Genomic DNA, 288,358 nt, shown 5'->3' with positions numbered 1-288,358 from the left:
CAGAGATGATCTGTGTCTGTACAGTCATTTTTCAATAGATGCAGATCAAAGCAGATTATTTGTGTGTACAAATAATATATTTAAACATCAAATAAACTACCCCCCACAAAGTTACAGTGACAAATAAATAAATAAAGATTAATATTTTCAAATGACATCTAGATGCCATACCTCCTGTACCTTCATCTGTAGAGAGCCTCCAGTGTTCATTTTCCTGCCAAAGGCAGACATCTTCATCAAATGCACAATCTGATAAAGAGTAATTAATTCATTGCTGAATTGATCCCTAATTAATTTTGTATTTGCTTGGATAATTTTTGTATATAAGCAAACTTTGAAACTTTTAAGCATACCATCCATGTTGTTGTAGATGTATTTGCAATGACATATTTAAAGTGGATCAGTATCATTGCTTACTCTATAACAGTAACTCAAATTACACAATCATATTGTTGTGGATGGGTTTGCAAAATTATTAATTTAATGTGGATTGATATGACTACTTAAGTAAATAAGGGAAGTCAAGACACACAGGATGGGGTATATCTATTAACATATGCATGAGGAGACATTGATAAATAATGAATGGAACAATCCTGCCACCATGATCAGTTTTCATTTAGTTCGACTGTATTGTACCAATTTTCATTGTTTTCCTTTTAATTCGAACGTATTATACCAATTTTCATTGTTTTCCTTTTAATTCGAATACTGCCGTGATGTTATATTGCATTTAGTGAAATGTTGGCTGAATACTGCCATAATGTCATAATGCCTTTAGTGAAATGTTGGCTGAATACTGCCATAATGTCATAATGCCTTTAGTGAAATGTTGGCTGAACACTGCCATAACGTCATAATGCCTTTAGTGAAATGTTGGCTGAATGCTGCTGTTGTGTCATATTGTCTTTAGTGACATGTTGGCTGAATACTGCCATAACGTCATAATGCCTTTAGTGAAATGTTGGCTGAATACTGCCATAACGTCACAATGCCTTTAGTGATATGTTGGCTGAATACTGCCGTGATGTTATATTGCCCTTCGTGCACGAATATAAGATATTTGAGCTGATTCTCCTTACGTCAATAAAGTACAGACAACATATATGTAGCTGTGGAAATATTTCTGAACTCTGGGCCGAATAATGCGGTCTCGCCCTACCTGTGAACGTATTTGGCTGAGGATTGTGTTGCGTAATGACTTCTCCTTATTGCGATAGTAACAGTCATACGTATCATCTCAAATGCGAAGGACAACATCATCTGTTCCTCTCATCTCAATTGCGATGGATGAGATTAGTATTACTATATTAACTATATCTGTTTTGGGGTGACAGTAGGAGCCGTCAGAACCACGGAACACATTACAAACGACTCACGGAAATGTGAGCACACTACATTTGCATTTCTCAGCGTATGTTGTTTGTTATATTCTTTTTAAAATTTTAAATTTTATCACATCATTTTGTGTTGATTTAAATTCTAAATGTTATTGCGTGTCTCTAATATTATTCAGAAATATGGCTTTTACTGCATCTCTACTGTAGTTTGACTAATTAGTTTATTCGTCCATTTGCATAATGTTATGTGATATTACAAAAAACATGAATTCCTCGAACATTTCGAGTTCGTAACTTAAGTACATTTTTGACATAACGTGAATGACTTCATCTTTCCATTCATATGTAATGAATACATTATGTGTGTTTGTTTGTGTGTGTGATTTGGAATTTTAACATAGCTTTAACAATTTTCCAGTCATATCGCTACGATGTCGGCAGTGTGACAGTTTATAGTGATTTCTAACACTGGGGCATCATGCCGCAGACATGTAGCGTGATGTCCCACCCAGTCACATTATCCTGACACCAGGCCGACCAGTCCTAACACTAACCTCTTGATGCTAAGCACGAAGCGAGGCAGCAGTTATGCCATTTTTGTAAATCTTTGGTATGACTCGGACGGGGATGGAACCCACGACCTCCCGCAGCCGAGGTGGACACTCTAACTACTAGGCCACCGGAGCGGTGTGTTTTTTTTTATTTAAAAAGAAAACTTCATATGCATTTCTGAGAGCTTATCTCCTTTCATAGTTTAGTATCGAACATGGTCACCTCATACACCATCGAACTATGACACCTATTTCGAATCTCGGAGTGACAGCACTCAAGTCACTGTGATAAAAAACGTTATAAAACATGCAGGATTCAATTCCCACCATCAGATCGGAGCAGGTACGCTACAGTGGAATTCTTGCACAAGGCACTTTGCATCCTTATCGGCACGATATAATATTGAAAGTGTTGATGTGCCATTAAACATTATAGAAACTAGCCTTCCAATGAATAACCTCTGATTGCTAAAAGGCTTTTGCTACCGATGATAGTCAGAAACATTGCCAAATTGTCATTTGGCACGTAGCGGTGTTTTAATGTTTGAAACATTGCCGAGTTGTCACGTGGCACGTAGCGATGTTTTAATATATTTTCATTGCTAGTACATGTATAGTAAATTGCGATTTTAAGCCACTATGCGAAAATAATTATCGATTAGTCGACAGTTCCCAAATAGTAACCCTTAAGTTTCGTACAGTAGTAGTGAATGGGGGCACCCTAGCCTCAATGGGAATTAGCATTACAGACAGGGTCCCGGCACTCTAGCCTCAATGGAAATTGAACATGGGGAATACAAGCCCGGCACTCTAGCTTCAAGGGGAATTTAACATGGGAAAAAGTCTTGGGCAACTCTAGCCTCAATGGGAATTACCATTACACGACCCCTTGGGACAATCTGGGGACTATGTAAATTTAACATGGGAATAGATTGTGGGTCTGTTGAGCGACAAAATGGAACAGGGGTCTATGGAAAGGGAACAGGGGAGAGGGATAGAACACACATACACACACATATATTAAATAAAAAAAGGGGTAGGCAATTGAAAGTCGATCTCTTTTCGAGAAATGTGGGTGGCCCTGAAAAGGGCCTTTGGGTTTCTTCTTCTAACTCCTCCACTTCTTCCACCAAGTTCTCACTTTTTTCATTATTCCTTTCTTCTTCTTGTTCTTCTTCTCCTCCTCTGTTATCCAGTCAGGATGGCCCATCTCTCTGAATTTCTGTTGGATCTTCATCCAGTTGTTATTTAATCTTTCAAACTCTAATTTCTTCTTCTTATTCTCTTCTTCCTTTCTCTCTTTGCTCCATTTTTCTTTTATCTTCACCACTTCTACTTTCATTACCTCTCTAATTAGTTTTTCTGCTTTTATCAACTGGTTACAACCCCACTTTACGTACCACCAGTCAGTCCAATGAAAGCTATTTTCTAGGAAGCTCCTGACTTCTATGATATGATCCAAGGCTTCCTTTAAAGTACCTACACTCACGTAAGGTGGGTCAATGAATCCTCTGATTCTTTCTACTTCTTCCTCAATCATTTCCCCTATTTGATCTTTAGCTACTCCAAGACCCTTCACATTGTTCAGGCTACCTTCAAATCTTCCTTCCTTATTCAATCTTTCTACTACATAAGTCCCATCCATGATCCAAAAATAGCTATGTCTCAAATCGTTAAATAATTTTGTCACCTCCATCTTCTTTGTTCATTCCTTAGAATGGTGCGAACGACTAATACTCTGCGTTCTTATAGTGAAAGCGCGGACGTGATGGAAAACATCACCCTAAAACAAAATTTATATTACCTTGATCATAACCAAACAACGCGCGGACGTGAAGGAAAACATCCCCTACTTTTCTCATTTCATATGATCTACTATCCACATACGTGAAACAGCAATAAACAAACCCCGAATCTACTATCCACACACGCAAAGCATTAAAATGAAACCCTAATCTACTATTCACACAAACCAACTTAAGCTCTTACATAACCCAATAATCTACTATCCACACAAACGTACGTGAGCGCTTACAAACACACACACACTCACATGCACATAAAAAACAAACATTCACACAAATAAAAAGAGTCAGTGTTTATATTCACACTACTCTACATACACACATTGGCAAATCGATTACTATTTCTTTTCTAAAGTTTTGTAGCCCTGAAAAGGGCTGTTTGTTTTTGAACTCCAGTGACACCTGGTTAATGATGGCACCTTCCAGGCCTGGCACCACACACACATCTTCTTCCCCAGTCTCTTTTCATTCTTTTTTGGGGGAGAGCAGAGGCGGGATAAATGGCTTCAGAACCCCAATCTTCTGTCTTTGGGATTCTGAAATTTCCTCTCTCCTTTTCTTCCTCTTCTTTGTTTCTTCTCTCATGCTCTTCTTCGTTTCTTCTTTTCTAATCTTTCATCCTTCCCTCTTCTACGATGGCCTCTGCAGCCAGCTCATTCACTATACGCCTGGCATATTCCAGGTGTACATGAAGTTCAAGCAGTTTAGCTAGTTTGGTGTTCATTCTGGTGGTGTTGATCAATCAACAAGGGCAGGTAGACTGCCGAACGATTTTTAATTTATACTGAAAGAGCGGACGTGATGGAAAACATCCCCCTAAAACAAAATTGATCTTACCTAGATCATAACCAAACAACGCGCGGACCTAAAAGAAACACTCACTCACTTTTTATACTTCCCATCACTATTCTAAAAAATTTTATTAAACCAATAATGTACTATCCACATACGCAAAGCAATCCAATCAAACCCCAAATCTACTCTCCCCACACCTCAAACAGCAAAAAAAAAATCATCATAATCTACTATCCACACAAACGTACGTGAGCACTTACAAACACACAATCATATACACAAACACATACACTCACACTATAAAAAAGAGTCAGTGTTTATATTCACACTACTCTACCTACACACATTGGCAAATGGATTACTATTTCTTTTCTAGAGTATTGGGTAGCCCTGAAAAGGGCTGTTTTTTTTTGTTTGCTATGGAATCTTTTAGTTTCTAAGAATGCGATGTCCTCTGATGATAGACTTTCTGACGATAGGTCTGCTTCTTCGGAAACAGAAGAAGAACTCTTTGGTGTCGATACGACAATCGACAAAGCCTCTGTCAGGTTCAGATTGCCGCTGCTGTTGCTGCTGTTGCTGCTCTCTCTGCTGTTTCTGAAGTCTGTACTTCTCTGTCCATTCTTTTTTCTCCCTGTTCACTTCTTCTCTGAAGAGCTCTTCTATCAGGTCTTCAGTGACGTTTAGCATTCTCACATTCTCTATCTCTTCTGGCTTCGGTATCAGACTGTGTCTGACCCTGTGCAAATTCACGTAGGCTTTGTTTAGCTTAGCTAGTTTGGAGCACATCTTCGTAGGAGGATGAGTCGACAATGGATGGTTAGACTGGAGGCTACCCCGGCTTTAAAGTCAAAGCGCTGACGTGAAGGAAAACATCCCTCCACGGTTTTCGAGCCGGAACGTTCAATGAGTGCCATGAGAGGGATAGTAAGAAGTCAAAGAGCATGAATCAAGATTTCTATAGTCAAACAAACCACAAAGGCATTTTTTCAAAACACAACATTTTTTTATTCAAAATCACTTAACACTAACAAACAACTCTAACATTTTTAACAATAATCCAACAATATAACATCAAACATTTTGTTTCAAATGACAAACATTTTTTTCCAACTCACACATTATTTTGGACAAGGCTGACAACGTTGTGAATGAAATTGTAATTTCCACTGTTGGAAGTCATTAGGCCATTGATGGACACTACGTTTCCTAGCTTGAGACAAAAGATAAGCATAATGGTCACAAAACCATTGATCTACTTTCACATCGTTTCTAGAAGAAGAACGAGGATCAAAATGAGTCACTAAATGTTCTAAGGAATAGCCCAGGCTGCGATGATGCAGAAAATACACACAATATTGTCCACACACCAAGGAATGTGTGCCTTGTAATTTCACATTATTGAATCGGGTGGTCTGAGCATTTCTTTTCATAAAGTCGATGATATCGTCTTCCAAAGGAGGCAATCCGTACGAATCGAAATATTCCACACATCCTTCTTGAGGAAAGTAGACGGCTACCCAGTGGGTTCCTGGGAGATGACTGTCGTCCGTGTTGATCACATAAGCTTGATGGTCTTGAGGTTTGCGATGAGGGAGTTCATCTTTAGCACAGACGACAGGATTCCAAGAAGCCGTGTACGAACTGTGCTTCAGAAGGTAATAAAGTTCCCAGGTGTCCATGTTTTGTGTGGTTTTCCTTCTTCTTCTTCTTCACAGGTAATGATACGTCATCAATTCGATCCTGACCTTTTGCTTGAAAATGTCTGACAAGTAAAAGGCGTTTAGCTCCGACTTCTTACTCTGGTCCAAGAGAGATTTGATGCGACGGAGCTCCAGAGACGTTAATGGAGGAGAAGAATGTTTATCCAAGCCTTTATACCACTCGTTCAACACGAATTCTATCTCGATGACACCCCAAGCTTTGTCCAGATATTTGTCTAATTTTTCATCTTGGCTCAACATCAGACATTTGTCGTGTTGAATTTGACTGGGATGATCGTTTTGACATCCATAGCACTCTTCCTTGATCAATTCTTTCATTACATCTGTCAGGAATGTAGCAAAACAGGAGACTAAATGGGCTTCTTGTTCTGGCCATCTTGACTTCATCATGATAACTTCTTCGTCCTGGGATTCTTCTTCTTCTTCTTCCACGGTCTCCTCACATTCCATCTTCAAAGTTTCTTCCCTAGGCAAAGAGGGATAACAGTCTTCCATGGCTTCTAATAATCTAGAATGACTTCTCTCAAGTTGTTGATTTCTATGGTATTGTCAAATTCTGCATACAGGAGGACGTTCACTGTGTAATCTGGAGGTACATTTGCAAACTGAAGTTCCACACGAATCTGACCCGATTTTATAGGGTGGAAATGTCCCTCGTGGCTGCCTTGGTCTGGAGTGAAATCAAAACCCCACAAAGCATAGCCTCCTGCATAATCGTCGTACGAAATACCGTGATTGGTGTTGGTTCCTAACTGTCCCGTGGCTTCGTACAGGGACAAGTACGATCTCAAATAATTCTTCGCGACACCAAAGTTAGACTCTAAGGGTCGGGTACACAAGGTCTTGCCGTCGCGACTGACTTCGATCTTGGACACATTGTAATGTTGAAACTCAAAAGGATTTTGATCGTGGGTTCCGTTGAGGCTGAATTCCTGACGATACCAACAATCAAACGCTTGGGTAACTTTTCTTGGAACAGATGATCTTCGATCATAGATCGCTGTCCAGCGGGAATGGTAAACGTTTTCACTTCTACGCGTCGTATCGGATACTTGGCGGTCGTTCTGCTCAACGTCTGACTGACGTCGTTTCCCGCTTTAGGTAACACTTTAACACGACACACATAAAGTCGGGCTGCTTGAATGATAGTTTTGTATTCATTGGCATGGGCCATCAAATGGAAAGCGGCACTGCTACGATTCAGTCTCAGATGGATATCCACCCCGTTGAGCAAATACTTTTCCTGTAACCACATGTCCAAATGCAAACGATCCATCAGTTCTAAACATCGCCCTTGCAGAATTTTCTTACGACGGTCGTTAAACCCCACATTGTGAGGATTGTCATCTTCTGTCAGGACTGTGTCGCTAAACGTGCCTACACCTGCCGTGTCAGGTTTCCATACCACGCAAGTATCCAGATGAGTATTCTTGGCTTCTTTTCCGTACGTCAAGAGATTTTCCAGGTAGGCACGATATGGGTAAGTATCCATGTTGCTGCTGACCAGTTTGTTATTCAAGTACAAGTCCACTTCGCTGAACAAGGAATGCATGAAATTGTTGACAGGAGCTACTCTAGCATCGCCTCCTGGATTGGTGTTGTCCGTTTTGATCACTTTCACTTTCAAATACAGGTAACTGCTATTCAGATCGATGTAATCTTCGGGTTGTCCTTTGATTTCAAACTTGATGGGAGCGGAATCCGTCAAACAGGAGACGGGATGAAATTCCACCCACTGGGATTCTTGCATGGTCATCATGGTGGGGGGCATGGCAAACAGATCCAGTTCCGACTTGGAACAGGCGCAAGACTCTCGGTACATCATTTTTTTCTCTTTCTCAATAATCGAAAACGTCTAAGTCTCGAACGGTTCTTCTTTTCTTTGTCTTTCTAGCTTTAGACGTGTGAAGTCTGCTGAAAAGGTGTTTTCTTCGTCGTCTCTTTCTGCCTTGTCCTTGCTGAATGCTTGACTCGGTAGCGTACAGGGCATTTATAGGTGTGTCTCGTCGACCCAAAAGGTCATTGCCCGTTCGCAGCAAGACATTTTTGCCTGCCCTCATGAAGGCTTCTTTAGGATTTTGTTTGTCGATGATGACATTTTGGAGAAATTCTTTGCCTTGCGTCAGTGCCGCATCTTTCAAGGCGTGCAATCCGCGTGTCACCATCGGTTTCAACACAGGGGCCACCTTACGAAAGACCGATTTCAGTATATCTCCTAAACCGTGTCCTCGCTGTCGAGCAACCCCTCGGTACACTGGATACATGACTTACAAGTCGTGAGAGAACCGTTTTCGAAAATGGAGTTTCACCGTGACTTTTCCTTTGGTGAATGAAATATTTTGTCCCAGATCTCCTTTTATAGCAATGTTGACCGTGTCCAAATAAGACTTACTGACAGGCAAATAGTGAGGATGTACAAATTCGCGGTGAACGTGGTAAGTGTTTCCACCTTCCTCGTCAGCGGTTGTGGCAGAATCCACTTTGAAAGGAATGACACGCAGTAACGGCAGGGAGGTGTGTCCCACCACGTTATACTCCACCGCATCGAAGTACACAAACATCAAATTCAGTCCTTGGTTCAGTTCTACCGGGGCACGAAATAACTTGCTAAAAGACTCGTTGTCGTAAATGACTGGCAATTCCTTTTTCTTGATCATGGTCATTCTCATGTCCATGTCTCCGCCCAACATGTCAAACAATTCAGGACAAAATAAAATGGACACGATTTTACTCCCGTCAAATTTCATCAACAAGCGACGAACTGCTTTGTGGTATTCCATGGTGACACTTTTTTTGACACTTTCCAAAGCTTTCAGAAACACGACATTAAACCTGGAGGCTATGGTGCTCACCAGATGTTGACCACTAAACTAATAGCCTGGGGGAACGAACAAGTGATAGGTGGTGTACTTTTGATTTTTTGTGCCAGGGGTTTTCTTGCCATATTTGCCATGGGTATCCAAGTACTGTTGCAATTGTTCGTCATGAACTTCCATATCAAAAACATTTTGATTGGGAAGGACACTGAGGACTTGGGTCGGGTGAATGATTTCTACTAAAGCCACTTCCCAATAGGCTTCGTGATCTAATGGGATGGTCTGAGGTAATTTGGCCGTGTAACAGCACAACGTGTTCTTGGGAAACACCTCCATGGAACTGTCACTGGGTAAGGTTAAGTAAAATTGGTTTTGGTGACTCATAATTCCAGAGTTCTATGGCTGTCCGAGGGGTTACTGGACCTCAGAGGCGTGTCTCCGCCCACAATAGGGTTGTTGTTATTAGAGTGGTGACTGACACTGGCACTGAACACAAGGTTCCCGTGGTTCCCGTTGGAAGAGAATTTCAGGAAGGGATTGGGAAGCAGGTAACCGATGCAACTGCTCAATAAAATGGTCCACAATTGTTTGTCTCCTTGTTGCAAACTCAAATTGGCAATGGCTGCCCCGATGACACAATACACCACGAAGATTTGGCAGAAAAAGACGATTTGCGTTTTAGGCACACGTTCTCCACACCACACCCATAAAGGTTGTTTCTGTAAATCTTACAGAGAAGAACTGGGTGATGGAGTGGTCGACGTAGCTGCGTCTGTGTGAAAGGGCATGATGGTCACTTCTTTTTATAGTCGATGACTTGCGAAGCGTCGATCCAAGAATCAAAACTGGGTGGATATCCTTTCCAACGTACTTTGACTTCTTTAACACGTCCTTTGCCCACTTTACGGGTTCTGCGTTCGAGAATGCTTTCTATGTCGTACACGTCGTCTTCTTTTTTGGTGACACGTTGTAACTCGGGCAAATAAAACGTTCCTTTGAGCACTTCTCCGTTCATGTCTTCCAATTTATAGACGGTAGGATGACGGCCATGCACTCGTCCAGTGACGCGAAACAATTCGGTCGTCCAGTTAGGTAAGTAACCTTTGTCAAAAGTGCGTTTGGTTTTGCCAATGCGCACCCAATCTCCTACGGCCAACTCTCCACTTTTCTTGGGGACAGCCCTCGTCGGGGACGTACCAAACAGGCGCTCAAACATCAGCACTTCGTTCTCGGGAGTCACTTCTTGGGGGGCATGTCCGATGCTTCGATGGTAAGATTGGTTGTACGCTTGCACCAGGTGCGGTAAGATGTCGATGTACATCAGAGTGTGGTGATGCGTAAAATATTTCCACATACGTTCTTTCAAAGTGCGTTGAAAACGTTCCACGATGCTGGCTTTGGTTTCGGGATTCTCGGTGGTAAAAAAATGAATGTCACGTTTCTTTAATTCTTTTTGGAAAGCTTGGTTCAGAAATTGGGTGCCTTTGTCCGTTTGTCATCGGAGAGGGTGACGACCACTTTGTTTCAACACTCGTTTCAGGGCTCGCACTAGGTCGCTGCTCGATTTGGAAGTCAAGGGTACGTCCCAGGCAAATTTGGAAAAGACGTCGATGACACAAAACAAATATTCGTAGCCACGATTGTAGCTGGCCAAATGAGAGACATCGGCTAAATCGGCTTGCCATTGATGATCGATGCCTTCCACTTGGGTGCGACTTCTGGAAAACTTGCGTCGAATGGGTTTGTGTAAAGTGTAGGTAGCTTGTTCTTGTAACCATCGTTGCACTTGAGGTAAATGGAGACTTTTCAGTCGCATTTTGGCAGCACGATACAATTTTTGATCTCCTGCGTAACCTGCAGGATGCGAGGGATCGTAGTAAATGCTGGCTAACACTTTTTCCATTTTGTGTTTGTGTGTTAATAAGGCACCCACTCTTGGAAGATGCTACTCTTTTTCTCTTGGGGTACTTTCTTGGACTGCAATGCTTTGCGTGTGCGACCAGCAATAGGTGTCGCAGAGCAGGATGTCGGAACAGGGGATATCGGTTCTTGTTTCACTTCTGTCTTCACTTCTGTCTTCACTTTCTTTTTCTCTTGTGATGAAGAAGGGGTGGTCATCATCTTTTTAATCCATCCAATTCTGGAGGTAGGTGGTGTTGTTAACTTGCGTACTTTTTCTGGTGGAGTTTGAAACCCTTCTTCTTCTTCTTCTTTTTCTGTCTTGGTCACTGGTAGTGGTGGTGGTGGTACTGGTGATGGTGCTGGACTTTTCATCAAGGTCTTAAAATCTTTCAGAGTGGGTAGAGCTGTTTCGTCTAAAGCTTTCTGGTGAAAGAGTTGTAGTCGTTGCAAGAGTTGACCGTACTTTTGCGATTTTTCTGTTTCGGACAAATCTTGGCCTGCAATTCGTGTTGTAACTGGGACATTTCGCTCAAATGAGGATTAGGAGGTAAATGCGGGGTGCGTTGTTCTTGCCAACGTTGGTATTCCATCCATCGTTTGTAAGGCACTAAAGCTAGTTTTCGTCCTTCCATGGGGTTGTCAAGGGTCGATTCTGAGATCTTGGGACTTCCGAGGGCCTTTTTATCTTGCTCCCATCAATCCTTCCAACATGGTTCCCAAGACTCCTTTCAGCAATGGGCCTAACAAGAGGGGTACAATGCCTCCAAGTTGGACCAACATCTTCTTCTTTTGACGAAGGGGGATTTTCTTTTGAACCATTTGGCGAAGAACGTGACGATGTTTGCCTAAGCATTGTTTCTGGTGTTTGGACAAAGGGATCGTACCTTTCAAGACGTTCAAACAACATTCGCACACGGTATCAATGGCCTCTTTGGAAGCTGATTGAATGAGTTTTTTTTCGTAGGGGTGGAGAAGCTTTGGACAGGACAGATAACATGTCCCCATGTTTGACTAAACGTGGTGGCAGTCCTTTCCTTTTCTTTCCTTGGGGTTGTTTAGAAGAGGGATGTTTTCTGGAGGGTGACATCTTCAGGAGCACCAAAACACTGATACCCTACTTGGTCACACACCTTTTTTATACTGGAACGCGTCGCCACTGATTGTCTTTACGTCGTATCAACTTGAGGACAGGCATGACACGTCGTGCAGGAGTACGTAAAGGACTAAATCGAGCCAGTTCTTGCTTGGACAAATCCAGTAAACTTTATTACATGCCCGATCATTATTGGACTTTGATTTTGGGAGAAGGTACTTTGTGAGCAGCAGCCACTGCCACTTAATTGGAGGGTCCTGCCATTGGGTAAGTTCTTGGGGTCATCAGTGGAGAAGTTCGTGGTGTGATCAACGTCTCCAAGTACTCTTCAGTTCTTGGTGTCATCAACGGAGAAGTGGATGAACTTGAGGCTGCCGGAGACGCAGTCACCACCGTGGCAGGTCGTGGTTTGCTAGTGTAAGGTTGTGTCCTGGCCGAAGTGCCTCTCTTGCGACTAGTTTTCTTCTGTGGACTTTTCTTTTTCCGGGGACTTTTTCTCTATTTCTTTTTCTGGGGGCTTCTTTTCTTTTTCCGGGGTGGTGTCTGGTAAGAGGAGGGTCCCGCCACTGGAGAAGTTCTTGGAGACACGGGTCTCCTTGGGGACCTGGTGTTTTTCTTCTTCTTGGAACTTCGTTTGACTTTTTTCTTGGGGAGAACTTTGGGGGCATTAGGATCCCATCTTAAGAGAGAGCGAATGATGACCCCTCCTAGAGTACCGTTCCCTCCAGGTTTCAAAATGATTTGTTTTTTGGTTTGAGTGTCGATGCGGGGATCGGCCAGTTTGGTCAAAGAGACTTTGTTTCGATCAAAAAAGCGTTTGGTTTGATGAGGAACCTGAATGATCCCTTGTAGTAATTGACGTGCCGTCACCGTGAACCATCGTAAGACTTCTTTGAGACTAGCTTCTAAGACACGAGGTCGTGTTTGTGGATTTTTTTCTCGACTGATACCATTTGAGGCAGGAATCAATTTGACGGGAAGATGCGACTGAAGGAACGTCATGTTGACGTTGTGTGAGACAGACGAAAAGGGTCTGAGGTTTTTATAGATTTTTTTTTTGTGGAATGAAGTTAAGTCGAGGACGGATACGTGTACAGGACAGGCCCTCCGTCCTGGCACCAGTGGTGAAACAAGTGGGTACGAAATCGCAAATCATCGGGGGTCATAGGTTTCAAATCGACGAGTAAATAGGCGTGTGGAGATTGAGTGGCATCGTCGTACGCCTGAGTCAGCCAAGGCGTTCCTAACTGTTTGGCTAAGACTTGCACTTGCGACTTATCTCCAGGGCTTTTAAACAAGACCACGTAATGCGCATTGACACTGATGGTGCGATGGGCTTTACTTTGTTGAAACAAATTTTGGGTGACGTAAACGACACGGCATTACGGTGATGCCCTTTGCGCGTAAACCACAGTTTAATTTCTTCTTCGTCTTCTCCTGACATGTCGTCGAAAATGACCAAATGGGTTTGACGGGAGTCAGAGACGATACCGTCGTCTTCTTTAGGAATGCCTTCCACAAACACGATGGAATCGCCTTGACTTTCTCGCAAGAGGCTGTACGCCGATTGCCACTCTTTGTAACACCACACGATGCGTTGAGGTGGATGATCGATCAAATGATGTTTATGATCGATCAAACGTTTGACGAATTCGGTTTTGTCTGAACCGCTAGGTCCAGCAATGAGCATGTTAAAGGGATGGCGAAGATACAAAGCCTCCCAACTGGCACGATCTAAGTGTTCGTCGATGACTTTGACAGTAGAAGAAGAGGGAGCAGAGACAGCAGAGGTAGCCATAGTGTCAGGAATGTCACTTGTGACACGAAAACAAACAAGACGAGAGTTTATATACTTTTTTAGGACACGTTTATTGAATGTTTCAAATATGAACAACACGAAAGACAAAATACATAAAAGCCAAATAATTATGTACAGGAATAAAAAACACATCAAAACGATCAAAGTGGAATATAAACAAGTCTCTGTACAACATGTTTTGGGTAACCAAGATGTCCTGGGGAGAGTGTGTAATGTTGTTACAGTCTCTACATGAGGTATTGTCACACAAGTGTCCTCCCGGAATGACCTTTCAGGAATGTCCATGACAGTCCTGTCCTGAAGCGAGTGGTTGTTCTCGGTGACGGGTTCTTCTGGCACTGTCACTAACATGTGTCCAGTAGGGGTGTAAGTCACAAGCTACACACACATCGTCATACACGTCTTCGGTAGCTAAAAGTTGACGAAGGTCTTTCAGGCCTGTCCACGACAGTCCCGTTCTGGCACCGTCACTAACACGGGTTGAAAAGTAACTTTATTCCTTGAACAACTCTCGTGCATACTAGGCCACTTCTTGGGTCCAAGCCTCAAAACCCCCCTTTTTCCAGTCATGAAACATCTGTCCAGTAGGGGTGTAAGTCACAAGCTACACACACATCGTCATACACGTCTTCGGTAGCTGAAAGTTGACGAATCTTTTTTTCCCGTTGAGGTCGAGAAGTATCAAGATGAAACGCAAGGCTTTGAGTAAAAGGAGTCTTTCGTGACCATTTAAGGCCATTGAGGTGGTAAGTACTGATTGTAAAGAGTCCACAAGGAATCGGCTGGTAAACGAAATCCCAGAAAACAAGTCACTAAGACACACACCACTTGTCGACCCAAATTGAATGGATACAGTTCTTGTAATAATCGATGGTAATGATCCACGGTTTGAATATGGTCATTGAGTTCCTTCCACGGAATCTGTTCAATTACATGTGACATAAGTCGTGGCATGGCAGCCTGTTTTATAGTCTCTTTGTTTCGGAAACAATACACGTACTTTCTAGCCAGAGATCTTCGTTCTCGGTGATGTCCAACATTTCACACTTAGCCAGTCTGGTTTCTTCTTCAACGATGGTAAGTTACTTCAATGTCTCGGTCCCAGTAAGGGTAAGTAATGACAATTCGGTGACCATCGAGCATGTTCTAGGTAGGCCGAATCTTGCGGTTCCCAGTGGTGAAGTGACACACCGCAACTGAAGCACTTGACTTTATCCCCTTCACCCAAGTAGTAAAATCCGGCTCTGGCTAATTCTTCGGGGGTCGGTCCTCCCGGATACTTAGGCCATTTTCCTTTGAACGATTGAAGACGATTTTCAAAGTCGCAGTATTCCGACAAACGCACAGGGAACGAATATTCGTCTTTCACAGGTTCGTTTCGATGAGGGTTGGGTGACATGGACAGGAGTTTGCTCAGGGCTGGATGACATCCGTAGGGAGGTAGACGTGAAGGTAGACATTCACCTTTAAAATGAAATCCAGTAAAGTGTCCAAGAGGACGGGTGGCATCGCTTTCGCATCCCTCAGGTTTGACACGCACAGCATCACTTTCCATGATAGGGGCAGTGAGAACAAATTCCCCATGATGCTTTACGGCATCGCTAAGGTCACAGCGTATAGCATCGTTCCCATCGCAAGGCTCACAATCGCATTCCACTTCAGAGCCCCCAAACTTGAATTGTGCCCTTCTGAACGTGTTGTGTGTTTCTCTGAAAGTATTCATCTTGTTCGCTTGGTCTTGGTAGTCACAATAAACTATCGATCTTGCCTAGAGTTCCTTTTTATATACAGACCAATACCGACGTGTCCATACGGTAGAGTGAAATGATTGGGAAGTCGCACTTGCTTCTGGTACACGATTTGATAGACTTTTTCCAAGGGTCGAGTGGGTAAACGTACAATCTTGTTGGGTTGATAGGTGGTCACTTTAAAGTGTTCATCCTCTCCAGATTGCAAGGCTTCTTTCAATACCCCAAAGTTCACCACTCGACTGGTACGATAATTCAGAGTCAATCCTTTCACTTTACACTTCGTGTGCACTTCTCCTTGTGGGTCCCGGTATTCGTAGCCGTAATGTTTTGGACCGCCACTGACGAAACTTAGAATCTTGTCGTCGGGATGCTCGTCTGTCCAGGCTCCTGAACGGTCTCCTTCTATGTCAAGGTGCTGTTGACTCGGGTGATGGATGTAAATGCATCTGTCCGTGTCAAAGTACAGGACGCGTTCCCCTAACAGTTCTAAAGCTTCGTACAATTTTAAGCGAGCATGAGCTGTCACGTAAGCCGCAATGATGACATTTCCAAAAGGGTCGTCTTGTACAAAGTCCAGATCTTCTTCGTAATTGACCAAGATCAAATCCTCGCGAACGACGTCCACGTGTTTCATGAATTTGGTTTTGTCGTGAATCATCTGAAAGTAGCGGGAAGGTTCGGTCAAATACTCCGTCTTGGGTAAACACGGACGTTGTGCCATTTTACCCCACAAGCAATTTAACATCACTTTGGCAAACGATCGCCTGCCTTCGTTTTTCTCGATGTGATCTAAAGTAATGCCTTCTTGTGCCCAGTATTTCTCTTTGAATGTCTTTTGGTCTTCGGGAGTGTGACACCAGGAAGGATAGCCACTGGCTTCTTGTTTCAGTTTCAAAAAGGCATCCACGTAGTTGGCGAAAATGCCTTTCTGACTGGGGTCACCCTTGTGGTATTGTTGTGTCTTGGGAAAGTGACAAATTTCGTACACTTCTAACAGTTGATATCCCATGTCCAGAGCTTTGAACAACTCTACGCTGAGCCAGGTTCCCGTCAAAGCCCGTTCTTCCTGGGTGTGCTGACAAGGCTGATCTTGGTTGCACGTTTCGGGACAAGTACGGCACAAAGGAAACATCAGATTGCCTTGGCAATGGTGAGGTAAGACGGGATGGTATAGGTTCGTGGGAGGCAAAACTTTGCACATGATCAAGCCTTCGTATTGTCGAATGTTTTTCGGGTCGATGTGTTCGATGAACAATTGTGGGTGCCCTGCAGGAAAGCGACAATATTTGCACACGTAGGGATACAGCGAACACACGTCCAAGTATTTGATTTCTTCTCCTTTCTCGTCGTCAGCTTGGTACAGCAAACAGGTGGCATTGATCCTTCCTCCGTACAAACTATCCCTCGGGTTCAGGGGGTCCATGAACTGGTAAATTTCCACGAGGCGTTTAAACTCGGGATCGGTTTTCAAACGGTGATCGTATTCGTGTTCCCACATTTCCACCACTTGGTATCCTTCTTGTTCTAACTTTAGGCGTCGCTGACAAGTGGCCTGGTACAAGTCTTCCATGGTTCGTTGTAAAAACTGATCTTTAGTGCCACGGTCAGGGTAACAGACGGGACATCCATGAAATAAGCAACCGTTAAACTCGTACACGATCTTGGGGTTTTCTAAGTCCCAGCCATCGACCAAATGCGTTCCGATGGTCTTTTCGCCCCCTCCGTTGCGGGCATGCTGAATCCACTTGTCTTCCTTGTCGCACAAGTAATGTAACCAGCGTAGGGCTTTGACCGAGTATTGACGTTTGACATAGTGGGTCGTTTGAGGACTGATGACAGCCACGGTCTTTTGAGGCATGAATCGTTGCCGGTACACTAAGGAACACGCTTTGGCAATGGTGCAAGCTTCTTTCAAAGGATCGACCCCTCCGTGTTCAATGAACAGTTCTCGAAATTTTCCACAGCATCGCCGTAAAATGTCCACGTCGGAACGACAATACTTTAACATTTCTTCCTGAAAGTCGAAAGGGTCGGAGGCGTGAGCCTTGTACCAAACGTAGAAAGCTTCTCTTTGTTCGGCACGTATGTTGTCGGGGTCGTAATAGTCAGCCTCAGGCAAATGGGGTAGAACGGCGTGTTGATTGGCTTCCGTATTGAAAAAGTGTGGAAAGTACCCTTTAGCCATTTCTGTCATTCCAAACGTTTTAGGCATTCGGCTCAAAGGCATGGCCAAGTAACTCATCGAATCTTTAATCTGTACTTGTCCCACTTGCATGAAAATGATTTTGGCTCCGTTCAAAGTGACTTTAGGACGCTCGGTGCCTTGTTCCGTATAGTATCTCAAAAGAAACTGTCCATCGTATCCGGAGAAACTGTGAGCCATCACCGTGGCATGACGATGACAATCCCCGTAACGTTCGATGTCCTCTTGGCTCCACGTCTTGTCGATGGGATCTAAGACCCATTGGGCAAAATCGGCTAGCGTGTTCGGTCCCCGAAAGATTTTTTCACGTCCTCCAGGAATCTTGCTGCAGTGAGGGCAATGACTGAAGATAGGTTCTTGAATGCACTTCTCGCACGCTCGATGAGCCACGCAGAAATTAGGAATGTGAATGCCAGTCTCTTGCATGCATTCGAAATCGAAAAAGATGAAATTGTCTTTCTTCTTGTGACCATCCTCTTTCTCTGGTGGGGGTTGGTATTTGTGCACGTAGCATTGGTTTTCCATGTCCACGATATGGTGACAAATGTGACATTTTTTCTTTCCTGAACATACGTGTGCCTTGGCACTGTTGGTACGTATGCCTTGTCCACACGTAGGGCACAATCTCAGCAGTTGACAAGCACATTTCTGCTGTGAACCTTGCGTCTTGATATGTTGCTGGTAACAGGCAGGGCTGACAAACGTGCGCAGACAAGCTGGACAATGCACTGGTCCTTCGCTCAGACAGGGTGGAGAGGCCAAACATCCTGAGCATTTCGATCCGCAATGCTTGTGTTGCTCTCGATTTTTATAGCCATAGTCACATTACTCACAGTAATAACTGTATCCCAGGAATGCAGTGATACTGGCAATGGTATCGAAATGGTTATCGTGATGATAAAGGTGAATGTATTTTCCATCCTTAAAGTCTTTCCCTCGAAACAACAGAGGCCCGCGCACTTCTTGAGGGTGCACTTTCAAGGTGTAGAATGGAGCTAGGGCATCTTGCAATTTTTGCATTTCAGGAATACCACAGGGTTTGTCTTTGGGCAAGCCAGCTTGTTGTAACAGGAGTTCTGCTTCGTTTCGTTGTTTGGCTCGGTCCGATTGTCGAATAGTTTTCCAGGCTCTTTTCCATTCTACCGTGTCGTTCTTGTTGACATAGGTTCGTCCCACCACGATGGCCCTGGCTAAACACATCTGGTCTTGAGGGTTGTGAATTCGGACGAGACTTGTTTTGGTGCTGCGAAGCTCGTCCACCAATAACATCTTTTTGCGTCCAGTCCCTTGAGGAGGAGAGACGTGGGTCATGTCCAGTGTGGCTTTACCATCGGTGATGTCAAACTGGTCATTGGATTGTTGTACGTGTTGAATTTTGTCCATGACTTTGGAAGCAGTCAATTCTGCAGGGGTGCTAAACTCGATCCAAACAGGGGATTTCAAACCGTCGTGTTGTATGGAAAGTCTCATGCGATCGTCTTATTTGGTTTGACATTGTCGCTTGAGTGTGGTGAGCAAAGAATCACACACCCCAGTGATGAACCCTTCTGCTTTCTCTAACTGTACTTCGGACTTGAAATCTTTAAACTTCACCGTGTATTTGCAAGCCGTGGTTCTAAATTTTCTAGAGGAGCGCTTTTCGGTCTCTCGAATGGAATAGTACTTTTCAGGGTTAACTAAGGGTGGTGAACTTTGTTTAGAGGGTTCGGATTCTGGTTCACTCATGTTCTCTTCAAAATCACTGGCATGAATTTTTGCCAAGACTTCAGCTCTGGTACGAGGCGATGGATCACGTTTCTGCCTCTTACTTTCTTCTTCTTTCTTCTCAAATGAACTGGATCGTTTCATCTTGAGTGAAAAAAGTCAAATGACTAAAATTTAAACACCATGGTCTAATTTATAGTCCTAGCAGACCAGTGTATATAAAGGGTATGTGTCTTGTCCTTTCACTATTCATGTCACTCTCAAACCGAGCACAACGATGGAAGAGACTACCCAGACGGAACGTTTCATCAGAGCGTTGCGAGGGGTCATTAGAAAATTTTCTTCAGACCAGCCGACGGACTACTCTCCTTCCTTTCGAGATAAAAGTCAAGATACTTGCTATATCTGTCAGAAGAAAGGGGATTGATCTTCAGAGTGTCCAGACCGTCAAAATAGAAAAAAAGGGGTTAGAAAAGACAAAAGTCAAGATACCTGTTATTATTGTCAAGAAAAAGGACATTGGTCTCCAGATTGCCCTAAGAAACAAGAGGAGCAAGAAGAGAGGGATTCTGGAGAGGAAGAAGAAGAGGAAGAAAGTAGAAAGTGAAGAAAAAGAAACAGGAGAAGAAAAGAAGGGAAGAAAGTGAGGAGGAAGAGGAGGAAAAGACTGTGACGGTGAAGAAATTTAAAAAACAGAGAGAGTAAACAAAGAAAGAGAAGAAGTCTATGAACTTTTTAAATTGCTCTGTTGTGAATTGTGAATGGGATTGTAACTATTGATAAAAGAATAAATTAGGTATAAAAAAGGTAAGTGTCTTTCAGTTTTGATTTTAAATAAGAAGCTACACTCACGCACTCATACACACGTACTATAGGGGTAAAATGTTTTTATTTTTTTGTTTTTTTTGTTTTTGAGTTATTGGCAATTGAAAGTCTATCCCTTTTCGAGAGAAGTGGGTGGCCCTGAAAAGGGCCTTTGGTTTTTGGTGTAGGGGTGAGTTTAAGCAATCAACTTTAACTGCCTTAAGCCTTTGCCACGGCCGAGGCCTACTTCTGATGATGATGATTTGGTTGAAATCAGTAAGGGTGGTACGGTAGGCTTAGTCACAGGGTTGGCGTGTTTAGCTCGGGAAGGTCGTATTCTTCTCGGTCGTGATAAAGAAGTCTGTTACATTTGTTTCAGACTTCTTAACTCCGCTAAAATGTCTAACAGTACTGTGACCGTTTGATTTTCACCCTCTTGTTTCTTTGCTGCTTCTTCTTCTTGTTTTTTTCTTACCTCTTCTTCTGTTGTTGCTGTAAAAGAAAAGCTTGTTCCGGTTCCTTTTGTCGTTGTATAAATTTCTCCAATTCTTCTTTCTGTCTCTGTCTAAAATTCTCCACGTGCGGTAATGAAGAAGGTGTCGAAGGTTTCGGAACAAATTCTTGCTTGGTAAGAAAATCCACAAAATCCCAATTGACCTCTTCTGAAAGTAAGTCCGGGTTCCCTTGGGTGGTCTCCACTGCTGGTTCACCCCAATGGATCGTTTTCTGAGTTTCCGTCATGTTGAATAACTGTCGCATGGATTGACTGCACACAGGCGCTAGCGAATCTATATAGACCACGTGACGTCACAGACTGTTCTCTTCGGATTGGATGCGAGCTGACTGAATTTTTTAACGCGTGTTTGGATTGGTCAATGAACTCAATCCGTTTCAACCCTTCCTCTACCTATAAATAAGCACAGTTCACTGCATTGATTTACCTGTTCTCGTCGCCTCAGCATGTGGACTGACGTTGAATCTTCCACCCTTGTGTCAACAATGATGTTCAGGACGGACATACCGATGTATGTCCGATCCGAATCGACAGTTGTCCATAGGACCGACAGCAACCTATGGATACGTAGGATTTACGTCGAGAGGCAAGGATGCCTCAAAAGAGTCCTGATTTACGGTCCTACAGTGAGACGAAGCCTAAGGACAAGAAGAAGTCACAGATGCCCTTTATGTTAAGGGTGTATTAACAGAAACCAAAGGCCCTTTTCAGGGCCACTCACATCTCTCGAAAAGAGATCGACTTTCAATTGCCTACCTCTTTTGTTATTTAATATGTGTGTGTGTGTGTGTGTGTGTTCTATCCCTCTCCCCTGTTCCCTTTCCATAGACCCCTCAGGTCGGGACCTTATTAAAATAGGGTCCCGACCCTGTTCCATTTTGTCGCACAACAGACCCACAATCTATTCCCATGTTAAATTTACATAGTCCCCAGATTGTCCCATGATTTTTCCCCATGTTAAATTTACATAGTCCCCAGATTGTCCCAAGGGGTCCTGTAATGGTAATTCCCATTGAGGCTAGAGTTGCCCAAGACTTTTTCCCATGTTAAATTCCCCTTGAGGCTAGAGTGCCGGGCTTGTATTCCCCATGTTCAATTTCCATTGAGGCTAGAGTGCCGGGACCCTGTCTGTAATGCTAATTCCCATTGAGGCTAGGGTGCCGGGCTTGTATTCCCCATGTTAAATTTCCATTGAGGCTAGAGTGCCGGGACCCTGTCTGTAATGCTAATTCCATTGAGGCTAGGGTGCCCCCATTCACTACTTACAGTGTAGGGGTTGTATCGCATTTATTTTGTTTTAATACCTAATTACTAATGGGTTAATTTTTAATGCGGATCCCAATCATATTGATCATTTGTGCGTAATGGTTATAATGGGAACCACAATAATTAATGATAGTCTGATTACCATTATGGGGGCCAGAATAATTAAAATCAGTCTGATTATTAGAATTTTGACCAGTGAAGATAATTGATGTGCAATGTACAAAGCAAATTATAAATAAACCAACTTACATAGATGAATATGTACCTAAATGTTAAGTGACATTTAAAACTTACATTTATAAACAAATAACTAGACAAAAAAACTAGCAATTTGAGTTAAAACTAAACCCTTACCATAACCTTTTCTAAAACAAAGGAGTCAAATGTTGGCATACTGTAATATAATGGACGAAACCAGTTACATTTTGTGCTGATCGAGAAATCTATACATAATGTTTAAGTATATTCGATTTTTATTTACCAAAACAAGATCGAGCGAACATTGAAACATCGTCCAGGGCTATGTCTCCACGAGCACCGCTCCCTCGTATTCCAGCAAATTCAAGACTGACACCTGGATCGACTTCTAAATCTACTGCTGCTAATGTCCAGTTTGTACCTTGGTCTCCAGTCTTAGACCATACCGGAAATGGAGAGTCGCGATTCCTCTGCACGTGCACTCTCAGCTGTCCCATCTTTTCCCCATACATGTGGTACCAGAAGGAAAGACAAGCACGCCCAGGTCGATTAAACCCTGCATGACGCAGAATAGCTTTCTGTCCCTTTTTTACCGATAATGCATTGATGTACATGTAGTAGTCCACTGTGCCTGTAGAGAAGGCCATTAAAGAAAGAGAACCGGACTGTATATGTCTTAATAATATGTGATGATATAGAGACCTTTTCTAGAGAACAAATGACACAAGGATACAGTCCAGTGTAGACTGGGTATTGTTATATGATGAGTTCCATTTTCTAATTCAATCAACTGTGTAGGAAGCAATTTCAAAGATCGACTAAAATAAACAAAAAATACAAGCAGGTGAATTTCATTAATTCCTACGCCGACTAAAGATAAATGAAGAACCAGTATATTTCCATATCATTTAAGTTACCTATCTATTCATCTATCTCTAAAATCAGACAACCCAGATGAGGTTGTGCTAGTTTATGTTGTGTAGAGTTAATTTGTTGATGTTGTGCAGGGCTAATGCGTTAGTTAATATTGTGACGGGTTGATTTGTTACTTCCTATTTTGCATGGCTGAAATTAGTTCTGAACAAAAACATGTACGTTTCTGTTGTTTTCTATTACACTTATGACTGAGTCATCGACTGATTACAAAATACAAAACACCGAGACATTGTCGTAAAAATGTCGTCATAAATTTAAATTGCAGCTCAAATTATGTTCACGCAAAGTCAAACGCACTGTATTCTAGGTCAAGTTATCTAGATCAAGGTCAAGTAACAGTTTAGTCTTAAAAATATAGTCATTTTTCAGATAGGTTTAATTGTTGAATACGCATACAGTAATGAGAACGGTTGTTATCATTTACAGTTATGTACTTACATTTTTTTTAAAAATAATGTCCAGAGGCCAATTTTAAATATGTGTCGCTTCGAAAATAGGACTATTTTGAAGTGGACGGATAATACTGTGTTAATACTGACTGCGTCATATGCTCGGCAAATCTAGAAACATTGCATTGATTAAAGCTCAAACGATTAGAAGGTATTAATCTGAACCGGACATAACTATATTTGATTTTGAAAATATAGTGACATAAATGAACTTTTGGTTGTCGCAAATATCTGTTTAGGAACCGCCGGTAAAATTTAATTCGCGAACATAAAAACACCATTAAAGTCCAAATTTTAAAATATAGCATACATATCCACCAGCTCATCAAGCGTTTCATTAGAACGATTTACACTCAAAGGGAAACAACTTCTGCTATAATTTGTATATCACACGAGAGTTTGGTTTGCCTGTTCAAGTCCCTTGCTACTTTAGAGATGGTGGGGACTTTAAAACTAGATCAATTTCATACATTTTAAACATAGCGTTTAAATCCTGTCAATATAGCATTTGAACTGGAACGTAATAAAAGTCGATATTATATTAGACAACAGTATTTCTGCTAGTTTCCAGCAGACTCGAGATTATCGGTGAGAAGTCGTATGCAAAGGATGTACAAACCTTACATGGTCCCCGTTGATAAGCGAATGAATGGTACTCAACTATAAGGCCTCAGACAGGTAGGCTTTGGACGATGGTTGACTTTTGCCCGAGAAACAAGTACATTGTTAACGTCAATTCAAAAATAACTTAATATCAGCCTCTAGCAAATACACTTATGACCATCAGTGAAATATCGAGGTACTCGTAGAGGTATGGTAATCTCAACATGTAATTAATTTGGAAAGAAATGCGATCATACATGCTTACATCAGTTCAAGGTTGAACGGAAAATTTCAGAAAGACGTTGATTTGGAGTGCTTTCCCTTTGGTATTAAGCTATTATATCAGTTACAAAGAAGACATTCAATCTAAAGCGCATGATCCCTACATAATTGCAGCAAGAATGCACAACTTCAATGTACACTAACTCTGTATGATCAATTTCCATGTACAACTTAAATGTACATTACCTCTCTATGATCAATTTCCATGTACAACTTAAATGTACACTCACTCTGTATAATCAATTTTCATGTACAACTTAAATGTACACTAAATCTGTATGGTCAATTTTCATGCACAACTTAAATGTACACTATGTATGATCAATTTCCACGCACAACTTAAATGCATACTTACTCTGTATGATCAATTTCCATGCACAACTTAAATGTACACTAACTCTGTATGATCAATTTCCATGTACAACTTAAATGTACACTAACTCTGTGTGAACAATTTCCATGTACAACTTAAATATACACTAACTCTGTATGATCAATTTCCATTTACAACTTAAATGTACACTTTCTCTGTATGATTAATTTTCATGTACAACTTAAATGTACACTAATTCTGTATGATCAATTTCCATGTACAACGTAAATGTACACTCACTCTGTATGATCAATTTCCATGTACAACTTAAATGTACACTCACCCTGTATGATCAATTTCCATGTACAACTTAAATGTACACTAACTCTGTATGATCAATTTTCATGCACAACTTAAATGCACAATTTTCGTCTCAATGCAATACTTTACTTGATCAACACTAACGATGCATGATCAATTTCCATGTCAACATTGTTTATTTCTTCTTTTCCGAAAATTGTTGTCCTTTAGGTGAATTGGTTATGGAATATTTTGACTTTTTGTTGTGCCTTGTACAAATGTTGACATATACAGCTATCCAATATTTGATAAATGATAAATGTTGTACTGATAAGAAAGTTGCTCTTGTGATCTTTGTTTATTCGTTTATTCACCTTTGCAGAAAATATATACAATCAGTACTGAAATATTTGTTGTGCATGAAGCAGAGTAGTTTTATAAATTGTTGTTCTATTTGAGGTTCATGCAATTTAACATTTCTTGGAAATACTATGGTTATAAAAGACAAGTATCCATTTCTCTAGGAAAATTCAATGCTCGTGACCAATGTTTGAAACAAAATCGTCTCGCTTGATGCCAAGACATACACATAATGAAAAATAAAAGAAACAAATATCATTGCAGTTGAAATATTCGTACCCGTTACGGAAAATAAAGTGAAATTCATAATTACCTTTTCCGTTAGTGTGACCACTTTGCGGGCCAGTATAATTTGAAGAAGTGGGTCCTGATTGTCTTTTCCAATCAAAATCATCCGTTTGTACTTGGACCCAGCTGCAGAATCCATCGTCAAAAGTACAGATATCTGAAATGTGGAGCGGACATCAGCTCTTTTTTGAACACAACAAATGCAAGACAAGAGACACCAAAATTTGTAACGGCCCAGTATGCTGAACATCAAGTCATTTCCGTTTCTATTGTTACGAATCGATTAATCTAGTGCTTATTTGTTGGCATATAGGTTTTTGATGACGATACAATATATTTTCCAACAAAAGAGTTCATCAATAGGTAGCAGTTATTATGCAGGTCGTCCTAGCCGGTTTAAAATGAATGTCAAAATGACATTAATTACAGCGTCACAACATTTCAATTACTATTGCGTACTAATTGTAATATTTTTAAACCCGCAGAATGAATTTGCGTAACACTGTGACGAACACGAAATCATAAGCATACCCTTGTAGAATGAACGCAGTAGAGTTTTACAAAGACTGACAAGAACATAGTATAGTTTACCAAAGACTGACAAGAACATAGTATAGTTTACCAAAGACTGACAAGAACACAGTAGAGTTTACCAAAGACTGACAAGAACACAGTAGAGTTTACCAAAGACTGACAAGAACACAGTAGAGTTTACCAAGGACTGACAAGAACATAGTAGATTTTTATCTCGGACGTACATGAATATAGTAGAGTTTATCAGGGACTCATGCACGCGAAGAAGAGTTTAACATTGTGCTCTAAATATGCATATATTCAAAATATCTGGTCTAGCATAAAACATTTCTTTCTAATAACACTTTTGCTCGAAAGTGAAAAAAGAAATATTTCGATAAATAATGATATTCATCTCATATATCGTCTTCATCATCACATTTGTGAAAATTTAACTATAGTTGGAAATGTAGTAAACTGTGGCACAATGACCTCAATGTTGAATCTTAAGCGAACATGTCACAAAATATATTGTATAGACTTCAAAATGATTTAATGCAAGCACGAACAGAACGCAAAGAAAATAAAAACTGTGACCAAAGCCTTAGTGGGCATTTTCTAAAACTTTGACCAAAGCCTTAGTGGACATTTTCTATAACTGTGAACCAGAACCGAAGATCGCGTTTAGCACACTTGCTTATCGTAGCTTCATTATGAATCATGCCAAGTATAAAGCACATTCCTGAATGGATTTAGAAAACATGAACCACTTAAAATCTGTAACCAAAACCTTAATGCAAATTTTCTATGACTGTGACCTCGAGTTCATTGTCATAAAGGCAAGCGTGCATGTCGTAGAATAAATTATCTAAGGTTCATAATGATTAGTACCATGTCTTATGATTAATACCATGTCTCATGATTAATGCCATGTCTGATGGTTCATACCATGTCTAATGAGTAATACCATGTCTGATTATTAATGACATGTCTGATGATTAATGCCAGTTCTGATGACAAATATCATGTCTGATGATTCATACCATGTCTGATGATTCATACCATGTCTGATGATTAATACCATGTCTGATGATTAATGCCATGTCTGATGGTTCATACCACGTCTAATGATTAATACCATGTCTGATTATTAATGCCATGTCTGATGCTTAATGCCAGTTCCGATGACAAATATCATGTCTGATGAATCATACCATGTCTGATGATTCATGCCGTGTCTGATGATTAATGCAGTGTCTGATGATTAATACCATATTTGATGATTAATGCCATGTCTGATGGTTCATACCATATCTAATGATTAATACCATGTCTGATTATTAATACCATGTCTGATGATTAGTGCCAGTTCTGATGACAAATATCATGTCTGATGATTCATACCATGTCTGATGATTCATACCATGTCTGAGGATTAATACCGTGTCTGATGATTAATACCATGTCTGATGTTTAATACCATGTCTGATGAGTCATACCATGTCTGATCATCAATGCCATGTCTGATGATTCATACCATTCCTGATAATTCATACCATGCCTGATGATTAATACCATGTCTGATGATTAATAACATGTCTGATGATACAATGTCTGATGGTTCATACCATGTCTGATGATTCCTACCATGCCTGATGATTCCTATCATGTCTGGTGATAATACCATATGTGATGATTCATATCACGTACAATGAGAATCAGTCAAGGGGTTCATAATAATTAATATGATGTATAACGATTAACAATCAAGGGGTTTGAGAAATATTAAGACATTAAATGTTTTAAAAACAAAACCGAAAGGAAAATCTTCTATGCTTGGGAGCTTGATCTCAAGGTGAAATTGGTGAGCAAGCATTTCGTAGGATGAATTATCTTAGTTTAAACAATGATTAATGCCAAAAATGAGGGAAAAGTATACAGTGGTGTAGGAAAAAGTATACAGTGGTGTAGGAAATACAAACAAATTTAAGTTTTTAAAAATTAAACCCTTAGCAAGTTCTTAGAGTGACTGCTATGCTTATTCCAATCAGCTTGATTTAGCAAAGGTGTTTCTTTCTTCCCAAAACAAATAATGAATTTAGTATAGTCGACCTTTAAACCTTTCGGAAAACTAATAACTGTTTTGTACATGAAATAAGTCAATTTTCCTTCCACTGCGCAAATCAATTTCGTAAGTTACAATGCAAGGCCATATCGAGCTCTTTAACAATCTTCAATGAGTAGCGACAGTCTTCAATGAGTAGCGACAGTTTTCAAGTCTTCAATGAGTAGCGACAGTCTTCAATGAGTAGCCACATTCTTCAATGAGTAGCGACAGTCTTCAATGAGCAGCGACAGTTTTCAAGTCTTCAATGAGTAGCCACAGTCTTCAATGAGTAGCGACAGTCTTCAATGAGTAGCGACAGTCTTCAATGAGTAGCGACAGTCTTCAATGAGCAGCGACAGTTTTCAAGTCTTCAATGAGTAGCGACAAGCGACAATCTTCAATGAGTAGCCACAGTCTTCAATGAGTAGCGACAGTCTTCAATGAGTAGCGACAGTTCAATTTCCACAACTTTCACTCCACAAGAAATAAAGCATGTCCCGCAGAAAAGCCGGATATTTAATTCATATTTAATGTGGATGTGCGTATATGAGATCTTGTCCAGCCATATTTTTCTCAATGTGTTTGTTTATCTCAAGAGAGGCTGGTTTTCAAATGAGATACAGGATATCCAAATAAAAGTATGCATCCATAATCATAATGTATCAAGTAATTATTATTTATGAATTACGAGGTATTAAATTGAAGGAAGACAAGCTTTCCAATTAATTGTTTATTATACTGAAGTCTTTCCAATCTATATTCTGCTGATATCTTTTCTTGAAATTAAACTTGACTCCAGCATGCCTCGAAAGCCTGTCTGATCTTCACAAACACTCTGAAGCAAAGTTCAATACCAGAAAAGAAAGAACAGAAGAAAATAAAACATTGGATGAGAATGAGAAACGATGGATAGTGAGCGAGTAGAAGCTGAATTACTAAAGGCTGATGACATCATCTGGATTCAACTGTGTGTGTGTGTGTGTGTGTGTGTGTGTGTGAGAGAGAGAGAGAGAGAGAGAGAGAGAGAGAGAGAGAGAGAGAGGTGGCTTGGGGGGGGGGGGGCGGCGTAATGGCAGCGTAGCAGTAGACAGCCCTTATCAACAAGATGAAAGCGACTAGACAAGATCAAGACCATTCCCTACTTAAGCAGAATGTCCCAGACTTTACCATCTAGAAGATACAACACAAGAAGCATGGTATAGTATAAGACAACCACGAGAGCAGGCTTACATACGTCATACGCATAGCAGTATTAATTCTAACGTTCATCGCGTGGAACAAAAAGAACGTGGATGAATATAATTAACTTTGCCTGGGAACTTAGAAAATTTGAAGAACGGTGCACAGGTCACTGCGGCATCACAAGGAGTTATACCCGAATCACTCTAAAACTGTTCAGCAACAAAGAGTTAGGAACAACTTGAGACGGCTAAAATATTAGTTTTCGTGCGCGAGATTTAGTCATGGGAAACAAGCTAATCTCAAAAGGGAGACAAGCCAAAATTAACAACCGGATATTTTAACTGAAAAATGATCATCATCATCATCATCATGTCCTCGACGGTGATGATGTGAAAGACAGAAGGAACATATAGAAAGAGAGAGGGGGTGGCAAATGTTTACTTCTACTGCAAAAGTCAAATCATTCAGGTGTCGTCTTCTGTTGGAAAATGATCGGATCGGATTACATAGCCATGACTAAGCATTTACGACTGATCCGATCTGGTTACATATCCATGACCAAGCATTTACGACTGATCTGATCTGGTTACATAGCTATGACCAAGCATTTACGACTGATCTGATCTGATTATATAGCCATTACCAAGCATTTACGACTGATCTGATCTGGTTACATATCCATGACCAAGCATTTACGACTGATCTGATCTGGTTACATAGCTATGACCAAGCATTTACGATTGATCTGATCTGGTTACATAGCCATGACTAAGCATTTACAATTTTAAAGAATACGCCTGAGGAATAAAGTAAACAATAAATATGTTAATTAGTGTTTGCTATGACAATTGTGTAACCTACCATCGGAGACGCTTGCTCCCAGGAAGCTCGAGAGGATGATGATGATAATAATGAGCATCGTGGATACAATCACGTGATTTTGGAGCTCTATTCCTCCTTCAGTAGCGATATGGATAACAGTAGACTGCCCTTATTATATGCAGATTTACATGTCGTGGGTATTCATCGCATTGTTATGACGATATACATGTATGCCATCACAGTAAATGTTACATTCACTTTAAACAAAATGGAAACAAAACAGCACTAATTACACCACTTCAGCCTTTAAAACATTATTTACTTTTGTTCTCAACAAGCTGATGAAGTTTGGAAAAGAAACGCATTAATATCCAGTATCTGCAGTTTGTCCCAGGAAAGATTATGTTTCTTTTTATATCCTTCTTAGTCAAGATTTGCGGAAACGATATATTGTTCTGCTTCTATTTTAATGGAACAGGAACAATATAGGAATGCAATCATAAAATCGAGGACGAATTCCTAGAATGGGTTAATGATGGAATATCTGAATAAAATTATACAAGGAAAATATGATAAATATTTATAATGTAAGGAAAATATGATAAATAGGTATAATGTAAAACAGTAGGTCAATGTGGTGTAATAAATGTAACAATTGTGACTCCAAGAAAGCAATAGTAAAAACTGTGGGATATCAATGGTTATGTTTAAATAACGTCTGGTGAACCATCACTAATAATACTGACAGGGCAAGCTAAAAAGCGATAAGTTTATTTGAAATATACTTTGATGCATTTACATCTTTAAAAACAACCTATGCCATGATTTTTTCTCTCAATATAATGACACAGCCTATTTTATTCATCTATAGTTTGATGGATCGCCTTAAGAATGGTAGTCGAGCTTTGTTGTGTAAATATTGCAAATGTCGAATAGAAACTTTACCTTGAGGGCAAGTACTCTTTAGGATACAGAAATGGAATCGCTAAATCTAGACATCTTCTCACAGACTCGAAGTTGAAGCTGAAGTTACTATATGGCTGAGAATGTTTAAACCAATCCAGAACAGACTTTGATCTATGTGTAACCTAGCTGAAGACAAATATGATTTTTATAATTTTATAATTGAACGCTTATTGTATAAAGATCTAAAAGTGTTATGAATATTTAATGTAATTATTAGTTAGTTAGATTTGTTTTTCATTACATACTATTGTAATGTAACATTGCATGTTGGACTTGACCTTGTCCAAAAATGAGTTTATTTCTGCTTGACCCGAATTGACTTTGTATTTTATTCTGTGGAAACAACTAATACATTGTTAAATTATTCTCTATGTGTATGTGATTAAAATCAGTATTATTATTAATAGAAGTAAATATGTTTATTTGGGTCTTGGTCCAGGTTATGGAATTTCCCAAGTGAATTTTATATAATCCAGGTTATGGTTTTTCTTTTGCAAACATCAGGATCATTCTAGAAGGTTATTTGCCATCAGCTAATTTTTTTAAATATAGAAAATGCTAATTGTGACCCTAGGTCAAGCACAGAACTATATACTCTTGTACTTGAGAGGATGTTTTAGTCGTGCTGTTTGTTCTAGCACTTAGAAGTTGTATTATACGTTGTGTCCATTTGGGTTGGAAATGTTAGTTCATCATATTATTGAATTCAAGCAATTATTTTCTTTTGAAATACAAAAGTGCTGATAAAATTCTTGCTTAGAGACATTCACCAGAATTATAGTAAATTCAAACCTGGAATTATCTTACTGTGACTCAACAAAAGACTGTTGACAGATCAGCACTATACAAGCTACCACAGACGCATCATCGCCTTCAGTTTTTGGATTTATTCTTGACTTCTACTGAATTGTATTCAGGACTTTAAATTATTAGGACCTGTGTCTGTAATTAATGGCTTATTTTGGGATTTAATTCGCAATTGCGTATGTTCCTTTTTTCTCATTTTCACTTTGTAGTATAAGGAAATAAATTATTTGTTAAATTTTACAAAGCTTGTTGTTTTTTACGTTTCTCTGTTACATATTTAAAGAGCATAGGCTCCCAACAAGAGTCAAAGAGTAAGAAATATTTGAAAGACTATATATATATATATATATATATATATATATATATATATATATATATATATATATAAACATCAATTCCAGTTAAATAGCTTCTGATAAATCTTCATAAATGAAAAATAGATATCTCCTCTTTAATAGAAACATATATGCCGGCTTATTTCGTTTGTATTGATATGCACCGCACGCTTGTGTAATTTCGCTTCTTGCTAAGGTTTCTTTGCATCGTGTACACTTTGGATGATGATACCTTGTTGATTATCAACCATTCATTTCACTGAAAACAATTTATCCACCATGTCCGTTTGCGCTGTTGGAATGAAGAGTTACTCTTCTTCGTCTTTGTAAGCAACGCGTTTACACAGAGAGAGAGAGAGAGAGAGAGAGAGAGAGAGAGAGAGAGAGAGAGAGAGAGAGAGAGAGAGTAACAAGGTCACAAGGTCATACATATGACAAGTAATGTTGTGTCGCACGTGCCACTGTTCTCCTGATCAGGATTTATCTTGATTGGGCTCAGTTTGTGAAACATCAAATTTTGTATTACACACCGGTATAACCTGTTGTCAGGTGCTCAGATGTTTTATTTGCATTGCACCTGTTATGCATCGTCACGTCTGTCTCACCGTATTCCTCTTTGACATTTGTTGGCACGTGATCATACGTACTGTCAAGGCGCGGACTCTTGTAATCCGATATTACGTTGTATGCATCGCTAGTCTTCTTAGAGAGCTTTGTTGCGCTGGAAACGGCGGCACTATCGAAGCTTTTATTTGCGACCTTGACATTGATCGACGTTGTTGTTGTTTTTGTTCTTGTTGTTGTTGTGGGGTTTAACGCCATTGTTAAGCATATGATAGGCTATGTATGGCGGCCAGCATTAATGGTGGAGGAAGAACCCTGGAAAACCCCGGGAAGAACCACCGACCCAGCTCGACGTAGTATCTGTTGGAGAAGTGTCATAATTATCGTATATAAAGAGTAGATTGAATCCACTGTATATGATCAATCTTCATTAATTTCTTCTCTCCCAGAAATGAGCTAAATCCCGATATGTTTTGCCTCCTTAACGTTTATGGTGATATTTTCTTAAGCAAATCTTTATATACCGAAAACAAAACTTAACTCGGGTAATATTACCTACCACCAGAACGTTATGTACGTAATCTAAATAGGTCCGTTTTGTAACATGATCTACACGTACATCTACGCTATTTCTGAATTCTTAGCTACTTTTGTTCCCGAAATGAATTTGCTATAAAATAAATTGAGTTATTTGTGATTTAGACTTTTTAGTTGACTTCGTTTCATTCTGTCTGCCGTATTTTGAATATGTAGACCTAATAATCATTGGAATAAAATGTATATCAAATAAATTCCACAATCGGAATAATATTGCCAGTTAATGTGGAATTAAAGCCATACTATTATGGCAGCTGTTACGTTTATGGAAGATTTTCTTGAAAAAATATCCAACAGGAACTTAATTTAGAATTTTCCGATTTACTATTACATTAAAACAATTCAACGATGATTCTGCTATTTTGTATTTTATATTTTATATTTAACAATGATAACTTTTTACTTTAACATCCGTGCTAGAATCAATTGTTCTGTTTTAAGGAAGAGTGATTAGCCCGAACTTTTTTAAGTTTCACATTCATTTTCATTTTGAAATGTAATATAGACTTTTAAAAACGAATACCATCACCAACATCCATTTGCACATGAAACTGCATGAATTAATGGCGAAATCGAAGAAAGATAAAATTTTAGCATATGAATGACAATCTAGTGAGGACCTTCCGCTCAAAATTACTATTTATTTGATCATCTAAGCTGTCTTGAGTAACATTAAGTCGCATCTAAATAAGCGTTCTACTGTCGTCAGTCCCTTTCATTGACCTTGGGTACCGAGATAACGGAATTTCATAGCGAGCTTGCCTTATAAATGATGAAGGTTCTATTGGTAGAGGGTTTTTGATGCCAAATTTGCTAGTTGTTTAACTGTATATTAAAACAATGGTTACCACAATCGAGTTGCTTATCAGATTAATTAAACAATGGTTACCACAATCGAGTTGCTTATCAGAATAATTAAACAATGGTTACCACAATCGAGTTACTTATCAGATTAATTAAACAATGGTTACCATAATCGAGTTGCTTATCAGAATTATTAAACAATGGTTACCCCAAGCACCACTGCTCTTACTTTTGAATCTGTTATTACACAAACTGCAATGTAGAAAAATAGAAGAAAACAACATGGTGACCAAAATAATTGTTGAGATTAATCAAGTATAGAACTTAATCTTTCTCTAAAAGGAGATATTTAGGATTAAGTTCAATCAAAATTCGTACATAAAAGTCGTATATAAATTCATACCTAAAGTCGTATATATACGTCGTATCTAAATTCGTATCTAAATTCATATCTAAACTAGTATCGAAAATTTGTATCTAAATTCTTTTGTAAAAGTCGTACCTAAATTCGTATCTAAAAGTCGTATCTAAATTCAGCAGTCCAATTATGAAAATGCAAATTTATCAAGGTTACTCTGTAGAGTCTTTGCCGTTGTTAAACAGCCTACTTTCTTTTCGGAAAGTCTCCAAGCACATCTGTAATAGACTATCTATGTTAAACATACTACTCTTTTTCTGGAAAGTCTCCACGCATATTATCTGTACTAGACTATCTATGTTAAACATACTACTCTCTTTTTGGAAAGTCTCCAAGCACATGTGTACTAGAATATCTATGTTAAACATATTGCTCTCTTTTTGGAAAGTCTCCACGCATATTATCTGTACTAGACTATCTATGTTAAACATACTACTTTTTTTTTTGGAAAGTCTCCAAGCACATATGTACTAGAATATCTATGTTAAACATACTGCTCTCTTTTTGGAAAGTCTCCAAGCACATCTGAAATAGACTATCTATGTTAAACATACTACTCCCTTTTTGGAAAGTCTCGATGCATATCTGTAATAGACTATCTATGTTAAACATTCTACTTTCTTTTTGGAAAGTCTCCAAGCACATATGTACTAGACTATCTATGTTAAACATTCTACTCTCTTTTTGGAAAGTCTCCAAGCACATCTGAAATAGACTATCTATGTTAAACATAATGTTCTCTTTTTGGAAAGTCTCGATGCATATCTGTAATAGACTATCTATGTTAAACATTCTACTCTCTTTTTGGAAAGTCTCCAAGCACATATGTACTAGACTATCTATGTTAAACATTCTACTCTCTTTTTGGAAAGTCTCCAAGCACATATGTACTAGACTATCTATGTTAAACATACTAATCTCTTTTTGGAAAGTCTCCAAGCACATATGTACTAGACTATCTATGTTAAACATACTACTCTCTTTTTGGAAAGTCTCCAAGCACATATGTACTAGACTATCTATGTTAAACATTCTACTCTCTTTTTGGAAAGTCTCCAAGCACATATGTACTAGACTATCTATGTTAAACATACTAATCTCTTTTTGGAAAGTCTCCAAGCACATCTGTACTAGACTATCTATGTTAAACATACTACTCCCTTTTTGGAAAGTCTCCGCAGACATCTGTACTGGACTATCTATGTTAAACATACTACTCTCTTTTTGGAAAGTCTCCAAGCCCATATGTATTAGAATCTCTATGTTAAACATACTGCTCTCTTTTTGGAAAGCCTCCAAGCACATCTGTACTAGAATCTCTATGTTAAACATACTACTCTCTTTTTGGAAAGTCTCCAAGCCCATATGTATTAGAATCTCTATGTTAAACATACTGCTCTCTTTTTGGAAAGTCTCCAAGCATATCTGTACTATCAGGTCCAATTATCTTTACTGCACCTGAAAAATATATTGCATTATACATTGGATACTTAAAGAGGCAATAAAACAGCATTTAATATGTATTTTGATGAACATTGGTACGAAATGAAAATAATAATAATAATAATAAGAAGAAGAAGAAGAAGAAGAAGAAGAATGTAAAATAATCGTTGTATTTCCTTCAAAATATATTTTAAAGGCAAAAACTGTCGATTTGATGGATATTTGTCTTTATTCTGTGACAGTGCGATTAACGACTTCCGACTGCATTCCATCATAAGTGAAAAGAAGTTGCACAATTTTACAAGAATTGTAGGACACCGACGTTCTAACTTGTATATAGAGCGCTTCAAATATTGTATTTTGTCAAACTTGCAACCGTTTTCAAAATGAAATTAAGACATTTTATTTTCGTTAATACATTTCTTGCACGGATTGATAGAGTAAACATTGTTGGTTTGTGATTGGTGATTGTATGGGTCTAACGCCATCTTTCAGTACATGATATACCTTAAATGTCGGCTAGTAAAGGAGAAAAGGAATTTTGGCTGGATTGACACCTTGAAATTGAAATTATACCTACAATAATATGGTATGTGTGCAATTTCCTTAGGATTTATCTACAGTGTTATGTAATCAATGATACAAAGTTGCAAACCATGTCGACATTATACGGTAAATTTATCAGTTACGTGGTACACATACTGCGATGTATTGAATGTTTTGTTGTTGTTGTTGTTTCTTAAACATACTATAATGTAATCAATTATTAATAATTAAATATGAAAATGCCCAAAGCCCCTCCCCCCTCCTCTCTCTCTCTCTCTGGACCACCGTAGCAAGATACGGGCTAAAATCAATAAAATGACGAGCGTAGAGGAGTTTCGTCTGTGTCATTCCACGATGTCTCTGGAAGTATGAATGATGGTAAAAGTTAACTTGAACGGAGCAAAGGATGAGAGAGAGAGAGAGAGAGAGAGAGAGAGAGAGAGAGAGAGAGAGTTTATGGTCGGTGGTACTGCTACTAAATCCGACCAATGACTTAGACCAACTGTAAATATATTAAAATATTTTAATTACCTCTTATTGGCTCGTCATTTCGCATAGTTTCTATTCCACATTAATTTCCACGCGCCGGTACGTGAACGTCAGCATTCACGTGAATGGCGTAGCTAACCATGTGGTGGTAGTGCTCTACTTTTATTATTATTGAAACCATATGTCATGTTTAAATCATATGTATGTATTATATTGATTAATCAATGTGAGGAAAAATAGAAGCTAAAATAAGAAAATAACTTACTTATCAATATGTAAAGGTGATTGTGAAGAGCCACAAAAGGCATAAAACTACAATTTGTAGCGGACACACTCGGGGATGTGAGGAGTTCATTCACTCGGTCAATACACAGCTACCTGTAGTAAATCTTAACTCCATTTAATGGGCACATATGTACTTGAATGTGACATAAATAAAATATATGTACAGTATGTACGCTGTATCAATAATATACCATTCGTTGCATCAATTTTTCATTAAAAGGTAACTCATCTAGCCTTGTGTCCGTTTAAAGAAACATTTATACATCTTTTTGCATCATTATACATGACTATATATATGTATGTATGTATTACCACTATGCCACCGGAGCGGTGAACTGATATGTAATGTTTTTTACTTAAATAGTATTTTAAAAAATAGAATAATGAATGATTCAAAGTGATTCCACACAAACAGTGGAAAAAATGTTTCACGCAAACATTTGACAATTTCCACACGAAACATGATATAGCTCACTCAAATAACGAAGTACGACAAGTTTTCACCCAGATAGGGAAATATGATATGAAACATTGGGACATATATCTCGCGGAGTCGAACACAAATCCGAAAGATCTTCTCAGCCCCAACGCTCTGTCGAATGGTTGAGGAGCCACCACGAACGGTCTACCCCTCCTGGTCTGTCTAAAGATCCGTAAAATCTCCTGTTCGCTGCAGACGCATTAAACCAGAAGCCTTGCTTCTTCCCCAGTGATGACCTTTATCGTCTTCCGTGCAACTGTCGTTGTTGTTGTTGTAGGGTTTAACGCCATTTTTCAGCACAAGATAGGCTATACATGGCGGCCAGTATTAATGGTGGAGAAAGAACACGGGAAAACCCCGAAAAGAACCACCGACCTTCGAGAAGCTACTGGCAAGCCTTCTCATATACCCACATTGGCTGAATCCGAGATTCGATCCTACGCAGACAGAGGTGAGATGGCAGTGATCCGTAACGGAGAGCGCTTTAGACCACTCGGCCACTCGGGGCCGGGCCAATGTCACACCCGACAGTTGTACACTGGGTATATCACAACCCAAATTAGCACCAAGGCTAAAAAACACCTACAGTATGGTGCATATACGGAGCTACATCATAACTATCATTCCTTCCCTCTTTCAGCACTACACTTAGCATTCACCAGCCACCAGCCATCAATCAGTCAATCACATATCAGTCAGCTGAAAATATATTATCCGAATCAATATACTACAAATGACACGGTCATGTATAACACACGTAATGACGTTATGTACCGTAAACCTGAGTTGATTATTTTATACAAATTATATTACCGGGACTACTGTGCAAGGTGATACTCAGGTTGAGAAGTGAACCTGTGTCTGACAAGAATCTTAAAGTACCAAACATAACACTATCTCTTCCTTAATAAATATAACTTTATTGCGAATATAATTGTTATGTTAAGTTACATACAGATAAACTAGGAAACAGACTTATACGACACAAGTCGGAATTACCTAAATACAAGAAAAATGTGATCGTAAAACAATTATCTCATATAATACAAATAGGAAAATAATATTTAACCCACATACCTCTAGAGCTGGAGATCGCGCGTCGTAAAGATGACTGCTCACTGACAAGACTTTTGGTAATGTGATGTTTTACTCTACGATGATAATTTATACACAGGCCATATGGCCATACACTGCCTGTGCGCTTAAGGTATATCGGTTTTCCCATCGGAAGCACGTTGTTAGTGCAACCACCCTAGGTTAACGTTGTACACAAAACTATACCCGAGTATATGTGTACTTAATACAAATAATAAATAAATGACAGATATATATAATTCCGTGACACGTATCGTAAGCGATATTAGCATTGCTGAGAAAAGGTGAGCTAAATCAAATAAATGAATAACACACGAAGAAGCGTTTATTATTTTAACTAATGAATTTAAAATTTTAAATAGATAATATATACAGTGTTCACCAAGCTGGAAAAATACTGGAAATTTGAATGAATGAATTATAATATAAGAGACGACCGATGAAGTAATGATATAGATAAATTTATGAAAATCTTGAAGAAATAAAATAATTATACGAGGAGAAAGGAAAAAACATGTTGTTTGGATAAATCATATATGTAATATTTGGGTAAACAGTTTGACCTCAAATGCGACCACAGTAGCCAACTGTTCATCAAATTGTACCTAGCGACGCAAAGTATAAACAATTTATAAATCAACCAAGTAAAAACTAGCACATACCAGAAAATATCGTGACAACCCCAAATGTGCATATTTGGTGCTCTTTTCTTTTTTATATGATGTGCAGTGCGATATCTTGTAAAGAACCGGATATGCACTGTATTGTAAGCTTCATCTACCTAAATTAGAAATTTAATTCCTTTCACCATTTTGATTGTTGTGTGTGCTGTCATGATGACAGATGTGAAAGTATTAAAAAATTTCAAGCTACAATGCGCAACATAATTGTTTTTTGTAAAGAAATAAGAATAAGAAATATAGGAAGAAACAAAACCCACCAAATAGGCACGTGGGTTGTTTTCACGATATTGTTTGGTATGTACTAGTTTTCGGTTATCAATTAAAGTCAATATTTATTTCGTCAAGCCTCCCTTGAGGTCAAGAACAATTGAATTACACGAGAAAACATTTCATCAAAGAAAGTGATCTTTTAGCAAAATCAGTTGAATATTTTTGTTCATAAAGAATAAAACATGCATCTTTTTGATACCTGTTGTTTGAAACTGTCTTATATCACTTTAACTTGCTATTTTCTTTTCTATTCAGTGTACATGCAAATATGCTTCGTATATTTCTATTCAATGTACATGCAATTATGCTTCGTATATTTCTATTCAATATGCATGCAAGTATGCTTTGTATATTTCTATCCAATATGCATGCAAGTATGCTTCGTATATTTCTATTCAATGTACATGCAATTATGCTTCGTATATTTCTATCCAATATGCATGCAAGTATGCTTGGTATATTTCTATTCAATATGCATGCAAGTATGCTTCGTATATTTCTATCCAATATGCATGCAAGTATGCTTCGTATATTTCTATCCAATATGCGTGCAAGTATGTTTCGCATATTTCTATTCAATGTACATGTAATTATGCTTCGTATATTTCTATTCAATATGCATGCAATTATGCTTCGTATATTTCTATCCACTATGCATGCAAGTATGCTTCGTATATTTCTATCCAATATGCATGCAAGTATGCTTCGTATATTTCTATTCAATGTGCATGCAAGTATGCTTCGCATATTTCTATTCAATGTGCATGCAAGTATGCTCGTATATTTCTATTCAATGTGCATGCAAGTATGCTTCGTATATTTCTATTTAATGTGCATGCAAGTATGCTTCGTATATTTCTATTCAATATGCATGCAAGTATGCTTTTCATATATTTCTGTTCAATTTGCATGCAAGTATGCTTCGTATATTTCTGTACGAACACAATTTGGTCTGATGAAATAATTACTAACCCAATTTCCGTTAAAATCTTAATTGTTGAAAGTATGTAATATTCACCTCCGAATTAAAAAAGTTATTATTTAAAACGATTTTAGTACATTTATTTAGACTATTTTCATCACGCATTAGTCTTAATTTAATGCACTGTAAACCGGTTGTGAACAAATATTAAATGACACCTGTCTATGAAAAGAAAAATGTGTTCTCAACTTGTATTCCCAGAAAGCAAAGTGTTAACACTTGATACGTTAAAATAAAGTTTAATCTTGAAATACTGATCTTCAAATTGCTTCATGTATTAAAGTGGTGTCATTATTATTGTAATTGCGTGTAGCATGTTAAAGTAAATGTGTGTAGTATGTTATAACATATATGTATAGGATGTTATAATAAATATGTGTAGTATGTTATAGTAAAGGTGTGCAGTATGTTATAATAAATGTGTGTAGTATGTTATAATAAATGTGTGTAGTATGTTATAACATATATGTGTAGGATGTTATAATAAATATGTATAGTATGCTATAGCAAAGGTGTGCAGTATGTTATAATAAATGTGTGTAGCATGTTATAATAAATGTGTGTAGTATGTGTGTAGAATGTTATAATAAATATATGTTGTAAGATATAGTAAATGTACGTAGTGTGTTAGAGTAAATGTGTGTAGTATATAAATTACAAATAATACTTTTGAAGCGTTACATCATGAATGTGAGTGGTTCTGAATATCAATCTGAAATACATATTAAGACTCTATGGTCTCAAAACAGAAAGAAGCGAAACCAGAAAGTTTAGCAAAATTCAGCGAGCAACTTAATTCCTTGGAATACAAAACGAAACTTCAAAAGACACACACTGCATCACAAATAAAATCCACCCAAATCCTAAATGGTCTCTCACAAGTTTCAAATGAAATTCATTGGTGATCCGAACAAATTCCAATTTGAATGTGCTGATTTACCAAAATCGTCAAATGTGATAATGTGCCAACCGTTTGCGATGTTTCACAATGATATACTCCAAAATGTTCTTGAATGAATTCACAATAAAACCAAATAATGATTTAGTCAACATTTTAGTTTTCAGCATTGGCATCCTTAATTTTTTTTTTCAGGATTGACTGTTTCATAATGTACATACGGAAAATTTTCATCAGATATAAATAAATTGTGCTGAGTAAACGATTTTATTATATCATTCCAATGTTTTAAAAATATTCTGATTGTTAAATATCTTTTCTCAAGCATTTAGATTCCAATGCACTTCTGGTACACACTGTGTACAGCACGGGATCTGCTGTTGCTTCCTTCACAATATTGTTTAACTGTTTCACTGCTTCTGCTAACTTTTCATCACTGAAGATTTTAGCCATTTAGTTCATAAGCTGTTCAATTAATCCAAAGCTAACTACCACCCTATTACTCCATTTTAACTGGTATCTTCTCCTGTTTTTCATGAACCTATCTACCATGTACTCTGTGTTGAGTGAAATACATTTCTCGTCCGTGTTCATAATGAGTTTTGCCTCTTTAAATGGATTGCGTATTCTCAGTGTTGGCCAGTTGCTGTATGTATAAAATGTTATATATTTTATCCTGAATAAAACATTTCATACTCATCGTGCCTAACCTCCTGGATGTGCATTTTTCTAAGACTTATCGTTAGGTTTACAGAACGAAATTATCGATTTTTCTGATGATAATTTACAAATAAGGCTCGGCGACAACGAAACTTCACCCACATATTGACTGTTGGAATCCTTATGTATATGTACCTATATGTGGTAATTTGTTTATGATCTTTATATAGTGTTGCTTCATTGATTATTTACTTTCTGGTTTATTTACGTAATGACAAATTCAATTCATTTTGTCGGCTTTATACAGCAATAATTGCGGTTGCATTAGATGGTAAGTGTAACGAAGATTTCCATTGGTCAGAACATCACGCAGTGACAATGTCGAGATTTGTTTCTTTCTATTTAACTACTTTATATCAACATCTATAAATATAGTCACGTGAGAAGTAAGCCATGTCAGCAACTGAACCAAAAGTATACACATTACATGCCTTTAAAACTAAATAAAAATCGTGATTTTTTTTTTATTTTGAAAATTAACTAAATTTATTTTGAAAGAATCAACTAATAAATCTTTACATTTTTATCTGCAAATAAGTAATTCCTTCTTTAACTCGACTTGAAAAGCTAGGACACTCAAAATCCATCAAGAATAACATTAAGACTACATCACTTTTGTTGCGGTTCTTTACAAATGAACTTAATACTATAGGTAAACGGATATCGGGCATGGAGGAGGGGGTTTCAAAGTCTAGCATTATAACAACTGGATCCATATTCTTAAAATGTAGAATGCCGATCAAAATGAAAATAAAAGAAATATTTAAACTATAAATAATTGCAATTATAAGAGTTTAATGTTATTTGTCCCGAGTTTATCGTGATATACACTGGCACGATAAACTCAGATAAAAAAAACAGCATTAAACTCCTATCTAAAGTGCAGAAAGATGTACTACTAAACACTAACCACATCATGTTAGTGACTTTCTTATAGCAAGGAAATGTTCTGATCAAAATACTAATAAACGTTAGTATATACCTATCATTTTTCTAGTCAAGGGAGAGATTTTTTTGTGCTTTCATGAAAATCAAAATTTTTATATTATCCTAGGCCTAGGCTTCCTTGAACACGTTTTGAAAATGGGGAATTAGGGGTTTTTAAAAATAAAAATGCCGGATGATCAGGTCTTGATTTATAAAACACCTAAATTTTAATACTCGTTCCCAGGTTAGATACAATGTTTGGAAAATATTGGATGCTTGCGATGGTGGCCTTAATATTCCGGTTTCGAAGAACAAAAATAGTAGATGGTCACTTGTATATGATATAAGGTCTTTTGAAATAAAAGAAAAGTATTGTACTTGTACCTATATATGTTTTTCTGTTATAACATGAACAAACAAGAACAAAACTATTTTATTTTTAAAACCAGTTTAAGGTGCATTAACTGGGCAGGTGATTCATGATGCACACGCGTTGTACACTGGTCTAAAATGTATTAAGCTACAATATCATTTCATTGGTCTATACTATTTCATTATATTCTCATTTAAAATGTTCTTTTTGTTTAGTTTTCTTCTTTATTTTGAGAAACATTGACCATCTGAAATTTATGTGCAATAGTGATGCTTGGCTTTATCTTGGTTCCATACCGTGTCAGTATATTTTTCTCTTTAGGCAGAATCTCTAACCTGGCTGCTCATTATATACTAAATATGGAAACAATTTTCAATGAGTCAATTTCGGTCGACTAACTTGTGCAAATTAAAAATACCGTAAACAAGCCTGTGATCTTAAATTAAGTAACATAAAAGAATGAAAAACATCAACTTTTGTAAAATTCAACAAAGGATTTATTTCTCTAGAATACAAAGTGAAAATTTAAAAAATAAAGGAATTTACGGTATTGCGATTTAAACCCCGAAATAATCACAGAATTACAGACACAGGTCCTAATAATAAATATTGCAAATAAACTGTTTTAAAAGACAAATTAAATCCAACGCTGAAAGTGTTGATGTCTCGGTGACGCCCTGTATAGTGGTATTTAACAATAAGTCTTTCGTTGAAACAAAGCAATATAATTAATGGTTTGAAATCACTATAAATCAAAATGAACGTTTCTGTCCAAGAATAATATGTTTTGAAAGCACTCTGTACTTCCAGAGAAAAATAGCTTGAAGAAATAAATAACAGCCAAAATAAACTAATGGATACAAAATTAATACCAATATATTGTGCTAAATCTATAAGTACGAATGATACCAGTAGCAAGGTTACATAGTTTTCAACCTAACCTCAGGCCAGATTAACATTTTCTAAAAGTCCATTGCATAATGAAAAATAACCTTCTAGAAACTTAATGATTACAAAATAAAATGTTAGTTGTAATTAGCAGTTGGTCAACGTGCAAAATTAATAATCGTATTACCTCCCTTGAATAGTAGGTTTTCATTAAACAGTATTCATTGCGTCAATGCAGCTCTTACTGTGCATGCGTTGCTGAAAAAGGTTATTAAAAGAAACAGTCTTTTCAACCGGAAATAAGAGGTTTCTGCACTTATGTGGTCCACATTCCGAATCAAGAAAAGAAGAAAGCGTGTTTATACGCTTTTCGAAAAAGAAATAAAAATAAATTATAAACAAAACAAAACAGGAAATAAATGTCGACTAGTTAATCGGTGACCAACCGGGAAGTATCATTATGGGCTTTGCAAATAGTATACATTCTCCATTATGGCCATATCATTTTATGGATGCTCAACAGGTAAATCATAGGAGATTATTTTGATAAATGGTTATAAAGTTTAACATAAATTCATCCAATATTAACTAATTTTAGTACCGTATCGACACTAGGAAACGAAATGCTTGCATGCCAATATTTTAAAAGTATGAAAGAAGATGCCAGTCTGTGGTTATACGTTGCTTGTAACTGAAAAATCAATGTAATTTTTTTTCTTCTGGCTGGTCACGCTGGACTCAGTATAAACACTGCTCCTGCTCGTCTCACTTAAAAACTGCCCTTACTGGTCTCAATTTAAAGCTCCTCGTACTTGTTTCTCTTAGAAACTGCTCATAATGGTCTCAATCTAAAACTGCTCGTACTTTCACTTAGAAACTGCTAATAATGGTCTTAGTTCAAAACTGCTTGTAATCGTCTCTCTTAGAAGCTGCTCATATTGGTCTCAGTTTAAAACTGCTCGTACTCGTCTCTCTTAGAAACTGCTAATAATGGTCTCAGTTTAAAGCTGCACATACTGGTCTCAATTAAAAACTCATAGTGGTCTCAATTTAGAACTTGTCATAGTAGTCTCAATCTATTACATTTCCTCTTTTTAATAAGGGCATAAAGCATGTGTGCTTTACTTTGAAGATGTTTTTCTTTGATTAACCAAAATACTTGTATTTGCAACACTAATGTATACTCTGTGGAGACGGTGATGGGGAAGAAGGATTTTTTGTGACTTTTTGTGCGAGTATCTCAATGCGGGTTCATATGCGATGAATGGTATGCTCTCGTAATTTTATGAGCATTTCTTGGACTGTTCAGTAGTTTGAGGTTTATAAAAATGTTTTGAAATTGAGTTATTTCCCTTTATCTTTGTTGTGTATGGTTATGTGGGAGTCTTGGTAACTTGTTTGCTTTTCATCTTTGTTTTGAATGGGTTTGTGGGAGTTTTGGCAACGTGTTTGCCTCTTATCTCTTATGTAACGAGAATATTAAGATAGCTTGGGTGTGTTGGGTCGTTCCTCCGGTGGAGTTTGACAATGATTCTGACATTACCCATTCGCTCAATTTTCTTTGCTCGGATATATATATATATATATATATATATATATATATATATATATATATATATATATATATATATATATATATGTATGATTATACTGGTGTGCTGTTAAACCTTTGTATACATATATACATCATACACTTGCTGCTGTGGTTATTTGCAAGCTGGCTTTCATAGTTCTTTAATCTGTCGGTGTAATGTAAAACTCAGATACTATATCTACAATGGCACCGGTGACATTACAATATATAAACCTTGCTTAAACGGGTCCGAGTAAAAGGGTTTCAAAAGCTGTTATTGGAGCATGTAAGTGACATCTTATGTCTTTCTGACGTGTCCTAAGAACAGATTGTCTCTCTTACACGTCTTTAGAATGGAATTTCTCTCTGACACTTCCTTAGAACAGATTGTCTATCTTACATGTCCTTAGAACACATTGTCTCTCTTACACGTCCTTAGAACTGATTACCTCTCTTACACGTACTTAGAACAGATTGTCTCTCTTACACATCCTTAAAACAGGTTGTCTCTGATACGTCCTTAGAACGAAATGTCTCTCTTACACGTCCTAAGAACAGATTGTCTCTCTTACACGTCTTAAGAACAGATTGTCTCTCTTACACGTCCAAAGAACATATGGTCTCTCTTACACGTCTTTGGAACATTTTTTCTCTCTGACACATCCTTAGAACAGATTGTCTCTCTTACACGTACTTAGAAGAGATTGTCTCTCTTACACGTACTTAGAAGAGATTGTCTCTCTTACACGTCCTTAAAACAGGTTGTCTCTCTTACACGTCCTTAGAACAGACTGTCTCTCTGACACGTCTTTAGAATGGAATGTCTCTCTGACACTTCCTTAGAATGGAAACACTAGGAACAATATGTAATTCAACACAAAAGAGAAATAGAGGATGATCACAACGCGGAACTAGATGGTATGGTCCTGAACTCGTATGACTTTGAAAAACAATATGAGACAAAACAATACTGTCTAGGGAATATCAGATGCATGTATCTCGCGACTAAAAGAACAGAGAGGGACGTCAATGATGAAATCGGAATTAAAAATAACAAAGACCGGACTGCTGTGGAAGAAATGCACAATTGATAGTACAGTTTCGTACGACGAACAATATATGACGCATGAACTTTAATGGATGTAACGTGTGCCAAAGTTCATCTGATGTCATGCAGGGCATAGAATAATGAACAATAAGGAAGTTCATGATCTTGTCCGTGCTTACACATTTATCACAAACAGTCTTTCAGTTAAGTAGGGGAAGAAATAAATAAGGCCACGTTTATTGTTACAACCTGACAAATATAGATTTTAAGAAGTACTTATCAAAACATAATTATTTAGAAATGTACGTAGACCATCAACAGCCGGGAGCAAAAAAGATATGGAAGCTCTCTTGTCAGCGCAAAATAGGAACAAAATTCAAATGTGGATATAGATGGCGTATATTACTGGAAATTATACGGCTTTAATTTTGAGCTGCACAGATTACAAATTACGCACTTATTTCCCACATCAATGAAATCCTATTTGATAATAAATACAAAAGGAAGGGAAAAAGAGGAAACAAAACGTGATCAAAAAGCTTTCGTGTTTATTAATCTCAGGCTCAGGTGCTGACTCACTGTGTTAAAACAGTTGTGCTAATATGCTAATATCAACAGAACAAAAAGAATACAAACTTTCCCCTGAAATTTACATTTGTTCTTTAAACTTGTCAAAAATAATAACATTGTTAGATAAAGTGTGTTTATTAACGTATTGTTACATGCAGAATAAATGTGCAAAGCATATAAAAGGCAATATAAACGTCTACAAATGTCACTATGGTACCAAAATGTGAGACGAATGTTCAAAATCATTTACAGCAATAAAACTAATCTTAGCTCAAAAATGAAATATATTCAATTAACATTCAAAAATGATTCACACACAAAGATACATATCTTTAAAAAACCTCATGTGCTATGGGAATAGCGTTAATGGCATCTTGTTAATGACAGTTTATGGAGCGGTCATTCCACCCCTTCTACTCCACACCAACCCCGAGAAAAGAGGGTATTTAGACCGGTCATAATCTATGCTCCATATACATGTTTTCAGGTGACTGACCGGTCTCTAAACTGTCGCCAGGTCCTTGAAGGGGATCATATATTAATTATTATATATTACCGAATTAATATGGACCCTTTTGTCAGGGAAGCAACTTAGCAATGCATAGCATCCACCCCTGCACTCAGTGCGTAACTCGTTTACAGAATTGGAACGGTGGTAATTTCCATATCTTGGAAGTAGTCAAGTTAGAAAAATAAAGCAAAATGAACTTAGATGTATGAGTTATACTAGAAATAATCATGTATATACTGCGATAGAGTTACCTAGAAATCTTAAGATTAAAATCATAGGGGTCATAGGGGTCAAGCAGTGTAGGCTTAGAATCAATAATTCGTTGACATAATGTTACAAATTAGATATAATTTAGACTTTTAATATTGTGTTGGTAGATAATTCCAATCTTTGTCCTTGTATTTAACTCTGTCCGGATTGTTCATCATAAAGTTCATTGTGTCATCATCAGACAACGTTATTAATACACTTATCGCTGTTTGTTTTAACTCAGACATTACTACATAAAACGCTGTTTGATATAACTCAGTCGTTATTACATACAACGCTGTTTGATGTAACTGAGGTATTATTACATGCAACGCTGTATGACATAGACATTATTACATACAATGCTGTTTGTTATAACTGAGACATTATTACATACAACGCTGTTTTATATAACTCAGTTGTATTACATACATAATTCAGACATTATTACATGCAACGATGTTTGCTATAACTCATTTTTACATAAACGCTGTCTGATATAACTCAGACATTTAAATAAAAACGCTGTTTGATGTAACTCAGATATTATTACATAAACCGCTGTTTGATATAACTCAGACATTATTGTATACAATGCTGTTTGATATAACTCTGGCATTATTATATGCAACACTGTTTTGATATAACTCAGACATTTAAATAAAAACGCTGTTTGATGTAACTCAGTATTAAATACAACGCTGTTTGATATAACTCATATATTAGTACATACACCGCTGTTTGATATAACTCAGACGTTATTGCATACAATGCTGTTTGATATAACTCAGGCATTATTACATACAACGCTGTTTGATATAACTCAGGCATTATTACATGAACCGCTGTTTGATATAACTCAGATATTATTGCATACATAGCTGCTTGATATAACTCAGGCATTATTACATGAAACGCTGCTTGATATAACTCAGATATTATTACATACATAGCTGCTTGATATAACTCAGGCATTAGTACATGAAACGCTGTTTGATATAACTCAGACTTTATTACATGAAACGCTGTTTGATATAACTCAGACTTTATTATAAACAACGCTATTTGACAGAACTCAGACTTTATTACAAACAACGCTGTTTAGTATAATTCAGATATTTTCTACGAGTAAGGTTGCTTTCTATAAATTAGCCATTACTTCATCATAGGCAGAAAACTTGGTAACAAATGTCCATCACCTTGCACCTTGGACATGATTCGCATGGTACAATGAAATTTCTTTTGTTATCACTAATTTTTCTGACCTACTAGTTTCCAACGGAAAGGATGAAACTTATTTCATTATCTGTTTGCATTTTGGACAATGCCACTTAATGGGAAATTAAATTTGAAATGCGGTTTGGTACTTGACAAAAAGTTTCTCAAACTAAAGTAATATAATTTACGATTGAAATGTCCATTGTTCATCAGTACAAAATGTTTGAATATTACGATAAATACAGTATGTTTGGTCTAAGGAAGATAACTGAAATTACAAAATGTACTGCTTGGCATTGACTGTTTCAATATAAGTACAGGGACCTAATTATCCACATCAGATGGAACTATTTCTTTCGAGCTCATGTTGAAATAGTAAGCCAAACAATAACTCATAGCCATAGTTGATAACTTTACTAGGCTCGTTTTAAGACTGTAAGCTAAGCAAAAGCGCAAAGCCTTAAAAGACTCGTCTTAAGACAGTAAGCTAAGCAAAAGCGCAAAGCCTTAAATAACTCGTCTTAAGACAGTATACGCAGCAAAAGCTCATAAACTTAAAAGACTCGTTCTAATACACTAAGCCAAAGTAAAGTTGAATGTCTTAAACGACTCGTTTTAATACACTAAGCCAAATAATAGTTGAAAGCCTTTAAAGACTCGTTTTAATACACTAAGCCAAAAAATAGTTGAATGCCTTAAACAACTCGTTTTAATACACTAAGCTAAATAATAGTTGAATGACTTAAAATACTGGAAATGAGACAGTAAGCCAAACAAATGAGGGTCTTCCTTAAAATGTATAATTTTCTTGACTCTTAGCACACGAGCTTTTACGAACTGAAATCATAAACATTTAAGAAAAGGTCGTAAAGAGTCTCCAGTATCAATGAATTTCATTTCTATAACAGTATTTACAATCCTTCATAAGGAAACAAAAGTAAAGAGAAATGAACATGTTACATCATAGGAATAATGTGATTTATGGTGACATAAGATTAACAAATGAGAGGGGAAAACACCATTTAAGCTGTTTTGATGTCCTTCCTAATTATTATCAATTCTTGACCTTAACACATATTTACAAATTTCAGACTGTACCATACTATTCTAGGACGTAACTCTGTAAAGATTTATGTAGAAAAAAATACAAATAGAAAATTAATTCAATCATCTATATTCTCATAATACACACCTTTAATGCCTTCATAGTGCGATACAATCCGTTTAGTCTTGATTTTCGAATTCTTAATGTACCACAACTTGGCCAGAAATACGTATGTGACCTTACCTTATATGATAATATCGTGTCACGAGACACTAGTATGATGCACTGATTATTTACATGTCTGCAGGACGTACCTTCCGCAGACAAATGTGTTTATATATGTGTGTGGTGAACATTATGAGAGCGCTCTACTGTGTGTATTATGTATTGGTCCTGATTGTTACATATCTTAATCTTCATTACCTTCATTAATATCAGCATACTGAGACATATCATCTTGTATTATTCGGTACCATGAGGCCAATTTATTGTCAAGGAAATTGTATCATGACATCATGGGAAGGGATTCGTGGTCGTTGTCTCTATTATCTTCGTCGTTACGATGTGAAGAATGTTAGGGTCGGTTGAAGAGCTATTAATATTACATGTGGTTAGTCCCCAGTGTTCATATCCTGTTGTGAAGTGTCGGCCGAAGTAGGTTGAAGCATAACACAATCCGTCTCTTTTGCATGTGACTGCCGGATTTTCCTACATTACGTTATATATATATATATATATATATATATATATATATATATATATATATATATATACAATAAACTGACAACAAACAGTTCGAAACTAGTATCTAACTAGCTGAGCGCTTTCGACTCTTTAATGCGTCTTTTTCAAAGGCAAATACAAAACATATTCAAGACAAATAAATAAAACAGAAAAACGGTTATTTTTGCAAACTTTACATGGCTGTTTTTACAGGAATTAAACCCTTAACTTTGTTATGTTTCAACTAGTTTGTTTCAACTTGGTGCTGATACTAGAAAATATTTTCATTGACCTAGAAATCGATGAGCTATAACGATATCTGTTTTATGTAAATTTATGAAAGCGCAATATTATATCCCGGATATTTCATTGTTATAGTAGTCATTATAGGCTATTAGGTAAATTTAGAGAATTGTTTAAAAGAAAATGTGTAGGCTGCAAAAGATAATTACAAGTACCATGGTATAATCTATATTCTAATGTTTCCCAACCTTGAGACTAAGATCACTTGGCTATACTTGATTATGACCAGTAGATACAGACCTGTTTGATGATTTGTTTCATTTTCTCCTTTGCATTAGCAACCATCACCGAACAGATCCGCTATATTATATAGCTACAATACCATCCTCTCACTGGTTGGGTAAGCAAATAAACTGACGTTCTTACTACTGATAGGTAGTATAAGTTTGTCTCGGTGGTTAATTCTGTTTCCTAGCATGCCGTCAAAGTTGTTAAGTTTGCCTCAGTGGTCATTTCTGTTTTCTAGAATGCTGTAAAGGTTGTTGGAAGCTTGCCTCAATGGTCATATCCTTTTTCTAGCATGCCTTAAAGGTAGTTGGAAGTTTTTCTCAGTGGTCATTTCTGTTTTCTAGCATGCCGTGACTGAATCTCATTTACAATTACTGAACAATCGAACTGTATATTGGCTGCGATAGTAAATACATTTATCGTATAGCTATCGAATCAAATCTCTTTCAACACTCGTGCCTTGCTACATACATACATACATACATACATACTTACCTACCTACACTAAGACCACCATAGGAATGCTATCACTTTTTATGGGCCTCAATGATTTTATTATTACAGTGGTTTTAATATATAAAAAAATTTTAAATTTATTTATTTATCTATTTTAGTCACCTGAATATCCAGACTGTTGCATACAGTGTGAAAGCTGTAAATACAACGGATCCAACAACCGATCCTGCTATTACACCAGCTAAAAGATAAAATATACAAAACAATAACAAACTTGATTGAAGCTTGGATTTTTTAGAATTTGCAGTTTAGGAATATGTTTGCCTCATGCCATAACTATGGAAACCTATGGTGTCATATATCCTGTCAGTTTTGTCAAGGCGGTAAACTGAATGTCGTACGTTTGATACAAGAAACTGAAAATATTCAATAATCATCCTGTGTTAATTATCAAGATAGGCAATGTGGTGAAAACATGTAGCTACTATTACTACTACTACTACTACTACTACTACTACTATTACTTATGCTACTACCACTAATACTGAAGCTGCTTCTGGAATTAATGCTGCTAGCGGAAATCAGTAATAGGGTGTCAATCATGTTATCATATGTAGAGAATGAAGTCGTTTATACACGAATCACGTTGGTACCCGTACACTAAAGTTAAAATTGACGGAAACAAGCATTGACTGCCACATTAATTTGTCGTGGAGTTTGCAGTTTATGGTATATAAATACTTATGTGTGCCACTTGGGGGTTGATGAGTGGCATTATTTAAAAGGTAAAGCTACTATATAAGCAAGGGGAATTTAATCATCTAACTGGAATTGCACATTGAGGGTACATTATAACATTGCTTGAAGTGGTTGACAGGAATAATATAGGTATAATGGGAAATGTAATGTTAAAATTTAACATGAGATTTACCATAGTCTGTATAAATTGTGTTACATTATGGGAAGTGATGGACCTCAATAATGTTGGGATATTGAGAAATGTAATGTCAAAGTAGTGACCAATACCCCACATATACTATCAAATATACCATGTGTAGCGACTAATACTTAGTCATCTACTATCCAGCACCCCACAATATACCATCAACACACCGTGTATAGTGACCAATACCCCACATATACTATCAAATATAACATGTGTAACGACCAATACTTAGTCATCTACTATCCAGTATCATACGCTATTCAAAACCTCATGTTTCTACCACAGCAGAAAATGCAAAGTTTTATTAAGGGATCAACTACAAAGCACCAAACGAAGTGTAGTCCAGGTTAATAAAAAGTTTTATACGTTGATCATTTCTGCTTACATGACAGGCAATACCCTTTTAAAATTACATTCTGTTTTGGAACTACTAGGAATTCATTACACCGATAAATGAATGATCATTAATTCCCTAAAATGTATTCCTCACACATCGAAGATAAACGCCTAAGTACTGGGCAATTATCATTTCGATGACATTATTCTGAATCCTATTAGTGGTGGACCAAAACGTAACAAGACGAACAAGGATAACTTCATACTAAATGCAGAGTGGAAGGGCTGACTTTGAACTATCGTTGCTGTCAAGTGGTCAGCTTTGACGTTTCAAAAGATACCTTGAAGTCAGGACAAAATCGAGGAAATGTTGGATCCCCACAACACTGTAGGTTTTCCAAATGAAAAAATTGTCATTCAACCCTTGAAAAAAGTAGAAACTATCGCCGACTAGAAACGATTGCTATTTCCAGAGCACAATACGTTACCATACGGACACACTGGTCCCAGTATATGCAAAATAAAGCTCCAAGACACAAGTACCATTTTCGGTAAAAAGGCAAAGACATGACCACCACAACGTTTTTGTTCAAACAACCTAATTATTCTAATTGTGTTGTGAACAGAGATCGTGCACAAAGAATATTCATCAAAATCGTCAGTAAGCCCTTGGATAAAGTATATCAGATCATCTACCAAAAGCGATTACAATTTTCAGACCACAAAACGATACCGTACAGACACACTGGTCCCATGATATACAAGACAGAGTTTAAATGCACAAGGACTATATCGAGTAAAACACAAAGACATGACCACCACAGCTTATTCTGTAATAAAATACTCAGTGCTTTAAAAGTGTTGCGAATAGAGATCTCGAGACGAAGATGTTCATCGCACTTTATCGACTCTTGATTATTAGCCAGTTCGATAAACACCAGATTTACGAATTGAGTTTCATATCTTATCCTTTTCTTTGGAGAAATGGTGTTGGCTATCGGTTACTCGACAATATGTTTTTTATAGAACTAAAAAGTAGGTGTTTGATAACACTTAAAGATATGGTGATGATTAGTACTAATATGTCCGGTTTAATACACTAAAGGTGGTGTGTTGGATTGTACTCAAATTGCGTGTGTTGGATAGCCCTTAAATAATTGGGTGTTGGATAGTAATGAAAGTGAGTTATGGATAGTACTGAAAAGTAGATGTTGGATAATTCTTAAACGCCAAGTGCTAGATAATCCTCACAAAGTGAGTTGGTTTGTACTTAAACAGTCGGGGTTAGAACGTAGTCAAACAAGGAGTTGAATAGTAATACAAATGTTAGGTGTTGGATAATAATCAATAATCATGTGTTGGATAGTATCTAAACATTTTAACACTATATTTTCTCTTGTCCAGGTATTACTGAGGTCAAATACCTTTTCCAGTCTATAGAGACAATGAAAATCTTACGTTAAATTTAACATTGCATTTCTCATTTCCAATATGTTGTTAAAGACTCACACACAATATAACCTACTTTGTTGAGACAGTTAAGATATATAATATTAAAATTTAACATTGCCTTTTCACATTGTGCATATTTTACTGAGGCCAGTCAGCTCTAATAATGTAATACCCCCCCATTAAATTTAAGGTAGAGCCTCAATGTCTAATTCCACTTGACTCAACAAGTCTTTTCCTTTTCAAGCTTTAATTGCTCTCAAAGTGATTCATTATTGTATACCTCGACTTTTTGTTTGTCCTTTTTCAGGAAGTACGCTTTTTGAGGACGTTGCCTGGTATGTGCTGACTTTTGTTATAACATGCTGTTGCGATTCAGCAACAATGCTGGCAGTTAAGTCTTCCCATTGTTTCACTGACGGCATGGGAGAGGTACCTAATTCTAAAAAAGTAAAGGAAAGACACGAGATGAGGCAGATTGAACTGTGTGTTTATGGCAAAGTGTCAAATAGTTTTGTACTGCTGTCCGAAATAGTTGAAACCTAACAAAAATGCGGCATCATTGACGTTTACGTTCTCACTGAAATTTTACAAGCAGAACAGTTACTAAATACTTCGAACTCTAAAATAAGAATACTCAAAAGGCAAAGGAAACGTTACTTCAGAGTGCCTAAATCTGCAACTGTAAGATTTAACCGAGTGGCAAAGGAAGAGAAAGTGCTGCGTACAATTGTGTTTTGTGTAAATAATGACGTGACCAATTCGCGCTGATGTCAATCAGACCTGAATCTTTGACAGATGTTTATACACGTTTATATCGGATTGGCTGAACAAACATAAGTATAAATTAAGTAATAAACATGCAAAGCCTGTTTTTTCGTACCTTCACATTTTCCGAATTTAACAAAGATATTATCTATTCCAGCCTCAACAGTACAGTTACTGTAGGAATACATGTCGAAAACGATGGTGAAATTATAAAAGCTTTCCTCCACAGAAACTGAAACATAGTTCCAGCTGTCTTTGTTACTTGCATTAACTTTCCAGATCAATAAATCTTTACTCTGGTTCAGCATATACAATCGCAGACTATTTTTGTTCGATCCGACCAGGAAGTACATAAAGGTCACACAGACTGGTCCAGGCATTGCATTGACTGGAGTTGAAAAATTTCGTCCCGAGTATGGCACACAGTCAGCGGACACAGACAGGGATGCATACTTGCCTGCCAGAGAAATAGAAACTAGATGATGTGTTACTATTAGTTATGGCTATGCATTTTATTACACTGACCATTAGCTCTGATTGAACAAGTTGTTAATTCATAACAATTACAATGAATCTAAAACACGTTTTTGATCGCTTTCCTCAATCAAAGGTATTATGTAAAGGCTTATGGAAGTGACTAAGTCGAGTTAGCAAATGCTGAAATCCGTGACTCACAGACGATCTCACTATATACATCCAATTGTCAATAAATGTATATCAACGCAAATTAGTTGTGCGTGACAATGTTATATCACTATGAAAACATAAAATAACCACACAATATAAAAAAAAACAAGTTACAGTGACAAATAAAATAAAGATTAATATTTTCAAATGAGATCTAGATACTTTACCTCCTGTACCTTCATCTGTAGAGAGCTTCCAGTGTTCATTTTCTTGCCAAAGGCAGACATCTTCATCAAATGCACAGTCTGATAAATAGCAATTAATTCATTGCTGAATTCATCCCTAATTAATTTTGTATTTACTTCGCTAATCCTTGCATATAAGCAAGCTTTGTAATTATAATTATAAATTTCATATTGCTGTGGATGAATTTGCATATTTAGTGATGATTGGTATGATTACTTAAGTTAATACAAATAATCAAAATACAGAAGATGAAGTATGTTCATTGAATTATGTGGATACAAGTATGTGGATTGAAGAATGCGGAATGTGGATTGATACAACTACCTAAGGTAGAACAGAAACTCAAAATATGGATAAATTTTTTTTTTTTGGTTTGTTTTAAGTATGCATGAATATACATTGATAAAAATAATAAATGATACAGTCTGGCCATAAAAAAAATGTTTGCATTTAATTTTAAACAATTGTACAAATTTTCATTGGTTTTCTAATCATATGATCAAGACACACATCATACTTAAGTAATGAGAGTATATCACCATGTCGGCTGTACAGAACTAAGAAATGATCTGGGTTAGCTTGTTTAGTTTTAACTGATATCAAACCAGAAAATTCGCTGGTGATTAACGTCGGAATTTACACATTGTCGTATCAGTCTACGTATTTTTATATCATTTCATAAAACAAATATGTGTGCATTTTGATAAGTGGTAACTCGATTCGTCTTCACAGATAATTCACATTAAATCAGGAGAGAATTTATTTATTGTTTCAGTGAAGAACTCCGTAAAGGTTACGGACAGGTTTTGAAGAAAGTAGAATTTAAAAGAGACAGTTATTATCTTTTATGCATGAAAAATATTCATAGGCTATTTGATTCCGTGATTTTCTGTGACCTTGTTTTGTTCCATTAGTTAGTGAGATTGGATTGACATGTTGGTTGAGAACTTGCAAGATTTGTATAGTCATGCGACTCGGGATGCAAATAGCCAGATCCAAGTAAAATTTCAGCAACGACGTACTTTCGCCTCGTCTCTCAGCGGAATAAAGACATGACGAATGCTATGCTGACGATTTGTGAGAAAATAAATCATATTCCTATCGATTTCATGCAGGTATATCTTGATGAAAGTCGTTCAAGTTTTCTGGGCCGGCTATTAAGCGGCTACCCCATGCCGACACCAAATGGTGTCGGCGAATTCCAACTTTTCGATAGGGAATGGACTATGACCCTACAGCCCAACATAAATATCCAAACATCAAAAATGGGGTGACAAGGGTCAGACGAAATTCGGACTAACATAAGGTTTAGTACATTCATTTTCTATTTACCAAAGCAAGATCGAGTGAACAATGAAACATCGTCCAGAGCTATATCACTACGAGCACCGTTCCCACGTATTCCGACAAATTCAACACTGACACTTGGGCCGACTTCTAGATCTACTGCTGCTAATGTCCAGTTTGTACCTTGGTCTCCATTCTTAGACCATACCGGAAATGAAGAGTCGCGATTCCCTTTCACTTGCACTCTCAGCTGACCGATCTTTTCTCCATACATATGGTACCAGAAGGAAAGACAGGCGCGCCCATGTCGATACAATCCTGTATGACGTAGAATGGCTTTGTCTCCCTTGTTTGCTGATGATGCATTGATGTACATGTAGTAGTCCGCTTTGACTGCATATAAGGAAATTAAAGAATAGAACAGGTTGAACAGTACTTACTGTAGATGTCATTATAATGTGTGATGATAAGTAGACCTTCTCTAAATACACAATAATACTTTCAAAAAGGGGTTCTTTTAAGACTGGGTTTTCGTATATGATTAATTCAACCAATTATATAAGATGCATCTCAAAGAACGACTAAACTAAAACAACATGCATGTCAATTTCATTAAATTCGACTAGAGTTAAAGCTAAAAGAAGAACCAGTCTATTTCCGTATCAGTTAGGTCTTGCACACACACACACACACACACACACACACACACGAAACATAGTGAAAAATATTATTCCTCGATTCTACAAGAGTATACTTGATAACATTAACATATTTTTAAATACGAATACATAATATAATACAGGTTAAAGAATATTAATTCAAACTCTACGGATATTTGAACACGGGACTACGGGTTATGGCACCCATCGCCTTGTCTGCACTCACCAAACCCCATACACATTTCGACCATGCACACATCACCAAAGAATGACGCAACAAAGTCGTTGGTTTAGGCATTCGTGAGTAACAAACACAACCGCATGTCGGCCCAGTAATTAATTCTCATCTAGGAACACAGTCCCCTTAGACTCCTACGACAGAAATCAAGGTACTATATAGTTACAAATATACACCACAAAGATGGGAAAGTACTATCCGTTGATGCAACAGGACACTACTTGATAACATTAGCATACTTTTTAAATACCAATAAATACAGATTAGAGAATTTTAATTTTTGTTTTACGGAGATCCGTTGTTCCATAATATTATTTATTCTTATATATATATATATATATATATATATATATATATATATACACACACACTCACACACACACACACACACACATGACATGCCAAGTTTTCTGGGTCACTCGTTGACTAAAGTATCGTACGGCACTACATATACAGCCGTGGATGAATGCACACAAGAGCTATCTCTTCTCGCAGAAGCAACTAGACGGAAACGACGACCGAGATGATGCTATTTTAGTTTATGTTGCGCAGGGTTGATTTGTTCGTATATAGTGTGTATAGCTGATTGAGATCGGTTCCGAATAATGTCATGTTCGTTACTGTTTCTTTCTATTACGATTATGGCTTGAGTCATATTGATATAGAAACATATTAAGACAGACATATATGACACATTTTCAATTAACAAAAGAAAACTCCATTTTTTAATAACGGTAATCTGTAAAAGATTAAGATTTTGAAATCACTTGTACTTGAATAATATAAAATACTTTAAAAAAGATACGTGTATATTGAAGTGTACTTCAATACTATAAAATACTTTAAAATAGATACGTGTACATTGAAGTGTGCTTGAATAATATGAAATACTTTAAAAGGGATACGTGTATATTGAAGTGTACTTGAATAATATAAAATACTTTAAAATGGATACGTGTATATTGAAGTGTACTTGAATACTATAAAATACTTTAAAATGGATACGTGTATATTGAAGTGTACTTGAATAATACAAAATACTTTCAAAAGGATACGTGTACATTGAAGTGTACTTGAATACTATGAAATACTTTAAAAAGGATACATGGATACTGAAGTGTACTTGAATAATATAAAATACTTTAAAAAGGATAAGTGAACACTGAAGTGTACTTCAGTAATATAAAATACTTTAAAATGGATACGTGTCATTGAAGTCTACTTGAATACTATAAAATACTTTAAAATGGATACGTGTAGATTGAAGTGTACTTGAATACTATGAAATACTTTAAAATGGATACGTGAACATTAAAGTGTACTTGAATACTATAAGATAATTTAAATGGATACGTGTATATTGAAGTGCACTTGAATAATATAAAATACTTTAAAATGGATACGTGTACATTGAAGTCTACTTGAATAATATAAAATACTTTAAAAAGGATACGTGTATACTGAAGTGTACTTGAATAATATAAAATACTTTAAAAATGATACGTGAACACTGAAGTCTACTTCAGTAATATAAAATGCTTTAAAATGGATTCGTGTACATTGAAGTGTGCTTGAATACTATAAAATACTTTAAAATGGATACGTGTAGATTGAAGTGTACTTGAATACTATAAAATACTTTAAAATGGATACGTGAACATTGAAGTGTACTTGAATACTATAAAATACTTTAAAAAGGATACGTGTATATTGAAGTGTACTTGAATACTATAAAATACTTTAAAATGGACACGTGTACATTGAAGTGTACTTGAATAATATAAAATACTTTAAAATGGATACGTGTATATTGAAGTGTACTTGAATACTATAAAATACTTTAAAAGGGATACGTGTACATTGAAGTGCAAGTTTCGTATTAACCGTGCGATATTAATAGTTGTTGTTGTTATGATGGGGTTTAACGCCATTTTTCAGCAAACGATAGGCTATGAATGTCGGCCAGTATTAATGGTGGAGGAACAACCCGGGAAAACCCAGGGAAGAACCAACGACCCACGAGAAGCTACTGGCAAGCTTTCTCACATACCCACATTGGCCGAATCCTAGACTCTCCCTGTAGAACCTTGTTCAACTATTGACAATTAAAGCTATCAAATATTTGACAAATATTGTGTACAAGTAAAGCTATCAAATATTTGATACATGTCGTACTGATAAGAAGTTTACGATTTTGATCTTTCTTCATTCATTTAATCACATTTATAGAAAATATGTATCGTTAGTTCTAAATGATAAATCGTCTCGCTTAATGCCATGACATATGCGTTTTTAAGAACAGAAAAATAAAGATCGCATGAATTGAAAAGTTCGGTACCAATAAAGGGAAACAGTTCAGACAATTTAACCATCAATATAATTACCTTTTCCGTTAGTGTGGCCACTTAGTGGGCCAGAATAATTTGAAGAAGATGGTCCTGATTGTCTTGTCCAATCAAAATTATCCGTTTGTCCTTGGACCCAGCTGCAGAGTCCATCGTCAAAAGTACAGATATCTGAAAAGTGAAACGAATATCAGCCTTTATTTGAAAACAACAAACACGAAAGAAAAACACCACACACAAAAACCCACAAAAAAACCCACAACAATTTGTGATGGACCCGCGTTCTACACTACCAGTTATTTACGTTTCTTTTCGTAAAACTGAAATAAATTATTGCGTATTTGTTGGACTACGGGGGTTTAACGAAGACAAAAACTATGTTTTAAACAAAAGACTTCCTCAGTGGGTAGCAGTTGTTACGTAGTTGTTATGGATGCCAAAAGAACATTAATTACAGGGATACAACACTGCAATTACTACTTGAAGCTAATTACATTAATTACAGGAATACAACATTGCAATTACTACTTGAAACTAATTACATTAATTACAGGGATACAACATTGCAATTACTACTTGAAACGAATTACATTAATTACAAGGATACAATATTGCAATTACTACTTGAAACTAATTACATTGATTACAGGGATACAACATTGCAATTACTACTTGAAACGAATTACATTAATTACAGGGATACAACATTGCAATTACTACTTGAAACGAATTACATTAATTACAGGGATACAACATTGCAATTACTACTTGAAACGAATTACATTAATTACAAGAATACAACATTGCAATTACTACTTGAAACGAATTACATTAATTACAGGGATACAACATTGCAATTACTACTTGAAACGAATTACATTAATTACAGGGATACAACATTGCAATTACTACTTGAAACGAATTACATTAATTACAAGGATACAACATTGCAATTACTACTTGAAGCTAATTAAGATAAAGTTAAACGGATGAATCATATCTTAAAAACGCATTAATGGATTTTCGTAAAACTGTGACGTACATGAAATGATAAACATACACTGTATATCATGTATACAGTATAGTTTATCTTGGACTAACATGTACACAGTAGAGTTTATCAGGAACTATCACGACCATATAGTTTATCAGGGACTAACATGAACACAGTAATGTTTAACAGGGACTGACATGAACACAGTAGAGTTTATCAGAGACTGACATGAACACAATATAGTTTATCAGGGACTGAGATGAACACAGTAGAGTTTATCAGGGACTGACACGAACACAGTAGAGTATATCAGGGACTAACATGAGCACAATACAGTTTATCAGAGACTAACATGAACACAGTAGAGTTTATCAGGGACTAACATGAACACAGTAGAGTTTATCATGGACTAACATGAACACAATATAGTTTATCAGGGACTGACATGAACACAGTATAATTTATCAAAGACTAACATGAACAAAGTAGAGTTTATCAGAGAATAACATGAACATAGAGTTTATCATGGATTAACATGAACACAATATAATTTATCAGGGATTGACATGAGCACAGACTAGTTTATCAGGGACTAACAGTAACACAATGGAGTTTATCAGGGACTGATATAGAGTGTATCAGGGACTAACATGAACACATTAGAGTTTATCAGGGTCTAACATGAACACAGTAGAGTTTATCAGGGTCTAACATGAAAACAATAGAGCTTATCAGGGACTAACAGAACACAGTAGAGTTTGTCAAGGACTAACATGAACACAATATAGTTTATCATGGACTAACATGAATACAATGGAATTTATCAATGACTGACATCAACACAGTATAATTTATCAGGGACTAACATGAACTCATTATAGTTTACCATGGAGTAACATGAATACCATGGAGTTTATCAATGACTGACATCAACACAGTATAATTTATCAGGGACTAACATGAACACATTAGAGTTTATCAGGGACTAACATGAACACAGTAGAGTTTATCAGGGACTAACATGAACACAATATAGTTTACCATGGACTGACATGAATACCATGGAGTTTATCAAAGACTGACATCAACACAGTATAATTTATCAGGGAATAACATGAACACATTAGAGTTTATCAGGGACTAACATGAACACAATATAGTTTACCATGGACTGACATGAATACCATGGAGTTTATCAATGACTGACATCAACACAGTATAATTTATCAGGGACTAATATGAACACAATGGAATTTATCAGGGACTGACATGAACACCGTATAGCTTATCATGGTGCTAGGACCTAAATGATTGAGTCCAAAGCAATGCAATAAAATGTTATAACGTGTGAAATGTTAGACAGTGTGAAATGTGACACAGTGTAAAATGTTGCACAGTGTGAAATGTGACTCAATACCATATGAAACAATAAAAGGTGACACAGTGGTTCCAATACTGAGTGTTAAGAGAACATTTTGCAGACTGTATTGTATTGACTTCAAAATGATTTACTGTAAATATGAACAAAATGCAGCATTTGATGTTTTCAATATATGCAAAGGAAATATACAATGTAACCAAACCTTTAGTGGACATTTTCTATGATTCTGGACCTAAACACAAATTCTTGTGTGGCACACTTGCTTATCGCTGCTTCTGGCTAATACATGACAAATCAATGGCTGTACAAAATATGAGCCGCTTAAAAACTTTAACCAAACCCTCAAACCAATTTTTTAAAGATGTCACCTTCAGTCCGTGGTCAAAAGAGCAAGCATGCGTGTCCTTTTCAGCTTAAATTGTCTTAGTTTCCTACTGAATACTATTAAATGAGATGAGTATCAATCAAGAGGTTTAAGAAATATTAGCAAATTACATTTTTGTTTAAAAATGAAAATATAAAAATATCTATACTTTGATGCCTGGAACCTTGATCCGAAGGGAAAATAACTCAACAAGCATCTCATAGAATCAATTATCTTAGTTTAAACAGTGAATAATGCCATACATGAAAATTACACATCCAGGCGTTTAGAAAATATAAGCCAATATACATGTACCTTTTTAAATACCACGCCCACATGTACATATTTGAAATACCACGCCCCTTTAACAAGCTGTTGTACCCGCCGCCAAAGGCACCACTAGAAGATTGACTTTTATGTTTCAGTTCCCACCAGCATGGATTTAACAACAGTTTTTCGTTCTTTCAAAATAAAATATTGAATTTAATACAGCGGACATTAAAACCTTAAAGACAACTGTTTTAGTGAATCTTGAATGAGTTGCTTCAGATAAAAAATATTATGTTGTTATCATCTGAGCAAAATTAATCCAGGTTCGGCTATAATCGGTTAGCGGTTTGTTAAGTCTGGTTCAAATAATGTTACGAATTGTGTTTCGGCTGGTGTAGTCGAGATAAATGTTCACGGAACAACATATCTTATCTGCGTACGAGCTCGGTTCATGATATTGTTAATTGTGTCATTTGATCCGAGTGAAGTTCTATTTCAGGTCAGTGTATCAATGTTGTGCTTGAAATATTACGTTTCATGAAAATATCCTATTGGAGTTTGCAAATAACCAGCATGCTAACGTTTAGGCTACTTTGACCTAACACTGAGATATTGTCTGCAAGTGGGGAGAAACCTGAGCGGAACTTAACACTTTGCTTTTAATGTGTCACGTCTGATTGGCACATAGTGAAAACTCACTCCCAGGGTTTAGATGAAATTTATATTTTATGCCAAGGATAAATTTGCAGATAAAACATACATGTAGCCGTTTAAAAAAAAGGGATTGCTAGTATAATATCATTGTGCATTAATGGAAACAGTACATACGCATAGTATTATTTACATACTGGTTACACAAACTGGAGTATTAGGAAACAAGCGTATTAACTTTGATTCATTGCTCTCCTGACAAATTTAAGTGAAGGACCGCTCCAGGGGCCTACTGGTTAGAGAGTCCACCAAGGAAGCAGGAGGTCGTGGGTTCGAACCCCGGCCGAGTCACACCAAAGACTTACAAAAATGGTAATCACAGCTCCCTCGCTTGGCGCTCAGCATTAAGAGGTTAGTGTTAGAACTGGTCGGCCTGGTGTCAGGATAATGTGACTGGGTGGGACATCATGCTACGTGTCTGCGGCATGATGCACCAGTGCTAGACATCACTATAAACTGCAACACTGCAGACATATTAGCGATATGACTAAAAACTTCTTGAAAGCTACGTTAAAAATCCCAATCACACACACACGCACACACACACACTTAATTAAATAAAGAGGAATTACATATCTAACCTAATAAAATACAATAGAAGCAAGTGTTCTATGCACGTTTTGTGAAGCCCTCACCAGGAGTACACGATTTATTTATGTAATAGAGTAGAAGTGATTGATTGAGGGAGAGATGAACAAGTTTACTTCTAATAGGAAGACTAGATGAATGTGCAAATAAATGATAGAACGAGCGAACGAATAAACGATTAAACCAAACGTTTAAGTCACCTTTACAGGAAGAATCGCGAAGATGGATATCATCAAGTGCTATTTCGTAATGGCGTCTCTTTGTTGTCCCTTCCAGTAGGACCCTCAAGCCCCCCTCGGCCTGTATCGTCATTTCGGCCTGGTACCATCTGTCATCTGATTGCCCCTCTCTATTCCATAACATTGTCCTGTCGCTAGGCTCTGTCACGTTGAAATCTGACGTTGATGTGACATTGTTCGCAACAATAGAAACTGTCAAATAGCTTGTTTTTTTGTTGCTCATGTAATACCAAAACGACAAACAGTTGTCACTGGAGTTAATAACGGGACTCCACAACGTCTGCGGTGGACCTCTCCTTATGGATTCTGAATCCAGGTATATGAATCTTCCTGTACCTTCAGAAAATATTTGTTCACACATTGGTAAATACTGTCTATACTTAAATTTAATTATCCAGTCTGTTACTGTCTCGATATTTGTTTATATGGTGCCACCCATGCTTCTATATGTTCTTCTGACCCAACATAACTCAATGTTGGGTCATTGATAAAATGCATAAATATATACATTTACATGTTTTTCCGACATTATCAATCTTGTGTTAAACGAAATCAATTTATTTGACAGATTATGACTTAATGCCTTATTTTGATCTTTCCCCAAAATATACTTCCTCAGCGATTTATAACAGATCTAATGTAAGCGGACCATTTCTATTATTGGAGGTAAATAAATGCATTTGTAATTGCTTTGAAGAATTTTCCTTACTTGCCATTGCCGTGAAATGCTTATTAGAAACCATATAATTTCTAGACATGCCAAAATGGTATCATTAGTCATCTGTTTTAATCTAAAGCGTCTTAAAGTAATCAATATGCTGGATTGTATATTACCGTTCCTGAAGTTTTTGTCGGATGTGGGACCTGTTCTCCAGGCACCCTCTGACCCCTGTCCGATCTTCCAGCCATCAAACGTCTGGTTCCAGCCACACAGGTGATCCTCCTCAAAACTGCAGTCGACAGAGTGTGCTGAAGGTCCGGTGCCTAACAAGGTCAGATTCAAGGTCACACAAATTTAAATTTATGAACATATACGCCCTATCTACATCGAAAAGGATAACATTTATTTAATTTTATCACGAATTTCCATCTCCACTTAAAAGAACCGCTCCTGTGGCCTAAGAGTTTAGAGCGTCCGCCTCGGATGCGGGAGGTTGCGGGTTCGAATCCCGGTCGTTTAATACCAAAAATGTTTTAAAATGGTACTGACAACAGCTTCACATGGTCCTCAGCATTAAGACGATAGTGCTAGGATTGGTCGGCCTGTTGTCCACACTGCATACATCGTAGTGATATGACTGGTACATTGTTCAAGCTACGTTAACAGAATCACACACACAATCAAACTTAAAGAAGAAAGTTCGATATACTGTATTTGTATATAGTTCAAATCATACAACCTTTGTTTTTTAGCTTTGGCTACTTTCCAGCTTTTAAGAGCGCACGTGCTTAATAATTCTAATACGCATAGCTTGAGACAGGGTATTGCTGTTTATGTTGAGATTGAATATTGTTGTTTATCTTGAGATTGGACATTGCTGTTTATCTTGAGATTGGATATTGTTGTTTATCCAGAGACCGATTATATTGTCTATCTTCAGACTCAGTATTGTTACTTAACCTGTTTATCTTGATGTTGAAACTGAATATTGTACTTATCTTGAGATTGTTTATTGCTGTCTGTTTTTTTTGCTTAAGGTGATGTTGAGATACAGTATTGTGGTTTATCGTGAGATTGAGTAGAGCTGTGTATTGAGAATGAGTATTGTGGTTTATCGTGAGATTGAGCAGAGCTGTGTATTGAGACTGAGTATTGTGGTTTATCGTGAGACTGAGTAGAGCTGTGTATTGAGATTGAGTATTGTGGTTTATCGTGAGATTGAGTAGAGTTGTTTATTGAGATTGAGTATTGTGGTTTATCGTGAGACTGAGTAGAGTTGTTTATTGAGATTGATTATTGTCACGTACGTTAAAATTGAGATTGAACATTACACTGGTCTTCAGCCAAACTGCTTTCAAAATAAAGGTAATTAAACATTACTAATTCTGGGTCACTGAAAACGAAAATGATTCTTAAAATTGTTGGTTGGCTACAGTTTAAAAGATATAATACTGGGTCAGTGTACACGACCATTGACTTGGGAATGTGCAACAAATCTTTGCCATTGGTTGAACAGGAAAATGAAATCTATGTCTTTTGCAGAGTCAATGATTTGGAGAGAGCAAACAGAGATCAGCAATGGTTAGTTCAACATGGTGACTCCAGTTGGGAAAAGTGTATCAAAAAAGAAAAAGTGGAATGTTCATTATCCAGACAATCCATCAGCTATACGCCCAGTACCCCACGAAGAAGGTCTACCGATTTCTGATGCACGAAAATCATTCTCACTTGAGTCAGACGACGAAGAGAGAGAGGCTGAAACTTCTAGTCCTGAACCATCAATGTTGCACGACCCATATTTTCTGCCATCCTCCTCCTCTGAACCCGACTTCAACTAAATGACCTTGTTAGGGATTTGGAACTATCCAAGAGTAAGGCAGATCTGTTGGGCTCCAGTCTACTGCAATGGAATCTCCTGGCATGTGATATGGTTTCCATGTTCCGTGACCATCAACCGGATCTTGTCCCGTTCTTCGTCGTGGAAGATGATCTTGTATCCTGCAAGAACATCGATGGTGTGATGGTACCACTCAACATCGTTCATGATCCAGATGAGTGGAGACTGTTCACTGATTCATCTTAGACGAGTCTTAAATCTGTTTTGCTGCATAATGGCAATGTTTTGCCATCAATTCCAGTTGATCATACGAAAACATGAAACAGCTTTTGAGGTGCAGAAACTAGGACCAGCATCAGCGACAGCTTTATGGATGTTTGAAGGTTTCTGATATCTTGCTTGGTCTGTTGAATACATACAAAAAGATCTGTTACTGATAATCGTGCCAGAGATTCCCACTACATCAACAGAGATTGGCCATTAGGACAGTCATTGGAGCCTGGGAGGAAGTGTTCACCCTTGCACATCAAAATGGGTCTGATGAATAACTTTGTCAAGGTCATGGAGAAAACAGAAGTAGGTTTTCTTTTAAGTGAAGATAAGATAAAGGAAGGTGTCTTTGTTGGTCCTCACACTCATGAACTTCTTCGAGATGATACATTTGACCGTGCACTGCGTGGCGAGGAAAAAACTGCATAGAAAGTCTTCCAGTTAGTGGCAAGAAATGTTTTCGGAAACAACAAATCACATATATTGTCATGTGTTTAGGCTGGAATAAACAGTAACACAAGAAAACAACAAGCTTAGAAAAATACAATAATTTATTTCCCGGGGAAAATTCTGCAAACATTGAAAAAATATGAACTTACGGTTTTATAGAATCAAATGCCAAAAAGTCCAAGAATAATCCAAGAATAACATTTTTGAAGTCCTAATAACAAAATGTTCTACTGACTTCAAGTTGGAATCCCGTTGAAGAATCCAAGATGGAACACGATGTCGTATGCTACGGTCAGTTTTGTTGAAGTCTTCAGTTCCTTGTAAAAACAAGAATTATCACTCCGGTTTCTGATAGCTGAATACATTTTTATAAAATAAGTCTTTGTTCCACAATATTACATGAGCACGCGTATTTTCCCAAAAAATAACAGAATTAATCCTTTTGAATCCAAGTAATGTGAAATAACTCCAAACCAAATAATTTGAAACAACTCCAAATAGCACAACATACAACTAACTGTTTAACAGCCAAGCTTATACAGATAATAATTCTCCAAAACAAAGGTTATACGGTCTTGTAAAACGTAAACAAGGGGTCACGTGATCATCTTCTAGAAGCTTGTAGAAACTACGTGCTTGTTAAAGGTCACGTACACCCAGTGTGACCCTGACGAAAACCAATCATTTTACGCTAAGAAATAATTAAAAAAATATTGTTTACATTTTAAACCCGAAATCCCATCATTACCTTGACAACAGCCAATCATTTTAAAATAAAGATTGAACTTGTTTACGTGATTGCCACACATTTTGAGACAAGGTCAGGACTTAGATCAACACCTGATGTTTATAAACTAATAGTCAAGGTCACACTATGTTCTGAAAAAGTATCATCTCTAGTGAATACATTTACATTACAAAATCATGTAATAAAAAATAATTTTGTTTTGAAACTGACAAACAATTAAATTGAAATAAATAAATATTAAATCAGATATAATTAAATCAAATATATATAACATTATACAGGGAGTTGGTGTAAAACCTCCTTGGTTGTAGCAAGTCTCTAAATATAAATGTTTTGCACTCTCATTGGTAATTTTTCTAACGAACTGCGGAACTGTGAGCGACGAACAATCAATTTCAACATGACATTGCAACAATGGAAAAACGCTATCAGGTCGAATGGAGCAAACCAATGCTTGCAGACCATTGCTGGACAGTGACAAGAGATGCTCCATTTAATGAAAACAATAGACACGCCAAGATGCACCACGTAGGCACTGAATAAGGACAAAACTATGTAATTATATTAATAATAGTTTTTTTATTCCTTTCATTTCGTAATAAATTTTATTTATATAGCCCTTTTGCTGTTTTCTAGAGTTACATACACAGGACAGGCGAAATATTATAATGTAAAGCAACCATAAACATATGAAAAGACCTAGGCGCACAATTAGTTATTAAAACTCTACTATCTCCACAATATACATATACGAAAAATGTAAAAAAAAAATTTTTCTTTGAAACAGTAGCCAATCAGTTGTTTTAATTGTCATATTTGAATTCAGCACAAAAATCCATAGCAAACAGCACATTTTATCTCTGAAGCAGATGACTTCTGAAACATTGTAGACCAATGCTATTGTTTATCATATGATTAAGTTTTGTATTATATCATGAGACTGAGTATTGTGGTTTATCTTGAGATCGAGTATTGTTATTTATTTTTAGATTGCGTATTCCTGTTTATCTTGAGATAGAGTATTGTTATTTATTTTTAGATTGAGTATTGTGGTTTATCTTGAGATCGAGTATTGTTATTTATTTTTAGATTGGGTATTGCTGTTTATCTTGAGATAGAGTATTCTCGTTTTTTTTTAGACTGAGTATATATATTTATCTTGAGACTGAGTATGGTTGGTTATTGCGAGATTGAGTATTCTTGTTTATCTTGTGATTAAGTATTGTGGTTTACCTTGACATTAATATTGTTATTTTTCTTGAGATTGAGTATTGTTGACTAACATGAGATTGATCATTATCGTTAATCTTGATATTGAATATTGTTATTTATCTTGAGATTGAGTATTGGTGTTTATCTTCAGATTGAATATTGGTGTTTATCTTGAGATTGAGTATTGGTGTTTATCTTCAGATTGAGTATTGGAGTTTATCTTGAGCTTGAGAATTGGTGTTTATCTTGATATTGAGTATTGGTGTTTATCTTGAGATTGAGTATTGGTGTTTATCTTGAGATTGAGTACTGGTGTTTATCTTGAGATTGAGTATTAGTGTTTATCTTGAGATTGAGTATTGGTGTTTATCTTGAGATGGAGTATTGTCGTTTATCTTGAGACTGAGAATTGGTGTTTATCTTGATATTGAATCTTGTTGCTTCACCTGAGATTAATTATTGTTGTTTATCCTGGCACAGAGTATCGTTAATATTTAACAATTTCCTACAAAATATATGATTGCACTAAAACGTTTTATACTCCTGACATTTAACGACATGTAATAAAAAATAATTTGTATAAACGATTGCTGTACGAATTTTGCATACATAAAAAACAATGAAAATGATTTAGAAACACTCGTCCTATTTGCTGTAGTTATTTTTTTGTTTGAAGAGATAAACTCTAAAAATGAAATTGAATCTCGGATGTGCTTCCTAATCGATATTTTGAACATTAAAATCAGTGTCTAGATAATGAGTTTGAGTACATAGCGTAAAACTGCATATGTGTATTTTGTTTCATACGCACATTTTTAGATGTGGCCTGCTGGTAACATATTAGCATATGCTGAATATATTATATTATCCTCATGAAATTCTTATCATTATTCTTAATTTTTCTTTTTCTTCATCTTTATTATTATTATTATTATTATTATTAGTAAAAGAATCTTAGCTGGGTTGACAAGATTAATGGAATACATAAGGTAACGATGACGACATCCGTTTTGATTTCTCAGTTACAAAATACCAGTCAAGCTCCTGAATCACCGACATGTTAAGAGATTTTCATTTTTCAACTTTGTGTTCTGTCTCACCGGATGTGGATCCATACAACTCATCTTATACATGCATAAAATATATATTGCTCGAAGCAAGAGTCTCATGTGGCCTGATGCCTGATATTGTTCAAGCGATTACTGATGTCTTCAATGCATGCTCTACGGCTGCTAAACCATCTTTGCTATCTTGAAACTCTATCAATCAATTTTCAATGCCTAAACTGATGATCAGCTATTAAATGGTTCGAAAAATTGCATTCAATATCTTCTCAAATTTCCTAGGAATGTATCAGGCGTCATATGTATATGCTTTTCCTTAAAAGATTTACAAATTTTCACAAGGTTCAATCTAGCTAAAATTAGGCGAGTCTATTAGATAAGCCAAGTACATAATTAATTTTGATGCGGATCTATATTTGTGTCAATGTGTTTGCATGTCTGCATCGAGGTTGGTTTTCAATGGGGACATGGGCTATCAAAATTAAATTATGCATCCATTAATAAAACAAACATCTGTAGTATTTAGTGTTTCTGAAATAAGATATAATTTTGAAGAAATAGTTTTCCGATTCCGTGCAGTGAGGTAATTTCCATCGATATTCTACTAATATCTTGACTAGATATACAGGAAAACTCCATTATCAGCCTACCTCAGACCATGCAAGCTTACATACACCATACACATAGCAAGCTTACATACGTTATACACACAGCAAGCTTACATACATTACACACACCAAGCTTACATACATCATACACACAGCACGCTTACATACATTATACACATTATACACACAGCAATCTTATATTACACACACCAAGCTTACATACATTATATAAACAGCAATCTTACATACATCATACACACAGCAAACTTACATATATCGTACACACAGCAAGGTTACATACATTATACACACACAAAGCTTACATACATTATACACAGCAAGCTTACATACATCATACACACAGCAAGCTTACATAACATCATACACACAACATTATTAACAATACGGTCGCGTGGAGCAAACTAAGGTAGAAACAATATGACTGACTTTGAGAGAGAACTTAGATAGTTTTAAGAAAGACGCATAGCTGACCCGGGTTGCCTAGTGTTTTAAAGTGCTCTCTTTTACCAATCACTGCCAACTCACGTTTGTCCGTGCGTGTTCGAGCCTCGGGCTCAGCGAATGTGTATGTGTGAGAAAGCTAGATAGTAGTTTCCCTTGGGTCGTTGGTTCTGATCGAGGTTTTCCTGGGGTCTTCTTCCACCAGTTATACTGGCCGCTATTTATAGCCTGTTGTGTTTTGAAAATGGCAGTATGTGTGATAACGATCAACGCGGTAACAATAAAAGTTATACCCAACACACTCTTTAATAGCTATAGCTGTTATTGGTAACTAGCAGACGGCTAAAATATTAATTTTTTCGCACGTGCAAGAGATTTAGTCAATGTGAAAAAATCTTAACTAAAGATTGAGACCAGCCAAAATCATCAAACGGATAATTAATAATAATAATAATAATGATATGATGATACTAATAATAATAATAACCATGATGTTATAGACGGTGATTACTTGTGAAAGAGAGAAGGAATATAAAGAAGGAAAGAGGGGACAAACTGATGCTTACATATACTAAAAAGTAAAATCATCCATGCTTCGTCTGGGGGAAATTACCTAAGTATTTTTAAATGAACTGGTCTGGTTATTTACACTTGTCTAAGTATTTTTTAAATGAACTGATCTGGTTATTTACCCACTTCTAAGTATTTTGAAATGAACTGATCTGGTTATTTACCCACGTCTAAGTATTTTGAAATGAACTGATCTGGTTATTTACCCACTTCTAAGTATTTTGAAATGAACTGATCTGGTTATTTACCCATGTCTAAGTATTTGAAATGAACTGGTCTGGTCATTTACCCAAATGAACTGATCTGGTTATTTGCCCATGTATAATTATTTTGAAATGAACTGATCTGGTTATTTACCCATGTCTAAGTATTTTGAAATGAACTGATCTGGTTATTTACCCACGTCTAAGTATTTTGAAATGAATTGGTCTGGTTATTTACCCAAATGAACTGGTCTGGTTATTTACCCAAACGAACTGGTCTGGTTATTTCCCCATGTCTAAGCATTTTGAAATGAACTGGTCTGGTTATTTACCCAAATGAACTGGTCTGGTTATTTACCCAAATGAACTGGTCTGGTTATCTACCCAAATGAACTGGTCTGGTTATTTACCCATGTCTAAGTATTTTGAAATGAACTGATCTGGTTATTTACCCAAATGAACTGGTCTGGTTATTTACCCAAATGAACTGGTCTGGTTATTTACCCATGTCTAAGTATTTTGAAATGAACTGATCTGGTTATTTACCCATGTATAATTATTTTGAAATGAACTGATCTAGTTATTTACCCATGTATAATTATTTTGAAATGAACTGATCTAGTTATTTACCCATGTCTAAGTATTTTGAAATGAACTGATCTGGTTATTTACCCATGTCTAAGTATTTTGAAATGAACTGATCCAGTTATTTATCCATGTATAATTATTATTAAATGAGCTGATCTGGTTATTTACTCATGTCTAAGTATTTTGAAATGAAATGATCTGGTTATTTACCCATGTCTAAGTATTTTGAAATGAACTGATCTAGTTATTTACCCATGTATAATTATTTTGAAATGAACTGATCTAGTTATTTACCCATTTCTAAGTATTTTGAAATGAACTGATCTGGTTATTTACCCATGTATAATTATTTTGAAATGAACTGATCTGGTTATTTACCCACTTCTAAGTATTTTGAAATGAACTGATCTGGTTATTTACCCATGTCTAAGTATTTTGAAATGAACTGATCTGGTTATTTACCCATGTCTAAGTATTTTCAAATGAACTGATCTAGTTATTTACTCATGTATAATTATTTTGAAATGAACTGATCTAGTTATTTGCTCATGTCTAAGTATTTTGAAATGAACTGATTTAGTTATTTACCCATGTCTAAGTATTTTGAAATGAACTGATCTGGTTATTTACCCATGTCTAAGTATTTTGAAATGAACTGATCTGGTTATTTACCCATGTATAATTATTTTGAAATGAACTGATCTAGTTATTTACCGATATCTAAGTATTTTGAAATGAACGGATCTGGTTATTTACCTATGTATAATTATTTTGAAATGAACTGATCTGGTTATTTACCCACTTCTAAGTATTTTGAAATGAACTGATCTGGTTATTTACCCATGTCTAAGTATTTTGAAATGAACTGATCTGGTTATTTACCCATGTCTAAGTATTTTGAAATGAACTGATCTGGTTATTTACCCATGTCTAAGAATTTTGAAATGAAATGATCTGGTTATTTACCCATGTCTAAGTATTTTGAAATGAACTGATCTGGTTATTTACCCATGTCTAAGTATTTTGAAATGAACTGATCTGGTTATTTACCCATGTCTAAGTATTTTGAAATGAACTGATCTGGTTATTTACCCATGTCTAAGAATTTTGAAATGAAATGATCTGGTTATTTACCCATGTCTAAGTATTTTGAAATGAACTGATCTGGTTATTTACCCATGTATAATTATTTTGAAATGAAATGATCTGGTTATTTACCCATGTCTAAGTATTTTCAAATGAAATGACCTAGTTATTTCCCCATGTATAATTATTTTGAAATGAACTGATCTAGTTATTTACCCATGTATAATTATTTTGAAATGAACTGATCTAGTTATTTACCCATGTCTAAGTATTTTGAAATGAACTGATCTGGTTATTTACACATGTCTAAGTATTTTGAAATGAAATGATCTGGTTATTTACCCATGTCTAAGTAGTTTGAAATGAACTGATCTAGTTATTTGCCCATATCCAAGTATTTTGAAATGAACTCATCTGGTTATTTACCCATGTCTAAGTATTTTGAAATGAACTGATCTGGTTATATTTACCCATGTCTAAGTATTTTGAAATGAACTGATCTGGTTATTTACCCATGTCTAAGTATTTGGAAATGAATTGATCTAGTTATTTACCCATGTGTAAGTATTTTGAAATGAACTGATCTGGTTATTTACCCATGTCTAAGTATTTTGAAATGAACTGATCTGGTTATTTACCCATGTCTAAGTATTTTTAAATGAACTGATCTGGTTATTTACCCATCTCTAAGTATTTTGAAATGAACTGATCTGGTTATATTTACCCATGTCTAAGTTTTTTGAAATGAACTGATCTGGTTATTTACCCATGCCTAAGTATTTTGAAATGAATTGATCTGGTTATTTACCCACGTCTAAGTATTTTGAAATGAATTGATCTGGTTATTTACCCAAATGAACTGGTCTGGTTATTTACCCAAACAAACTGGTCTGGTTATTTCCCCATGTCTAAGCATTTTGAAATGAACTGGTCTGGTTATTTACCCAAATGAACTGGTCTGGTTATTTACCCAAATGAACTGGTCTGGTTATCTACCCAAATGAACTGGTCTGGTTATTTACCCATGTCTAAGTATTTTGAAATGAACTGATCTGGTTATTTACCCAAATGAACTGGTCTGGTTATTTACCCAAATGAACTGGTCTGGTTATTTACCCATGTCTAAGTATTTTGAAATGAACTGATCTGGTTATTTACCCATGTATAATTATTTTGAAATGAACTGATCTAGTTATTTACCCATGTATAATTATTTTGAAATGAACTGATCTAGTTATTTACCCATGTCTAAGTATTTTGAAATGAACTGATCTGGTTATTTACCCATGTCTAAGTATTTTGAAATGAACTGATCCAGTTATTTATCCATGTATAATTATTATTAAATGAGCTGATCTGGTTATTTACTCATGTCTAAGTATTTTGAAATGAAATGATCTGGTTATTTACCCATGTCTAAGTATTTTGAAATGAACTGATCTAGTTATTTACCCATGTATAATTATTTTGAAATGAACTGATCTAGTTATTTACCCATATCTAAGTATTTTGAAATGAACTGATCTGGTTATTTACCCATGTATAATTATTTTGAAATGAACTGATCTGGTTATTTACCCACTTCTAAGTATTTTGAAATGAACTGATCTGGTTATTTACCCATGTCTAAGTATTTTGAAATGAACTGATCTGGTTATTTACCCATGTCTAAGTATTTTGAAATGAAATGATCTGGTTATTTACCCATGTCTAAGTATTTTGAAATGAACTGATCTGGTTATTTACCCAAATGAACTGGTCTGGTTATTTACCCAAATGAACTGGTCTGGTTATTTACCCATGTCTAAGTATTTTGAAATGAACTGATCTGGTTATTTACCCATGTCTAAGTATTTTCAAATGAACTGATCTAGTTATTTACTCATGTATAATTATTTTGAAATGAACTGATCTAGTTATTTGCTCATGTCTAAGTATTTTGAAATGAACTGATTTAGTTATTTACCCATGTCTAAGTATTTTGAAATGAACTGATCTGGTTATTTACCCATGTCTAAGTATTTTGAAATGAACTGATCTGGTTATTTACCCATGTATAATTATTTTGAAATGAACTGATCTAGTTATTTACCGATATCTAAGTATTTTGAAATGAACGGATCTGGTTATTTACCTATGTATAATTATTTTGAAATGAACTGATCTGGTTATTTACCCACTTCTAAGTATTTTGAAATGAACTGATCTGGTTATTTACCCATGTCTAAGTATTTTGAAATGAACTGATCTGGTTATTTACCCATGTCTAAGTATTTTGAAATGAACTGATCTGGTTATTTACCCATGTCTAAGAATTTTGAAATGAAATGATCTGGTTATTTACCCATGTCTAAGTATTTTGAAATGAACTGATCTGGTTATTTACCCATGTCTAAGTATTTTGAAATGAACTGATCTGGTTATTTACCCATGTCTAAGTATTTTGAAATGAACTGATCTGGTTATTTACCCATGTCTAAGAATTTTGAAATGAAATGATCTGGTTATTTACCCATGTCTAAGTATTTTGAAATGAACTGATCTGGTTATTTACCCATGTATAATTATTTTGAAATGAAATGATCTGGTTATTTACCCATGTCTAAGTATTTTCAAATGAAATGACCTAGTTATTTCCCCATGTATAATTATTTTGAAATGAACTGATCTAGTTATTTACCCATGTATAATTATTTTGAAATGAACTGATCTAGTTATTTACCCATGTCTAAGTATTTTGAAATGAACTGATCTGGTTATTTACACATGTCTAAGTATTTTGAAATGAAATGATCTGGTTATTTACCCATATCTAAGTAGTTTGAAATGAACTGATCTAGTTATTTGCCCATATCCAAGTATTTTGAAATGAACTCATCTGGTTATTTACCCATGTCTAAGTATTTTGAAATGAACTGATCTGGTTATATTTACCCATGTCTAAGTATTTTGAAATGAACTGATCTGGTTATTTACCCATGTCTAAGTATTTGGAAATGAATTGATCTAGTTATTTACCCATGTCTAAGTATTTTGAAATGAACTGATCTGGTTATTTACCCATGTCTAAGTATTTTGAAATGAACTGATCTGGTTATTTACCCATGTCTAAGTATTTTTAAATGAACTGATCTGGTTATTTACCCATCTCTAAGTATTTTGAAATGAACTGATCTGGTTATATTTACCCATGTCTAAGTTTTTTGAAATGAACTGATCTGGTTATTTACCCAGGTCTAAGTATTTTGAAATGAACTGATCTGGTTATTTACCCATGTCTAAGTATTTTGAAATGAACTGATCTGGTTATTTACCCATGTCTAAGTATTTTGAAATGAACTGGTCTAGTTATTTACCCATGTCTAAGTATTTTGAAATGAACTGATCTGGTTATATTTACCCATGTCTAAGTATTTTGAAATGAACTGATCTGGTTATTTACCCATGTATAATCATTTTTTAAATGAACTGATCTGGTCATTTACCCAAATGAACTGATCTGGTTATTTACCCATGTCTAAGTATTTTCAAATGAAATGATCTAGTTATTTACCCATGTATAATTATTTTGAAATGAACTGATCTAATTATTTACCCATGTATAATTATTTTGAAATGAACTGATCTAGTTATTTACCCATGTCTAAGTATTTTGAAATGAACTGATCTGGTTATTTACTCATGTCTAAGTATTTTGAAATGAAATGATCTGGTTATTTACCCATGTCTAAGTATTTTGAAATGAACTGATCTAGTTATTTGCCCATATCTAAGTATTTTGAAATGAACTGATCTGGTTATTTACCCACTTCTAAGTATTTTGAAATGAACTGATCTGGTTATCTACCCATGTCTAAGTATTTTGAAATGAACTGATCTGGTTATATTTACCCATGTCTAAGTATTTTGAAACGAACTGATCTGGTTATTTACCCATGCCTAAGTATTTTGAAATCAATTGATCTAGTTATTTACCCATGTCTAAGTATTTTGAAATGAACTGATCTGGTTATTTACCCATGTCTAAGTATTTTGAAATGAACTGATCTGGTTATTTACCCATGTCTAAGTATTTTGAAATGAACTGGTCTAGTTATTTACCCATGTCTAAGTATTTTGAAATGAACTGATCTGGTTATTTAGCCATGTCTAAGTATTTTGAAATGAACTGATCTGGTCATTTACCCATGTCTAAGTATTTTGAAATGAACTGATCTGGTTATTTACCCATGTATAAGTATTTTGAAATGAACTGATCTGGTTATTTACCAATGTCTAAGTATTTTGAAATGAACTGATCTGGTTATTTACCGACTTCTAAGTATTTTGAAATGAACTGGTCGAGTTATTTACCCATGTCTAAGTATTTTGAAATGAACTGATCTGGTTATTTACCCATGTCTAAGTATTTTGAAATGAACTGATCTGGTTATATTTACCCATGTCTAAGTATTTTGAAATGAACTGATCTGGTTATATTTACCCATGTCTAAGTTTTTTGAAATGAACTGATCTGGTTATTTACCCATGCCTAAGTATTTTGAAATGAATTGATCTAGTTATTTACCCATGTCTAAGTATTTTGAAATGAACTGATCTGGTTATTTACCCAGGTCTAAGTATTTTGAAATGAACTGATCTGGTTATTTACCCATGTCTAAGTATTTTGAAATGAACTGATCTGGTTATTTACCCATGTCTAAGTATTTTGAAATGAACTGATCTGGTTATTTACCCATGTCTAAGTATTTTGAAATGAACTGGTCTAGTTATTTACCCATGTCTAAGTATTTTGAAATGAACTGATCTGGTTATATTTACCCATGTCTAAGTATTTTGAAATGAACTGATCTGGTTATTTACCCATGTATAATCATTTTTTAAATCAACTGATCTGGTCATTTACCCAAATGAACTGATCTGGTTATTTACCCATGTCTAGGTATTTTCAAATGAAATGATCTAGTTATTTACCCATGTATAATTATTTTGAAATGAACTGATCTAATTATTTACCCATGTATAATTATTTTGAAATGAACTGATCTAGTTTTTTACCCATGTCTAAGTATTTTGAAATGAACTGATCTGGTTATTTACTCATGTCTAAGTATTTAGAAATGAAATGATCTGGTTATTTACCCATGTCTAAGTATTTTGAAATGAACTGATCTAGTTATTTGCCCATATCTAAGTATTTTGAAATGAACTGATCTGGTTATTTACCCACTTCTAAGTATTTTGAAATGAACTGATCTGGTTATCTACCCATGTCTAAGTATTTTGAAATGAACTGATCTGGTTATATTTACCCATGTCTAAGTATTTTGAAACGAACTGATCTGGTTATTTACCCATGTCTAAGTATTTTGAAATGAACTGATCTGGTTATTTACCCAGGTCTAAGTATTTTGAAATGAACTGATCTGGTTATTTACCCATGTCTAAGTATTTTGAAATGAACTGATCTGGTTATTTACAAATGTCTAAGTATTTTGAAATGAACTGATCTGGTTATTTACCCATGTCTAAGTATTTTGAAATGAACTGGTCTAGTTATTTACCCATGTCTAAGTATTTTGAAATGAACTGATCTGGTTATATTTACCCATGTCTAAGTATTTTGAAATGAACTGATCTGGTTATTTACCCATGTATAATCATTTTTTAAATGAACTGATCTGGTCATTTACCCAAATGAACTGATCTGGTTATTTACCCATGTCTAAGTATTTTCAAATGAAATGATCTAGTTATTTACCCATGTATAATTATTTTGAAATGAACTGATCTAATTATTTACCCATGTATAATTATTTTGAAATGAACTGATCTAGTTATTTACCCATGTCTAAGTATTTTGAAATGAACTGATCTGGTTATTTACTCATGTCTAAGTATTTTGAAATGAAATGATCTGGTTATTTACCCATGTCTAAGTATTTTGAAATGAACTGATCTAGTTATTTGCCCATATCTAAGTATTTTGAAATGAACTGATCTGGTTATTTACCCACTTCTAAGTATTTTGAAATGAACTGATCTGGTTATCTACCCATGTCTAAGTATTTTGAAATGAACTGATCTGGTTATATTTACCCATGTCTAAGTATTTTGAAACGAACTGATCTGGTTATTTACCCATGCCTAAGTATTTTGAAATCAATTGATCTAGTTATTTACCCATGTCTAAGTATTTTGAAATGAACTGATCTGGTTATTTACCGATGTCTAAGTATTTTGAAATGAACTGATCTGGTTATTTACCCATGTCTAAGTATTTTGAAATGAACTGGTCTAGTTATTTACCCATGTCTAAGTATTTTGAAATGAACTGATCTGGTTATTTAGCCATGTCTAAGTATTTTGAAATGAACTGATCTGGTTATTTACCCATGTCTAAGTATTTTGAAATGAACTGATCTGGTTATTTACCCATGTCTAAGTATTTTGAAATGAACTGATCTGGTTATTTACCAATGTCTAAGTATTTTGAAATGAACTGATCTGGTTATTTACCGACTTCTAAGTATTTTGAAATGAACTGGTCGAGTTATTTACCCATGTCTAAGTATTTTGAAATGAACTGATCTGGTTATTTAGCCATGTCTAAGTATTTTGAAATGAACTGATCTGGTTATATTTACCCATGTCTAAGTATTTTGAAATGAACTGATCTGGTTATTTACCCATGTATAATTATTTTTTAAATGAACTGATCTGGTTATTTACCCAAATGAACTGATCTGGTTATTTACCCATGTCTAAGTATTTGAAATGAACTGATCTGGTTATTTACCCATGTATAATTATTTTTTAAATGAACTGATCTGGTTATTTACCCATGTATAATTATTTTTTAAATGAACTGATCTGGTTATTTACCCAAATGAACTGATCTGGTTATTTGCCCATGTCTACGTATTTTGAAATGAACTGATCTGGTTATTTACCCATGTGTAATTATATTGAAATGAACTGATCTGGTTATTTACCCACTTCTAATTATTTTGAAATGAATTCATCTGGTTATTTACCAATGTCTAAGTATTTTGAAATGAACTGATCTGGTTATTTACCCATGTCTAAGTATTTTGAAATGAACTGGTCTAGTTATTTACCCATGTCTAAGTATTTTGAAATGAACTGCTCTGGTTATTTACCCATGTATAATTATTTTGAAATGAACTGATCTGGTTATATTTACCCATGTCTAAGTATTTTGAAATGAACTGATCTGGTTGTTTACCCACGTATAATTATTTTTTAAATGAACTGATCTGGTTATTTACCCAAATGAAATGATCTCGTTATTTACCCATGTCTAAGTATTTTCAAATGAAATGATCTAGTTATTTACCCATGTATAATTATTTTGAAATGAACTGATCTAGTTATTTACCCATGTATAATTATTTTGAAATGAACTGTTCTAGTTATTTACCCATGTGTAAGTATTTTGAAATGAACTGATCTGGTTATTTACTCATGTCTAAGTATTTTGAAATGAAATGATCTGGTTATTTACCCATGTCTAAGTATTTTGAAATGAACTGATCTAGTTATTTGCCCATATCTAAGTATTTTGAAATGAACTGATCTGGTTATTTACCCACTTCTAAGTATTTTGAAATGAACTGATCTGGTTATTTACCCACTTCTAAGTATTTTGAAATGAACTGATCTGGTTATTTACCCACTTCTAAGTATTTTGAAATGAATTCATCTGGTTATTTACCCATGTCTACGTATTTTGAAATGAACTGATCTGGTTATTTACCCATGTGTAATTATATTGAAATGAACTGATCTGGTTATTTACCCACTTCTAATTATTTTGAAATGAATTCATCTTGTTATTTACCCATGTCTAAGTATTTTCAAATGAATTCATCTGGTTATTTAGTCATGTCTAAGTATTTTGAAATGAACTGATCTGGTTATTTACTCATGTCTAAGTATTTTGAAATGAAATGATCTGGTTATTTACCCATGTCTAAGTATTTTGAAATGAACTGATCTAGTTATTTGCCCATATCTAAGTATTTTGAAATGAACTGATCTGGTTATTTACCCACTTCTAAGTATTTTGAAATGAACTGATCTGGTTATTTACCCACTTCTAAGTATTTTGAAATGAACTGATCTGGTTATTTACCCACTTCTAAGTATTTTGAAATGAATTCATCTGGTTATTTACCCATGTCTACGTATTTTGAAATGAACTGATCTGGTTATTTACCCATGTGTAATTATATTGAAATGAACTGATCTGGTTATTTACCCACTTCTAATTATTTTGAAATGAATTCATCTGGTTATTTACTCATGTATAAGTATTTTCAAATGAATTCATCTGGTTATTTAGTCATGTCTAAGTATTTTGAAATGAACTGATCTGGTTATTTACCCATGTCTAAGCATTTGAATTGAACTGATCTGGTTATTTACCCACGTCTAAGCATTTTGAAATGAGCTGATCTGGTTATTTACCCATGTATAATTATTTTGAAATGAACTGATCTGGTTATTTACTCATGCCTAAGTATCTTGAAATGAATTGATCTGGTTATTTACCCATGTCTAAGTATTTTGAAATGAATTGATCTGGTTATTTACCCATGTCTAAGTATTTGAAATGTACTGATCTGGTTATTTACCCATGTATAATTTTTTTTTAAATAAACTGATCTGGCTATTTACCCAAATGAACTGATCTGGTTATTTACCCATGTCTAAGTATTTTGAAATGAATTGATCTGGTTATTTACCCAAATGAACTGGTCTAGTTATTTACCCATGTCTAAGTATTTGAAATGAACTGATCTGGTTATTTACCCACTTCTAGGTATTTTGAAATGAATTCATCTGGTTAGTTACCCATGTCTAAGTATTTTGAAATGAATTGATCTGGTTATTTACCCAAATGAACTGATCTAGTTATTTACCCATGTCTAAGTATATGAAATGAACTGATCTGGTTTTTTACCCACTTCTAAGTATTTTGAAATGAACTGATCTGGTTATTTACTCATGTCTAAATATTTTGAAATGAATTGATCTGGTTATTTACCCATGTCTAAGTATTTTAAAATGAATTGATCTGGTTATTTACCCATGTCTAAGTATTTGAAATGAACCGATCTGGTTATTTACCCATGTATAATTATTTTTTAAATGAACTGATCTGGTTATTTACCCAAATGAACTGATCTGGTTATTTACCCATGTCTAAGTATTTTGAAATGAATTGATCTGGTTATTTACCCAAATGAACAGATCTAGTTATTTACCCATGTCTAAGTATTTTTAAATGAACTGATCTGGTTATTTACCCAAATGAACTGATCTAGTTATTTACCCATGTCTAAGTATTTGAAATGAACTGATCTGGTTATTTACCCACTTCTAGGTATTTTGAAATGAATTCATCTGGTTATTTACCCATGTCTAAGTATTTTGAAATGATTTGATCTGGTTATTTACCCAAATTAACTGATCTAGTTATTTACCCATGTCTAAGTATATGAATTGAACTGATCTGGTTTTTTACCCACTTCTAAGTATTTTGAAATGAATTGATCTGGTTATTTACCCATGTCTAAGTATTTTAAAATGAATTGATCTGGTTATTTACCCATGTCTAAGTATTTGAAATGAACTGATCTGGTTATTTACCCATGTATAATTATTTTTTAAATGAACTGATCTGGTTATTTACCTAAATGAACTGATCTGGTTATTTACCCATGTCTAAGTATTTTGAAATGAACTGATCTGGTTATTTACCCAAATGAACTGATCTAGTTATTTACCCATGTCTAAGTATTTGAAATGAACTGATCTGGTTATTTACCCACTTCTAAGTATTTTGAAATGAATTCATCTTGTTATTTGCCCATTTCTAAGTATTTTTTAAATGAATTCATCTGGTTATTTACCCATGTCTAAGTATTTGAAATGAACTGATCTGGTTATTTACCCATGTCTAAGTATTTTGAAATGAACTGATCTGGTTATTTACCCACTTCTAAATATTTTGAAATGAATTCATCTGGTTATTTACCCATGTCTAAGTATTTTTTAAATTAATTCATCTGGTTATTTACCCATGTCTAAGTATTTGAAATGAACTGATCTGGTTATTTACCGATGTCTAAGCATTTGAAATGAACTGATCTGGTTATTTTCCCACTTCTAAGTATTTTGAAATGAATTCATCTGGTTATTTACCCATGTCTAAGTATTTTGAAATGAACTGATCTGGTTATTTACCCATGTCTAAGTATTTGAAATGAACTGATCTGGTTATTTACCCAAATGAACTGATCTAGTTATTTACCCATGTCTAAGTATTTGAAATGAACTGATCTGGTTATTTACCCACTTCTAAGTATTTTGAAATGAATTCATCTGGTTATTTACCCATGTCTAAGTATTTTTAAATGAATTCATCTGGTTATTTACCCATGTCTAAGTATTTGAAATGAACTGATCTGGTTATTTACCCATGTCTAAGTATTTTGAAATTAACTGATCTGGTTATTTACCCATGTCTAAGTATTTGAAATGAACTGATCTGGTTATTTACCCTATTGAACTGATCTAGTTATTTACCCATGTCTAAGTATTTGAAATGAACTGATCTGGTTATTTACCCACTTCTAAGTATTTTAAAATGAATTCATCTGGTTATTTACCCATGTCTAAGTATTTGAAATGAACTGATCTGGTTTTTTACCCATGTCTAAGTATTTGAAATGAACTGATCTGGTTATTTACCCACTTCTAGGTATTTTGAAATGAATTCATCTGGTTATTTACCAATGTCTAAGTATTTTGAAATGAACTGATCTGGTTATTTACCCATGCCTAAGTATTTTGAAATGAATTGATCTAGTTATTTACCCATGTCTAAGTATTTTGAAATGAACTGGTCTGGTTATTTACCCATGTCTAAGTATTTTGAAATGAACTGATCTGGTTATTTACCCATGTCTAAGTATTTTGAAATGAACTGATCTGGTTATATTTACCCATGTCTAAGTATTTTGAAATGAACTGATCTGGTTATTTACCCATGTATAATTATTTTTTAAATGAACTGATCTGGTTATTTACCCAAATGAACTGATCTGGTTATTTACCCATGTCTAAGTATTTTGAAATGAATTGATCTGGTTATTTACCCAAATGAACTGATCTGGTTATTTACCCATGTCTAAGTATTTGAAATGAACTGATCTGGTTATTTACCCATTTCTAAGTATTTTGAAACGAATTCATCTGGTTATTTACCCATGTCTAAGTATTTTGAAATGAACTGATCTGGTTATTTACCCATGTATAATTATTTTGAAATGAACTGATCTGGTTATTTACCCACGTCTAAGCATTTTGAAATGAATTCATCTGGTTATTTACCCACGTCTAAGCATTTTGAAATGAACTGATCTGGTTATTTACCCATGTATAATTATTTTGAAATGAACTGATCTGGTTATTTACTCATGTCTAAGTATTTTGAAATGAACTGATCTGGTTATTTACCAATGCCTAAGGATTTCAGAACTGATGAATATACCCGAAAAATAAGGCAGGCAATACATATTTTAATTAGGGTTTGCTAAAACAATCTTGTAACCTACCCTCTGAGACGCTTGCTCCATGGAAGCTTGTGAGGAAGATGATGATGATAAGCATTATCCTAGATATAATAACTGCACTTTGGAGCACTATTTTCCGTCAGAAAAGACATGGATAACAACTGATGACATGCATACTTTCAGAGGTCCAAGTCTTGGTTATTCTTCGAATCATTATCATAAATGTATCATGAATGTATGTCACTGCTTTAAATGTTACTTTAACTTTAGATAAGCAAAGTGTTTCATTAACATCAATAATATCAGTAACATCGCTTCGTTCTTTAAAAACATTATCTGCGTTTGTTCTCAACATGCTGACACAGCATGAAACAGCTCATGGATCTGTAACATCTTCCGTTTTTCTCAGGAAAAACTTGAAAAAGTCATATTTTTTTATTTCGTTTTTAGTCATGCGGTTTATGATGTATTGTACTGTTTTAATTTAATCAATACAATATTGACACACTATCTTAAAATCAAAGGGGGGGGGGTTCTATAATAGGCTTCATATAGAGTATCGGATGTAAAGTAATATCACGAAAAGACTATATATAGATATACAATAAACAATAGGTTCATATGCGGAAATCAATATTACATTTGTTGTTGTTGTTGTAGGGTTTAACGCCATTTTTCAGCACACGATAGGATATACGTGGCGGCCAGTATTAATGCTGGAGGAAGAAAAAAAAAAAATCCCCTCAAAGAACCATCGACCCTAGAGAAGCTAGTGGCAAGCTTTCTCACATATCCACATTGGCCGAATCCCGAGACTCGAACCCACGCAGACAGAGGTGAGGTGGTAGTGATCCGTAACGGAGAGCTATTTAAACCACTCGGCCACTCGGGGCCCTATTACATTTGTAACCAGAAGGGAACATCAGTGAAGGATATGGAATATTAATGGTTATATTTAAATAATTACGTGAAGCTTAGATTTCGTGCAAGACGGATATTTCTTTAGAAGATGCAACGCAAAAAGGAAACCAAATGAAGTCCATATTTTATGCTATCTTACTCACATAGACCCAACGAGATCTTCAACGAGATTTTGAACATCATACGTATGGTAGGAAAGGAATAACTTTAAACATGACTGCAGAAGATATACATGAAATTAAATTTTTTGATTTGGAAAAATATTGATCATGCGGGATACATTCTTCGTCCGTTCGCATTAAAGGAAGCTGTTAAATATAATAACAGAGAAGGTGTATATTTGCTGATAAGCCATTCAGAACTATTTCATTTATATTTATTGAAGCGTTCTACATTTTTATAATTAAAAACCTCATAATCTAGCAAACACCTGAAAAGAGCGGGTACCCTTCTAGTATTACTGGAACCTATTTTCGATTCATTGCGGAAACTATCAAACAATGCATATTATAATTTTAATGTAATGTATATTTTCGCCCGAAACCAGTATATTTTAATACCAGATTCATCCATATGTAAGTATTTATCAGCTTTTTCAATGGTCGATCTTAAGTAGCATCAATATATGTATTATACTTTTTCATTGAATGTGCATGGAACTTCGGTTCAAAGATTGTATCATAGTAATGGAAAGTCTTCCACAAATCATATTTAATGCAATTTCAGTGTCCATACACGTCATTTGAGAGTCTAATACAGTCACGTGACTATAAATTGTGTTATACATTGTTCATGCCCTACACATCGATATGCAGAGATAAAGAAGAAAGTTTGCAATGGATATCACTAATTATACTATTTCTACACGACATAAATAGGGATTTAAAACTACATAGCATTGCATTCAGCAGAATTCGGTGAGGTGATGGAAACATTTCGTGAGTTTAATATGAAGGCAACATTGTCTTTATGAAGAGACAATGTGTATTTTCTTAAAAATGTGATCATAACTAGATGTGTTTGAAAATAACATACAAAATGATAGGAATGTCTGATTTATTTATTAGAAACATCAACAAAATATGTTACACAGTCTTAAGAGAAATGATGATTTTTATCTTACATGTAATGACAATAACATACAGGTAGAGATCATGAACACCATAGCAAGACGCCTAAAACTGTCCTGTATAAGGACAAAATAATGTATGTACCTGTACCTGATGTGAGTAAATACAGTAATCTGTGTTAACGTTAATGTAGTACAGCTTGAATATGTTAATATTTATAGGCATGTATGATACTTACGGCTTGCAGATGTAATTTTTCACACTTATACATAATAATAGACTTAATGACTGTGTAGAAAACTATAATGTCTCTATTGAATTATAAACAGGTTATAGAAGTAAAAAAAAAGATGAGTACAGTTTGCAATATTGTAATCATAGGAACTTATCTGACAGATAATGCATGAATGAAAGCATTATTTTGTTCATTTATTGCATTTGATTATCTGCTAAAGAATAACGTTCAGTAGAAATTGATAAGAATTTGTTTTAAGAGCAAATATTCTGGATATAATCAAATAGATGTACAGTAATGTAGTTTCAAGAGTCAAATATGATACTATATTAAAGGGGACCAACACGCAAAACTAAAATTCGCGCAAACTTCATATATAATTTGCTATATGTATAAGGTTCATTTTCTAAATATTTTTACCTTTTATTTTTACTCGTTACGAAGAAATTTAAGAAAAACCGATCATCTCTCCCGATCCGTCTTGAATAGAACAATGCCCCCCTCCCCCCCCCCCCGCAGGTCCGGGTTTTCGTACTCTTTATCGAGTTCTAGTATCATTCATCAATGGTTAGCAAATCTCAATGAAAAATCAGGTTAAATTGTTCAGTTAGAGAGATGATACTATAACCCTTTGGATTATTGATGGTACGAATTCAGTCGATTTTGGGTTATAGAGATCCATGCCCTAAAGTCGTCTCAGGATGACTTTAGTTATTAGGTTGGAGCCCTTTCATGTATAAAACTGCAGATGTCATATCATGCTGACACCCGCTCTATTTTTCCAGCTAAAATGCATTTAATGATTTGAAGAGCAGAGCAAAAGGGATAGATGCCACTTCTTTTTTTGTTAAGTACAGAAACAAAGTTCATCAAATAGAAAAGTTGAAAAGTTGCAAATTTGATAGATTTGATAAGTTAATTAGTTGAAGAAAAGCAACAATAAATAAAGCCTTAACAACCAGGGCGAGTTCTCCATAACTCATGATCAACAATGCCACCATGTACACAGTGACTGAACTGACGTCACACCCGCTATAGCGCGTTGTTCTATTCAAGACGAATCGGGAGAGATGATCGGCTTTTCTTAAATTTCTTCGTAACTAGTAAGAATAAAAGGTAAAACGTTTCAGAAATTGAACCTTATACATATAGCAAATTATATATGAAGTTTCAGTTTTGCATGTTGGTCCCCTTTAAGTGATGAATTCTTGCGTATGCTTGGTATTTGGCAAGGTAAATATTTATGACCTGTTACGAATATATGCTCTTAAAATAAGTAACAGAAAAGAGTGAAAAACAGCGAGCTTTGTAAAATTCAACAACTAATTTATTTCCGTAAAATACAAAGTGAACATAAATTTAAAAAATGTTATTGCGAATTAAATCTCAAAACAATCATAGCATTACAGACAAAAGACCTAATAATGTAAAATTCCGAATAACTTTAGTAGAAATCCAATTTAAGTCCAACGCTAAATTGTTGATGTGTTTGTGATAACCCGTTTAATGCTGATATGCCAACAGACTTTTGTTGAAACATAGTATTATAATTTCAGGTTTGAATTACCTATAAATCCAAGTCTCTATTTCCAAGAATTTGTTCAGTGCAATTTGTGTATTTTCAGAGAAAGATCACTTGAAATTAATAATTGGAAGAAATCAATTCCAACCCAAAAGAACTTCAGGACACAACAATACAGTAATACAAGTCGATTTTGCTAAACCTAAGGCACGAATGAATATTTGTTTCAAGTAACAAGATTATATAGTCTTCTACTTGGCCTCCAGCCAAAATTAAAATTTTCTAAAACGATATTATCTAATAGAAAATAACCTTATATAAAGTTCTTAATGGTTTACAAAAAAATGATTAAATATAACTAGCAGTTTGTTACTAAAATTATAAAATATAACCGGGACAATGTCAAGTACACCGGGTAAATTGTAGGAGAATTCCAATAACCTAGACCAAGACCCAAATAAACACATTTACTTATATTAATAATGATCCTGATAATAAACCCATACACACACAGAGAATAGTTTAGATATGTATTTGTTGTTTACAGTATATAAATAAAAATATTGAAAAATCAATAATTCAGGTCAGGTAGAAAACAAACTTGATTTTGAAAAAGGTTATATCCAACATACAATGTTACATTAATATAGCATATATTGAAATATAAAAAAAACCTAATGAACACACAATGCATAATTAAATACACATAACACACCATATCTTTGTTCAATATCTGTATCTTAATATTTCTGTTTTCATCATTTACAAATGATTTGGAGGTAGAGCTTTCCATGCATGATAATGAATGTTTAGGTATTGTCGTGTCAGTCTTACGTTATAAGCAGATAGTTTAATCTATTCAGGTTCGTCCGAAGGCCTCCAGGATGGCCTTCAGTATTTGAATGATCATTGGTCTAAGTCAAAATTTGTGGCCAACACCTCACAAAGATTAGATTCCTTACAAAAAATAAGTACAACAAATATTGAATATTAGAATACAAATTCTTGCAGCATAACAATCAATAAAGTGTTACTCAATTGCATAAGTTACAAGTTCCAGTACCTTATTTGCAGAAGATAGCTGCACACTGCATGATAAAGTATGCTGCATACAGGACGAATATCTTGGAGTTTTTTTTTGTCGATTACACTTGCTGGTAACCTTTTACCTTGAAGATGTTGTAGTTGCAGCTCATCTTCTGCATTAAATAACGTAATGTGCAGGCACAGTGGACATTTATCAGTAAGGAAATCTCACAAAGAGTTTCTGAAATTCGACATATAAGGACAAGCAACACAACAATGAAGTATCAAGTCTGCATAAATATTTCCACATCTAATACACATATCGAGCTGTGTTTGAGGAAGAGCAGCCCATAGTTTAGCTACATATGTAAATACCTTAGTGTGTTGTCTGGTTTTAGCCAAATGCCACACTAAGGCAGGTCGTAAGTATTCGTGTATCGAAAAGAATCTATCAAAATATGCTTGATTAGACGTAAAAACTCTCCAGAGGCTATTTTCAAGACCAGCAATTTTTGACCTTATAATTTCTTTCCAATTTTGTTTATTCTGGAATTTCTGAATGCTGCAAATAATGAGTTATATACTCGAGCAAGTCAAACTTCTTTAACGTTTAATATAAATATGAAAGTAACCCGTAGCTTGACATGGATCTGCTCAAAATGAAGTGAAAAAACGCTACATTAAGCACACGTTTAGCATGTACGTTATTAGGCATCAGATACAATCTGTGTAAAAACATCAGTTTTCATCTATCATTTTTGGACTTCGCTGATATCCATCCTAGCATTCCCAGGGCGATGTCTGATCTTGTATCTGTTGGGAAGCCTTGTAAAGAATTGGCGAAATTCCTTTAGAGTTTTATCCAATGAAGTGAGATCATTTTTTGAAATGTTACACCATAATTCACTTCCATAAAACATTGAAGGAAAAATTACCTTTTTTATTACATTTGCAGCAGCTAAAGGATTTAAACCATTTGGTATAATGTCAATACGAAACAGACCGTGAAAATATGTATTTTTCCTTTCTTGCTTGCATCGAATATTGCGTCATGCGACGTCAGCTTTGAGTTAATCCTGTGTCCCAGGTGTGTTGCCGAATCAGCAACCGGCAAACATGACGGCCCAAGATACCATTTTATATCAACATAATTCTTCTATTGGGGACCAAAAATGATAATGTATGACTTTATGACACCAAGCTCGAATCGCCAATTATTACTGAAGGCATATACTATATCTTACAGCTTTCGTAGATTGCTAGGATATATAGCCAAAAAGTGAAATATCATCAGCTCTGGTTGGATTTCTCACAGCTAAGGATTCAGTCTTTGCTCCAAATCCGCTATTTTCTAACTGGAGCAGAATGTCATGTATGGATATTGTGAACATCAAGGTAAAAAACCCACCCCCTTGTCTCACTCCTGGCCAATTGAAAACCAGTCCGAAAATTGCCCATTGACAAGAACTTTGCTTTGTAAATTTGTATACATTCAAATATATAGAAAGGGATTTACCCGTAATTCCTAACATGAATAATTTTAAAAGTAATCCTTTGTGCGACATGGTCTCAAATGCATTTTTTGTATCAAGAAAAGCAGCAAAATCCGTGAACCCATGTTTACATTATAATGTACTGAGTGCAACACCAAACAAACTTGCTGTTGTGCAGCCTAAACCTTTTTGTAAACAATGATGTGAACTGGGTATATTAAAATTAGTATCTTTGAGCCAAGTTACCAAACGTTCATGAATAATTTTCTCAAAGGTTTTGTAGATAACAGGCAGTAAAGTAACATGCCTGTAACTTTCGAGGGAGTTCTTTGATTTTATGTTACCTTTATACATTGGTATTACGAAAATTTTCTTGCAATATACAGGTATGTAAGATTGATCAATCATCTGCGTAAATAAAATTGTCATATACTCGATGAGGTAATCGCTGCCATAGATCAAATGTTCATTGCAAATTTGATCATGGCCCGATGCTTTTGATTTCTTTAGACTTTTAATGATTTCTCTTAATTCATTTACACATATACTGGTTTGTAAAGCCTCAATATGGCTTTCGCCATCTTGTAGACCCACATTTAATTCTCTCTCTATAATTTCATAAAGGTTTCCGACAAAACTATGGCTAAAATTTGGCGTGTGAATGTTCTCATAGTATCCGGCAAAGTCATATGCGATGGAATCATCATCACGGACACAAACAACATCAGTTGATATAGTTCCTGACAAAACATTATATTGTTCCCTATCTTAACACTGATCATTTTCCAAAAGTACCTTACATCGCATTCATGTGCGTTTTCAATTTCTTCTTATACCTCCCCCCATATATTTTTCCATACTTTGTTTCTGGAGGTTTCTTAAGTCTGTCTTTTTATCTTTATATTCTCTGTAAGAATTATTTTGACTACCCCTCGGTCTTCTCTCATTTTTCAAAATATAATTAGCTTATCTTGGAAGTTTATATGCTTCTTTAAGTTCATTCGACCAGTATGGTTTGGCATGATAATTGAATTTAGACTTTGGAAGTCAATGACGCTTGACTGCTGTATTGCATTAACAATGTGCCCGTAAAATATATCAACATTGTCCGAAATAGTATCTATATCAACGTTTTCAGGAGATGATCCATCTCAGTTTTAGAGTTTTTCAAGATATCGGCGTCTAAGTTATTCCAAGCTATGTTATTTCTCTTCATAACTTGTCTGAAGTCTTTCCCACATGTCACTGTACGAAGGGAAGTAAGGATAGGGAGGTGGTTAGATATCACGTGCTATTCGTGATCTGAAACAATGTGTACACTCCATAATCTACCTATGCTTTGATCCGACAGCACAAAATAATGGACCATCGTTCTTGCTGGCGTGAATGTATAACGGGAACCAGTGCATATTATTAAATGCCCAGCACTCACTTGATTATTATATCGCAAGAACTCATGAAGTACCCTATCTTTGAAATGTCTGAAAGTGTCTGGTTAGCTACTGCATTAAAATCACCAGTAAATTACACGTCCCCCAGCTGTGAGTAATGATCATTCCGATTTTGAATTAACCCATTTTTCGCTTTGTAACAATCTGGGTCGGCTTATTTACACAAAACATATATACATTTTGCATATCTGGAAATTTGAATTCTGTGCCAACAACTCTGTCACTATTAACGTCATCTGTGAAGTTAGCATATCCCATGAGAGAAGTTTTGCAGACGATTGCAACTCCTCCTTTGCCACATTTTATTAACGTGCTATTAGAGGAAAGGGAATTCGTTTACTCTGATGAAAACTAGAAATTGGAAGTAAGTTTGCATATCGTGGATTTGATATTATGTCTGGTGATTGAAGACGCAAGCTCGAAAAGTAATAATTTTATCTGCAATTTTCCTTTATTAATTTATATTCTTAAAAACAGTCATGAATATTTTCAACAGACTGATTAAGCCTGTCTTACAAAAATTAGTCGAGAATGGTTGTAATTTAAAAATTGCAAATGTGGGATTAAACGTTTACCTTGAGGGCAACTATTCTTTGAAATACAGAAGAGCAACTGCTAACTTTGGAATATCCTTTCACGGATTCGAAGTCCAAGCTGCTAGATTGCCAGGCCGCAAAAACCAATGCCATACAGATTTTGTTCTAACTGTAACCGACTTGAAGACTAATATGATAATATGCTTGAATGCTCATTGTGTAAAGATCTAAGAGTCACATATATAAAAAATATTTCACTTAAAGACCAAATACATTTAATTGATATTACTTGTTTCTATAATTTTGAATAATTCGGCTACATGCATTTATAATACTTTTAAGCAGAGAGATATAGTCGTAGATTATGATATCATGCTATATTTTCACTGACAATTGTTTTAACATGAATTCGAATTACTTCACTTCTGATTCTATCTTCACCTTATTACGCATAATAAAGTAAATATATTGTTCTCACTATGAATGTATTTTGTGAATGTGCCTCCTTGTTTAATTTCGGTATCGATATCCACTCCATGCCTGTGCAATGTCCCATCTCAGTATGCTTTCTTTGCATGATGTACACTATGGATGATGATACCTGCTTGAATTATGTATTACCCACTATTAAATAGAGACAGACAGATAGAGAGAGAGAGAGAGAGAGAGAGAGAGAGAGAGAGAGAGATCAAATTATTGTAATTTTACAATAAGTATCGTCATGACTATTACTGATGCGTCTTCTGATGGCGTGTTTTGCACATACCGCTCTACTCCTGTTCATAGATGTTATTTTGACCTGTTTCCGTTTCTGATGCTACACTGGTTTTGTCGTCCACACCAGTAGAACCTGTTGCCATGTCCTCATATGTTCGATCTGCATCGCACTTCTTATGCATCGTCACATATGCATCGCCGTTTTGCTCTTTGACATTTGTTGACAGGTGATCATAGGTGCTATCAAAGCGTGGCCTCTTGTAATCTGATAGTACGTCGTATGCATTGCTTGTCCTAATAGAGGGCTTTGCTGCATTGGAAACGGCGGCACTATCGCAGCTTTTATTTGCGACCTTGACATTGCTCGACGTAGTATCTTCGGGAGGAGCGGTATAATCGGTCATATATAAAAGGTTCTTATAATCTACTGTGCGTGTGCTATCTTCCTTTTCTTCTATCCCAGAAACTTTGGTTGAAATGAGCTGTACTCCGGTATTTTTGGAATCCTTCACCTTTTGGTGACATTTTCTGAAGCAGATTTGAAAGAAAAATATACACAAAACTTAACTCTGATAATATTCCCTAGCTGCTAACTTTTAATCACGTGATCTAAATAGGTCACTATAGTAACATGATCTACATGTGCACGTGTCTACTAACTGTTTGAATTCTCTGCAACTTCATTTGATGTTTCCAAACCTTGGTACTGGAAAAGGCATTGCTAAAAGACTTATTTATGTCTTAGACGTTTTTATTTATATAAAGTTGACTACATTATATTCTGTTTACTTTATCTCGAATATGTACACTAAATAATCATTGTAATACAATGGAAGACGATATATCAAATTAATTGCCATAAACGTTAGAATGTTGCCATAAACGTCAAAACATTGCCAATTACCGAAGTGTTAATGCCATATCCCTTGAATTAGAGCATATGCAGTTTACGACGTGGATGGAATTTATTACGTTTAAAAAAGTATTGTCTCACCAGGAACTTGTCATAACATCGTCCATATTTACTATTGTATTATATTGTAACCGCCGAGACGACAGAATTTATGAAGATGTAATTTTATATTTAAAAATATGAATTTTTAATATACATTCCGTCTTGAAATTAATTTATCATATTTAATCGAAAGAGACTAGTCCGTAACACTTTATAAGTTGCACATTTGGATTCCTTTTGATGCCTCATATAGACATTCATGTGCAATATAGACTTTCATGTGCAATATAGATTTTCATGTGTAATATAGACCTCCAAAAGAGTCACTATCTAAAACCTGATTTAACCCTCGCCAATATTCATAGTTTATGAACTTTTTAAACGCTGGGAAATTGCATAAATCAAAGAAAAGAAAATGTAGCACAAGAACGATAATTTAATGAGAGATTTCCCCTCACATCTAACGTTTATTTTCTCAGTGTAAGTTGGTTATAGTCACAACAATGTTGAACTGTCAATCCCTGTCACTGGCTATGGGTACTGAGATTACACAAGCCATGGTAAGCTTCCCTCACGGATCAGAAAGCTATTTTGTAACGATTCGCATACCTGTATATTACAACATTGATTACCACAAGCGAGTTGCTTACTTGTATAGTAAATCAATGATAACCACAATGAGGTGCTTACCTGTATATTAAACCAATGATAACCACAAGTCAGTTGCTTACTTGTATATTAAATAAATCATAACCACAAGCCAGTTGCTTACCTGTATATTAAATCAACGATAAACAGAAGCCAGATGCTTACCTGTATATTATTAAATCAACGATAACCACAAGCCAGTTGCTGACCTGTATATAAAATCAACGATAACCAGAAGCCAGTTGCTTACCTGTATATTAAATCAACGATAACCACAAGCCAGTTGCTGACCTGTGTATTAAATTAACAATAATCAGAAGCCAGTTGCTTACCTGTATATTAAATCAACAATAATCAGAAGCCAGTTGCTTACCTGTATTTTTAATCAACGATAACCACAAGCCAGTTGCTTACCTGTATATTAAATCAATGATAACCACAAGCCAGTTGCTTACCTGTATATTAAATCAATGATAACCACAATGAGGTGCTTAGTTGTATATTAAAATCAATGATAACCACAAGCAAGTTGCCTACCTGTATATTAACTCAATGATAACCACAAATCAGTTGCTTACCTGTATATTAAATCAATGATAACCGCACGTCAGCTGCTTACCTGTATATTAAATCAATGATAATCACAAGTCAGTTGCTTACCTCTATATTAAATCAATGATAACCACACGTCAGCTGCTTACCTGTGTATTAAATCAATGATAACCACAATGAGGTGCTTACCTGTATATTAAAACAATAATTACGACAAGCACCACTGCTCCTGCTATTGAGCCAGCTATTTCACGAACTGCAATGAACAAAGTTACAGCAAAATAACATGATTGTACAAAATTAGTGATGAGATTATGAAGAGTGACTAATTGAAGGCTTCTCTTGAAGGAGATACTAGAAGGATTACTTTGCATCGAAATTAAAGCTACAGTCCAATTATTAAAGTATTGCGTGTTATTACATTAATTAAGGTTGCTCTATAATGTCGTTGCTCGCTTCTTGCTGGTTGTTTAATGTGAAACTAGATATTTAAAGTAACCCCACACATTTAGTCTAGACATTTTAATTTTCTATACTACGCATAGGAAAACAAATATTGCGTGCTAAGTTAGATGATCAAACAGACAAGACAACACAATTTATTATGCATTTTGAGGATACTTTGTACGAAATAAAAATTATAGAAGATATCAACGTTTTATGAGTTGAGATAAGGGTGCAACATAAGAACGCTTTTTCCTAATAATGTGGGAAGCAGTGTAATGTCATGAGTGGAAAAGTTACTAGCAACAATACAAAATGTTTCCACTTCAAGAGTAAAATCTTTACTAAAATCTACTCTGAAAAACGTTGATTTTCGTTTTTATTATACTTTAGGACATAAGCCGTCGATTTGAATGGATATATATATTTATATATATATATAAATTCTGCGCCGTCGCGATTAACGATTGCATTACTACACACAGTAACAATAGTTGTAGGGTAGCAACCTTCTAGCATTTGGATATAATGCTTCGTATTTCGTAAATAAAACTGTTTTTAAACGGAAATGAAGAATTTTATTTTTTGCTAATAAATGTTGTTTTGTTTGATTAATTAATATTGTGTGCCTGACCTTTGCGAGTGATTGAATGTTGAGTTTCGGTTCACTTGACTAATGACATGTATTATCTATTAGAGTTTTGGCATACGTATAAATGGTAAACAATTGTTTTACTAAAATTTAATTTCTAGACCTAACATTTGTTTCCGAACTTAGAAGGTTCTGAAGCGACCTTGTTTACGAAGTTGATGAAAGTTTAATTTTCAAATGAAACCAAATCCTGGGGCTTCTGTTCTGTCATGGGTCAAGTGACATTCTGTATATGTGTGTGATTTAGATTCTTAACGTAGCTTTAACAGTTTTCTAGTCATATCGCTACGATGTCTGCAGTGTAGCCGTTTAAAGTGATGTCTGGGGCATCACGACGCAGACATGTAGCATGATGTCCCACCCAGTCACATTATCCTTACACCAGGCCGACCAGTCTTGAGACTAACCTCTTAATGCTGAGCGCCTAGCGAGACAGCTGTTAGTACCATTTTTGTAAGTCTGTGGTATGACTCAACCGGGGTTCGAACCCACGATCGCCCGCATCCGGAGCGGACGCTCTAACCACTTAGCCACCAGAGCGGTCGACAATCTGTATATAAAGGACTATATTAGCTATTGATCATTCTTGTTTTAATATCAGACTGTGGAATCAATTTTCATTGTGTTAAATTATAACTGAAGAGGAATTATTTATTTAAATTATTCATTGGAACTGCAATGTGCTCATTCAGGTTTTGCACTACTACAACACGGCACTAAAATACATTTTGCGTTATATCAATATGATACATCAAGACATTCAAGACTATTGAAATTCAATCCGATCATTCTATACTTTTAGGTTTGTGATAAAAATCAGTATCAATGGGGATTTTATTTACAATAATATAAGTTCCTATTCAATTTTCATTTTGTAAATTATATATTTTTTTCAGCTGATTTTAATAAACTTGTTGATTTTGCTTCTTTATGTTACGTTTTTCAAGACCATAGAGTCGTGGTGATAATCTAGTCAACATGGTTGGTTTGTGGTTACTGTTTCTGTGGTTTTAATGCCATCTTTAAGCACACGATAAGGGCCCCGAGTGGTCAAGTGGTCTAAAGCGTTCACCGTTACGGATCACTGTCATATAACCTCTGTCGTCTGGGTGAGTTCGAGTCTCAGGCTTGGCTAACGTGGGTACGTGAGAAAGCCTGCCAGTAGCTTCTCGTAGGTCGGTTTTTCTTCCCGGGGTTTTCCAGGGTTCTTCCCCCACCAATTATTCTGGCCGCCATGTGCAGCCTATCTTGCGCTGAAAAATGGCGTTAAACCCTACAACAACAACAACAACAACAGCACAAAATAAACTGGCTGTAAGTATAACTTGTGGAGGAAGAACCGGGGAAAACCCAGGGAAGAAGGACCGATCCAGGGCATGCTAATGGCAAGATTTTTCACATATCCTAGATTCGAACATACGCTAAGGGACGTGGGATGTCAGTGATAGGTAATAGTGATTTTCTTAGATCACTCGGGGGCCGAACATTGGCAGCGTGTGGGCTCTGTAGAATCTTTATAGACATTTCAGAGCTTTTTAGAGAAAACATTCAAAGAATTTTTTAGTTTACTTGCTTTGATCTTTTCCTTTACTTTTCTAATTCTGAATTTAAATTTCATATTTTGGCCTTTGCAAGCTTGGACGTTTGTTTGGTAGCACAGAAAACACGCAAAGTTCCACTGGCACTCAATTTAGATTTGTAATCAACACTCATCGATACACGATTTTTCCTTCGTTTTAAAACATGATTACATTTGTTTTGATAGTTATAATCTTACTTGAGCAATTTTATTAATGCATTTTATAAAAATATTTTCCTGAAATAAACGTGTCCGTTTTTTGCGGAGTGTAAACGTGTACGGCTAACACAATAGCAAAAGGTCACATGATTCAAATAGAAAACAAGGTCAATATTCAGAGCTTACATGTTCTGTACGGAGTTGGACTTAACGCATGTTTCGATGATGCCTCCATATTGGTATCCTAAATACATGGTGTACAGTGTTGACAAAACTTTAACATCTGTTTGTCGTGATGTGTGTACAAGAAAGGTATAAAAAGAAATAAAAGATGTGAAATTAGCCTAAACTGAAAGAAGAGCCTTTAACTGAATTTGTAAACGATGATTTAGTTTAAGATATTTTTTGGTGTTCAAAGTAACACTGACAATAAAATCATACAGCAATGTAGTACACAGCCCAAATTTGTTAGTAAAAAAATTAACAATCAAAATGTATATGTCCCGTTACGCGATGCAGCATGATCATTAACTCTTCCATTAGTTAATTAATAAATGTTGCTAAGCTCACTTTTAAATAGTCAACGGTCGTGTCTGCTTACTTCTAAAATACAGAATACATTGTTATTTTTGAAGTACTCTGCATCATATGACTTAAATAGGAATTCCTGTCATCACAAATAGTTTTCGTTGGACGCTTTTACATAGTGAGTGTGTTCCTTAAAAGTTAATCATATGATATTGATTTGATATCTGATTCCGAGTAAGTACACATTTTCAAAATTTATATCTCTATTTTTATTTTCCATCAGTTGACAAACATAGCGTTATAATTAATTTTAAATTTAGTTTTAAATTTTGAAAATTTAAATTCAGCCCAACGTTTTGTCTGATTTAAGTCAATGTCGCTGTGAAAACAAAACACTTTTCATTTTTAAACCAAACTGCATGTACAACTTTCGGTTTCTTTAGCAAATGACGCATTTTGGTTACAGTTTCAAACGTATTGTGTTAAGTTTGGTAATGTTTGCTTGGTTGTCTTTCTTTTCCGAGGAATTGTTTGCAATGTTCAGGTAGATCATATATCGTAGGTCCAGGTTTATAAGGTGCAAGAAGATAGACCTTAATACTGGTATTCGACAATCCAGGAATGATCAAGTCTTCTGAAAATGTAATTAAACTTTGTTTTGTAGCTCATATGATTTAGTATGTAAAACTTTGTGGTCTTTGTGAAAGACTTAAAATCAAAGTTTGAGTCAAATGCGTAATGTGAGTTATTTGTGTTTAATTTCTACATATAAAAGTGTGTGTATATATATATATATATATATATATATATATATATATATATATATATATATATATATATATATAATAAAGCGTGCTCTTCATCCACAACCCTTCCTGCTTGTTTCCTTTAGGAGAGTGTTGCGATTAATATGACGCATCATCCGATCACCAGGCTTTATTAGCAATTCAGAATTCAGTTTCTCCCGATTTAAATATTAGTTTGCCTAACGTGCGATGATTCAGTGCAAACTTTACAATAGACATGTGTAATCTAATGAGTCATGCAAAGTCCACATCTTGAAGAGATCATTATAATTCCGACAATTACAAAAGTATAGGAGAGACAGAAAAATAACATTGCATAAGCGATGTTAGCACTGTAGAGAAACGTTGAGCCAAATCAGATAAATTAAAAATAACTGAAGAAATATTCATTCCTTTAACAAATTAATTTAAAATTTAAATGCAAAAATAGACACAATGATGATCAAAATAGGAAAAATAAAATGAGGTTTCAAAGAATTATTATGATTCAAGAGACAATAGATGATGTGATGATGGAGGATATAGAACAATGGACGAAACTCACGAAATAATAAAAAAATCAGAGGAGACGGAACAAATGAGAACAATATAGTATTCAGGTCAATCACTATATCAAATATGTTGGTGCATGCTGGTGTCGGTTATAAAATAAGGACCTGAAATGTGACCACAGTATGCAACTGATCACCAAGTCGTGCCCAGCGACACATTGCAAGTGTAAAGCAAATGATCATCAAGTCGTGCCCAGCGACACGTTGCAAAGTGTAAAGCAACTGATCATCAAATCGTGCCCAGCGACACATTACAAAGTGTAAAGCTACTGATAAACAAAATGTTCAACCTAGCGAAACCTAGTACATAGCAGAAATATTTTGACAGATACCCACGTGCAGATTTGACGTTTTGTTTCTTGTACGTTTTCCTTTACAACATTTGATATCTCGTAAAGAATACGTCCTGTGATGTACTTTATGTTTCAATTGGATAAATTAGCAATTAATTGTATTTGAACTTAAAGTTCCAGTTGTTCGATCCAGTATTCATGCAAATACGTTTCCTATACTTCTGTATGAATACTGATGGGTCTGATGAGATAATTACTGACCAAATTTTTAGGGTCTTCACGGTTGAAAGTATTTACTATTACATTTTGAATTCCACCCTCACCCAAAAAAATACAAACGAATTGTCTTAACTTTTTTGACCAGTTTCACAAAGAGTTAGTGTTAAAATAATACATTGTAAACCTGCTGTGCAATAAAAAAAATGACTAACACTATTCATGGTAAAAAAGTACTATGTGTTTGGAAGACAGTACTGCTCCGACGAAGAATATTTCAATATTGAAATACTGGTATTCAGATTACTTAAATCATTTTAACTGAAGTATTGTTACGTTAGCATTAAATATGTGCAGTATAAAACAAATCATTATTTCAGTTTTAAATTTCATATTCGTATGTGTTGATGTTGTTCACCTTACGAGTTCGAAGAAGATATCTCTAACTGGATGGGTTTCGATGAGTACATGAATGGCTGATCAATTCAATCTATGTTCTATACTGTCTTGGACAAACTTGACAGGAGATGAGTACACGAATGGCTGATCAATTCAATCTATGTTCTAGACTGTCTTGGACACACTTGACAGGAGATGAGTACATGAATGGCTGTCTCGGACACACTTGACAGGACATGAGTACATTAATGGATGATCAATTCAATCGATGTTCTATACTGTCTAGGACACGCTTGACAGGAGATGAGATTTGGGTTTCCTTTATCAATAGAGGACTTGCTGCAGTCATTCGAATACTGCTTCTCGCACCTCTAAACTGCCTTTGCAATCCTCAGTCTCGTCCTTTGAAAGTGTAGCTCCAGTTTGGATGAGACTCTGTCAGATGGAACGATCCTGATGGGTCTCCAAGGCGGTTTTATCACGTTTCCCCGCTATCTTTGCCTTTAGGACAGCAGGGGCACCAATGTGCACTACTACAAGCGGAATTGACCACCGTGGAGCAAGTTCTCTGTGAGGAGGAACAACGTCGAGTGGGAGCCACTTGTGGACCCCGGAAGGTGCTGATGCCACCACTACACAACAAACTGGGCCTTATGAAACTATTTTTCAGAGCTCTAGATAAGGAGTCAGCAGCCTTCAAGTACTTTCAAGACTTCTTCCCTAAGCTGTCTGAGGCAAAGATCAAAACCGGTGTCAACGTCGGACCACAGATAAAGAAGATCCTGAAGTGCAATGAATTCCACAAACAAGCTCACTATAAGGAGTAAGCGGCTTGGAACAGCTTTGTCGCAGTTGTTAAGGGTTTTCTGGTCAATCACAAGGTCGCAGTCTGTGGAGCTGGTTGAGACTCTGGTGAAAACTACGGCACAGTCCATATCCTTGATGTTCATCTTGATAAATTCGAGAAAATGGGAGCGTACTTGGAGGATCAAGGCGAACGCTTCCACCAGGATGTCCCTCAAAGTACATATCCTTGATACTCATCATGATAAATTCAACAACACGTGAGCGTACTTGTAGAATCAAGGCGAACGCTTCCACCGGGATATACTGGACATTGAACTCCTCTACCAAGCGCAGCATAACGATATCATGATGGAAGATTACATTTGGAGGTTGATTCGTGAAAGTGATTTACAGTACAATTGTAAATCTCGAAGATCTTCTCACTCCTAAATCTTTTGTCGTCATCTTTGTATTACTTTAGTATATATACATGTTAATTTTGATTCATATGTAGTGTTTTCTGACTTTATGTGAACGAAAGACACAAATTCGCCAGTTTTCTCATTGGAAATTTGTAAAGTTCAAAATATCACTATCCAGGTCACAAAAGCAAAGGTTGTGGGGAATAATAGCCATTTTATATACCTTTTAGGCATAAGCAGTTACGAAACAACACTTACTACCCAGGAACAAAAATTGTCTTACATAGTGTATTTTATGTAATGTGGTGTACAGTGGTATCTGTAATGATATTCTGTTTAGTGTAGTGTATCGAATGATATTCAATGTACTACAGTGTATGAAATGCTATCCTACTTTTTGTAGTGTATTTAATTATCTCCTGAGTAAGATATTTATTGCTTGAAATAATAGACCCCTGTGGGCCAGATATTCTCTGAACAAATTCTGATGCATTCAAAGCATACTCTACTGCTGCATTTGGTTTTGTAAAAAGTATTTATACAGAAATATCTTTAAACTCTATCCATTGAGGTTCCGGTGTCATAATTGCTACCAAACATCAATCATCAAAAGAATTCCAAGGGTTTAAACAATTTCCCTTCGATATTCTACATATATTTTTGCTTGAAATTAAACTTAACTCCAGCTTCGGCCTGCCTCGACAACATACCGGTTTTTCCCAACGACAATGATCCAAGAATGAATACCAGGGCAAAAACAATAAGATAATGATAGTATACCGAATGGAGGAGATGCAGAACTAAAGACTGGTGATTTCATCTGCAGGTAGCCTCAATTGAGAGAGAGAGAGAGAAAGAGAGAGAGAGAGAGAGAGAGAGAGAGAGAGAGTCACGATGGCAGCATAATGTGAAATCAAGTAGACAAAGTCAAGATTTTTCTCTATCAAGCAGAATGTATCTGACATGACCAACAAGATGGTACAACAAAGTAGGTATGACGTAGTGCTAGCTATCAATGGTACCAAAAGAATGGCATGCAAATAAGATCTCTGGCATAGTACATATCAAGTTTGGAACCTTTTATGCATTTTCAAATGTTAAGTCACAATATGCCGAAATAGTAGCATAATAAGATTTCTCCTGACCCCATGGAATCTTTTTGCACTCACTTGAAATCTGCTACTAATAAGTCAAATCATTTGTTAGAAACTACAGAAATAGACTCAATATTCCGTTTCATTGTATCACATCTATTCCTTACATGACCTTTAAAACTACAAGAAAGCTCACAATTTACTGGATCAGTATGACTGTGTCTAAGCAATTTACTGGATCAGTATGACTGTGTCTAAGCAATTTACTGGATCAGTATGACTGTATCGAAGCAATTTACTGGATACGTATGGCTCTGTCTAAGCAATTTACTTGATCAGGATGACTGTATCTTAACAATTTACTGGATAAGAATGGCTCTGTCTATGCAATGTACTTGATCAGTATGACACTGTCTAAGAAATTTGCTGGCTCAGTATGAATGTGTCTAAGCAATTTACTGGATCAGTATGACTGTGTCTAAGCAACTTACTGGCTCAGTTTGACTGTGTCTAAGCAATTAACGGGCTCAGTTTGACTGTGTCTAAGCAACTTATTGGAACAGTACGATTGTGTCCAAGCAATTAACGGGCTCTGTATGACTGTGTCTAACCAATTTATTTGCTCAGTATGGCTGTTTCTAAGCGATTTACTTGGTCAGTATGACTATGTCTAAGCAATTTACTGGCTCCGTTTGACTGTGTCTAAGCAATTAACGGACTCATTATGACTGTGACAATGCACTCATACATCACCACAAGGGTCGTCACCAAATTGCATCGCTTATGGATTCCCTAAACTTCAAATATGCATATTTACCTGTTGCGACAAGATATCAGATCAATTTGGGCCCTTCAAATGTGCCAAATAAACGATATCAGATACATTTAAAAACAATTGATACAATCGATTGCATTAATGTAAATAATAAATGATGTAATTACTGGCACAAATCTTGTTAGTTATTCAAGCAAACATCTGTACTTACTCTATGTCTACATGTTCTTGGAGAATGACATTAGGCACTTCGGTGAATAATCGAGATTCTAGACGACTTATTGTAGAATATCTAGGAAATGGACATGCCATTATGGCAGGTATATGATAGATTTGAAGGACTGCATGAAAGGTAACGCCCCTAAACATAACGAATTAAGGTAATTCGTATGCCGAAATCAGATCAGGCGATAAATACTGAACCAAAATGAACTGGTCCGAAATATTGACATGCATCGTTTCCAACCATGATCGATCACATATTGACTGCATCATCCTTAGCTATAATATCAAATGGTGTGAAATAATCCAGGAACGTACCAACACCAGACCATTTTCTAGTTTTATGTTCAGATTCAAAACAGAATAATCACAAATGTATCCAAACTGTACGAACTAACGACATGGAGGAAAGATGGCATCAACGAGATCGGTCACTATCAAAACGCATTAGAACCTAAAGTACAAGAAAGCTTAAGAATAAAGACTAAAATAAGCCGACTGTGCCTTCATACAAGCTGCACAAATAGCGCTTCGTCACGAACTGACTTAAAATTATTCCCTTCTTTTATTTATGCATTAAATAAGTTTAGATTTTCAGTTTAATAAAGACCTGAAAATATATTATCTGAAGTCGACTGTGTTAAAATGCATTATCCAAAGTTCAATGTAGAATACAAATTCATTTAAGCAATATGACCGTAATCGTAGCATAATAGTTCTCACCAAGCGAGAAGCTTCTGCACTTCATGACCTGTAATGGGTCTGTTTTAAGCGACCATATGCAATGTATAACTTGGGCACCAAACGTACAATTACTATGGACAGGAGCGAAAACCTAGACATTTCGATTAGCCAGATTCAACAGCTTCCAGCTTTGGAGAGACAGGACCAGGCTGAGGAACTGCTGCATAGATTTGTGTTTGCCAGGGAATCCTGCCACAAGGGCGGATAAACCCGGGGACCTCCTAAAAAATTCGGGACATGGAAGCACCAGTCACAAGAAATGCCCTCTAATTCACTTTACGGTGGGGAAGACGCCATTGGAGGGGGTACCTATGCAGAGAAGACGCCATTGGAGGGCATATATAATAAGGGAATACTAATTTAGTGCGGAAGTACCAGCGAACATAGAGTGCTCTTAAGAAGTTTAGGAATCTACAATATTTAAGACAGGTTTAACTGCTTTCATTTGTTTTGTTTGTTACTATTGTGTAATATAATTGTTGTTATTTATAATAATTGTCTAATTAATGAATCCTAATTTTGTGCGTGTTGTCTCTATATTCTCCATAAGTAGCAGTATAACCATCCACAGACTGGGTTCTGTGACACGCTTTAATTCTCACAGAAAGCCATAAGGCTAAGTCAATAAACATAACGTGAAGCAATCGAAGACTGGGTCAAACGAGACAGAAGAGGTCTGCAGTACGAAACATGTGCTCTGTATATAAATGAAAAACATGAATTCAGTAACCATCAAGGAAAAGTTAGCTGAAAGTCACTGACATCTTCAATGATATCTCATTGAAAGAGTAAGCCAACCAAACACATCTTGTGTTGAAATTCTTTATGGGAGAAAACCTATTCTGAGCCTTCGGTAAATATTGCTTTTACAGAGTTTTAGCCGACGTGTAAACAACAACATATTGTAATATTTATGAGAAGACTTTTATAGCACAGTAGAGGAAACAGTCCTTGATCTAAACATTGTTCCAAGAGGAACGCACATAAACAATGATCTTTGCAGAAACATGCTTCTATGATGATCACTTCAAAACGAATAGTATTCATCAGTTAACTAAAGCAAACTTAAAATTGTCCAAAATTGAAAGTAAAGCTTGATTGTATAAGAATTATAGGGAAATAAGGTCTTATCATGCCTATCAATAAAGGGAATGTGAAAAACAGATTCAACCCCGACCGATATGAGGTAATATCCTTGTTGACAACACTGTACAAATTATTGTAGAAAATTGTGCAAGCAAAAGTTAATAACTTGGTGCCGAACTAAGTCATATTCCTCAATCCAGGACAACAAGGTTTTGATGAAAATCTATCCTGCCTTACGGCCTCTTTTAATCTTTAGGTCATTGATTATAATCCTGACTGCTGTCTTTGAGGCCTTGCACACAGATTGACAAGCTTCTCTACTCTTGAAATTATATAATATTGGAAAACGTGAGTGAAATTCTTCAGAATAATAGGGAGTACATATCAAAGTGTACACACTGCAGTCGTAATTAACAAATACCACTCTCGATGGCCCGACAGCAGGGAAGGGCAGAGTCAAAGATACGTGCTGTACTCCGTTTTGTATCTGGTATTTATAGATAGGTTGCTTAACATCCTAGTAAAATTGGAAGTTTATGTTGCTGCTATCCTATGCTTGCCTATCAGATTCTCCAAATAAAAAAACTAAAATGCCAGAGATTATTCTGGAATATTTTAAATAATAAAACAAAGAAACTGAAATTCAGCAAAATCATATTATAGTTTCTGGTAAAAAAGTAAATTAAAATTATAAGCTGACCCAAACATTGTACGTAGAAATAATTCATGAAACTGACTCAGTTGCTCATATAGCAATAGTTATATCAACCGCACCTAAAATGCTTGCAGAAAAGCAAGGCAAGCTTTCTCTGCTCTTGCAAATGACAGTTACCCTAAGCCTAACCCAGAAAACATCAGCCAGTTCATATGAGAAAATATTATTCCAACCTTACTATAAGTCTGCGAACTTTGGAATGTCATCAATAAGGAGATCTGATAGACCCCACCAAGTTACAACACTTCATAGCAAACGAAATCATTGATTCCCTGAACAAACCTGGTCAGATATGTGTGAGTCAATGCTGTGCTGATACGAATCACTACTGAAATTACTACTAAACTAGTCGCGCTGTTCAATAACCTGATTTGAAAGCAAATATTCCTTATATGTCTTCACGTGCATGTTGATACTATCCAATCTCTACAATTTGGTTTTCTTTCAGATATTTGATATTCGGAACTTACAGCTCTCCACTTGATCTTCGTTAATCAATAAATATTCATTAACAAATCTCAGTGGAAAAAGTTGGTCATCATGAATATACTTGAAAGGGAAGAGACTGCTTTGTACGACAGAATGAAGAGACATTATGAGTTTTCAAGAGTTCGACACTTATAAGCACAAATTCCTTTTCCACTCTGTACTGCATCGCGAGGAGTAATTATGAATGCAGATAAAAAAAATATTGAATCCATTTGATTATTCAAGCCTAGTCATGCTTTTACTTACAGTTACAAATGTGGTCACCGTTATGCCGATCTCCCTCAGCATGTGGTCACATAATACATGTTAGCTAGACAAACTGCCAGAGACTTTCGCTGGTACGTTCTTGATATGTTTGTATGTAAACTGTACATATAATTTAACCTAAGTAACGAAGAGTCGCAGTTACTAAAATTCTTTAGAACTAAACTTGAAAGTTGACTGGATAAAATACAACTTCACAATTTTCAGATATACTCATTCCAATGTTTCGTCATTGTATCACGATTGAACTTCTTAACATGTAGACCAAACAAGTATCAAACCGCGAAAATTTCAGATTAGTTCCTATCAACATTGTGAAGCTATAAAACCCCATTTTAAATCCCGTCATACCGTTACCAAATTCGTATTGGAAGAATATACTTTTTATCTGTTTTTGTTTTAGATTTTATGAACAATGTTTATAATCCATTTTGCATACTCGCATATATTTCCTAATAATTGATATTCCATGACTGATGTTAAAATATACGAAAGAAAGTCAAATGATTCAGGCTTATTCTGGAGCCGATATAGGCTTACACATTTGCTGGAGCCTTATAAATTAAAGAATATATTCATGGAATAATGCAAACAATAAATCACATAATTAGGGTTTGCTAAAACAATCGTGTAACCTACCGTGGGAGGTGGCTGCTTCCTCGATGCGTAAGAGGACGATAAAAATAATGATCACCAGGGCTGCCATAATTGAACTTGGGGGGTCCATTCTTCAGCAACCAAACGTACAGCAGTTGATGGCGTTCATGTATCGAGAGTTAAATGCATTGGCTATTCGTCGCATCCTGATGTTATAATGTATTCCACCACATTAAAAGTTACTTTAAACAACACAGCTGATAGGCATCAATATCATCGCTTCAAGCTTTTAAACTATATTTATGTTTATTTTCCGCAAGCTGACAAGTTCCTGAATCCACGCATCAATTTCTAATATCTTCACTTTTCTCAGGAATTAGTTCAAAAAGCAATATTTATTTTCGTTTCTCTCTTACTCAAGTGGCTTCATGCTTTGCGGAAATGAATTGTTGTTCTGCTGCCATATACATGCAACACTTACAATTTAAACACGTAGACGTAAAATACATGACAACGTTTAAGAATGTCGGATGTAAATAAGTAACGTGAAAAGACGATGAATGGATGATATACAGTAAACAATACTTTCACATAAGGAAATGAATGTCACATTTTTAACCTAAGAAAACAATAGCTAAAATGTGGGATTGTCTATGGATATGTCGACATATTAAGATAAATGAAGTTTAAAGTTTTATAAGCGATTTATAAAATGAATGAGACATTAATCAACGAACCAACAAACAGCAAATTTAGTGCACAACAAGAGCAAAAAATATGAATAATCATGTATGTGTATATTTATTTATATATAGCTCTCTCTATCCCCCTAAATATATAGTGTCACCATATGTATGGCAGTGCAAATGTATAATAAATTCTTAAACAATATCACGTTTGTTTCCTTAAACTTTAGCAAACTACCTGACAAAGATCAGGTAGACCATGTTTTTTACCTAGGGAAAACCAATGCTCTGAACTCGTATTCTAACATTAGTCACGTACTTCCAAAGTCCTACACTCAAAAATGGACAAAGGTCAATCACACAATACATATTAAATAGACTTATTTAGATCGGTATCTGTAATGAGATATATCAGCCTCTTTTTTGCAATACGGCAAAGATCTTGAAATATTCTTCTGGTCGCGTAGGAATTTTTGTTTCACTTTTTTGCAAAGTCTTTTCTTCTTCATTATCAGTTTGTTCTCTGATGTTCTCTTAAACGTTTGATCAATTTAGGATGCACACTTGAGCTTATGTATTATATTTTCCTGTGATATGGTGGTAAGATATTAAAACAAATAACATTTGACCCAATCAATTGATTTAGAATCTGCATCGTTGATATTCGCAGTTCAATGGCTTCAAGTTCCTTTAGTTTTGTGCTTTTTAATTAGTTCTCGTTATATTAAAACATGCCGAGAGAGAGAATGAGATAGTGAGAAATAGCCAATCAAATTGTGATATCCTCATAATTATCGTCAGGACTCTTATTGTTGTGTCGTGTGAAACAAATGTGTTTTGCACGCGCCACTGGTCTCCTGATCATAAGATTCATTTGTCTCAGTTTGTGTCATTTCATAGGGTTTGTGGTACATATAATCTGATCCTGTAGTCACATGATCGTACGTTTGATTTACATCGGACCAGGCATGCATCGTCACATGTGTCTGGTCGTATTTATCTTTGGTATTTGACAACACGTGATCGTAGCTAATATCAAAGCGAGGCCTGATGTCATAAAATGTGGTGTTGTAGGTATCATTTGTCTCATAAGAGGACTTCTTTGCAATGGGAACATTGGTACATTCGCGGTAAATTTAATGTGCAACCATTGTAATATCTGTGATGGGATTTTTAGAACTGTACCTAAATCCAGGGTTGATCCAATGTCATGCATAGAAGCAATCATCTTTATTTTGTTTTCTTTTCCAGATGTTGTACCTAAAATGGTCCGATATCTTTGGTGTCTTTAATTTGTTGTTGACATTTTCTGAAACAGAAGAACTAAAAACTTAACTCTTGGCAATATTTCCTACCAGGTAACATTGTAATACGTAATCAAAATCAGGCAGTATTATAGCTTGAGCTGCATGTATGTGTGTGTATTTTTTAAATTTTTAGCAATTACATTTCTTTTTTCCAAACGTTACGACTGGAATAAATAGCTGCATAAAGTTAACTATCTTTTTTTCTGTCTACGACGTTTTTAGTTGCCTCCGATTCATTCTGTAGACTACATTTGAAATTCGTAGACTTAGCAATTAGATAACTAAAATGCATAACTATATATCCAATATATTGCCATGAACGCCTAGACATTGGCAGCTATTTTTGGTATTGATTTCATATCATTTCAATTAGGGTATATGAAATATAGAGCAAATATGACAGTTGTTATGATTGTATTTTGTTTTATAAATTTGTTTCAACAAGAACATATTTAAAATGTATATATTTGCCACGTTTGACTGCTTCATCTACATTATTGATAAGCGACTTTTATTAAAATAAATTAAAATACTAGCTAGTCCTCTGAAGATGAATGCTTTTTGAATTGAGGTATTTACATATACATGCAATTGCCTAATTAATGATGACAACTTTTTAGCTATAACATTTGTGGTACAATCATTTCTTCATTTATGATTAAAAATGATTAGCCCTAGAAAGTTTAGAATGTTCATATTCAAATTGGTGTGTAATTTAGACTGACGTTGAAAAGGAATTACATTAACCCAAATGTTATGTAACCCTCGCCATCAATCATATTGCATTATAGGAAACAAAGCATACTCATGCAAGTTTTGGAAATGTTATGAAGTAATTGAACTAATTTTCAAATCAGAGAAGAACAAACTATAGCGCAGAAACGAGTACAGAGCTGTCTGCCCTTTTTTGTAGCTGTCAGTACATTGGGAGTACGGAACTGTCTGCCTTTTTATGTAGCTGTCGGTACACTGGGAGTACGGAACTGTCTGCCTTTTTATTTAGCTGTCAGTACATTAGGAGTAAGGAACTGTCTGCCCTTTTATTTAGCTGTCAGTACACTGGGAGTACGGAATTGTCTGTCCCTTTATTTAGCTGTCAGTACACTGGGAGTACGGAACTGTCTGCCCTATTTTTTAGCTGTCAGTACACTGGGAGTACAGAACTGAAAATAAGTTTGAATCACTAATCAGAAAGCTCAGTTGGCAGTAGAGTTGTTGTCTCGAATATGTAAGTTGCTTTCTGACTTGTTAAGATGCCTAATAAAACAATAATTACCACAAGCGAGTTGCTTACCTGCATGTTAGCACAATCATTACGACAAGCACCACTGTTCCTGCCATTACACTAATTGCAATGTACAGAGAAACATCAAAATAACATGATGACAAAATTTAAGCACAGTAGCTAACTTAAGGTTGCCTTTGAAGGACATATTCAAGCACAAGTAGTATTGAAATTAGTACTATACTGAAATGATTAAATTAATAATATTTATTTACATTTTATTACAGCTGCTCTGTAGCGTCGCTGTTTACTATTTCGCAGATGTTAAAACAAATCGCCTTTTAAAAGCCCCATTACACATTTGACCCAATCAAGAAACGATAAAAGAATGTTAGTTTAAATTTTTATGTTTTTACCCTTTTCGGTACATGTTGTACATTCGATGGCTTAATGATCTAATTAGCTTCATTTATTGGAAATTGTAATTTTTTTGGAAAATTAATTACGGTAAATCTCACATATTAAATGCCGTTTAATCACTCAATTCTTGCACACTTTCTTTACCTTTCTGGTCTGCTGCTAACTCATTTTTTAATAGTACCAAATATGTCTTGCTTACATAAATACCAAATATAGTGTTATTTTGTAATTAACTTAAAAGTTTATATTGCTTTTAGTAACATACGAATTGTTAGTTTCAACCCTCATGCAAAATAGCTATCAGTTAAGAGTAGCTCATCGGATGATTGCATTTGTTATGAACTTCGGGAATTAAAAAGCATGCGTCAAATACTTTGATAATTCCAACAAAAGTGAAAACAAAGAATATAGATTGAATTGATTTGATTATTATGTTCTAAGACCAGTTAACATTACATCATCATCAATTATCGTTTCCGTAACAAAAGAAATATCTTTAAAACTTGTCCAGATTCCTTCACATCTGTACATAATTTATCAACTGGTGTTTTTCTGTGATTTTTCCATCTGTTGCCCGAAAAAGAGTTATTAATTTATTTGAAGAAGTAATTTTCGAAATTGTTTGAAGATTTTTGTCTTAAAACTTAATTAACCTCTTTGTCTTATTTAAGTCAATGTTGCTATTAAAAAGATATCATTCTTAAAATATGAAACCTTACCTCATTCAGTACTTTAGGTTTTTACAGCAAATGACGTATTTAGGTTTTGGTTTTCAAAGAATAGTGGTACTTACTTATATTTACTTGTTTGCTTTTAAATCTTCGATGGATTATTTTTAGCTTCAAAGAGATCATTTGTGTTATGCACAATTTCTTACAGTGAAAATTAGTAGTGTAAGAAATTGTTATGTAACTATGGAGGAATGGTCAAGTCAACTGTGGATATATACCCACTGTCGTTATAAGTGGTTAACAAGTTTTTCTAAAGTCTTTAAATATCTGCATTGTTCACCTATCTAAAGCATTTTTGCTGCGTATATTGACAGACGAACTATCAATATAAATTATGATCGCCAATGACTAATTTTAGGATTGAAATCTCATAGTAACCATGACCTTCAATATTTCGATCTATATCAATTAATTATATAACTTATCGTACCTATATAGTAATATAATAATCCTTCCCATAATTCAACCATCAATCATACAAATATTCCGTGATCTATTAAAAGTACAAATTCCACGTTTGATATCCTGATAACTTCATAATGAGTTAAACGGCAGCTGAAATCTGTAGTATATGCCTCAGAGTCAGTCATTTAGAGAGTCTCTAGAAACAATGTGCCTTGTAAAAACGCGTCAGTTCAGATTTGTAGTGTATAATTCAGACATTTAGAAACTCTTCAAAAATGTTACACAGCATCTATGTATTCTTCTTGACACAGAAATCGCGAAGATCACATAATTTGTTCAGTTTAAATGTTTTCAATACATCTTGAAGGTAAACTGTCCAATACGCGGAAAAGGTAAAACAACCAAAAGGCAGTCATAAGGATGAATGTTTCTCACAAAATTTAGGCGGAAGTTGCTACGTATGTTTATTAGCTTATGATCTCGGTCAGATTCACTAATTCTTTAAAGATCATATGGCTACCATTAAAGGAACAGTTGCCTATGAAAAGTGATATAAATTTTAAATACTTGAACTTAGGCTGTTTTCAGTTAGATTTCTGATATATACTTGTTGAACTAAAACGAACTGATTCGTTTTCTTATTTTAACACATCTGTAAAACTTTTCAGGAACGCTATATAGTTAAATAATTAAGATGACTTACTTTTGCCCATATGTCCAACCTGTACAAGATAGGTGTAATACATAATGCAAAGGAATACACATCCTGATAGTTAGACGAATCTAAGTTACTCAGAGCTTCAAATGAATTAATGATACAGGCAGCGGAACGACAGACAGAAACATACAATAAGCACTCTTCGTGTTTTTGCAAAAGAATTTTTTGAAGCCAGTAAAGAAATAACATCTGAAGAAGAGTTCAATATTTTAGGAAATGAATTTAAAATATCAACGAGAAAAATAAATATATTGCTCCTAGAGCTGGGACAATAAAGAAAGGTTTAATAAATTAATCATGATTTAAGAGAGAAAGGGTGATAGAATCATGGCAAATACAGAGATGTTGATACAAAATCTCGAATAAATAATTTTTTTATAGATGAGATAGAGAAAAAAGTGAATATATTATTTTGACCAATCATTACGTAAAATATTATGTTATTTGGTGGTTTTGATTTCATCAAAGTCACTTGAAATGTCACTAAGGTAACCCCGTGAGCAACAAGTGTGAGATACAAGAATACTGTAGCGGTTATGTAAGTGCTTACTTGGTACTGTGTTGTTTCTTGTATGCATTTCTAGTACAACATTTCTTGTATGCATTTCTAGTGCAACATTTGATATTATGTAAAGAATTGATCATGAACTGTATTGTACGTTTCAGTTTCCTACAGTACGGTATACATTTTTTCAACGCTTTGATTCTGTGGTATGTTTTAAGGATGCTATCTGTAACAATTAAATTTTATTCAAATTGCTGTAAACTACAAAACTCACTTATACTTATTTAAACTCTGATTTCAAGCTAATCATCAGGCAGGGTCAAGCATAGCGGATTTACACATCAGGCAAGGTCAATCATAGCGGATTTACACATCAGGCAAGGTCAAGCATAGCGGATTTACACATCAGGCAGGGTCAAGCATAGCGGATTTACATTAACAAACGCCCATCAAAGATGATCAGTTTCCTCTTAAAGGGCTATGATGAAGCTAATGCAAAGTTTTGATGAAAGCAGGTCCTACATTTCTTTTATTTACATTGGAGAAATGTTTAACACTATTTTCGATTACTTACTTGACAAGATTGATTTATTTGACCCTTTCCTTACAATGTGTATTTTTTAGAAGGAACTGCAACAGTTCTACCACATTCTCACATAAAACGTGTATTATTATCTCCCTTTTTATAACAAAGTATTAAAACATTTATTCCATTAAAGCGTTGTGCATAATAATTTATTAAAATGAATTTGGATATTTTTGTTAATCACGAATGTGACATCCTTTGTTTTTCAATTCATACCAACTTTTCTAAAACTTGTTGTTGAAAAACGACCTTTTGTTCAGTTTATTAATTTTATATATTGTTCATGTGCGGTAAAATAAAGTTTGTGTGCAATATTTGTAGTGCGAGTTGCCACAAAGTGATTTATGTTGAACAGGTGTAGAGAAAAGTAAGAATTTGCTTACATAACTCTATTGCCGAACAGGACTATCAACCCCATTGTCTTAAAATAAAAGAGTGCTGCAATTACCATGACATGTAACGCATGATCCTGTAGCCAATAATGCACGAAAACTGAGAGAAACTTTAAACTTAATTTGTCACCGAAACGTGAAATCTGTGTCACGCTGGCCTACTTTTGGTTAAAGCATACTGTACCCACAATGAGGCATCCACACTCCAAGTCTAATGATGATATATATATATATAGTCCATTTATATTCATGGATGGCATTACAAATATATATTCCATTCATGTTCATGTCAGGGCATTACGAATCTTCTTTCCATTCATGTTCATGGCAGACAATACAGACAAAACCATTAGCAGCATTTGAAAATGTCTCTCTAGATTTTGTACGTACAATCATGATGAAGAGTGCACCAAAGTCATGTGAACTTGACCCTATTCTAACATCATTGCTCCTTGAGTGCTTAGATCCAACATTGCCTTCACTAACTGATGTTATTAATGTCTTTCTCATCCGGGGAAGTCCGTTCATTTTTCAAAACTGCCATTGCAAAGCCTCTGCTGAAGAAATCAACACTCGACCATAACGATTCAAAGAACTACCGCCCAGTTTCTAATCTCCCATTCATATAAAAATATCTTAGAAAAAGTTACTCTGTCCCAACTTGTATCTCATCGGAATTCAAACAGTCTTTCTAGCAATGCACAATCTGCTTATCGCCCTTGCACAGTACTGAAACTACTCTTCTAAAACTAGTTAATGCCATTCTCTCTGCGTTGGATAGCGGAAAGTTTACAGTTCTCACCCTCCTTGATTTGTCTGCAGCATTTGATAAAGAGACCATGATATATTACTTCACCGTCTCCAGCATGTATTTGGCATTCATGATACAGCATTACTGTGGATCAAGTCCTACATGGTCAACAGGACAGAAATTGTTTCTGCAAATGGAATACACTCCAACCCAGTTGATCTATGTTGTGGTGTTCCACAGGGGTCAGTTCTTGGACCAATTATCTTCATTTTATACACTCACTCGCTCTCAGAAGTCATATATCATCATCCAGTGTTTCACCAATTGTACGCGGAGGGCACCAAAATATACAAATCTAGCTACCCAACTGAGGTTGATACTACTATCTAAGGTGCAGAGAAGTACATTTCTGATGTGAAATCATGGATGACATATAACAAGCTGCAAAATAATGATAATCAAACTGAGGCCTTTCTGATCACAGCACAAAGACTTTCTCATTCCAATCCTTTACCTCAAACAATAAATATCGGCAACATCAAAATTAAATGCACACAGTCAGTACGAAACCTAGGTGTTTCTCTGGACAGTACTCTCACATTGCACCAACACGTCATGAACATATGCAAGGCAGCATATCTTAAGCTGAGACGCATCAGATCCAGTCGCAGATATCTTTCAGTTGATGCCACTGAAACACTTATGTGTTCATTAGTACTTCCAAGACTGGACTATTGTAATTCAATTATGTCTCTTTCATCTCAATATCGACGCCAGAAACTTCAAAACGTTCAAAACACTGCTGTTTGGATCATACTTAGAGTACCACGATCAAAGCACACCTCCCCGCTGTTCTGTACTCTACACTGGCTATCCATTCGATCCAGAATGAAACACAAAATTTGTTCTCTGTGCTACGTTTCACTGATGGCATCCAGTCCAACATACCTATCCGATCGCACCCATGTGTACACACCAGCAATATACTTACGCTCCTCTTCTGACAATCGTATACTCATTATTCCCACTTCAAAATCGAAGTCATATGGACAATGTTCTTTTGCATACCAGGGCCCAGCAGCGTGGAATGAATTGCCCACTGAACTTAGACACAAAGACACAGTGATCCGATTTAAGTGTGCTCTTAAAACGCACCTGTTTCGACTGCAAGAACAAACTTAAAAACCTAATAATGTTTCCTACCTTAAACATTCTAAGCATGTTTTTATGTTTTTTAATTTCATGGTTTTTATTTTTGCAATCATATCATTATGTATGTTTTTTTATGTTAAAGTTGTTGTCTAATGTTGTAAAGCGTTTAGAGCTTCTAAAGATAAGGCGCTATACAAAGTCCTCATTATTATTATCATTATTCTGGCAGGCAGTAAGAATAACTGGCGCTCCCTTCGGCTTTTGACCTCTCGTACCGGTTCAAGCTAGTTAAAATGGAAGTAAGTGCCTCGCTTACGTATCAGTTTGACTGCTGACGGGTGTAGTTTGCCCTCACTCCCGCCAATGTGCGCCTGAAAATTGAGTCCCTATGGATTATATGGATTCATTAACATAAATGAACAAGCTGCTTATCACATTCCTAGAAATACTTAGGTAAGCGAGACAGAACTGACCGAATTAGAAAGGGCAAGCTTTTTCAACACGTAATAAACGATGCGAATTGATGATAGTAAGAAACAGTTTCCTCAGTTGCTCATGGTGCAGTGTCTAACTCGTTTGATGAAACGCTTAGATTATGTGATTACTAAACATCAATGTATACATAATAGCGTACAGAAAGGTATATCAATAGTTCAGGCCCATGTTGAGTGGAACTTATTTAGATGTAAATAAGGTGTGCTGATGAATTCAGTAAATGATAGCTGATCTCTTAATGCATGTCGTGCGTTATATTTCCTGATTACACTACTCAGCATGTACACATTTCACAATTACTTTGAGATAACTAAAATCATTGTACTATTTGACTCAGTTCATTATGAGATTGCTTAAACGTTTGTTAATTGTACTCTGTAATTAACGGTACCAGGCTCTAACATTGGCAGGTTTCATAAGCTATGAAAAATGATGAGACTGACATGTGAGAAATAATGTAATCTTAGGTCTAAATGGGAAGGACAAAATACGGGTTATGATGGTGTCTCGTAGTCGTCGCTCTATGCGATGGCTGATGAATCATGTGGGACTGCAGTACATTATAGCAGACAGACGATTTTAGAGTTTTTAACTATTTAGTATGAAGGTTTATTCAAAATTGTTCGAGATGTTGGAACTCAGATTTCTGTTCGACTTGTCACACTTGTACATAAAGTTATAATGTCTCTCTGTCTAGCTTCGTATTTCGGTCATCGCCCTCCTCGTCCCCCAAAAAAAATATTACGGCAGAAAGAAGGAGCTAGAATTCAACATTGGTTGCTTTGTTTGGTGATTATCTTCCACAGTTACGCTAGCAAAGGAGATAAAGTGCAAATGTGGCTTTCGTGAACAACCAGTTTGACTTGTGTGTTTATGTATATCTGCTACGAATGCAATATATCTCAGAATCGATATGGTTGAGGGGTAATGCGAAACATTAATTTGTTTAATGACGGTGAACTTCGATCATGAATAGATTTCAATATTGTATGTTTGAGGTAAGTTGTCAGTAGAAAACAAAACTTAAAAACTCATGCAGAGTTTGAACTTGCCACTATAAAATAGGGTTTGGTGTAGTATATGTGCAGTGTAAAAGCTATCAGTTGTACACGGGATTAACCTTAATACCTTATATTAAGTATTAAAGCATGGTTTCCCCAAAATCAATGTTAGTTTTGATTTGTATCTTTAATGCATAATTATATTCATTTTTCTAAGTTGTGCCTGTCAGAAGAAACTTTAACACAGCAAAACTGCTCAGTGATGCCTAACACGACACGCTTCTATGCCAACATCAGACTAGACAGATCCCGTGAATCCTAAAGCTTTAGTATTATTGTTGTTGCTCCATTGAGAAACGTGTTCAACGGCATTCTCTCCGAATGGTGAAGCTGGAGAGAGAATCGGAGAAAGGTCGGCCTTTTACCTGGAAACAATTTCAGATCTATGAACATAATGACCACTTTCTCTTGATTATTTCAGCCTATAGTTTTGGAGATATAGATAGTTAATCATGAAGGTGGGGTATTATTTAGAATGATCTGGATGTGTCTAAAAATGGATTGAATTAAGTTATCCTTTCCATTAGCCACATACTGTGACAGCTGCTTGAACCAAGTTTAATATTTTATTTTGATTCTTGTTAGCTCTTTATTATTACATTTTTGTATTGTTCTTACCCTAAAGAGCAAAAGTTGTCAAGTATTACAAACTTTCAAAACAAAACTTTTTAATTTTCTTTTTTAATGTGACTTATTTTGGTTTAAATAAAGGCAAATTACTGTATAAGATTATTAGTTTGTTTTATTTGATCAAAACGTAATAGAGATCTGTGTGCATGGAAAAGGTATTTAATAAGTACAACAACTTTTATTGTTCAACTTGTGTATGATTTAAAATTGTCCATAGGTACTAAATAAAAAATATCTTTTGACAAATATTCCTGAACAGTCGATGGTTCATTGTTCCACTGAGATAAAGCAATAATAACATCATGTCATAAATATTTGTAATTGTTTTAAGAGATTTCTTTGAATTTAATTTTTCCTCATTTTAATAGTAGTATACCTCAGATTATCCAAATATATGTTTAGAAAAAAGTTTTTACCATAAACCGTTTTCGTTGTGTATTAGGAGCCTAATCAAGGAAAGTTTTATATAACACGTAAATGAGTGCGAGGGAATCATGTTTAATCACCATGCCTTAAAGGGAACTGTACGAATACCTCTTTTTACCTTCTCTGCTTTCCACCCTAAATAAAGCTGAAAAATGATGTAATCAATTCATTTTCTATATGGAGTGGAGGACTTGGCAGAACAGCATAAAGATGAATACATCAAATTAAGTTTTCCAATAAGGAACATATTTCTTCTGCTCCACCACCGTCTTTATTTCGGCAAATAAATATGTTCAAATATATCCTCCAAGTTCAAGTTTACTCCCAGTAATCTACAAATGACGACATTATCAGCTAATATCAATCTGAGAACATATTGTCTCATTAAAACTTTTTTTTTTACTTCCAATCCAAATAGCTTTAGATTGAAAAAGATTGCAGTGCCGACCTGATGCTGAGGCAAAGTCGTTTAAAATCTGCAGAGTTGTCTTCAGGGACAAAAGAGAACCGCCTACTAATAAAACAGCTTGATCGTACTGATCTAATTTGAGCTCCGTTTCATTATAGAAAATACCTGTAATATTTATTCTATTGCAAGAAATCAATTCCTATTATAAAAAGTAGGATGCTAATGGGTTTCCCAGGCAAAAATCTCTCTCCAAATTTAAACATGGGAAATGTAAACAATGTTTCCATGACACAGGAATACTGAAAAATGTTGCATATCATATTCTTCATTCAGAGGTCTAAAGAGAAAGCCGCCTAGATCTTTCCAAAAGAATTTGTATAATTCAATAGAAAATCAATCGGAACCAGGGCTGATTTCATTCTTTATATTTTCAGTGTTAAACCGCATTTCTCAAAAGTTAACTTGCCTTCACAAGAGCATCGTTCAAAATATGAAAGTATTTTATGACGATTTAACAAGTGATTAAAGGTCTGGAAAATACTGTTGCTTTGGCTTTTGTATAATTTGTCATAATACTCTTTCTGGTGATTTAATATCTCTTTTAGAAATATTACCCCTGTTACACATTTCGTAATTAACTCTTTTACTGCTTTGTTTATGGAATTTCTCTTGTCAAGGTTAGGAAAATATTTTGAACTTTTCACCACACTCATACCACCTGCTTTGGATCTTAACATTCCACCTTCCACCTCTAGTTTTCTCATTTCTACTAAATATGTTTGTTTATTATTCAGTTCAGTTATTATTTTAATTACCTAAAATAGATACGGTCTGTATTTCAGTTTCAATTTTCTTTACATTTTGTTTCTCCTGTTTTTGACTTAGCTTGAGAATAACTAATTGATTCGGATCTTATAATCATTTTAAAGATGTAAAAGAAACAATTGATCATTGCAAGTTAATTTCACCTGAAGTGGTTTTTTTTATTGTCTTCGTATTTTGTTTTACTGTGATACATATATATCGTTGAGCCAACTGAATATATTCATCTTGGTTTAAGAGCTTTGAACCGCATTTCCAGGACCTCTTGACATATAGAAAGTTTAATGTTACTGCTCAATGAATTGTAACTGGAATAATATACGAGTCAATACAATTTGAAGACATCCTCAAATATTACATTGTCCAGTCTACGTTGTTTCATAGGATTTGAGAGTAAATGTTCTAAACTCAGAATTGACATTTCTCCATGGATCCACTAAGTCACGTTGTTTCTTGATGTCCTGGACTGCTGCTCGGGCCATGCAGTATATTATAGGAGTTGAGCTCCATGTCCTGAACAACATTCGATACACCGCAAATAATAACAGAAAGTTAGGGTTAGGGATATAATAACAGAGGAATTGTCAAAATTATAATATCCTCTTTCAAATTCCTAAACAAAACTTAGCATTATCATCATTATGATCGTATAAATTCACTAGCTTAAATATCAGTCAATTAACTAATAAATTTGGAATAATCTATATGCCGTTACCATCTCATATCTTCCTATGAATGCATAATTCCAAATTATTTCTAAACAGGACAGCAACACCTGTTCTACCTACTGATTTACGGTACAAAAATACTTCTAACAGCATTCAGCCTCCCAGTATTTTTCAGTCTTAGCAATACTCTGCGTATCCCGAAGATATATAATGATGCATTCTTTTGTTTACCCAGCAGAAAATAACTCTTCTTTTAAACATAGAACTATGATGACCCCTAAAATTCATGGATAGAATTTTATTTTGGATATCCATTAATAGCTCTATTTTTGCAGAGATTTTACCTTCCTGGATAATTTCAGTCCGTTTAATATTGGAGCTAACGATGCTGTCAGACAGTATGTAATTGATTATTTTTTGACAAGGGGCATATGAATATTTCTGAACGATATATATTATCGCAGTATTTATCGCCCCATCTGATTTCAGCCCACGAAATCCTTTATTATGTACATTTAGGGGAGTTAACTCTAAATCAGTCTATCAAATATGGGTTCATATCAATTGCAATAATGATATGACACGTTTCCCAGAGATGCTAGTATAAGTCGTCAAGAATCTCGATCATATCACAGTAGTTCCAAATATCAGTCCCCGAGGGCATGTAGACACAGAGTAAGTACAACAGTTTGTGACATAAACCAGCAAACTTTGCGCCTATAGTCCTGTCGTTTATGTTTTCCATTAGTACAAATGCTTGTATCAATTGTTTTAAACATAATTAGGATCCTTGATCTGACACACTTGAAGGGCCCGAAAAGGATTTGATCTCTCCTCGCAACAGGTTAAAGTTGCCTATTTGGAATTTATGGAATCCATTAAAGATGCAGTTTATGTATGAGCATCGTGTTCATTTACGAATGCAGCGAAAGACATACTAGTCCTGTGAATTACCGAGACATATTGTCTGTGACATTATGCCTCTGACATTCTATAAAAGTAAATTGAAATTCTTTGTCACACTTACTTTTCATAGGTAAAGAAATAAAAATGACATTGTGTGCTTTCTTGTAATTTCTATTGTCGTATAAGGAATAGGTGAGATATATGAAACGGATGGTTGTTGTTGTATGTATTATTGTAGTTTTAAGGAAATGATATGCCTCATTTAGCAAGTGATATCCAGTGAGTGCACAGGATATCTCGGACCAGTAGAAATCTTCCGATTCTACTCTATTGGTAGATGGTTGGTTTAACATTCCACGTACATATATGGTTCCAGACTTAATGCGAAAGGCCAGTGACTTTATTTGCACGCAATTTGTTTGGTCCTATTGTTGACTAGTATGGTGCCATGCCGCATGGGTTAGCCACCCTGATGTTTCTTTGGGCAAAGCGCTTTACTCAGATTGTCTTGGCACTAAATAACCTACTTGTGTTATAATGCCGTAAAGAATCAAGTCAAACCAAAATCAAAACCACGCCTCTTTTGCTCTGTCCACTGGTTGGTCAAGTCCAGTACATTCTGCTTAATAAAGAAAGGTCCTGGTTTTACCTACTTGGTTTTTTCTTGTGAACAATGATTGTCGGCTGCTCGGCCCCCATCGCCTTCCCACCTCTTTCTCTCTCTCTCTCTCTCTCACCCCCCACACCCCCCCCCACACACACACTTGATGATACCTACTGCATCTCCTACACTGCGTATTCATTCATACCCATCCTATGATGAAATTTTGATGTTCATTCTTTTCTGGTATTCATTCTTGCTTCAGTGCTCTTTTGAAGACCCGGCAAGTTTATGAGGTAGGACGATGTTGGATTTAAGTTTAATTTGAAGTAAAGATATTATTAGAATTTAGATGGGAATTGGTGTAAACAATAGAACAGCGATAGGAAATGATTTCATTTATAACCTAAACTGACGATGTAAGATACAAGGAATTGGAACAAAATTGTTTGATTCTCTTCACTGAGAAACAATAATTAATATGGATATTTTTTATTTTGATATCCTTTGCCCCTTGTGAAAAACATAGACAAACACTCACATTGACACTTATATAGATAAATAGATTCACATATACTTATAAAAATATTGATTAAATATAAAACAGCGGGCTTAATTACGGGCCTGGACTAATTTTATTCGTAGCAAATAAAGGAAAAGTGAGGCCTGATACATTGTTAATCTTTAAGAATTTGGGAAAATATTGAACGAAATTCTTGGAACCATTTGAATTCTTTTGGTGATTGATTTTCTGTAGCAATATTGGCACTGAAGCTTCTGTGATTAGAGTTTCAAGATGGCACGATGATTGCTGTAGAAATACATTTTATACAACCAAACAAACGTTATCATAATGTGATGGAAACAGTAGAGCAATTGTTTTGAAATTCATCATTATTTCTTTAAAGAGTATCTCGGCCACATAAGACTCTTACTTCAGGCAATAAATCTCTAATCGTTAATAAGATCAGTTGTAACGGTGAGACATGGTACAACTTTGAAACTGAAAATCTATATTAAACTAGAGCTTGACTGTTTTATTTTACCCATAATTAAAACTTGCAGTTATAACTAGTTCCCTAGACATCCAATTAAATTCCATTCGACGTGTCAACCCAGCACATAGACTCTATTGCACTGGATAATAATAATAATAATAATAATAATAATAATAAAAATATTATTATTATTATTATTATTATTATTATTATTATTATTATTATTATTAACGAAAGCATGTGTAACTGTTAAAGATATTATCTCGAATGCCGTATGATCGTCCCTTCAAAACAGTGTAATGCCACAAGACGTTTCGCTAATTGGATTGGATGCCGCAGATATCAATATTGTATGAAAGATGGTCAATACACACACACACACACACACACACACACATATATATATACAAATATATATATATATATATATATATATATATATATATATATATATATATATATATATATATATATATATATATATATATTTGTATATTCGTTAGTCTTCTGTACCACGATTGGGTCTCAGAGTTTATTTTTGGTACAAAGATTTTGCTGCTGACATGTTCGATAATGAGCTCACGGCCTATTTTAATCATCACTAACTCATTAATTGTAACAATGTCTTTGGTAATCCTACCTGTGCTGCCTTTCGCGATACTCAAAAGGACTTCGACGCTGTTTGGTAAATTCTCTACTTGTGGAACTATATAAGAGTTGCTGGGAAAATCTGGAGAATAATGGGGAATACATTTCAAAGGGTACCTATTGTAGTCCTGGCTTGTATATACCAGTTTCGATGGTTCGATATCAAACGAGTTTTACAGGGAAACGTGCTTTCCTCCTTTTTGTGTCTGTTATTATTAGGCCTGATGTACTTGTGAAAACCCATATCAGGGTGCAAACTTGCAGATAACCTTGCACGCCTATCTGATTCTCACGATAACTTTGATGCAATGCTAGAGATTACTCTGTTGTATTCTGAAAAATTGAACTAGAAGCTAAATTATACATAGTCATAATTTATAATCTTTTGCTAGTTAAGAAATTCAGATTGTAAGCTGTCATTAACACTTGGTGCAAAAATAATTCATGAACTGGACTCCGTTGTTTACATTGAAATATTGCAGGATAGGTCACGTCGTTCCATCAACCGTACCGTCAATGCTTGCAGGAAAGCAATGCAAGCCGTTTAGTGCTCTTTCAAATGTTGGGATGGGTACTTTAAAGTTAAAACCCCCAAACATGCCAGTTTATATAGGAAAATCGCGAATCCATCATTACTATACGGCTGAGAACTTTGGAGCTATCTTCATTAAGGAGATGAAATTGAGCTGAACAAGTTGCAACACTTTAGTTAAAAAAGAATGCATGGATTACCTGATCGAACGCGATCAGATACACGTGAATCAATGCTGCGGGATGATAAAATATAGAATATCTTACTAAAATGATATTCCTAGGTATTGTCTTCCCGTTGCCCAATAATGTTATGTCCGAGCAAATATTTCATCTGTATTTTGATAGCACCCAATGTGTGCAATCTGGTTTTAATCCAGATATTTGCAATTTACTTCAGAAGTTCGAGCTTACGGATCTCCTCTTGAACTTCATTAATCAATAAAATTTCCCTATCAAATCTTAGTGGAACAAATTGGTCTGCATAACTATACTTGGCAGGACAGAATCAATAGACATCGTGATTTTTCTAGCTTGTTCGACACAGAGAAACACAAATTAGCTCCTTCACTCGCATTGCAAAAGATAATTACAAACAAATATTATGCAGATGTATATCATCCCTGTGGGTGTCAAAGCGAGGTCATAATGTGACTCACTGTTAAATATGGTTAGCGGTATTCCGACATCCTTCAGCATTACATCACATCGTGTCTTTAACAAGCTAACCAGACAAGGTGCCAATACTTTTACTGGCATGTCCTTGACACGATTGTACATGGACAACACTCAGAACTTAACCAAAGTAAAGACGAATAACATTTACTAAAATTCTAAGTAGCTGACCCTGAAAGTAGACTGGACAAAATACAACCTAATCATTTTCGGATCTGTTCATTCGAATGTCTAGTTCTTGTATCACGAGTGTACATCTTAGCATGTAGACCAAACTCAAACTCAGAACTTCCCAGATCAGCTACTACCGAACTTTTATACCTCATAAACCCCATTTTAAAAGCAGCCATTATCATTAATGAAGCTGAGCTGTAAAATACACTTGTCCTTTTTGTATTACATTTATGTACAACTTTTGTGTGCCATTTTCTTTCTGTCCTGTTCTCGTTATTTATAAATGAACTCTCCTTATGGAAAAAAATACAAGTTGATTGATTTATTGAGACACTTAAGTTTCAACTTTTCGTCCAAGACATTTAGTCAATGGGAAGCAATCCTATCTCATTAGGATGACCAGCTAAACACGTCATCAAACAGATATTTGAATAATAATAATAATAATAATAATAATAATAATAATAATAATAATAATAATAATAATGCTAAAACATATAACGATGTGGGAGCTGATGATGTCAGAGGCAGAGGAAGGTGCGATGGAAAGATATAAGGAATGATCAACGCTAAACTATTCCAAAGAATGTTAAACGATTCAGTCTTCTACTAGAGGAAGACGGTCTGTTCTCGTTCTATTCACAAGCCTACAAATTTAGAAATATAACAATACGTGCTTGGAATAATGCAAACAATAAATCAAGCAATTGGAATTTCCTTTACAAAAATTGTGTAACGCACCATGCGATGCGATTGCTTTCTTGAAGCATGAGAATACGTCGTAGATAATGATCATCATGGAAAAACAAATTTTATGGGGATCCATTCTTCATTCAGTAGCGAAACGGACAAAAGTTGACGGCGCTCACGTATGCAGAGTTACAAGTCTTGGAGATTCCTTCTATCTTTCAAAGACAATTGAGCAGCCATTAGGCGTCAACAATAACCATTAGGTATTAATAGTATCGCTTTTATCTTTAAAAGCCATATTTGTATTTGTTCGCAACCTGCTGATGACAGGAATCAGAGTCAACGCCGCAATCTCTCATGCCTTCAATTTCTTTCAGGATTGAATTTAAAAAGTGTTATTTATTGTTTCCATCTTACCGATGCGGTTTAATGTTTTGCTGAAATAATTTATTGTTCTGCCTCTATATTAAAACAATAAGTAATATTTAAACTCTCAAACTTAAACTCAAACTTAAAGTCGAAGACTCTTTTCTAGAATGTAGAATGTCGGATGTAAAACGTAGAATGTCGGATGTAAAGTAATATTATGAAAAGATCATGAATTGATATACAGTAAAGAACGTTAATATGAGGATAAAAATGTCACATTTTTCACCCCGAGAAAACAATTGTGAAAATGTTAGCTGGCCCTTGTCATGTCGAAATATTGAGAAAAATTCGTTTAAATGTTTAATGGTGGCTTATAAAAATGAATGAAACTATCAACGAGCGAACAATTAGCAAATTTAGTCCACATTGAGAATGATAGGTGAAAAGAAATTGTTGCAAAGCAAATTAGATTTTGTTATGCTAAGGATGGGAAAGTCTCAAAATTAGTAAGTTAACGAATATGACAAATTGACTCTACGTTTTAAAAACAGACTACTCCTATCATGTTCATAATTATTCTTTGCTGCTTCTTAATGATTATTTCAGATTTAAATTTAGTTCTGATCAAGATGGACATCTATTTAGATGAAAGGCAATAGGGGAGACAACTGAAGTACCTGTATATGGTTCGTTAGTCTGGCTATATTAGACTCTAGTGGGGTTCAGTGAGATCTTTAACATCATACGTAAGGCAAGGAGATGCAAGAAAGTCGGGTCTACCGAGGCTAATTTTAAACGTGGTTGCATAGGTCATATAGTAGGTCTTGAAGTCTGTATATTAACAAAGATGTACAATTCATTAAGGAAAATATTGATCTTTAGGGATCCTGTGGATATCAAAGACAAGCTTTAATATAAAATAACTGAGAATATGTAGACGTGAAGATTTTGGTTACAGCCAATGCAGAACTTATTGCATTATATTAACAGATCTGTCCAACATTAAATAGTAATTGAAAAGTACAACGAAAGCACAAGAACGCAGCAAAACAATATAAAGGGTGGATAACTTATTTTGATGATAATCATATGTAAAATTCATGTACAATATTGTTGCGTTGTGAGAACTATAAGCATATGACATATTATAAGTTTTAATGTCAGTTTGAAATTGCTTCCTGAACCCATCTATGTTTGAAAATAAGTTTTATTTCAATGACTGCATTTATCCAAGTTGTGATGCACGTTTAGCTTTTGGGCTTGAGTTGAACCATGCATTTTGTATCCACTTATAGAATCAAATAACTGATGGAATGATTTTCATTGAATAAGGATCGCAATTTTCCTTAAAGATATTGCAATTTCAGTAGTATAAAAATTGAGAGTCTGCACAAATCGTACTTAATGCACTTTAATGTCGTATCATTGTACACTGATTTTACAAAGGAAGACAAATTCGTTATTTACAGTATATATTGTTATTAACAGGATAATAACAAGTTAGCAAAGAATACCACACAGACTATTTTTTGCGCAAAATAAATGTGTAAAAAAAATTGATCGTATTGAATTAACAGTATTCCGTGATTGAATCATTCCATGATTTAATATGAAATCAACGTATATTGGTTTCAACTATAGATGGATAATATGTTGCCAATCGAGCTTCAGTATATTCCAGACTTTAATTTAATCGTGAATTTGTTAGAGACAACGCTGAATACAAATCAATTAGGTGGGTATCGTCTATAAATGGAACAAAACTCCACCCACGTGTAATAAAACGAACAAACAATCAAGCAAAAACAAAATAGCCCACTCACGAAAGCTATAAGCATTCGTAATCATTAGCGATGAGGCTGGCAGTTCTATATAGATTTGTCACTAATGTCATTGACATAGATTACTAACAGAGTTGGGTAAAATACTCTCCGATGGATACATTAACTAGGCAATATAGACTTGAGTGCCTTTGTCCAAGTCTCTGGCAGTGTCTAAGGTGGTTAGGAGAAGTTGTAATTTACAGGACTCTTCAGTTCTGAATTCATAACAGGTGTTCATTCAGAATCCTATATTTTCGAGATTGTGACGCCATCTACCTCTGTGTATGGAAATGCAGTTAATGATAACAGGCGATAATTGTTTTGTTGGGGAATCATCTCCTTTTCTAAAGATGGTCACAATCTTATAATTTTTTTCAGAGATTGTGGATAGAATGACACAAGTATTGTTGATATTAGTACCTAAATCTACTTCCGGTCCAATATTGACATCTTATGTGGAACTTTGTGCTCATTTGGATTCTATTATTTAACATTCTGTGCATATATCCATCCCTCTGATAGGTTTGATGTGGAGTCAGTCTTTGCTTGTGATACTATGCGTATTCTTAATTGAATAAACATTGTTCAATCAACATATCTTCTTCTCCCTTGAGCAGTGTACTCCGTAATACGACTCGATATCAGAATTCTACCCATCTAGATTTGTTATATATATATATATATAATTGGATCAATACATTCTATGGTACATTTAATTTTTCTAGACGTTAATATAACTTTTCCAGGGTTTTGTTATATATATTCCTATGGAAACCATGGCGTTTTGTAAATCTCAAACACATATGTTCATTTCTCTCTAATACAAAATGAATATTTGAAAGGAATAGTATGGAATGTGCCGATGTACTAACAGTCTTAATGTATCACAATATAACACAATGATACCATAAGGAATGTCTTTAAAAGAATTCACAAAGTTCTACAACAATTTCAGAAGTATAGATTGTTCCCATTGAATACAAGCGATGCTCTGAATGGATTCCAGCCTTGAATCATCTGATATACCAATAGCATGGAAAGTGCAGATGTGATCTTTATGTATCGCTATGATATAATCCAGAATGTCTCTAAATGAATTCACAATAATCCAAGAAAACATCGATTTAGTCCCAAATATCACTGAACATTGTGTAATTACAACGAATAATTTTATACATGTAAGCAAATCCTCTTAAAATGTAATTGAGCACAAATGAAAGAATAATTCCGTTAGAAAGATGTTAAAATAGGAATACATAATTCGGCTGTGACTATCCCTATATATCGAATGTCACCTGACTTGTAAAAGATGGAGATATCCATCAAATTCGTAAACAATTCAGGTATTTTTCCCTAAACTTTAGAAAAGTACATGGCAAAGATCAAATATATCTTATTTCTTTTTCCAAGGGCAAAATAAGTGTTCTGAACTCATACCCAAGTAAAAATGTTTTACAAAATGACATTAGGTATGTATATATATATATATATATATATATATATATATATATATATATATATATATATATATATATATATATATATATATATATATATATATATATTACAGTACGGAAAATGTCTTGAAATTTTGACATGGCCACCATAGAGTTGTTAATTAGCAATTGTTTTGTAAAGTCTTTTATTTTCTTGTTTATTATTAACCTTTTATATTTCTGAATTTCTCTTAAATGCTTGATCAATTTATGAAACCGGAAATGAGGTGCACAATTGAGCTGCTCGGTTATATTTACCAGTGATATATTGGTAAGATTGTTAAACAAGGAGCATTTGACCCAACCAATTGATGTAGTCTGTTTAATTGACATTTGCAGTGCAGTAACTTCAGTTGCTTTTGTTTTGGGCTCTTTTGATTTGTAGTCTTTATATTGAAAACATCACAGTGAGGGTTGAGAGAGATAGAGAGAGAAGCAGTATGTCAAATTGTGATATCCTCATAATTATCGTCATGCCTATCACTTCTGTGTCGCGTGATAAGATGTGTTTTGCAAATGTCGATGTTCTTATCATAGTGTGAACCCGTTTCAGTTTGTGTCATCACGTACGTTTTGTCGTACTCATCAGCAGATCCTGTCACATGATCATACGTCTGATTTACATCAAACCTGGAATGCAGCGTCACGTGTGTCTGGTCGTATTCAGCTTCTGCATTTGATGGCACATGATCATAGCTGCTATCAAAGCACGGCCTAGTGTCATCAAATGTGGTGTCGTAATTATCATTTGTCGCATATAAGGGTATTGTTGCGTTGGAAACATTGGCACATCCGTAGTTTTCATTTGAGACTAAGGTAAAATCTGAGTGAGGATTATCAGAGCTGTAGATACATCCAGGGTTGATAAAATGCACTGCGTATGAGCAATTTTCTTTATTTTCTTCTGTCCAGGATGGTCTGACTGAAATGGGCTGAAGTCCGACGTTTTTGGTATATTTAATATGTTGGTGACATTTTCTGAAAACGGAGTTAGAAAAGAAAAAAAAAATACATAACTCTGCTATTTATTTACTACCTGGTAAATTTGAAATACTTAATCAAACTCGGGTAGTATTATAAAATGAGCTATTTGTATGTATGTGTATTTGAAAATTATGAGCAACTACACTTTTTTTCCAACACTTACGAATGCAACATGCAGATGTTTTTAATGACTCCAATCACTATGTCGAGTGTATACGAAATTCGTAGGCTTAATAATTAGTGCAATAATATGCATGACTATATAAACCAATAAATTGCCATTAACGTCCGAATATTGGCAGCTATTGTGGTATTAATGTCATATCACTTCAATTAGGGTATATGAAATACACAAATATAGCAGTTGCTGTGAGTAATATGATGTTTTCACACTTTTGTTTTAACAAGAACTTACTTTAATATATATATATATATATATATATATATATATATATATATATATATATATATATATATATATATATACTCTATGTTTTAAAAACAAACATGAGTGCTTTGCCTACAATATTGATAAGCGCATTTAATTTAGAGCAATTTTATTAATAGTTTGTCATATGCACACAAATGATATGTGAATTGACCTGTCTATATTTTCATGCTACTCTCTGTTCAGTAATGATTATATCTGAGCCATACCATAAGTGTCACAATACGTTTTTCTTTTTTAACCGAAAATGATTAGTCCAAAAAGTTGAGAAAGTTTACGTTCAAGTATATATTTGGAAAAGAATTACATTATATACATAAGGTTTGGAAAAAGTATGAACTAATTGGACTAATTGTTAAATTAAATAAGAACAAACTATATGGCAGAAATGAATACTTATCTGTCTGTCTTTTAATCAGGACACTCAGATTATGGAATTCAAAAGGAGATTGCATCAAAAGATTAGAAAGCTCAGTTAGCGGTATAATTGTTGTTGCAGAACATGCTAGTTGCTTCCCGGCTTGTTAAGACCCCTAATAAGACAAAGATTACTACAAGCGAGTTACTTACCTGTATAATAAAACAATGATTAACACAAGCAACGTACTTACCTGTAAATTAAAACAATCATTATCTCAAGTGAGTTGATTCCCTGTATATTAAAATAAAAATTACCACAAGCAAGATGCTTACCTCAATATTAAAACTATGAATACGACAAGTACCACTCCTCCTGCTATCGAACCCAGCATTACACCATCTGCAATGAACAAAGTAACAGGAAAATAACATTATGACAAAATGTAAGCTAAGTAACTACCTTACACTTACCCTTGAAGGAAATAGTCATTAATAAATAGTATTGAAATTAAAGCTACAGTACCATTATTAAAATATTGATAGATAGTTATTAAAATTGTATTACAGCTCCTCAGCTGATGTTTCCCTGAGCATCACAAGATCAATCAATTGAGAGCTTTGAATGTCAAACTCTGCAACAAAAGTTATTGTATTGCTGCTGTTCGTGATGTAAATACATTTTGGTTACACCGGTCCTTGTACAATTCGAAGGAGGCACAAACTTTTCTAGTCCATTTCGTACTGAAATTTCGATGTTTTAAATCGATTACACATTTAAGATAAATTCTCAGTCGACTACAAATTTAGATGCTCTGTCAAATACACAATTAATGATAGATTCTCAATCGACAACACAATGAATTATAGATTCTCAATAGACTACACAGTGAACGATAGCTTTTCAATCGACTACGCAATGAAATATAGATTCTCAATCGACTACACAATGAATTATAGATTCTCAATCGACTGCACAGTGAACGATAGATTCTCAATCGACTACGCAATGAATTATAGATTCTCAATCGACTGCACAGTGAACGATAGATTCTCAATCGAATACGCAATGAAATATAGATTCTCAATCGACTACACAATGAAATATAAATTCTCAATCGACTGCACAGTGAACGATAGATTCTCAATCGACTACACAATGAAATATAAATTCTCAATCGACTACACAGTGAACGACAGATTCTCAATCGACTACGCAATGAAAGATAGATTCTCAGTGGACTACACAATGAAAGATAGATTCTCAAACTACAATAAAATTAGATTCTAAGTCTACCACACACCGAAGGTAAGATATTGAGTGACAGAATTTAGTTATGCATTTGAGCAGAGACTGTACCTCAGACTTTATGGTATCCAAATCCAAATGAAATTCTACAGTACTGTGATAATCCTAGAGATATGTATAATTTGCTTTCTCCCAGACAATTTTGTTTCAATATATATATATATATATATATATATATATATATATATATATATATATATATATATATATATGTGTGTGTGTGTGTGTGTGTGTGTGTGTGTGTAAAAGCCAGAAATAACAGTTTTCCTTTGGAATGCAAACACTTGGTACAAAGTTGTAAAGGTTCTAAATCTCGAGACCGCTAACATATCTCAATGCAGTTCAAAATGAGACAGGGAATGTATCTTTTGTACTTTCAATTGATGCGAATTCTGTATGCCTTTGACCTCGACAGATAACCTGCTGTCATCGACCTTGTTAAAAAGAGCGTAAGCCATTCTGAACACCATGGACATACTTTCTCATTTAAATTTTGTAGCTCATACAATAAGTATGAAAAATATCAATATTACATTTTATTAGATTCACACAGTCAGTCCCAGTCCTAGGTGTCACTCTTGACAGTACTCTTTCATTACATAAATATGTATGTATATATGCAAGGCTGCATATCTAGAGTTGAGAATCATCAGATTAATTTGCAATTGTCGTTTGGTTAATGGTTCTAAAACACATGCGTTCCTACAGAAACTTTAAAATAATGCAATACACGGCTGCTCTAGTCATCGTTAGAGCACGAAAAAAAAATAATCTGAGTACATGCCCCCCCCCCCCACCGCTCTGAAAACTTCACTGGCTACCCGTTCGATCCAGAACCAAACACCAAATCTGTTCACTATGCTACATTTAATTTATTAGCTCCAGTCCAACTTTAATCCATGTGTATACCTCATATATGAACTTACACTCCTCTTCGTGGAATGAATTGCCCGTTGATCATAGACACAAGGAAACCGTGGTCTCATTCAAGAGTGCTTGTACATGTAAACAATTTTTACTACAAGAACACCCTTACAAACTTAATAATGTTTACTTCCTTAACTATTGTAACATGTTTTTGTTTCGTAATTTCATGGTGCTTGTTTTTCGTTATGATCTTATCGTTTTATATATTTGTATGTTTTGTCTAATATTGTAAAGTGCTTAGTGCTTTTAAGGATTACTCTCTGTACTAAGTCATCATCATATTATTATTATTATTATTATTATTATTATTATTATTATATGTAAAATGAAGCTTTATTTTATAACATTTCTGGGGGTTTTAATGATTGGAGATGCTATGCATACTTTACTTGTATTGTCATTTGTCCGTAATTGATGGTAAGAGTTTGAATTTAGCTTCCATTTTATGTTATTACTTAAGATAAACGTTCTTGCATGGATATGAGTTCATGGCATGAGAATTCAACTTAGGAAAAGCCTTGCCTACCTCATGTTTTATATGTTCTTTGATAAATGTTTGGCAATAGACCGGATATTATTTACAACATATAATGTTCTACAAATGAAAGTTTGACCCTCATCCTGGTTCGGTTCTTTTTATATGAACATAATCACTAATTCCATACCTTAGAATTAGTCTTAGTGAAATATATTTTAGCTCAATTATTATTGAGAGTGTTTATTTATTTCGTTTATTCAATGGAATTACAAAATGCTTATTGCCTATAGGATAAAATCACTATTTTGCGTGAATTCAAAGACATTGTGGATTATATTATTGTGATAGATTAAGACTGTTAGTTCATCGCCACATTCCAAGTTATAAGTAAATCAGGATATTCAATATTGGAATTCATTCTATGCTTTTGGACTTGTGATAGAACGTTTAGGACTAATTGGGACGTATTTCACAATACTGCAAGTTCTCGTTAAATCTCCAATTTGCATTTTAGAGATATAAATTATTTGCTGATTTTGATTAAAAAAACTTGATGGTTCGTTTTGTCTGTTACTTTGTTTAAGTACAAAGAGCCATAAATATTAGAAATTAATAGTTCTGTAGGAGCTAGGGTATTTAGAGGTTTTAAAGTGAAAGGTCTTGCAACATTTTCAGTCTGGAGCGAAATGTTTATTTTTATTTCCAAGGCTGGTAGATCTGAAAATTAAAGGGAACTTTTTTTCTCTCATGATTTTGACATTTGATACATTGTCAGATTTGTTCTCTTGCAAGGAGTTTCTGGAAGAAAGATTAGACCAATGTCATGGAAATCTGTGTACTGACCAATTTGGATATCTTGAAATTATTTGAGACATCACTGTTCTTTATCCATGATATTCTGTACCATATTCCATACCCATTCCTTAAAGAATGACTATTCAACGTAGAGGTATAGATTTCAATGTTCTTTTCCTGCTCTCGTTAGTTGTCCGATCCGCTTTAGCTTGCATTGGGAATGATATATTATATTTATGACCCACTTACATCATAGAATTCACATCAAATCATAGCCAGTTCTCTGCTGACATTTTACGAAATTCATCAAATCATGGGGTCTGTTGACACATTGGGGATAACCAATGTTTTGGATATTGTATCCCCAGCAACATCCTGGAGTACGTTAGCAAATAAGTGTGTTGGATCCGTTACATTTAGAAACTAGCACATTTAAAATGTGATTACACAAGGTGAGTAAATTTTAAAATAAATGCCTGCAGGTTGATGAAATATTTCATCAATATTTTTCTATCAACCTGTTATTGCACAATGTTATTGTGTCTGACGAATCGAAGTGGTTGAAGTACATGACTTCTTGCAAATTTTGAAGGTTAAGGAAACATTTCCTGTTTTCCTATGAAACCTTGTGAAGGACAATTGTGGTGGTAAGGGCTTAGTGAAGTAAGAAAACAACTTACTCTAGCATGTCGCCCTGTATAACCGGATTTGAGAACACAATAAATCTACGTAAAGCTGTGTCCTCTTGTTTAATTCTAAGCCGGGCGGCAAGCAGGGGTAACTAAACAATTGTGTTTCGATCTAGTCTGAGAAAAATCATTAATAACACAAACATTGAATCGGAACAGGAAGATGTTTCGTTTGAAGGAAACTGATCGATTTTTTAGCAGTCACTAAGCAAATAAGAATCTGAAACGGATTGAACTCTCGTCATTCATGGTAATAAAAGCACGCTCCAGTATGGCTGGAGATCAACAAAAGACTCAGCAAACGTAGATCATGCCTAGTATCTGAGTGTCCCAGATAATCTGCTCGTTCATCGTAGTTCGTGAGAGCAGCCACACAAGCCAAAAGTTAAGCAAATAACGCAAGTAATCAGTGTGGCAGTGACAAATAAGAAATGCAGATATTAGCAAGAAACCAACTGATTATGGCCCACAAATCTGCTCAGAGTGGTTATTATTGCAGAGTAGCAAATAAGAAACCCAACGCTCGAGAACATGTTTACTAGATCTGGAACAAACTAGGAGCAGTGAACCGATATTCACAACGGTAGTGCTGTTATGAACTGTATGAACAATGTACTAGAGAGTACGGACAATTAGGAGTTATCTGATGCTGCTCCAGGGAAACCTACCACGATTTCCTAGTTCACCAATATGTCGCGCAACCTACGCGAGAAACAAGTTGCATCCTTTAGTAACCCTTTACGATATGCATGAGTGTTCATCTTGCGTATCAACATGGAGTCTGATAATGCTTGCTAGTATAAATAGTAAATAATTATAAGTTTGTAAAAATATAAAAAGCCATTGTTCAGAAATAGTATTCCCTGAATCTTGCAAATGTTATTCCATTTTGACCTGAAACCATTTTTATATTTCATTTAGCGTACAAGATTCCCGAGAAGAAATAAGACTTATCAATTTGACTCGGAACGTACGAGTACTCTTGAAGCTACCAGTATAATTAACATAGAGATATACTCTATAATGGTAACATGATTTAATCACAATACACATACCGCTACCCAAAATAGTTTAAATACCTTTGTCATGAAACATTCCAAGTAAAGTTTACTATTCAAAGTAGCAATACTATCCTACTGTCTAGTCAATGGATATTAAGATATCATTTTCAAAGCTGACCAAATGGTTAGGCTATAACTAATTTACAACGTTGAGCGAAACTGGCATACATCAGGTTATTTTCCTCAGCTCAATTGATTTCGGTCTTTTTTAACAAGATATTAAGACTTTTAATTAAGTTATATAGCGGAATCATTGACATTTCGATTTGCTTTGCTATGACAAAGTGGATATTTTACGTTTCCAGGAGTGAGTAATATATCGTTGCCTGTCCAGTGGAAGTTCCGTATTGAGCAGTTTCAGTTAGGGTTACGGTACCAATTGTACGTGATAAATGACGACACAAACTAATTCTATATTGTCAAGTTACTGCATATAGACTGTCTTGTTAGGTTATTTTATAATACCATATGCAAACATTGTCATGTTATTATATGATACAATGACAAGTGCAGATATTCTTATGTTATAGTATAACATAATACTTTGTATAGATATTGTCAAGTCAACATCCAAATAAAAACATTGAATTATTTAAAACGTTTTACCGTGAGGTCTGGATAAGAAAGCATTATATGCGCATAAGTACACCCTTTCGCATACATTAAGAAAGCCTGTTCTAAATGTGATAAATATCGATGCGATAATGGGATGCTGTAGATCACAAACCAGAATATATTTAATCAAAATGTTGCATACATGTAGCAATAAATAGAGGAAAAAGAAAGATGACTGACCTTATGGTAAATATATAATCAGGTTAAATAGAAAATTAAATAGTTCAATAAACTATGACATTATTGAAAATACATCTATTTTAGCATTTTTAAGACCTTGTAAAGCTGCTGTTGATATTTTATCGTCCAGAGATTATTTAAGCAAGAATTTGTCTAATATATGCAACTTTCGCTTCACCTGTATTTGTTGAGTTGTGTCGTTGTGTCGTTGTGTGACTTCCGGACCTAGTTGTTTGGGACTGTGTAACACTACCTTCATTAAGACTGCCCGCGTTTTGCTTTGTCACTTTCCCATCAGTGGACTCCTTCAAACCCCTTGCGGTTGATTTGCCCCATGTATCTAGTTTCCGACCGATTAGAATAAATACATAAATCAAGGCACATTATTAACCGCTTTTATGTGAATAAGACTAGGCGTTTTATTTACGATCACAAAAGGCATTCGTTGTTCCTTTTATAGCAAACCTACAAGTAGGGAAGCACATGAGCGCATTGATGGAACTGAAAACCTTTGTATTAGATATGATCAATTTGTGATCATTGAAAATTTTTCATAAAAATATATGCATTCAACACTATTTAATAGAATCGTAAAACAATACGTGGTCCAGTTCTACCGTATTAGTTTGATATGTTTGTCTCATTCAAACCGATGAAGACCGTAATAAAATGTTTGTCTTCCTGTAAAGAAAACGATTGGATTAACAGGTATCTGTGGTTGACAGGAATAAAGAGACATGACTCAGAGGCAAACTATAAAACAGGATACGTTACCTCCGTTTGTTCCAAATCTAATAGAAATATTATATTTCAAAATGATCTTTGTAAAGTCTAGCTAATGCAAATAACGTCACACAATAAAACACAGTTATGATCTTTTAATAGCATGAACAGTGCTCTATTGAATTTTGCTATGGTTTTGCTTTTATTTAATGAATAAATCCTTTCATTCGCAAGCGAGTGTGAAACTTGATAAAGATATATCTAAAGAAAATAACCAACTATATCAGATAAAAATTAAAATTCAAACTAATTCTTAATTGTTATTAGAAGTTTAAGATTGCTTTATTTTCATACACATCAACATCTTTCGTGCAGCTTCGCTTTTTTCTCTTCTTCGAAAGCTCAAAATGTCAGGAAACTAAGATGGAAAGAACATTTCAGGTGCGGTTTTTCTAAAGTTAGTATGACATCATTACTTTATTACAATGTCTACGTGATGATAATAATTACCTTTGCTAAGGTAATTGTCAAAATGCATTCCTATCTAGTGCTATGATATTCTATATTGTGTTTCCACATTTCGTGCATGGCTATAGATTGCAATGGGTTATAAATAGGTTGTTGACAAGATCTTAATACTTAATATGTTTACAAGTTTGTGGTAATTTCCCATTACATGAATAATTGAATCTATGTTGGGGTTTTTACCGAGACAAGGAAATCCCAGTCAAGGAGTTACATTATTTGCCTCGAGGCTTGCCGATGGGGGAAACATATAACGTAACCCCGTGAATGGGATTGGTGCGAACCCCAACGTAGATTCTTTTTCTCACCCAATAATTTCCTTTAAAGTTAAAAAGAACTTCTCACTTTTGCAATATAGTTTACGCGCAAATGTTTACATGCGATGCATTAATACAAATATGTTAATGAGGACTGTGACGTGACCGTGTCATCCCACAGGGGCTCGTATCGTTAATTGTAACTGACCTGTCATACATGTACTATATAATATATACAAGGGAGGACACTTGTCTCCTTGCTCGCACGACCTATTTAAGAATAAACACTGATATTTTAAGCTACGATTTACGTAGCTTAATACATTTGGTAATAATATTTAGCTCAGGCATTCCACTGTGTATTCCTATCTAAAGTTTGACTTAATATCATACCTTTAAGGAATGCCAAATCATTTCCCCACGCAAATGCTCGACATGGCCGTGATCGCTCCCGCTTAATATTCAGGTGAGATCCCGCTGAATGGTATACTGTCCTCTCATTGGTTAAAAGAAATGACGTCCTGTATTTATTTAGAACTTATTTTCAGTTCGCCAGTAAGAAGGTAGTATTCCATTCAGCGCGTTGTTCTTGCAGATTAAGCGGACGCGATCAGGGCCATGTCTAACAGTAGCGTGGGAAAATGATTTGGCATTCCTTACAGGTATGATATTAAGTCAAACTTTACATAGTGGAATGCTTGATCTAAATATCGGTACCAGATTTATTAATCTACGAAAAGCGTAGCTTGAAATATCAGATTTTATGGGGAGGGCCTAAATTGCTTTATCAATCAAGTTCATTAATTTATACGGTAATTTACTTTTTAAAACTATGAATAAAATTCTAGTTCATTACATATCATTTTTTTGGGTAATTAGTTATTCATTCTTGCACTCATTTAAAAATTCATTTATGTTTCAAACAAACTGAAAGTATATCAGTTGCGCTATGCATCATTTCATTTGCTCATACATTATTCTTTAAAGTCAATTGTGTGTTGTCAGTCAGTATCAAGGCCATTTTGTACCTCTCAATGTTGTCGGCTCGTATTCACTTCCATCATCCCGAGGAACTGAAAAGAAAATCTTGAGAGAATGCTGTTCAGGGCAGGTGCCGGCACCTCATGTATAGTTAGAGTAGTAATAGGGGGCAATATAGCGTCAATGGGAGAATACATTACAGACCCCCCTTGGGCCTGTATAGTGTCAAGAGTTATAGCGTCAATGGGAAAATACATTACAGACCCCCTTGGGCCTGTAAAGCGTCAAGAGTTATAGCGAGAATGGAAAAAGACATTACAGGTAAGGTGACGCCACAGTACTGAAGGTTGGTAACAATGTAGCAAGGGGCGGACCTCAATCGGGACCATAGAGCTTTAAAAAACCCTAGAACACTTGGGCGGGACAGAGATAGAGATAACACATACAACATACAACATACAAACATAAACAACTATATAACCAACTAAAATAAATTTTCAGCAAAAAAGCAAATCTTTTCGAGGCATATGAGAGGCCCTGAAAAGAGCATATGGGTTCTTCTTCGTCTTCTATTTTCTCCAGTTCTTCCACCATCTTCTCACGTTCTCAGTAAATTCCTTTCTTCTTCTATTCCGTGTCTGGAGTCCAGTCAGGATGTCCCATCAATCTAAATTCTCCTGTATCTGCATCCAATTTTCGTTCATTCTTTCAAACTACTATTTTTTCTTTTTGTTTTCTTTGTCAATTCTTTCTTTAGCCCAGCTGTCTTTTATCTTCTTCACCTCTTCTTCCAGCACTTTTTTCATCATTTCTTCTCCTTTCTTTAGTTGGTCCAGCCCCCACTTCACAAATGACCACTCTGTCAAATGCAATGTGTCTTCTAGAAAGCACATGACTTTCAGGACACCATCGAGTGCCTCCTTCAAGGTGCCCACTCTTACATATGGAGGTTGAATGAACCTCTTAACTTTTCTACTTCCGCCTCTGTCATACCTTGTACCAGATCCCTGGCGACTTTCAGGCTAGTGACAAAGTCTAGGCTATTTCGATACTTAAATTCCTTCTCAAGCCTTTTCACCTCATAGCCTGCATCCATGATGCAGTACCAACAGTCCTTCAATTTGTTGAACAACTCTATTTATATTTTCGTTTATTCAATGTTGAATGGCGCGAAAAACGAACGTTTTGACTTTATGTGTCAAGTACCGACGTGAAGGAAAACATCCCTTAAGCTCACTTCACATATTATATACAATTCACACACGAGAAGGAGAAAAAACAAACCCAAATTATACTAAGGAAAACCTCTGTATCTACTATCCACACCGGGGAAGGAGAAAAAACAAAAACCAAAATATACTATCCATACACGAGAAGGAGAAAAAGCAAACACAAATTATACTATTAAGATCCCCAGTATCTACTATCTACACAGGGGAAGGAGAAAAAAATAAACAACAACAAAATTATACTTTCCACACACGAGATGGAGAAAAAGCAAACCCAAATTATACTATCAAAAAACCCACAATATCTACTATCCACACAAACGTACACGAACGCTTGCAAACCCCAAAATCTACTATCCACACAAACGTATGCGCACTAATGCAAGCACACACTCTACTATCCACACAAACGTACGCGAGCTCATACATACACACACACACACACACACAGAGTCATATCAGTAAAGGAGTGAATGTTTATAATCACACTACTCCACACTCACTCAAATTGGCAATTTGAATAGTCTCTTTTCTAGAGTATTGGGGTTTACCCTGAGAAGGTTTTTTTTTAAAATTCCAGATTCACCTGCTAATCGTGACACCTCCCAGGCCAGGCACTACTGACACAGCGTCGGCTCCAGTCATTGTCCCAACTGACTGTTGTTGCTGGGAGTGTGGAGGCAGCTTGTGTGCCCTCATCATCCCATGTTTCAGTTTGCGGGACCCTGAAGACTTCCCTCTGTCTTCAACTGTGCCAGACCTGTGGTTCTCGTGGTTGCTTCTCCGTCAATTATTCCTTTTCTTTCTTGATTTCGTTAATGAAGAGCTCTTCTATCAGGGCTTCAGTCACTTTCAACATTCTGACATTCTATATCTCTGTAGGTTTGGGTATCAGGCATTGCCTGACACGATGTAAATTCACGTAAGCTTCGTTCAGCTTGGCTAGTCTTGAGCACATCTTCATAGGAGGATGAGTCAACAATGGATGGTTAGACTGGAGACTATTCCGCTTTACATTGTTCAAGCGCGGACGCGAGAGAAAACATAACTAAAATGTTTAGAGTCGGAGTGTTATGATAGTTTGATTTGATGGTGAGGGATAGAGAGAAGTCAAAGAGCATATATCATGATAAAAATGGAAAACAAACGACAGACGCATTTTTTCAAAACACAACATTTTTATTCAAATAACTAACATCCAACAATTAACAATTAACAATAAAACAAACAAACACTTTTCAAATAACAAACTATTTTGGACAAGGTTGACAACGTTGTGAAGTGAATCTAGACTTCCAGAAATGGAATTCATTGGATCATTGATGTACACTACGTTTCCTAGCTAAAGACAAAATATAACCATAATGGTCACAAAATCATCTATTTACTTTGTCAACATTTCAAGAAGAGTGACGATCAAAATAAGTCACTAAATGTTCTGAAGAATATCAAAGACTGCGTTAATGAAGGAAATACACACAATATTGTCCACACCTCATGGAATCTGTTCCTTGTAATTTCACATTATTGAACCGTGTTGTCTGGGCATTTCTTCTCATGAAGTCGATGATATCGTCTTCCAAAAGTGGCACTTCTTACGAATCAAAATACTCTACACTATCTTCTTTAGGAAAGTAGACGGCTACCCAGTGGTTTCCTGGGAGATGACTGTCGTCCGTGTTGATGACTTAAGCTTGATGGTCTTGAGGTTTTGCGATGAGGAAGTTCACCTTTAGCACACACGACAGGATTCCAAGTAGCAGTGTACGAACTGTGGTTCAAAAGGTAACACAGTTCCCAGGTATCCTTTTGTTGTGTGTTTTGTTTGTTTTTATGTTTTTTGTCTACACAGGTAATGATAAGATGCCAATTCAATCCTGACTTTTTGCTTGAAAATGTCTGACAAGTAACCGTTTCTTCGCTTCGTCTCCGCACTCTGAGCCAAGAGAGCTTCGATGTGATGGATCTCTAGAGTCATCACTGGAGGAGAGGAATGATCACGCAAGTCTTCATGCCAATGATGCAACACGGCTTTTTCTGAGATGAGACTCCAAGCTTCGTCCAGATATCCGTCCAATTTTTCTTCTTGACCCAGCATCACACATTTATCGTGTTGAATTTGACTAGGGTGATCGTATTGGCATCTATAGCAATCTTTCTTGATCAGTTCTGTAATATTTTCTGCCAAGTGTTTGGAAAACAGGAGAATAAATGTTGTTCTTGTTCTTGCAATATGGACTTCATCACTATGTCCTTTTCGTCTTTGTCTTCGGGTTTTGCTTCCACGATATCCTCCCATTCCATTTCCATAGATCCTCCTCCATTCAAAGAGGGATTACAGTCTTCCATTGCTTCCTATGATCTAGAATGACTTCTCTCAAACTGTTGATTTCTATGGTTTATGAATTCGGCATACAACATGACGTTTTTTGTCTCTTCCAGCTCTTTTGAAAACTGAAGTTCCACAAGAATCTGGGTTAGTGTCCTTAGAACAGATGATCTTCGATCATGGAGTTATGTCCACCGGAAATGATCAAAGTTTTCACTTCCACTCGTGGCATCGGATACTTGGCGGTCTGGAAAGCGGTACTGTTGAGATTCAGTCTCAAGCGTACATAATCGCCGTTCAGCAAATACCTCCCTTGCAACCATATGTCCAAGTGCAAACGATCCATCAGTTCTAAGCTCTCCTTGTTTATGATTTTCTTTCGTCGCTCTGTAAATCCATAATTTTCTTTCGTTAAGTTTTCATCCTGGCCCGCATCGTCAGGTTCCCATTTAACGCAGGCGTTTAGATGAGTGTCCTTGGCGTCTATTCCGTACGTCAAGAGATTTTCCAGGTAGACACGGTAAGGGTAAGTATCCATGTTGCTACTGACCAGTTTGTTATTCAAGTAAAAATCCACTGAGCTGTAGAAGGAATGCATAAATTGTTGACGGGAGCTATTTTGTCATTTTCGTCTATAGTACCTCCATCCTTATCTAGATCTTTGACTTTGAAGTACAAGTAACTGCTGTTCAGATCGATGTAATCTTCATACTGTCCTGTCGTTTCAAACTCGATAGGAGCTAAATCCGTCAAAGAGGAGACGGGATGAAATTCTACCCATTCTGATTCTTGCATCGTCATCATGGTGGGTGGCATGGCAAACAGATCTAGTTCCGACTTGGAACAGGTGCAAGACTCTCGGTGTATCATTTTTCTCTGTGTGTCATTTTTAATAATCTATATCTCAGACGGTTCTCCTTTTCTTAGTCTTTCTAGCTTTATGAGTGTGAAGCAAAACAGCTTGATTTCCCTGTCGCATGGACGGGAATAATTCAGGTTGTGATGTGAATAATGATATATACATCAGGTAAGAGTTATTGCAATCGAATATGAAAATATTACAACGTCGTGCAGGAGGTTGTATATAAGGGCGAATTTCTATTTGTTACGTTTAAAATCAGCATTCAGATGTATATATAATTTGAAAATCAGTACATATGTTATGTATATTTATTTTAATTGTTGGTTTGTTAGCTTTAAATTTGCTTTATTTCATTACATGCTATTGTAATGTAATAGTGTATGTTGGACTTGATCTTGTGCAAAACTGAGTTAATTTCTGCTGGACCTTACTGAATTTTATATATTTTTTATTTCATTTTATGACAACAACTAATACATAGCTAAATTAGTCTCTGTGTGTATGAACTTAATATCAGGAGTTTTATTCAGGTAAGGAAGAGGGAGTAAATATGTTTATTTGGGTCAGCATTTTGGAATTTCCTAAGTGAATTGTACAGGTGATTGTGTTGTAAGTAGACAACGCTCATTAAATCATTCTAGAAGGTTATTTTCCATTAGGTAATATATTTTTTATAGAAAATGCTAATTTGACCTAAGGTCAAGCAGTGAACTACATAATAATGTAATTGTGAGGACTTGGTCATTCGTGCTTTAACATCTTGCACCTTTAAGTTATGTCATGTTGTGACCAGTTTGGGCTGAATGTATTTTCAATAAAATTATTGAATTCACCCGATTATTTTCTCAGGAAATACAAATGTGTTCTGATAAAATTCTTGGATAGAGACGTTCACTGGAATTTAGAGTGAATTTTAAACTAGAATTATATTTCTGTGATTCAACAAAACACTGTTGACACATCAACACTTTGATAGCTATCGCAGACACGTCATCGTCTGCAGATGCTAGATTTAATCTGGACTTCTACTGAATTATTTTAGTCAGGACTTTAAGTTATTAGGACTTGTGTCTGTAAGACGTGATTATTTTTGGATTTATATCGCAATACCGTAAGTTCTTTTTTTCTCATTTTCACTTTGTATTCTAGGGAAATAAATATATTTGTTAAAGTTTTCTGTGTTGTTGTCATTTACTCTATTCTGTTACTTAAATTTTTAAGAGCATATACGTAATAGAACATTGAGGGCTCGTCGGTTTACGAATTTTGCAAACATATTTCAGAACACTTTATGTCGAAATTTAAATTCCCCTAGTTTCGAAATTGTTATTCACATTTTAGAAATTTGTAGCGAAACAACAAGCTTTTTAGAATGCCATCTAAAGTGGAGATCTTTATTTCAAATCCTACCCTGGAACAGTTAGATTTCTTGAAAAAAAAGATGAATTATTTCAGCTTGCCCGAAAATATGATCTTTCTGAGGTAAAAGCTTCTTCAACGAAGCAGGAAATAACAAATATTTTGGTCCAATATTTGGTAGAAAAGAATGTGTTGGATAAAAGTGCTTTGAATTCGATTAGTAAGTCTGTATACGACCCTAACATAAACGTAAAGGCATTAAAATACATGACGGAATTAGAGTTAAGATAGCTTGAGCTTCGGAAAGATAAAGAGGAAAAGCAAATGCAAATCCAATTAGATAAAGAGGAAAGAGAAAGGAAAATGCTATTGGAGAACGAGGAGAAAGAGAGTGACAAATGCAGTTACAGAAAGAAGAACAAAAATCCTATTGGAGAAAGAGGAGAGAAACAAATGCTGTTACAGAAAGAGGAGAAACTAATGCAGATGCAGATGCAAAAAGAAAATGAAGACAGAAAGTATCAGAGAGCCAGAGAAAAAGAAGAAAGGGAATATCGATTTAGATTAAAAGAATTAGTTCTGGCAAGTGAAAAGCAAATCCCCACTTTACATACAAATTCAAGTTTTGATGTTACTAAGAATATTCGGTTACCGCCCCCTTTTAGAGAAAAAAAGTAGATAAATATTTTGCTCATTTTGAAACCATAATGCAGAAAACTCGAAATAGTCAAGAGAGCATTGGACTCTATTATTATAAAGTGCACGTTTTTTTGGGCAAAGACTGAGACATCATTCTTCCCTGTCAGTACAGCAAAGTGCTGACTATGATCTGGTTAAAGAATGCATCTTAAACGGTTACGATATAGTCCCTGAGGCTTATCGACAAATAAAAAAACTATAAAAAAATAAGCTGGATAAACTGATGTCGAACTTGCAAAAGAAAAATAGCAGTTATTTGATAGAGGTGCTTAGCCAAGAATTGCGTTCATAGTGACGTTAAGACATATCTTGATGAGCATAATGTCGAAACGTTAGAAAATGCTGCTCGTGCTGGTGACGAGTATTGCTTACCTCATAAAGTTTCTTTTGTAAGTAAGTCTTCCACTCAGCAGTCGTTTGGTAGGAATATATTTCAGCCTAATAAAATCCCTTTCAAATATCAATTTGACGCAACTGTAAGAATCTAATTTTCTGATAAGAAGTAATCTTAGTACGTGTACCTATTGCAAGAAGAAAGAACACTTATTTCTGATTGCTACAAACAGAAAAATAAGCTACAGAATCAAGAGAGACCTAATCCAAATGCTCTTATTTCTAAGAGGTCAAGGTCATGGTCAAAAGCAATACATTTGTTGGATCTAATAAACCCCAAGTCAAATTTTATTACGTATAATTAAGGTTAAAGTTTTTTTTGTACTCAGTTTGGCATTCCCAAATCTGTTCAATCTGATCAAGGGTCAACCTTTATGTCTGGAATTTTCCAGCAAGTTATGTACGAACTAGGCATCCAACAACTGAATTGTTCTGCATATCACTCTGAGAGCCAATGAGTATCAGAAAGATTTCAGAAAACTATGAAAAATATGATTCGGTCATATTGTGTTGATCCGGATACAAATTGGGATGAAGGCATTCATTTACTATTTTTTGCTGTTTGATAATCCGTTCAAGAATCTTCAGGATTTAATCCCTTTGAACTAGTTGTTAGATAAAATGTGCGTGGACCACTGAAGTTTTTAAAAGAGGAACTTCTTTCTAATGATGATACCGAAATTAATCTTCTCGATTATGTTTACAGTTTTAAGAATAAGTTGTCAAAGACTTGTGAGGTTGCAAGAACTAATCTGCATTCTACTCAGCCAAAAATGAATTTAAGGTATGATAAAAATACAAAGGACAAGAGGTTTTATCCTGGTGATAGAGTTCTGGCTTTCTTGCCCGTACCAAAAAATTCTCTTGAGGACAAGTATTATGGTCCCTAAACAATTGAAAAGAACGTAAACGATTGCTATTATTCATAAATACTCCAGGGAGGCGAAAACAAAAACAACTTTGCCATATAAATATATTGATAGAGATAGCCAAGTTAATCATGCAATTACCTTAGTTGGAAATGTCCCACACACTGAGGATTTAAACGATGGAATGCAATCGGACTCTATTGACTTTGCAGTAGAAAATCTTCGGAATTCAGAAATTATGAATAATCTGAACCAGAAACTTTACATTTGCAACAACATGAACATAATAAACTAAAACAGTTATTACTTGAATATGAGCACTTATTCCCAGCTGTTACTATAAGAACAAATAAAATCTACCATGACTCTGAATTTATAAATTCCATACTTGTCAAACAATATCCATACATGATGAACCCTCTCAAACAGAGATGCTTGAAGAAAGAAGTTCAGTATTTGCATGAGAAGTACTTCATAGAACCGAATAAAAGTGATTGGAGTATACTTGTTCCGAAACCAAATAATAGTTTCCGCATGTGCACTGATTATATAAAGGTTAACAGTGTGACAAAAATAGATTTATTTCCATTACCAAAATCGATGACTGCATTGATAAAATTGGAAATGCAAAGTATGTCACCAAATTTGACCTTCTGAAAGCACTTTGGCAAATTCCACTGACGGAAAGGGCAAAGAAAGTTTAGGCATTCGTGACTCCAGATGGACTTTATCAATATAAAGTGATGCTTTTTCTGATGAAAGGTTCGTCAAGTATATTTCAACGTTTAATGAACATTATTACGTCTGGTCTAGACAATTATGATGTTTACATCGATCATCATCATCTACAACGACACATGGAAAGAACATTTAGCGACTATCCGGAAATTCCTTGACAGACTTACTGATGCCAATTCAAGAATTAATTTATCCAAAAGTGAGTTCAGACGTGCTTGCTAACATTTCTAGGACTTATTCTTGGATATGGACAAGTTAAGCCTATAGATGCTAAGGTCAAGGCTATCTTTGAATTCCCTGTGCCTATCAGTAAAAAGAACCGATGCGATGTTTGTGCATGGCTGGATATTATTGGAAACTTTGTTCCAATTTTTCTATAATTGCTGAACCCCTGACAAATTTATTGAGCAAGAAGGCCAGGTTTGACTGAAAAATGTCAGGATGATTTTGATTAGTTAAAGGGCACACTTAAGAGTGCACCAGTTCCTACAGCTCCAAATTTCAGTCAATCATTCGTCCTGTCTGTTGATGCAAGTGATGTTGGGGTTTGAGCAGTATTGATTCAAGAAGACAAAAATGGTGTAGATCATCGAGTGTGCAAATTTTTTCAAAGAAATTAAGTAGGCACCAGAGAAATTGTTCTACAATCTAGAAGGAATGTTTGGCTCTGATATTGACATCACAACACTTTGAAGTCTACATTAGTTCAGCTCCTTCTCCGATTATTATGCTTACTGATCACAACCCCCTTACTTTCATCGGCAAGATGAAAAACAAAAATCAGAGATTATTAATGTGGAGTTTGTTGTTTCTGGAATATAATATTGACACCAGGCACATCAAGGGAAAAGGCAATGTAATAGAAGATGCATTTTCGCTTGTATCTAAATATATTATTTCATGTATACTTTATGTCATTCATAAGATTTTGTCTTATGTAATTTTGTACACAACATGTATATTTGACTTGGAGTAAAAAGAGAGCTTTATTGCATAAATCTTTCTTTTTGTTTATGAATGGAACTGTCATGTATTTTTAATTTAATTGTTCTTTAGCGTTAAATTATTTTATTGCATTACATGCTATTGTAATGTAACGTTGTATGCTGGATTGGACCGTGTCCAAAATTAAGTTCATTTCTGTTTGACCTGACTGATTTGTTTATATATTTTTGATTTCAAGAACTAATGCATATCTAAATTATTCTCTATGCATATGAACTTAATTTCAGGATTATTATTCAGGTAAACAAGAAGGAGTAAATATGTTTATTTGAGTCGGGATTTTGGAATTTCCTAAGTGAATTTTACAGGTGATTGTATTGTAAGTAAACATGGCTCATTAGATTATTCTAGAAGGTCATTTTCCAATATGTATTTTTTGTTTAGAAAATGCTAATTGTGACCGGAGGTCAAGTAGAGAACTACATAATAATGTAATTGCGAGGACTCGGTCATTCGTGCTTTAACATCTAGTATCTCAAGTTGTATTATCTTGTGACCAGTTTGGGCTGAATTTTACTTTCTTCAAATTATTGAATTCAAGTGATTATTTTCTCTGGAAATACAAAAGTGTTGTGATAATAATCTTGGATAGAGACATTCAGTGACATTTATACTGAATTAAACTAGAATTATATATATGAAAGGACTAGTGAAACATCAACACTTTAAAAGCTACCACAGACACGTTATTGTCTTCAGTTTTTTATTTCTTCTGGATATCTACTGAATTTTATTTGGGACTTTAAATTACTAGGATTTGTGTCTGATCTAATTTTTATTATTATTTTGGGATTTAATTCGCAAGACGGTAAGTTCATTATTCTCATTTTAGCTTTGTATTCTAGGAAATAAATATATTTGTTAAATTTTACAAAGCTTATTGTCTTTCACTATTGTATATTACTTATTTTAAGTGCATAGACTCGTAAAAATGTATTTAAGTAACAAAAGATTTATTCCTAATTAGATTTGCGATGTGTTTTTACACATAGTGGAATGCATTGTGGATCGTATCGTGATGACATGGCAAAGAAGTTCTGCATTTTTCTCATATCACAGATACTGATTCATACTAATTTATGTTAATAGTATAATATAATTGTTTGGACTGTAACTAGATCTGCCCAGTCTCTCACTCTCTCTCCCTATCCCGCCTTTTTCTCTCTCTCGTCCTCTCTATCCCTCTCCCTGTTTCTCTCTCTATGTTTCTCTCTCTCGTCCTTTGTCTCTCTCTCTCCCTCTCGCTCTCAACCCTCTCTCTCTGTCGGTGTGTCTCTCCCTGACTCTCTCTATTTTTCTCTGTCTCTCTGTCTCTCTCTCTCTCTCTCTCCATATCACATACGATAGCCTAGTTTACGTTTTCTTTCCTTGGACATACATAAATCATATTTGACATTATTTCTACGAAATTCTTCCAATGATTTTTCAATGGTATACATGAAGATATGTTTCCAACCAACTTCTACTGGGAAGAAATAAAAAACCGAAAAAATGGTATATTACAAACCTTTTCTTAAACTAAAGCTGAAAATATGTAACAAAGAGCTTAATAAGGTTATGGGTGAAACTTATTATCACTGATCTATGAGAAATCACTTTTCTAATTAAAAAAAGTTCAGAATAGATCGCAATTATTTCACTTGAGATGATTTTGTGATATTATTGAAAAAATTGTTCGTCGATTTGTGTATGCAATCTTTATCAGTCAAATACATTTATAATAATTTGCTTTTTGTCTCCACTTTTTCTCTAATGTCAGTGAGCAGTCCTGCCATGGAACTGAAAAGGACTGAAACACTCTAATTGTATCAATGTATCTTGATGCACAATAGGCTGTTGTTGATAAACAGTAGACTCTTCTTGTCATAGACTCTTCTTGTCATAGACTCTTCTTGTCATAGACTATTCTTGTCATAGACTCTTCGTCATAACAGGTATTAAACTGCTGACATAACATTAACTTTTCATACTAGAAGAATAAAAGGAAACAGAAAAGGAAGCAGAACATGCGGTCAGAATGTCTAGGACGTTTTGATGGCACATACTCTGAAGAAACTTTGCTTTTGACATCAGATTAAATATAACATTGTCTGTCTGTCTGTCTGTCTCTTTATCTCTCTGTCTGTCTCTCTCTCTCTCTATGTATCTATCTATCTATCTATCTATCTATCTATCTATCTATCTATCTATCTATCTGTCTGTCTGTCTGTCTGTCTGTCTGTCTGTCTATCTATCTATCTATCTATCTATCTATCTATCTATCTATCTATATATCTATATATCAATCTATCTATCTGTTACCGTTGCAATATGCAGTGGTCAGCGAAGTATCATCTAACGAAATATCACCATGATCACCATTTCCTCTGATTGCCTCAAATTCAACGATAATTTCAGGGCCGACATTTAAGTCTACATCTGCCGAAATCCAGTTGTTGCCCTGGTCTCCTGATTTATGCCACACCGGATCTGCAGAATCGCCATTTCTTCTAGTGTACAGAGTTAGGTTCCCCATGTTTTTTTAGACATATGATACCTGAATGAAAGACAGGCTTGCCCTGGACGATAGAGTCCTGTAAGGCTTAGAATGGCTTTGGTACCCTCACGTCCTAATGATGTGTTTATGTGCATGTAGTAATCCTTTGCTGCAACAAGGGAAGAAATTACAGCAAAGTACAAAACAAAAATCATGCTGTTTGCCTCATGTTCCGATCGATAAGTGTTGTGTAGCTTAAATATCTCGAAACGTAGCTTTACTATCCATGTTGGCAACAACTTTAAACTTCGTTCTAGGGTCAACGTTGTCGTAAAATCTCATCACAATAACTTGTATTTTGAAATCGCAACATATTCTCATTTCTGCTAAATTGGAAAATCATCTGACACGTCACAATATTTAAATACTATCTAATCTAATCATACGACTCTTCGCCATGGTCAAGAAATCAATCTAAACAAAGAAATATATGGTTCCTTCCATGTTTGTTTTTTTACAGCTGAAACGGACAATGGAAAGTGCAAAGCAATCAGCAACAAAGCATATTAATCTAAAACAATGAGAGGAAAAAAATATACAACGTTTTAAATAGGATAGGTACACCGTAATATACACATCTCTTTTATTTGACAAAATGACTACAAAGCTGTATCAAATTTAATATAATTTAACAACACCTACCAGACCCGTTTGTATCGTCACTCTGCGAACCATTATGATTGGAGGAGGTAGCTCCATGTGTGCGCTTCCAACGAAAATTTACAGATTTCTTTGTGATCCAATTGCAGAATCCAAAGTCAAAACTGCAGATATCTGGAAATAAAGTCGGAAATCAAGATGATTTGTATTCAGCATAATGGAAACACGAGAATCGTCACCACATAAACGTTGTGTGTGCGTGTATTAGGTTTTAATATGCTGCAGTGGGAGGGCTAGACCTCTAGCTAAATTAAAAATTGTGAAGAGAGTTTTAGCGTGGATCATACCAACTTCATTACTACTGTTTAACAACTCAAAACACCTGATCATTTTCTTACCGACCGCATAAAACCCCAAAATACGGCAGAACAACACAAAAGCTCTCGACCTAAATCTCAAACATATAAACAAAATATCCCAGACCACATTCTTAAATACTGCATTAAACTCAGATTACTCTCACAACTGCTGAAGAAATGACAAAATAGACAAGGCAACCTTCTCAGCGAATGCACAAAAGAAATGAAAACAACAACAACAAACCCAAATTTAACAACATAATATCTCTTTCTCAACTACTGCATAAAGCTCAAATTGCCTAGACAACGTTTTCTAGTGCTGCATAAAACACAAATTACCAGACCAATTTCCGAACTACTCCATCAAACCATACATTACCAAATAACTTTCTCAACAACTCGATAAAACCAAAACTTGTCTGAAAACGTTCTGAACTAGTGTATAAGACACAGTAATCTTCATTAACAGTGGACAAAACATATAACACCAGACAACTTTTTTCAAGTAGTTCATGCAATCAAAACAAAGCAACACACACACACAAAACCCCAAGACTAATTTAGTAAAGTACTAGACAAAAGAGAAATAGACAAATAATTAAATTTCTTCTACCTCTCTCGTTTCATATAGAATATTTGGTACCGTTCATTTCTATGATCATTAACAATTACAGCAATAATATATAAGAAATCTGAATCCTTAAATGTATTGACCCATCTGTATTCTCTATGCCATTTACTGGTTGAACAATGACAGCAGTGTATGGGGGCACCCTTGGGACAATGGGACTGTAATGTTAAAACAGGGTCCCCGTACTCTGGGGACAATGGGAATTTAACATGGGAAATACAGGACCGGTACTCTAGGTACAATGGGAATTGAATATGGTGAGCCTGTCTAGGGACAATGGGAATTGAACATGGTGAGCCTGTCTAGGGACTATGGGAAATGAAGATGGGAGATTTATATAGCACAGACAATAGACAAACACTGATACAACACACTAAAATATTGGGGAGGCAAGAAAAGTCAATTCTTTTCGAGGCATATGAATGACCCTTACATTGACTTCACCAATTATATAATATCCACACACGCAAAGACGCAAAATCATTACCATAATCTACCATCCACATACGCGAAGAAGCAAAATAACATAACCATAATGTACTATCACACACGCTGACAAGCCTAATCAAACACCCAAACTCTACTATCCACACACGCAAACAAGCGGAACAAAACCCAATTTACCATCCACACAGAAGTAAAGTTAAACATCCACACACTGTACTATCCACAGAAACGTACGTGAGGGCTTACAAACCCCAATAATCTACTATCCACACACGCTTAGACGCAAAATCATAACCATAATCTTCTATCCACACACGCGAAGAAGCAAACTTAACCCCAATCTCAACTATCCACACACGCGAAAAGCAAAATCAAACACAAAATCTACTATCCACACAGGCGAAGAAGCAAACCTAAACCCAAACTATTCTATCCATGCACGCAGAGAAGCGGAAGAAAACCCAATTTACCATCCACACAGAAGGAAAGTTAAACAAACACACATTCTACTATCCACACAAACGTACGTGAGTGTTTAGAAACCCTAAAATCTACTATCCACCCACGCGGAGAAGCAAAATCATAACCACAATCTACTATCCACACATGCGAAGAATCAAAAGACATAACCATAATCTACTATTCACACAAACGTACGTGAGTGCTTACAAACCCCAATAATCTACTATCCACGCAAACGTACGTGAGCTCATACGAACACACACACACACACACACACACACACATACACACAAACAAACACACGATCATATCAGTAAAGGAGTGAGTTTTTATATTCACACTCATACGAATTGTTAACTTGAATAGCCTCTTTTCTAGAGTCTTTTGTTTGCCCTGAAAATGGCTGTTTTTTGGAACTTCGGAGGAACTTGGCTAATGCTGGCATCTCCCAGGTCTGGCACCGCACACGCATCGTCTCTTCCAATCCCCATCCCAATTTACCCTTGTGGTTGGGAGTGCAGAGGCTTGATGGGTAGCATCAGCACCCAAATCTTCAACTTCTGGGATAATGAAAACTTTCTTCTGTCTTCTTCTTCTTCTTCTTCTATCCCGCAGTCTAGGATGCTGTCCTTGTCTTTGTTCCCGTTCTCTCTCTAGCTCCTCCTCCCAGTTTTCTCTCTGGTCAACCACTGGTCGTTGTACTGGTTGTGGTTCTTCTTGGCGCTGTTGTTGTGACTGTGGCTTTTGTGCTACCTGCGTCCTCGCCTCAGGTTTCACCTCATACTAAGATCTCATCATAGGGTGAGACAGGATAGGTCTTTTCTTTTCCTCCTCTTCTTTCTTCCTTCTCTGCTGCACCTCTTCTTTCATCTCACCTTCTTTTACAATGGCTTCCGCTGCCAGCTCATTCAGGAGACGCCTGGCGTATTTCAGGTACATTTGGAGTTTCATTAACTTAGCGATTCTGCTACTCATTTTTCGTTCTTCACTAATCAACCGTGGTTGTCAGACTGACGAGTATTTTCCTATAACAACTTGAGGCACGGACGCGAAGGAAAACATCCCAACACGGTGTAGCATCGGAATGCTCAAATAGTTTGATGTGAGGGATAGAGACAAGTCAAAGAGCATGGTTCATGATACCCAAGGCAAAACAAATGCCAAACGCATTCTTTTTCAAAACACAGCATTTGTTTATTCAAATAACTCACAACTAACAATTAACACATTTTTTAACATTAACCATTCAATCAACTAACAGACATTCTTTTTCATTAGCCATCTATTTTGGACAAGGTTGACAGCAATTAAGTTATGATTTCCACTGTTGGAAGTCATTGGGCCATTGATGTACAGTACGCGTTTTTAGCTAGAAACAAAACATAAGCATCATGGTCGCAAAACCATCGATCTACTTTCTCATCGTTTCTTGAAGAATGACGATCAAAATAAGACACTAAATGTTCTAAAGTCTAAAGAATACCCCAGACTACGTTGATGCAGAAAGTACACACAATATTGTCCACACAAAAATGAATCTGTGCCTTATAATTTCACATTATTGAATCGTGTTGTTTGCGCATTTCTTCTCATAAAGTCAATGATATCGTCTTCCAAAGGGGGCAATCTATACGAATCCAAATATTACACACATCCTTTTTGAGGAAAGTAGACGGTTACCCAGTGGGTTCATGGGAGATGACTATCATCCGTGTTGATCACATAAGCTTGATGGTCTTGAGGTTTGCGATGAGGTAGTTCATCTTTAGCGTACACGACAGGATTCCAAGAAGCAGTGTACGCGCTGTGGTTCAAAAGGTAATGCAGTTCCTAGGTATCCAAGTTTGTCTGGTTTTCTTTTTCTTGTTTTTCTTCACATGTTATAATAAGTGATCAATTCGATCCTGACTTTCTCTTTGAATTTGTCTGACAAGTAAACGTTTCTTCGTTTTGTCTCTGCACTCTGATACAATAGGGCTTCGATGTAATAGATCTCTTGAGTCGTTAATGGACGACAGGAATGTTCACGCAAGCCATTATACCACCGATGAACAAGTCTTCTTCCGAGACGAGACTCCAAACTTCGTCCAGGTATTCGTCCAATTTTTCTGCTTGACTGGAATGACCGTCTTGACATCCATAGCAATCTTTCTTGATCCATTCCGTAATTGTTTCTGCCAGGTATGTAGCAAAGCAGGAGACTAAATGCTGTTCTTGTTGTGGCCATCGGCAATTTATCACGATGTCCATTTGTTTTTGTCTTGGGATTTTTCTTCTATGGACTCCTCATATTCCATGTCCAAAGTTTCTCCACTATGTAAAGAGGGATAACAGTCTTCCATGGCTTCTAATAGTCTAGAATGACTTCTCTCAAACTGTTGATTTCTATCGTATTGTCAAATTCTGCATAAAGGATGATGTTCACTGTGTTATCTGTGGGTAGTGAATTCGCAAACTGAAGTTCCACACGAATCTGACCGGATTTTATACGGTGAAAATGTCCCTCATCGCTGCCTTGGTCTGGAGTGAAATCAAAACCCCACAAAGCATAGCCTCCTGCATAATCATCGTACGAAATACCGTGATTGGTGTTAGTCCCTAACTGTCCGGTGGCTTCGTACAGGGACAAGTACGATATCAAATAATTCCTGTCACCAAACTTAGGCTCGAAGGGTCTGGTACACAGTGTCTTGCCATCACGACTGACTTCGATTTTGGCTACGTTGTAATGTTGAAACTGGAAAGGGTTTTCGTTGTGTAAGTCCATTGAAGAGTGAATTCCTGACGATGCTAATGATCAAACGTTTGGGTAATTGTCCTTGGAACAGATGATCGCTGTCCAGCAATAATATTGAAAGTTTTCACTTCCACTCTTCGTATCGGATACTTGGCGGTCGTTCTGCTCAAAGTGTGACTGATATCATTTCCCACTATAGGTAACACTTCCACACGACGCACGCAGAGCCTGCCTTCTTGGATGATAGTTTTGTGTTAGTCGGCATAGAAAATGGAAAGCTGCACTGCTACGATTTAGTCTCAGGCGGATATTCACTCCGTCTAGCAAATACTTTTATTGAAACCACATATCCAAATGCAAACTATCCAACAGTTCTAATCTACGTCCTTGCATAATTTTCTTACGACAGTCATTAAACCCCACATTGTGAGAATCGTCATCTGCTGTCAGGACTGTGTCGTTAAACGTGTTCTCACCCGCTGTGTCAGGTTTCCATACCACGCAAGCATCCAGATGAGTATTCTTGGCTTCTTTTCCGTACTTCAAGAGATTTTCCAGGTACGCTCGATAAGGGAAAGTATCCATGCTGCTGCTGACCAGTTTGTTATTCAAGCACAAGTCCACTTCGCTGAACAAGAAATGCATGAAATTGTTGACAGGAGCTACTCTAGCATCGGCTCCTGGATTAGTGTTGTCCGTTTTGATTACTTTGACTTTCAACTACAGGTAACTGCTATTCAGATCAATGTAATCATCGGACTGACTTTTGATATCAAACTCAATGGGAGCTGAATCCATCAAAGATGAGACGAGATGAAATTCGACCTACTGGGACTCTTACATCGTCATCATGGTGGGTGGCATGGCAAACAGATATAGTTCCGACTTGGAACAGAGCAAGACTCTCGGTGAATCATTTTTCTGTTTCTAAATAATTTAATAATCAAAAACGTCTAAGTCTCGAGTAGTTCTTCTTTTCTTAGTCTTTCTAGCTTTAGGTGTATGAAGTCTTGTGAAGGCGTGTTTTCTTCGTCGTCATTTTCTACCGTGTCTTTGCTGTGGAGTCAGGGAAGCGGGAATGCCTGACTCAGTAGAGTTCATGGCATTTATAGGAGTTTCTCGTCGACCCAAAATGTCTTTGCTTGTTTGCAACAAGACATGTTTGTCTGCTCTCAAGAAAATTTTTTAGGGTTTTGTTTGTCAATGATGACATTTTGGTGAAATTCTTTGCCTTGCGTCAGTGCGGCATCTTTCAAGGCGTGCAATCCTGGTGTCACCATCGGTTTCAACACCGGAGCCACTGAACGAAAAGCTGATTTCAGCATATCTCATAAACCGTTTCCTCGCTGTCGAGCATCGCCTGGGTACACTGGATACATGAGTTACGAATCGTTAGAGAACCGTTTTCGAAAATGGAGTTTCACCGTGACGTTTCCACCTACCTCGTCAATGACCGTGGCAGAATCCACTTTGAAAGGAATGACACGCAGTAACGGTACGGAGGTGTGTCCCACCACATTGTACTCCACCACATCGGAATACACAAAGTTCAAATTCAGTCCTTGGGTCATTTCTACTGGGGAAGGAAATAACTTGGTAAATAAATCGCTGTCGGAAATGACTGATAATTCGCCTTTTTCCTCTAGTTTCTATATCATTTCCATGTCCCCGCCCATGATGTCAAACAATTCAGGACAAAATAAAATAGACATCATTTTACCCCTCTAAAATTTCACCACGAAGCAACGAGCTACTTTGTGGCACTCAAGAGTGACACATTTTGTGACATTCTCCAAAACTTTAACTAAAAACACGACATTAAACCTGGATGCAATGGTGCTCACCAAATGTTGACCACTAAAATGATAGCCTGGGGGAATGATCAAGTGTTAGGTCCACCTTTGAGTTTGATCATTATATGTTTTATTCTCATTCTCATATGTTAAATTATTCAAGTACTTTAGTACTGGCTTGTCACGAACTTCGACCCTAAAAAAAAGTTGATTTGGAAGCGCATTGAGAACTTGGGTTGGGTGAATGATTTCCACTAAAGCCACTTCCCTATAGGCTTCGTGATCTAATTGGATAGCCTGATGTAATTTGCTGTGTAACAGTAGAAAGTGTTGTTGGGAAAGGCCTCCATTGAACTGTCACTGGGTATTGTTAAGTAAAATTGGTTATGGTGGCTCACAATTCCAGAGTTCTGTAGCTGTCCGGGGGGTTACTGGAAGTCAGAGGAGTGTCTACGCCCAAAATGGTGTTGTTGTTGTTGGAGTTGTGACTGGCACTGGACAAAAGAGTCCGTTATTCCCGTTCGAGGAGAATTTCAAGGATGGATTGGGAAGAAGGTAACCGATAAAACTGCTCAATAAAATGGTCCACAATTAATTCTCTCCTTGTTGCTAACTCAAATTGGCGATGTCTGCACCGATGACACAATATACCGCAAAGATTTGGCAGAAAAAGACAATTTGCGTTTTAGGCACACGTTTTCCAAACCACACCCAGAAGGGTTGTTTCTGTAAATCTTGCAGAGAAGAACTGGGTGAAGGAGTGGTCACTGTAGTGGTAGCGTCAGTTGAGGCTGTGTGAAGCGGCATTAAAGTCACTTTATTTTATAATCGATGACTTGCGAAGCGTCGATCCAGAATCAAAACTGGGCGGATATCCTTTCCAACGCTCTTTGACTTCTTTGACACGTCGTTATCCCACTTTAGGGCTTCTGCGTTCGAGAATGCTTTCGATGTTGTACAAGTCGTCTTCTTGTTTGGTGGCACGTTGTAACTCATGCAAGTAAAACGTTCCTTTTAACACTTCTCCGTTCATATCTTCCAATTTATAGACGTCAGGATGACGGTTCTGCACTCGTCCAGTGAAACGAAACAATTCGGTGGTCCAGTTAGGTAAGTAACCTTTGTCAAAATTGCGTTTGGTTTTGCCAATGCGCACCCAATCTCATACAGCTAACACTTCACTTTTATTCTGGACAGCCACCGGCTGGGACGTACCAAGCCGGTGGTCAGAAACCAGCACTTCGTTGTCGGGAGTCACATCTTGCGGGGCACGTCCAATGCTTCGATGGTAAGATTGAATGTACGCTTGAACCAGGTGCGGTAAGATGTCAATGTAATTGAGAGTGTGGTGATGCGAAAAATATTTCCACATGCGTTCTTTCAAAGTGCGATGAAAAACGTCCCACGATGCTAGCTTTGGTTTCGGGATTCTCGGTGGTTAAAAGATGAATGTCACGTTTCTTTAATTTGTTTTGGAAAGCATGGTTCAGAAATTCGGTGCCTTTGTCTGTTTTTCATTGAACAGGGTGACGACTGTTTTGTTTCAACACCCGTTGCGGGGCTCGCACTAACTCGCTGCTCGATTTGGAAGTCAATGGCACGACCCAGGCAAATTTGGAAAAGACGTCGCTGACACAAAACAAATATTTGTAGCCACGAGTGTAAGTGGCCAAATGAGAGACATCGGCTAAATCGGCTTGCCATTGACGATCGATGACTTCCACTTGGGTGCGATTTCTGGAAAACTTTCGTCGAATGGGTTTGTGTAAAGTGTAAGTAGTTTGGTCTCGTAACCATAGTAGTACTTGAGGCAAACGGAGACTTTTCAGCTGGGTTTTCGCACCACGATACAATTTCTGAACTCCTCAGTAACCTGCAGGATGGGATGGATCGTAGTAAATGATGGCTAACACCTTCTCCATTATTTTTTGTTTGTTAATAAGTCACCTACACGTCTCTGATGCTACTTTGGACGGGGTGAAAGGTTGGCTTGGAAACGGATTTACGTGTCCGATGGGCCACCGGAGTAGAAGTCGAAGCTGGTGGTGGAGGTAGTAAAGGAATGGCTTTGGTCTTCTTTTCTTATTTTTACTTCTGGTTTCCCTTCTTTCTTTTCACTTCTGTCGAAGGAGGAGTGGACATCATCTTTTTAACCCAAGCTTTCAATTCTTCTTGTTGAGGTGTGGGGAAAGGGGTCAACAAGGACGCTGCAATCCTGCTAGAAATGGGAGCTGCTGACGGTGTTTGAAAAACTTCTCGTATCTCTTCCTCCTTAGGCTTTCTTAGGGAAGCATCTCTCATAACCACTGGGGATGGTAGTGGTGGTGTGGGGAATGAACGTTTCATCAAGGTCTTAAAATCTATCAGAGTGAGTAGAGCTGTTTTGTCTAAATCTTTCTGGTGAGAGAGTTGCAGTAGTTGCAAGAGTTGACCGTACTTTTGCGATTTTTCTGTTTCGGACAAGTAGTGGAGATCCATCAACGACTGCAATTTGTGTTGTAACTGGGACATCTCGCTCAAATTGGGATTGGGAAGCAAATGCAGGGTTAGTTGTTCTTGCCAACGATGGTATTCCATCCATCGTTTGTAAGGCACTAAAGCTAGTTTTTGTCCTTCCATTCGATGTCAAGGGTCACGTCTGAGATCTTGGGACTCCAGAGGTTCTTTTTTATCTTGCTCCCACGAGACCCCCCAACATGGTTCCCAATACGCCTTTCAGCACGGGTCTTAACAATAGAAGCAAAATTCTTCCACGTTGGACCAACATCTTCTTCTTTTGACGAATGGGGATCTTCTATTGAACCATTTTGCGACGAACGTGACGATTTTTGCCTAAGCATTGTTTCTGGTGTTCCGACAAAGGTATCATGCCTTTCAAAACGTTCAAACAACTTTCGCACACGGTATAGATGACATCTTTGGAGGCCGTTTGAATCAGTTTTTGTCGTAGTGGTGGAGAAGCTTTGGACAGGACAGACAACATGTCCCCATGTTTGACTAAACGAGGAGGCAGTCCTTTCCTTTTCTTTCCTTTGGGTTTAGAAGAGGGATGTTTTCTGTGTGGTGACATCTTTGCTTGTTGGTTCCGGGACATTCACCAAAAATACACTAACGTCGATGACTTAGCACACGCCATTTTATCTTTTATTTTGACTATATCTTCGTGATAAAGGTGGTCAATGTGTTTTCCAAAATTTCCAAGGAATCCTCTCCTTTGGTGACTTCTCTTTTTCTTTGGACGACTGTGTAACGTCGATGCTTGGGTAAGCGCTTTGTCGGATGACGAGACTGTCTTTGTCTCTTTCCTTTTTGGACAGGAGAATGACGATAGTGGCGGTGTGACTTCTTTGTGGTGAAATCTTTGGGTCTTCAGAAGCACAAAAACACTGATATCCATGCTTTGTCTCAGACCTTTTTTATACTGGAACACGGCGCCACTGATTATCTTTACGTCGTATCTACTTGATGACGGGCATCACGCCTCGTGGAGGGGTTCGCAACGGACTAAATCCAGGTAGTTCTTGATTGGACAAATCCAGTCAACTGTGTAACATGCCCGTTCTCTCTTAGACTTTGATTTTGGGAGCAGGTACTTTGTGAGTAGCTGCCACTGCTGCTAAAGAGGAGGAGGGTGTCACCACTGGAGAAGTTCTTGAAGACATGGGATTCCAAGGTGTCATCAACGGAAAAGTGGATGAACCTGAGGCTACCGGAGACGTGGTCACCATCGTTGCAGGTCGTGGTTTGCGAATGTAAGGTTGCGTCCTGGCCACAGAGCTTCTCTTGCAGATAAAAGCTGTTTTCTGTGGGCTTTACTTTCTCTAGGGTTGTAACCTGGTCTTGACACCGCTGCTCTTTTTCTTCTTGGGGTTTCGTTTGGCTTTTTTGGGAGTGGCTTATTTCTTGGGGAGAACTTTGGGGGCATTAGGATCCCATTTTAAGAGGGAGCGAATGATGACACCTCCTAGAGTACTGCTCCCTCAGGTTTCAAAATGATTTGCTTTTTAGTTTGAGTGTCGATGCGGGGATCGGCCAGTTGGGTCAAGGCTACTTTGTTATTATAAAAAAGCGTTTGGTTTGATGAGGAATCTGAATGATGCCTTGCAGTAATTGACGTGCTGTCACCGTAAATAATCATAAGACTTCTTTGAGAATGGCTTCTAAGACATAAGCACGTATTTGTGGATTTATTTCGCGAATGGTGCCATACAAGGCACGAATCAATTTGACGGGAAGATGAGGCTGAAGGGAATACATATTGACGCTGTTTGAGACAGACGAAAGTGTCCGAGCTTTTTTAGTTTTTTTCTAGTTAAGTCGAAGACGGAGACATGTACAGGACAGGCCGCTCGTCTTGACACCAGTAGTGAAACAAATGGTAAGAAATCGCAAATAATCGGGAGCAGTGGGTTTCAAATCGACGAGAAAATAGGCGTGTGAAGTTTGAGTGGAATCGTCGTACGCCTGAGTTAGCCAAGGCGTTCCTAACTGTTTGGCTGAGACAAGCACTTGCGATTTACCTCTAGGGCTTTTAAACAAGACCACGTAATGAACATTGAGACTGATGGTGCGATGTGCTTTACTTTGTTGAAACAAATTTTGAGTGATGTAAATGACACTGGCATTACGATGATGCCTTTTGCGCGTAAACCAAAGTTTAATTTCTTCTTCGTCTTCTAACATGTCGTCGAAAATGACCAAATGGGTTTGACGTAGGTCAGACACGATTCCGTCGTCTTCGTTAGGAATGCCTTCCACAAACACGACGGAATCGCCTTGACATTCTTCTCTCGCAAGAGGCTGTACGCCGATTGCCATTCTTTGTAACACCGCAGGATTCGTTGAGGTGGACAATCAATCAAATGATGTTTACGTTCTATCAAACGTTTGACAAATTCAGTTTTGGTGAACCGCTAGGTCCAGCAATGAGCATGTTAAAGGGATTGCGAAGATACAAAGTCTTCCAACTGGCACGATCTAAGTGTTCGTCGATTACTTTGAAAGCGGAGGAAGAGGGAACAGAGCCAGTAGAGGTAGCCATAGTGTCAGGAATGTCACTTGTGACACGAAAACAGACAAGACAAGAGTTTTTATTCTTTTTTTTTCAAGACACGTTTATTGATGTTTCAAAAAAAACCCCACGAAATAATAAAATATACAAAAGCCAAAGGTTTAAGTACAACGATAAAATGCACATTAAAACGATCATTAGTGGAATAGAAACAAGTCTCTGTACAACATATTTTGTGTAATGTTCTTACAGGTTCTAGAGGGGGTAATGTCACATAATTGTCATCCCGAAAGGGTCTTTCTGGAATGTCCTTGACAGTCCTGTCCTCGGTGACGGGTTCCTCTGGTACTGTCACCAACACAGGTTGAGAAGTGACTTTTTCCTTGGACGTTGGAAGGAAGGATCCCAACTCTCGAGCATACTGGGCCACTTCTTGGGTCCAAGCCTCAAAACCCAATTTTTTCCAGTCACGTACATCTGTCCATTGGGGGTGTAAGTCACACATCGACATACACCTCTTCGGTACCCAAAAGTTGACGAATCTTTTTTCCCGTAGAGATCGAGAAGTATCCAGATGAAAACGCAAGGCTTTGAGCAAAACGAGCCACTCGTGACCATTTAAAGGCACCACTTTCATGTTTGATTGAGTGGTAAGTACTGTTTGTAAAGAGTCCACAAGGAATCGGCTGGTAAACGAAATCCTAGAAATGAAGTCACTAAGACACACACCACACGTCGGCCCAAATTGAATAGATACAGTTGTCGTACTAAGTGTTGGCAATCTTCCACGGTTTGAAAATGGTCATTGAGTTCCTTCCGCGGAATCTGTTGAATCACTTTTGATAAAAGCCGTGGCATGGCAGCCTGTTTTTATGCCCTCTTTTCTTCAGAAGCAATAAATGTACTTTCTGCACAGAGATGATTTTATCTAGTAGCGAATCTAAAAGGTTCAATCACTAACCTACAGATCACAGTTCGTTCAGAAATTTCCTCTTCCACAAAGATGACGTTGCGTAAAAGATTTTTGTAATAATCCAACTCTTCTACGTCAATTCGTTGCAGTAGGTTCATCTCGAAGTAACGAAAATCATCAACACATCGATCCTTCTCGTCCTTGAAGCGTTTAACAAGGTCTGACCACTGGAACACTTTATCATGAATCAGTCCTCTTATATCAGTCAGGTCCCAATGGTTTAAACACCGTTGACCTAACGGATGCAATTGTTTTTTACGCTTCACTTGAATTTTGACCAGTTCGCGGTAAATCCTTTATCTCAACTCCTCAGGCAAGCCCAGAATGTTCTCTGGTCAAGTATCCATGATCATAGGAGTCAGTATTATTGTCTTTACAATATTCTCCTAGAGCGAAAGTAATCAACATAGTGATTAATTTCTGGCCACTGCCCAGGGTAACGATCAATAATGCCACTGAAATCTTCTAATGTAAACGGTCTAAAGTAGAATAATAGGGTGAACTCACACTTGATCCAGAAAAATCTAATCCGTTTGTTGACTTCTTTCACTTTCCTCTTGTGAATTTCTCGTCACAAAAGTTCTACCGTCACCCATTGAGTAATCGCGATGGCAAGTACTGCCAAACGTCCTTGTAGATCTTCTCTTGCAGTTCTTTTGGTAATGATTGAATATCATTTTTTAAATGGGGTTTAAATACTGGTCTCAGTGGTGTCCAACGTTTGACTCCTAGCACATTTGGTTTCTTAAACAACATGGTAGGTTACTTCCATGATTCGACCCCACTAAAGGTAGGTAGTGACAGTTCGGAGACCACCGAGCATGTTTCAGTTAGATGAATCTTGTTGTTCCCAGTGGTAAAGTGACACACCGCAACTGATACACTTAACTTAATCCCCTTCGCCCAAGTAGAAAAATCCAGCTTTGGCTAATTTTCGGGGGTCGGTCCTCCCAGATGTTTATTCCATTTTAGTTTGAACGATTGCAAACGATTTTCAGAGTTGCAGTATTCAGGCAAACGCACAGGAAACGAATATTCGTCTTTCACAGGGTCGTTTCGATGAGGGTAGGGTGACATATACAACAGTTTGCTCAGGGCTGGATGACATCCGAAGGGTGGTAGCCGTGAAGGTTGCCATCCACATTCACAATGAAACCAGTAAAGAGTCCACGATGAGGATTAGCATCGCTTTCACATCCGTCAGGATTGACACGCTCAGCATCACTTTCTATGATAGGAGTAGTGGTAGTGGTAGTAGTGAAAACAAAATTCCCATGATGCTTTACTGCATCGCTCTCAACGCAAGGCACAGCATCGCATTCCACTTGATAATCACCGAACTTGAATTATGCCTGTCTGAACTTGTTTTATGTTTCTCTGAAAGTATTCATCTTGTTCGTTTGGTCTTGGTAGTCACAATCACCTATCCATCTTGCACATTGTCCCTTTTTATATGCTGACTAATATCTATTTGACCGTACGGCAAAGTGAAGTGGTTGGGAAGTCGCACTCTCTTCTGCTACACAGATTGATAGACTTTTTCCAAGGGTCGACTGACGATTTGGTGAGTGGGTAAACGTACAATCTTGTTCGGTTGGTAGGTGGTCACTTTAAAGTTTACATCCTCTCCAGACTGCAAGGCTTCTTTCAATACCCCAAAATTCACCACTTGACTAGTGCAATAATTGAGAGTCAATCCTTTCACTTAACACTCAGTGTGCACTTCTCCTTCTTTGTCCCGGTATTTGCAGCCGTAATCTTTAGGACTGCCACTTGCAAAACTTAGAATTTTGTCGTCGGGGTGCTCGTCTGTCCAGGCTCCTAAACGGTCCACATCGATGTTAGGGTGATGTTGACCCGGGCGATCGATGTAAATGCAACTGTGTCAAAGCATAGCACACGATCCCCTAACAGTTCTAAAGCTTCTTACAATTTTAAGCGAGCATGGGCTGTCACGTAAGAAGCAATGATGACATTTCCAAATTCGGTCCAGATCTTCTTCGCAATTGACCTCCACGTGTTTCATGTATTTGGTTTTGTTGTGAATCATCTTGAAGTAGCGAGAAGGTTCTGTCAAATATTCCGTCTTGGGTAAACACGGTCATTGTCGCATTTTGCCCCACAAACAATTTAACATCACTTTGACAAACGATCGCCTGCCTTTGTTTTCCTCGATGTGGTCCTAAGTGATGCCTTCCTGCTCCCAGTATTTATCTTTGAATGTCTTTTCATATTCGGGAGTATGACACCAGGAAGATTGCCACTGGCTTCTTGTTTCAGTTTCAAAAAGACATCCACGTAGTCTGCGAAAATGCCTTTCTGAGTCTCGTCGCCCTTGTGGCATTTCTGTGTCTAGGGAAAGTGGTAAATTTCGTACACTTCTAACAGTTGGTATCCCATGTCCAGAGTTTGAACAATTACACGATAACCCACGTTCCCGTCAAGGCGCGTTCTTCCTGGATGTGCTGACAAGGCTGGTCATGGTTGCACGTTTAGGCACAAGTACGGCACAGGGGAAACATCAGTTTTCCTTGGCAATGGTGAGGTAAAACGGGATGGTACAAGTCGGTGGGAGGCAAGACTTTGCACTTGATAAAGCCTTCGTATTCTCGAATGTGGTCCAGGTCGATGTGTTCAGTCAACAATTGCGGGTGCCCTGCAGGAAAGCGACACTATTTGCACACGTAAGGATACAGCGAGCACAAGTCCAATTATTTGATTTCTTCTCCTTTCTGTTCGTTATCATGGTACATCAAACAGGTGGCATTTGTCCTTCCTCCGTACAAACTGTCCATCGGGTTAAGGGGGTCCATCAACTTGTAACTTTCTACGATACGTTGAAACTCGGGATAGGTTTTCAAACGACAATCGTATTCGTGTTCCCACATTTCCGCCACTTGGTATCCTTGCTGTTTTAACTTCAATCGCTTCTGACAAGTGGCCTGGTACAAGTCTTCCATGGTTTCATTGTAAAAACTGATTTTTAGTGGCACGTTCAGGGTAGCAGATGGGACATCCGTTAAATAAGCAACCGTTAAACTCGTACAAGTTCCAGCTTTCTACCGAATACGTTCCGATGGTCTTTTCGTCCCCTCCGTTGCGTGCATGCTGAATCCATTTGTCTTCCTTGTCACACAAGTAATATAACCAGCATAGGGTTTGACCGAGTATTGACATTTGACAAAGCTGGTCGTTTGAGGACTGATAACAGCCAAGGTGTTTACAGGCATGAATCGTTGTCTATACACTAAGGAACACGCTTTGGCAATGGTGCAAGCTTCTTTCAAAGGATCGACCCCTCATTCCAAACGTTTTAGGCATTCGACTCAAAGGTGTGGCCAAATAGCTCATCGAATCTTTAAACTGTACTTGTCCCACTTGCATGGAAATGATTTTGACTCCGTTCAAAGTCACTTTAGGACGTGCGGTGCCTTGTTCAGTATAGTATCTAAGAAGAAATTGTCCATCGTATCCGGAGAAATTGTGGGCCATCACCGTGGCATGGCGATGACAATCTCCATAACGTTCGATGTCCTCTTGGCTCTACGTCTCGTCGATGGTGTATAAGATCCATCGAGCAAAATTGGCTAACGTGTTCGATCCCCGAAAGACTTTTTCACGTCCTCCAGGAATCTTGCTGCAGTGAGGCAATGACTAAAGATATGCTCTTGGATGCACTTCTCACATGCTCGGTGAGCCACACAGAAATTAGGAATGTGAATGCCGGCCGCTTGCATGCATTCGAAATCGAAAAAGATAAAATTCCCTTTCTTTTTCTGGTCATCATTTTCCTCTTGTTGGGGTTGATATTTTTGAATGTAGCATTGGTGTTCCAAGTCCACGGTTTGGTGACAAATGAGACCCTTTTACTTTCCTGAACATACGTGTGCTTTGGCACTGTTGGTATGTATGCCTTGTCCACACGCAGGGCACAATCTCAGAAGTTGACAAGCACTTTTCTGCTGTGATACGTGCTTTTTTAGATGTTGTCGGTAACAGTTAGGGCTGCAAAAAGTGCGCTGACAAGCAGGGCAATGCACTCGTTCTTGTCCTTCGTCCAGACAGGGTTGAGAGGCTAAACAACCTGAGCATTTCGAACCATAATGATTGTGTTGCTCTCAATTGTTATAGCCATAGTCACATTTCTCACAGTAATAGCTGTATCCCAGGAATCCGGTGATGGCGGTAATGGTATCGAAATGTTCATCGTGATAATAGATGTGAATGTATTTTCCATCCTTAAAATCTTTGCCTCGAAACAACAGAGGTCCGCGCACTTCTTGATGGTTCACTTTCAAGGTGCAGCGTGGAGCTAGGACATCTTGTATTTTTAGCATTTCAGGAATGCCACAAGATGTGTCTTTGGACAGGCCGGCTTGTTGTAACAGGAGTTCTGCTTCACTTCCTTGTTAGGCTCGGTTCGATTTTCGAATGTTCTCCCAGGTTCTTTTCCATTCTACCGTGTCGTTCTTGTTGGCATAGGTTCAACCCACCACGATGGCTCGGGCTAAGCACATCTGGTCTTAAGGGTTGTTAATTCGGACGAGGGTTGTTATGGTGTTACGAAGGTCGTCCATCAATAAGACCCTTTTGTCCCCAGTCCCTTAGGGAAGAGGCACGTGGGTCATGGACAGTGTCGCTTTTCCATCGGTGATGTGAAATTGGTCATTGGATAGTTGCATGTGTTGAATCTTGTCGATGACTTTGAAAGGTGTCAATTCTGCTGGGCTGCTAAACTCGATCCAAACAGGGGATTTCAAGCTGTCATGATGTATGGATATTCTCAAGCAATCGTCTTCTTTGGCTTGACATTGGTGTGTCAGTTTGGTTAACAAGAATCCCACATCTCGGTGATGAACCCTTCTGCTTTCTCTAATGGTACGTCAAACTTGAAATCTTTAAACTTCACCGTGTAGGTGTAAGTTGTGGTTTTAAATTTTCTGGAGGAGCGTTTTTTCGTCTCTCGAATATGATAGTACTTTTCAGGGTTTACTGGTGAACTTTAGTTAGGTGAAGACTCTCTGGGTCTGGATTCTGGTTTACTCATGTCATCTTCAAAAACACTGGCATGAATTTGTGCCAAGATTTCAGCTAATGTGCGAGGCGAGACATCAAGTTTTTGCCTCTTACTTTCTTCTCCTTTCTTCATGAATTGATGCGATCGTTTCATCTCGACTGCAAAAAGTCAAATGACTAGATTTTAAACAGTATGGGTCACTTTATATCCATAGCAGACCAGCGTATATATAAAGGGTGTGTGTCTTTCCTTTCGCTATTCATTTCACTCTGGGTTTTGTTTTGCTTCTCTGCGTGTGTGAATAGTAGATTATGGTTATGATTTTGCGTCTCGGCGTTTGTGGATAGTATCTTATTGGGGTTTGTAAGCGCTCACGTACGTTTGTGTGGATAGCAGAATGGATGGTTGTTTAATTGTACTTCTGTGTGGATGGTAAATTGGGTTTTGTTCCGCTTCTCTGCGTGTGTGGATAGTAGAGTTTGGGGTTTGATTAGGCTTGTCAGCGTGTGTGCATAGTAGATCATGTTTATGTTATTTTGCTTCTTCGTGTATGTGGATGGTAGATTATGGTTATGATTCTGCCTCTTGGCGTGAGTGGATATTATAGTGAAGTGAATGTAAGGGTCATTCATATGCCTCGAATAGAATTGAGTTTTCTTGCCTCCCCAATTTTTTAGTGTGCTGTATCAGTGTTTGTCTATTGTCTGTGTTATCTCCCATGTTCAATTCCCATTGTCCCTAGACAGACCTATCATGTTCAATTCCCATTGTCCCTAGACAGGCCCACCATGTTCAATTCCCATTGTCCCTAGACAGGCCCAGCATATTTCTGTATTTCCCATGTTAAATTCCCATTGTCCCTAGCGTGCCGGGACCCTGTTTTAACATTAACGTCCACTTGTCCCTATGGTGCCCCCATGCACTACTAATGACAGTGTTTTGGGTTACAAACACCCTCCTAATTCACCGTAGCCAGCATTTACTCCAGCGCAAAAAACCAAGCTATAAAACCACAAAGTGGCTAATTCCTAACTGTATACAGGTTAATTTGCTACAACCTTCTAAGGTCATAATCAAGGTTAAATCCAGATAAACAATCTATTTATAACTTACTAACAATACAAAGAGCAGTTATTCACCAAGACTATTTCCTCAGTCATGAACAACGGTCAAGAACACAAACTAAAAAGACATACATACACACATTCATACACAACTACATATTGGTAGTCTTTCGTGCCGAGGAAGACAAGTTGTGCGATCTCATCGACGGTGGACGAGTTTGTGGCTCTGGAGTCCAAATTCGGATGGACACAGACGGTTGCAGATGGGGAATGGGAAACCCGTGGTTGGGGGTGGCTGGGACACAGCTCTGTGGCGTATCTCATGAGCTGCAGCAAGACGCTTGCGGAGGTCAACCTGGAAGGTGGAACTGGTTTTTATGGTCAGGGCTCGCCAGTGACTTCTCTTTCGTATGGCAGTGAAAGTTGGACTGGAATGGCACCAACCACATGAGCTGTATGACTTGTATTGTACAGTAAATCTAAAACATGTCTCAAAAACATAGAATGGTGAAAATTGCAAAGTCTTCTTCTTGGCATCCGTCCGTCTACGGGAGATGATGGCGTAACTCCAAAGTAAGCTTTTGTTTATCCTTCTTTCTAGCTCTCTTTTCAGCTTGTTTTATTTTTCTCTCCTCCTCTGCGTTTTGAACTCCCTGCCAGACAGCTAGACGCCAGCTGGAACGGTTGTTTGCACGGCTCTCCCAGTCGTTGACATTGATGTTTGACGTCTTCATATCATTCTTGCAAACATCTTTGTAGCGCAGATGTGGTCGTCCAGTTGGTCGTGTACCTTCTGCTAACTCCCCATGTAACAGGTCCTTGGGAATGCGGCCTGGGTCCATTCTCTTGACATAGCCAAGCCAGCAAAGGCGCCTCTCGCTGAGAATGGAGAACATGCTGTTCATGTTGGCGCGTTCTAGAGCCTCTGTGTTGGGTACTTTGTCCTGCCAGTGGCTGTGCAGAATGCGCTGCAGACATCTCAGGTGGAAGCTCTTGAGTTTCCTCTCATGTCTTGCATAGGTGGTCCATGTTTCGCTGCTGTAGCTGGGGTATTAAAGACCATTCCACCAGTGGAAGAAGAAAGGTTTTGTCGCCTAGGCTTATCGACACTGAGGATCATGCTTTTCTGCCTTCTTCAGTTGCTTCCCTTTTCGAATTTAGTGCTTGGTCTGCCTTGTAAAATGGAATGTCTCTTAGAGAAACATGATAGCTCTAGGCCTTGATATGCTTTTCTATGTTATTTTTTTTTCATGGACGCTGGAGAGATCGGCTCATAGTCTGAATCAGCCAATTGGGGAATCGATATGGACATTTCTGCTAAATAACTGTATAACTGATCAGGACGATGTTTTCCTATATTGCTTGTTTTGCAGCTTATTGTTATAAAGCCATCGCTGGAGATTGCGGATATTACATTCAGTCGTTTATTTGGTTGAATATTTCTATTGTGGCGTAATAAACTCATCCATCAACTGTATCACCTCCATTGTTCAAATGGATCAAAAAGCTGGCTTAGTTCATCCATATAGAAATCTACGTTATGCAGTACTTGCAACGTAGTCTGGTGTTTTCTATAATATTATGCAGTAGTATTCAAAGGTAATATTGAAAGCTGGCAACCCCTACTCCAAAAAGGTTTTCACATTTTAAATTAATCGAAATGCATTGCCTTCCCATTAGCTATCTACTGACGCTTAATTGTGAACTCATTTACATTTCAGTTGTTGTTTGCAACTAGACTACAGAGAGTAATGTCGATATTCTTCAAAAGTTATCATGATTTGATTAAATGTTTGACTATTTCCTGACGAGGGAATGGGAAAAACATGTCTTTGGAAGATACGCTCACTGTCATTTAACACATGCTAGTTCTGGATTCAAGTCTGGTTCAAAACGACTAAGCCAGTCAAAACAAGTACTACTAAGCGTCGGTTCGCTGAGGATCTGGGAAAAGCAAATTAGTTCCCAAGGCCAGAAGACATTGATACAGCGTGTAACGGGCTTGCAATTTCACTAATAAATAAAAAGCATTTGTTTTATTCTTCAATTTAGCGAGGAAATATAAATGATGTAGAATTTAAGATCGCAATAATGCAGTAAAACAAAATTAAAATTACATAAAACCACATCAACATGTTCTCCATGCCAGAACGATCCAACCGTGACTGTTGTAATTGTCTACATGATTTTAAAAAACTTACGTGAAGTTTTATATTTTTTTCTTTTCTCGCTAAATGTTCTTACATCTGCTCGTAAAATATATTGAGATTATAAAAATGCAAATAACAGTATGTTTGATTTACATTGAAAGCGATTCTTGGACAGTAATATGTTTAAATTTTGTCAACTATTTAGAATGGTTAAAGGGTTAAATCAACGAATTTGATACAATTATCCCACTGATGCAAGCTAACTATTTAGAATGATTAAAGGGTTAAATGAAGGAATTTGATACAATTTACCCACTGATGTTAACCTAACTATTTCGAATGATTAAAATGTTAAATGAAGGAATTTAATACAATTATCCCACTGATGCAAGCTAACTATTTAGAATGATTAAAGGGTTAAATGAAGGAATTTGATACAATTATCCCACTGACGTTAACCTAACTATTTAGAATGATTAAACGGTTAAATGAATGAATTTAATACGATTATCCCAGTGATGCTAACCTTTACAAGAATAGTTGGAGATCTGTATATCATCAACGGCTATCTTCCCGTAAGTTCCGTTAGTAGTCCCCTCCAGATTGACTCTGAAATCCTGCTGAGTCTGTATTGTTATCTGAACGCGATACCAATTATCTTCCAACTCTCCCTGCTGACTCCAAAGAATCGTTCTTGTGCTATAATTTGCACCTATGGATCTCTTTACTGTTTCGCTATTGTTCGTTTCTATTGAAATTGTCAGATTACCGATGTCATTACCGCGCATATGATACCACATGGACAAACAGCTGTCATCGAAATGAAAAAGGGGACTCTGTAGCATCTGTGACTGACTTGTGTTTACTGTATTTGACTCTAGATACAAATATTTCCCGGTCTCTGGAAACAAAAATAAAAAATAAAACTATAAAACTAAATACATGTGTATTGGCATATCAAATATACATTTTCATGACTTTATTTGAAATTGTTTCCTTGAAAAGAGATGGCATTGTGTTCTCGATTATGTCATTGAAAGAGATCGTTATACCTGAGCCAAGTTACGTCTTTTGCTCCCATCATCCATAAATACACAGAGCATGACGAGTACATTTTGATGCGTTCGTGACACTTATATGGGTCCTTATTCCAATATGCCACATGTAGGGGGTCCTTATTCCAATATGCCACATATATGGGTCCTTATTCCAATATGCCACATATATGGGTCCTTATTCCAATATGCTACATATTGGGGACGTTATTCGGATATAACACTTATAGGACCATGTATTCATGTATGAAACTCATAAGGGATTTTATTTCAGTATGAATTTGAACGTGTTCATTCATTCAAACAACTAACTTGGTGTGTAACGTCAATCATAAGACATATGCCACTCGTTCTAATATATTCCTTATTTAGCTGTCAGTGATATATGTGGTAAGTAAAATATGTCCTGACATTATTATTATTATTATTATTATTAACTGACTGGATCTACAAAGTAATAAAATATTGAAGCATTTGTTGCAAGAGGTGTAGTGTAATCATTTGTTTTCTAATAATGATTGTCTTTCAATAATTGAACAGATTTTAGTTCCAACCGTTCTTATAGGTGTGGTCCTGTGCTGGGCCTGTCCCATGAACACCACTCAATCCCCTTCCGATCTTCCAGCCAGCGGAAGTACCGTTCCAGCCACACATATCATCCTCGAAACTACAGTTTCCAGAGATCGACGACGGCGGGATGTCTGTCAAGGTCAAAGGCATACAAAATTCAACATCAAGTAAACACCTTATATACCTTATCTCGTTTTAATATGATTTCAGATCTTTTACAGTTCTCGAGATTTTGAAACTGTATAACTTTGTATCTAGTGCCTGAATTAAAAAAAAAACTTTTCATTACCGGCATATTCATAGATATATTGTACTAAATTTTCTGGGGGATAGTAAATTAAACACATCTCATGGGACAAACTATTACTGTACTGTTTCAATTCCATACCTTAATGTCTTAGTTAGTCTGTGCTAAAACCATTATTAAAATCTGCCACTCATTTTCTTACCTTCTGTATTCTTTACACTGATTACCCAAAATCATAGTCGTATGAGCATCTAAGTTTGTAGTCGATTGAGAATCTTTCGTTAGTCTGTAGTAGACTGTGCATGGAAATTACAATAGGAAGTCAACAAGAAAAAGGTGTGCCTTCTTCAGGTTGCACAAAGGCCGATGCAACGATAACTTCTTTCTATCACAAACAGCAACGATACATGAACCTTTCCAGATGTAAAGCCTGACATTGAAAGCACTCACTTGACTTATCTTGTGATGTTCAGTGAAAGCAATACTGAGGGTACTTAATTTGTTCAGTTATAGAGAAAGACTCAGATAAATCTCGTGAAAAGTCGAGTTCCAGAAGTGTTGTCACTACTGGTGAAGTTAATGTAGTCACATTGAAAATAACAGGGTTTAAATCCGTTGCCACAAGGGCAAAGAATTTTACGGATATATCAATCTTTATGGAACGTGTCCGATATATTTTCGCATACTTTTACATCTAGCTCTGTTGCTTTGACGTAGAACGAATTGTGTACAAAGAACATATATGTTATAAATCTATACATAAATCGATACATTTATTAAATGCATGAACATACTACAGCCAGATGTTGCGCTAAAACACCCAGAATGAAAAGAAGGGAGACCAATCTATGAAATCGTCAAATGATGGAACATAAGAAAGCACGTTGTTGAGTCAATCAGCTAAATATATCATTCGATATCACCTTAGAGTCAAACCATCAGCTACATCATATGCATTGAAATACCTTTCAGAATTGCACATATTTTGGAATTGTCTGTATCAAATAATTAAAAGTACTTCTAATGAATACACTTCTCGGGATGCACTTAAATCTTAAGTAGTTGGCTATAACAATAGATAGCGAAACAATTGATTAAAAAGTATGTGAACAAAGTAGAAAGGGTAGAAAGCAAGAATGTAGAGAAGTTAAGCATAATTCGGAAATACCGAAATTCTCAAAATGTGAGGGACATTGATAACGTGACTATTTAAAATACTTTGTGAATTGAAATGAGGACTATAATGTATTACCTTGCATAAACATCCAGCATAAAATATCCTGTCCAAAGAACTAGTTACATTGATGCAAACAACTAACGTTTAAGACTACCCCTACAAAGCCATTACAAGTGGGAACATATTCAGAAGGAATAACAGGAACGAATAAGATCCATCGGATGAAGTGAAGTAGTAGTATACCAATAAAAAATGGAAATATTTCTCAAGACAATAATTTTGATCATGATTTTGAATAAGTAGTCCAATTCTGCACATAACAGTTTCTTTTAACGCAAATGATCAACACGAGCACCACAATCGTTGATATCATCGTCGATATCATCGTCGTTGTGTTAGAGAGAGAGAGATACAAATGTATTTTTACGAGATTAGACTTGGAGCAAATTATCTGTCCTCGAATATATTCATATCCAGAAAATTAGAAGTAAAGAGCTCAACATACATAGACAGAGACACACATAAAGCATGTCATCAGAATGTTTGCAATCATGCGAGTGCAACCTACCCTGTATGATGGACATATGGAAGCTTAACTAACATCTACTGTGAGAAAAACAAGTGGAAACGTAATATACCTGTGTGATGGACATGCCGAAATTTAACACACCCTGTGTGAAGGAAATGGTGAAGCGTAAGATATCCTATGTTAATGACATGCAGATATGTAACATATCCGGCGTGAAGAACATGCGGAAATGTAATGTGACCTATGCGAAGGACATGTATACAGGTAACATACTTTGCGTGAAGACATCAGGAAATGAGACATACCCTGTGTGAAGGACATGTGCAAGAGAAACACAATGGGTCAAGGACATGCGGAAATATAACATACCCTGTGTGCCAAACACGTGGAAGACTAATATACCCGGTGATAAGACATGCGGAAATTTAACATACCCTGAGTGACAGATACAAGTGAGTGTAACATGACATGTGTGACTGACCATGTACCTCGATCGATGATAATATTTTGATATCCTTGTTGTATGCGTCAGCTTTAAGCATGATATGTAAATTTGTTTCAATCTATAAAATGATAAAAATATAAGGTTGTCATCGACTTACGGAATGATTATTAACTGATTGGAATTTTAAACAATCGTCTGTCAAATGTAATTCTCTTGTTGAATGGAACGCGTTTCGTACATCTTACATGAAATACAATATAAGGATAAGTAATTAGATTAGAGCTTTCACGGTCATTTTCCAATCGATTGCGCCAAAATTATTCCGCTGGCTGAGAGTTCGCTTGTTAGTAATTAGGGACAGTGGGAATCTCATTCATATAAGAGGTCTGAGTAAAATAATATTCCGTATTTAATAGGACTGGTATCAACTATAGAATATCTATTATTACTAGTTTTTCTTGGCAAGTACTAAAACTGTATGGCCTCGACAAGAGAGAGAGCTGGGAATTCCATTTTTTCAGGTACTGGCCGCCCACATAATTCTTACCACTCAATGACACGACATGGAATTAAACTGTCAGTGTCGAAAGCTTTATAGGAAAGTTACTGCTATACCTATCGGAAGTCAAGTTCATGTTCGTTCACACAGAAACATCGTAAATAGCGTTTTAGGTAAAAAAAAAATCGTGCGATGTGCCCAAAAATATAATTGTTTTCGCGCTATTTCGAGTACTTTGATCTGTAATTGCTGATAATTTTGTTTCAATTGGATATTTATGGATTTAAACGGAGCAATGCCCCACAATAATTTGCGTCAGAATAACCAGCTCCAGAGAGAGAGAGAGAGAGAGAGAGAGAGAGAGAGATAGAGAGAGAAAGAGAGAAAGAGAGAGAGAGAAAAGAAAACATTTTCAGATATATCTTAATTTTGCCAGGACTAAACTATTTAGTCATCAGGGATACATATTCATCTAATGTGTCATCAGCTTGGAAACGTTCACATTTTTAACCACGTCACGATTATCTTCTATGGTCCTGGCAAAATAATAAATACCTTTTGGAAAGTGTTCCCGTGCTTAAATCTGAAGCTAACGCTTGTACCCTCAGAAGTTTCAAATGTTCATTAAAGGCTAGCACATTGAGAAAACATATAGATAGAATGAAATAAGGTCCATTTCAATCATGGTTTGTATGCTGAATTAAATATAGTCCATTTTTATTATGGTTTGTGTGTTGAATGAAATAAGGCCCATTTCAGTCATGGTTTGTACACTGAATTAAATATAGTCCATTTTTGTTATCGTTTGTGTGTTGAATGAAATAAGGCCCATTTCAGTCATGGTTTGAATACTGAATTAAATATAGTCCATTTTTGTTATGGTTTGTGTGTTAAATGAAATAAGGCCCATTTCAATCATGGCTTCCAGACTGAATGAAATAAGGCTTATTTCCGTTATGGTTTATATGTTAAATGAAATCAGGTCAATTTCAGTCATGGTTAGTATATGGAATTAAATAAAGTCCATTTTTGTTATGGTATGTGTGTTAAATGAAATGAGGTCCACTTCAGTCATGACTTGCAGATGGAATGAAATGAGGCCTATTTTAGTTATGGTTTTTGTATACTGACTTAAGTAAGGAAAATTTTCGTATTGATTTGTGTACATCTACAGAACAGTAAATTATTATTAGTTATTTAAACTAAATTCTTTACGTATCTTTATATTGTTTTCGATGTTGTTGATTTGGTGTTTGATGGCATAGCAAAACAATTAGATTGTTTAATATCAAGACATTTGGAATAAAATGCCTTACGTAAGAACATAAAAACGACCCAGGCTTATCGGATAGTAGGATTCTATTTCGCACCCTTGCGGTCTCCGGTCCAGCGCACTAATTACTAACTCTCCGCGCCTCCACGTATTTTTATAAAGTTTATATTGGCAGTACTGTGTGAAATTATGACTTCTTTTTAGGATTCTATGGTCTCAAACTAAGTAACAGAAAAGAGCGAAAACCAATAAGATTTGTAAAACAAAACAGATAATTTATTTCCCTAGAAGCAAAATGAAAAATTAAAAAGAACTTAAAGCATTGTGAATTAAATCCTAAATAGTCAACATTTCTATATCTGGACCAAAAGTATAGAGTATTCCAAATGAGTTCCAGTTGTGTTCCAAATGAATTCGGATCTTGAAAGTATTGATGTAATAATTAACCTGGATTGTCGCGATGTGCTTACAGTTTTGATGTACTACAATGATATAATCAAAAATGTCATTGAATGAATTCACAATAATTCCAATAGTAATTTAGTACTAGAATCAAAGAACACGTTGCAATTCCAATCAATAATTTAAATAAAGTAATTTCTCTCATCTGAATACAAACCGATTTCGCTAAGATTAGTGTTAAGATATGGAAAGAATAAATTCCGATGTAAACAACTTTATATGTCTCTCCATTTGACCTACATCGTAATTTCCATTTTCTGAAAATACTCTGTCATCTTAACGGACTTTTCCATCACATTCATAAACAAGATTCCTTCTAGAAACTTCCAAGGTCAAAAGGTCACATAAGCATGTTTATCTCCATGATCTTGATATATAACCTAAAATTTTCCATGTAATATATTGTTTACAGAAAAAGAAGACAATATATGTGAGTCGTCAGGTTGGCCCTAGGTCATTCATACAATATAGACATGCATAACTTATAATCATGGAGAAACGTCAACACACAATGCAAATTAAATACATATAATACCCGTGTATTTATTTCAAACTCTAAAGCCTGAAACTCTTTGGTAGATTGTTCTTGAGTTTTCAAGTCAGAAATCCATATCCACAGTGTCCGTATCTCATGTTAGCAATAAAGTATGTTGTCCATAAGCCTTGTCAAAAATAGAATTCCAAGAGAATAATAATAATAACAATAATAATAATAATAATAATAATAATAATAATAATAATAATAATAATGATAATAATAATAATAAAAATAAGAACAAGAAGAAGAAGAAGAAGAAGAAAAAGAAAAAGAATCGTCATCAGCATCATCATAAACAGCAGCAATAATTTCTCTTTTATGGCTCGATATAACAAATGAAATAAATGTGCGCATACGGTTCGAAAATTTCCTAAAAGGATACTTAGACGCGTTATTTTATATCACGGGTATCTAATATCACCATGGTTTATTCAGAAAAAATACTTATTTTTGTGAGTCACGATGAAAACGTGACCCAGTCGTCATTTAATATAAGCGTCATATTTCACAATTAAGATGTACGTTAAAGTCCTACTTTAAGATATTCGAATATATTCATTCACTTTTGGGGGAATAGAGGATCTATGTAGTAACCTCTTACTGGACATTATAAAAATGTTTATAAATTCTCTAGACTATTATGTCTAAATTGTGAATCCGCGTTTCCTTAGAAGTTAATCTGACTGAACTCAAACTGTTCAGAAATGAATTTAATATACAGCTAAAAGTCTAAACTTGCTAACTGCAATACTCCTCTTGAATAGAGTTACGTGTATCCATGGCGTCATTTTAACTCAAATCGACCTGCCATTACCCCAAAAATGTATTATGGAAATCATCATTTAGTGTTGCCGTCATTAAAAAAAAATGTATATCGTGGAAAAATTATCTATGCCGCGCAAAGTTTTGATCAAAGAGAAAACGTTTTGAACCCCGAGTACAAGAATAATGCTGTAAGTCGTGGTAACTGGTACAAATAGATATTTCGCCTACACTATCGAGCTGATCAGGTCCAAAATAATGACACACGATATACTGCATTTATCAATGGAATAGATAACTATTTTTCATGGTTACAACCACAACAAAAACAACTACAAAAGCAACATAAACAATTGCAACAACAACCACAGCCAGTATTACAACAGCCAAGGAAAAAATCCGGAAAATGTCTTGCCACTGGCAGTGTAAAAACAAAGTAAAACAAGCCCTTCCGATGCCCGATAAACTTTGTCCCGATAACGTCCTTGCCTATGTTGATAGACTAGAAATTCTGATTGGCGGAAGACGAGCTGGCAATAATTTCCCTGCAATCATTAATGAAGCAGCTGCTATTTGTCAGAGATTATTTACAGACGGTATCATGGACATTGATGTTTATCCGGCCCTCATCGATGAAATTGTTGATGATTACCGCAGTGATTGAAGCAATTAAATCAGTGGCAAGAAAATAATATGATCGTACATAAAGCTCAACGTGTACCTATAATGGTCAAGGGGATAAATTCACGATGAACAACATATACAGTTAACTACGCAGATTGACTCGGCGATGTTGTTCAGGGTCTATTCAGAAGAATAGCCCCAAAGGCAATGCATATTGTAAAGCAACTAGAAAAAGAACAGTATTGTTGTTCGCGATAAACGTATTGGCACTGTTGGTGATATTGCCAGTAAAGTATTCTCAGTAATCAAGGATAGGCTAGCATGATTGATACGCAGACCACAGCCAGTAAAAACATCTGTATCTGATTCAGCATTTGACATGAATGCACCAGTGCTTAAGGATGAATCGGTGCGTGATTATCAGTATTATTCTTGTGATGCGTTTGTACCCGACTCGCGGGCAAGAATCGAGTTACATGTTCAGGATAAAAGTAAATATTTCTTGCCCGCTAAGGCATTCATTGAGATCGAAGGTAGACTTTTGAAAGTAGATAATACAGCATACGGAATTGGTGATGGATTTGGTTTTGTTAATAAAGGAGTCATTGCGTTATTAATAGTGCCACATACAACATCGACGAAAAGAATATTGAATCATGTCTCGAAAATGGTGATATTGCTACGACGATACTTCGCCATGCAAGATATAGCGATGATTAATCGAGGTCAGCTGGTCCGTTAATGCTGTTTGCAAAGGATACCACTGATCAGCCCCAGAGCAGCAACGTGAGACTGAATGTAGCTGGAACTGAAGTTGCATCGATGAATGATAATTTCAACTTGGGATTCGCAGGACGCATATCAATGTAAAATACCGATGAAGAATTTTGATGTGTGATTCCGCTGTCACATATCTTTGGATTATGCAGACATGTTAGAAAAGTTATATTTGGCTCTAAACACACCGTAGAACTTGTAAGAAAATCAACCGACAATGATGGAATATGGCGTGCTGCTGGGGTTGATGCAGGTAAATCAATACTAACAAAACTGTCGTTGTGGATGCCAACAATGACTCCATCACTGAATGAAAAACAACGGTTGCTTTCTTTTATGGACGCATGTGTTAAATCAACGTTGTCACGGTTGATGATGACTGCAGATTCGATCACGAGAACAACTGTCGGCTAATTTGCATGGCAGATCGCATGAGAACAAGGAGGTTCAACACTACGACATTTATTTATAGTTTTTCAAGATATCCGAAGACAGGATTCTCAAATACGAAATAATATGGTATTTGACCAACTTGGGGTTAGTGAAGTTTCTTCGGGGATGAATGAACATCAAGAACCGTCTGAAGAGGTATTGCTGCATTTTGAACATAATCACGTTGCATGTGCTTATCATTGCTTGAAAACATTCATTGGGCGTGATTATAATGTAGATTATGGGTTGCAAACAGATCAGCGTGATTTCTCTACGTAGTATCCGACCTACTACTTCTCGCTGAAACACCTAGATTTGTTTAGACAGTCAGTAGTTGACATACATTTTCGAGCTCGAGTAAGTTCACTGCCAGCAGGTGTTACCACTGTTATACTTTCAGACAGAACAATTGCTTCTTGAAGGTGTTGGTGGACGAATGAGAGTCATTGATGTCCCAGTGGAAAACGTAATTAAATCGCTCATGATATTGTGTCATATCATCATTATCATGTCATATCATTATGTCATATCATCATGTTAGTATTACTCCTGGTCATATTAAAAAGCTATACGAAGTTTAAAAAAGGTAATTGTGGAATACAAATATTGCTGAAATCAGAACAGATCGCAGGTGGTCCAAATAAACTATCACTGACAGAACGTCAACTCAGGCACTTCAATGACTTCAAAGGATCAAAGACTGGCGTTAGACGTAATCGTTCTGTGGGTGCTATTAAAGATGCAGTCAAGACGGGTGGTACATTTCCACTTCTTGCAGCTGTACCATCGTTGATTGCCTCTGCAGCATCAGCTGTTGCAAAAGCAGCTGCAATCGCTGCATTTGGATAATAATTATGTTGCACGTGCTTATCATCAGTTGATGACATTCATGGGGCGTGATCAGAATGTTGATTCTGGTTTGCAAATATCACAGTGGGATTACAAAACATTATATCCTATCTGTTATTTCTCACTGGAACATTTGAATTTCTTTACATAATTTGTCGTTGATATACATTTTCGAGCTCGTGCGGCAAGAGGAATTAGTCCTAATTATAGAGCAATCGCTGTTAGACTCCCAGACTAAACAATGCTCCTTGAAGGTGTTGCTGGAAGAATGAGAGGCATTGGTGTCCTAGTGGAAAACATGTAACCGGATTACTCGTGATCAGTAATTAAATCGCTCAACATATTATAATATCATATCATCATGTTAGTGTTAATCTGACTCCTGGTCAGATTAAAAAGCTATAATGATCCTGGTCAGATTAAAAAGCTATAATGAGCATAAAAAAGAATTCTGATATAAACATATTATTGAAATCCACAGCGTTGCTGTAAACTATCATTGACAGAATGTCAACTCTTTACTTCAGTAACTTCAAATGGTCAAAGAACTTTGTTAGAAGTAATCTTTCTGCGGGTGCCATTAAAGACACAGTCAAGATAGGTGGTATATTTTCACTTCCTGCAGCTATGCTAGCGTTGATATCCGCTGAAGCTCCAGCTGTTGAAAAAGCAGCTGAACTTGGTGCTGTTGAAACTGCCGCTGGAACCCCCCCCCCCCCATTCATGGTACGGTCGGGTCTAAGACTACCCGGAACACTTCGATAAACATGCTTACCATGTCCAAATTCGATTTACTTGATGCTGCTAAGAAATTAAATATCAAAAACTTCATAGGTGTTTTTATGCGTGACCAATTACGGGGAAAACCAAACCGTGTTGAACTAGTATAATTAATCTCGATGGAATTTTTGGTCCAGGTACTCATTGGGTTGCATATGGGATTGTTCCACGTGGGTTGTTTATTTTGATTCGTACGGGTTAGCCTCGCTAATAGAATGTTTACGATATAGTACCAGAGTGCAAAACGCTACGCCGATCTGGAATACAACATTACCAACACAGACAATAAGCGGTCGTGAAGTAATCGCTGTGCTAGATGCTGTGTCAAGGTCGCTGCCACCATCTCATAAAGTCCTGCACGAATACACCACGTCGACGAACGTTTCAAACAGGTCTTAGTGAATATACAATGGTAGATATTCACCAGCTGTAGTAAACATCACATCAACAATCGCAGTCATTCTTGTATGTGATGCGATTGATGGCAGCTATCATGTAAATCTTGAAATATCCAGTCAGGCCCAGCCGGGATATATTTTATACACATTCACCCTCAATCCTAACCTGGATTTTGTATTGTTAGAATCTGTTAATCCGATTTATCTACGATATCAAAATCTGCTGTTGTCACGGATCCATTTCAACCTTGCTGACCAGTACGGATACCTTCTTGATTTAAGAGGAGAATCTGTTGCAATAAGTTTGTATGTGAGATTCTGACTGTAACAGACTCAAAAACAGATTTATCATAATAAATGTTTTAATTTTACAAAAATGCTTCAAATTTCTTCAAATTTCAACGATTTATGGTCACATTTCAGTGAACATTTATAAAATCAGACTCAAAAACGGTATACAAAAATAAAAAATCCGCTGAAGTCTACATAATTTTAGTAATTTTTCCAGGAAATATTTTTTCTTTTATTGACTCAATTAGAAAAAGGGGTTGAGGTTTTACTTTCAAAATTTATTTAATAAAATCAGACAGAAAAAGAAGGATTTTTTTATCAATTTTGACTAGCAATCTACCAAAATTGACCAAAAGCAGAAAAATTTGAAGGATTTTGTAAAATAATTTTTTAAAATAACAAATAAGTTCCAGATTCTGCCTTGTCAGAAACAACTAGTAAAAAACAGGACTTTATAAAATAAAAAATAAAAACCATTCTGTTTCGGAGTCTGTCTTGACAGAGTCAACGAATAATTATTTATGTCGCATTATATAATATACCATCACGCGAGAGTTTTCATATAAAACAAAGCGGAACACGAACGTGCCGTCAGAACAATTTTGAGACTTCCACATATAGAAACGTTTAGTGTTAATGTACTTATTGATGATCTCGGCGATGACAATTTTTATTATCTCAGGAACAGTTAAATGAGCTGCAACAAGAACATATTATTACAGCTGTATGCGATAGGGATCAAATTTTGAATTACGCACATTCTTGCGTTAAGCGGTCCAAGTTACTCGGGTTGTAACTTCCCAAATTTCCGAGAAAAAAAAATTATTATAAACACCGCTGTTCATATTCAGTGTCACAACTTTCACTTTGTTTAGATGTTTTACCACAGTCACTTGTGACAGCGTTTTCACTTTCACAACTTTCATTTTCACATCTTTCACTTTGCTTATAATCGTACATGAGTTTGTCCAACTGTCTTACACGCGCACTCACAGTCTTCATTGTTTCACATTCCTGACAGCTCTGATCGAATCTTTTCAATCGCTTGTGCCAGTGGAATGAATTGTTCAGGTTGTTTATCATCGATGCAAGCTAACGATTGTGTTATTGCTTGCTGAAGTAAGTTAATAACCCTATATTCGGTTGCTAGTGTGTATCTACCTTTGGATTTTCGTTCTTGTAGCTCTTGAAAATCTTTTGTGATTTTTTCAGGATCAAGTTGATCAGAAAGTTGTATATGGGTTTGTACTTTATTAATCGCAGAAATAATCGAATCAATATTTTCGGAATTCATTATATAATGAATATCCTTTTAAAATAAATATTTGTAATCCTTAATTTTTGTCAAATGAGCAGGAAAAGGAAATTTCCTGGGAGCTTTAATACTTTATTTATACAAAGAAATCTGCTTCCGTAAGCACATAGTGCTCATATATTATTTTACAACCAACAAGAATCTGTATTGATCAGTGGTACTTTAAGCACAGTTACAACCTCCTGTGAAACACTAGATTGCCAAACGACATTTGAGCAGGTCCAGAGAGCGATCCGACCTCACATGATTGATGATGTCTTGTTAGGCAATTAGCACAGATCGATCACATACTCCACGTTTGGATTTCAGATTATATTAACACTATCTCAGTTGGTCCCTGCTATCTCCCTACATATATGAAAAAAAATTGTCGGCCGTGGAGATTCGAACTTGTATTAATTTTCTTGTGATCCCTAGTCAGACGCGTTATCGATCGAGCTATGGTTGATGTTTTCCTATACATGTTCGGAATTCATATATAAAATTACACATAATGGGAAAACCTATGCGAAAAATCCCCTTCCTTCTGGCACATATAATGTAACGTCCATATTAAGTTTAGCCCATCCACTGACTCAGTAACATCGCGGTTGTATTATACCTGTGTTGGTTTTTTAGGCCCCAGTAACTATATACCTGTACACGTGTAAGCGCTGATAATTATGTCAGCGGAGATTGTCAAATTATCACGACGGTACAGATATATAGGACGAATTCTGTATAGTCGGTCAAATGAATGAAAAATATAATTGTTTTTGCGACAGAAAGCTGATTTTCCTTCCTGAGCACATGTAAATGTGGTACACATGCAGACATGCAAACAAGTCAGGTGCTTACAAATACATCGTCGAAAAACGACCTCAAGTTTTCATTTCCTTTCCCTGGAATATGTGAATGGTATACACACAGACATACAGAAAATCACAAAACGATCTATTCACTCAACAATTCATTTGACCGACTGAACTATTTTTAATCTGTGCTATACGAGGGGCCTGATGTAAATCGCCTGGAGAGTATCTCAAAGCCAAGTAGAGTTGCTGTTCTTTCTGTAGTGCTGTTTAGTCACTTCAGAGTCATCTCACTTAACTGCTCACGGAACGCTAACAAGTCAGTTCTTACGGTGTGTAATTTTGAAATATTATTCACTGTTCGTATTTCTTTGAAAATGCTGATTTGATTATATTATTTGCGACACGTTGTTTTTATTCCCGGCAAGTATCGAAATATTTGCCAGCTGCATATCTCGATGGAAATATTATTTCTTCGCCTGTTTCTACATACACAGATTTAACTAAAATTGCACTTTTATCATTATTACCAGTATTTCCACGCACAGTAGTCTGACTCTGTGTAATGGCATGCAAAATATTCTTTGGATCTAAATAAATATGATGAATAACAAAACCATTCACGATCAGTCTGTGAAACACTCGTGCATCAATCTGTGTCAGTGATATTTTTTGCAACACTGAACATGAGATAACCAGCATTAATAACAAAACCGATCGATTTGTTTAATCGACAGATCCTAATCACATCAGCGCGTGACGCCTCAAAATTTTTAACGATAGGATGTTTACAAATTCTCCTTGCTCCATTTATATAGTTATATTATTTGTCTAAATTATTATTTTATTACTGGAACAAATATGTGGGATGCTAGCCCATAAAGCGTAGGGAGATAGTTTTCAGCTTTTTACTGTTTGTGGGAGATTCATTATCATCACCTTTTTTTATCATAATGCCGTTTCAGCGCTTTATATGTTTTGCCTCCATAGTCTACAAACAATTGCGTTTACCCACCCCCACTACGACGTTACACTTCATACACGGTTTTGATCCTTGACTCACTCGTTGCACACTTTGCAGATGGTATCCGCAGCCCGATTACAAGGAGTTGTGGAGCCAATCATCTACCATATGCAGTTATTTTTTGCTCGAATCATTATATATTATTAAATTAAAGTCTAATTTAAATACATATTTGCCTTAATTATATAACATGGAAGAATTTATGAGATTATCTGCTATCAAGCCTTCTCAAGGGAGAGTCGATTTTGATAAAATATCCCCTGACCTGCCCAGGCAAGCTTTGGCTAATCAGACTGTAATCAATTGTATTCGTGGCGCCAAGGAAGAGTTTCGCAAAAATGGCGCGATTCATGTGTGCTGAACGTTCAGAATTAGACAATACGATAAAACCAATTTGTTGCTTCAATGAATAACCAGCGAGCAAGGACAACTATTAATTATATCGACGAACAAAGGTACATTTTTAGAATAAAGTATATTTCGGAAGTAGATGACACCTGGATTATCCGTGACAAACGTGATCCTGTTCGATTACATCAAGCTAGGGATGTTGTAACGTTAAGAAAAATTCCACACCTGGAATGTTGACTTGTATTGACAAACTATATTATGCACTTGCGTATCCTGTGACGGCAGTTGTTTATGTGATATATCCGCTGAATAATAAACCTAGAGTTGATGATCTCAAACCAATGAAACTTTCTGAGCTGAATTGTGTAGTGAGCGAGTTACAGAACATTTCGCAAACGCGATACGTGAAAAAGATTTAACGGATTTTTTTACGCCGTAAAATATACATGGGTGGGTTGAGTGTGTCAAGGAGTATGAAGCTTAGATCAACGTCGTTGCTGAGCTGGAAAAATATTCCGATAAGACTGAAAACAATAACTGCTGCGATTTTGTACGAATCAAAATATAAATCAAAGGGAGCTTCGATAGTGATATAGCGGTGATAAATTTGCTTTTATAAATAAGATTAATATAAACGATCCTGTATCCGTGTGGTTGTTTCAAAGTTCCGAATGTGAAAATCATAATCAGTTTGTACGACATAATGGTGATATTTATCGATCTAAGTCCCTCCACTCGGTAATGAAAAATCTTGCGTAGAAATATACCGATGATGCTGCACAATTACTCGGTAATTGTTTTACCGTTACGTCAGTTACTGCTCACTTTGCACATAAGAAAATTCATGGTCGCCGACAAGATCGGAATGTCTTGTCTATGTGCAGCTAAGCTGTTGAGAATACGGACACGGCGGGTTGTGGACTACTGAATACAATAATAAGGACGTTATCTCCGTTGATATGGTTGCATCTTATTCTCGAAGTTTTCTTGGGATTTGAGAGTGTACTGAATATTTTAAGAGATTTGGACATTCAACACCCGAGATGACCAAAGTGGCGATAAATGGATATTTAACAGATTTTGATTTAACTGGATTTGTATTATTGAATCGTTTGAGTTTAAGGAAATCTTCATCAAATTGTTTATATTTGGTTTGGTCGTCATTTTTAACGAACGCGGTTGGGTTTCAACAGTTTTAGTACGATATAAGCTTGATGCTGAAATTTCAATTTCGTTAGTTGTAAGTGAAGAAATAATATCGTATGGTCCACATAAACGAGTCTGGTTACCAAAACCCGCAGTAGTTGAGAGATATGTTCTTGATATAACCTTTGAGCGTAATCCAGACCAAGTTGAACACGTAGCTAAACTTGCAAAAGATCTTGGAAGAAAAATAATTGGGAAATTTACACAAGGAGGAGGATCAAATGATTATAAATGGCATCGCACAAGGTCAATTATCACCGATGCCGAACTCGATTTTATAATTACTGAGAAAGGCACATTTATTAGTCGAAATAATTATTACTTGCCGGACGGTACAATTGAGAGCTACATTGATGATGAATCTCCACAGTTTACTCATTTAAGATCTTCGATTTTTACGTATGTTTCAAGAAACTTATTATCGATGATAAACAGATTTCCTGATACCACAGTTACAGTTGTCACCGGTTCATTTTATGTGGATAAAAACACAATTGGATTTGTTGAAGATTGGCACCGATGCATCATGTTGCGAATGGAGAATAGAAAGAGAACAGATAGTTATTTTTAATCCCTTGACGTTGAATCTAAGACCCCTTTGTTAAGGGGTATTTCCACGCGTATTGATATATAAACAATCTCTCAGCAAGTGTTCGATATTACTGCACCAAGATATTTTTTGCCAGGATCAACCCGTAGCAACTGTGGCCATCTCAAAATGCCACGCTGATGAATTCGTTCAAACGCAGATGCAACTTCAGTTGCTGTTTTAGTTGATAATGGTTCTGCTTCTTTATATCAACTTGCAACGTCAACGACAGTCAACGCGTATTTGTATGAGCGTGATTGACGGCTACCAGTTTTATAGTATTATGCGGTAAAAACAAATATCTGCTTGATGAACTTCATTGGGAGTGCCGACATCAAAATGTGCGTACTGAATTTGTTTTAGGTGGTGGTAAATAATTTGTCATATTGCCTGTAGTGCTAACCAATCTTCGGCGACAGACCATGCGACACCGGCCGCATCAGCACGTTTACGAATCGCTGCTCTGCCCCTTCGATATCCCAATGGGCAATAATAAATTAACTCCATTATTATAATAATGCTCGGTTTACTAATTACATGCCCCATCACTAGTTTACCTTTCATTGTATATCTTATCAAACATTATCAAGCGATTCTCTGAAAGATTTATTTTGTTATAGACTTTTGCGTCTGTATCAACTTCACATCTGCAATATGTCGTTGTTGTAAATCTTTATTTTTATATTCAACATCATGAACGTGACACACTTGATCAATATCATTTATTGGATACTCTTCAAGTCGAGGTTTATCTTTCTCGTTAAGTCGGATATCAAGTCGGGTTCTAGGACCACAATGCATATATCCAGGAAGATGCTCGTCGCCAGGATACTTAGCCCATGGATCCCCCGGTAATTTTCCCAATGAATTAGCGATATCTTCACCTGTTTCATGAGAGATAAATCTGTATTTGCTTGTACCACATTTCACACACTTGCCTGTAAGTGCACGCTTTTTATTTCTCGTCGTTATTGTTTTTAATCCAGTGATGTGGGTGGGCGCTCTGCATCGACCACAATATAAATTCATATACTTATTATAAATTCCTACAATATGGATGTCATCGAGTTTTCAGCGACACGAAAGCCAGAGGCAGTCAGGCACCATCCAGAGCTATAAAATTCTATCAGAGCAATTATCACAGGCACATCTGGGTCTGGTAAGACGCAATTGTTACTTAACCTAATAATGAGATGGTACATGTGGGATATATTATATTTAGTGGCACCATCTGTAGATGACCAGCGTAAAGATTTTAATGAAAATGCAAATTAGTTCGACGAAGATGGTAATGATATTATTGATTTTATCACTGTCAACGATGTGCCATCCATAGATGATCTTGATGTTAGTATTAATAATCTCGCAGTATACGATGATGTGATGATTGACAAACATTCTAATCCAGCTCGAAAATTTTCCCGAGGCAGACACAAACAAACCGATATTATATATGTTACTCAGCTATGTACCAAATACCTAAAGTGATCAGAGATAACTGCAATCTTCTGTTTGTCTTTAATAGTGTTGATACCCACACGCTACGAAATATTCGTCAGACTTGGTGTTCAGGTGACATGGATATGATTAAATTTAAAAACTTCTCGCACCCGCAAGCGATTCCTCATAGATTTATCACGATAAATTTACATGATCCTCGGTCGCAATATCGCATAGGTCTAAAATTGTTAGCTGAAAAATAGTTACTTTGTGTACACACACAGGGTGGGGTGACGGTCCCGGGTCGATAATACATAAATGAACTAACCAAGTTAAAGATCTCAGTTTAACGTTCTGTTCATTTTCGTAGCAAGCTTTTATTTTATTTTATTATTTTAAATAAACCCTTGAGATACTGGTCTGGTCACCCTTCCTGCTGGACCTTTGTGTATAAAATAATAGGAGTTTTGTGTAACATGATCAAGGGAAGTTTCAATTTACTTTATGAACACATGAGCATTTAGTTAATCAAATTACAAAGCAGAACAATAATAATCTAATTGTTACATATGTTGTTAGCTCATAGAAATATATGAGAGCAATTACTAAAATTGATCACCGCAACAAAACAAAAACACACCACCATATTCAATAATTTGGAATGACAGGTACTAAAGTCAAGTAATATATCCATACGCTAAAACAGTAACATCATCGTCTTCAAGTTTTGAATTTATTCTGGAATTCTACTGAGTTATTTTATTCAGGACTTTAAATTATTAGGACTTGTGTCTGTAATTCTTGGATTATTTTTCGGGATTTATTTCACAATTCAGTAAGTTCTTTTTTCTCATTTTTACTTGGGGGATCTGAGTGCCCGAGTGGTCTAAGCACTCACCGTTACCTCTGTCTGCGTGAGTTCGCATCTCGGGTTCGGCCAATGTAGGTATGTGAGAAAGCTTGCTAGTAGCTTCTCATGGGTTGGTGGTATTGGCCGCCATGTATAGCCTATCCTGTGCTGATAATGGCGTTAAACCCTACAACAACAACAACAACCATGCAAGTGTGATGTTCAGTCCAATCCCTTCATCTTAGGAAGCAAGTGGTCTTTTGGCTCTATATACGGCAAGGAAGCAGTTGTGCACAAACAAATGCCTATTACCTTGTAGCCCTCTACGAGGCCGACATGGAACAGCAAACCCATGAAAATGTTCCCAGCCGTTATCGGAGATATAGGCAAAAGACCAAGGTTTCGGACTTGGTCATTTTCTCGACCCCCTTGTACCACTAAGAGCTAAGAGCAGCACTGGCTTGCCCAGGAAGGGTGTGTCTAGCGCTGCCTAAATGGCTATATCTCGGCCAAATATGGACTGATTTGCGTGATCGACATAAGGCTGAGTTCGTCTTGACCAGATGCATCGTCCCATTGGAGAACCAAACAAATTTGACATTCAGTTGTACCTTTATCTTAGGAACCGAACGGTTATTTCACTCTACTGACGGCAAAGATGGAGTTGTATACACTCTCCTCACGTCCAACATGGTACAGCAAACCGCATGGAAAGATCCTCGGTCGTTACTGAGATATTCAAGTTGGAGTGAAAGGGCACAAAAGCCGATCTTTATACAGGCATATAATTTGACGCATTGGGGAGGTGTTTTGCAAGGCAATTTAGTATTTCGCGATATAGGTCATCGAAAGTTACCTGCCGGCACAAACCCCATGAGACAATTCTCAGCCGGTACCGAGATATGGTAAAAAGTAGCCTTTTAGCGTGTTTTTTCTATGTAGAAACGGCAAAGGAGGAGTTCGAGACCGGATGTTGGCATCGTTTTGTAGCTCTCATCAGGGCCGACTTGCCACAACCAACGGCATAAAACAATTCACAGCTGTTCCAGAGAAATGGGCCCTAGAAGAACAATTTTGCACGATCCCTCGCTTCCAGCCAAGAGCACAGAGGCCAGCGGCCGCGTCGCACCGCCACTGTGGTTCTTCCAGAAACTGGTGAAAAAGTTAGAATTTTCACTCAGGGCGCCCAGGCCAAAGTCAGGCGAGAGGCGACCCTTTGCTTTTATCTAGAGACAGCAACGGTCTGCGCTGGCTTTCTCAGCGAGGCTACCTATTGGTCAAGAAACTGGTGAGCAGAAATTTGTAATAAAGTTGGACTTTGCCATTTTCACAACCCCTCGCTAACAGCGAAAGAGCGAAAGCGATGGCAGTGGCTAGCTTTCACTACAAGTGGGTGTCCAGCGCTGCATAAATGGCTATATCTCGGCCAAATATGGACCTGTTTCAACGTTAGACTCATGCCTGAGTTCGTCTCGACTATACGCATGGTCTCTCGCCGGAACCATGAAAGTGTAACGTTCCGTTCTAACCCTTTGTCTTAGGAACAAAACGGTCTTTTGACTCTACCCACGTAAAAATAGGAGTCATACAAATACCATAGGCATTTTCGCCTATGGCTCTTCGATGCCGACGTGGCACAGCAAATCGCATGGAAATATTCCAAGCCGTTATCGATATATAGCAAAAACGATGTTTTCGGACTTGGCCATTTTCTCGACCCCCTGAATCACTGAGAAAGCCAAGGGCAGCGCTGGCTTGCCCAGCGAGGGTGAGTCCAGCGCTGCCTAAATGGCTCTATCTCGGTCAAATATGGACCAATTTGCATGATCGACACATACCTGGATTCGTCTTGTGACGTTACGTTGTATCCCTTTATCGTAGGAACCAAACAGTTTTTTCGCTCTACCGACGGCAAGTGAGGCGTTGTACACAAACGATGCCCATTGCGTTGTAAATGTCCTCAAGGCTAATATGGCAAAGCAAACCGCATTGAATTACCTCCAGCCATTACTGAGAAATTCAAGTTGAAGTGAAAGGGGACAAATGTCTATCTTTTTCAGGTACATAATTTGACGCATTTCACTGCCTTGATTAAAGAGGAGCTGTATAAGACAATTTGATATTGCTGCATAGAGGCTATAGATGGGCACATCTGGCTTTCCCTTGGTGCAGTCCCTCTGGCAACTAAGTAACCACAGGACAATTTCTGACCAACTTTCCACATACAGTTTCCGGTACTACATATGGGGGAAGAGTGATTTTCGAGTCCGAAACCTTGCATATGTAGACATTAATATTATGGCTGGTTTTTCACCTGTAGCAACCGAGCCCCTGGTTGCTTCTGGACAATCGACCCCTCGTTGGGTAGGTCGTTCCAGCCAGTATGCAATGTCGATCTAGTCAGGAGAGATAGAGGGTCAACAACGGCTGGACTGGGACTTCAGCGGGTATCTAGCTGCTTGGGCAGCAGCTAGGTGGAAACGTAGTGGGTGATCCATGAGAGGCATGTAGCTAGCCGCGAGAGAGCGAGAGAGAGAGAGAGAGAGAGAGAGAGAGAGAGAGAGAGAGAGAATGAATGGACTCTCGAAGATAGCTGGCTTGGTCGAGTATATGTAGGGGGAGGATGAATACCTTCCTGACTAACTACCAACATTTAGTTTCCAGCTCTAGTATAGGGGAAAATGTAAAATCAAGGTACGAATGCATGGCTGTTTCTTTCTCTGTAGCGGCAGAGCTCCTGATCGCGTCGGTACGAACTACCCCTCGCTGGATAGGTCGCTCCAGCCAGCATGCAATGCTGATCTAGCCAGGAGAGCTAGAGTAGAGGGAGAGGAGAGAGAGCGAAAGAGGCAGGCGGGCCCTCTCTATGTGGTAGCTAGCTACATGTGATCGAGATATGCTACCGTTGATACAGGAAAAGCGAGAAGGAGAGAGAGAGGGGGGCCCAATCTCTTTGGTAGCTATCTACCTTTCAAATATTGCAGGCCTGCTCTCTCTCTTTACTCACACTCTCTCACACTCTCTCTCTTTACTCACACACTCTCTCTTTACTCACACACTCTTTCTCTCTTTCTTTACTCACACAACACACTCTCTCTCTTTACTCACACTCTCTCTCTCTTTACTCACACTCTCTCTCTTTACTCGCGCTCTCTCTCTCTTTCTCTCTCTCTTTAATCACACTCTATCTCTCTTTACTCACTCTCTCTCTCTTTACTCACTCTCTCTCTTTACTCACTCTCTCTCTTTACTCACTCTCTCTCTTACTCACATTCTCTCTCTTTACTCACACTCTCTCTCTTTACTCACACTCTCTCTTTACTCACTCTCTCTATTTACAAACTCTCTGTCTCTCTCTTTACTCCCACTCACTGTCTATCTCTCTCTTTATTCACACTCTCTCTTTACTTACACACACTCTCTTTACTCACACTCTCTCTCTTTACTCACTCTCTCTCTCTTTACTCACACTCTCTCTCTTTACTCACACACTCTCTCTCTTTACTCACTCTCTCTCTTTCTCTTTTCTCACACTCTCCCTCTCTTTACTCACACTCTCTCTCTCTTTACTCACGTACTCACTCTCTCTTTACTCACACTCTCTCTCTCTTTGCTCACACACTCTCTCTCTTTACTCACACACTCTATCTCTCTTTAATCACACACTAACTCTCTCTTTACGCACACACTCTTTCTTTACTCACACTCTCTCTCTTTACTCACACACTCTCTCTACTTACAATCTCTCTCTCTTTCTTTACTCACACTCTCTCTCTATACTCACACTCTCTCTCTTTACTAACACACTCTCTCTCTTTACTCACACACACTCTTTCTTTGCTCACACTCTCTCTCTTTACTCACACACTCTATCTCTCTTTAATCACACACTAACTCTCTCTTTATGCACAGTCTCTTTCTTTACTCACACTCTCTCTCTTTACTCGCACACTCTCTCTCTTTACTTACAATCTCTCTCTTTCTTTACTCACACTCTCTCTCTATACTCACACTCTCTCTCTTTACTAACACACTCTCTCTCTTTACTCACACACACTCTCTCTTTGCTCACACTCTCTCTCTTTAGTCACTCTCTCTCTCTTTACTTACAGTCCCTCCCTCTTTACTCACACTCTCTCTCTTTACTCATGCTCTGTCTCTCTTTGCTCCCACTATCTCTCTCCTTACTCACCCCCTCTCTCTATCTCCTCAGTCTTTACTCACATTCTCTCTCCTTACACTCTTTAGTCACACACTCTCTCCTCACACGCTTTACTCACACTCTCTCTCCTCACACTCTTTACTCACACTCTCTCTCCTTACACTCTTCACTCACACACTCTCTCTCCTCACACGCTTTACTCACACTCTCTCTCCTCACACTCTTTGCTCACACTCTCTCTCCTCACACTCTTTTCTCACACTCTCTCTCTACTCAAACTCTTTACTCACACACACTCTCTCTCTATACTCACACAATTTACTCACACTCTTTACTCACACTCTTTACTCACACTCTTTACTCACAAACTCTCTCCCTCTCTCTCTTTACTCACACTCACTCACACTCTTTATTCACACTCTCTCTTTACTCACACACTATCTCTCTTTACTCAAACACTCTCTCTTTACTCACACTCTCTCTATCTTTACTCACACTTACTCACATTCTTTACTCACACTTACTCACACTCTTTACTCACACTCTTTATTGACACTCTTTACTCACACTCTTTACTCACACTCACTCACACTATTTACTCACACTCTCTCCCTCTCTCTCTTTACTCACACTCTCTCTCTTTACTCACACTCACACTCTTTACTCACACTCTCTCTCCCCTCTCTCTTTACTCACATTCTCTCTCTCTTTACACACACTCTCTCTCTTTACTCACACTCTCTCTTTACTCACACTCACTCTCTCTCTTTACTCACACTCTCTCTCTCTCTCTCTTTAACCACACTCACTCTCTCTTTACTCACACTCACTCTCCCTCTCTCTTTACTCACACTCACTCTCTCTTTACTCACACTCACTCTCTCTCTCTCTCTCTTTACTCTCTCTCTTTGGGTCTAGTGTGTGTAGGGGGAGGCAAAATACCTTCCTGACTAACTACCCACATATAGTTACCAGCACTAATATTGGGGACAAAATGCAAAATTAGAGTACGTATGCATGGCTGGTTTGTCCTCTGTGGCGACCGAGCTCCTGATCGCTTCGGAACGACCGACCCCTCGTTGGGTAGAACGTTCCAGCCATCATCCAATACCAATCTAGCCAGGAGAGCTAGGTTTGAGGGTTGCTGATGGCTGGACCGAGATTCTAGAGGGTAGTTGGATGATTACCAAAAGAGTAACACTTCGTTTTCCAAACGTGTGCATGATGTAGATTATGCCTGAAATCGATCGAATCCCTCGATGAAATTTGGCTGGGTCGAGCGTTTGGCTGAATGTGAAATGGGAGGATGTTAACATTTCTGACAAACTTCCCACATATAGTTTCCGGTACTATTATATAGACGAAAAGTGCATTACGTGTAATGCTTTCTTTCCAAGGCCGGCATGCACGTCGTTCCGAGTCTGCCAAAAACGGGCTGGAAAGCTCATTGTAGTGGGAGGATGTAAACATTTCTAAACAGCTCCCCACATATAGTTTCCGGCACTATCAGGTAGGGGATTCCGGTAAAAGTGTAACCAAAATTTGGTGTAGCATTTATTTACGATTTGTATAGTGGCCTTGTGAACCCAGCACCCTATCCTATTATCCCAAAGAAAGCTGACTCATATTATTAAACAATGATTTGGTTTTTTAAGGACACAAATAAATGATGTCTACCCTGATCAACATGGTGTCAGAATAATGTGGCTGGGTGGGACCTCATGCTACATGTCTGTAGCATGATGCCCCAGTGCTATCATCACTATAAACTGTCACACTGCAGACATCGTAGCGATATGATCGAAAAATTGTTAAAGCTAAGTTAACAATCCAAATCACCTCCTCTCTTGTGTAATCTTGCTTAAGAAATCCTAGATTAGTTGTGTAGGTTTCTATGTTACAGAAATATCAGACTGAACATTATTTCTATGAAATTTTTCTAATGTGGCAGATTTCAAAATAAATTTATCAATGATCCAAAAGACAAAGAGAATTGCTTTTAGAATTTCAAAAGAAATTCAGAATACATCGTGTTATGTGTTTTTAATTTAAATTATACATTTGATATAATTTAATTGTCTTTTGTAAGTTTTAATTTTTTTGAATCCATTACTTGCTATATTAATGTTACTTTATTTACTGGAAATGGGTTCAGTTCTGACTGATTTTTTATTTTTGACGTAAATTTTCTAGAAACATTGTATCTAATAATGACCTAGTTTCAGACCTTCATATGCAAAACCAGTAATAGTTTGTAGTAAACGTTTTTGAAATTTCTTTTATTCTTTCTCAAAGTAAGATTCATAGAGTAGAATCAAGACCATACTTTGACTACGTATTAAATAACATATATCAATTAGGTTTGTCCAGAGGATTGACCCATATCCGAGCATATATTTTTCGTATTAGCTATATTTATTACTGATGTTTTAAGAAATAATAGTTATACTTGTCTTAACAGTGGAGACGACCAGTTTTGGGCTAATTGTTTTATTATTTTTTAAAGAACAGTGATTATTTTCCCTGGAAATAGTAGTGTTCTAATCTAATTCTTGGACAAAGATATGAATCGAAATTTACACAGGATTAAACAAAAACGAATACTATGTTCTGTGATTCACCGAAGAACTGTTGAAACATCAAGATGACGCCAACCACAGCATACATGATCGCCTTCCATTTTGGATTTCATCGGGATTTGAACTAAGTATTACTAGAACTTTTTATTAAAAGGACTTCTATTTTGCGATCCTTCGGTTAATTTTGGTTTTGATTCGTAAGGACGTAGGTACTTTTTCTCATTTTACCTTGTTTTTGTATCGAAATAAATTATTTGTTAAATTTTGGAAAGCTTGTTGTCTTCACTTTTTTCTTGTTACGTTTTGTAAGAGCCTAAACACGGAACAATCGGAATACTAAAGATGGTTTTTGTAAGCGTCATTTTACGAAAATATTTTTCGATGGAACGTCTACTTGTGTACACAATTTTTACTAGCGAACCATATTTAAAATATTCCGCTATTACTTCAATATCAACACACTGGATCACATTAGTGTCAACACTGGCTCTCTTTCATACAAAAGGGACAATATTGTATGCTATTTTGGTGTAATACGATTTAGATTTGTGTCGTTCGTCCGTCAGTCTGACTGGTACCACATTTTCTAAACTGTTGAGAGGGAAATCGCAAAACTAATGTTAGGATACGTGTTTAGACTCGAATAAACAGTAACACAAGAAAGAGTGAAAACGACAAGCTTTCAAAAAATAACAAATTATGTATTTCTCTGGAAAAATATTTTAAAAATGAAGAAAAACTAAGAATCAAATACAAAAATAATTCCAAGAATAATCCATGAATAAATATTTAGAAGTCCTAATAATAAAATGTTTTAATTATTTCAAGCTCGAGTCCCGACGAAGAATCCAAGATGGAAGGCGATGACGCATGATGGATCCTGTACTTTGTTGAAGTCTACAGTTCCTTGTAGAAACACGAGAAATAATCCGGTGTTTGAAATAATGAAATGTCTTTGTTCAAGAATTCTGCATGAACACTCATAATATTTCCAGAGAAATGGAATAATCTTTTAGAATCCAAATAATTCGAATGCAAATTATAACTCCAACTGACATAACAGACACTTTCCAGTGTAAAAGCCCAACTGAGATTGTTTCTCAAAAACAAGTGTTATACAGTAATTTTGAGGTTAAAAAGAACTCGTATAAATTGCAAACAGTGTACATGAAATAATACATTGCTGTTCACATGAAAGTGCATTTGCTTTTAAACTACCATTTCCCTTGATGTGCCTGATGTCAAGATTATATCCCTGCAACAAAAAAAACACCCTAGTAGCCTTTGATTTTTATGTTTCATTTCACCGATGAAAGTAATGGGGTTGTAATCACTAAACACAATAATCGAAGAAGGAGCTGAAATAATATAAACTTGAAAATGTTGTAATGCATATATCAAGGCCAAATATTCCTTCTAGATTGTTGAATAGATTCGTTGGTGCTTATTTAATTTCATAGAAAAATAACACACTGGATGATCGATGCCATTGTCTCCTTCTTGAATTAAAACTACTCCAGCCCCAACATCACTTGCATCAACAGGCAATTTAAAAGATTGGCTGAAATTTGGAGCTGTAAGAACTGGTGCGCTTTTGAGTATGGCTTTTAACTTGTTAAAAAGCCTCCTGACATTTTTCAGTCCAAAGGAACTTGTTTTTCTTACTCAATAAATTTGTCATGGGTTCAGCAGTGATAGAAAATTGGAACAAAATGTCCGATAGTATCCAGCCATACCTAAAAATTGCGTCAGTTGCATTTTATTAACAGGCACAGGGAATTCAGATATAGCCGTGACCTTAGAATCTATAGGATTAACTTGTCCATGTCCCACGATGTGTTCTAGGAATGTTACACTAGCACGGCAAAATTTACGTTTGGATAAATTAATTGTCAAACATGAATCAGTGAGTCTGTGAAAGAATTTCCGAATTGTTGCTAAATGTTCTTTCCAAGTGTCGTGGTAGATAATGACATCATCGATGTAAGCATCACAATTGTCTTGACCAGAGGTGGTCATATTCATGAGACGTTGAGATGTACTTGGCAACCCTTTCATCCCAAACAGCGTTACTTTATATTGGCAAAGTCCATTTGGAGTCACGAATGCTGAAATTTCTGTTACTCTTTCCATCAGTGGAATTTGCCAAAATCCTTTCAGAAGGTCAAATTTGGTGACATGCTTGGCATTCTCGATCTTATCAATACAGTCATTGAATCTTGGTAATGGGAATCAATTTGTTTTTATCACACCACTCACCTTCCTACAATCATACGGAACGTTTTATCTGGTTTTAGAACAAGTATGCATGGTGAACTTCAGTCACTTTTACTGGGCTCTATAAAGTCATTCTCCAGCAAATACTGAATTTCTTTTATCACGTATTCCTGTTTCAGAGGGTTCATCTTGTACAGATGTTGTTTCACAGGTTTGGAATTTACAATTTCAATGTCATGAAGAAAAAATAAAGTTGTAGTACCATCTGGAAATAAGTGCTCATGTTCAATGAATGATTGTTTGAGTTGATTCCTTTCATGCACTTGCAAACGTGAAAGTTTCTGGTCCAGATGTTTAATAATTTCTGAATTCCGAAGATAACCTGGCTATCTCTCTCAACATACTGGTACTCCTTTAATTTATTTGGATCCCAGGAGCACTAATATTATCATTTAACTCGTTCATTTTCATATTACCTTTGTAAGGGCCGCGATATCTAAGCTGACGCAGGCTTTGAAGAATAAGCAAGAGAGACAGAATCCCATTTTTACCAGCCTAAAAAATACTCTCCATTAAACTTCTGTCAAACCATAATTTCACTTTTGATTTGAATTGCTGAATGCAAAATTCAAGTAGAATAGGCTGGAAAGTTCCAGACCTAAAATATGACTCTTGACCCGATTGGACAGATTTGAGGAAAATACTTTATCAAAGTTTTAATATTCCTCTACGGAATTGCCATTGAACACCTTGTTGAGCACACATAATGGTCAATAGGTATTGGTTACCTGACTTGGTCTTAGGAAAGGGAGCAACACAATCTACCATAATACTACTAAATGGTTTGTCAAAGGCAGGAATAGGTTGTAGATGAGCCTTAGGTATCTTCTGATTGGGGTTTCCTACCATTTGACAAGTATGACAAGAACTACAGTATTTACCAACATTAAGTTTGATTTTTGGCTAATAGAAGTGAGCCAACATCTTGTGATAAGTCGTATTAATCCTTAAATGACCAGCCAAATGAGTTTCATGTGCCCTTTAGAATTTTAATAGGGATAGGATTGGCGGAATCATGCAAGACCCAACAAATGCCTTGCTTTCAATACCTGACCGTAACCTTGACCTTTTAGAAATAAGATCATTTGAAATAGGTCTGTCTTGATTCTGATGCCTACTTTTCATTTTTTAGCAATCAGAAATAACGTGTCATTTTTTCTTGCAATAGGTACCCGTAGGAAGAGAAAGAGATCTTGAATCAAGCTTATCAGAAGCTTGATTTTTAGAAGTTGTGCCAGTTTGAGTTTTAGAAGAGCTTGTATTAAGCTGAAATACTTTTCTGCCATAAAACTATTGAGTAGAAGTCATATTTACAAAAGAAACTTTATGAGATGAAGAATACTCATCAGGTTCACGAGCAAGATTTTCCAAGATTTCGATCTTACGCTCGTGAAGATAAGTCTTAAGGTCACTATGGACACAGCTCTTGAACTCTTCAAGTAATACAAGTTGTTTAAGATTTTCATGATCTTGATCAACTTTCTTGGCTAAGCACCATCTATCAAATACCTGCAATTTTTCTCTAGCAAATTTAACATGAGTTTGTCCAGCTTCTTTTTTTTATAGTTTCTGAATTTCTGCCGATTAGCTTCAGGGACTAACTCATTACCTCTTATTATGCATTCTTAACTGTATCATAGTCACCACTTTGTTGAAATGACAGTGAACGCTAAATATCACTAGCTTTACCAATCAGTACACATTGTAATAATTGAGTTCAATGTTCCCTTGGCCATTTCAAATTTTCAGCAACTTTTTCGAAATATGGACAATATTTGTCTTCATCTTTTTCTCTAAAAGGGGGCACTAACCTAATGTTCTTTGTTAGATCAAAACTTAAGTTTGTATTTTAAGTATGTATGTGCTTTTCACTTGCCAGTTCCATTTCTTTCATTCTACATTGATATCACTTCTCTTTCTTTCTTTCTTCCTTACCTAATTGCATTTGCTGTTCTTGTAATTACATTTGCATCTGTTTTAAGTTCTCTCTTAACTGACTCTCTCTCCTCCTTCTCACATTGTAATTGAATTTGTTTTTCTTGTAACTGCATTTGTCTTTATTTCGTTTTTTCTTGCGATTGTAGGTGCATTTGGTTTTTTTCTTTCTCCAATTCCAACTGCATTCGCATTTGTTTCTCTTCATTATCTTTCTGAAGATCCAGGTTCCTCAATTCCAATTCCATCTTGTATTTTAATTTTAATTCCTTTACTTTTGTGTCAGAGTCAGATACAGACTTACTGATCGAAACTAAAGCACTTTTATCCAAATCATTATTTTCTACGAAATACTGAACCTAACTATTTCTTATTTCTTGCTTCGTTAAGGAAGCTTTTACCTCAGAAAGATCATATTTTCTGGCAAGTTGAATCAATTCATCTTGTTAGAAAAGATCTAATTGTTTCTGGGTAGGATTTAAAACAATAGTTATACAGTAATTTTGAGGCGCAGAATGGGTGCCCGTATGAGGGTTACATGATCATGTTTACATCAAAAGATGGCCCTGACAAAAACCAATCATTTTACTCTAAAATAAAAAAGTTGTTTACTTCAGTAAAACTATTTACAAGTCGAGGGTCACGTAACCAACACAGCCTCCATCTCAGCCTTATTATTCCCACAATAAAACTAAATTAAAAATACTTGTTCACGTGGCTGTTACTAATTTTGAATAAGGTCGGGCACTAGGTCAGACTTATGTATTTTGTAATCGATCATATTACATTTTGCATAAAGTCATTAATCAAATAGTGAATGTACATCGTACTTGTTTAACGTATCCCGGATGTTAGCACTCTAGCCGCATCATTTCAGATGTAATGCAAAGTAGATCTTGAAGCTACACTCGTGCTGGTCAGGAAGTCAGCTCGAGTGGATGCTATATGAAATTGATACCAATCTTTACTCCACTTTCCCAAAATAAATATACTTCAATACTACCACTTCAGATTTAACAGTATATACATTAATTTGAGTCACACCCACCCACCCACCCACATTATCATGCACGAGACTTCCTTACAGTTTTCTCTTACCATCTTAAAAAACATTCTAACCATACCACTGCTACTACTACTATTTTAAATGAAAATCAAAATCTGAGTGTTATGTCAAAGATACATATAGTTTTGGCCACAAATGGTTGTTAGGTCAATATTTCAAATTATTGAAACAATTATTCCCAGTAAATAATATCATTGAAACATTTTAGTAGGAATTTTAAAAACGATTAAACTTGTATTAAAGTGAAAGACTGAACAAGACTATTATATTTAGTAAATGGAGCGATTGTTTCATTAATTTGTGTTATAAATCGATTAATTGTTTATAACATGGTTGACTGGATACATATATTCATCCATTAGTTTGATAGTTTGATGATTTTTCAAATTCTCTAAGTGAGAATTATGGTAAATGAAAGAAACAATATAGCAAAACCCTGCCTAATGAAATCACGCCTGTGTTGTAAGTGTGTGTGTGTTGATGAAACAATGTAAGAAGTGCTGAAACTTAAAATCAAAGTAGTAGGAATAGTTTAGTTGTTAGAGCGTCGGTCTCACAGAAAATGGGTTGTGAGTTCGATCCTAGTTCCCATCAAAGTGTTTATAGGTACCTTAAGTAAACTACATTTCCTCAACTCAGCCTGTTATGTATTTGTTTTCTAATGGTATAGCTAATTACAAATAATTTTCCTCGCTGAAAAAGAAATCAGATTCTTTACCCGACAGTCCTAGGTTTATGAAAGATTAAAAAGCATATCATTTTATCTCAACATCGTAATATTCTCGTAACGGTTATCGAGATCATTTCCTTCTTTATTCAACTTGAAAGGTAAAATGAGCAAGACGCTGTTAAATGAACTAAAAACGTTATTACCTCGATGTTTCATTTTCATTAGGAGACCATGATTTGACATCCTAACCACACCACAACTTTCAAATTCTACCACACCTTGTTTGAACTTGTCCAAACCACACTTACACTGGAGCAAAGGTCAGTCCATTTTATCTGACTATACCGACCTCCTCCTAGTAGACAAAACAAGCTGACTGAATCTCTCTTTTTGGATCAGTTTACGAATCTCCTGGACTATGGAATTTCGATAGGTGGCAACCTGATTATTCTTGGAGATTTCAACTTTCACTTTGACTGTCCCGGAAACCCAAACACATCAAAGCTCATAGATTCCATTAATGTTTTCAACCTCAAACAGTCAGCTAACCAACCCACCCATGAACATGGTCACATTTTAGACTGGATTCTTCCTAGACCTGATGATAACATTCTACGTTCCTCCCTGATATCCAAAGAACTTGCATCAATTCACCTCTGCATTATATGCCATCTTGACGTATCGGTCCCTAACCCACCACCTTTATTTGCTACTAAAAAAAAAACTTCCGTATGATAAATATAACCAAACTAATGCATGAAATCCATGCAAGACTAACAACTTGCCGACATCATACAGCATAACAACTCGATAACTGCCTGCGTTCATTGCTCGATAAACATGAGACGGCCACCAAGTGCAGAGTATCAATTCAAACGTGTTCGCTATGGTATATCAGTGTTAGGGACCAACTTCTAGCTACTAAATGAGACCACTGTAAAGCTGAGAGGCATTGGCTCTGTATCAGACTCAAGATTCATAAGAAAATCTATGAAGCCGCAAAGAAGAAGGTCACAAACATAGTCCATGCAGCGAAATCAGCCCACTACACTACTAAGTCATGGAAAGTTCCAGCTGCAAAGAGCTGTTCGAGATTACTAACAGGATAATGTCAAGGAACAAATCAAAACCACTTCCAACTATCTTCTCTCTAGTCGACCTTCCGGATCTGTTTTGCAAATTTCTTCCGTGACAAAGTACAAACCATTAGAGATAAGCTTGACAGTACAATTTCAGTTGATTCGTCGTCACCATACAGTTGGGATACAGAATTGCATCGGCAACCATTAGCGGCATTTGAACCTGTCTCTATGAATTTAGTACGTACAATCGTGATGAAGAGTGAACCAACGTCATGTGACCTTAATCCAATTCCAACTTGACTTCTGCTGATGTGCTTAGATCAGTATTGCTTTCACTAACTGATGTTATTAATACCTCTCTCTCTCATCCGGGGAATTCCCATCATTTTTCAAAACTGCCATGTTAAAGCCCCTGCTGAAGAAACCAACACTAGACCATAACGATTTAAAGAACTACCGCCCAGTTTCTAATCTCTCATTCATATAAAAATATCTCAGAAAACGTTGTTCTATCCCAACTTGTATCTCGTCTGAATTCAAACAGCCTTTCTAGCAATGTACAATCTGCATATCGCCCATGCCACGGTACTGAATGCCACGGTACTGAAACTTTGGATAGCGGAAAGATTACAGTCCTCACCCTCCTTGATTTGTCTGCATCATTTGACATAATAGACCATGATATATTACTTCACCGTCTCCAGCATGTATTTGGCATTCATGATACAGCCTTACTGTGGTTCAATTCATACTTGGTCCACAGGACACAAATTGTTTCTGCAAATGGAATATACTCCAGCCCAGTTGATCTATGTTGTGGTGTTACAAAGGTGTCTGTTCTTGGACCTGTTTTCTTCATCTATACCCTCAGCCGCTCTCAAGTGTCATAGATCAGCATGCAGTGTCTCACCAATTGCACGCTGATGACACCCACATATACAACTCTAGCCACCCAAGTGAGGTTCATGCTACCAACCAAGGTGTAGAGAGGTGCATGTCTGATGTGATATCATAGATAACATGTAACAAACTACAGATGAATGATGATAAAAATGTGTCCATTCTGAGCGCAACACAAAGACTATCTCATTCACATCCTTTACCTCAAAGAATAAATATCAGCAACACCAACATTAAATTCACACAATCAGTACGAAACCAAGGTTTTACTCTGGACAGTGCTCTCATAATGCACCAACATGTCATGAACATATGCAAGGCTGCATATCTTAAGCTGAGACGCATCAGCATCATTCGCAAATATCTTTAAGTTGATGCCACTAAAACACTTGTATGTTCATTTGTACTTTCAAGACTGTACTATTGTAACTCAAATCTGTTTGGTTCATCTCAATACTTGGACAGTATACGATAATTACTAATACGTTTGGAGATGGAGATGAGCATTACGCATGGAAAGACAAAGAAAACATTTACATAAAGGATTATGTATGCGCGTGTTTGTGATTGATTTGGATTTTTAACGTAGCTTTCAAATTTTACAGTCATATCATGAAGGATTAAATCACGTTATAAGATACCTACAACTACAAAATATCACATACTATTCTTCCTTCAAGCAAAAGAAAACGTTCCTGCATTTTTCTCAAATGCAGTAAATGGCTTCTTCATCTATGGGTTGTGTGTGGCATAGACAATTCTTCATTTACTCACCAAAACGTTGATACGAAAGTTCGTAAAGGAGTAAAATATGAGTGATCAAAATAAATGAAAATTCTGAATATACAAAGATTGTTGGTCTAATCACAAACGAATTTGGAAGCTGGATATCAAAATTAATAGAATAGCTTTGTCTGTATATGTCAACGACCGCTTCTTGGAAGAAAATGTAAACACATTGCATCACATGAAGGGAGCCTATCTAACTCTTATTTATCGTTATCTGACAGTTTCTACGACTTATACTTTTGACTTGTAATCGATAACATAGTTTCTTCAACACAGTCTTCATTAATATTTATTTATTTAAATATGTATTCAGTTATGCACGTGTTTGTTGATTTATAAATTTTCCTTGTTGCTGTAAAAAAGTTTTCAGAAGAATTGCCGCTGAGACCTTTGTTCATAGGGTTGAAAATTTGTGCGATCACCCATATCGATATTTCAAAGTGTCTACCACTAAATACTAGTCCTGTTTGGCTAGTTTCTTTCTTGGTCAGACTAGAAACATTATCATAGTCAAGCGATTAATAGCAAAATATTTGTAACATTGTAGAGTGCGCTTGTAGAGTCACCGTATGTGAGCTCTTTGCAATCTGTTTAGCAGTCCAGAAAGAAACTTATACCGGCACCAATTGTAATTGGCAGGGAAGTACTAAACATTCCATACATAATGTTTTTGTTTTGAACTTATAGCCTTTCATATGAATTTCTCTATTTTATCTTTATATTTAAATTTGTCTTCTACTTAAATATTTGTTGTTTAATTGTTCGATGAAATTACCTGCTCAGTTATTTTCAAACTTTGAAAAGCCTCTGCCGTCTCCGACGTTATATTTTTGTCTCCTTATCGTATCATTTTTTTATCTATATTAAAACTATGTAGTCTTAAATTACTTATCGAAAAAGAGCGAAAACCAACACGTTTGTTAAAAAAAAGTCAAGAAATAATATTTTTCCTTAGAATACAAATTCAAACTTTAAAGTGAACCCGACAGTACTGTGAATTACATCCCAAATAGTGCCATAAATTCAATCACAGGACCAATCGAATAGAATATTCCGAATGAATTACAGTTATGTTCCGAATAAATTCCGATATTGAACGTGATGATGAGACAGTAGTCTGTAACAGTGTTGATGTGCTGACATTATTTATTACGACGATATAATCTAAGATATTTTTGAATGAATTCACAATAATTCCAGAGTTAATAATATGAGCACCATTTATATATATTGTTTCCAAACATTGTTCGCTTGTGTTGTAGAACCTGTTCATATTTTGATTCCATCAAACCATTTCAATAACAATCATTCTGATGTGTTTTGACCTTGGAAGCTACTACAGAAAAGTCAGTGAGACGCGGAATATATGCATAGACATCTGTATTGACAAATACATATGTATCACCTACCCTATTTGAAGCACACGCTTAATTGTAACCTTCCCGGTGTAACTAGTAACCGCAAGATTAACTTACCTTGTGTAATACCAACATGTCAGTGCAAACTATCACTGATTCCAAAAAGAGAATCCAACCTTCGATTTGACAGACGAAAGTGAGGGTAACCTACAGTGTGACGGGCACGCATGAGTGTAACCTACCAGTTGTGACAGACATAAGTGAATATTTATTATATGTGTGAGAGACACAAATGAATAAGACTGTGACGTAAAAAAGTCCTTATGTTACATGTAGAGAAGTTAGCAAATACATGATTACATATTAAATTCATTTGTTGTATATCTATGCTTATGATATTGATTTAGATGCACCATCTAGGCATCTAGGCAGACGTTATCGTAAAAAAACATCTAGGTAGACTTTATCGTAAAAAACAAGATAATGTGTAAAAAAATCCTCATTGCTCACACTTTGTATATTTTTACTGGTCAATGAACACAAAATTAAATTCAGTTCTGAAATGTGCGAATGTACACTCGCTCTGATACTTTCTTGATATCCTACAAAATGTTGACATTTATGAGCATCATTTAAGTTTCAGAAACTTTGCACTTATTGTTTCGAAACATTATATTATTCTATCGCCGACCCATTATTATTTTAATTTCATGAAGAAATTACAAAAGCGATCGATCTGGTATATTTTCTTCCTCTGGAATTATACAACAAATACACCAGGTTCACTTGGAAACATATGCACACACAGCTGTGTTGGTTATGTTGCGTTCAGATTGGATTCATATGGGTTATATGAAGAACACGTTGATATACAACAGTAGATCTAAGTTTTGATCTACAAAGAGCTTTAAAACACTTTCAGAAACATAAGGCATACATACGCTGAGATCACAATCATTTCAGAGAACATTTCCTTATGAGGTGAGTACAAGGTTCAATTAAATAAGACTGCTATCAAATAAATATAATGCATTAGCATCTCATTTAACAGCGAATTGTAAGCCTTATCTAAACGTCAGAAATTCATTATTATTATTATTATTATTATTATTATTAAAATATACCATATACGTATAATATATGGTTCTTCTAATCTACATGTATAAGAACCGTATTATCGTTACAGTACTCTTCGTCTTCTTCGTCACCAATAAACAGAGGTAAAGATACAATCATATGTTACAGACATGTTAGCGTCTAGAAATACGCATGCCCCCTCCAATCCTCAACCACCACGCTTGTGCAATCTTGCGATTCGGAACGAAAATATTAAAGGTATGATCGGAGTTTGTGGGAAAAAGGTGATTTTCCCTACATTCAACCACATATACTAGCAACTAAGAGCTAAACATACGAGACTTATTTTTAACGTGCAGAATTGGACGTACGGACAATTGTGAGCGTAACTCGGTCTGTGTGACGACACGTGTAAGTATAACGTACACTGACGGACACACGTAACTATGTCTTGTGAATATATATGCAAGAAGACTATACCCTTTGGGACCCATACGCGTGAGTGCAAACTGCACCGTGACGGTAAAAAAAAATGTAAGCTATCGAATGTGACTCGAATGTGACAGACACAAAAGAGTTTAACCTAGAGGAACACAATGAGTGAAACCTACCATATCTGACATAGAAGTGTGAATATTTACTATATATATGATTGACACAAATAAGTGTAGCCTATCTGGTCTGACAGGAGATCCACCCTATAACACAGGCGCCATTAAAAGTCATGAACCTTGTGTGACGTAATCTAGACTAACTACCGTATGTGATGAGAAAGAGTGACAGTAAAAAACCTTATTTGAAAAGAAAAAGTGAATGAAACATACCCTGTGAAACGACTGCACGGGCATGGCTAAGGATGATGACGAGAAACATGGATGAAAAGCCTATACTTGTAACCTTCATTATTTTCTCAATCAGGACACACAAGTAGAGACGAAGCTCAGATTAGCAGCTACACGTGCAGACAATTCTTCGCATGGTGAGTCGTGCTGAGTTTTGCTAGATGAGAGGGTCTGTATAAGAACTACTAACATAAGTGATAGACTTATTAATATCCAACTTCCGGAAGCCACTAATCTATGGAGGCGTGATTTAAATGACGGAAAGTTTTGAATAACACTTTTGTATGTATGTATGTATGTATGTATGTATGTATGTATGCATGCATGCATGCATGCATGCATGCATGTATGTATGTATGTATGTATGTATGTATGTATGTATGTATGTATGTATGTATGTATGTATAACAAGATAACCCAGTGGGATTTCCGGATTCACAACGGAACAATTTTGACGATGATATAAATACAATGTTTAATAATGAATGATTTGAAAGAGCAATTAATTATGAATAATGTGTGCGTATATATAACCTAAATATTGAATTAATTAACATAAGAACGCACAGACTTGATAATGAAAAAATGCAAATAAATTAATTTACAAAATACAAAGTCATGGGATGAGTGGTTCACAGTGCTTTCATAATGAAAAGATGGATATAGTTTACTCAACTAGTAAACAATGTAGAATTTTACTAATGTAGTAAAATAAATGTACTCAGTGAAATGATGCAAACAAAAAGAGACCGATATACAAATCATCTTTACAGTCCCGAAATATACAATAGGCTTTACGAACCCCAAAATTAGCCCACGGTTAACAAATTACATGTAAGGAGATACACTCCGTCATCAGTACACTTTATTTCAGCTCCACGGCTGCTACAGTTCAGCTTCACAGCTGCTACGGTTAATTCTTGTGCTTGGCTTTACAGCTTACACCACGTCGACTCCGATCCCTCCGATAACATTGAACGCTCGGGTCACTCTGGTCAATCTAGACACTCTAGAAACTATAGTCACTCTTGACACTCTGGACAGATCTAAACGGCTCTACACAGCTGCAAATATATCCAATACCGTGTACTATACATGCCACGGGCATATAAGGTAAAACGTAATGACGTTATCCACGGTAAGGTATACGGATTACATTATCGGCACAATAATTACAAAACAACAGGTTCAGAAATAAAGCTAACTCTGCTCTATAAGAACCATTCTGTACTAAACATTTCTTTAAAATGTAGCTTTATATATTACTAATATAAATCCCTTGATAAGTCGCAAACGAGAAGTTAAATATGTGCATTATACTGCGTAAACCAAAGCTACATAGCAAACATACAAAAATAAACGTTGCAGTACAATAGTTATAACTTGTATACAAAACATTAATAAACTTACATACCTCTACTACTGAAGATGTGCAAGTCCTTATAGTATAACTCTGACTGACATGACTATCCGTAATGTAAAGAGTTTTAACTACGATAAGGTATTTATACACAGCTATAGCCTGTGCACTGAAGGCATCAGTTCTTCCCATCGAGGGCACTTCACACGTGTGGCATAGGATGAACCGAATTCCTATTTCGAGATACAACACAATATACATAAATCACCCTCGGGTATCGTTGTACACAAAAAAACCGAACCCGAGTACATGTATTTAACAAATAATGGAATTTATACAATTCCGTGACAGTAGGTAGGTAGATAGGTAAGTATGTATGTATGTATGTATGTATGTATGTATGTATGTATGTATGTATGTATGTATGTATGTATGTATGTATGTATGCATGCATGTGTGTGTGTGTGTGTGTTATATGATAAGGATGGTTCTGGATGGTCTGGTATGATTCAATTTTGTCTCAATAGCTTTATTCCAGCATAATGTGCATGTGTGAAACACGCAGCACGAGGAAAGAGTTTGAGCCCGAGTATTCAAAAACAATTTTTATAATGTTCCTTACGTGATACTGTGTTATATTGTCTTTGTTGTATATTTAAATACTATGTATATACAATAAACAGGTCTTATGCATGCTTACTTTATATTGTTTACTTGACATTTGTCCTTGATTGAGGGTAGAGTTTTGACTTACCCGGACTTTGCAATTTTGTTTTAATTAAAAGATGATCACTTCAATTTATGTTGAAGACCTGACCGTATTTACAAACTTAAAATGTTCTTGCTTACAATTTGATGGAATTGTCCATATAAAATGAACCACATACTTGGCATTTTATTGTGTCTTAATTCAGGTGAAATTAGTATCTACTGATTGAAGTGAGCAATTATTTATTCATGTTTAGTCTGTGGAATCATTTACTGCTGTGCTAGATATAATTTGAGAGGAATCATTTATTTAAATTATTGATTGGAATTGCAAAGTTCTCGTTGACATTTGGTTCTGTAATACTACTTTAGGATTATTTTGGTCTCATTCAAAGACATTTTGGATTACATTATTGTGATATATCAAAACTGTAGTTACATTAGCACGTTTAAGACTATTGGTATCTCATATTGCTCGATATTGGAATTCATTCGGAACATTTGAAATGTTTGGATTTGTGAGGAAACATTTAGGATTATTTGGTATTTAATTCACAATACTATAAGTTCTTCTTAAATATTCTCTTTGTAACTTAGAGAAATACATTTTTGTATAGATTTTAATCAACTGGATGCTTCTTTCTGTCACGTGGCCGTACTACTAGCATTCTCTGATAAATTTCGTATCTGCTTGTGACATCTCGCTTAGTTTACCTTTCTATTAAATATATAGCATAGCTCAGGAATTGTAGACTCGTTGTGAACACTTCCTATTTCTTTGAAAAAAATCACTAATAACAGCACAATGTCTTTCGCAGAATGTAAGCTATAGAAAAGTTTAATCATCTCACTTTCGTTACAGTTTTAAATTAGAACTTATGCTGAAGTTAACATTAACATGACAAATTCATTTACTATATGATAATGACTTTTCAAAAGTTCGAGAAATGAAGGGTGTGGGTTACAATTATATTGTATTGTCTTCTGTCTGATGATAATTCTATTATCTTGTAGGTGATATAATGGATTTGAAATGGCAATTTATTCCACCAATCAGAACTTTGAATTCGGTGTCCGTAGAATAATTGAGGCATACCGGAAAAAGTACCTCGGTATGTTCAGAAATACCGTGGTGAAAAACTGTTCGTGGTACTCAGCTTTAACATTTGTATGAATTAGTAATGTAAGTCGCATGGATCATATCACTGAAAATCCATTAGCAGAGTGATCTCATGTCACAGTGGTGTATTTAAGTGAATATGCACTACTAATGTACATAAACATTGCCTTTACTTGTATTAATTCAGGGGTGGGCAAACTAGGGCCAGCGGGATGCATGCGGCCCGCCAAGGGCTTTCATCGGGCCTGCCAAGGGTTTTCATGCGGCATATGAACAAAGTCATCATTCGCACTGACTATGTTTATGTTACTCTGTTTATCCAATAAATGTGCTTCTTTTGAAGTTTAAGTTTAAGTTATCAAATATTAACAACATATTAACTGAAAATTAATTAGATGTTATTTAGAAAAACCTTTTCTTTTGCTATTTCAAATATTAATTATTATACTTAATGAACTATGCAGCCCGCGACAAGGTGTAAATTTGTGTATGCGGCACTTGCACTGGAAGTTTGCCCACCTCTGTTTTAATTGTTCATGTAAGATCGGACGCTGTGTTCAACGGCTGAATGTGCTTAGCATTAAAAGATGCGTCGATAAATTAGCATATAAATCTGGACGTAAAACATAGTTTACTGAAAATAATTTAAACTAAAAGGGATTTATCATATATTTTTTCTGAATATCAGGTTTCAGATTTAAAGACTATGATATTCTAAAAATGATTAAGAACATCTTTAAAAATGTTTCAAATATTTACCGACCCGATATTTGAAATTGATTCCTTTTCACGTGTTTTTGAATTTCTTAAAACAACTTACCAGTGGATCAGTATGGAAAATTAAATTTTATTTGAATGAATAATTTGTAGTGATCATTTTCTTGCTCAAATTCATACCAATTATTCCTCAATGCATGATGAGTTAATTTGTTAGGCAGAGTTTAGTAAACAAAATATAGTTATTTTTCATGGTAAGGTACATAACGTAATAAGTAATATGTACTGATAGATTGTTTCAGTTGGATAAAGTGCTCGATGAAAAAGGTAACATGTATAGTGAAATTAAGTAAATTCATAAAGTTTAATACGATGCACTTATTTGTAAAACTTTATCTTGTATATGTCAATGAAACAAGATCTGATTTATAGCGATGTGGAATAACGAAATATCAAATTAAGTCCCATGGAGAAGTGTTCAGTGTAAAAAGTAATATGTAGAGGAAAATTAAGGTATGTCTATATTTTAAAACAATGGATTTATGCCAATGTGGAATAAGACCAGGTCACAATCGCTCACCCATTTTATTTCCCTTACACCTGAATGATTAGAACACGGTTTACCTACAGCCGTTTGAACTGGTGTAAATTGTAAGCAGAAATAAATTTAACTAATGCTGTAGGGAAATGTAACTCTTATTCTTTATGAGGATGACAATGTTTTTGTCGTAGTTAACGAACTAGATATCAAGAAATCTTCGAATTACTTCACTTTTGTATTTACTGTTGCGAATAGAGAACAAAAAGCGATGTTAAAAACAAGCAAAATAATTATATGTGGTTAATAGCAATATAACCGTCTATTGTTTGAATTTCGCAACACATCTTTGATAATAAATAGTGGCAGATATAGTTACTTTGATTCAACCTCAAGGGTGCTAGCGACGTTTTACTGAATATGTAGCGAATTCTTGCTGAAGAAGGAAGTTATTAGAAGAGAAAATGCCTCACTGTAGCATGTTGTATCGATATACTGTATTATATTACTCAATGCTGCTTCTGGGATTTTCAGATTTTGTTTTAAAATAGGTTCCGTGTATCAAACATATTTGTATCTGTACTCAAGCCGCTATTCCGACAGCATGAGTAATTTGTATTTGTACTCTTGCCACTACGCCACCTCCGTCAGTAGTTTGTATTTGTATTCTAGCCGCTATGCCACCACCATCACTAATTTGTATTTGTTCTCTAGTCACTATGCTACAGCATTTGTACCGTCTATGCTACATGATCTTATCTCTCAACCACTAGTGCGCTATAACTCATCTTATATAACATTACAACTGTTCTCCGGTAAGTTCATAACCAATACGAGGTGTATCATTAATTGGTTTATTCATTTGTGATAAATGAGCTAGAATAATGGATACATAACTGGAACGAAGTATGATAAAAGGAAAAATTAATTGGAGACATTGATATACATACATCCACTAAGAACGAACTCGAATGCATTATATATATATATATATATATATATATATATATATATATATATATATATATATATATATATATATATATATATATAATTTGCATATTTGAATACGCATGCCTTATTTCTCTCACTTATGCTATTATGTGTGGTATTATAATTTGCTATCGGCCAAACACCCATGGATATATTGTCCTGCCCTCTTCTTTTGTTCATTTCACTATGACGTCATTGTTTGAAGCTATATAACCAGAGATTTCAATATGAACAAGGAAGGTAAGCTTCTATCTATCTATCTATCTATCTATCTATCTATCTATCATGAAGCAAATCATATTTCAAACAACAATTGTTCCAAATATGCCATATACATGTAACTAACCCTTGAACATTTTATTCGTTCTAAATAAGAGACAAGAGGTGTTCACTACCTAGAGATTGAAACTAGTCGTATGTGACGCAGGGTTACACTCATGATGCCCGTAGTTAGTGGGGTTTTCTCAGCTGAAGGTTTCTTAAATGCATGAATTCCTTCTACATTCCATTATACCGAAATTGCTCTTGTTAGGGATCAAATAGGAACTATTGCGTACAATTTTTACGTGCTGTCAAAATGTCGAATTTATACTGAAATTATTATATTTGCTAATAGAACCTGATTATCATTAGGCTTGAGAAATATATTTTCTACATAATACAACACATAATCATTACAATATTACAAAGTTGGAATGGAGAAGTAAGTACAAATATCACATACCTTATGTTTGTTACAATACAGGTAGGCAGTTTTATTTCTGAAAGTAAATTTATTAAACAAATATTTCTAGTAGTGTTAAGAATTCCTTTTGGAAGGATTTTAGAAGCTACAAGGAATACATACGCTATAGGCTTCTATCCTAAATTTAAAGTCGAAGATCGCAGTCAGTGTGTTTCTATCCAACAATTAAAGTCAACGATCGCAGTCAGCGTGTTTCTACCTTAAATTCAAAGTCGAAGATCACAGTCTATTATGATATTAGAGTCACATAATGCAGCCAGTCTAATTATAAAAATCAAAGATCGAAGCCAATTTTTTGGGGTACTAATATTAAAGTCTTAGATCGCAGTCACGAAAAACGAAGGGAAAGAAATGATGGCTTAGTTGTATATTAACAGAGATGTATATAAGATAGGTCACCTGGAAGCCCTGATTCACTTTGAGATTTCTCAAATGAGAGCATTATATTTATTACAAAGTAACGCGCACTTCTGCTCACTCCTCTAACACTTAGTTATTGTACACATCAGAACTTTGGTGAAATAAATGATATTTTATGTTAGGTCATAAATATCATGCAGGTAGACACAACTAACATTATTTCTACGATCACATTTCTTACAAATCCTGATAATTGAAACTCGGTCTTATTACTAAGAAAAGAGTCCAATAAATTAAAAACGACAATGAGGAGCGATCCCCACCTAAAATAGCCAGTATCAGCATTAACAAAGCCAACGAAGTAAGTACATTTGTCTTAGATGCAATTATATGTGACCGCCTCTGCTTTCTACAAACATTTTGTTAAAGTAACACTGTATGATATATGCAGCCACAAAAAGTTCATTCAAATCAAAAGAAACCTAAATCTAATTACGGATGTTCCTTAGCTAATATACCATGTTAATGGCTTATTTACTGCGTTAAAAGAAATATACAAGATAATGTTCTTTGAATCTATCGAACGGTTTTAAAGACACGGCTGACTTATTTTCTAACATTCGTGTCGATGTCGATATTCTGGAATTTAAAACTTTCAAGTCGGAGTTAAAGAAAGTAATTCATCAACAATACTGGAAAATAAGAGGAGTCAAAAAATTTGAAACACTGTTCCCGGCTGATATGTAGTGAGACCTTGAGGAATTGGAATAACATTTGAACGGTCTCATAAACCACAATTCAATCCATGTACAAGCTACAGCTGTAACGCTCTTTAATAGAAACATATGCAATCTACAATTTGAAAATGAGGTTTTTATTCAAGGAAGAAAAATTTAATGTTTGTATTAAAGATAATGCTGCGTGTTTAAAATGTGAATGTAGCAAAGAAAGGAAAGCCAATCATATCATTTACATCCGATGAAAATAGAGGGAAGTATATAAAGACGAAAAACGAATAGAACACTTTGTGCCAACGCGTAAATTCCTCCACATTCGAACAGGACGGCAAAATAAATATGACCTACGAAACGAAATCCAAAGTTATCTTCTGAGTCATTTTGAACAACTGGAACGTTTCAATAATCATTTGAATGATTCTTGTGACCTCTGTATTTGTACTTTAGCCGCTATGCCCCCACTGTCAGTAGCTTGTCTTTGTACCCTAGCCGCTATGCCCCCACTGTCAGTAATTTGTATTTGTAATCTAGCCACTATGCCACCACCATCAGTAGTTTGTATTTGTACTCTAGTCGCTATGCCCCCCTTGCCAGTAATTTGTATTTGCACTCTAGCCTCTATGCCCCCACTGACAGTAATTTGTATTTGTATCAGCTATGCCCGCGCTGTCAGTAATTTCTATCTGTTTTCTATTCTCTATGCCACCACCATCAGTAGTTTGTATTTGTACTCTAGCCGCTGTGCCCCCACTGTCAGTAGCTTGTATTTGTATTCTAACCGCTATGCCCCCACTGTCAGTAGTTTGTATTTGTATTTGTATTCGCACTATAGCTTCTATGCCCCCACTGTCAGTTGTTTGTATTTTACTCTACCCGCTATGCCACCACCATTAGCAGTTTGTATTTGTACTCTAGCCGCTATGCTCCCACTGTCAGTAGTTTCTGTTCGCACTCATGCCGCTATGCCCCCATTGTCAGTAGTTTGTACTTGCAGTCATGCCTCTATGCCCCCACTGTCAGTATTTTGTATTTGTACTCTAGCCGCTATTCCCCCACTGTCAGTAGTTTGTATTTGTACTCTAGCTGCTATGCCCTCACTGTCAGTAGTTTGTATTTGTACTCTAGCCGCTATGCCACCACAGTTAGTAGTTTGTACCTGTACTCTATCCGCTATGCCCCCACTGTAAGTAGTTTGTATTCGTACTCTAGCCGATATGCAACCCACCGTCAATAAGTTTGTATTTATACTCTAGCCACTATTCCACCACCATCAGTTGTTTGTATTTGTCCTCTAACCGCTATGCCCCTACTGTCAGTAGTTTTTATTTGTACTCTGACCACTCTGCCACCAACGTCAATAACGTATATTTTTATTCTAGTCATTATGCTAGAGCCTATGTACCTTCTATGCTACACGATCTTATCTCACATTAATACAATGCGCTATTAGTCATCTTATATAACTTTAAATCTTTTCTGGAATGAGTTTATAATTAAACTTGGACTTTAATTAGTTTTTTATTATTCATTGGTGAATGATCATTTTTCATTTGAGATAAAAAGGAAAATGAATTGGAGACATTGATGTACGTATATTCATATGTACATAAAGAACCTCGAATGCAGATATATATATATATATATATATATATATATATATATATATATATATATATATATATATATATATATATATATATATATAATTTGCAGATTTGAAAAGGTAGGACTTATTTCTCTCACTTATGTTATTCTTCGTGGTATAAGGAAGTAAACAAGTTTATTCTTATTTCCTTAATGGCTATTTCACATGTATGCATAGAGGTAACTAGCTTTGTAATTTAGAATTTTCCATTGGCCAAACACCCATGGATATATTTTCTTGCCGTCTTCTTTTGTTCACTTTTCTATGACGTCATTTTTTGAAGATATATAGATGAAGATTCAAATATGAAACACAGTCATTGACAGGGACAGCAAATAACAACTTGAAAAGAACTTGCTGACGTTATTCTCACGATTCTAACCGATGTCCATTTAAGTTGTTAGCATATAAAAAAATAACATCAAGCGAATAAGGAAGGTATTATCTATCTATCTATCTATCTATCTATCTATCTATCTGTCTATCTATCTATCAGCAAATCATATTTCAAACAACAGTCATTCTAAATATGCCAGCTCCATGTAACCGACCCTTAAATATTTTGTTCGTTCAGGTGGCCTAGTGGTTAGAGCTTCCGCTTCGGATCCGGGAGGTCGTGGGTTCGATGCCCGACCGAGTCATACCAAAGGCTTACAAAAATAGTCCTAACAGCTGCCTAGCTTGGCGCTCAGCATTAATAGGTTAGTGTTAGAACTTGTCGGCCTGGTGTCTGAATAATGTGACTGGGTGGGACATCATGCTGCATGACTGCGGCATGACTGCCCCGGTGCTAGACATCACTATAAACTGCCAAACTGCAGTCAACGTAGCGATATGACTGAATTGTTTTAAAGCTACCTTATAAATCCAAAATCACACACACACACACACACACACACACACACACACACACACACACACACACACTCGTTCTGTATAAGAGGTAAGAGGTTTTCACTACCGAAATATTGAAACAATTCCTACGTGACGCAGGTCCATGATACCCGTAGTTAGAAGGACCTTATAACAACGGGTTTTCTCAGCTGAAGGATTCTTAAATGCGTCACCGAAATTGCTCAAAATTGCTCAAAAAGATCAAAAAGGGCCTATTACTACAATTTTTACATGCTGACAAAATGTCTAATCGGTACTGTAATTATTACATTTGCTCCTAGAAACTTACTAATTATTGGGCTTGAGAAATATATTTTCAGTATATACTCTACATAATGAGACAAATATATACTACAATATTACAAAGCTATAATGGAGAAGTAAGTACAAATATAACATACCTTATGTTTGTTACAATATAGATAGACTTTTTTCTGGAATTGAATTTATGTAACAAGTATGTCTAGTAGTGTTCAGAATACCTTTTTGAATGATTTTAAAAGCTACAAGGAATACATAAGCTATTGGCTTCCATCCTAACATTAAAGTTTAAGATCAGTCAGCGTGTTTCTCTATTAAAATTAAAATCGAACATCGCAGTCATTGTGTTTCTATTATATTACTAGAGCCAGTTTAGTTCTAGAGGCTTATCCAAGTCAAAGATCGAAGCCAATTTGTTTCTGTACTAATATTAAAGTCGAAGATTGCAGTCACGAAAAACGAAGGGAAGGGAATGAGGGCTTAGTGGTATATTAACAGAGATGTATATGGGAGAGGTCTCCTGGAAGCGCAGATTCACTTTCAGACTTCTCATATAAGAGCATTGTATTTTTCACAAAGTAACGCACACTTCTGTGCACCCCTCTATTACTTAGTTATTGTACACATTATACCTACTTTGTTACAATAAATTATTATGTATATGTTGTGTCCTAAATAGCATGCAGGTAGACACAAAGAACACGATTTCTACGATCACGTTTCTTGCAAATCTTGATAATTGAAAATCCATCTTATTACTTAGAAATGAGTTCAGCAAATTAAAAACAACACTTTGGAGCCATCCCCTCCTAAAAATGCCAGTAGTAGCATTAACAAAGACAAAAAAGTAAGAGCATTTGTCTTAGGTGAGGTTATGTGTGAACGCCTCTACAAATATTACCCTAGAGTAACACTGTACAAACCATTCATTCAAATCAAAATAAAATTAAATTTAATTATGCATGTTCCTATGCTAATATATTATGTTAATGGAAATATGCAAGATAATGCTCTTCAAATCAATTGAACTGTAATAAAGACACAGCTGACTAATTTCTAACATTCGTGTCGATGTCTTTATTCTGGGATTTAAAACTTTCAAGTTGGAGTCCATTGTCTCACTAGTTAAAAATTGTAATTAATCAACAATACTGGAAAATAAGAGGTGTCCAAAATTCGAAACATCGTTTCTTGCTGATATAAAGTGAGACCTTGAAGAATTGGAAGAACATTTGATTGGATTCATAAACCACAACTCAATCCATGTAAAATCTGAAGCAGTAGCGCCCTCTAGTAGAAACATATGCAATCGATAATTTGAAAATGAGGTTTATTTTCAGAAAGAGAAATTTAATGTTTGTATTAAAAAATAATGCTCCGTGGTTGAAAGGTGAAGGTTAGTAAATGAAAGACCTTTGGTTAATTATATATTCTTTACATCCGATGGAAAAAGATGGAATTACATCATAACGAAAAACGAATACAAAACTTTCTGCCGAACGCGTAAATTCCTCCACTGTAGAGCAGGGCGGCTAAGATTGCATGACATTCGAAAAGGAATCCACGTAAGCTTTTGAGTCATTTTGAAAACTGGAACGTTTCAATAATCATTTGAATGCTTTTTTGTGACTTTTATGCACATTTCAAGAAACTTGCTTCATCGTAATAATACTAGTCAATTAAAGCGGAGTACAAACATACAAGACGAATTGATAAATATCTCTACAATAAAAAATGTTTTGAAAATTAAAAGAAACTGTTTTGAAAGAAAGAAAAAAAAAGAAGTCACGACACAGTATTGAAAAGTAATACATTATTGATTCATTTCCAATCCTATCAAAGTGTGTACTTTGACTTTCTGAGATGATATTTACCAGAGGTATTCTTCAAATTGCAGCAAGGTATTTTGTGTCAATTTTAAATACGGTGATCCATGCGATGCAAATAATTATAATGGGATAACATTCTTCAGCATTATAGGAAACGTTTTCACTTGAATATTAAATTAAACAGTGTAATCGTGTTCAATTAAATATCATCCTACTACTCATCTATAACTTGGTTTTATTAATTGTACAGGAGGCACGAATTTACAAACAAATTTTCATTTTTAATAAATCTTCTGGATGAAAAGAATGATTTCCTCTGCCTTTCTTTATTGTATGAAAAGAACCATTTGATTTTGTTAAAAGGACAGTTCTACGACATAACGTATTGAGTGCCTAGGACAATGCTATTAGTAATATTACTGTTCAGTACAATCATGTGTAAATAGCTTAAACAGACCCTCAGACTATTTCGATTGTTCACTTTGACTTTTGGAAGTAGAAAATGAATCCACGTCTGTTTTTTTTTAAATATCAATCATCTGTAATTTGCTTAACGATCAAATATAGACTGGGATGTCATGTCTTAATATCCTTTATTGTGTGATGATGACTAGATGAATATTTTTCCATAGAAGAACGTCCAGAAGGTCCCTTTCAGATGACTTACATGCATACTGTATAATATTGAATATGTTTGGAAATATTGATTAACGAGCGGTTATGTTTTTTAATTAAAGCTTTAGAAGAATCGATGTCTCATTTACATACCGTGAAGTATTTCTGAACCTTGAGATAATTTTAATTATTTAGGGCTTGTTTTTCACTAAAAGAGGCTCGTTTTGATTGGCAATTAACGTACTAATGAATAATGATATTAATCTGTAGGTTAAAGTGAATATCATGTCATATATTCAATTCTTTTTTATTTTTAGGTTTTGTTTTTTGCTTTGAAATTTGGGGATCTTGAAATCAGACGGTATAGACCAGGTACGTGCAAAATATTGCTAGTTGTTTCTATAGGTTAACCATTCTACCAATTAAATATGTTTGCATATGGAGAATTCAGCCAATATCTACTTATCAAACGAGATACGTGCGCTTCATAAAGCACTGATTCAAACTGCTAAGCAGATATTTATATTCTTTACCAAATATACAGGATAATGCTTACATTTTGCGATAGAAAGATTTATGAGAACTACATTTCCAAAGTGTGGGCTGTACTATTAATGTTAGGAATTGGAGATTTCTGGTATCACACTAATTCATATGTATGCGTATATATATATATATATATATATATATATATATATATATATATATATATATATATATATATATATATGTATGTATGTGTGTTTGTGTCTAAGTACATATGCTTATGTGCATGCTAATTGCATATTATTACCTGCAATATGAAACAATATAGGTTGGAAGTTGAATAATTGTATCATTAATTTCTACTATATTTCTAAACCATACAGGAAAGAAAATAGTTGTTACCCTCGCAAATGTAATATTAATTTGCTCATAATATATAACGCGTACAGCTAAATTAATTGTGTCATTACTAGCATCAGAAAATACCTAATGCAAACCAGTGCCCTTCAAAAGCAAATACATTAGTTTTTATATTTTGATATCTTGAGTCCCATAAATCTAATGCAATCTACGTTTAAGAGGATAAAATCAATCAGTCAGTCAGTCATACATGCTTGCACACATATACTCAAGTTTGCACACATATACTCATGTTTGCACACATATACTCATGTTTGCACACATATACTCATGTTTGCACACATATACTCATGTTTGCATATATAAGTGCCAACCTACCTAGCTACTACATGCATATATTTAACATCGTCCGCCAAAGGAAATTTTCATTTAATGGGTCTTGAAAAGTTAATATCAGGACATTATGTAGTCTTGTATTTAAATGCCACATTAACAAATGCCACATTTTTGCAAACACTGCCTTTAATTTCGTTATTTTACGTATGAGTGGAGTAGCACACAACCCAAAGAGTCCACGTATTAAAATATGCTAACGCACTAGAACTTTCCGTGTACGTTTTGGTATGTTTTATTGAATCCAAGATGTCCAGCAATTACATCATCATGACACCAGTGCATTACTTCGTTGATTGATGGGCTCGTTATGGTTGTTTAATTGTATGTATTCGACCTCTGTTTGGCCATGACAACCATATGTGTTATACTACACCGTTTATCGGTTCTTACACGCAGGCCATGACAACTATATGTGTTATACTAAACCGTTTATCGGTTCATACACGCAGGCCATATCAACCATCTTTCGACGCATTTACTATATTATTTTGTAAAGTATCTTCACACAAGAAACTTATAATAGGTTTTAAACCTGGTTCTTTCTCCGCTTCTTTACGAAAGCTGTAAATTCAATGCCTTGTAATTTGTTCATTTGCATCTCACATTCGTTATCATCGTTATCAAAATCACCCCATCATACACGACAAAGCCCATCTGCTTTTCCATAAGAGTTTCAAGCTCTGTATTTTACTGTAATGTCATTTTCCTGCCTGAAGGACAGCATTTGGCTATCCTCAACTCTGATATTTCTTTCCCACAATTAATTTTAAAGCTGAAATTATATTGTCTCTAAGTTTCTATTCCTCATACTATTGTAAGGGTTTGTTTTCAATACGGAGAATGATTTCTCAGTTTTATTGAATTTTATGATACCATATGCTTTTGGCATTTTATTTATCTCCTTTTATGCCAAAAGAACTCAAAAGGCGATTACAGAACTTTCACTATACAGGGTAAATTATCTGGCGACGTTCAAAGAATATAACACTGAATCTATCATCAGTTTGTTTTTTAGAATGTTAAAGTTCAGTTGACAATCATCATTGCATTCCTATGTGATATCCTTATCGAAAAGCTGAATCAATGGTTGTGCAATACTGGAATCTGGACTCGTGTGCAAATGATACATTTGGACAAATTTAATTTGAGATTTGTTTTTCTTAGTCTATAAAATAAATATCCTGGAAATGTAACAGAAGGTCATCCCATTTGCAGGGAAAATAGTACTCTATCCTCGATGCAGACAGAAACACTTTTCCGTTGAATTCCTGCTATTAGTAAATATTGCACATTTTAAATATCATCGGTTGTGGACATCCAAACAAACAAATGCTGTATTCTCTTCATGCTTCTCTTTGATTGTCACATGATGGCATATTAACAAGCAATTTACACAATCAAAGTATTGACATTACCTGAAAGCTTCCAGTATTTGTTCTATTTTGGGATGGGATATACATTCTTCTTGAACAATTAGAATAATTCAAGGGCGATACTCATTAAAGAAACGATATTTTAGATCTTGTTACTTCACCAGCTACAGGACTTACACTTGATTTATATCTTGCTGTCCTTGAGAGAAAGGACGTTTGTGCAGTCTCTGTTTAATTGGTAGACTATCTCCTGTCTTTACTTCGTATATCCTCATCAGCGTTTTCCAGTAATGAATATGCTGTATTTTTCTTGTTATTCTGCAGAATGTTTACTGCAGTCAAAAATGATGTCTTGGTCGTTATGTACAGCCGTTTCATTCTTAATTTTTACATCATATAGCAGCCGCTCTAAATCGTTCTTCCTCTTTCAGTTGTTACCTCTTATAAGCTTGTCGTCGTGCTTTTATTGATTTACACTGGCTTTGGACTTGGATTTATTGACCTAGGAGTCAGTGTTCCAAAGAACGTATATAGAACTCTAGCTGGAACTGCGCTGTCTAAGATTGTACAGTTTTCTTATTCGTCCGTCGTGGAACATTGTCAATGTTTCGCTAGAGTAGCATTTATAAACTGGCCGGTATTTTAACTGTTTTTATTAAGTTTACATGCCCCGTCCAGTAAAGATTCTTGTGTAGCCCCTACTATTGTCTTGAAATGTCGGAGGTAGAAGTCTTAGAGAAGAACTATCACTTGCCAAAAACTAAACCCTTTCTCTTGATGTTTGGATATTTTCATATCTTCAAACATCATACTGTATGGTTAGTGTCAGCTGATGTAATTTACATTATATTCCTCATGTTTTCTATTCTGAATGCTAGTTCAAGTGATTTATGATCACTTATCAAAACACATCTTGTAGCGGCGGCCTCGGCTGTAAAAGGAAGAGATAGAACAGTAGCTCGGCATTTTTGTTCCAACTGGTTCCGTGACCAAATGTTGCATTGCATTTTTGTATTCATCCACATTCCTACCATTGTGTTGGTTCCTATGAATTCAGCCAAATACATTCTCTGTAAATAATCTGGTTAAAATCTTACTTATAATTGCGTCAAAAGATGATTTTTATTCAAAATAGGCTGCCTCTTAGTTGTCCTCGAATCATCTAAAAACTTCCAATCCTTTTTCACCAGTTCGCTGGAAATGTTATTTCAAAAATTTTGTGCACCTCATAATGTCATTGTTCATTTCGCCATAAATGTTTGGTGGTGAAATTGTTAAATGTTTCAGCTCCATTTAGTCAAATAACGAATCAACATAGCCTCTTCTGTTGTTCCCTCTTGCCTTTCGATTCTCGAATAATACTCCAAAAGAAATTGTTTTAAGGTATGTATACCCGACCTCCAACATTACTAATGTCGTGGACGTCACATCGCTCCTGCGCAATTCTATGTGGTATTCAACAAGATTATTCTTCTTATTTTTTTAATTGTCTATTCATCTTGTTGCTTATATCTAAATTGTGTGTTTGGATTGTAGCGCACTTGCCGCATTCAATATATTACGTAGCTAACTGTGTCTATGATTGTATAACATACTGTTAGATGATGATTATTTGTGGGTTAACAAGATTATTGGTTATTTATATATATATATATATATATATATATATATATATATATATATATATATATATATATATATATATATATATATATATATATATATATATATAATTTTAGATGACGAGTACTTGTAGGTTAACTATGACTACTATGATTTGAGAACAAGACATTGGTATTCACATTATATATAACTGGGAAGTCTGATCATTATCATGTTTATTATTAAAATCTAAGTAAAAGCCATGATGTTCTTACAATGTTCTATATATGTTCTTGTTACCCTCATTCTGGTCCTGATATTGTTTTTTATGTTTTCTACATATGGGTTGTCTACAACAAACTTGTTTATTCCTATCTTTCATGACGTAATTGAATCAGTCTTGTGTTTTGTTCCGTTAAAATTTAGAGAACGTACTCATTTAACGTATTTATTGGAATTGTAAAGAGTTCATTGAAACTTTTAAATTAAATTATTATTTTGCGATAATTGTGATTTCATTCAAAGATATGTTTGATTATATAATTGGTATTTAACAAGACTGTGCATTTTAGCATATACAAATCCATTGGAACATTGGCAGATCCAATGTTAAAAGTTTTTCGGACCACCATTGGAATTTATTATGACCATTCTATAGATTTGGACTTGTGATACATTTTCAGGACTATGTGGGATTTAAATGAGAATAATGTAAGGTATTAATCTTTTCATTTGTATTCTCAGGACATAATGTATTTGTTGAATTTTAAAAAAAACTCGCTATTTATTTCTCTGATATAATTTCTTTGCTGAAGACTATTAGGCTCATCCGGCATACTGATTTCTAGAAATTATACTGGCCAAAATAAAATTACGTTTGAAATTTAAATTCACTTTGTTTTGGGATTCGGTTTAGTCCCTTGTATATCTGATAAAGTTTTAGTGAAACTAATAAGCTTTCACAATGTCATCTAAGTCCGAGAATGTTAATTTAAAATCCTATCCTGTAAGAGTTAAAGTACTTGAAAAAAAACCGATTGCTTGAGCTTCCCAGACAATGTGATCTTTATGAAATAACAGCATTTTTAGAAAAGCAACAGACAAAAAGAAAAGAATTATTTGGAAACGAATTATTTGGACAAAATACTTTAGGTTTCATCTAATACTAAAAGAATTCCAGTTTAAAAAAAAAAAAACAAAAAAAACAAGATGGAAATAGAAACAAAATATCCAGCTTCAGAAAATATGATGGAAGTCCAAAATCAGAAAGATGAGATAGAGAAAGTCAATTGCAGAGACACATAAAATAGAAAGAGCACTACGAGTTTAAAATGGGGGGGACACAAACACGAAAGAGAAATAAGCGTCGAGAGAAAGAGAAGAATAGAAAGAGAATGCAAAGAGAGTAAAATGAAAGGAAAATGCAATTTAGATTAAAAGATGTATGACTGGGAATCGGATATAACATTTATTTAAATATATGTTCAAGTGTTGATGTTGCCATAAATATTAGCGTAGTATCCCCTTAAAAAAGAAAGTAAGTAGATCAATATTGTTCTTATATCGAGGATTTGCTGAAAATTTGAAAAGGCCGAGATAGTTTTTTTGGACGTTATTGTCATATATTGTACTTACTGGCAAAGCTTGTTAAGTACAACAAAGTGCTTATGAGAAAGAGGTTAAGGAATATATCTTGAAGGGTTATCTGGCATATCGGCAAAGGTTTAGGTGCGACACAAAACAAACTGGATAGTCTCATGTGTTATTTGCAAGGAAAGAATAAAATCCTTTTTAAATGGTTCATCACAGCAAAGAAGATTGGTCAACATTGTTATAATTCGGACAGCTCATATTAATTGAAGAGATCAAATAAGTCAAAACCAATCTTCATGAGAGAAGGTGAAAACTTTGGAAGATGCTACTCGTAATGCTGGTGATTATTCCTTAGCAAATCTTGATGTGAGAAAAATAAAACTTTGGAAAAGACTGATCATAATGCTGGATATTATTCCTTAACTGACGAAGTTACATTTGTTATTGTTGGTAAAACATCTGCTCAGTCTCATATTAGTTCTGTCAAATTTCAATCTGACACAACGATTAGGAAATAAGCTGCTGAAAACATTGATCAGATTGATACGGCCCGTGGATGTCATCCATTGACCAGTGAGGTCGGGTTTTGACCAGTATTGCCTTGATAGTAATTGTCTTCGCTTAATCCATGAATTTCGAAGTTGGTAAATATATCTTGCAACCAGATGCAAAATAAATAGCGGAAAGCACGCATATGGGCGATCCATCGCTGGAAATGATATTGCCTCAATATTTGAAGCTCTGTATGAATTTCACTTGAATAACGCTAACAGTGATAACAAGCTGTGGTGTACTGGTGTTTGGGTTTCGCTAGGCAGGTTGGCATGTTACTAGTCTTGTTTGCTAAGATTCTTAGAGACTATACAAAGCCTATCCCAGATTCCTGCAGATTGAATTCTAAGAACAGATTAAAAACAGATTTTTTTCAACAATCTTATTTCTAGAGGTCAAGATCACAGTCACGGTCTTGTAATGAAGTCAAAACATTTGATGTGTCCAACAAACCTTTCTTTTATAGAGAATTATGAACTAATCATATCGAAATGTTCTACATTACTTATTGGTGATTCTGCCAAGTCTACTCAAATAATAAGAGTCAGATGGTGTTCTCGAAGTCCTTTGTTATTAAAAATGTGTGCTATTTTGACTTTGAATTCATGTTAGCCAAGGCAAGCTAACTTTTACACTGACAAACAAATATTCACAAACATTCCACTATGAAAGAACAAATGTTAATTTACCTGTCGCATGTGTGGACAATTGAAGTGAAAATTAGAAAGAATAAAATATGCAATACATAAAATCGTGTGTAAGTATAATTTGATATAAAAGATGAATCCTGAATAACTGACCTTATTTATATTTTAGGTCGGAAGGATGATGAACAACAGGTTCCTTCTTGTGTTAGTGCTATTTTTTGCGATACATACATTGTATCCAAACTCAAGATCACAATAAGACAACCTACCATAGTCTTCATTTAGCACAAACAAAACCCAAAGTGTTTACCGCAGGACGTACCATGTGTAGGTCAAACGAGTATTGCGGATATCGTCAAGCAGAAGAATATAGCTGGTGCTATACTGACTTTAGCGGCGGTTGGGATTATTGCTGCACTGGTGTGTGCTCGTATGGTGGAAACAATTACATGTGGTGTCAATCTGGAAATCAATGGCAATATTGTGGGAATACGCGCGAGCATGATATACAAGGAAGACCATGTCTTAAAACATTTCCATGTGGAGTGCACAAGAATGAAATCAGAAAAAACAGATAGTTATTATTGGTGCTATGTAGATTTGAACGGAAACTGGGACTATTGTTGCGCACCGCATAGCCCGTGTAAAAGACGTTTCTCGAGGTCTCCTTGGTGCTATGTTGTAGCATCTAAAACAGGCAACACATGGAAGAGACGTGAACCAGAAGAATAAATACTAACAGTTCGTTAACTGACATTGCACCCCTATGGTAAATAAAAGCATGTTATATACAATATCACCTCCAAGCATTATGGAGGAATGAATCTGTGTGCGAATAATTCGCTAGTTTCTTAGCAGACTACATATTGAATATCTAAAGGTTTACTTGAATGTTAAACGTTTAAGTGCTTGTTAATTCAAATATCGAATCTTGACTAAAATGTATTATCCTTTCTTGCTATTCATTTTCTGATTTTACCTAAAAATATAAGTGAAAGGCAAATTCAGTAAGTACTAGAAAATATTTTTATAGCATACAAATATTTTGTTTATCAAATAAAATTTAATCCTGAGATTTTGCAAAAAAGGCAAACTATTTTTCTTTCCATCTTAAGTTAGTTAATGCATTGTTAGTTATGTTTTTTATTAGGCTAGCCTAATTGCAGTTGCCTTATTAAACACTGCACTCGATACAACTTTGTTTCAAAATCGATATTATGTGTGTAGATATACATGAAATTCGAGATCATCAAACTGATATGTTTCATATTCCTAAAGCTATGAGAAAATATGAATCATGATCGAATTGAAAATAATGGTGATGATGATATAGTTAAGTTGGATCAGAACAAGAAGGTGACTAAATAATGTTTTTAGTTACTCTACCACCGCTCATATTCCTACTGCTGTATACTGCTACTACTATTACTTCTACTACTTGTACTACTTCTACTACTAATACAAAAAATAATTGCGACACCATGAAGATGTTTGCTGATTGGATTTTAATGTCCCTTGTTACACATATTTGATTCAATTTATATTTGATTTAATTTGTGCTTGATTTTATTTGATTGTTTGGATTTTGGAATCATTTTATTTTCGTTACTTTTCCATGTAATGTAGTTTTGTTTACTAGGAATTTGCTATTTTCCAGAAAATTCAGTTTGACCTGAGTTTGAACTTATATACCTAATAATAGAAACACTTGTTTCTATTTTTGACATAGTTCCTAGCCTTTATTGAGGATCAAGTAAAGAACTTTTTCTAGGAGTAAAATGTTTGGTTCTTATCAAGGACATGTAGGAGCCATGTGACTTTTGCATCTAAACATGATCACGTCATCCTCTATTTCGCAATATATTTCGCAATTAGGCATTTCGGCAGCAGAAATTTAAACATTACCATTACTTGAACCGCTAACCAATAGTCATAACTTACTTAATTGATGTTCTTTGTGACCACAAAATACTCACCAAGTGACATCATTTCTTTTCCGTATGACTCAACGTATGAATTAATAGGATTGAACAATAACAAGACATAAGCTTGTTTATGAGGAGAATAAAGAGGCCTGAGCATACTGATACTTTTTATTTGGAGCTTTTATTCTTCGATATAGTGTTACATTATTTTAAAGTAACAATATGTGATATATCGGAATACAATGGTATGCACACAAATGGTTAGATACTGTAATCAATTTGGAGTAGGCGCATTTGATCATAGCGCCCCGTTTAAAGGAATTCTTAGATTTATGTGATTACTTGTGTGATTATTGGAATTCGGCGCAACGGAAATATCCTTAACCCGAAATAATTAGCCAGTTACTAGGAACAACCGTCACAGAGTGAAGTGTTAATGAGTTTACCTGATTCCATGGTTCACTAGTAGTGAATTCCGGCCAAAACCGAATGAATGTCCCTGTCGTAAGATAGTCCATATTAAAATCTAGTGGTGTACGTTGGTGGTATGACTGCAGTGACAATATTTACGGTAGGAAACCGGTAAAAAACACAAAAAGGAATAAATAAGAAGGGACTCGGCAGATACTGTTTATGTCGCCATGGGGGCAAATATGGTGCACTTATATTGGCGAAATATGCCTGGAAAACATACATTGATTAGTCTAAGGTGGCGGAGTTAAAATAGTTCCCAGTGTTAGGGGATACTCGTATATTTTCTTAGGCGTGAACGGTTGGCTGTACGGAAACATGATGAAGAGAAGCCATGGAGATGTGTGGTTGATAGATATTTGGCAGTTTGTTTTATATGTGGTCTTGCATTAATTAGAGTAAAAGTTAGGTATAGAATGGACACGTCGGGCTTTCTATTTTACAGCTGAAGTTGTATGGAAGTCTTTGTAAAGTTGGGGTAAACGTATGACTTCTAGCAAGAATCGCGCCAGGGTTTGACAACCGCTCGGTCAAGTAAGGATCCTTTGCTTGTAACAATATCATCTAAATGGTACTGACTTGTAGAAAGCATAGTTATCCATGGTCTCCCACAAATTATGCACACACCGCATAGTTTTAATATACACGACTATTTTATATTGCAAGTCAAGATGATCAAAATGCGTGTTTATTCCTCATATTCAATTTGCCATTTTAAATTGGCAGAGATGGATTACTTTCATAACGAAGAGTAACGGAGTTTTGAGAGAACAGTGAATCACGATATCGTGACCGTTCTGTGATCTTATATTTTGTTGTGGGATCTATTTGCAGATGCCAGCCGGAGTACAAGAGGGTGGATGACTTACGAAAGGACAATACATTACGAATAAAGGGTCAGTTAAGAAACAAATCTAAAATTAAAACATGGTTAGATAGTAAAACTGTGATGGAAAAGAGAGTATACATACATACATACATACATACATACATACGTACATACATACATACATACATACATACAGTGACGCATTGGTCATAATAGTTGCTCTCTAACAAGGAAACAATATTATCTAGCAGCAAACAAACGCAAGATCCTTGAAGAAAAATGTATTCCATGTTAAACATTTGGATTAAATTGAACAATTACACCAATATATACGCAGTGCAAAATAATTTTATTTCGTTTCCATGTGCTTATATGTCGTGCGATATACTAAAGGAGGTATTTAACAACCAAGAAAAGATTGTAAAAGCAGAGTACATTGAACGGGTTGCCTGATCGTTCTACAAAACAATATACATCTATATGATGCACTGGGCCAATATAAAATTTTATCTAAAGTCGATATGTACGTCTCAACGAACACTGATTCAAATTCTACAACACAAATATTTTTATGCTTTAATAATAATCCAGTTAATGCTTACTGAGATAATGCTGATACATTGACTTTTTCATGTGAAATCAAACTGTATCCAAAATTAATTGAAAACCTTCTAACATAAACTTCCATTTACTCCTAGACTTTTCATGTTGCTGAGGCCCACTTGAAAGGTGCAGACAATGTTTCCACAGGAAAAGAGCAAACAAATATAGCGCATTAGTTTACATCAATCTGGTCGTTAACATCTGGACATAAATCGACAAATGAATCCATTAAAAGAACCTGATAATCATGTATAATTATTATTTATAAATAGGTTCCCTAAAAATTGATCCCCTACATATAACCTTGAGAGACGGAATATCTGAAAAAATTCCCAATTGAACATTCTTGAATGGTCTATATCTATTTCGACTTTAGCTTGAATAATGTGAGATATACTACATTGCAGACGCTGTGCTGAGGCCCATTATCAATTGTGCCTCATGCACTATATGTGTGTTTTATGTTTTCTACTGCATATCACAAACCTATTGACTTTAAAAAATTGACAGAATGAAGATCTGAAGCGTCCACATCCAGTTATAAAAGTCACGATTCGGGACTACTTCGGCTTCATTGGATGGCCATGACGTGTTCAGTGCCTTCTCATGCCCTGAGCTCTCCACAAAGCGCCTTCCTGGCCGTTGGATCATTCAGTTGGTCGAAGCTGGCTTTGCATGCAAGGATAGGCATGATCCTAACTGACCGAGAAATTAAGACCCGTCGGCTACCCACAACCTGGATTAGCTTGCCAGTCAAAGTCATTGCCCGTGGTGTGGCCGCTGCACATGCTACAGCTGCTAGGAGCCACAGGTGAGACCTGCGAGACTGATGAGGACCAAAGGTAAACCAGCTACTCCCGAAGGATAGCGACGTGCCCCCGCACCAGAGGTACTACCCCTCCCAAAGCACCCTGAACACCACTGTTACACAAGTACGGATATAATAAGAACTGAGTTTGGTGATTTTCGCAAAATACTAGTCAAGATTTTAGGCCCACTGCAGTGTTAAAACAAGCAAACTGAAGAACAATAATGTTATGCCTACGAGTGACTTGCAAAGTTGGTTGTGAGATATAACAACCAGAATAACAGTTAAACAAGTTTAAATGTAGTATCCTGAAAAATGATATCCCTATTCGAACTGTTGCAAGAGGACATTATATGTCTAAATCTAATAAAACAACAACATTTGTGATTTTCTTTCTAAAAGAACACAACTAGGTCTACATCTTACAGTAAATAATTTTTCACATTTTAAATGTTTAAAAGATAGAAAAATAATTAACAAAATCCATATTTACAATAAAGGTTACAGGTTGGGAATTTTTTTGCTTATTTTGTATTCCTATCCGGAACACACACACACACACACACACACACACACACACACATATACATGTGTGTATATATATATATATATATATATATATATATATATATATATATATATATATATATATATATATATATATATATATATATATATAAAGTTTCATGATGCATTTTAAATGCTATTGATAATAGTTAACTTTAACTGTAACTGACAGGGGTGAGTCCACTAAATCTCTAGCTGTCTTTTACCTACATGCATTTCTCCCATCCGAACTCTGTCGTAGAATAAGTCTAGAAATAGCATGGCTTTACCTTAGAACGATTTACTCAGTTTTCGTCGTACATACGTACAACGTTACCTAGGGTGGATAATTGTTTTTCTAGATAAGCGACTGAACTGGCATGTATCTCGTTGTAGATCGCTTGCGGAGAGAGACAATAAAAGCACGGCATGCACGGGCATTTTACACTTGCTAATACTCATTCTCCAGTAGATTTAAGGCGAGTACATTTCTATTTGACACACTGGTCTTTTGGATGTTGTCAATGAATGTACGTTCTACAATTTTGTTCAACAGCCATATGGGTAAGTATTACATTTTTATTTTATCTGATATGTGAAGCATATACATAATTTAATGTCGTAGCGTGAAATAATGCCTTTACCACTACTTTAATTTCAATCGTTGTGAACTTTTGAATTGCTGCAAGCTAGTATTAATTAAGAGTTTAATTTATTAACATGTTATTATTACAAGTTTGGTTTTATTGTAGCTATCTGTGCGTATGGGTGTACGGGTATATCAGGCTGTCAGTCTGGCCGTCTGTATGTCTGTATGGGGATAAAAGCTGGGGTGACCATCAAGGACATACAAGGACGAAAACGCTGATTTGTAAGCTTGGGCGCATGATTGATCTATGATGGGTGTGTGTGACCAATACAAGTGTGGGCCAACCCAAGAATTCAGGAGAACTGTGTGGTTTGACAATGGACACATTTGCAAGATTTTACAAGTATTTGTGAGTCCAATGGCTGTACAAATGACTAAGTGACGAGTCATATGTTTGTTTCAATTGATTATGTTTTTCATTTGAGTACAATTCCGATTCCGTCATTTTCATTACATGAGATTATTTGAATCTTACTTTCATTACGTTAGATTAATTGAATCTTACATTCATTACGTGAGATTATTTTAATCTCACTTTCATTACGTGAGAGTATGGGAATATTTCATTGCAGGAGATTACATGAGATTTTTATAATCTTACTTTCATTGCGTGAGACTATATGAATTTTACCTTCATACATGAAAATATATGAATCACATTTTTGTTTTCCTATTTGTGATTGTTTATGTGAAGCAAATGAATGAGTCGTGTGTTTAGAGTTTGAAAGAATCAAACTGTATTTATTGAGTATATACATATTTTTTCCTTAATTCATTTCATAAGCTCTCATATTTTATCACATTGTGTTGTGTTGTCATTTACTCCAATAATCCATTCAGGTCAAATCTTGTTAGAAACTCAGACAGACTTGCCAATGACACTAGCATTCCTATTGTGGACAGTGCCCTTAGGGTACATTAAAACACAATACAACGTAACGGCTGTTAGGCCGTGCGTTTTGAAGCACAGTGGAACAAGGCTACAGTGGTTAGGACTTTATTTCCAAGTTAAAGAAATCATAGTGCGTGACCATGTTTCATGCTTATGTTATTTGCATGTTTCCACCATAGAGCTTTAACAATCATAACAAAAGACAACTCAAAATAAACAAAGACGCGCTCGCATTTATTTATTGGCAGAAATCAGTGCCCGTCATAAATAGGTCACAGTGAAAGGCACAGCCAAACGAAAACTCACTAGTTAGATAGAACTACTTGGCTCCACTACCAACCAGGAACATTTTTATACTGGCCATAGCCCATATCAGCATAACCAACTTCAATCCAAACGTTCTGACATCCGCTTCGGTAATGTACAATCGTACTTCATATATAAATTAACCAGTTTTATTTCTTTTCCCGAATAGAAAGTTTGAAAACGCCAGATTGTTACCATCTGGTAAATTTAAACATGCTGAATACGTGAGGTTAGGTTTGAATGTGTTTAAAATTGACTATAAACAAAGTATGGATTATCGCTGGGGTAATACTGAGCTGGAAGAACATTTAAGTTACCTTAATCCTGGTTTCTCAAGCAATGAAAAGCCCTCTGAAACTCAACAAAAGCGAAAAAGCATTAAGGGTAATGAAGATCAATATTTGTAAATCGAAGAAAAGTGTTAAGTAAACTATAATGAATATTCCAAACCTTATAAACCTTATATATTTATATATAATCCCATTGTTGAATTACTCATCATATATATGAAGACGAAGCATTTGCACTTTAACAACTAATGTTTTTAAAATATGTTATAAAATAATGTTTTCTTCTAATGTCGGAACCATTCCGGAGGCCTCGTATTTCGAGCATCCGCCTCGGAAGCAATAGGTTCGAACCCTGGCCGAGTCATATATAAGACTTCTAAAAATGATACAGTAGAAAACAGATGACATCACCGAAATGCTTAGCCGCCTTACCCTACTGGGTAAGAGTATATAAGTATGTTATTGGTATAGTGTACATAATTACCCTACTGTTGATTGTATGTAATATATCTGTGACTGCATATACTTTCTTTTACATCTTATTGTGTTGAACCAGAGTATATTTGTGTGTTTGTACGTATAGTTTGTAGATGCTTCTACCACATATTTTGGATAGTACGTGTGCTCGATCTGCATGAGAGACAACTAGGCGTCAATCCAATAACATATTTGACATTAAGTGCCCGGTATTTGTAGCATCCGATGCTTGTTACTAATATAGATTTAGTCATATTTTACATAACTACCTATCTGATCAACTTGGCACTCGTTAGTACTTAAATGTATGCAATGAATTTAATTGGCAAAGTTCTAAATTAAAAAACGTTTCCAAGATACGCTATTTCAATATGTAAATAACATTTAGCATATATACCACATAGTAGGGTTGATAAAATAAAATTGAACTAAATATTAAAACAATGGTAAATACGTGCCACGTATGCATGATACTGGGCATAAAATGTCCAAGCATTCAAGTAAACTTGCAGGTATTCAATGACATGTGGTCTGCAAAACATTAAAATCAAGGTAATTACTCGCTCACACATTCATTTCGCCATAAAAGTTTTGGAGGCGATTTTGTATAGAATTTGCTTTTATTTGTCATAAGGGTGAATGTCACTTACTGAACTGTTTGTTTTCATTCTTCTGCTTCACATCTCTTCAAGGCATTGCTTAATTTACCAATATAGCTTTTGTCATGGGATATGCATTTCACAACAAACGTCACATTGTCCATTTAAATCGACATAGTATCAATAATATCTGTCTCCTACTAAGGGTTCGTTTTTGTGCAAGCCACATGGAAATGTTTCAAGACACGGTCTTCCTTAGGTATCATTCTTGCGCTCATTTCCACAAAATTGCCATTGAGTTCCAGACTGACACCACAATAAAGTATCTCGATGAAATTGCACCTTGGTGATATCTGCAGTCGTCATTTGAACGGCACTTCGTAAACTCAGCGGACAATTGGAGGGCAATCGTTAGTGGTAAATTCCGATTAGGTTCCGTTGTGTTAATGTGGTCTTCTGTTTAGACACATTGTATTGCATCAAGTAGCACTAACACCAGGGACATGTTCATCATCCGTCAGACCTAAAATATAAATAAGGTCAATTCTTCTCTTTTTATACCAAACTGTATTTACACACGTCTATGTGTATTGCATATTTTATTTTGTCTAATTTTCACTTCAAATGTCCCAGCTTGTGCCAGTTAAACTCTTATGTATGTATGTATGTATGTATGTATGTATGTATGTATGCATGCATGCATGGATGGATGGATGGATGCATGCATGCATGCATGCATGCATGTATGTATGTATGTATGTATGTATGTACCGATGTATATATGTATGATGGAATACATCTATTTTTCATGTATGTATGTATGTATGTATGTATGTATGCATGTATGGATATATGTATATATACGTACTTGTTTTCGTGCGTGTGTGCGTACTTAAGTACGTACGCATGCATGTATGTATGTATGTATGTATGTATGAATGTATATTTGTCAGAGGGCCCCTCGTACAAGGAGGACGTCTTCAGGAAGGTTCCGTATTGTTAGCAGCTTTCGGTTTGCTTGAGAACATACAATAATATTCAAATGGATCGAGTTTTGTCGAAGGGTAGAATTAATGAGCAGAGGCGTCGAATACAGTTAATACTGTTTGAATAAACTATAAAAGTAACAAATCTACCAGTGTTATTTTGTGAAGTGGTTTTAGTTCGACAACTTTAGCATTGTTGCGATTCACAGTCCAAAAGATAAAGTCAAACTAATAGCCTGTTGGTCTGGTTTGTAATAGGCCACAGTACACCGCTTGCAAAGTAGTACATCCATCATTCTTCAGATGAAAAACAAAATAGACATATAACTCTTTTGCATTTGCACTATTTTCAGATATTTCGTCTCTCAGGGATATACGTGGGGGAGGACAGAAGTTTCACAACCTATATTGAACTAAATATTCATACAAATGATTGGTTTATATGTTATTTCAGTTGATTAATTTGTAGATTTATTTTCAGATATCAACGACCATCCTCATATAAATTATATCGCTATATTTGTAAACGCTTTTCAGGTGGAAACTCTATTTGACTGAACCGGTCATATGGTCTAGTCCATTCTAAGCTGCAAGATAAATGTAGGTTAAAATGGAAGTTATGTTAGAAGTTATTGATTTAATCTTGAATGAAGTTTGCTTTTACAGTAAAAGGTTTATGTATCAGCAGTATTTAAATAAGCATCAATTGAAATACTTTCTAAAGTATAGAAATATTTGTGTTTTGCAGTTTGAATCAGTGCTTGATGATGTGCATATATCAAGTTAGATAAAGTACATATCGTTTCAGTTCAGCATTTATTAACTATTTGTACGTACTCGTTCTATAATCACTGCTTTTAAAATCTCCTATATTAGATTGCAAAATGCATCATTTCGTATATCGCTAGCACAAATGGTTGATACAGATACAAGTTAAATTTACATTCTCATATGCGACGATTTATCAGTGTCAAACGTTCAGGCTATATATGGCAATAGGGAATGTCTTTGTTTATTTGAACTGCTAGTGTCGCCTTTCTTGTCATGCGAGCCGTATTCAGTCATTCATTTACTTACTTTACTTTACAGATTTGTTAGGATCATTTGTGTGTATAAACCCATGACCAAAGTTCAGTCTATTAATTGTGTTTGCTGTTTCAATCCAGTAAATATTAAAATAGATGGTACTCAGTGTCTCCCGGTATTGTTTGTGTTCTTCATTCAGATAACTTAGAGGTTTACCGGCAAGGTCTATGCGATTCAATCTTCCCCAGCGCATTAAATTTATCAACTAAATGATACGAAGAGCCAGATAAAACTTTATCCTGGTTTCTCTAAGTCACCATCTTGACATTATGTGTGTGACACTTACACGACATACAGACCCGTGGAAACAAAACGAAAAAGGTTTCGCACTGCATATCTATTAATATAATATTGATATTTCATCCCAATATTTACTATGTAATTAATTTGTTTATTCTTCAAGACGTCTACACTTGCTTGTTTGTATATAAATACTATTGCCTTGTTAGAGAGCAGATATTGCGACTAGTACGTCGTTACAGTATGTATGTATATATGTATATATGTATTTATGGATGGATGGATTCAGGCATGTATGCATGTATTTGTTTCACATGGCCCCTCGTGCAAGGACGACGACTTCAAAAAGGGTCCGTATTGTCGCCAGCTTTGATTCGCTTGAGAATATTCTATAATATCAAATGGATTGATCTTTGTCGAAGGGTACGATTCATGAGCAGAGGCGTCAAATATAGTTAACAGTATTTAATAACGAATCACATGACTTACATGAAATCTCTGTGAAACGATAGCATCACTAATGTATAGATGATATTATTAAGTGAAATGCATTATGACCCAAAGCGGTCTTAGTGTAAGATGAATCAGTTTGTAGGAGATAAATATGTTTATAGATCTTGATAACGTATAGTATGACTATTAGCATGCAGCAGTGAATTACACAGAGGAAAGGCATTAAATTGTATTAGTATGCATTCTGTCAAGCAACCTACTAGCAATAAAGACTAAAATATTCATGTGTGGCTTGTTATTTATCATATGAAGGGTAATTAAGGCTAGTATTGAGTCATGCAAGCAATTAATGTGCAACATCCATTATTTTTTACTTTGGGGAGTTAAAAAGAATAGAATGAGAATATTAAGGCTTATTATTTATGGTAGACCATAGTCTTTGGTACTTGAGGGTCTTATGATTTTTGTCCAAATACAGCATATTCTATGCTTTTAAGACATCTGGTTCACAGTTTCAGGTGTTGGTACAAGGGTTCACCAAACATCTAATTCAATGCTACTATTTATTACCAATTTTAGTGCAATGATTGCAGTAGAGAACAAATTTGTTTATTATGAAATTTACACAAGAATTATGAATTCCACAAACGGAGTTTAGTATCATTATAAATATTATGAATTTTTAAAAAATTCGCGCTTATACACTTAATATGTAAGTTGTCAAGCCGAGTGATCAGAATATCACCAGTTAAAACTCCGTCTCTTACCGCATCCGTCGAAAACACATCGTAGCTTTATTACATGATACGTATTCCGCATGAATGAATGACTTTCAAATTATATCTGTTTAAATAAGCCTAATAGATGTGACTTAGAAATGAGACATCTTTAGCGTAATAATTACGTATAACTAATAAGGTTGTTAGTAGTTGCATGAAATAGCTCACTTTCCAAACAAAATACATGTTACAATGGTACATTTGATGGGAAATTAAACATGCCAAAATACACGCTGTGACATACGCCTGATGAGCCAGTATGTAGGTATTTAAGTAGATGGGTGCGTGGGCTGCTGGGTCATGACTAGTTACATTTATACATTAGAGATAACATAATAATAATAATAATTATAATTATAATCTTACGTGGATGATTTCTATAGTTACTTTGATATAAGTTATGTTAAATATTTCCCCCTGCTTATAACCTTGAAGGATGAATATCTGAAAAACATTGCCATTGAATGCTCTAAAGTGACTAATGTGAGATACTGCTTTGAAAACGGTGTTCTGAGGTCAGTCAACAATCAGATTAATGGGTAATAAGTCTGTATTTAATTTTTCGACTGTGAATCATAAACCAGGTGACTTAAACATGTTTAGCAGGATAACTATCGGAAGTTTCTACACCCAGTCACAAACGTACAGATCTGATAAGAATTGAGACTGGGACTGTGATTGATGACGAATTTGTACCATATGTTTAAACTGTTGTAGAAATGATATTCTATAAATGTAGTCCATACAATAACGTGGCATTATTAATCGGAAAGTTTATTCATTTATTAAATATATCTCAGCTGTTTTAAAGCAAGCGAGAACGGTTACGTTCTAAAGAATTCCGAGAATCATGGACCAACAGTATTTGAATGAATCGGATATTAGGCTTATGAATATAAATGTCAGCACGTATGTACGCATGCGTGTATATAAATGAAAACAGAAAAATGGGGCTCAGAACAATTTGATCAAGAAATCTGAATTCACTTTGTTTTGGAAATTTGTGTAGTCCCTGGTATTTTTATTTAACATATATTATAAATCTTTAGTGAAACCAACAAAATTTCTTTCAAATGTCATATAAAGTGGAGAAACTTGTTCTCAATCCTACTCGGAGAGGGTTAAAGTCTTTCATAACACTGTTATAGCAAAAATTGAGGAATTAGATTTAATACAGGTTTAGTTTCAAATGAAAATGACGCAAGTGCAATGCGAGCGAGAGAGAGAGAAAGGAAGAGAGAAGAGGGAGAGAGAATAGAGAGAAAAGTAATGGTAGAAAATCTAGCTAAGATAGATTCAGTTATATTGAGAAGAAAAAAAGAAAATACATTTGTCGAAATGTGAAAGGGAGAAAGAAAGAAAAAAGATATATTATTTATTAAGTTGAATAAGAAGAAAAAGAAAAGTAAAAATGTAAAACTCAATTTAGATTAAACGAATTAGAGCTGGAATGTACCCACCCACCCCCATTCCGTTTACATACGCATATTCAGGTTTCGATGTGATCCGAAGTCTCAAATTAGTACCTTCTTTTCAAGACAAGGATTTAGATGATTATTCCCATGATTTTAAAGAAATTGCTGAGAATATGAAACAACCATTATATGAGAAAATCAGTATTTGTTATCACAAAGTGCACATTTTCACATTTCACTGACGGTACATCCATATTCCAACCTCGCAGAACGTTTATGAATCGATATTATGATAAGACTAATCAGAAAGCCATATCTCTTTCTACGCGCATCTATTGCTAGAAGAAAGGGCACGTTATTTCCGATTGCAATATATTTCAAAAAATGGCAATGAAATCAAAATAGAGCTAATTTAAAAGCTCTTATTTCGACGATGTCAAGGTTAAGATCATATATTGAAAGCAATACCTTTATTGGGTTAATCTGTCTTTATTATGGAGAATTATGAACCATTCTGTCGAAAGGTTATAGTGTACTTATTGATGCCTCTGTCAAGCATGTACCTTTTAAGCATTTAAGGAACACGATAGCTTCTCCAAGTCTTTTATTATCACGTACTTTGCCTATTTATGAGAAATCTTCTGCTACTGAGAGCTTTCTTATACTGGGAGTAGAGTGCATATTTCTGAATGCCCCTCCCGGTTGTGTAAATTTATCAAAAGACTGAGTCTCAGGACCTGTGACAGTAAGAATAATGTCGTCTTATACATCGAGGGTGTTCATGAATGATTAGGCAATGACCTAAATGGAGATAAGGTTGTGATTAATCCACTTCTAATTAGCAATCCTTGTTTGGATAAGAGAATCGATCGTACGGAAAAAAAATCCATGATTTATACCCAGCTTGAGCAGTTACTAGAGCAATAAAGCTCTTGATAATGCTGTTGATTCAGAAAGTATTCCTTTAGCTGACACATGTTCTGGTCAAGCAGCTGATGAGGTCATGTTTAATTCTGGATTGGAACAGTCAGAAGGTATTCTTCACAGTGATCCTCTTCTTGCTACTCATTCTAATTTTTCTGTTCAGGGTGACCAACAATAATCACCATTCTTCAAAGACGAATCAGACCTGTTTCTTTCAGATGGCTATTGGTGAATGCGTTGCCACAAAAAATACCTGTTTGATATTGTGTTAAAAATATGGCCCTGGTGAAACTGGAGACAATTTGAGGTACATACTGGTGATACAGTGTCGGTGAACTATTAATTTTATGTTACATAGTCGTGTACACACAAAATTCATAGCCTAGCCCGTGGAACTACTTTGGCATGTAAATTATGGATCAATAAGTCTGATTACAGGAATGAAAGTGAGTTCGTAAGTAGTGCAGATCTTGTTACACTATTCTAATGGTAGGAAAACCCAACCAAAATAGTCAAGGCTCATTAGTAGTATATTTCTGCATTTGACGAACCATTTAGCAGAATAATAGTAGACTGTGTCAGTCTCTTACCTAAAAGCAAAATAAGCGATCAATACTTGGTGACCATAATGTGTACATCTACAAGTTTTCTAGAGGCGATTCCTTAAAATAATATAACAACCAGAAATATATTAAAAGCACTTATACATTTTTTTATTTATAAAGTTTCTAAATCTGTTCAATAGAATCGATTGTCAAATTTGATGTTTGCAATTCCTCAGGAAGATATGCATAAATTGGGCATGCAGAAATTCAAGAATAAAATAAAATTAAAGTATGACATAACCACAATTAAATAATGATACATGGTCTTTCTGATTATCCAAAAGTTTCTTCAGATTAGATGTTATGGTCCTTCTAAGTAAGAAAGAAAATGAGTGAGTTAAATTAAAGTATTATTACTCCTGCGACATAAATATATTAAAGGATAGTTAATCAGATAATTAGTTTAGTTAAACCTGTTCAACACAGTAACGATTTAAGCGATGGAATGCAGTCGGACTGTAGAAACCTTGGAATATCAAATCCTGGAATTCATAATTTGCTAATAAACTGGAACAGAACAGTTCACATCTTTATCAACAAGAAACAAATGCACTAAGAATCGGGCACTTATTTCTAGATGTTCCTACCAATGTGTCGTGCAGGACGAACACTCTCAAAAAAAGAACATTTGAATAAAGAAGCTCAGTATTTGCTGGAGAATGGTTTCATAGAACCCAATAACAGTAACTGCAGTTCACCATGTATACTTGTACCGAAAGAGGAAAAACTTCCCGCATGTTTACGGACTATAAAAAGATGTACAGTGAGGCTAAAACAGGACAATTTCCATATGGAAGAATCGATGACTGCGTTATTGATATTGGAAATGCAAAATATGTCACCAAATTTGATCTTCTAAACGGATTCTGGCAAATTCCCCAGACGGAAGGAGCAAAAGACATTTTGGCACTCATGACTCAAGAGAGACTTTATCAATATAAAGTGATGAAACTTGAAATGGAAGGTTTACGTTCTAAACGTTCAAGGAAGATGATTACATAAGGTCTAGACAAATGTGATGCTATCATCCACATCTGTACCTGTAAAGATCACTTAGCGATAAATTAGAAATTGTTTGACAGACTCACTGATGCAAATTGAACAATTAATTTAGTCAAAATTGAGTCTTGTCGCGTTTGTATTACATTTCTAAGATCTATTGTTGGAAATACGAAACCTATAGACGGTAATGTCAAGGCTATCTCTGAATTCTCTATATTATCAGTAAAAAGCAACTGATGCAATTTTCGGTTTTGACTGATTGTTATGGTACAATTTTTCCAATGTTTCAATAATTGCTGTAGTCCTGAGAAATGTTTCTTCATCCAGAAAACCAAGTCCCATTGGTCTGAAAATGATCAAGAAACGTTTAGAAAATTAAACGTACTTTTGAAGAGTGCTCCAGTTCTTTCAGCTCCAGATTGCCGTCAATCATTAAAACTGTATGTTAATGCAAGTAATGTTGGAGTATTCGCAGTATTAATTCCAGAAGGCCAAAATAATGTAAATTATCCTTTGTGCTTTTCATCTGAGAAATCAAATAAGCACCAGTGAACTTATTCTACAATCGAGGATTAATGATTGGCTTTGATAATGGTACTGCACTTTGAAGTGGATATAAATTGACATCATACTTCAGTTATTGGGTTTACTGATTGCAACCACTTTACGTTCAACAGCAAGATGAAAATGAAAGTTCAGAGATTATTTTGTATTTTCACAATATTTCGTCTTATGTGAATCCATACACAAAGTTAGTTGGCTTATATCGTCATTTATTTTGAGCCCCTTTAAATAAAAATAATTGATGCTGGAGCACTGTAGTCTATGTCAGACGCAATACAATTATATCGCAGAATAAAATCAATACTGCATGGGAAATTCATTTGAATTTGAATGTCATATACAGGAATATAATTAACATACCTATCGCTTTTCGTTTTCTTGTAATAGTTTTGGTTTTGTGAATGTCTTTTTCTTACGATCTAATATAATGAAATTTGGAAAACTCGTGACGATATTACGGACGAATTATTTACTTGAAAGTAAATAATATTAGGAATTACCTTGCGAGTACGTTTAAAGACATTAGTAGACAATGTGGTCATATAAAGGGATGATAGTAGATAATAAGGGCATCCAAAGACATGTTAATTGAAATGTGTGTAAACTTAGTCATGTTAGCAGACAATGCGGGCATGCTAAAGAATGCTAGAAAACAATCAGGGAATGCGAAGTGTTGTTAAAAGGCACTGTGGGCATACAAGGTGTGGTTATATAAGCATTTTGTTACACAATGTGATTATACATATGCATGTTAGTAGACAATATGGTCAGGAACAAGCATGTCAATAGGCACTGTTGTAGATACTTACGGCATGCACGGGCGTTTTGGTACACAATGTTCGTAGATAATGTGGGCATGCCAGTTCATGACTGTAAGGATGTGGGCATTCAAAGACATGTTAATCGTGTTATGAGTCTATTCTCTTAATATACGAAACACAATATAGTGAAAGACGACAAGCTTACAAGCTTTTTAAAATGTAACAACATATATTTATGTCCCCAGAATACAAAGTGAAAATGGAAAAATACAACTAAGAGTATTACGCATTAATTTCAAAATAATCCAAGAATTACAGACACCAATTCTAGTAAGTTAAAGTCCTTAATGAAATTCAGCAAAAGTCCAGAACAAATCCACAAACTGGAGTTGATGACGTGTCTGTCGTAGATATTTAAGATTTTTAATGTGTCAACAGCTTTTTGCTGTATCGCAAAAATATAATTCCAGGTTTGAATATGCTATAAATTCCAGTGAATATCTCTATCCAAGAATTTTAGCAGAGTAATTGTGTATTTCCAGAGAAAATAATCACTTAAATTCAATAATTTGAACAAAACAAAAAAACGGTTCAAGCTTTGAATACTCGGTTCTATTAAATTATTATCCAACACATACTGAATTTCTTTTTTAAAACATTCCTGTTTGAGTGGGTTCATCTTATAGGTTGTTGATTCACTGGTGTGTAATTCACAATTTCAACCACATCGCTGATGTTATTTATTCTTGTAGGAACATCTGAAAACAAGTGATCACTTTTAATTGATAACTGCATTAATTCATTGTTATATTGTTGCTGCAAATGTGAACGTTTCTGGGCCAGATTGTTCATATTTTCGGAATCCAGAAGATTTGTTATTCAAAGGTCAATACAATCCGATTGCATTCCATCGCTTAAGTCATCAGTGTCTGGAACTGGTACAACTAAATTAATTATATGATTGACTTGGCTATCTCAATCCATATACTCCTTAAACATAATTATATAACAAAGCTGTTTCTGTTGTCGATTTTCAGGGGTATTCATGACATTATTTGATTCATTTACGTTCGTGTCAAGTGTATAAAGACCATAATACTTGGCCTGAAAAGGATTTTGTAGCACGAGCAAGAGAGCCAGAACTGTATCACCAGGCTGAAAACTCCTACCTATTGCATTTTTATCTTCCCTTAATCTCATTTTCGGCTTAGTATAGTGCAAATTAGGTCTCGCAACCAAACAAGCCTTGGACAACATAAACTTAAAATTAGAAACATAATCGAGAAAATTGATTTCTGTGTTTTCATAAGAATGCCGTTTCTGTAATAACAACTTCAAAGGGACTGAATCCTACAGATTCTTGAACTGCATTCCTAGCAAGTAAATGAACGTATTCATCACAATCTTTACCTTTATCAAAACAATATTACTAAATCATTTATTCAAGGTTTGATGAAATCTTTCTAACGCAAATTGCCGTTCAGGCAGATAGGCAGAATACCTGAGGTGTACGATGCGTTATTCGTACATAATTTCCTGGAAAACTCCAGACATAAAATTTGGACTCTAGATCAGGTGGAACAGATTTGGGAAGGCCAACTTAAGAAACCCCTTAATCAAAGTTTGTACTGTTGGTTCGTTTTTAATATTCCTTAAAGGACTTGCCTCTAGGAATCAACGCGATTATGGTCAACAAATATTCGTTACCTGTCTTGATAATCGGTAAGAGACCAGCACAGTCTATCCTTATTCTGCAAAATGATTCGTCGAATGCAGGAAAGGTTATGCAGATTAGCATTGGGTATTTTACTGGGTTTTCCGACAAGATGACATGTGTGAAAATATATGCAGTATTTACATACATCACTTGTAAATTTTGGCCATCAGAAGTGATTCAAGATCTTATGACCAGTCTTATTATTCCCGAAATGACCAGCCAGTTGCGTGTCATGGCCCAGAACTAGAACTACCTGTCTGTACGATGTCTAAACTGCAATTTGATAGTTCGCTGACCACTCGTCACCAACCAGATCCGCAAGTGTTCTCCATTTTCTCTTAATAATTCCATTTTTACCGAAACAACAAGCATGTACTTTTATGGTTTCAGTTTCACTGATGGCCCTTTGAAACAAACAGGAAATTTCATGAAATTTTTCCTGCTTGACAACAAGTGATTGTCGTTTGTGACGCTGATTAGAATAAAGGGAATGCGAACTTAAAAGAGAATGACTGTGATCAATAACATTTGAATGATACAGACAAGGAGTGAAAGTGGCCTCATCAAATGCCTGACAAGTACATGTGTCGTCTACAGGAATACGTTCCTGATCAACATCATTACCAAGTTATTTCTTTGCCATAGCTCTAGTAACTGCACAAACTGCGTATAGATCAGGGATTTTTCAATGGGATAGACTTTCTGATCTACACTATGCTTGACAGTGACAAGTGGATTAACCACAATCTTATCTCTTGCTGGGTCATTTCCTAGTAATAAATGAATGCCTTCATTGGGTAAAGAAAACGCTGTTCCTGCTGACATGGGTCCTGAGACTATGTCTGATGACAAATTTATACGATAGAGAGGAACATTAAAAAAAGCCGCTCTCTGCTGCCTCAATAATAATACTCGCATTAGAAGAAGGCTTCTCAAAGAAACACGAACTAACTGATAATAAAAGACAACGAGAAGCTCCTATCTACCTTAAACGTTTAATAGGAATAGGATTCTCCGAATCACTTATGAGTGATATGGAACGGTTCGGCATGAATGATTCATAAGTCTCCACAATAAAATCAGCATGGGGTTTATTAGACCCAACACATGTATTGCTTTCAATGCATGACAAGGAATATTGCTTATTTGCCATGAGACTGAGAATATTAGTAATTCCATATGAATAAAAGATAGATGGAGAATTATACTTAACCAAACATGACATACAGTAAAGTATGTATACATTATCATGATAGTAACGACAGTGTAAACATGAAAATGTTGTAACGGTTACACAAATGAGTGTTACTATTCACGACGTGTCATCGTGTGGTCACATTTTGATTCGATGACTGCATGTCTGTTACGTCGGGAAGTCATTTGCCCTATGTATATATCTATCTATGCAGCTCTCTCTCTCTCTCTCTCTCTCTCTCTCTCTCTATATATATATATATATATATATATATATATATATATATATATATATATATATATATATATATATATATATACATATTTACATACATACATACATACATACATGCATGCATACATACATACATACATACATACAGGCGTTCACATTTCTATTACCGTCCACTCAAGCAACGATTCATGTATAATATTATTGCTCCATAATCCTTCTTTATGGTAGCTGTTGTCTTTGTTTATACTTTGCCCGTTATTTACTGAACTTGTTGCAAATAAAAATAGACACACACAACATATACATTACAAATGAGATGAAAAAGAATAACCACGACACCAAGTGAGAAACATTGTATTTAAAACATCTTATAAGGTCACTGCATATAAATCTGGAACGAATTGAGAACGATTTTAAGGCTGCTGTGTTATACTGTTTACCAGTGAATGATCATGATATTAAGCAGTGGAAAAACAAAGTTATTTAGTCATTGGAAAATGAAAATAATAGCAAGTTTAGATATGCAGTATGATTACCATGAAGACATGAAGAGATATTGTTTCCTAATAACGAACTGTACAATAGAGATTACTAATGTTCAAAGCTGTGAAACATTTTTCCGTTGACAAGAGTGAAAGGATTTAATTTTAAATTGAGATTTTTTTTACATAATTAGATCAAGCAATAAAGCAAATTGTTGGTGCTTTTCAGATGCACAAAATATAACTTTTATCTAACGCGATAAGCCACTAATCGTCAGGAATTGTAGGATTAATATACAACAACACGAAGCTTTATTTCAATTTATCTGCTATACCTGAATTTTACTTTGTAGTGATGTGTTATTTGTATACTTTGAAGTGATGTGTTATTTGTATACTTTGAAGTGATGTGTTATTTGTATACTTGAATATGAGCAGATGAACATGAATTATATTACATCTTTGAATATTCTCATGTGACGTATAGATGTCATGCTTAATGATATATTCAGTATATCTAAACATGTTTATATTCGATACATCAAGAATCTTTATTTGTTAATATATCTGATTATATTCTATACATGGATCTGTATAATGTAAGTTTAAAGGTTGTGGAGTGTTATTGTTCTTCACAATGTTTAGACAGGCTATGAAGTTGCTGACATGTTTACTCCCGCAAACAAAACCTCGCCTTAGGCGGTAAAATATGGACAATACCTAGACTTGGACTTTAACCTGGATGGACATTGATAGGCTGTAACAGTATTTTAAAGGTCAGACGGGTAGAGAATGACCACTCTCGTTGTTTGTAATGGTACTAAACGGTTATAATATTGGTTTCTTGACGGACACTGAAATGATATGCTGGATATTGAACGCAGCCAATATTATTACCTAGACTTGTAACATTTTTATACATCCATCACACTATTCGCTTCCATTTTTAGAGAATTGTATTTATCTTGTATGAATTGTTAATCTGTGGAATACAACGTGTTTAGATCGTTCCTCTGAAAATTTGGCTTTAGTTTCTTATTAGTATTAGTGACTGATTAAGTTTACAATTTGTTTTGACCCAAGATAGATTGGGTAGCCCTCTCCTTAAAACCTCATTGGATGCAAATAATGATACATTTGCCAGTAGAATAATTTAAATGTGTAGATCGCTAACTCGATTTGTCTTAAACGTGCGTGTGTAAAGTGATTGAGACATAGGTCAGCCTGCGTGTACAAATGCATTGATTATGTATTGTCTGTATATATAAAAATTTCAAAGATTATGGATCTTAACCATTATTGTCTGACACATTCTACAGACATTTTCTAAGAGACAATGAAAGAAAGTTAAAATTGCTATTCAATGTCATTCTAGACGCGGATTTTCTACAACTGCTATAAGTATCCATCAGATTAAATGAAACAAAAGGTTATGGTTTTGTAAAGAATATTGACGGAGAAAATATCAGACATAATTGAGATAAAAAAAAAAAATATTAGTTGCTGGCTGCTTCTCTCGGCAAGAAAATGTATGGTAGAGTTGGCGGAATGGGTTCCAATGATTATTTAAAGTATCAGCTTCGGAAACATTGTATTCTAGACAAGAAACAAAAATCGTGAAGTTAAGGGCAGGCAATATAAATAGGTTTGTAAGTCTCCGGCAGTAGTAATGTTAAGTAAGACAATTATAATTAATGATCGATATCAATAGATCGATATCAACAAAATCATTCAAGTCGACTATATAAAAGTACAATCGGTAAGTACAGTAGCACACAAACGGCAAACTTTAGTAATAAATGAAGAATGCTTTGTCGGCCAGACCCAAAACAATCTTGAAAAGTAACTCATTACAGAAAACAAAGACGCTTCTAATATTTACATTAACTTGTCCGATGAATAACTAAAAGATACCAGTCAAGCGTTCGATGTAAATGAAAATGATGACTTTAGTGCAACGTTATCTACTAACGATGTGAGATTAAATAAACAAATTACTGTTTAAGAAGTGCACAACGCAATTCACAATGCTAAAATAATATAGCTGTAGATATCCATAACGAGACAATCAAATTGACGGGACCTCATTTTCTAGATTTAGAAACTTCATATGTAAATCTTGTTTTTGACTGTTGTATTATTGCAAAGTTTTATATTATATGATTAACACAACCACACTATAAAAAGCTATTAAAAACCTACCCAAGAGCTACCGACCTACTGAACTGTTGTTTGATTCTATTTACAGTGGAAGACTGGTGTAATATTTAGAGTAATCCTATTTTTTTACATGCAAATCAGTCTAGGTTTAGAAAAGGTTATTCTCTTCCAGATATATTCGTCCTCTACACGCACAGGTAAAAATTTCTAAAGGAAGAAGAAGAAAAAATATATATGCTGTATTTTGGCTATTTGGAAAAGATATTATACACTGTATCTAGAATACGGATTTGGAAAATATAAACTGGTTCTAAATATTATTCATGTCAAAGTATATAAGGTAATAAGTAACATGTACTGATAAATTAAGTCGATTGGATAAAGCACTCGATGCAAAACGTAACATGTATAGTGCAACTAAGTAAATTGGTAAAGTTCACAATGTAATAAAATATACTTATTTGTAAAGCCATATCATGTGTTAATCAATGAAACAAGATCTGACTTAAAGCAATGTGGAATAAGGAAATCTCAAATAAAGTCCCATGGAGAAGTGTTCAGTGTAATAAGTAATATGTGGAGCAAAATTAAGGTATGTCTCTATTTTAAGACAATGGATTTATACCAATGTGGAACAAGAAAAGGTCACAATCGCTCACCCATTTTATTTTTCGTACACCTGAATGATCAGAACACGACTTGCATATAGCCGTTTGAAATGGTGTAAATTGTAAAGAGAAATAAATTTAATGTTTGCGGTAGGGAAATGTAACCGTTATTCTCTATGAGGATGGCAATTTTATTATTGTAGTTAAAGAACTAGTTATCGAAAAAGCTTTGAATGAATTCACTTTTGTATTTACTGAATGAATTGAGAACAAAAGGCAAAATTAAACACAAGCAAAATAGATATATATGGTTCAGTGCAATGTAACCTTCTATTGTTTGTATTTGGCAACATATCTTTGATTTTAGTTACATGGATTCAACCTCTTGGGTGCTAGTGAAAAAGTTTTACTGAATAGGTTGCGAAAGCTTTCAGAAGAAGAAAGCTATTAAAAGAGAAAATACGCCAATATAAAATATTTTATGAGAACCTATATTATATTACTCGATGCAGCGTCTGTGCCTTTCATGTTTTGTTTTAAATAGCTTACGTTTCTCAATACAACACAATATAAAACGTATGGATGATTGTGGTCACCTATTAGATATTTCACATATATATCATAATAAATCATGTATAAATTATAAACATCTAGTTCTAGAACAGAATGCCATAGACCAGGATAGAGAACACTGTAGGACTCAAGGAAGGTGTACCGGTTGTCATAGATCACTTTGTGTCATATAGAAAATGCTGGATGAAGTGAATTTTGGTAATTTATAATATATATGGCCTTTTTTCCATTTTTCTTTTTAGCATTTGGCAACAATAGCCCTTTCTTGTAATATTTGTTCTCTTGAAATTCTTCATACAATTTATAAATATAAATTCTTTTCTCGCATCTTTTTCTTTTAAATGCCTGTGACTTTTTTGTAAGCTTTATATTGTGTAGAAATGCTCTGCTCCTGAGGTAGTGTTTGAGCAACCCTAGTTCCAGATGACATGCTACAGCCAATTGCATTGCATAGTTTTAGTATGGATTCCCCAGGCCCATTATTTAAAGAGTGCACTGCACTGTGTGCTCTACCAGGAAAATTTCTTGTCCACGGTATATATCTTGGCAATGAACGCCTTAAACCCCTATTTGCTGCCTCAACCGTTTGAGTATTTGTGTTAAAATTCGGTTCACATGATGCCAGGGCGAACCAAAGCTGCTAGACAATAAACGTGTCACAGGTTTGCCATTAACTTGAGTCAGCGGTGTCAGGTGGTGTTTGAAAATGCTTTTAATAAACTTAACGTGGATACTAACAGAGTCAAGGGTTGCCTATCATACAGTGTAGATGATATTGTACAATGTTACCAGGGAGATCATAGTCTGTGTACAGATAATTCATATGCATGAATGGTAATTGGTTGGAGAAAACTCCATACTTGCCATATACTTTTAAAATGCATGTAACAAAACAGTCTGAGGGCATATTGCGGGATTGTATTAATTATCTTTTGGGAAAATAATATTGTAAAAATAATATATCTGTATCTGCAATAAAGCCCTTATTCCACATCCATCAGTAATTTGTATTTGTACTCTAACCGCCATGACAGCACCATTAGTAATTTGCATTTGAACTCTAGCCACTATGCCACCACCATTAATAATTTGGATTTGTACTCTAGCCGGTATGACCGTACTGTCAGTAGTTCGTATTTGTACTCTAGCCGCTATGCCACCGACGTCAATAACTTGTATTTGTTCTTTTGTCATTATGCTACAGCATATGTACTTTCTACATGCACTTATTTATCGATGGTACGTGCGCTATAACACATCTTATATAGCTATACATCTGATCTCCGGTGAGTTTATAACCAATACCAGGACCATACTTAGCTTCTTTATTCATTTGTGATAGATCAAATACAATAATGGATAAATGACTAGAACGAAGTATGATAAAAAAGAAACATTATTGGAGACATTGATATACATATATACATACATACATAAAGAACGAACTCGAATGCATCAATAAATAACTAAATTCTTTATTGGCTATTTCACGTTTATGCAGAGGGGTCACATGTTTTGTAAGTTAAAATTTTCCATTGGCCAAAGACCCTTGTATGTATTGCCCCACCCTCTTCCTTTGTTCACTTCGTTATGACGTTATTGTTTCAAGATATATAGCCAGTGATTTGAAGATGAATCGCTGTCAATTACAGTGACAGCAGAAGATAGCAACTTGAAAAGAACTTGCTGGCGTTATTCTCACGATTCTATCTGAAGTCCATTTAAGTTGTTAACATATATGAAATTGCCCCATCAACATAACATCAAGCGACAAGGTATAAAATCTGTTATCTATCTATCAATCAATTAATCTATCTATCTATATATCTATCTATCTATCTATTATATCTATCTATCTATCTACTATCTATCTATCTATCTATATATATGTATGTCTTTCTATCTTAATGCAAATCATGTTTCAAACAATTCTATATAAAAGGCAAGTGGTTTTCACTAACGATAAATTGAAACAAGTCCTATGTGAATCAGGCTTAGGTCCATGATACCCGTGGTTAGAAGGACCTTTTAACAATCGTTTTCCTTAGCTGAATGGTTCATAAATGCATCAATTCCTTCTACATAACAATTGCTTTTGTTTGCGACAAATAATTACAAAGCTAGAATGGCGAAGCAAGTACAAATATCACCAACCTTATGTTTCTTACAATATAGGTATACCCTTTTTCTGGAATTTAATTTATTAAACACATATGTCTAGTACTGTGAAGAATAGTTTTGGAAAGATTTTAGAAGCTACAAGAAATGCATAAGGCTTCCATAATAAAATTAAGGTCAAAGATCGCAGTCAGTGAGTTTCTATCCTAAAATTAGAGTTGAGGATTGCATGCACAGTGTTTCTATTTTATTATTATAGTCAAATAACGTAGCTAGATTTGTTATATTGGATTATAATAGTCCAACCCTCTAATACTCAGTTAATGTACACATCATAATTACTTTGGTACAATACAATTATATTTTATTTATAAGGTCATATATAGTTTGCAGGTAGACACAGATAACATGATATCTCTGATTACATTTCTTTCAAATCTTGATAATTGAAAATGGATCTTATTACTAAGAAGAGTCCAATGAATGAAAATCAACAATGAGGATCGATCTCCTCCTAAACTAACCAGTAGCAGCATTAACAAAGACAAGGAAGTAAGGGCATTTGTCTTAGATGTAATTATATGTGAACCCTATGCTTTATACAACCATTTCGTTAGAGTAACACTGTATGAAATATGCAGCCACAGAAAGTTCATTCAAATAAAAAGAAAACAATTTATGTATGCACTTTGTAATGCATATATACTATCTTAATGGAAATATACAAGATAACGTTCTTCAAATCAATGAACAGTTTTAAAGACACGGCTGGCTAATTTATAACATTCGTGTCGATATCGATATTCTGGGATTTGAAACTTTCAAGTCGGAGTCCATTTTCTTAGTAGTCAAAACTTGTAATTAATCAACAATACTGGGAAAAAGGAGGTGTCGAAATTTCGAAACATCGTTCCTTGCTGATATACAGTAACACCTTGGTGAATTGTAAGAACATTTGAATGGATTCATAAACCACAACTCAATCCGTGTTAAACCTTCAACAGTAACGCTCTTTAGAAAAATATGGAATCGATAATTTGAAAATGAGTTTTATTTTCAGAAAGAGAAATGTAATATTTGTATGATGGCATATTAAAAAGGGACTTACACAATCAAAGTATTTACAGTACTTGAAAGCTTCCAGTATATGTTCTAGTTTTGGATGGGATAGACGTTTTTCTTGAACAAAGAAATTCAAGTGCCGATAGTTATTCCAGAAACTATATATTATATATTGTTTCTTGACCTGCACGGCATCATTTACATCTGATTTATATCTAGCTCTCTTTAAGAGAAAGGACGTTTGTGCAGTCTTAATTTAATTGGCAGATTCTCCCCATTCTTTACTGCGTAGATCATCATCAGTTTTAAAACATAGCAGATTACCAATAGTGAATATATTATTTTTTCTTTTTATTCTGCAGAACATTTAAAGCAGTCGAAAGAAATGTCTTGGTCCTTATTTGTGGACGTCTCATTCTTAACATTCATCACATAGCAATCTCTCTCATTCGTTTAATCATTTTACAGTATTTTTTTCTCTTATAAGCTTATTGTCGTGCTCTAATAGATTTACACTGGCTTCGGACTTGGATTTGATAATTTATGATTCACAGTTTAAACGACCATAGAACTCAAGCTGGAACTACACTGAGTCAACATATACAGTTTATTTAAACGTGCTACATGGAACACAGTCAATGTTTCTCTTGAGTAGTATTTATAAACTGGTCGGTATTGTATCTGTTTGTATTAAGGGTACATGCGCCGTCCAATACAGTTCTTGTGTTGCCCCTAGCAAGGTCAATAAATGTCGGAGGTAAAAGTCTTAGAGACAAACTCTCACTTGCCAAAACCTTCTGTTGATGTTTGAATATTGTCATATCTTCAAAATCATGTTATATGGTTTGTACTAGCTGAGATCCTTTATATTTTATTCCTCATGTTTTCTATTCTAAATACCTGTACAAGAGATGAATGACCCCTTATTATAACACAGCTTTTAGAACACTAGCTCGACATTTTTTATTCTAATCGGTTCTGTAACCAAAGGTTGCATTGCACTTTGTATTCTTCCACAATCTTACCAATTCTCTGTAAATAATTATGCTAAAAATCTTTCTTATAAGTGAATCGAAAGATGAATTTTATTATTCTCTGTAGTCTTCAAAATAGTCTGGCTCTTAGCTGTGCTATTATCATCTAAAATATTCCAATCCTTTTCCACCTGTTTGCTGGGAATGTCATCTCAAACGTTTCCGGGCAGCTTTCATTAAATGTAATTGTTAATTTCGCCATCAATGTTTTGTGGTGAAATGGTTATAAGTATCCCCTTATAAAGAAAATAAGAAGATCAATATTTGTCTGATATCGAGAAATGTGCTGAAACTTTAAAAATGCCAAGAGAGTATTTGGACGTATTATCATATATTGTACTTACTGGCAAATCTTGTTAAGTACAACAAAGTGCTAATGAGAAAGTGATTACGGAATATATCTTGAAGGGTTATCTGGCATATCGGCTTGGGTTTAGGTACTGTCGACAAAAAAAAATGGATAGATTATGTTGATTTTGCGAGGAAAGAATAACATTTATTTGTTTGGTTCCGCACAGCAAAGAAGATTGGTCAAGATTATTATAATTCGGACCGCTCATATTAGTTGAAGAGATCAAAATAAGTCAAAAACAATGAGAGAAGGTGAAAACTTTGGAAGGTGCTACTCGTTATTCGTTAAGTGACGAAGTTACATTTATCATTATTGGTAAAATATATGCTCAATCTCATATAATTTTTTTTAAATTACAATCTGACAAAATCATTAGGAATTAAACTGCTGACAAGATTGATCAGATTGATTCGGCCCGTAGATGTCATCCATTGACCAGTGAGGTCGGGTTTTGACCAATATTGTGGATGTCATCCATTGACCACTGAGGTCGGGTCTTGACAAGTATTGCCTTGATAGTAATAATCTTTGCTTAATCTATTGTTTTGTTTTTGGTGACCTCATCTTGCAACCTGATGCAAAAGATATAGCGAGAAGCACGCATATGGGTGATTTATCACTGGAGATGGCATTGCCTCAATGTTTGAATCTCTCCATAAATTTCACTTGAATAACGTTAATATTGATAACAGGCATTGGTGCACATGTTTGGCGAGGCAGGTTAGCGTGTTACTAGTCTTGTTTGCTACGATTCTTGGAGACTATTCAAAGCCTATCCCATATTTCTGCAGATTTAAATATACGAACAGATTCAACTCATACTTATTCAACAATCTTGTTTCTACAGGTCAAGGTCACGGTAACAGTCTTGTTATGAAGTCAAAACATTTGATGTGTCCAACAAAACATTTTATTATAGAGAATTATGAACTAATCATATCGAAATTGTATACTTTACTTATTGGTGATTCTGTCATAAATGTGATATTTTGAGTTTGAATTCCTGTTGGCCAAGGCAAGCTAACTTTTCCACTGACAAGTAAATATTCTCAAACATCCCACTATGAAAGAACAAGTGTTAATTTACCTGTCGCGTACGTGGACAAATGAAGTGAAAATTAGAAAGAATAAAATATGCAATACATAAAAACGTGTGTAAGTATAATTTGATGTAAAAGAAGAAGGCAGAACAACTGACCTTATTTATGTTTTAGGTCGGAAGGATGATGAACAGGTCTCTTCTTGTGTTAGTGCTATTTTTTGCGATACATTGTATGCAAACTCAAGATCACAATAACACAACCGAACATAGTCTTCATTTAGCACTGCATAAGCCCAAAGTGCGTGCCATGTTTAGGTCAAACGAGCACTGCGGAAATCATCAATCGAAAGAATATAGCTGGTGCTATACTAACTTCAGCCACGATTGGGATTATTGCTGCACTGGTGTGTGCGATTATGGTGGAAAAAATTATATTTGGTGTCAATCTGGAAATCAACGGCAATATTGTGAGAATACGCGCGAGCATGATATACAAGGAAGACCATGTCTTAAAACATTTCCATGTGGAGTGCACAAGAATGAAATCAGAAAAACAGATAGTTATTATTGGCGCTATGTAGATTTGAACGGAAACTGGGACTATTGTTGCGCACCGCATAGCCCGTGTAAAACACGTTTTTCGCATTCTCCTTGGTGCTATATTGGAGTATCTAAACAAGTCTACACCTGGAAGAGATGTAAACCAGAAGAATAAAAACTAACAGTTCGTTAACTGGCATTGCACCCCTATGGTAAATAAAAGCAAAGTATATACAATATCACCGCTAACATTATGGAGAAATGTACGTGTGTGCGAAGAATTTCCTTTTTCCTGCTTAGCAGACTACTTGTCATTGAATATTTAAAAATATACTTAAATACTAAAACGTTTAAATGCTTGTTAATTAAAATATCGAATCTTGACTAAAATGTGTTATCCTTTCTTGCTATTCATTGTTTGATTTTACCTATAAAACAAGTGAAAGACAACTTCATTCCGAGCTAGAAAATCATTTTAGAGCTTACTAATATTTCATTTATCAAATAAAAATAATCATGAGAGTTTGCAATAAGGCTAACTAGTTTGCTTGCCATTTTAATATAGTTAGTGCATTGTTAGTTATGTTGTTAAGGCCAGCCTAATTGCCGTTGCCTTATTAAACGTTGGACTCGATATAACTTTGTTTCAAAATCTATCTTATGTACGTAGTTATGCATGAAATTTGAGGTCGTCAAAACTGGTATGTATCATATTCCAAAACCTATGAGAAAATATTAATTATGCTCTAATTGAAAATAATGGCGATGATGATAAAGCGGAGAAGCATAGGAACAGGAAGGTTACAAAATAATGTGTTTATTTACACTACCAGTGCTCATATTCCTACTGCTGTATACTACTACTACTACTACTACTATTACTACTACTACTTTTACTACTTCTACTACTAATACAATAAATAATTGCGAAATCATGAAGATGTTTGCGTATTGATTTCAATGTCACTTGTTTCATATATTTGATTTAATTTATATTTGATTTAATTTGTGCTTGACTTGATTTGATTGTTTGTGGATTTTGGAATCTTTTTAATTCCTTTACATGTCAATGTAATGTAATTTTGTTTGCTAGAAATTTGATATTTTTTGAAAATTCAGTATTACATAAGCTTGAACTTATATACCTGATAATGGAAACACTTGCTTCTATTTTTGACATAATTCCTGGCCTTGATTGAGGGTCAAGTAATCAACTTTTTTCTAGGGGTAAAGTGGTTGGTTCTTATCAAGGACTTTTACATGTAAACATGATCACGTCATCCTCTATTTTGCAATATATTTCACAATTAGGTATTTCGAAAATTGCGAAATACTTAGTATCAAAAGTGACGTTTAGAGAGAGATCTCAGAGTCCACGGATTTTAAACACTTGATGTCAAGTTGTCTTCTTATGTTGTAACCAGAAATGAACTTTTGTATTTTTGAGTTATTAGTTAAATTTCTTCCAAATTATTTGGACGCTCAAAGATTAATTATTTTATTTGGAAATAGTATTGTATTCATGCAGAATTCGTGAACAGGGACATTTGTTGAAAATTATGTTTGAATTTCCATGACCGAAAGATAAATTATTGTATTTGTACAAGGAACTGTAGACGTCAGCACAATACAGGCTACAGTATACGTCATCGCCTTCCATCTTGGAATCTTCGGTGGGATTCAAACTTGAAATCATTACAGCATTTCAATAATAGGACTGCATAAACTTTATTCGTGGACTATTCTAGAATTATTTTTGGATTTGATTCTGGAAACCATAATTCCTCATATTTGTTTCATTTTTTACAGTATTTTACCAGGGAAATAAATTATTTGTTAAATTTTAGAAAGCTTGTTGTTTCACTCTTTCTGTGTTACTGTGTATTCAAGCCTAAACACGTAACACACTTTTACTCGATCATTTGCTAAATCTGTCAGTGTCACGGAATGGTGTAAATGTTGCTAATTAAATACATGTACTCGGGTTTCGTTTCTTTTCGCTGTACAACGATACCCGAGGGTGATTATATTAGGGTCTATTGTATTTCGAAATCGTGAGTACGATTCGTCCAATGCCACACGTGCAAGGTGCCTTCGATACAGCAAAACGAAAATTCTAAAGTTATAAATACGTTACTGCATGTAAAGGACCTTTACAATACTAATGGTTTTGTCAGCAAGCGGCCTGCTAAAAGGATTCGCACAACTCCAGCTGTAGGGGTAGGTAATTTTTCGGTCTTAAGTGATAACTAGTGTATTACCATATTTACCTTTGCATGTTTGTTATATAGTTTCCTTTATACAGCGTAATGCGTGCATTTCTTTTATTCTTGTTGCGACGTAGTACAGGATTTATGTTGGTAATGTAAAGCTACATTTTTTTTTATAAAAGAATTCTTTACTATTGTCTTATCGAGCAGGGTTATGTTTACTATTGAACCTCTGTTTTTGTAATTGCCATAATAATATAATCTTTATAACTTACCATGTATAACGTCCTTACGTTATGTCAGTATCAAGTTTAGTACACTGTATCGGGTATATTTTCAGCTGTTTTTTGATGGTAGGAATATCCGGGGTGTCTGATGTTGTCTGAGAGTAGGAATATCCGGGGTGTCCAGTGTTGTCTGAGAGTAGGAATATCCGGGGTGTCCGGTGTTGTCAGAGTGTAGAAACGTCCGTGTGTCCGGAGCGTTTAAGGTGCCGGAGCGTCTAATGTCTAGCGTCCGGAGTGGCCAGAGTGACTAAAGTGACCCAGCTGTAGAGCCGTCAAAGGACCAGGGGGTCCGGAGGGTCTAATATTTCAAGTGTCCGGAGGGTCTAATGTTCAAGTGATCATAGTATTCCGAGGGTCCGGAGTCTATATCAGTTGTGAAATTGATTCGGAGGAGCTATGGAGCGGATATGGTGCACGGGTGACGGAGTGCATCTCCACACATGTATTTTTAGCTGTATGCTAATTTTGGGTTAGTAAGACCCAGTGTATTATTCAGGACTGGAAGGATAGATTGTATATCCGTCCTTATGTTTACTGACATAATTTCGCTACCTGAGCGAATACATTTTTTACTATGTGTAAAGACTTACATCGTTTACTATTTGAGTGAACTAGATTCATCTTTCCATTATTGAATCATTTGTGAAATCATTTATCCTGTGTTTTAGTGTTACTGAACTAATTTATTTGTATATTTTTTCCATCTTTGAAATTGTGCGTTTTTTATGTTAAATAGATTCAATATTTGAATTATAAATACGCACACATCTTCGTAATCCACTGCTCATATAAATCATCACATTAAACCATATATATGTGTCGTCAAAACGTGTTCTGTTGTTAATCCGAAATATCCCACCCGGTTATCTTGTTACAGTCAGAGAAAATGAAAGATGAAAGTGAAGTCGCTGTCCCAAGTATACACCAAGGCCGCATACGTGAGCCTCGAACCCTAAACCATTGGATAACGAGTGTGGCGCTCTCAGTTGCACTGCAATGTTCCTTCATGACGATGTAATAACTATTCGCTGAAACAATTCTTTCGTGATTTAATACTTTTATTTCTCTCTCTGTCAATCTCTAACGTGAGCAACTCACTTAATTAGCATTATCACCAACATCACAAAACCTATTATTAATGCTACGATAACTACTAATGCTGCTGCTACTACAGATGTAGCTATTACTACCCTTGAAATTACTGGTGAACAAGTCAGCCATTAGTAGCATTCTGGAATATTAATTATTTCCTTAATTTGGTTATGATTATCATTTGTTATTTACGAAGCATTAATACAAGATGGTAATGCTATATTTCTTGATGGCTTATTGAAGATGGTAATTCTTGTTCCGAACACATTAATTATTGAAGATGGTAATTCTTGTTCCGAACACATTAATTATTGAAGATGGTAATTCTTGTTCCGAACACATTAATTATTGAAGATGGTAATTCTCTTTCAGAACACATTAGTTATTTAAGATTGTAATTTTGTATTTGAACGCATCATTGATTAATCATGGTTATGCTCTATCTGAATGGGTGATTGCCGGTAGATGGTAATTCTCGGTCTGATCACGTCATTGATTTCACTTGATTGTTCCCTATTTAAATGCATCACTGATTGAAGAAGGTAATTCTGCCTGAACACATAATTGATTGAAAAAGCCTATTCATTATCTCTACTCAACTCTGATTGAAGATGGTATTTCTCATTCCGAAGGTATGATTGGTTTAAGCTGGCAGTCCTTTATCATCCTTTAAAGATGACAATGCTCTATATATCGCATAATTGTCTTCCTCTGCGTTTTGAACTCCCTGCCAGACAGCTAGACGCCTGCTGGAACGGTTGTTTGCACAGTTCTCCCAGTCGTTGACATTGATGTTTACCGTCTTCATATCCTTCTTGCAAACGTCTTTGTAGCGCAGATGTGGTTGTCCAGTTGGTCGTGCACCTTCTGCTAACTCCCCATAAAACAGGTCCTTCAGAATGAGGCCTGGATCCATTCTCTTGAATTGGCCAAGCCAGCGAATAATACCACGGAAACATAAATGTATGAAATTAACTTTGATATAAAGTAGTGGGTTCACCTATAAACCACGACATGCAATTACAACATAAATATTCATTAAAAACGACAAGACAAAGGTAAAAACAAGCGTTCTTGAAACATTGAAGCTGGAATACATTTGAACTACGTAATTGGTCTCATTGTATAATGTATCATGACACTCCATTGATTCTTGAACAAATTCTACAACATTTTTAACCCGAAAATTGATCAAAAACAGATAAATTAAAATATTTAAAAAATTGATAAAACTCTGGAAGATTGTACCTTTGCGTACAGTCATCTTATTGTTCAATAAATAAATGTCAGCTAACATTAAAGCAATGGGAATACGTACCATATAATTATGATATGGAGAGTGAAAGATAAAATACGTGCCATATTCAGGTTGATACTGGACAATCAAAAGGGAAGTTACTGATACATTTGCCATGATATTGAACATTCAAAGTTGGCATACATTAAAGTACGTAACATCTGCTTGGAATGACAATAACGGAGTGAGGATATGACTAAGAATACAATTATGGTCTTTAAATTATATTGAAAAGGAAATGAATGACAACTACACATTTGCCTTTAACGTGGATTTAACAAGGGGTGTAATTTATATGTTCAAACGTACAAAGAGATATAACTCTAAACTCCAACATGATGGTAATTTACGGAGTTATTCAGCAGTTACCCAATAGGAAATACTTCACAGCGTTGTCGGAGGAAACGAGACTTGTCCAAAGTGCACGCAATATGTCCCCGTGTTAGTATGGAAAGTCCGTTCAGTACAAAAGGCGCAGATGATGCCACTTTTATGGCCACTCTGATCACGGTCAGTTGTAAATTACAAATCAATGAATGAATTGTCTTTTTTATGTGCACTTTAAAGATTTTTGGTAGGGGGTACAAGCAAACGGGGAGGTATATTTCAGATTACAGCATAATTGCCGGACCTATGCCCGGTCAAAAATTACAAAATTACAAATTGCAAAGTTACAAAATAAAGTTGGCCATAATCAGAGAACAATGTTCCTAATGCATTTTTCCCTTTTTGCATATTTATCAGTGTTCTAGATTCATTATAATGCTCAAGATTTAATAAGGGCTATAGTATTTCGAGAATATTTCATCCTTTTACAAACTGAAGGACAGATGGATATACAAATATATTGATTGATAAATGCATAAATCAGAATCACCCAAAGAAATATCCGAATAAATCAGAAGATAATATGCAGCGAATATTTCAAGATAAATTAGCAGTGTAAGTCGTGTTGTTAATTTTACTTAATGACATTTAAATTACTTTGCATGCTCATATGTCACGTCCAATGTGTGATTTTTCCAACTTTATTTACGTATTATCATGTTTGTATGTCTTGAATATCAAACCTCATGTCCATTTGAGGTAATCTTGAATAGTTGTTTTCAATAATGCTGATGTTAAATCAATATTTGTTTTGTCGTATCTTGTCATGTCTTTTCTTGACTTGTCTTGTCATGTCATGTCTTGCATCTCATTGTCTGTAATGTCTTGTCTTATCCTATCTTCTCTTACCTTAAAATCCTCTGAAACTTATCTATTATCTCGCCTGTATTTCTCCTCAAACTGGTTTGAGATTGTTACTACACACCGCGTCTTAATATGCATTTATAATGCGGCCTTCATACTGGCAAAGTAGAAAACTTAAATTACCGCTAACAATTATTGTCTCTATCAACGCAGATATTTAGCATTTTTATTTCCGGTTTAAGATTTACTGAGATCGTAATGTTAGACTGCTACAAAATTGTATTCAGAGGTCTCCTGATTTGAAAGTCTTATTTGCCGTTTGTAACCTAATACTTCAAAACATTTCTTTTAATCTTGCCTTTGGCTTTTATATTGTTCATATACATTTTCAGATATTCACTTCTTTATTGTTTGTAAAATAAAACTATTCACATCGGTTAATGAATATATCTTGTTTCTACTAAGGAACTGGTACCCACCCTTAAAGTGATATACAAACGTCCAGGCACTCTTCAATGGCGCCAATATTGTACAGAACATTGCATACATATTTAGACTGTGAACATAAGGGTACGTAATCTTCTTCGCGTGAATGTAGGACATTGACGTCTTTGGGTGGATTCTACCAATCATTATAAATACTTGTGTGTGTGTATATATATATATATATATATATATATATATATATATATATATATATATATATATATATATATATATATATATATTAGAATATACTCGAATAGAAACCATTGTGCCATTGGAAATCTACTATAATGTGTTTATTATTTTAAAATTTATACGTTTTATCTCTTCATTGTTCCAATAACTGAAGTACAACACTTGTCAATAATTGGATAAGATAGTGTTGTCAATAACAGGGTAAGACATTGTTGTAAATAACTGGATAAGACATTCTTGTCAATAACTGGACTGGACATTGATGATAAACTTACCAACCTGCTTTATAGCTACGCCATCGCAAGTAAGACGGACCTTTATGGTGTGATTTATTAATTCAAGTCTGCAGACTGCTGGCATGAATGCCTGAAATATTCGCGATCAGAAATTAAAAGTCCATTTTGACCAAAGACAGCGATCGATGTTCCTAATGCCATTGTTCCGTTCTGCATATAAGTCAATGTTGTTTTTTTATTATAATGATGAAGATGAAAGAATGACTTTTGTATTTCGAGAATACGTCATCTCTCTACGGATATACAAATGTATTGATTGATGGATGCATAAATCATATATCTTTGAAAAGAGATATCATTGCAAATGTATACGCTATCAAGATGGATCCCAAGACGCTCAATAAAAATAATGTGTTTGCATCTCGAATTGAACGTGATGTCTTTGTTCTATCCAATATGTCTCTGACACAATTTCAGTTTCGGACTAATAACTTTGCATACAACTCTCATGGCGGAAAAAGCCTCAGAGTTTTAAAAATTGCGATTATGTGAGCAAACCCCATTTAACTCATTTTAAGACGAAGTTGGTTGCATATAATTTGTTATGTACATTTAATTAGCATGTTTTGTTATTTTTTTTGTTTTACAATTTTTGTTTTCTGTACATTCTATTGTAATGTAAAATTTTATGTTGGACGTAACCTTGTCCAAGATCAAGTTTATTGCTATGTGACCAAAATTGTTTGATTTTGATGCTTCTATTTTTATTCTAAAATCAACTAATACATAACGAAACTATTATATGCATGTTTGGGTCTATAATCGGGATCATTACTAATATAAGTAATTATGTTTCTTTGGGTCTGGGTCTACCTAGTGTACCTGACATTGTCCATCTTATATAACATTCGTTTTTAGTTACATATTTTCTAACAATAATAAAATAAATCTTCTCAACATCATGAACTTTATTGAAGGTTATTTTACATTGGGTAATGTTTACTTTTAGAAAATGCTAATTGTGACCTGAGATCACGTAGAGGACTACAAAATCTTGTCACTGGAAAGATTATTAATTCATTTGGAATATCTAGCAGAATCGACTGGTAGTATTGCTGTGTTCAGGGTTCATTTGGTCCGATAGATATATATTTAAAGTATACAATTCAGTGCTTATTTTCACTGGAAATACATAGTGTTTATAAAACCATGCATTTTTGGAAAGAGACATTTACTGGGATGTTTAGTGAATTCAAACTTGGAATTATATCACTGTGTTTCTTTGGCTGCATGGGTTTTTACCTCGAGATACATGACACAGAGTTGGGGATGAGTAACCAAAAGTGATGTGTAGGTTGGTAGCATCCAGTACAAATAGTCAACATTTACAACAATAGTCCTAGATTTTGTATAAAGTAACTAAGCGAAGATTGTATGCTAAACGTATCCCAGATGTTAGTACTAAAGTTGCTTCATTTTTCGATGTAATGCAGAACTGGTCACGTAGTTGCGTTTGTGTGTGCCAGGCAGTTAACTTTTGGTGGTGGGAAAGGTAAAACGGGTGCCACTCTTTACTCCACTTTCCAAAACTAAACATCCTTCTATGATTTCGCTTCTGATTTAATGACATATGCAATAATTAGAGTTACACACCCGAACACATATATCATCAGGCACGAGACTTATTTATCTATTTTATCTGAACCACCTACCAAAACAATAATAATAATAATAATAATATTTGTAAACTTTCTTGCAACCGAATACTTTCTCAAGCTGCTGGACGTGTCTGCGATAGACGGTTCATGTCTTGTAGTCGTAGAGCAGATAGGGACCACCACAGAGTTAAATACTTTCAACATGGTGGATTGAGTAACATGGTGATGATAGTAAAATATTGTGAAACCTTTCTAGTAAATGAATTACTTTACTGATTCTTGTGGAGATCTTCTAATCAAACGATCCATTGGCTTTTTTATTGTTATTTTTGTTTTTGTTTTTATTCTGAAAACAAGTAATACATAGTTAAAAAGTATAAACGTGTATGGGTCTATACTCGGAGTTGTTACTAATTGAAGTAATTAGGTTTAGTTGGGTCTGGATCTATTTTAATGGGATTCAACTACAATTATTTGGACTCTTCAATATGGCCTATAAGGTAAGATTATTCAGACATTTGAAACTTATTTACCTGGCTCACATGTTTGTTGGGGTTTCAGCAATTGTGAGAAAAGTGGAACAAACTTTCCATTAGTATCCTACCAATTCCAAATATCGCATCAAGTGCTTTTTTAGATAGGTTCATGAAAGGTAGAGATATTCTCGACTTTACCGTGTACACGTTTAATTTCTCCATGTTCCCTGATATAATCTACGAATATAACTCAAGCACGACAAAACTCAAAGTTTGATAAATTAATTGTCAAATCTGCATCAGTGAATCTGTCAAAGAATCTACGAATTGTCTGTAAGTGATCTTCTCAAATGTAGAATGTAAATTTTCTCAATGAACGTTGAAAAATACAAAGTGAAATTTTCAAAACTCATTTTGAATGTGCGGCCCCAAAAACTGAATGAAGATCTTGTAATAAGCCATTTTAATTCCTAATTTACCAGCCAAAGTCGTTGCACGACTCTCACGTGTTCTGAAATTAAATCTCATTACAAATTTACACATTGAGGTGGGACAATAACAAAGCCAAAATCTACTTCCTGTATACGAACTCTCACATTAGAAGAAGCCTTCCCAGAAAAAGCAAAGTTCTTGATAATAAAAGACTTAGAGAAGCTCGTGTGTCGCTTAAATATTTGATATGTATAGGCTTGGAATAATCATCAATACAGTATATAAAACCTTTCGACAAAATTGTTGATAATGCTCCATTATAAAAACGGATTAGGTGTTTGTTTCACCCAATAACTGTATTGCTTTCGCTACTGACGGTACCTTTGACAAATTATAAATAACATTATTTGGAATACAACTGTCACGATGTCGTTGCTTGTTTTGTACTATGTTGCAACCGGAACTAATGAGCCGTATCTGCTTATATTATGTGAGCATAGGAAGAGATAAGCAATTCGGATTAGCAGTATCAGAAATGTGATTCAAAAACGTTGTTCAGATTGAGAATGTGTAGGGTACATATAAGGCTGACCTGCTTGGTTGTATTGGGGATTCTAAACAAGAAACTGTTGAGTAGACATATTTAGAAATTAAACTTTGCTACTCAATGAATAATCGTCAGCCGTGCACACAGACTTTTTCAATGTTGTGACCCTTTTGTCATAACGAGAGGTTTTCATATCACTATGGATGAAATTCCTGAACTCTTCAACTAATATGGGTTGTCTAAGGTTATCATAATATTTGTCAGTCTGATTTGAAGAGTACTACGGTTCAAATTGTGGTTTTTTCCATGCATGTCCACATAGGTCATTTGAGATGAGAGCCCCGCGTGGCCGAGTTTACCCAACAAGAACAACATTTGATGTGTCTTTTTACAATTCCTAAACCCTTTTAAATATGTCTAGGGTACTAACTCATAAGGTTACGATATATTTTCATTTCGTACAATATCATATCAATCAGATGTACAGTCAGATTTAAGCTATTGATCACACGGATTGTATACTTACATCTTAAGTGTGTGATTCCTTGTATCGTTAACTTTTTATTTGTAATCATTTTTGTGGACATCAGCAGGATTAAGAATGTCTGATGACTGATATTGGTTGGTCAGTAATTGTTCATACCTAATGCTCCCAGGTGCTAAGATCTCATTGGCTAATACTAACAGCATACAATGAGGTCAGCGTTTACGATCTTTGTCACTTTCCAGTCTTTGCCGAATGCGTGAAATACGAGATTTTACACTATATATCAATATACTAGGGCTCAAAAAACTTTGAAGTCAAATGCGCAATCGTAAAAATGCTAACGTTGTCTAATTCCATTGCACCACAAAACACAAGGAGAGTTGTTATTTTCTTAATTTAGTCAAATACGTCTTTGGAATGCTATTTCTTTAATTTATAATCACTAAGCCTATACAATTATTATTCTAAATTCACTAAAATTATGTTGATACTTTATTCGTTTAATGGAATTCACGCTTTGTGTGCAAAATTTAAAACTTTGTCGTTTGCTTGGTAGCAGAACGTTGTACCGAAAATTGGTCAACCATAGAGGCAGCAAACGAACTTTGATTCACTCTTGAACCCACATATGAAACTGTGAACCATATGTCAAACAACCGTACGCTTCGGTGCATCTGCAGCAAGGCCTTAAGAACCTTAAGCACCAAAGACTATTGTGTACCGTTAATATTAAACCTTAAAACCACGTTGTCATTTTGTTCTTTACGATCAACCAGCATGTGTGAATGAATAAGAATAAATGTAAATATATTGAATACCAATATCTTGTATCACTCTATAATAACCATATTAACCCTGCATATGAAAAACAAAAATATGCATGAGCATTTTAGTCTGTCTTGCTAGTTAGTTGCTTGATACACTTCATCCTCATACTCTGTACATCTCTATTTAAAAGTATTTTCAGTTAGAAAAAAAAAAAAACATGTAATTCTTTCATGTTTCCGTTTGGTCATAAATTATGTTAACAAGTCCTATAAACAACTGTGTGTGCTACTAGTTCACATTGCATTGCATGTCAGCTATACATTAGTCACGCTATCATTTCGTTGTTAAATAATGTTGCCGGTATTTGACGGATCTACTCATTAATTGTACCTGTAGACTAAGTTCGATCCCTTAGAATATTATAATATATCCTCTGGTGAACCAGAACCTGGTGACAATACAGACACTTAGTGAATCCATCGTCCGTGCACTAGTAGCCCGTTACATACATACATTCATAAATACATGCATACATGCATGCATGCATGCATGCATGCATACATACATACATACATACGTACATACATACATACATACATACCGTGCAAAGCAATTTTGTTTTGTTAGAAAACATTTAAACTAAATCAGGTAAATCAAGACTGTATACAGTTCACATGAAAAGAAAAGCGGCGCCAGCAGTTCAAATAAAGACATTCCATAGTACTGTATACAGTACGAATATTTAACTTTGCTATGTTGTCGCATACTATAACAGAAATTAAATAAAGCTTTTATCTGTAAAAAACCTTTTTATCACCGATACGCGAAAAGAGGCATTTCGTAACCGAGAAAAGGCAATTTAAAAGGAGAGAGAGAGCAAAGAACTGGTACGAGAACCTTTTGAAAATAGATGTCAAATGTTAAATTTCTACCGAACATATGTTTCTTCGTGATGACCTGGATCGAAGTACGTATCATCAAGCACTGGTTCAAATTAAAAGCAAAATATTTATTTATTTTAAAAATATATTCCAATTAATGCTTATTGAGATGCTGTTGATACATATACTTTTTCCTGTGAACTCAAATTATGTTCGAAATTAAATCCAAACCTTGTAAAATAAATTCCATTTAAACCTACAATTGACTTGTTTCAGCTTCGGAATGTAATAGACCACGTGGCATGTGTAGTCAAATGGTGTTTACACAGAAAAAGACCTTACAAATAACGTGAAATATTTTACATCAGGATGGTTGATATTATCTTAAAAAAATTACCAAGCTGAAAGTACACGCAAACCACATATTTTTAAATCATGAATAATTATTTATGTATGGGTTGTCTTAAATATGACCCCTTAGTATGACCATGAGAGAAACGTCTCTATTGAACGTTCTAAAATGGACTATATATAGTTTATTTCTAACCTGACGAATGTGAAATATGCTGTCTTGAAAATGATGTGCTGAGACCAATTGCCAAGCAAACTAATGTGCTATAAATTTGTATTTATCTTTTCGAATGTGGATGACAAATCCATTAACTTAAAAATGTTTAGCGAGATGATGCTTGGAAGTTTACATACACAGTTACAACAGTACGAATATGATAAGAACTGAGTCTAGTAACTTTTGCACATTATATGTATTGTTGAAGATTTTGCATGAATTATTTCAGCTGTTGTAATACCAACAGTCGAATAATGTAGTCAATACACTAATCTGTCTTAATAAATCAGAAAGTGTATTCATTTGCAAAATGCATCGCAGCTGTTTCGTAGCAAGTGATAAAGGTTACGTTTTATAGCATTCAGAAAATCGTGGTTCAGTATTATACAATGACTTAGATATATAGCCAGTATGGCTCAACAATGTACAATGAACTATATATATATATATATATATATATATATATATATATATATATATATATATATATATATATAGGGAGAGAGAGAGAGAGAGAGACAATATTGCTCAACAGTATACAATGAATTAGATATATAGCCAACATGGCTCAACAGTATACAATGAATTAGACATATGGCCAACATGGCTCAACAGTATACATTGAATTAGATATATAGTCAGTATGGCTCAACAGTATACAATGAATTAGATTATTAGCCAGTATGGTTCAACAGTATACAATGAATTAGATATATGGCTAACATGGCTTGTGAGTATACAATGAATTTGATATACAGCCAACATGGCTCAACAATATACAATGAATTAGATATATAGCCAACGTGGCTTAACAGTATACAATGAATTAGATATATATCTAACGTGGCTTAACAGTATACAATGAATTAGATATATATCTAACGTGGCTCAACAGTATAAAATGAATTAGATATATAGCCAACGTGGCTTAACAGTATACAAAGAATTAGATATATATCTAACGTGGCTCAACAGTATAAAATGAATTAGATATATAGCCAACGTGGCTTAACAGTATACAATGAATTAGATATATATATCTAACGTGGCTCAACAGTATAAAATGAATTAGATATATAGCCATCGTGGCTTAACAGTATACAGTGAATTAGATATATATCTAACGTGGCTCAACAGTATAAAATGAATTAGATACATAGCCAACGTGGCTTAACAGTATACAGTGAATTAGATATATATCTAACGTGGCTCAACAGTATAAAATGAATTAGATATATAGCCAACGTGGCTTAACAGTATACAATGAATTAGATATATATCTAACGTGGCTCAACAGTATAAAATGAATTAGATATATAGCCATCGTGGCTTAACAGTATACAGTGAATTAGATATATATCTAACGTGGCTCAACAGTATAAAATGAATTAGATACATAGCCAACGTGGCTTAACAGTATACAGTGAATTAGATATATATCTAACGTGGCTCAACAGTATAAAATGAATTAGATATACGGCCAATATGGCTCAGCATTATACAATGAATTAGATATATAGCCAGGAAGTGTCTTTGCGAGAAGAGTAGACAGGAATATACATGCAGAAATGCATATGTATGCTTTAATGTAAATAACTGTCTACCCATATGTATGTGTGCATTAGAGAGAGGTAAGAGAGAGAAAGGTAAATGTAGAAAAGGGAAGAGTGATAAATGCAAATGCTTTAATGCAAAGGTTAAACGGAGAGAGAAAGATAAAAAGAACATATGTAATTTCAAAATCAGGATGAAAAATGAAAAAGGAAGAATCTGGTAGATAGAAAGCGCACCCGTCCCGCTTTACATGCACATATTGATGATTTTGATGTTATCAGAAATTTCGAATTAATGCCCTTCTTTCAAGAAGATGAAGTAGATCAATATTTTCTTCCATTTAAGAAAATAGCAGAAAATTTTAAACGGCCAAGAGGGGACCAGTTTATGTTATCAACAAGTGTGCATTTTCCCAGAGCAGGATATTTATTTCTACTGACTGTACGGCCGATTGCTAATGATGATATGGTCAAGGAATATATATATATATATATATATATATATATATATATATATATATATATATATATATATATATATATATATATATATATATATATATATATATATATATATATATATATATAAACGTTATGAAATAGTACCCTAGCCATATCAAAAGGAGTTTAGGAATTTTAGAACGTCAAATCAACATACCTATGTCGAATTTACATAGGAAAAGGCACGATATTACAAATAGGTTGACAATAATTTTTACGATGACCTTAGACAACTCATATTAGTGGAAGATTCATAAATTACATCCATAGTGACATCAAGAGTTATCTTTATGAGGCAAAGGTCAAAATATTCAAAACGTGCACTTACGGCTGACAATTATTCCTTTACTCACAAAGTTTAATATGTCAACATGTCTTCCTCTAACCAGTTTCAAACAAACATGCCAGCCTCATATGGGCACATCCATTTATCATCCTGGTACAACATTTTGGAATCAAATTATCATAAGACTGATCAGAAAACCTTATTTCTTCCAATGAGCACCTAATGCAATAAGAAACTACACATTATGCATTATTGCAAGACATTAGACAAGCAACAAAATTGTGATAGAGCTATTACAAATGCTCTTATTTTTAAGATATCAAGGTTACGGTCATATATTGAAATCAAGACATTTTTTGGGCAATACAAACCACAAATACGGTTTTATTAAGGAGAATTATAAACCATTCGGTCGAAAGGTTCTTTATTACATGATGTTGGTTGTGTCAAGAATATCGATATGAACGTTTAAGTCCCTCAAAATAAAATATTTTATGTTCACGTACTTTGCCTTTTTCTGGGAAGTCTTCTTCTAATAAAGGCGTTATTATAACGGGTTAGAACTAAGTCTTTGTTAATGTTCCTCAACATTATGTAAATTTGTAATCAGACTAAGTCTCAGGACACATGACTGTCAGAATATTGTCGTCTGCACTCATCGATGGTATTACTAGGCAATGACGTAGCTGGAGATAATGTTGTAGTTAATCCTTTTGTAACTAACAATCCTTGTTTGGATCACAAAGATGATCCTCCTGATTTGTATCCATCTCTTGCAGTTATACGAGGAATGAAAAACAAAGCACTTGAAAATGAAAGAAAATTATATAGTTAAGCGCGATGTACGCGTAAATCTTGCAATTAATTTAGCTAAATCCTTCCCACACAGTGACCACTTAATCGATGGGATGCAGTGGGACTGTGGTGACTATGGAGTAACAAATCCTCGGAATTCCGAACTGATGAATAATCTGTACAAGGAAATTTCACAACAAATACTACAACATAAAACAATGTTTTTGAACATCCGTTACTTGAATATGGGCACTTATTCTGAGTTGTTCCTAGAAAAATAAATAAAATCTAGCACGATTTTGAAATTGAAAATACCACACCTGTAAAACAGAACCAGTACAACAGGATGAACACTCTCAGGACGGAATATTTGAATAAAGAAATTCAGTATTTGCAGGAAAATGATTTCATAGAACCGAATAATAGTAACTGCAGTGGACTTGTTATACGTGTACCGAAAACGGAAACTACTTTTCCCCATGTGTACGGACTATTAAATAGTGAACAGCGTGATCCCCAAAAAATGTCACCAAATTTGACCATCTAAACGGATTCTGTCAAATTCGCCTGACAGAAAGAGGAAAGTTCGGCATACGTGACACATGATAGAGTTTTGCAATATAAAATAATGCCGTTTGGGATGAAAGCTCCACCTTGTATTTTTCAACGTTTAATCAACATGATTACATCTGGTCTCATCGACATCTGCACCTGGAAAAATCACTTGCATACAATTTGGAAAGTCTTTGGCAGACACACTGATGCAAATACGCCAATTAATTTATTCAAAATTGAGTTTTGTTACGCTTCTGTTACATTTCTAGGCTATATCTTAGAAGATGGACAAGTTAAACCTATAGACGGCGAAGTCAAGACTCTCTCTAAATTATCTGTAACTGTCAGTAAAGAGCAGCTGGTACGATTTTTGGGCATGGATGGATAAAATGGGAAAGCTGTATTCCGCCTTTTCTATAATTGATGAGCTCGAGACACAATTTGTTGAGGCAGAAAACCAAGTTTCATTGACTTGAGAAATGTCCATAGGAATTAGATCCTTTAAGAGCATCTTGAACAGTGCACCAGTTCTTTCAGCTCCAGATTTCACTCAATCGTTAAAAGTGTATATTGATGCATATGATTTTGGAATTGGCCCGGTATTGATTCAAGAAGACCAAAATAATTTTAATGATCCAATGTGCTATTTCATCTAAGAAATTAAATAAGCAGCAGTGAAATTTTCCAACAATAGAGAAGAAATGCTAGCTCTGTATTCTTTTTTCACTTTGTAGTGTAAATTAGGTCAACTCTTTCTCCAATTATTGTGTTTTCTTTTTACAGCTACCTTAATTTCATCGTCAGGAAAGATCAGAGATTACTGACGGAGAGTTTGATGTTGCAGAAATAAAATATTGACATCAGTCATAACAAGGGACAAACAATCTTAAACAGGTGTATAGAAATAATTCCTATGTGCTTTATGCTTTTCATAAAACTTCATTTATGTAACTCATCATGTGTACAACCAGATGATCTTTAAGCATAGTAAGTTGGTGTATTATGTCGTTTATTTTGAGGTGTTGAAATGAATATACTTCCTACTTTTCACAGTTATACATGTCAGACGCAAGACAAAAATATCGGTGAGTAAAATCAATAAAGCATGGAAAACTCATTTGTATCCCAAAAAAGTCACATAAAAGAACTTAGTTAAAATTCCTAACGCTTTTTTATTCTTGGATTAATTTAGGTTTTGGGAGATTGTTTCTCATAAGATCTAACGGAATGAAATTTGGAAACGTCATGGCGGTATTATAAACGAATTGTTTAGTTGTAAGTAAATAATAGTAGGAATTATCTCATGAACACGTTTTCAAAACATTAGTAGACAATTTGGGGATGCAAAGGAATGTTAATAGACAAGGTGGGCATCCAAATGTGTGTCAGCAGACACTGTGGGCATACAAAATGTATGTAAGTAGACAATGTGGGCATGCAAAGTGATGCTACAGACAATGTGGGCATGTACATACATGTTAGGAGACACCGTGGGCATGCAAAGTCATGCTACAGACAATGTGGGCATGTACATATATGTTAGGACACCGTGGGCATGCAAAACAATCTAGAATGTAATCATCAATACATCTGAATGTTCACATAATTGAACACAAAGGTCATGTATGTACACTAGGTTTAATTTGCATTTTTCTAGCGTTCTTAACAGTAACATCCAGTGATAAAAAATAAATAAATGAAAATGAGCTGAATATTTAGAATTATTTAAAAATTAATGGCAAAGTAATACAAGGAGGGTCATACATGATGTAAAGAAGTAAGAACAGATGGTAAAGAAAACCAAATAGGGTTATAATAATTGCTGGCAAAGTCCAACAAGATGAACAAGAAATAATGGCAAAATCAGGTGTGTTAATTAAATATAGCAAAGTTAGACAAGCAGTGTAGTAAATATTGTCAGCTGGTCCCAAAACAATTTTGAATAACAGCATTAGAGCAAACCAAGATAATACAGATATCTATATTAACGATTTTGAATAACAGCATTAGAGCAAACCAAGATAATACAGATATCTATATTAACGATTTTGATGAATACTTGAAAGATCTCAATCAAGCTTTTGATTCCAAATGAAATGACTACGTCAGTGCAACGTTATCTGCTGGCAATGTGAGATGAATTAAATAAATTACTCTGTTTTGATAGCAGTATTCTCACATCGGTTTATGACTAGCATTTTGACAGCTGTATTATCACTTAGTCTGTGGATGTATATTTTCTTACCTTTTCACTCTCGTTTATGATATTATTCGTGGCATTATATTCTTGTATTTCTTGTCAATATGATTAACGCAGCCACTATAAACAACAAAGGTGTTAAAAACTACCCTAAAGCTACCGGACCACTGAGGTTTTGTTTGACTCTATTTACATTGGAAAGACTGGTATATTGTTTTAAGTTATCCTTTACTTTACATAAACATGAGTCAAGGGTTAGTAAAGGTTATCCCCTCTAGATAATAGCATTTCTCTGCATTCGGTTATGTTGAAAAACCACTGGACACTACATGTTGGTGTACGGGTTTGGAAACAATCAACTGATTCTAAATATTGTTCATGGTAAAGTACATAAAGTTGTAAGTAATATGTATAGAGAAATTAACTCATTTGGTAAAGTAATGTCATGTGCATATCAATGAAATAAAATCGGATTTATGCCAGTGTTGACTTACGACTGATCAAATGAAGTCAATTTGAGAAGTGCCCAATGTAATAAATAATATTTATAGCAACATTCAAGTAGAGTATATATATATATATATATATATATATATATATATATATATATATATATATATATATATATATATATATATATATATATATATATATATATATATATATATATATATATTGTTTTATGCCAATGTGGAGTAAATAAAGATCAAAATCACCATTATGTTCCTCGTACATCTGACTGATTAAAACAAGTTTTGGTTACAAGGGTTTGAAATTATATGAATTGTAATCACAGAAAGGATGTTGTACATAAATGTACTTGTTATTCTTTATAAGGAGGACAATTTTACTCTCGCAATTAATAAACGTTTGTATATACCGATTTAAATGGAGAACAAACGTCATTTTTGAAAACAAGCAAAATAGTTATATCTGGTTTCAAGCAAATGTTTATATTTGGCAACACATCTTTGATAATAATATGCCGCGTATATTATCAAATGGATGCAACCACTTAGATTCTGATAGAAATACTGCTATTGAATATTTAGACAATAATGTATAAGAAGAGTTATATTAGTAAGTCAAAATACACCTTTATAAAATGTTATTTCAGGAAACAACTACATTTCAAGCATTTATTTTTAACAATCAATTGGTGTATTGGTTTGGACCTTTTACTAGTGTAACATATCTAAATTATATACCATATTTATGTTACTCGATGCTGCTGCTGCTGATATATTCATTGTTTTTCTTTTAAATAGGTTTCATTTATCAACCATATTTGTATTTGTGCTCAAGCTGTTATTCCACCACTATCAGTAGGTTGTATTTGAAATTTAACTAGTAAGCCAACACCGTCATTCATTTGCATTTTTACTCTAGGCTCTAGGCCAGTAGGCCACTACAGCTAGTAGTATGTATTTGTACTCAGCCACTTTGCAACCACCGTCTGTAATTTGTATTTGTACTCAGCCACTTTGCAACCACCGTCCGTAATTTGTATTTGTACTCTAGCCGCTTTGCCACCACAATCAGTAGTTTGTTCTTGTACCCTACGCACTATTTCACTATGATTAATGTTTATTTGTACCCTACCTACTATTCAAAAGCCTATGTACGTTCTCTACTAATGCTTTTGTTTCACATTTGTACGTGCACTATAATTCATTTTTAAATAACTTGGAAACTTTTCTCGAATCCATCCCTGGACATTAATTAGTTTTTATTCATCTGTGATAGATCGTTTTTCTTCTGAATTAGAATAATCATTAAATGTATAGAACAAAAGATAATAAATGAAAAAAAAATTGGCATTGAAGACATTGACATACATATATATTTGTAAAGAGTGCTGAAAATTGCTTAGTCATAAAAGCGAGTCACCAAATCCCTTTTCTTTATTTCGGAACAGTAACTTGCAATGAAAACGACACAACTGTTAATAACAGGCATTAAATATACAAACGTTAGATCACAAACGAAGACAATAAAGATAACTCGAACTAGGCATACATATTTAATTTAGACCCTGTCTCAACTATAGTAAAAGATGCTAATGATACACATTAATTGTGGAAAGGGGACTTTGTAATTCGGATAGGTGACATCCATATCATCTAAATGTAGATGCTATATTCATTTGTTTCCCACAACTTAGTTGAAACTTGGATGGATAATAGCTTGTGTTCGTCCACGTTATCAGGTGAACGTGGAAGCAACTGATATGAATTACCACATGTTAGTTTGCCCAAAAGTCTGTAGAAAAGCATGTCCCAGCGATAATTTGAAAAGAAAAATAAGAAAACAGAAATATATAATTTTATAAAAATTGAATATGTCTTTAATATGTTTGGAGAACTCCCTAACCTCGAGCCTTGCGGTGTGTGTTTGTTTGTGTGTGTGTGTGTGTGTGTGTGTGTGTGTTTTATGTGATGCACTAGACCTGAGATTGCATCATTTTAAAAGACGAACATTTACATTTTAAAAAATATATTATTCTTTAGATTTTGCAGACACTTTAGTGACTCAGCTGAAGGAGGTTTGTGTAATCATATATAAATACAAAAACAATGGTTTTATTTATTCGTTTTCAAATACACTGTATATTCAAGAATGTGTGTGTGTATTCAAGAATGATCAATTTTGTGTTCTTCATCAAATTGTCCGGGATAAGTTGATTTATAAATTGCGCTTCCGAAAGTTGCACAATAAAAAAAAAAACATTTATTTATATTTACAAAAAATTATGATACTTTAAATTTCACATTTTTATAATCTATGACTCTTGACTTGTATCTTCCATTTATGACTTTACTTTCATGAACTGAAACAGACCAATAACAGAATTACAGAAACAGCAGAATCATGGCGGCTGTGCTCACACTGAAAAGAGAATGGTAAGAAAGACTGCTTTCTCTGTCATGCATGAATGAACAACCTATGACCATGAAATTATATTGCAGTCGGTGTATTAGAAGAAATTATTCTTCCCAATTACTAACACCATGTCCAGCATTGTGATCCTTGCCATTTGAAATAAATCTCTGGACAATAAGCACATTGCAGATGTTTGTAGAACGAAACTTGCATCTATTTTCTTATCTTTCAGTACAAACAAATAAAGACTGACTGATTTTAGACCGTTTAAGAAAACAATGGCATTAAATGCCTCTGGGTGGATATTTATCAGTGTACATTCTACCTAATCGCTCACAAAATGAAGATACAATCCAGACTTTATAATAACGTTTGAGTGAATAGGTACAATGTACTCATCGGTAATTACCCACCCATGATCATGTAATCACTTTAATTTAAATTTTCCTACTTTCTGTTATCAAATCACCGAATTACACCAAGAAAATATTTTATTTTCCGTAGCACACAGCTGACATGTTGACAAAACAGCAAGCTGTCTTTGCAAAAAAAGGCCACTGATCCAGTTAATTCATCGTCAATGTGGAACTAATATATCAATAACCTTGGTTAGTGAAGACGACCCAGTCTGTAGGGCTTTACTAATCCAGTTGCCATACACCCAAGACAAGCTCAAATGTGGAGTGGGCAAGCCCACGTTTCTAAGGTAAAAAATGTTTAGAAAAAGTAGATCGTGTTCAAGTAGTAATGATTGTTAAAACTAGATTTCCACTGAGCAATCTCTCTACAGTATCGGTACATATGTCAAAACCTTTTTCGCAATATGTACTGCATTCTTCAATAAAATAACTGCCCGCAGTTTCTGTCACCCATCGAGCCTTTATTTCATACGATATACTGTCAAAGTGCATCATTTCCATCGTGTAGTCAATGTTAAGATCAGACTCACATTTTCTGGCGATGACTTGATAATGTAAATACTTACTGTTTAAGGCAAGTTTTGACAATATGAAATAAACATTGACATTTTAACTTGTCAGTAATATTTCGGTTTTAATATTTGTAACTATACAGATTTTCTGACTTTAAAGTCCTAACCAAGCCATAGTCAATTTGTGAGTTCCAAGTGTTGAGATTACTGACTCTAACCACTCAGCTTGTCAAAGATTGTTTTGATGCCTGTCACCAATTTGAACTGGCGAGGTGATTATTATTAATAATATATTTCTTGAGATTTCTATCACATGAAAGGCACTAATCTCTAATAATTATCCACTTGGAAGTCTAAAGCTCACAATCAGTATTTATAATCTATTGT

The 288,358-nt window shown here is 35.5% G+C and overlaps 4 protein-coding genes and 1 long non-coding RNA gene across 8 annotated transcripts in view; all 5 read right to left on the bottom strand.

Moving 5' to 3' along the window:
* LOC149792301 (apical endosomal glycoprotein-like) overlaps positions 1 to 25,961 on the bottom strand; it is a 33,988-nt gene extending 8,027 nt beyond the window's left edge. The window contains exons 1-3 of the mRNA XM_089969374.1: positions 25,842 to 25,961; positions 22,569 to 22,916; positions 172 to 249 (exon numbers count right to left, since the gene is read on the bottom strand). Of these exons, the coding sequence (XP_089825500.1) occupies positions 172 to 249; positions 22,569 to 22,899 (409 nt within the window). The 5' untranslated portion in view covers positions 22,900 to 22,916; positions 25,842 to 25,961. The remainder of the gene's footprint in view (positions 1 to 171; positions 250 to 22,568; positions 22,917 to 25,841) is intronic.
* A 22,202-nt stretch (positions 25,962 to 48,163) lies between these two features.
* On the bottom strand, positions 48,164 to 88,083 carry LOC149792300 (MAM and LDL-receptor class A domain-containing protein 1-like). Of its 2 annotated transcripts, XM_089970865.1 has the most exons (10): positions 87,791 to 88,083; positions 67,218 to 67,367; positions 66,345 to 66,719; positions 61,876 to 62,007; positions 58,640 to 58,987; positions 57,289 to 57,366; positions 56,550 to 56,891; positions 55,950 to 56,108; positions 53,098 to 53,176; positions 48,164 to 51,933 (listed from the first exon to the last, which is right to left on the bottom strand). In XM_089970865.1, exons 1-10 carry the CDS (start codon positions 87,843 to 87,845, stop codon positions 51,837 to 51,839), a joined length of 1,815 nt encoding a protein of 604 aa, XP_089826991.1. In that variant the 5' UTR covers positions 87,846 to 88,083; the 3' UTR covers positions 48,164 to 51,836. The 2 variants fall into 2 exon arrangements, with proteins under 2 accessions (XP_089826991.1, XP_089826992.1); XM_089970866.1 differs by lacking the exons at positions 66,345 to 66,719; positions 67,218 to 67,367.
* Positions 88,084 to 91,279: 3,196 nt separating this feature from the next.
* On the bottom strand, positions 91,280 to 112,136 carry LOC149792299 (uncharacterized). Its single transcript, XM_089970864.1, has 3 exons — positions 111,738 to 112,136; positions 99,064 to 99,130; positions 91,280 to 97,247 (listed from the first exon to the last, which is right to left on the bottom strand). The coding sequence occupies exons 1-3, from the start codon at positions 111,823 to 111,825 to the stop codon at positions 96,773 to 96,775; spliced, it is 630 nt and encodes a 209-aa protein (XP_089826990.1). The 5' UTR covers positions 111,826 to 112,136; the 3' UTR covers positions 91,280 to 96,772.
* Positions 112,137 to 132,073: 19,937 nt separating this feature from the next.
* LOC149792298 (MAM and LDL-receptor class A domain-containing protein 1-like) lies at positions 132,074 to 215,758 on the bottom strand. Of its 3 annotated transcripts, XM_089970863.1 has the most exons (6): positions 215,581 to 215,758; positions 179,197 to 179,343; positions 178,114 to 178,488; positions 156,986 to 157,117; positions 156,109 to 156,452; positions 142,042 to 142,178 (listed from the first exon to the last, which is right to left on the bottom strand). In XM_089970863.1, exons 1-5 carry the CDS (start codon positions 215,657 to 215,659, stop codon positions 156,310 to 156,312), a joined length of 876 nt encoding a protein of 291 aa, XP_089826989.1. In that variant the 5' UTR covers positions 215,660 to 215,758; the 3' UTR covers positions 142,042 to 142,178; positions 156,109 to 156,309. The 3 variants fall into 3 exon arrangements, with proteins under 3 accessions (XP_089826987.1, XP_089826988.1, XP_089826989.1); XM_089970861.1 differs by lacking the exons at positions 156,986 to 157,117; positions 178,114 to 178,488; positions 179,197 to 179,343; positions 215,581 to 215,758 and adding exons at positions 132,074 to 134,973; positions 136,121 to 136,187; positions 144,372 to 144,416 and having other exon boundaries at positions 142,017 to 142,178; positions 156,109 to 156,447; XM_089970862.1 differs by lacking the exons at positions 156,986 to 157,117; positions 178,114 to 178,488; positions 179,197 to 179,343; positions 215,581 to 215,758 and adding exons at positions 132,074 to 134,973; positions 136,121 to 136,187 and having other exon boundaries at positions 142,017 to 142,178; positions 156,109 to 156,447.
* Positions 215,759 to 216,047: 289 nt separating this feature from the next.
* On the bottom strand, positions 216,048 to 217,065 carry LOC149792297 (uncharacterized). The gene is made up of 2 exons (XR_016423288.1): positions 217,013 to 217,065; positions 216,048 to 216,662 (listed from the first exon to the last, which is right to left on the bottom strand). It is a non-coding gene; the product is annotated as an uncharacterized LOC149792297 (long non-coding RNA).
* Between the last annotated feature and the right edge of the window lie 71,293 nt (positions 217,066 to 288,358).

This window comes from Sinohyriopsis cumingii, chromosome 9 (assembly GCF_028554795.1).
Source record: "Sinohyriopsis cumingii isolate HCF-2022 chromosome 9, ASM2855479v2, whole genome shotgun sequence".
Lineage (NCBI taxonomy): Eukaryota > Metazoa > Mollusca > Bivalvia > Unionida > Unionidae > Sinohyriopsis > Sinohyriopsis cumingii.
The sequence above is the reverse complement of the archived record's forward strand: the minus strand, read 5'-3'. Positions and strand labels throughout refer to the sequence as shown.

Bases quoted from the DNA above. Each gene is read 5' to 3' on its own strand.
- LOC149792299 (XM_089970864.1), bottom strand. From the start codon at position 111,825: ATGGACCCCCCAAGTTCAATTATGGCAGCCCTGGTGATCATTATTTTT. The intron at 99,131-111,737 runs GTAGGTTACACG...TGTTCATTGCAG, and splicing joins GGAAGCAGCCACCTCCCACG to TTCGTGAAATAGCTGGCTCA. The intron at 97,248-99,063 runs GTAAGCACCTCA...AATCTGCTTCAG, and splicing joins ATTATTGTTTTAATATACAG to AAAATGTCACCAAAAGGTGA.
- LOC149792300 (XM_089970865.1), bottom strand. From the start codon at position 87,845: ATGCTTATCATCATCATCTTCCTCACAAGCTTCCATGGAGCAAGCGTC. The intron at 67,368-87,790 runs GTAGGTTACAAG...TGACCTTGTTAG, and splicing joins TGGAGCAAGCGTCTCAGAGG to GCACCGGACCTTCAGCACAC. The intron at 51,934-53,097 runs GTGACTAAAATA...AACGTAATGTAG, and splicing joins GCAACAGTCTGGATATTCAG to GAAAATCCGGCAGTCACATG.
- LOC149792298 (XM_089970861.1), bottom strand. From the start codon at position 156,322: ATGGGGAACCTAACTCTGTACACTAGAAGAAATGGCGATTCTGCAGAT. The intron at 144,417-156,108 runs GTAACAGATAGA...TTTTCTTTTCAG, and splicing joins GACCACTGCATATTGCAACG to TTCCTCGGGATGATGGAAGT. The intron at 142,179-144,371 runs GTACAAAATGGC...GTCGGAAACTAG, and splicing joins CGAGCCGACAACATTGAGAG to ATACATGGGGCAAATCAACC.